General features: G+C 45.5%; 4 protein-coding genes across 12 annotated transcripts; all 4 read left to right on the top strand.

Moving 5' to 3' along the window:
• The first annotated feature begins 6,607 nt into the window (after positions 1–6,607).
• rpl31 (ribosomal protein L31) lies at positions 6,608–12,747 on the top strand. The gene is made up of 5 exons (XM_084318724.1): positions 6,608–6,660; positions 7,451–7,554; positions 9,524–9,649; positions 11,039–11,151; positions 12,675–12,747. The coding sequence occupies exons 2-5, from the start codon at positions 7,451–7,453 to the stop codon at positions 12,704–12,706; spliced, it is 375 nt and encodes a 124-aa protein (XP_084174850.1). The 5' UTR covers positions 6,608–6,660; the 3' UTR covers positions 12,707–12,747.
• A 42,012-nt stretch (positions 12,748–54,759) lies between these two features.
• chst10 (carbohydrate sulfotransferase 10) lies at positions 54,760–63,481 on the top strand. The gene is made up of 6 exons (XM_084335874.1): positions 54,760–54,882; positions 55,941–56,089; positions 58,336–58,445; positions 58,538–58,763; positions 59,627–59,732; positions 60,598–63,481. Exons 2-6 carry the CDS (start codon positions 55,984–55,986, stop codon positions 61,163–61,165), a joined length of 1,116 nt encoding a protein of 371 aa, XP_084192000.1. The 5' UTR covers positions 54,760–54,882; positions 55,941–55,983; the 3' UTR covers positions 61,166–63,481.
• A 9,973-nt stretch (positions 63,482–73,454) lies between these two features.
• LOC311241402 (mitogen-activated protein kinase kinase kinase kinase 4-like) lies at positions 73,455–217,978 on the top strand. 9 transcript variants are annotated; one of them, XM_084330210.1, is made up of 32 exons: positions 73,455–73,843; positions 74,210–74,275; positions 117,868–117,924; positions 140,812–140,937; positions 141,443–141,553; positions 142,591–142,681; positions 144,721–144,851; positions 145,439–145,493; positions 149,998–150,076; positions 153,685–153,860; positions 160,104–160,179; positions 166,368–166,578; positions 169,633–169,794; positions 172,246–172,332; positions 176,828–177,301; positions 180,277–180,429; positions 183,119–183,400; positions 185,572–185,675; positions 186,285–186,412; positions 187,463–187,557; positions 191,248–191,426; positions 194,256–194,364; positions 196,757–197,044; positions 200,190–200,307; positions 201,242–201,409; positions 202,692–202,835; positions 206,919–207,053; positions 209,580–209,680; positions 210,789–210,938; positions 213,359–213,518; positions 214,615–214,754; positions 217,169–217,978. In XM_084330210.1, exons 1-32 carry the CDS (start codon positions 73,787–73,789, stop codon positions 217,250–217,252), a joined length of 4,497 nt encoding a protein of 1,498 aa, XP_084186336.1. In that variant the 5' UTR covers positions 73,455–73,786; the 3' UTR covers positions 217,253–217,978. The 9 variants fall into 9 exon arrangements, with proteins under 9 accessions (XP_084186336.1, XP_084186335.1, XP_084186343.1 ...); XM_084330209.1 differs by having other exon boundaries at positions 194,235–194,364; XM_084330217.1 differs by lacking the exon at positions 176,828–177,301.
• Positions 217,979–229,833: 11,855 nt separating this feature from the next.
• LOC311232870 (putative ribonuclease ZC3H12C) lies at positions 229,834–271,566 on the top strand. Its single transcript, XM_084319701.1, has 6 exons — positions 229,834–229,945; positions 260,769–261,979; positions 262,239–262,378; positions 264,054–264,288; positions 267,860–267,966; positions 268,612–271,566. The coding sequence occupies exons 2-6, from the start codon at positions 260,838–260,840 to the stop codon at positions 270,222–270,224; spliced, it is 3,237 nt and encodes a 1,078-aa protein (XP_084175827.1). The 5' UTR covers positions 229,834–229,945; positions 260,769–260,837; the 3' UTR covers positions 270,225–271,566.
• Positions 271,567–271,987: the final 421 nt, after the last annotated feature.

The following is a 271,987-nucleotide window of genomic DNA, read 5'->3' as shown; positions in this document are numbered from 1 at the left end:
CACCACGAAGATACCCATGTACATGTCGAAATACTTCCCAAAGGTCAGTGAATTCCACGACCACAACACCAGAGGGAGTTCCACAAATCATGTTCAACCCAGATTCGGCACAAACAAGGGACTAAACACGTTTTGCAATTATGCCACAACAATGTGGAACGCCCTACCCACAGCCGTAAAATAATGTGAATCCCATTCCCTACTAGGCTTGGGCGGTATGACGGTATTAAGGTATACCAGGGTATTTAGAAATACCTACGGTATTGATTTTCAATACCGTCCGTCACCGTCAAAATCACAGATGCGCTTCAGTTTCTATAACAGTGAAACGGAGTTTTGAGTGTAGTGCACACACTGAGTGTAGTGCACACACTCGCCAGCAGAGGGCGAGACCGCTCTAGTGGAGCGAGTGGGTCACAACGGTGTAATGTTGCGACAGTGCTGTGAAAATACCGTAAAGCGTTGTGACGAGAGCAGTGTTGTTGTGGTCCTTGTGGAGCAATCAGTCTCTTATTATATGTGAACTAAAGAGTACAAGGTTTACACAACATCCCCCACCCGCCTTTTTATTGTATTTGTACCGTCCTGTACTATCCGCTGTCAGCTGTTTATCTCTCTCTGTGAGCTACTGAGCTTGAATAAATAGCGTTAGCTCACGTTAGTAGCGTTAGCTCTGCGGCTAATCTTGGATTACCCTGAACTAAATCAATGGCTAGGTTATAAAGCATTCGAGTAGTTTTTACTGCACATAGAAGTAGCCAAACAACGGGAGCATTTCGGGAGCATATGACCAAAACCCAGGCAATTTCTAGCCCTTAAGGAATCAAATAGTCTGCCATGGCTATAGGCTAGATGCTAACGCTAAAACGGTGCGGGCTTCTACCGGTGCGGGACGGGACTATCATTCTGAGAGCTGGCGATGATTTGTTTACTTGGTAACACGTAACACCCCCCCCCCCCCCCCCCCCCCCGCTGATGAAAATGAAAGTCATACCGTCAAATACCGTGCACCGGGGTATTATAACATAAAGGTTTGCCGGTTTGAAAATAAGGATACCGCCCAAGCCTATTCCCTACCCACCTTCAAAACCGCCTTCAAAGAGCACCTACGGGAGGCTGCAATTCACAACTGGCCCCGGTAAATGTCCAAACCCCCATCCACCCAACCCCCTCCTAATGTACAGTTCCTTCCCCCTTGAATGTATATATTTTCTTTTAGGATCTCTGTTAAACAGTACTGTATATTTGTATATCTTGTATGTCATAAATGTAACAGTACTGTATATCTGTTCTGTATGTCATAAATGTCATGATATATATCTGTATATCTGTATGTTGTGTATGTCATTTATAAATGTCATTATGAATTGAAAATGGGGGACCCTGATGTAAACAAGACGAAAGTCTTTCTCTGGTCTGCATCCCCTTAACAAGTGTGTGTAATGAGGCTTGAGCCGTACTGTATTGTACCCTTTCTGCAATCTGTTAATAAAATGTTCAATCAATCAATCAATCAATCAATCAATCAATCAATCAATCAATCAATCAGCCTACTGTACTCTGAGCCCTGGAGATATAATTAAGAACTGGAGGAAGGATGTCCACCCATTCATTTAAACGTAAGTTGTTCACCCAGCGCATACACTGAACCCCAGACAAGTTCAGTAAATAACCACTGGTCCTCTTGGAACCAAGTATGGTTTCGTCAATATTCCAATGTACAGTTTTGCTTGTACAGTTGTACAGTTCCCCCCCCCCCCACCCCTCCTACCCCCCCCCCCCCCCAACCAGCTCCAATGTACAGTCCCCACCCCACCTACCCAACCTCCTCCAATGTGCAGTTTCTACGTCAAAAGTATATACTCTCTTTTCTAGACTCTTTTTGTACCACAAACAGTACTGTGTCAGTGGTCCCTGCCTGCCAGTGGTCCCTGCCTGCTTCAAGATGTCTACCATCATCCCTGTACCGAAGAAACCCTCCCCAACATGTCCAAATGACTACAGACCGGTGGCACTCACCTCTGTGGTCATGAAATGTTTCGAGAGGCTGGTCAAGGACCACATTTGTGCCTCCCTCCCCAGTGATATGGACCCTATGCAATTTGCATACAGGACAAACAGGTCCACCGACGACGCGGTCTCCCAGGTACTGCACAGCACCCTCTCGCACCTTGACCGTCAGAAGGGGGGCTATGTGAGACTGTTGTTAATTGACTACAGCTCAGCGTTCAACACCATAGTCCCCACCAGACTGGTGGACAAGCTGATCGAGCTAGGTCTGAGCTCCGCCCTGAGCGCCTGGGTACTGGACTTTCTGAGCGAAAGACCCCAGGCGGCCTGCTGTACTCACTCTACACACACGATTATGTGGCCAAGTTCAGCTCCAACTCCATAGTGAAGTTCGCAGACGACACGGTGGTGGTGGGGCTGATCTCGGACAACGACGAGAAGGCCTACCGGGAGGAGGTTGAGGTACTGGAACGCTGGTGCCAGGACAACAGCCTGCTCCTGAACATTGGTAAAACCAAGGAGCTGATCGTGGATTATAGGAGAGGACAGCAGGAGACGCACACACCACTGATGATTAACGGGGCTACCGTGGACAGGGTGAGCAGCTTTAAGTACCTGGGGGTCCACATCTCAGAGGACCTGACATGGTCAACACACATAGACACAGTAGTAAAGAAGGCGAAACAGCGCCTCTACCACCTGAGACAGTTAAGGAAGTTCAGAGTATCGGGGAAGATACTCCAGTCCTTCTACTCAGGAGCTGTAGAGAGCATCCTGACCGGAAACATCACTGCCTGGTATGGAAACAGCACGGCACAGGACAAGAAGGCCCTACAGAGAGTGGTGCGCTCAGCCGAGCGTACCACGGGTATTGCACTACCCCCCCTGCAGGTTCTATACAACAAGAGGTGCAAATCCAGAGCCTGCAGGATAATGAAAGACCCTCACCACCCCAATAACAGCCTGTTCCAGCTGCTGAGGTCAGGCAGACGCCTGCGAACCCCAGCTACTAGGACAGAGCGGCTTAGGCTCAGCTTCGTCCCCCAGGCCATCAGAGCCCTGAACAATGAACATTGAGTGCTCAGAACATTGAACTATCCACACACAAGCACACATGAACACACACACGACACGCACGCTGTGCACGCTCACACACGAGCAGCCACTTAACACTTTAACATGAGCGGGCACACACTCAAGTCATGTCGCACACACGCACACTTATGGCCAAAAGGAAAGGACACTTTAAATTAGAATAACAGGAACAGTGTATTGCACTACCAAAGCTAACTAGCATGTCCCATATGCTCTGTAAATAACTATGTACAGATACCGAGATGTCACTCCATGTTACCTGTTACCTGTTTACTGCACAATGTTGTTTTTTTTAATTTTTTAATTCTATTATGTTGTACCACTGTATTGCACATCGTTGCGGGCAAGACCACCCGCATTTCATTGTATACCTGTATGCCGTGACAATTAAAACTCTTGACTTGACTTGACTTGTATTTGCAAATCTGGTATGTCATATATGTATAGATGTAGCAGTACTGTCTATCTGTATGTCGTGTATGTCATATATGTTATGATGAATTGAACATGGGGGACCCTGATGTAAACAAGACGAAAGTCTTTCTCTGATCTGCATCCCCTTAACAATTGTATGTATTGAGCTGTACTGTACCCATTCTGCAATCTGTTAAATAAAGTTTTCAATCAATCAATCAATCAATCAATCAATCAATCAAGCAAACCTACCTGGGTTCCATCCTAGAGGCAAATCTTTCCTGTGACAAAATGGCATCCAATGTAATAAAAAAAGTCAACCAACGAACACGATTCTTGTACCGGATCTCCTCACTGGTAAACAAGAATACCCTGAAGACTCTGGCAGGAGCACTCATTCAAGGGTACTACGACTATGCTTGCGCCTCATGGTACCAAAGCACCTCAAAGGCACTAAAAACCAAATTACAAACATCTCAAAACAAACTGGTCAGACTACTGCTTGACCTTACTCCTAGAACCCACCTCACCCCTGCCCACTTTGACAACCTAGGATGGCTTAGAGTAGACGACAGAGTACAGCAACTTGCAATGGGCCTGGTCTACAAGATACACTACACGACCAAGGTACCCATGTACATGTCAAAATACTTCCCAAAGGTCAGTGAATACCACGATCACAACACCAGAGGGAGCTCCACAAATCATGTTAAACCCAGATTCGGCTCAAACAAGGGACTAAACACGTTTCGCAATTATGCCACATCAATGTGGAACGCCCTACCCAAAGCTGTAAAGGAATGTGAATCACTACCCACTTTCAAAAACACTCTCAAAAAACACCTACGGGAGACTGCAATTCTAAACTGGCCCCTGTAAATGTCCTAACACAACCCCCCCCCCAATGTACAGTAAATGACCAAGTATGGTCTTGTCAATATTCCAATGTACAGTTTTGCTTGTTCAGTTGTACAGTTTTGCTTGTTCAGTCCCCCACCCACTCCTCCTACCCAACCCCCCCCCCCCCCCCAACCTCCTCCAATGTACAGTTTCTATGTCAAATGTATATACTCTCTTTTCTGGACTCTTTTCGTATCACAAACAGTACTGTATTTGCAAATCTGGTATGTCATAAATGTATAGATGTAGCAGTACTGTCTATCTGTATGTCATGTATGTCATATATGTTATGATGAATTGAAAACGGGGGACCCTGATGTAAACAAGACGAAAGTCTTTCTCTGGTCTGCATCCCCTTAACAATTTTATGTATTGAGCTGTACTGTACTGTACCCATTCTGCAATCTGTTAATAAAATGTTCAATCAATCAATCAATCAATCAATCAATCATTTATGCAAATGACAGGTCGTCAGCTTGTGACTGCAACTTGTTCCTGTTTGCGGATGACTCAGCCCTGCTGGTCTCTGACAAGAACAAGTTACAGGTTGAAAAAACCCTCAGCTCGGAACTGATATGGCTCGCTGATAACAAACTATCATTACACATGGGCAAAACAGAGTCCATTCTCTTCGGTTCAAATAACAAACTCAGCAAGACCGACGGCTTCTCAGTTACAGTGGGTGACAATATTGTCACAAGGAAAGATGAAATTACCTACCTGGGTTCCATCCTAGAGGCTAATCTCTCCTGTGACAAAATGGCATCCAATGTAATAAAAAAAGTCAACCAACGAACTCGGTTCTTGTACCGGATCTCCTCTCTGGTAAACAGGAATACCCTGAGGACTCTGGCAGGAGCACTCATTCAGGGGTACTACGACTATGCTTGCACCTCATGGTACCAAAGCACCTCAAAGGCGCTAAAAACAAAATTACAAACATCTCAAAACAAACTGGTCAGACTACTGCTTGACCTTACTCCTAGAACCCACCTCACCCCTGCCCACTTTGACAACCTAGGATGGCTTAGAGTAGACGACAGAGTACAGCAACTTGCAATGGGCCTGGTCTACAAGATACACTACACGACCAAGGTACCCATGTACATGTCAAAATACTTCCCAAAGGTCAGTGAATACCACGATCACAACACCAGAGGGAGCTCCACAAATCATGTTAAACCCAGATTCGGCTCAAATAAGGGACTAAACACGTTTCGCAATTATGCCACATCAATGTGGAACGCCCTACCCAAAGCTGTAAAGGAATGTGGATCACTACCCACTTTCAAAACCTCTCTCAAGGGACACCTACGGGAGACTGCAATTCAACACTGGCCCCTGTAAATATCCTAACCCAACCCCCTCCAATGTACAGTCATTTACCTAGTATGGTTTTGTCAATAGTCCAATGTACAATTTTGTTTGTTTGTACAGTGTCTCCCCCCCCCCCCTCAATGTACAGTTTTGCTTGTTTATACAGTGTGCCCCCCCCCCCCCCCCCAACCACCTCCAATGTAGATTACCCAGTATGGTTGTCAATATCCCAGTGTACCCAACCCCCCCCCACCCAACCTCCTCCAATGTACAGTTTCTACGTCAAATGTATATACTCCCTTTTCCTGACTCCTTCTGTATCACAAACGGTACTGTATTTGCAAATCTGGTATGTCATAAATGTATAGATGTAGCAGTACTGACTATCTGTATGTCATGTATGTCATATATGTCCTGATGAATTGAAAATGGGGGACCCTGATGTAAACAAGACGAAAGTCTTTCTCTGGTCTGCATCCCCTTAACAATTGTGTGTATTGAGCTGTACTGTATTGTACACATTCTGCAATCTGTTAATAAAGTTTTCAATCAATCAATCAATCAATCAGTCTGCTCGTACTAGTCAACTTCGCCTAGTTACGGCTTTGGGCGACATTTCAAAACAAACGGTGATTGATGAGTTGAATCAAGTCATTGAATGAATGAATGAATGAAAACTTTATTTAACAGATTGCAGAATGGGTACAATACAGTACGGCTCAATACATACAATTGTTAAGGGGATGTAAAGTATTTGTTTTCAGTACTGGCTAACTGAACCATTATAAACGAACCCTTCTTACTAGGAACAATTTGCAGTAGTTTGTTCTTTGCGGAAAACATAAAGTGCGGACCCGCATCCTTTACCCAGGATCCTTGGCGTCAAATATTTCCTTCTGACTTCCGCCTCTATCTCTAGCCGAAGTGAGTTTTCTCTTGTGACATTTATTTTCACAATCTATTATCATCCTGTGGTATTTACGCCGTCAACTAGTGTTTGTTGGGTCTATATACGTACATAAATGTTTGTTTGTCAATCCTATGGTGATCTTGAAGGGTGTATGCCTTTCTGAAGACAAATAATAATAGTAATAGTTTCCAGGCGAATTTGACTCGGCCCTCGCGTTATAGTTGTTGTCCACCACTTAATAAACATGTTAACAGGAATGTTGGTGATCGTTTAGATTGAAGGTTATAATATGTTACGATTTATCTTATTGCAAGCAACTGGTTTAATTCATGTCAGTCAATAGCGCGAGTTTGACCCATGTGTGTTGGTGACGTTAACGTGTTTCGCTGATTCTCAACGCAGTTAGCTTTAGCTTTATCTTGCAAGTCCCTTAACTATAGTACTGTGTTTTAATTAAACGTACTCTCTGCATAACTTTACATTAATAAGCGTTATGTTGTATCGCTCTTCGGCTGTCATGCTGGCTCGTTTGCATCTTTGCATCTCATTCTGTACACCCGGCTGCATGCTATGTGTGTCATAAATGTCACTATGAATTGAAAATGGGGGACCCTGATGTAAACAAGACTAAAGTCTTTCTCTGGTCTGCATCCCCTTAACAATTGTGTGTATTGAGCCGTATTGTACCCATTCTGCAATCTGTTAAATAAAGTTTTCATTCATTCATAATGCTAACCCAAGCTTTGGTGGGCGTATAACGCAGTGTAATGTTTTAACCAAATTGTGCATTGTTTATGTTTACAGATGGCACCAACCAAGAAAGGAGAAAAGAAAAAGGGGCGCTCCGCCATCAACGAAGTGGTGACCAGGGAATACACCATCAACATCCATAAGCGCATCCATGGAGTGTGAGTACACCTAGTCTGATGTTTGGGGCTCAAGTACACCTAGCCTTGTGATCCCGACTGCTACAGGAACTGTATACAGAGTCGCGAAGGAGTTTTACTGACAAATCTGCCCGGAGGCACTTCCATCTATTCCAATCTTCTCCGAAAACTTGCCACAGACGTCCAAAGCCTCCTTCCTCCATGTTTGATCCATACTGTTCACCAGCTCTGTATTTTCGTGATCACATACTCGACTACGCTCGTTCTCGACCCCCTCTGAACCATCCCAACAACCAGACATCTGCTGTGATGTTGTTTTAAGTGTTTGTGTAGAAGCATGTGGTCATGAAAAACGGGGAAGCTGGTGGACAAACCATTCATTGTGGACCAACAACAACTGTTTTGGGGGGAACGGAGCCTTTGGACTCTACCTGGTGAGTTTTGGGGGAAGATTGGAATAGATCAATTGCCCGCATGCATGTCTTGTCTTCGATGTTGTCATGACCGATTTCATACTACTAGTTGACCAATCCACGGCTAGAGTATACCTAGCCCCTTTCGTGACTTTCGGTTTGCAAGCCTGTGGCTTTTGTGACCGGAGTCACTTGCCCACCCGCCCCGATCACCCAGTAGCGAAACGACCAAGCGTCGTCAAGGGGCTCGCGGTGTGTCAAGAATACATCAGATCTGAATTTCAAAGATACCCAGCGTACAATATGGGTCTAACACAGCTTCACGATGGGGTCTGGAAGCTCGGAGTTGCTAATAAACAGTTTAAAACATTGTTACTCGACGAGTGGTATTTACAGACCGAACGTCCATCTCCGCCGTTGGTGTCACAGCGCATGCGCACCATGCCGCGTTCACGTTACTGGGAAGAAGCGGAAGAACCAGTTTCCGACTGGGAAAAACCATTCACGTCAGCCTCCTAGTGGTAATTCCTACTAGGACATATGGGATTCTTTTATAGACCCCATATCTCCCACTTCGCGTCACGAATTGCGGAAGTATGGATGTGGGCGTTTCATCCATAGATATATATAGAGTCAAAGCGTGAAGGCTTCCTAGTTGTAGCAACGAGATGTCCTCTGGTTCTTCCGCTTCTTCCCAGTAACGTGAACGCGGCATGGTGCGCATGCGCTGTGACACCAACGGCGGAGATGGACGTTCGGTCTGTAAATACCACTCGTCGAGTAACAATGTTTTAAACTGTTTATTAGCAACTCCGAGCTTCCAGACCCCATCGTGAAGCTGTGTTAGACCCATATTGTACGCTGGGTATCTTTGAAATTCAGATCTGATGTATTCTTGACACACCGCGAGCCCCTTGACGACGCTTGGTCGTTTCGCTACTGGGTGATCGGGGCGGGTGGGCAAGTGACTCCGGTCACAAAAGCCACAGGCTTGCAAACCGAAAGTCACGAAAGGGGCTAGAGTATACCATGTTGTCTAGATATAATGATTGACTACAAGTACAGTGGCTCGGGAGGTAGAGCAGTCGTCTGGTAATCCGGAGGTTCCCGGTTCGATTACCGCTCCTCCCGGGCAGCGTGTCGGTGTCCTTGAGCAAGACACTTAACCCCTAATTGCTCCTGATGAGCAGGTTGGCACCTTGCATGGTTGCCTCTGCCGTCGGTGTGTGACTGTGTGAATGGGTCAAATGTGAGGAATAAATTGTAAAGCGCTTTGGATAAAAGCTGCTCTATAAATGCACCATTTTCAAGTGTCATAGAATCATCCTCACAATCGTGTTTTGTATTTGCTGGATGGCATGCACGCTCAACATTACCTTGCATCATGCAAACTCAACTGGTCTGTTTAAATGCTTATTTAGACCAGTTGACTTGCTAGGGAGTTTGTTGCCTTAGTTTCCTTTTGTCCCAATATGCATCACTCGTTTGATATGCCGGACATGCAAGGTGGACTTTTGGTCAGAGTCAGAACCTTTGCTGCTGGTGTGTGAACTGTACCCGTCTTCTGCTCCTCATAGGGGTTTCAAGAGGAGGGCCCCTCGCGCTCTCAAGGAGATCCGCAAGTTCGCCATGAAGGAGATGGGAACCCCTGATGTCCGCATCGACACTCGTCTCAACAAGGCCGTGTGGAGCAAAGGAGTGAGGTGAGGAGCAATGCACTCATGAGCTACCATATCTAAATATCACTATTATAGTTATGGATATCATCTCCAGCACGAGACGCTGCTAAACTAAAACTACCATATCTATACTGATTATAACGGCTGATAACATCTTAGTCTTCTCCAGAGAGAGACAAGAAGATGGGTACCTCTGTGCGTTCAGTAGAAAGCCATCTGGCTGCATGTTAGCCTAGCTTGGCACAATGAATGTAAGCGGACATGGCCGGGTAGCCTTCGGGAGAGTTGTTAGTTGGACAATGCCTAGGCTACCCCTCACTGTCTGCTTCCATTCGTTGTGCTAAGCTAGGCTAACGTGCAGCCAGATGGCTTTCTACTGAACGCACTGAGAGGAAACTGCTATCTATCTTCTTATCTCTCTCTGGAGAATACTATAAGCAAATTTCCCAAAATGTTGGCATGTTCTTTTAAGTTGGACCTTTATTAATGCCATTAGGTAAACGTAGAACGGATTTCCCAAACTTATTTAGAGGCGGTGGGCAGTCACAGTGCGGAGCCAGGGGACCAACTCTAGTTGTCATGCCAGCACCTTGGTCAGGGGCAACGGCAGGAAACCTAGCTTGCATGTATTTTTTTGTGGGTGGAAAACGGGGAGAACATGCAAACTCACAGAAACCCTGCTGGATAACCCACAACCTTCTTGCTGAGAGACAACTGTGCTGACTACTGCACCACCATTCCACTCTTTTATAACTTATTGTGCTTGTAGTGGTATCGTGTATCAAAATCCACTTTGAGTTGTTACACCCCTACGATGCTGTAAGATTTGAGGCATACATTTATCGGCATCTGACGACAGACTGTGCGACAGACGGTTCATGAACCGTGGCCGTGCGGTGTAGGTGACTGAAGGATACATAATTAATCGGCAAGCGGTTGTGATTCGGTTCACTGAAATATGTTGAAGGATAGAATTATTTTTAGGTTGAAAACTTTAAACTATATTTCCCCTTTCCTGCCATCTCTTCCTGACCCTTTTGTCAAGTATTATACTGTAATAGATGAACAAGCAACACTAAAATGGGGAATGGAAATGATGCAACGTAGATGGATGCAGTACTGATGCTGAAGAAAATTGGTCTTCTGTGTCCCTTTTGTTCTTCTTTGAGGAATGGTAGAAGTTGATGGTTCCCTGTTGGCCGTTTGGTCATTAATGGTAATCTTGGGGGCAGCCGGCATATAAAGGCTGGTTTCAGGGGGTGGGGTACAAAGTTCATACAGATAATGTTCTGTCTCTTCTGTCTTCTCTGTGAAGGTAGAGTCCAGTATGCTGTAGAAGCATACAGCTGGGTGCTTGTGATTGTAACCTGAATAAAGCTCTAACTGTTGACCTCCTCTCGTCTGTCTTAACAGGAATGTTCCGTACAGGATGCGCGTGCGGCTCTCCAGGAAGCGTAATGAGGACGAGGACTCTCCTAACAAGCTCTACACTCTTGTCACCTACGTCCCAGTAACGACAACGAAAGGTGAGTCTGCAGCAGACTATTTAAGCCATAAAAATTAATACTGCGATGTGTTGAATTTTTACATTGATAATATCATTGTTATTAATTTTTGATAGTATGGTATAATTTAATCTTGTAGACTCCTTACTTTTTCCAAACATTCTATATACGTCAAATGTCTGGGCACACCGTGCTGTCAAAATGGTGTTGAGGGTGAGGTCCTTGTCCTGCAACCCCCCCCCCCCCCCCCCCCCCCCCTTTTAGGCAGTTATCCAGATGTGAGACAATGTTTACACGGTCTACTGAAAACGATACCTAGCCAGATGTGAGACAATGTTTACACGGTCTACTGAAAACGATACCTAGCTACTTAAAGTGCCAATGTGCCTCTTTTTTTTTTATCATTAATTAATTATGCTTCCACACGTTACTCACCTTCACTGCTCTAGACTAGATGGTCTGCGTGGACGTATCCCCTCCCTACTGTATCCCCTCCATACTTCCTGTGTGGAATGCACCTGATTGGATAAATACGCTGCTAGTTAGCCACTCCTTGGTTCTCTGCTCCAGTTTTCAAAAAGCCATCTATCCCACAAAATAACATCTTCTGTGCCCTGTTGCCAGACGTTTGAAGCATATAGAATGTTAAAACGGATAGTCTCCAAGACTACGTATAATAACCTTTTTAGTTTTAAGACTTTCTGTGGGGTCTGTAGAATTCTTTCTGAATTGGTGGGAATTCTGCAGGAAATTTCTTAAGTTAAATCAAACTGCATTTACAATACTTAAAGTTTACTTACTTTGTTTGTAAACAAATGTATTTATTAGGGCTGTCAAAATTAATGCTTTAACTTTGGAGATTAATTTAAAGCGTTAAAAAAAATGATCTAGATTAATCTATGGAGTGAAACATTTTCAATATAAGAAAGCAGTCTAGCTGAGTAAATGTTGATGGTTAACTTTTGTTGAACATTTGTATTTCACAGGAGAGAAACTATTCAAATAAAGCTATTAAAATAGTCTTTGAATCTAAATATACTTTCTTTGTGTTGATATTTAGAAGTAATCTGTTACAAGCTTCGGTCTAAAGTAGAAAAATGCAATTTTTGATCTAGATTAATTACAGAAAATTGTGATTAATTAGTAAAAAAAAAAAAAAAAAAAAATCTTATTGACAGCACTAGTATTTATATAAAAAAGAAAAAAATATAATTATCTTTCTTCCTTCCATCTCTGTTCTTCACTTGGCTTGCATGTAAAACAAATGCACAAGTGGAGACATAACGATGGTAACATAGTCTTTGCAGCATGAAGTGAGAAGTCATAATTTTGAGAAACATTACCACTTAATATTTAAATTGCTACATATTTTTTTTATATATATACAGTAATTATACCAAACTATCAAAATTAATTGGACAATATGTCAATGTTAACATTTAAAAATATAAAGCTTGAATTTCATCAGTCATTTTTATTAGTACTGAAGTAATGGCTGCAGTTGACTGAAGATGTTGTTCTTTGTCTGTTTCTTTCTCCAACAGGCCTACAGACAGTTAATGTGGATGAAAATTAAATTTGTCCCCTTCGAGAGTGGAATAAATTTGTGAAATTATCTCTTGTTGTCTCGTCTTTATTCCACATAATTTTGCCTCAGGCCCCAGACATTAAAAGCAGCCTCTTAGTTCAAGTTTCTTTATTAGTTGTCATACAGAATACTTTTATACAAAATGCTTCTTTCTGTTACGCTCCAGAGACTGTGCTAGACAAAAGGATAAGTATAAAATAGAAGTCACGTACGTAGACACAAGTGTTCAGTATGTACATATGTTCAATGCAGAGTAGAAGTAACTGAGTTACCATACAATATACTATATAGTAGAAAGCAATCTATTTAATTTAATTTGTACAATTTTAATAGAATGCATGTTGTCCTATGAATATCCATGAGATATTGTTTCCACGCATATTGATTGAATAATCTCATTTTATCAGGATGTTGGATGGAATTAGTGACTGCTAGTTATCATTATGCACCATGCCAAACTTTTTTTTTTTTTTTTATATAATATAATATATACAGTTTTCCACTTTGGGTTTTTCCTGAATGGGCAACATACTATTTTTGGGTTGTTTCCTTGACTTGTTTGGTATTGTTGCTTTGAGTTGATTACATTGTTTGCTAGTTCCTCAGCACATCTCCTTGTTGAAAGTTTTATAAACTTGTAAAAGGAGCATTTGTCTATTGTCTTTATTCCACATAACTGGACCTTTTTCAACAATGGATTTTAAGAAGACTATTAAAATGTAAAACTGAGGTATGAACACTAGTGTGTGTGTATATGAAATGATTCGAGTATATTTGAATAAATGTAAAGGAATCTACAAAATAATTGTAAAAAGGATTTGTGTAATAAGCTATGGCTTCAGTCAAAATCTCTTCGGTCAGTACCTTGCTTTGATTAGATTACCGGTAGTTACTTTCAAAGTAATAAAAAAAAAACATTGGAGTTCTATAAGTTGTAAATTAATAATTAACTAAACGAGACCTGCCGGGTTAATTGTTGAAAGTGGTGTTTTTGACTTAATTGATCGCTGATTGATAAATATCCTATATAGACTGAACGGATGATTATACTGATCTGCAGAAATTAGATGTGCACCAATACCAATATCTTTGATTTTTTAAATTTGATTTATTGAGAAACATAACATTGACAGATCAACATGTGTATTTGCCTCGTCGGGGATGGAACGAAAAGTCCAGGGCCCAGTTGTTCAAAAGGTTTAATCCGGATAAAACTCCTGTCCAGGATCACGTAATCCAGTTTATTTTTGTGCCGTTTTTTCAAAGCAACATCTGATTGGATTACTCTGATCCGGATACAAACTTTTCAGGATTACCAAATCCGGATAACCAGTGCTCGAAATGGGATAGGTTGGCTATCACAATGTAGGCTACTAGCTATGTAGACGGGTAGAATAGCCAGCGTGGGGTCACTTCAAGTTTTATTTTTTTTTTATTTGAACAGAAAACATCTGAGACCTACAACAAATATACATTACTCACATTACATTGTGGATATTTAGAACAAGTTTCAAATAAAGATGTATTGAATTGAATAAAAAGGCTAAATGTCCAATACTTACCAAAAATAAATAACTTCAGAGTTCTTCATCTGCTGTGGAAAGACCAGCTTGTACAAGCTTGGCTTTTAGGAGGCGGATCTCAAGTCTAGCCTTGCTTTGCTGTAGTCTGGTAAGAGTCAGTTGTTCCTCTGCCAGACGAGTGTACTTCCGCCCTTTCAGTCTCTCTTTGCCGAAGTGCCTTATAATCATCTCTGTTTGCCAAAGGACACTTCAAGCCTCTTTTCTGAGCTCCTGTGGCAACTACTGGCTCTACCAGTAAGGATCCACCTTCTTCCTCAATGATGGGGCTGAGATCCAAAATAAATGTGTCATCTGGATCAGGAGGAACTGGCTCACTTTCCTCTCCAATCGCAGGCTCACCATCCCCTACAACACCTTGAATCCCATGCAGAGTTTGTGACTTCTCACCTCCAATAATGTCAAGTACCACACATGTGTAATCGCCCCTCTTAAAGGGCTTGTTGCCTGTTTGGGTGTTTTTGGCTTCATCATGGTCCTTTGTTGCCCTGGCCCTAAGATTCTTCCATAGCTTTCACTTGCTCTGTGGTCCTCTTCTGGCCAGACCCCATGGCATTCACATTCTGGGTGATTTAAACCCAAATATAATTTTTCTTTTTGTTGGTAAGTTCTCCACCCTTAGCAGAACTAAAGCTCCCTACTATTGAGTCAAAATGGTACCCAACACCCTCTATAGTAGCGCAGGACCTTTTGAGTTCATGGTTCCATCGCTTTGGTGTAGTGAACATAGTTCATCATTTATAGGCCTTGCGTATGATTTGCCTTAATTGAACACAAGTCAAATGACTGAGGACCGTGTCAGTGTTTAAGTTTATTTGGATCCCCATTAGCCACAGCAGTGCTGGGGCTATTCTTCCTGGGGTCCATAACACATAAAATAGTTACAGACTTATACACTCACAACATTTACATGTCATACAGACAATTAAAACAACAATAAAAACCCTTATACACTCATAACATTTACATGTCATACAGACAATTAAAACAATAAAAACCCTTATACACTCACAACATTTACATGTCATACAGACAATTAAAACAACAATAAAAACCCTATCAAATTCATAATATAATATAAAAATATATACTCCTTATGAATGAATTCATAATACAATACAATAATACCTACTCATAATTAATTCATAATACAATACAGCATAATATACTATTTAGCTTTTACATACATTATCTATGTTCATATCAGCCAATTATACAATATTTTAATAATATATCCCTATCAGACATATGCCTTTTCATCCATATATACCTATCTCTTTATCAGACACATACATTTTCATTTACGTACACACTATCTATTAGGGAATGTCAATTTCTTTGGTTGAAAATGTTGTTTTACCACGATTTTGAAACGACATTTACTATTCTCCTGCTTAACATGTCTGGGAACGAGGCCCCGAAGTTCCACAGCTTGGCCTTGAACTCCCCCAGCGACATGTCCGCTGAACTGTGTGTCACCAACAGTGTGAATGGTTTATACATCTCCGGTACCGGTAGTCCCCTCATAACCATCGCCATCATTAGTCCATCGCTCGGTGCTTCTCCTGCACTCTTGAGCGCCGTGATGATCTGTTCCGCCCTGATGACGTATTCAGTCACAGTCTCTGTGTTAGCATTCTTCAGCGTGGTCAAAGTTATATACAGGGATACAATCCGGGGCCTACCTCTGCCGATGTAGTGTTCTCTTAACACTTTTAGTCTCTCTTGTCCTTTGTGTCCCGGAATATCAGCCCCATGCTCGTGTTGTCTAGGACAGTGGTTCTCAACTGGTCTAGCCTCGGGACCCAACATTTTCCTTAGTCATTAAGTCGCGACCCAATTTTTTTTAACCACTCTGATATATTTCAAAAAAAATAATTGCAGTAATACACAATCTTACATGCACTGTTAAAAACATGAAATAAACACAAAAACGTGCAACAAAAGTGCAACTAGGGCTAAAACCCAATGAAATAAAATAATAATAAATATTATGCTGCTTCTCTTAGCAGACTTATTAGCTTAACATAACAGACCTAAGTTTGGGGGAACTAATGGGATAACTGGGGTAAGGGGTTGCAACAAAAGTGCAACTAGGGCTAAAAACACAATGAAATGAAATAATAATAATAAATAATATATGCTTCTTAGTAGACTTCTTAGCTTAACATCCCAGGGAACTAATGGGATAACTGGGGATGTTGTTTGGTCCTGACAAGAGTCTCAAAGTCTGGGGTGATGGTAGACAAAGCAACTCTGAGGTTGTGCTCAATGTCCAATCTGTTCCTCTGCTTTGTCTTCAGCTGGACCAGAGCTGAGAAGCCACTTTCACAAAGATAGGTAGTGCAAAAAAAATATTGCAAAAAAAAAAAAAAAAAAAAAAAGGATTATTATATCTTTTTTTTTTCAGCTAACTAGCTATTGTTATTTTTCTCTTTCGTGATCTGGGCCCATAACCTGTTGACAGAGTCACCTGGGGAGCAAAATAACTGGTCATGACAACGAGGTCCTCTTTAGCCTTAACTGCCGTGGTTTATTTCATATGTACATTTCCACCACGAGACCTGCTCTCGTGAGAGCTAGAGTGAGAGAGACAGAGGGGGAGGGAACATTCCCTTATACCTGCTAACTGACGTCAGCTGCTATAGCTGCGTCTCCTTATGCCTATAGCGCCCTCTTGTGGAACAGTTAAAGTGCAGTTATATTCAATCATATTATTACTTACATTTAACAATGTATATGAAGGTGTATATGATAATATCTGAAGGTATATGATAATATGAAATTAATGAAGGGGGGGGGGTTGCAGTTCTTCTGATTTCTTTTAATCTGATTTTAGTCCAATGATGAATGTTTGGTGTGTGTATGTGTGCGTGCATGCTGCTTGGAGTCAGTGACAGACCCGCTCTGTCACATTACCCCGCTCCTCCTGGAGGTTGGCGATGTGCGCCAACCTAAACGACAGGTATTCCGCGAATCACCATGGCCCTGCTCGATTCCTTATTGGATGCTGGCCCGGTGGAACGCACAGCCGGTGTTCCTCTCCAACCTCCTCCCTGCTGCACAGCTCGGCGAATCCAGTGACGGCAGAGCTCTCCGATGGCGGTAGGTTTCAGCTCTCTTACTACAGGTCAGGTCAGGTCTGGGCGCCTGCTCAGCAAAAGGCAGGAAATGGTGAAGGCAGCATGACCTCCCACGCGTTACACTTCACCAATGAGAGTCCTTGCTGCCAGGTGAAAAGAGAGTCACTGGCTGTCTCCACATGTGTCGGAGGAAGCATGTGGTAGGCTTCAGGGTTCCCTTGTACCCAACGGTGCAGTGCTGGTATAACGCGGTATAACGGCGTTTTACCTCGGTCACTGAGGCTGAAGTACGCGCAATCGCGCACGGATATGTTCCCGCGTGTACGCGCAGTCACGCACACAAAAATCCGCTGTTCCCATTCGTTGTAACTAAGTATCGGCTCGGCCCGCGGCCACCGTTTTTACATAACAAAAGCACAGGTAGAGTAGGCTGACCAAACGTCCTCTTTTGCCCGGACATGTCCTCTTTTCACGCCCTGTCCGGGGCGTCCGGGGGGGGGTTTATTAATTCATCGAAATGTACGGGGTTTCACTGTTTTTCAGTTTCAGTTTCACGGCCCTTTGCGAGCATCTGAAGGCTCGGGGCTGCATTTTTCGCCGAACATATAAATTACCGAATAAAGCGCTATTCGTTGCCGTTCGAATGCCATCTGGATCGCCAAAATCCGTGCCTCGGTTCTTGAGTTACATGCCGATATGTCAGGCATGCGACTTTTTACATGGCATTATCCAACCGGACTCCCGGAGAAGCATGCAGCTGCAGAGCCGCAGAGCCAGCGGCGCTCTCTGGGCCGCGCGCTGACGGCCGCGCTGTGAGGCAATAGTATCCAGCTGCAGGACGAGAGGCGAGAGCACCAACACTCTCAGGACCACAACACTTTAAGGACCCACACTTTAAGGACCCTCGCTTCCATTGGCTGATTTGGGTCACATGACCGTCCCACCCAATGGCTGAATTGGAGTATTGCACTGCGGGATTGATTGATTGATTGATTGATTGAAAACTTTATTAACAGATTGCAGAATGGGTACAGTACAGCCAAAAAAACTGTGCGTGGAGCGTTTGACCTACTGTCAATTTGCCACTGCACCACTGCTTGTACCGACCAGTAGGAGGAACATGCGCACAACAACCAGGTAGGGGAGGGGGGAATTGGCATAACGACTAAATTGGGATGGGGAGAAAAATAGAAAACCAGGCGGAGAAAAAGAGGATAAAAAAAAAACTTGTCTGCTCAAAACGCTTGTCTTCCGGCTTTGGCTGCCTAGTGGGCCTGCGCTGTGATGGCAGCCAAAGCCGGAAGAAAAGCGTTTTGAGCAGTGTTGACAAATGTATTACAATTATTTAAAATGTTTATTAGCAACTTGTATAATGTAAAATGTATAATAATACAAAACATTACATCGGGGTAGTTGGAGAGATAGATAAATCACGTTTTACATGATAGAGAAAATGAAATAAAATAGCTGGACATAATAATAAATCACACAGAAAATTACAGAACTTACTTTGTTTAAAAACTCCCTGAAATAACTCACCATCTTGAATTAATTATTTAGCATAGGCATTTACAATAAAACAGTAAAGTAGTAGGCCTAGGCAAATACACACTCGTTCTGGATTTCCCAGTATTCAAAAGTATTTAGTTACAAAGTTCTAGTCGTATCAAAGTTTCTTCTTCAGCAGTTTTAGCAGTTTTAGCAGTAGTTTCAGCAGTAGGAGCGGGCCTTCATTGTCGCCCAAATCCAATCTATGGATGGTGTTGTTTTTCTCTTCTTCTCTTTTTTCTGGTTCGTCTCTCTGTTCTCCTTCTTCTCGGGGAGCGTGCTTTTAAACATTCCAAGCACGCCCCTGCTGCTAGCGTCATCAGGATGACAGACACAAACATACAACCAACCAGAACCGCCGGGGGCCATCTTTAAAATATGAGACAGAGAGAATCCTCCCTCTTTCTCTAACGCTTCTGTTATAACACAATTCCTTGATTTGCTCAAAAAAGACTTGTTGCATTATATCATGTCATTTCTTGTTAAACATTTGTCTCTGGTCTGGTCCTAATACACATCTTCATGAAATCCCTGAACAGATTTGATTATCAGATAAGCATTTTGGATAATTCCATTAATTTAGAGGTTCCAATATTTCAATAATACTTAACTATCATATCATCCAACACTAAATGAGTAATGCTTCAGACTTTATTGTTTATCTAACCATATGATACTAAATGATTTACTTGATCATTCCAGTTATCGGTATAGTAAAACCCAATTTCTTAATATCCATGTATTCAGAATAATAAGCAGAATGTCCTTATTATATTTCTAGGTTTGTTTACTGCCAATATTACCTATAAATCCTGCTTTTGGTCAAAAAGGAGCTGTACCTCATGGGCGGGTTCAATAGTTAACTTTTGGTAGCCTCCTCTGGTCAGATTTGGAGCCAGGCTCTTTGGGTCCCACTGACCCACAGCTGCTATAAAGATTAGAGCTATAGTTCCTTTGAACTGCTGACCATAAATACCTAGTGTCCTGTATAGACACATTTAACTGATGCCTCAAGCTTGAGGACTTTGCTTAAAGGCTGTTGTGCTGACCCATCGTCCGTTGCAACGTGGCCATTTTAAGACAGCTGCTGATCTCATCTGATAAGGTTCTGTTCTGAACCGTTTTGGTGGAATGTGCCATGGAGTTAACCAGCTTTTACAGCCCTCTGACCACACATCTCAGCTGCCCGTTTGACCAGTTTCCTCTTAAAGTCAGTTGTTTTACGGTCCCTTATCAGCTGGCCCTGAGGACAGAATTGTTCTGTTTTGCACAACAGTTTCTAACCGACTCATCGCTTTGGTGTACATCCTGTTAGGACATAGCCATTCTTAACCACAAAGACAATATGACACCTCTTATGATTACGTCAAGTGAATCCAGTCCCTTGCTCCTGAATAGGAAACCAACCTAGATTTACCATGAAGAACGGTAGGTTATGTATATAACCTAGTTATATGAGTACTGGCTGAGCGTCCCGCTCTTAAGCCTATCGAGATACACCTCATCTCATGTACCTACTGTACTCCATCACGAACAAAAAACACGTACACCCACACCTGACCGGGTCCCGCCTCTATGGAGGCGCAGCCTATAAGACCGTAACCATGGTCACCAATACACCCTTCCTCGCCAAAATCCCGTTCCAGTAAAAGACCCCACAAGGGGACTCAGGGCCGCTTAAGAGCGGGACGCTCAGCCAGTACTCATATAACTAGGTTATATACATAACCTACCGTTATATATTCGTACTTGGCTTATCGCGTCCCGCTCTTAAGCCTATCGAGATATGGGTTAGAGCGGACGCGAGGCCCGACAGATGTACCCCCTGAGGACCCGTAAGCCCACATCAAGGGGTTCGGGGAGCCCCGTCACCCCATCCTTACTAATGAAGGGGGGGCGCAGTCAACTCCACCTGAGTGCGAGCAAGAGGGAACTAGAACCCCTTGAACACACAGCACAGGCGGAACCAAGTGTGACCTAACACACTGTGGCCCATACCCACACACTCCTGCTACCCTACCAAAGGACGGGAAGCAGGAAAGGCCACAGACCCCAGAACCGCCTGGGAGACAGAACCCCCGGTCATGTCCATGAGGTAAAACCTTACAAAGGGGCCCGGGGAGGACCATGAAGCTGCAGCACAGATGTCCTCCACCGAGGCCCCACCCAGGAGAGTGGCAGAGGCAGCCACCCCACGAGTGGAGTGCGCCCTGATGCCCCCAGGGGGATCCTGCCCAGCCAATGTGTAAAAGAGGGCAATGCCCTCGCACAACCAATGGGACAGGCGCTGTTTCGACAGTGCCTTACCGGCACGAAAACCACCGTAACAGACAAAAAGCTGATCGGTAACCCTGAGGTCCTGAGTACGGCTGAGGTAATTCCCAAAGCACGGACCGGACATGACAGGTGAAGGCCCGCATCTAACTCACTAGCGTGAGGAGGAGGACGAAACGCCTGAACCACAATATCCCGGGAGCGGAAGGAACTCCGGATATTCTTAGGCATGAAAGCAGGATTAGGTCGCAGAGTGGCACCACAATCGGCCCGAAAAAACAGGCACTCTGGACGTACCGAAAGAGCACAGAGCTCACTCACGCGTTTAGCGGAAGTGACAGCCAGCAGGAACGCGGTCTTGAAAGACAGCTGTTCCAACGGCGCCTGCTCGAGCGGCTCAAACGGGGCCAAGGACAACCGACCGAGGACCAATTGAAGATCCCAAGTCGGAGCCAAGGAGCGTTGCACCGGCTTAACGCATCGAGCGCCAAGCAGGAAACGCTTCACAAGAGGGTGGCTGAACAAGACATCCCCTCAAATCCCTCATGATAGGAGGATATAGCTGCTGCATATACCCTCACCGTCGAAGCCGACAGTCTATCAAGGAGAGACTGGAGGTAACTAAGGACAGCATCCAGGGGGCAGGATACTGGGTCCCGGCCCCCCGCCTTACACCACACTTGGAACATACGTCATCTGCCCGCGTAAAGCGTGACAGTGGAGGGAGCATGCGCATTCCGGATGGTATCACCATCAGGATCAAGAACCTGCGCCCCTCAACGTACCCGTCCCAACAACTGACCTAACAGATGTATGGGGAAGAATCCCAGGCGGCACGGCATCGGTCCCAGACCTGCCTGGCTATGTCCGGACGTAATCCCCACCCGTCAGGATGAGGACCGCCCCGCGACAGTACACCTGTACCCACATTCACCCTGCCGGGGATGTGGGGAGCCCTCAGGCCGCGCAGATGGAGGACGCCCATAGCCAGCCGCCCGCCTGATGCAGACGGGGGGAGCATACTCCTCCCTGTCTGTCGATATACGACACTGACGTCGTATTGTCCGTCCTGATCAACACCGTTTGAGGACCAGAAGGACCGCTTTCAATACCAACACATTGAACGTAGCGCAGACCGGGCAGCATGGTTTGCCAGCTGCCCCCTACTGCGTTGGCCCGACGCGTCACCAGCGAGGGAGGCGTCGTGAAAAACGTGACGTGAGACAGCGCCGTAACCGTCCTAGGATGGAACCTCCCGAGCGTGTTGACAACACGCTCTGAGAGGGATGCCCATAGCCCTCCAACCGTTGACTGGGAAGAGGAGTACTCTACTTACAGTCTACAGCAAACCCCAGGCTGGTAGGGACCTGCCTGGTACGAGACCTGACGATCCACCTTGACCGCGAAGGACCAGAACGTTGTCAGGGCAGAATACACTCCGTAACCCCTGATGACGCAGAGGCCCCAGTGTGGCCTCCACGCACTTGGTGAAGATGCGGGGAGCCAGAGAAAACCGAACGGCAGCCTCTGGTACTCATACGCTAACCCTGCAAAGGAAGCGTAGGTAAGCCCTAGGATGGAAGATCTGAGATGCGCATACGCATCCTACAGGTCTATGGAGGAGAACCAGACCCCCACCTGACAGTGTTCAACAGGTAGGAGACGATCCAAAAAATGCTGAACCTTCCCATGGGACAGGTCCAGCCTGGGTCTGACAACCCCCCCTCCCGATTTCTCAGGCACCAGAGAACACCGGGAGGAGAACGCCACGACGATGGCTTGCTTCGTCCACAGAGATTGGATCTCGTTGACCAGAGCTGTCACTGCTGGAGACCCTGACAATAGGGTCTGTACCAAACCCGAAAACGGGTGGGGTTGTGTAAACACAAGTCCCCGCCTCAGCGTTCTCTCCATCCACCTCGACATATGGTACTGCCATAGTCATATGTGATGACACTCCCAACGCACCCGCCGCCATGTGGCGCAGGTCCGCCAGGAACTGTAGATAGTTGGCCCGGTCCCACCCGCTGTGCGTAGCCAACCCTGGAACCGTGCGAGCAGAGCGTTCCGTGTCGGGACATCTGACCCTGACACTACCCACGAGGCAATCACACCCAAGGGGGGACCCCGACAGAAAGGGCCAGTTTGATACGGGGGGCTTTCTAGGTGAAAAAAGCCCCCCCACTGAACACCCCTCCAGAACATGCTGAGGAGTTGTTCTGCAGCCGGACATGCAAGGTGTGAGGACCCCATGGGTTCCTACACACCGTAGCCCTGCAGTGATATTACTACCACCCAAATCACGCGTGCCTGCGAGACCACTGCCAATCTTTCAGGAGTGGGAGGCACCAACATGATACCTGGCCTGGCGAAGGCGAGGCCGTGGAAGCCTGCACTGTGTGCCTCAAAAGGTTTCGAGCCCCCCTGCTGACAACACTTATAGTTGACAGACGTAACACCAGGCTCAACCAACACAGCTTATGGTGTGGGAGCCAGTTGACAGCACAACATTCTCACGGACAGACCCAGGCTCAGCCATCAACTGGGTGTCAGCCCCTGTCCCCATGAGAAGCGAAAAGTGGGGCCGCCCGCGCTTCAACGAAGGCACGCGGCCCGCAGCCAAAGGAAACAATCAGAGCCCACTTTTTCCGCTAGTGTTGGGGTGATCGGAGAGCGGGCTGCTCGTGGCAGGACGGTGACGGCTTGTTGTTCAAGCCGAACCCATCCAACATGGCCGATCCCTCGGCCGCCAAGGCTGTCGGCCTTGTGGACACCTGTCGATTCAACGCCCAGGATACCTCTGGCGGGGGAAAACATGGCCGCCTGTCGAGGGCCGTGCTCTCTCTTCTTCTGGCTGCGCGGTGTGAGGCGGTGTGGGGCCTAGGACAATACCGCCCGCGCTCCAGCAGAAGACCAAAATCCAGAGGGGAACCCTGAGCGGTTATAGCTTGCGGCTAGGTCAAAGCTAATAACGTCAACAACCTCGCGCGATGTGTCGACGTCGGCTGGCCCTCAAGGCCCCGCCACCAGACACCATTTTTTTTATAGAAAAAACAGCAATTCGAACACAGTTCTAATCGCTGCCAATTCCATACCGTGGCGGTACAGGCTTTAGCAGCCCACCAGCCACTCGCCAGGCCGACCCACCCATGGCGTCGGCCGGGCGGGGCACTGTTTCAATATGTCAAAAGCAAAGGACTGATGTTAACACGGAGCACCATTGGTGGTTGCAAACAGCAACCTCCACTGTGGTGTGCACCATGAAGGGGTTAAATGAATAAAAGAACTAAACCCCAAAATACTGTAGAATGAGCAAGCCCATATACACAATGTTAAGGGGAGGCGGACCAGAGCGAACTAGTCCTGCATTCATTCAAAATATTCACAACAGCACACCAGCCCTAGTTTAGCCCATTTACCAAAAAAGGTAAACAAAGCCCCCCCGCATACTCCCCCAATAGACACCGATTGACCGTCAGCATGAAATGGTTGAGAGGAGAGAAAGCTGTAGCATAGACAGCCTTCTCATAGCAGAGTGACAGAACAAAACAGTAGCCCACTACACTACTATAGCCTAGCGTGAGGCGATGTGGAACCCAGATCAACAACCGCCTGCGCACAAACACGCAACATGTTTACAATGTCGGCTGGACCCATAGCCCCACTACCCGACGCCAATGTGGATAGGAACTAGCCAGCTGAGCCATAACACTGGCCGCCGTTAAGTCCCATCCTGCAGTAGTATAGCTCTACTGCTACACCGCCGAGCTCAAGCATCGGCTCCCAGATGGGGACACCGTTCAACAGACCCCGCCGGAACACAGAGGTAACGTACCTGGCTAGGCTACCTAGCCACGGCCTACCCTGTTGTCAACCCATTTACCCATAAAAAGGTAAATAGGACTCAGCAAAACCCCCACAACAGCTACCGACTGACCTTCATTGATGAACCGGGCAAGAGGAGAGAGAAGTGACAACATCTCACGGCGGAGACATTAGAACAGCGTAGCAGTAGTGTTAGCATGTAGCATTAGTATTAGCATGTAGCATTAGCATTAGTTGTTTAACAGCACGCTTTCAGGACCGTTTGGAACCCGTTCACCAAACCATCCAGCCCCTGGCGCCGACACACAACACAGTTGTGTAACAAAACAACCCAGCATTACTAATACTAACACCCGTGCCTGATGACACAGGGCCTACCTTTGTACAACCCGGCTCGATAGCCAACCTTGTACGCTGCCCCTTGATCTGGCTGCCGACAGATGAGGAACATCAACATAGGCCCGTCGTGTCGCTGAAACATGCCTCGAAGATGCCAGGGGTAAGCAAACCTCCGGTAAGCTTTCAACATTACGCAATTTCTCTAATCTTTTCATAACGCTAGTTAACATAAGGTGCACTGCATCCGTTATGATGGAACGAAAATAGAGGAAGGGTGTATTGGTGACCATGGTTACGGTCTTATAGGCTGCGCCTCCATAGAGGCGGGACCCGGTCAGGTGTGGGTGTACGTGTTTTTTGTTCGTGGAGTACAGTAGGTACATGAGATGAGGTGTATCTCGATAGGCTTAAGAGCGGGACGCGATAAGCCAAGTACGAATATATAACTGGTCCTACCCGAACCGTTCGTTATACAAGTATCACAGAGAAATTTCAAATGTACTCACAAATGTACTTCAGAGGGTCTTGGACAGAGAAACGTAATGGTTTGAAAGCTCGGTGGTTTGAAAAGTGATCACAGCGCAGGCGCATCAGGCAGCTAAAGCAGTGTTGACCCGTTTATAAAAATGATTTAAAATGTTTATTAGCAACGCCGAGCTTTCAAACCATTACGTTTCTCTGTCCAAGACCCTCGTGCAACTGTGAGTACCTTTGAAATTTATTTTTATTAATTTATAATTTAGTCATATATTTCACTACACTACTATATGATTCATACTGGTTCACTGTCTACATACCAGTGGTTATTCTATAACCATAGTTTGCCTAGTTACTGGCAAAGCATCTTGCTTCGCCTATTGGACTGTGCTCACGCCTCTTAGGCATTGAACTAAAATAACATTCTTCATATCATCTACCTAGCCACACCCACCTCCCTATTGCATATAACCAGGTGAAGTGGCCATGCTCGCCCTGATGCAAAAAATTTACTGGGTCCTTAGGGATAAAGAAGCAAGACGCTTTGCCAGTAATTATATAACTAGGTTTATAGGATAACCTTTGTTATATTTCATACTGGCTGCGCATCTTGTGTCGCTTATTGGACTAATGGGTGGAAAGCAAGCGTGTAGCCCTGATAAATGTAAACCCTGAGGTCCCTTACATACCATCGAAAGCTGGGAGGGTCCTAGCCCCACACTCGTCCTGACAAGGAGTGTAAGGATAGAAGACAGATACCGTACGTAACAGGAACAGGAACAGCTTTATTTAAAATAAATACAGACGGGTTATTTCATCACACTGTGCCGTTAGTGCCCATAGGCGCTCGAGCAGCGGAGGGAGCGGGACCAGGCTTCCTGGAGGGCGTGGGACCAGGCTCCCTGGAGGGAGCGGGATCAGGCTCCCTGGAGGGTGAGGGACCAGGCTCCCTGGAGGGAGCGGGATCAGGCTTCGTGGAGGACGAGGGACCAGGCTCCCTGGAGGGCGCGGGACCAGGCTCCCTGGAGGATGAGGGACCAGGATCCCTGGAGGGCGCGGGACCAGGCTCCCTGGAGGACGAGGGACCAGGCTCCCTGGAGGGCGAGGGACCAGGCCCCCTTGGAGGGAGCGGGATCAGGCTCCCTGGAGGGTGAGGGATCAGGCTCTGTGGAGGACGAGGGACCAGGCTCCCTGGAGGGAGCGGGATCAGGCTCCGTGGAGGGAGCAGGATCAGGCTCCGTGGAGGACGAGGGACCAGGCTCCCTGGAGGGTGAGGGACCAGGCTCCCTGGGGGGCGAGGGATCAGGCTCCCTGGAGGGCGAGGGACCAGGCTCCCTGGAGGGAGCGGGATAAGGCTTCGTGGAGGACGAGGGACCAGGCTCCCTGGAGGGCGCAGGACCAGGCTCCCTGGAGGGCGAGGGACCAGGCTCCCTGGAGGACGAGGGACCAGGCTACCTGGAGGACGAGGGACCAGGCCCCCTTGGAGGGAGCGGGATCAGGCTCCCTGGAGGGCGAGGGATCAGGCTCCGTGGAGGGAGCGGGATCAGGCTCTCTGGAGGGCGAGGGATCAGGCTCCCTGGAGGGAGCGGGATCAGGCTCCGTGGAGGACGAGGGACCAGGCTCCCTGGAGGGCGAGGGACCAGGCCCCCTTGGAGGGAGCGGGATCAGGTTTCGTGGAGGACGAGGGACTAGGCTCCCTGGAGGGCGAGGGACCAGGCTCCCTGGAGGGAGCGGGATCAGGCTTCGTGGAGGACGAGGGACCAGGCTCCCTGGAGGGCGAGGGACCAGGCTCCCTGGAGGGCGCGGGACCAGGCTCCCTGGAGGACGAGAGACCAGGCTCCCTGGAGGGCGCGGGACCAGGCTCCCTGGAGGGCGCGGGACCAGGCTCCCTGGAGGACGAGGGACCAGGCTCCCTGGAGGGCGCGGGACCAGGCCCCCTTGGAGGGAGCGGGATCAGGCTCCGTGGAGGATGAGGGACCAGGCTCCCTGGAGGGCGCGGGATCAGGCTCCCTGGAGGGTGAGGGACCAGGCTCCCTGGAGGACGAGGGACCAGGCTCCCTGGAGGGAGCGGGATCAGGCTCCCTGGAGGGCGAGGGAGCGGGATCAGGCTCCCTGGAGGGCGAGGGACCAGGCTCCCTGGAGGGAGCGGGATCAGGCTCCCTGGAGGGCGAGGGACCAGGCTCCCTGGAGGGAGCGGGATCAGGCTCCCTGGAGGGCGAGGGACCAGGCCCCTTTGGAGGACGAGGGACCAGGCTCCCTGGAGGGCGCGGGATCAGGCTCCCTGGAGGGCACGGGATCAGGCTCCGTGGAGTGCGAGGGATCAGGCTCCCTGGAGGGCGCGGGACCAGGCTCCCTGGAGGGCGCGGGATCAGGCACAGGATCAGGCTCCCTGGAGGGCGCGGGACGAGGCTCCCTGGAGGGGGTGCGGGACCAGGCTCCCTGGAGGGAGTGGGATCAGGCTCCCTGGAGGGAGCGGCATCAGGCTCCCTGGAGGGCGAGGGACCAGGCTCCCTGGAGGGCGAGGGACCAGGCCCCCTTGGAGGACGAGGGACCAGGCTCCCTGGAGGGCGCGGGACCAGGCTCCCTGGAGGGAGCGGGATCAGGCTCCGTGGCGGGAGCGGGATCAGGCTCCGTGGAGGGCGCGGGACCAGGCTCCCTGGAGGGGGCGCGGGACCAGGCTCCCTGGAGGGAGCGGGATCAGGCTCTGTGGAGGACGAGGGACCAGGCTCCCTGGAGGGAGCGGGATCAGGCTCCCTGGAGGGAGCGGGATCAGGCTCCCTGGAGGGAGCGGGATCAGGCTCCCTGGAGGGAGCGGGACCAGGCCCCCTTGGAGGGAGCGGGATCAGGCTCCCTGGCGGGTGAGGGACCAGGCTCCCTGGAGGGCAAGGGATCAGGCTCCGTGGAGGGCACAGGATCAGGCGCGGGACCAGGCTCCGTGGAATGGGCGCAGGACCAGGCTCCCTGGAGGGAGCGGGATCAGGCTCCCTGTGTAGTGGAAAATACACTTTAAAAGCCTTATATGTAATATGTAACTGTGTACTAGTGTCCTCAAGACCTACATCTGTTGCAGTATCACTGGCGCTGAGAACAGGAGAACAGGGCGGCAGGAAGTGCAATAGTAGGAAATCCAAAACACACCGGGTCCCAGTCACAATGGCTCGTTGGCCTTACAAACACACACATACACACTCTTTACGCACACTCTTTTACACACACATACACACACACACACACATAGACACACACACATAGACACACACACATAGACACACACACACATTGACACACACATACACTTTATTACATCATGCCATTTTAGGTATTCACGGTTGTTGTTTTTGCATTCATGTAAAATAATCATGTTTATATGATCCTTTTTTCCTTTAATGTTTAAACTGAATATTGAAGGGGAAGTTACTGGCGTAACCTCTCTTACAACTTTTGACATCAGGGAGTTAATTTTTCTCCTGTAAGGGCGGAAGTTTGCTTGACATATTGTGGGCCTTTTGACCGGAATACCTCGAATTGACTTACAGATTGGTAGGTCTCTGAATTAGATAGGCCCGAGCGGTGATCTTCACTGCTTGGTCGACGTATTTCTGTCTCTGAGCACAGTAACTGGGGGGAGTTGCTATAGGGGAGGGGTCAGAAAGTGTTTTGAAGTATGGAAAGAGTCAACACACATAACGCTAGTATAAACATCATTAGTATGTATACTCACTTTGCATTGTCATGGCATTCTGCCATGAAAGGGAGGATATGTAGTGGAAAATACACTTTAAAAGCCTTATATGTATATGTAATATGTAACTGTGTACTAGTGTCCTCAAGACCTACATCTGTTGCAGTATCACTGGCGCTGAGAACAGGAGAACGGGACAGGGCAACAGGAAGTGCAATAGTAGGAAATCCAAAACACACTGGGTCCCAGTCACAATGGCTCGTTGGCCTTACAAACACACACACATACACTTTACGCACACTTTTTTACACACACATACACACACACACATACACACACACATGTATACTCACTTTGCATTGTCATGGCATTCTGCCATGAAAGGGAGGATATGTAGTGGAAAATACACTTTAAAAGCCTTATATGTATATGTAATATGTAACTGTGTACTAGTGTCCTCAAGACCTACATCTGTTGCAGTATCACTGGCGCTGAGAACAGGAGAACGGGACAGGGCAACAGGAAGTGCAATAGTAGGAAATCCAAAACACACTGGGTCCCAGTCACAATGGCTTGTTGGCCTTACAAACACACACACATACACTTTACGCACACTCTTTTACACACACATACACACACACACATACACACACACATAGACACACACACATAGACACACACACACATTGACACACACGCACACACATACACTTTATACACACTTTGACACACAGATACCCCGATTTAGAAGCAGTTATGTAAGGTGGCTTTTAATTAACAGGAAATATCAGAAACATTAGACACCAGTAAGACATTGACACACACACACACATAGACACACACACATAGACACCCACACATAGACACACCCACACACACATAGACACACACACACATAGACACACACACATAGACACACACCCACACACATAGACACACACACACCTTTATACATGCACGCAAATACACGTGAACTCACACACAAACATACACCAGCATAGAGTCCTTTGCACACACTTTGTGTGCCAATTTTGGTAAACAACTTAAACACGTAGGTCTGACGTAGGTTATGTCGTCATAGGCAGTATAAAAGAAAGGATGCTAGTTTTGGACATTAGGATTTTCTGGATTTGTGCTGTTTGATCACTGCAATAAACCTTTGTCCTCCACGGTGTTTCCGATTGAATCCTGTGTTCTGACGTGTCCTTAAATAATGAGCTAAAGACAGCTCTTATCTACTATACCTGGAGGGCGAGGGACCAGGCTCCCTGGAGGGAGCGGGATCAGGCTCCGTGGAGGGAGCGGGATCAGGCTCCCTGGAGGGAGCGGGATCAGGCTCTGTGGAGGGAGCGGGATCAGGCTCCCTGGAGGGAGCGGGACCAGGCCCCCTTGGAGGGAGCGGGATCAGGCTCCCTGGCGGGCGAGGGACCAGGCTCCGTGGAGGGCACGGGATCAGGCGCGGGACCAGGCTCCGTGGAATGGGCGCGGGACCAGGCTCCCTGGAGGGAGCGGGATCAGGCTCCCTGGAGGGCAAGGGACCAGGCTCCCTGGAGGGAACGGGATCAGGCTCGCTGGAGGGCGAGGGACCAGGCTCCCTGGAGGGAACGGGATCAGGCTCCCTGGAGGGCGAGGGACCAGGCTCCCTGGAGGGTGAGGGACCAAGCCCCCTTGGAGGGAGCGGGATCAGGCTCCGTAGAGGGCGAGGGACCAGGCTCCCTGGAGGACGAGGGACCAGGCTCCTTGGAGGGAGCGGGATCAGGCTTCGTGGAGGGCGAGGGACCAGGCTCCCTGGAGGGCGCGGGACCACCATTTCTGGGCACGGGAGCATAGAAAACCTGTAGAAAAACACAGTTTGTATACAGCAGCGTTTCCGTTAGCCGGTAATTACCGGTATTTGACCGGCAAAATCTGTTGAAGTCCGACATATTTAATCTCTCCGGTCATAATGTCCGGTGAAAATAATTCCCTCTAAACACAATTAGATTATTTGAATTGTATTAAAGTAGACTAAAATTAAATAGCCTATGCGATGAACGAAACAATTACATTTGTTTCATCGTTGCTTCACCAAGCAGCCGGTCTAATAATGACACCGCTGTATCAGCGCGAGCTTGCTGCTCCTAGATTTGTGAGAAGCATCCATCTGCAGCCCCACAGAATGCAGTACTCCAATCCAGCCATTGGCAATTCAGCTGTTGGGTGGGCGGCGCTGCTGAGCCCGGACCGGACCTAAAAACACTGCTGCTCTGTCGGTCTGCAGCTCCATGCTTCACGTAAATCTAACAGCAGCCAGCTCGCGCTGACACAGCGGTGTCATTATTAGACCGGCTGCTTGGTGAAGCAACAATGAAACAAATGTAATGATTGTTTCGTTCATCGCATAGGCCATTTAATTTTAGTCTATTTTAATACAATTCAAATAATCAAATTGTGCTTAGAGGGAATTATTTTCACAGGACATTATGACCAGCACCAAGTCGTTGGGAGGTGGAGTCATCACGCAAACCCACGATAATGTTGCCGTCTCTCTCTGCCAAATTTCTCAGTTCTTCGCTTGATATAATTAATACAAATGTCCAATATAACAGAATTCGTTAGCTCATAAAAATGTGATTATAACAGACTGCTGTTTAATGTCGGGCAGACTGCCCACCGACACCTCAAGTCGGCAGCAGCACGAAGTCTCGAGGGACTTATTTTATTTGGAATATATTAATGACTGTATACGCAAAAGTAGCCTAGTTTTAAGTTAAAATATTATAAATGCCTTGATGATGTCATTCTTTATATAGGCCTATCAATTGTTTTTAAGCTCAATAAACTCTGACCGGAATTTATCCCATTTGTCCGGTAGATTGAAATCTACCGGACACTCAGACCTGCAAAAAAAAAAATTCTAACGGAAACCCTGGTATACAGTAAGTATTTATGTGTGTGTACTGTGTATATATATATATGAAGTCATGCAGTCATTTATTTGTCATGCAGATCTTTTAACACACACACACACATGCAATCGACCCACAGGAACATTGGTCAGTTGAGAAGGAGCACAGAAGACACATGCAGATTTACAAAGTTCAGTAGAAACTCTAGGCACTTTAAGTCTAAGCCAATCATTGGTTCTTGTACCATATAGGCCAAAGTACCCCAAAGTATTCCCCAAATACCCCAAAGTACCCCGAAATACCCCAAAGTACCCTAAAATACCCCAAAGTACCCCAAAATACCGCAAAGTATACCCCAATATACCCCAAAGTACCCTAAAATACCCTGAAGTACCCCAAAATACCCCAAAGTACCCTAAAATACCCCAAAGTACTCCAAAGTACCCCAAAATACCCCAAAATATACCCCAAAATACCCCCAAAGTACCCCAAAATACCCCAAACTACCCTAAAGTACCCCAAAACACCCGTGGAGGGAGCAGGATCAGGCTCCATGGAGGGCGAGGGACCAGGCTCCGTGGAGGGTGAGGGACCAGGCTCCCTGGAGGGAGCAGGATCAGGCTCCCTGGAGGGCGTGGGACCAGGCTCCCTAGAGGGAGCGGGATCAGGCTCCCTGGAGGGCGAGGGACCAGGCTTCCTGGAGGGCGAGGGACCAGGCTCCGTGGAGGGCGAGGGACCAGGCTCCCTGGAGGGAGCGGGATCAGGCTCCCTGGAGGGCGAGGGACCAGGCTCCCTGGAGGGAGGGGGATCAGGCTCCCTGGAGGGCGAGGGACCAGGCTCCCTGGAGGGAGCGGGATCAGGCTCTGTGGAGGGCGAGGGACCAGGCTCCCTGGAGGGAGCGGGATCGGGCTCCGTGGAGGGTGAGGGACCAGGCTCCCTGGAGGGCGAGGAACCAGGCCCCCTTGGAGGGAGCGGGATCAGGCTCCGTGGAGGGCTAAATATCCCAAAGTACCCCAAAATATCCCAAACTACCCCAAAGTACCCCAAAACACCAGTGGAGGGAGCAGGATCAGGCTCCCTGGAGGGCGAGGGACCAGGCTCCCTGGAGGGAGCGGGATCAGGCTCCCTGGAGGGCGTGGGACCAGGCTCCCTGGAGGGAGCGGGATCAGGCTCCCTGGAGGGCGAGGGACCAGGCTCCCTGGAGGGAGCGGGATCAGGCTCCCTGGAGGGCGTGGGATCAGGCTCCCTGGAGGGAGCGGGATCAGGCTCCCTGGAGGGCGAGGGACCAGGCTCCCTGGAGGGAGCGGGATCAGGCTCCCTGGAGGGCGAGGGACCAGGCTCCCTGGAGGGAGCGGGATCAGGCTCCCTGGAGGGCGAGGGACCAGGCTCCCTGGAGGGAGCGGGATCAGGCTCCCTGGAGGGCGAGGGACCAGGCTCCCTGGAGGGAGCGGGATCAGGCTCCCTGGAGGGCGAGGGACCAGGCTCCCTGGAGGGCGAGGGACCAGGCCCCCTTGGAGGGAGCGGGATCAGGCTTCGTGGAGGACGAGGGACCAGGCTCCTTGGAGGGAGCGGGATCAGGCTCCGTGGAGGGCGAGGGACCAGGCTCCCTGGAGGGCGTGGGATCAGGCTCCGTGGAGGGCGAGGGACCAGGCTCCTTGTTGGGCGCGGGACCACCATTTCTGGGCACGGGAGCATAGAAAACCTGTAGAAAAACACAGTTTGTATACAGTAAGTATTTATGTGTGTGTATATATATGCATTTGTTTGTCATGCAGATCTTTTAACACACACATACATGCGATCGACCCACAGGAACATTGGTCAATTGAGAAGGAGCACAGAAGACACATGCAGATTTACCAAGTTCAGTAGAAACTCTAGGCACTTTAAGTCTAAGCCAATCATTGGTTCATGTACCATATAGGCCAAAGTACCCCAAAGTATACCCCAAATCCCAAAATACCCCAAAGTACCCCGAAATACCCCAAAGTACCCCAAAATACCCCAAAGTACCCCAAAATACCCCAAAGTATACCCCAAAGTACCCTAAAATAGCCCGAAGTACCCCAAAATACCCCAAAGTACCCTAATATACGCCAAAGTACTCCAAAGTACCCCAAAATACCCCAAAGTACCCCAAAGTATACCCCAAAATACCCCAAAGTACCCCAAAATACCCCAAACTACCCCAAAGTACCCCAAAACACCCCGAAGTACCCTGAAGTACCCCAAAATACCCCAAAGTATCACAAAATACCCAAAAGAACCTCAAAGTTCCCCAAAGTATACCAATACCTCAATGTACCACAAAATACTGGCTCAGAGGTAGAGCAGGTCAATTAATGATCATAGGTCAATGGTTTGGTCAGTGGTAGGGATGCACCGATCTGACTTTTTCAGTCCCGATACCAATACCTGGGTTTGGGTATCGGTAAATACCGATACCGATCCGATAGCCATTGTCCAAATAAAAAAAAAAATTATCCACGTTTGCTTTTTTTATATATTAAAATATAGGATCACAAGTGTGTTTTTGATTTGTTGTAAACAAAGACAGAAAATAAACTTCATTCATTCAATTAATAAACTGTATGCCTCACTGTCACTGTGTGGAAGAGACTGGGATCATTCTTTTGTGCAAGGCAACATCAGGCTTGTTCATGCATGCTCATAAGAGATTTGATTTCGTTTTTTTTTTTAAATCAACGTGTTTTTTTTTAAGATGACACAGAATGTAATGTAATGACAGTTAGAATCAGGGGCGGTTCTAGCATCAGACCTTTAGGGGGGCTCAGGCCCTAGAGCAGTAGCATAATTTCACAAAATGCTGTGGTCAGGCAAGGGAGGGTGTGGGGGCGGGGGGTGGATTTTTTTTTGTCAAATCAGTTGTGCAATAGTCAATTTTGGTGAGTTGTTTCTATATAATTCACTTATGACATTTAGGTAACATTAATGAACAACTACAGTATTAAGGAGACAACTACAGTTAAAACTGTCATTTTAACTGTGCATATGACAATAAACAATCTTGAATCTTGAATCTTGAATGTAAGTAGTAAACCTATTATTATTTTTTTGTATTCCAGTCGATCATAATGATCATGATCATATTACGGAGCGCTCACTGCGTTCGAGAGAGAGAGAGGGAGAGAAAGAGAGGGAGAGAGAGAGAGATAGAGAGGGAGAGAGAGACTCACATTTTCGTATATCCATCCAGGCCCGGACTGGCCATCGGAACGTTCGGGACGAATCCCGATGGGCAGGAAGTAAAGTGGACTGGTCCAAAAAAAATATATATCTTTTTTTTTGTTGTAATTATTATTTTTTGATGGGGGGGTTCGACTGGCCCATTTAGTCCACTCCGATCGGCCCACTTTGGTAGGGTAGGGCTGAAAAATAGGGTAGGGCTGAAAAAGTTAGCTGTAAAAATGAAAATTGCCACAGAAAGATGCTTAAAAATAGCCTACTAGCTCTTGCAGTGATTTCAGTCATCTCCCAGGCTACATGGTCTGTACGGCGGGCCGGTGTGGGCCAGTGTGAGTCTGTGTGTGGGCCATTAATGTGGGCCGGTATGTGGGCCGGTGTGTGGGGCGTTGTGTGGGCCAGTGTGTGGGCCAGTGTGTGGGCCAGTGTGTGGGCCACTAATGTGGGCCGGTATGTGGGCCGGTGTGTGGGCCAGTGTGGGCCAGTGTGTGAGTCAGTGTGTGACTGTGGGCCGGTGTGTGGACCGGTGTGTGGGATGGTGTGTGGGCCAGTGTGTGAGTCGGTGTGTGGGCCACTAATGTGGGCCGGTATGTGGGCCGGTGTGTGGGCCGGTGTGTGGGCCAGTGTGTGGGCCAGTGTGTGAGTCGGTGTGTGGGCCACTAATGTGGGCCGGTATGTGGGCCGGTGTGTGGGCCGGTGTGTGGGCCAGTGTGTGGGCCGGTGTGTGGGCCGGTGTGTGGGCCAGTGTGTGGGCCGGTGTGTGGGCCGGTGTGTGGGCCGGCAGTGGTGCCGGCAGGATTAAATTCCATAGTACGCATGCTTGCTCGCACAGAAACAGTCCGTCCAGATGATATAGCCTACACAGCACTCTACTACAGATACACTACCAAGAGTGCAACGACACACATAGGTGACAATAGTGTGTGTGCGTGTGTGCGCGCGGGCCGGAATGACTCTGAACGTCTCAGGCTGAATTTGTGTCCCCTAGCCTATCCGTGACATCGAACGAGAGCAACTCAATCCCATTTGGAGCATACCGTAGCGTAGCCTAATTCTCCTAATTCTCTGACACCGTAGCCTATTCTCAGACAATATAAGCCTTCAGAAACGTTTTTTGTTGTCCTTTTAATGAAGGAAATGAATACTCTCCAAATCAGATAACACAGACGATTTCTTCTACTGTGCGAGCTGCCTGCCATTGCTGTTTGAATGAAGATTTGCTTCTGTCTCGTCTAAGGCTGACCCCTATTAGTCGAATAGTCGACTAATCGATCGAAAGGAGCCGTAGTCGACTGCCAACCTCTTAGTCGAATGCATTTTTTCTTTTTTATTATTAGAATTTTGTATTTTATTTATTAAAAAAATATTCATTCTTTCCAAAAGAAAAGAGGCCTAGAAGCGTGGCTAACACTAATGGCACACATACCAGAGGCTAACTGCCTAAGAAAACAGGCACAGAGGCACTGAAAGAGGATTTCACCCACCCATCTAATGAACACTATACTAGACAAATATCAAGATGTATCCATCAGTGGACCAATTGTATGCTTTTGCAGAGGACAAGAAGCCTTTCGTCGACTCCTTCAGACATAAAGCACCCCCACAGCCCAAATGGAATGATAAAAAAATATATATTATATATATTTTTTTTCAACTTTTTTTCCATAGTCGACTAATAGTCGACTATCTATCGGCTAATTTCGGCCAATCAAAGTCGACTGTCCAAATCCTTAGTCGGGGACAGCCCTTGTCGTCAAATGTTGTGCTTAGTGAACAACGTGAGGCTGCCTGGAGATATAGCTCTAAAGTGTAAGAGCTGATCAGCAGAGGGAAGCAGTAATCTAACAACTGAGAATTTCAAACAGTAGGCTATCTTTCCTTCTTTCAGATTTTTTATCGTTTCTCCATCAAGAAAGCTTTTTCATAATTTGGATGGCATTTTACTAACTTCAGTGTCAACCAAGAATGATATGCAATTCGAAATTGGCCCCTGTAAAAAAAAGAAATGGTGGAGCTGAAAAAGCTAGAATTAAAAAACAAAAACAACAAGTGACTTGCTGCGAAACATGCTGGTGATATAGAGTAGGACAGTTTAATTGGGGGAGAGACAGAGAGAGAGTGACAGACAGACAAACAGACAGACAGACAGACAGGCACAGAGACAGAGAGAGAGAGAGAGAGAGAGAGAGAGAGAGAGAGAGAGAGAGACAGACAGACACAGAGAGAGACACAGAGAGAGAGACAGAGAGAGAGAGACACAGCGAACAGGCTCTTGGAATGGGTGTCTGGGAGGAAGTGGGGGGGTCTTTCGATGTTGATTAAACGGCAAGCAACTAATGTCATGAGTGCAAAATTAAAGGACAATACATCTAATCTAAATGAAATTGTGTAGCACAGACCTTTCTATGGATCAAAACCTCAATATTATTATGGTGTAGGTAATACTTCATGTATCCTTAATCCATCAGCGTATTTAGACCACTATCAGTGGGGCATGGGCCCCACTGTTGATCAGCTGTGCCGCACTGATCAAATAATAATTTTATTTTTTTGCACTGTTGTCGCATTTATCTTGTTGAAATCCTCCAACAGGCTTTTTTGTAAGTTGACTGGTTTGCACACCCCTATGACAGCTAATACATGGTACATCCCAGCAGTCAGCTGGCCTCGCGCAGTTCACAGGTACAGTGCAGCGCATTCTGTCATGATGGCAACCCCGCCAGCTAAGAAAGTTAAAGCCAAAGAAATTTGGGCATTCCAGCCCTCATGGACAGACTACTACGGGTTTGTGTGTCAGAAGGACCGTGCTGTGTGTACTTATGTTGAAGGCTTGCCAAACAAAGAGACAATCAAATCAAGGATAAAAGATATCCCCATGTCAGCTCAAAGTGTCGAGCGACGCATCAACGAAATGTCCGAAAATATCAGAGAACAGCAAACAGCTGGATTAAAAGATGCTCCGGTGTGCATCTTAAAGGGGCCAAGTAAGAAAAACAGTGGCAGGGATCTCAGGTAGGCTGCGGCAGCTGTTTATTTTCCTACACATGGCGTGTTAACTTGAACGTCTTTCTCTCTCCTCTCCCTCTCTCTCTCCTCTCTCTCTCCTCTCCCCTCTCTCTCTCTCTCTCTCTCTCTCTCTCTCTCCTCTCTCTTTCCTCTCTCTCAATTCAATTCAATTCAATTCAAATGGCTTTATTGGCATGACATACTTCTACATGTTGCCAAAGCAAATGATTAATATTAAACATAAACATGGATTACAAAACAGATATCAAAGTACATACAAAATATCATCATAAAATAAAACATCAAATATTACAGCATATAAAACAGTAACTACTGGATTGTCAAGAGAGGTACTGTACGAACATTGAACTGTATAAAATGCGGTGTTTACTGTATTTTGTAAATGTGTGTGTTTGGCTATTGAGAACATTGTTAGAGCTGATGCATTTTGAACAATATGTAAAATGTTCTTTCAGCAATATAAAGTATCAATACTAATTCAGCTTTTAACTAGCTTTTCTTTTTAACTAACAGATGTTGTCTTAATTAAGTAATGTGTAAATGATGCGAGTAGTGTGTGTGTGTGTGTGTGTGTGTGTGTGTGTGTATTATGAGACTAGTTCAGCTTAGTGCAGATGTACTGGAGGAGCTGTTTAATCTCACTCATTCCTTCATAGTTCACTCTTCCTTGGAGGACCTCTGCGTAGCTGCGTGGGGCCTGGTGTGGTTCTCCATGCTGTGGGCTGGGAAGGGGCAGAGGGCCAGGCTCTTGGTTCTGGTAGAGTCTCTGGTTTGTTGAGGGGTAGTAGCCTGGGCCAGGGCCAGTCTGGTTGTGCTGCTGGTGATGTTCTGGTGGAGCGGGGGGTCTGTGGGGTGCGCTGGGTCTGGATGGATATCTGGGAGGTCTTTGGCTCCTGGTGGGGTCTGAGGCGTAGTGGGGGTCCCTGGGAGGTCTTTGGTTCCTGGTGGGGTCTGAGGCGTAGTGGGGGTCCCTGGGAGGTCTTTGGCTCTTGGTGGGGTCTGGGGCGTAGTGGGGGTCCCTGGGAGGTCTTTGGCTCCTGGTGGGGTCTGGGGCGTAGTGGGGGTCCCTGGGAGGTCTTTGGCTCCTGGTGGGGTCTGGGGCGTAGTGGGGGTCCCTGGGAGGTCTTTGGTTCCTGGTGGGGTCTGGGGCGTAGTGGGGGTCCCTGGGAGGTCTTTGGCTCCTGGTGGGGTCTGGGGCGTAGTGGGGGTCCCTGGGAGGTCTTTGGTTCCTGGTGGGGTCTGGGGCGTAGTGGGGGTCCCTGGGAGGTCTTTGGCTCCTGGTGGGGTCTGGGGCGTAGTGGGGGTCCCTGGGAGGTATTTGGCTGCTGATGGGGTCTGAGGCGTAGTGGGGGTCCCTGGGAGGTCTTTGGCTGCTGATGGGGTCTGAGGCGTAGTGGGGGTCCCTGGGAGGTCTTTGGCTCCTGATGGGGTCTGAGGCGTAGTGGGGGTCCCTGGGAGGTCTTTGGCTGCTGATGGGGTCTGAGGCGTAGTGGGGGTCCCTGGGAGGTCTTTGGCTCCTGATGGGGTCTGAGGCGTAGTGGGGGTCCCTGGGAGGTCTTTGGCTCCTGATGGGGTCTGGGGCGTAGTGGGGGTCCCTGGGAGGTCTTTGGCTCCTGATGGGGTCTGAGGCGTAGTGGGGGTCCCTGGGAGGTCTTTGGCTCCTGATGGGGTCTGGGGCGTAGTGGGGGTCCCTGGGAGGTCTTTGGCTCCTGATGGGGTCTGGGGCGTAGTGGGGGTCCCTGGGAGGTCCTCTGGCTGGTGTAAGGTGGAGGCTTTGACGGCCCAGTGCCACATCTTTTAGTGTTTTTGTAAACATGCCCACTGCCTGCTTTTTTAAGTGGGAGTGGTCGTACAGGTGCTCAGGCGTTATATATATATGATGTGCAACGTGTACATTTGGGAGTGAGGCACATCCTCTGGTGATGTCAGCGTTCACCCTATTGATGGATCTTGGGGTGAAAGTCTCTCTCTCTCTCCTCTCCTCTCTCTCTCTGGCCTTGCTCCGGTGGAGGGATTGGAGGAGGGTGTGCCATCATGTTAACGCAGCCTCAGTTAAACCTTGCAACGACTGAGTTCTGGTCATGTGGTGACACTACACATATTTAATTGAGACCCTTTATTATTTCAATTTAGCTGGAAATACATTGATACATCATTCAGTAAAATGTTCAGAACCTTATAACAAAAACATTATTACGGTCACCATTGTGACCAGTGGGATTTTTTTACTCAAAATGTGAGTATTACCAAGTCACCTTGTGTTCTTAAAACAATGACAATAAACATAGTTTTATTAGGTTGAAATAATGTGGTTGTGTACTTATTTTTTCTGTTAACTTATTATGGATTGAAAACTGAAAACCAAACAATGTGCTATATATAGCCTACCGTCTGCGTCGAATATGAAATAAAGGCATCTAAATGATAAAAAAAAACAAGCTCAATCAAAAGATTCTACATGATTCCAAAATAATGAAGAAAATGACTAGAAAAAACAAAGGCAGAGACTCTGGTCCTTGCTCCAAAGGCAGTGGGTGATGTTCTCAAGGCCTTAACATCAGACAAACCCCTCCCATTCTCCATACAGATGGATGCATCTAACCTAACCCTAACCCTAAAACCAAAATAAAGTTAAAAATAAAATAGTTACAAAATCTGCCCATTTGCGCCCCAAAAAATACAAATTTCTCGTGCGCGCCCGCTTCACATACCTTGGTGCCCCCCTGTGCCCCAAGTATAGTGCTTGGTCTAGATACGCCCCTGCCTTAATCCCTAGGCTAAAAAAAAAGAAAACGTATGCCAATGACAGGAAGTAACGGTATATATGTGTGTGTGTGTGTGTGTGTGTGTGTGTGTGTGTGTGTGTGTGTGTGTGTGTGTGTGTGTGTGTGTGTGTGTGTGTGTGTGTGTGTGTGTGTGTGTGTGTGTGTGTGTGTGTGTGTGTGTGTGTGTGTGTGTGTGTGTGTGTGTGTGTGTGTGTGTGTGTGTGTGTGTGTGTGTGCACTGTGCACATCTAGGGGCGGGGTGTAGATTGGTCTCCCTGATGTTGACTCCTTAGCCACAGCCTTGGGTTGTTTAATACTGGACGAGTGTTTCATAACGGCCGTTGTGTGGGCCAGTTTCGGGGCCAGTGCGTGGGCTGTTGCGTCTGAATGTCCCGGGCTGAATTTGTGTCCCAGTCCGCCCCTGCACATTACACACACTTCTGCAGTCCCTCCCGCCGTCCCTCTCTCTCTCTCTATCTATCTCTCTCCCTCTCTCTCCCTCCCTCTCCTCGCTAGTTCTCTGCCTGTCAAACCCTGTTTGAGGAAGTGTCGGGTTACACTATGCCTACGTCCAGGGTGCGATCCACGGGGGGAGCTGGGTCCGCTATAGCTCCCCTAGATCAGACATCAGCTCCCCTGAATACATGATTTGTGATTTTTTGGGGGGTCTCTAAATTACTGAAAATAAATGCTACTTTTGCCATGCATTTCTCATTTTTCTGTAATTTTCTGTATCATCATCGTGTATAATAATAAACGTATGCTATTTTGGATGTATGATTAATGATTTGCGCACTAATTCACACGTAATATGGCAACATGCATGCTATTCTTGCAATTACCATTCGGAGCGCGGCGGCGCTGCAGCCTGCACGCACGCACGGCACAAATCAAACTTGACCCACTTTGTAACCTGTGGCTGTGACTTGTTGACACAGTGATCGTTTTGACAGCCAGTAAATAAGGTCACTCAGGAATGCATAATGTCTAAACGAAAAAAAGTAAGCCTAACCAATTTTGGTTTCACGAAGACAGTGAAGCTGACAGAGCAGCAGGAGGCGGGCCGCGGGATCATCTACAGGCGACGCCGTTACAATTACACCTGCTGCTGCTCCGGTGGGGACTATTATTAGTATTACAACGCCCGGTGACCGTGCCGGCGCCTGCGGTCGTATCAGAACACAGGATAGGATACTGTAGACAGTGTTGGATGATGATCTATCATCTATCTAACTAAATGGATACTTTTTATTTATCATGGAATGTGCTGTGGAAGCCCAGACCGTCCAGACGGCCGGACCTCAACAAGTGAGTTGTCTAGTATTATGAGTTCTGTAGTTACTGAAACTGATTGAATATATGACAGGATTCAAGAGGTTTATTTGTCACATACATACATACACAAGGCCTACAGGCTCCTGAGAGGCGCGCCGCTAAACCATGCTAAACACAGAAAAAAGGCATTTATAATGCATGTCCCCTTTAAATCAACTTTCCAGCTCCATGTCAACTGTCAAATGATGTCAACTGTCAACTTGAATTAACATTCAGTATTCAATATGGTCTGATATTAACATTCAGTATTCAATATTGTCTGATTCAATATTAACATTCAGTATTCAAGTAGAACAGCTAGCTAGCCGTTGTGGACACTCACCTTTCACAGCATACCGGTAGGCAAGGCACCTTGGTTGAGAAATGCAGGCTTCAATCTATGTTGTTTAGTCTATCTGTTCAGTACTGTTCAGTACTGTTTCAAGATGCACAATGAGAACTTCTGAGAGAATTGTTGAATAGATACACACATGTTTGATTATGACATCATACTGTGACATCACAAATGTTCTTGAATGTTCTATTATGACATCATACTGTGACATCACAAATGTTCTAGAATATTTGATTATGACATCATACTGTGACATCACAAATGTTCTAGAATGTCCTATTATGACATCATACTGTGACATCACAAATGTTCTAGAATTTTGTATTATGACATCATACTGTGACATCACAACAGTATACTGCTATGATGCCTGAATCTCCCCAAGGGGATCAATAAAGGAATATCTTAGTTTCTTTTGGGCTGAAAATACCACTCCGATTATGCATTCTAGCATGTCTCTACTATATACCCCCTCTGGTTCAGTCTTTGTCTTTCCATTACCCTGTACATACAAGCAGCCCCCCCTCCCCTATGCTGCTATGACACCTGCATTTCCCCAAGGGGATCAATAAAGGAATATCTTATCTTGTGTTAGTATTGACTGTATTGGAACAGGACAGGTGCCACTTGGTGCAAAGTACTCAATACCCAAATGGTCTGCATTTATTTAGCAGCTTTTATCCAAAGCGCTTTACAACTTATGCCTCACAGTCACCCATTCACTCGCACACAGACAGCGGAAGAGACCACCATGCAGGGCGCCAACTTGCTCATTGGGGGGGTTAAGTGCCTTGCTCAAGGACACTTCGACACACTGTCGGGAGGAGCCGGAATCTAACCCGGGAACCTTCCCGATTACCAGACGACCGCTCTACCTCCTGAGCCGCTGTCGACCCAACCCTAACCCAATGCTAAAAAATATTAAACAATTATGCATCACTGAGCACAGGGTATACAGTACTATCTTCCTGGACTTTTATACCTACTGTATATTTCTGTATATTTTATATTAGAATGTAACATAGGAAATGTATATCCCCGGATCGTATTTTATTCTTAGGCTTATTTTTATTCTTATTCGTGACTGTTGGTTCTGTCCACCTAAATGTTTACTGTGAGCGATCTGTAGTGCCAAATCTCCGTCAGGATGAATAAAGTGTTTCTTTTCTATTCCATTCTATTGTATCAGCGGGGTGCGTGTGTGTTTCTTACAGTGGAGGGTTTGGCGGTGGAGCTGGAGGTGCACGGCCAGGGCTCCAGGGTCTCGCTGGGCCAGACGGAGGTGGTGGGGCTGGAGGATGCGGGGGGGGCGATGTGGCCGAAGTCGGGCCAGCTCCGCTGGGGCTCGGCGCTCCTCCCGGACGACAGGCCAGTGAATACTGTCAAACACACGCATGGAACAACCAGTCACACACACTGCATCAGTTACATCAGAGTAGGGCTGACCCCTATTAATCGATTAGTCGACTAATCGGTCGAAAGGAGCCGTAGTCGACTGGCCAACCTCTTAGTCGAATATAATAATAATAAAAAAAAAATATTATTTTATCATTCTTTCCAAAAAAAAGAGGCCTAGAAGCGTGGCTAACGCTAATGGCACCCATACCAGAGGCTAACTGCCTACGAAAACAGGCACAGAGGCACTGAAAGAGGATTTCACCCGTCTAATGAACACACTAGACTAGACAAATATCAAGGTGTATCCATCAGTGGACCAATTGCATGCTTTTGCAGAGGACAAGAAGCCTTCAGTCGACTCCTTCAGACATTAAGCACCCCCCACAGCACAAATGGAATGATACAAAAAAAATATATATTACCGGTATACTTATTTTTTTTTAAGTCGACCAATAGTCGACTAACGGCAAATTTTGGCCAATCCTAGTCGACCATCCAAATCCTTAGTCGGGGACAACCCTACATCAGAGTAACGTCAAGTCATGCTAACTCTAAACATGTCTCAGCTGTGCCGGTGAGCATTTCCAGGGATAGCTTAGTTAGCGTTAGCAGGTTAGCTTAGCTTAGTTAGCAGCTAACATTAGTTAAGGTTTTTACCGTGATGTGGGCATACAGGAATGGCGAGGATGCAAAGCATGTTAGACCATTGGACCCCGTTGCTCGCAGTTTTCATTGCACATAGAAACAGTTGCGAGAAGTTGTCATAGCTTCTAAAATGTAAGGTTGGGCGCTGCTCTGTGTCTATTATGAAATGACAATTGCGCGTTGACACGCCCACTATGCAAAGCTATTACTCGCACACTGCTCCTACAGTAAATGATTTTTCCGGTTTGCACAAATACATTTTTAGGGGCAAATGTGAGTGAAATGGTCGCACTGTAGAGCCCTGCCCATACCGGTACCTCCCATCCCCCATGCTGCTATGATGCAGAATTTCCCCAAGGGGATCAATAAAAGGAATATCTCATCTTAATCTTATCTCATAATCATCACAGACATCTTGGTTCGGAAAACAACAAATGACTAACAAAACATTGGTCTTCATACTTTAATCATTCAGTTTCAGCTCTAGGCCATGGTCAGTTTCAAATAATTTTCCTGAAGGCAGTCTTCAGGACACATACCATATTAACACATTGAGTGCCACGCCCCTTCCAGGAAATTAGGTCTAGATTGCCACCGCTTTAATCAATGGGAGGACGGGGATATTTGCGAACGCTTAAACTATATCTTAAATTATGGCTATGGGTCTAATACACCCGTCGCTCATCAATGACTTGCTTGCAGTCAACATGTACAAAACGGATTGTTTTTTCATCGGTACATTTCCGTTTTATACCGTTTTGAATAAGAGTATAGTTTGAGATTTCTAGTAATTCCAGAGAAAGACACGATGATAGCCCTTTAGTGGAATACACAAAACACGTAATTTATCGGCTGATTTATGAATAGTTTTCAAATAAACGCTAGATTATCGATAGTATATGTGTCCTCATGCACGATACAGAAGCGGGGTCTGAAAAATCGCTTCTCCGTACTTTGGTCGACGCGAACCACACACACACACACACGCACGCACGCTCCGATGGCGGAGAAAGGAACATCTGATTACCCCAAGATTCGTAACATAAAGACCTTACCTCACATCTGATGTCATGCAAAAAGATTAATCCAATTCCTGATTGCCATTCCAAATATAGTCGAAAACACATAATCCACAATGCTCCCAGTCCCGCCAGTCAATGCAATAGTATCCAGCTGCATGCCAGAGAAGTAAAACCTGGACCGGACTTATTTTTTGATGCAGTCCCAGCCAATCCAATCCAATGATGTGCAATACCATCCGGGAGACGATAGGCGGCGGTATTTGCCCTTTGCGATCTCAGACCCATTCCCAATGATAACGTCAGGCTGGATGAATGAAAAATGAATGGATATCGCTAATAAAAGAAATAACGATTAAAACCTGACTATACTCGTGATTGGCACTGAATGGGTTAAGAGTAGTACCTTTAGGCAAGGCGTTTGACATGGATGACGGCCTAGGACGATTGATCATTTCCCTGATTAATGTATGAAGACAAACACATCATTTGTGAATGTGGCCGTGTCGTCGAGGTGTCGCGCTGTGGCTGTAAAGTACATCTGTAAAGTACATCTCAAAAGACTTTGACTGAAGGATTCTTACCTCCGGTCAGGTTGAAAATGTTCCTGCTTCCAAATGCTGAGAAGGCGTTGCTCAGAGCCGGGGTTCTGCCGTTTCCAATGGGACTCAGCAGCCCAGGGCTAATGAAGCAGAGAACACACATCAGACAACGGCCTAGTTTCGATCCTCGCTCCACAATGGGAGGAACGAACTTCCCACCAGTCAGGACAGCTGAGAGCCGGCCAATTTTCCACTTTAAACTAAAAGCCAACTCACCTTCTTACAGTCTTTTACCATTATGTACCTTACTACTATGCTACTATACTTAATCTACTACCTATCATGCTAATATGTCTCTATACTACTATGCACTCAAGAGTTCAACACTATTTGACAAACAACGCCACTGACCCTTAGCTGCCAAGAGTTGTACCCCTCCTCCTGCTGACTTGTTGTACACAACTTGTAAGTCGCTTTGGATAAAAGAGTCAGCTAAATGACAAAATGTAATGCCATTCTATTACCATTATGTGACTAAATGTATTACCATTATGTGACTAAATGTAAATGTAGTGATGGTTCATGGTGGTGGTTCATAGTGATGGTTCATGGTGGTGGTTCATAGTGATGGTTCATGGTGGTGGTTCATAGTGATGGTTCATGGTGGTTGTTCATAGTGATGGTTCATGGTGGTGGTTCATAGTGATGGTTCATAGTGATGGTTCATGGTGGTTCATAGTGATGGTTCATGGTGATGGTTCATGGTGGTTCATGGTGGTGTATGCAGAGTGCTGGTCTCACCTGTCTGAACGGTCACTGTCCACAGAGGTCATGTGGGTCAGGCCCGCCCGGCTCACTGCTCCTCGGCCTGAACTGCTGCCCCCTGGAGGACAACAACAAACCAACTGGTCAGCACTGGAGGTGGACACGACCTAATCACCCTTAAAGTCTTCAGCCCTATTCGCAGTGGACTAGTGTGACCTGTTGGCTGGTATTACATCTACGGTGCCAACCATCCTGCCTAAGTGCCCTTGAGCAAGGCACTGAATCCCAAAACCGATCCAGGGGCGCTGCACTCCAGAGAGAGACAAGAAGATGGATACCAGTTTCCTCTCTGTGCGTTCAGTAGAAAGCTATCTGGCTGCACGTTAGCATAGCTTAGCACAATGAATGGAAGCGGACAGTGCCAGTTAGCCTTCGGGAGAGGTGTTAGTTGGACAATGCTTAGGCTAACCGGCACTGGCCGCTTCCATTCATTGTGCTAAGCTAGGCTAACGTGCAGCCAGATAGCTTTCTACTGAACGCACAGAGAGGAAACTGGTCTCTATCTTCTTGTCTCTCTCTGGAGAAGACGGTAAGCTACTTTCCCAAAATGTTGGCGTGTTCCTTTAACACGCTCACGAGTACGACTCCAACAACATGAATACCCCCGCATCCCTTCAGTTCGCCTTTATACATCCATCCTCAATAATCGGGAACATTTGAAGATACACCCATGTTCCTTTGAAGATACAACAATTATCTTTATTTATGTACGATATGCTAAAGAAAAGAAGGTCAAATGTGTCCAGACGTCTTCGGTCCATCATGTGGGCGTGTCCTGAGACTCCCTGTGGTGGAGCGGTGACACCCTCTCTAGTTCGTCCAAGTTTACTTGCCCGTTATAGTTTCCACTCATGATCGAATACAAAATTACTGACTCAAGCTATTTTCTCCCTCATCATGGGGTCATTTTCTATGATGTAGTGCTAGTCCGGTGCGAATAGGGCTTCAGTATGTTTCCCCTAGTGGCACAGTAGCAATGCTGAGAAGGAGACCAAGTATGATTCAGGAAATCAGAGGTTTCTGATGGGATTTAAGTGGTGAATTAGGAAGCATAAAACAGGGTATCAAACAGGAAGAAAGACCGTCAGGTTCTAAACTGTGTGGGTATCAAAAAGGAAGACTGTGTGGGTATCAAACAGGAAGACTGTGTGGGTATCAAACAGGAAGAAAGACTGTCGGGTTCTAAACTGTGTGGGTATCAAACAGGAAGAAAGACCGTTAGGTTCTAAACTGTGTGGGTATCAAACAGGAAGAAAGACAGGTTCTAAACTGTGTGGGTATCAAACAGGAAGAAAGACAGTCAGGTTCTAAACTGTGTGGGTATCAAACAGGAAGAAAGACCGTCAGGTTCTAAACTGTGTGGGTCTGCAGGACACATGCTGGCATGGTTATATTTGTTTCAACTTAATTGTTGGTTTGGTTTATCAATCTAAATCTGCCACCTCGAACCCATATTGAGCCATGTCACTCACTTCAATGAGGTGGGATGGCTCCCTGTGGAGCAGAGGGTCTCCTTTCTGAAACTGGGACATATGTATAAAATGTTAAATGGATCTGCCCCCAGATATTTATGCTCTCGCATTGTCCTGCGTGGCCAGGTCCACGGACGACAGTTACGGTCTGGACAGCTCTCAGTTTATGAGCCTAGAAAGGGTTCCTATTCACAGAATGCCTTTCTGTCTACAGCCTGCCGGCTGTGGAACTCTCTGCCCAGGGCCATCCAAAACTCCCCCACTATTGCTGTCTTCAAGAGGGGTGTGAAGCGACATCTGCAACAATAGGTTGCAGAGGGAGCTTGGCCACCACTCTTGAAGAACAGGAACATGACATGCTGTAATGAGGCTCTTTCAGAAAAATGTCTATTTTATCTAGTATCTATCTTATCTTCTTAACCCTTTCTTTGTGATTTATTGTATTCTTCTTGGGACCATGTTGGAAACAAGTCGACAGACTTTCACATGTTATCCTTGTACCCCTTGTTTTTATACTATTGTATAAATGTTATGTACTAAATAAAAATCAAATCAAATCAATCAATATTTGTATCGTTATCGTCTGTGTTGCTTTGACCTTTTTCTTATTTTCTGCATCGCTTTTATTCAGTCTATTTTATGCTTATTAGTATTATAATAATTAGACCGTGGTCTCTTACCCAGGCTTTTGTCATATCCTGCAGCCACGGCGGCGAAGGTAGGGTTCCCGTTCTGACCAGGAAGTGAAAGTGACTTGATGAGTTTGCTTTTACAGCCAGGAGCCTTTGACCCTGTTTCACTGGAAAGAAACAAATAAGACATACAAATAAAATGTTAAATATGTTACCCATTTGTAGCCATACAATGAATTAAAAACAAAAACAGTGGTACTATAAAGAACAAAAACATTTTGCATGCATGATGCATATACTCCTTTTTACATATCTGTAGATACTATATATCTGTAGTTTATGTACATATCCCTTACCTACTCTTACTAGTTACGCTGCTGGCCAGTATGACTACTACCATAATGTCTTTATACCTGTATTACTGTACATATTAATACTAGAGCTCTGTACATACATCGGATTAGCACTATACTCTGTAGTACTAATTAGTAGTACCAATATATCGTATACCCAGTTTAATCACCTGTACATTGTATATTACTGTTGCACTTTACTGATACATTTGCACTATGGTTGGATGCCAAACTTCTTTTCGTTGTACTGTACTTGTGCTGTATAATGACAATACATTTGAATCTAATCTAATGTCTATGGAGAGTGACTGCATCAGAGACATCCTCTATAGGTATTTTCTTTACATCAAGGGTAAGACTTTTTTCTTTTTTTAAAGAAAAAGAAAGGTTCGAGGGCAGATTCTGCACATGGTGACAAACTACATGTAGGTTAACTGAGCTTGCCGAGAGGACTGTGCCCACTCGCCACCTGGGAGATCACTCCTCTCAGGAAGCGCATTTAACCTACATGTACTTTATGTGTTTCAATATTAAACCTATATTGAACATGAAGAACAGTCTATGACATAATTGACGAGTCCGGTTCCACGACACTTCCTGATCCAATATCCAACACATCAAAATCATATTCAAGACCTTTTTTTAAAAGACCTAAAATTGTGATCATTAAACGTAAGACTTTTTAACCCTGTTTTTTTTTACCTGCCTGTGTAGCCCACAGCGCTGTAGGGGCTACAGGTAGAGAAGCAGGCGGAGGCTGGCGGAGGGGTACCGATGGGTCTCTTCAGGAATGGATCTGCGTTCATGGTCTGTATGGAGATCTGCTGAAGACTGTCCACCGCTGAGGAGATAGGAACATTGACACTTAATCACCATGGAAGCCTATATATCCCTGCTGTCAGGCAGACACATGTGGGCTCTTCAGTTGGGACGCACCTGTAGGATATAGTGAATATCATGATATATTATTAGCCAGATAAATCAATTATATACAAGATAGTTAGATACATGGTTGAGTGGCTTTCGCCCAGGTTATCAGCTGAAATTACCTAGGAAGAGAAGACTGAATGGTGTCGGGAGGAGCCCTTTATAGTGAGAATGGGGAGCGGTCAAAATGGGGGGGGGGGGGGGGGGGGGGTAGGGGGGAGACACAGGATAGGGGACACATGGGGGGAGGAGGGGGAGGGATTTGATATCCACGACACACAGATACCAGGTTGTTGGGGCGATACCAAGATGCAGGGGAGATACCAGGCTAAAACAGGGCATTATATCTGAGAATCTTGTGGACACAAAGATACCAAGAGTCACATTTTAAAGCAAAGTTGATTCTCTGCATTGTTTTGAAACAAATCAGCATTTTGTTACAGGGTTCCCATTGCAAAGGACTTTCAAGTACTTTCCTAAGCAACATTTTTCATTTTAAAAGGGCATTTAAAAGGATACACTTCACTTTTAAATGCAGTTTTTATAGAAAAGGAATCTGATCCAATATTTATGGCTTAAAACCATTAGTTACACTTTAAATAAAAAAGATGCAATTTCTTGATTCAGAACAATTTTATCATGGATTAACAAAACGTTCAATGCGAATGATTGATTTGAATTTCAAGGACTTTTTAAGCACATTGTTAAAAAATGGGCTGTTTAAGGAATTCCAGGCCTTACCTTTTTTTGGTAAAAAAAATCAAGCTAAGCACTTCAAGGACCTTGTGCAAACCCTGTTATGATGCCCTAGCTCATGGAATGAACTTGAACAGTCAAGATTCAAATTCTTTATTGCTTATATTTATTGTTAAGTATAATGTAACCAATATATTTATTTTTAAAACTGAATCAAACCATAAACAAGGTGACCTATTGGGATGTTAGATCCTAATGTGAAAAACTGATTCTATATGTCTGCAGGAATGTTTGAGTTCCATTTGAATATAAATAATGTTTGGTAAGGCTGTCCCCGAAGCCTGTTTTTGGGATTCAAACTTCATCAGGGTTCTTCGAACGGACGTTCGAACCTTCCTTTTTAATTAAAAAAGTAAAATTTAAAAAAAGAAATTATAATTTTATATATATATATATATATATATATATATATATATATATATATATATATATATATATATATATATATATACACTCAAACTAAATCCTCAATTTGAATAAAGTGATTCAAACTTCGTCAGGGTTTTTCTTGCGTGCACGCGCATGCGTGCGCACATCCGTGTGTCATAATCACAGCACGGGCCTACTTCACTCCCCCTCCTTTTCCCCTCACGTCCTCCACACGCTCCTCTTCATCCCCCTCTCTATCCACTGCGCACTCCTCATCATCCTCTCTTTCTTCAGTCACCCCTTCCTTCACCCTCATTCACCCAGCTGTATTCCATCCCCCTAATTCACACACGGGCAAACACCCCACTCTCCCCAGCTGCACCCTATCCTCCCCTGATGAGGGGACTATATCTGCACCTCGACGCTGACCAGAAGCTGTCGTGGTATTAATTACCACTGCCCAGGTACAACGTCTCTGCCACAAGCTCTACTGCTAGATACCCTCCGTGTATTGGCTCACTCTAACCCGTTTCTCTCCTGTGCCCCAAAGGACTGCCGTCCCTGTCTGGACGTCACCTGTTCCCGAAGAGGAACGCCTATTCTCCCGCTGCCACCCAGCAGCTCCAGCGTCCCTGTCTGGACGTCACCTGTTCCCGAAGAGGAACGCCTATTCTCCCGCTGCCACCCAGCAGCTCCAGCGTCCCTGTCTGGACGTCACCTGTTCCCGAAGAGGAACACCTATTCACCCGCTGCCACCCAGCAGCTCCCCCGACAAGCACCAGGACCGCTTGCTCGCTCACTGCCGCCGTGGCAGCCACAGGACAGAACATTAACCCTGTTCTATTTCCCCCCAATTCCTGTGTTGCTCAATTTCCATTAAACACCCTTGAAACCGCTCCTTTCTCTTCTCGTGTATTCAGCAATTGGGCTGTGCTCCAGACTCCAGTTCTCACAGCGTGCACGCGCTTCTGCTCACAAAAGCTTGGTTGCCCAGCGTACAACCCCGTCCCATGAGCAACGCACCTCTGATTACACCAATACCATGGAACTAATGACCAATTTGACAACGTTCTCTGTCAGAATAGTCAGTAATTTTATATAGTGCTAGCTAACGTTTCAACATACTTGTCTTGTTGCCCATCAGCACTGGCAAATGCACTATTACTAAACTAGTTACAGTATAGGTAGCTACATCTGCTTCCACGTCTTGTGTTGAATGTCGGACTGGGACTTGACATGACATTACCAACGTCTTTGAATTTTTTTTTAAATTTTTTTTTTAATAGTTGACCAATGAGGTCAACAGGCTACTACCGGCAATCCATGTCTGTAATAATAATAATAATAATAATAATAATAATAATAATAATAATAATAATAAAACAAGAACAAAACATTAAAAAATGTAATTACAAAAAAAAAGAAAAAAAAAATTGTATCTTAGGGGGGCTAATATTACATTTAGGGGCTTCAGCCCCCCTAAAAAGGGTCTAGAACCGCCACTGCTGGCCACTATAACAGTATCACATGCTTGTTAATGGGGCTGCATCATGTTTAATGGTATAGTGGCTAGTGCGGCCGTGTCACAATAGATGACATCAGTAGGGACAGAAGACAACTGTTGCTCTCACAGAGACCAATGTTCCCAGTATGCCTCCTTCAACAGTGCTAGCTCTGTCCACGGCACTTGTCTTTCCCTGACATGGGAATGTGTGGCATCCCTGCCTGGACACACATAATAGTATGGCATTATGGTGGTTGGATGCTTTTATGGCTTGAAAAGGGGAGTAGAGGGCATCTGCTGCAGTACAGCTTGACCAGTGTATGGCCATGAATGAATGAATGAATGAATGAATGAATGAATGAAAACTTTATTTAACAGATTGCAAAATGGGTACAATACAGTAACCTACGGCTCAATACACACAATTGTTAACACTTTGCATGCCACGCCAGAGATTTCTCGGGTTTACCCCCCACAGGTTTTTTTAGCGATCTGAAATCATATTTCATCAACCGTGTCTACCGTTGGAAATTCAGCTACCTCAGGCGCTCAGATGTGAAAAAAGCGCCCCTTATCGTCTCCCAGGTGGTAATTCACCCTTTTGGATTGAACTCAATGAAAATGAATGAGAAAAAAAAACCCGCACTCCACATTTTACTTCTCACTCACGCAGCCGGCATCTACCAGCTTCATGCTGGACTCTCGGAGCAGTGAATCAATAAAAATATCGATTTTTTCGAATGGCGATCAGGAATTAGAATAATCCATTTGGATACCATCTGATCTCAAGTAAGGAATCTATGTTACAAGTCTAAGGATAATCAGACCCGTTTTCACGGATATATAAGCTTTTATGTGATATGGCTGTTTGACTATGTGCGCCGTCAGGAAATAGGAGAAGCGATTTTCAGCCTAACATAGATTAGGCAATATTAACGTTAACATTGAAGTGGCCTTGGGCATTCAAGGGACTAATAAGGAATTAAACTTGGGCAGTCAAAGTGTTAAGGGGATGCAGACCAGAGAAAGACGTTTGTCTTGTTTACATCAGGGTCCCCCATTTTCAATTCATAGTGACATTTATTTATATATATCATACAGACATTTATGCCATTGTATAATAATTATAATTGGGTATGAATTATGAATGTGTGTTTATGCCAAAGCAAAGCTTTTGCCGGTAGAGGGGGCCAATGGTTTGTGTTTGTGTCGCAGGCAGTAGCATCTCTCCAGACTCCAGCGTTCAGACAGGAGGAGGAGGACGCTGTTATGTTGAAGTCAGTCATGCCATTGAAGACTTCAACGTTAACCCACAAACTGATGCTGCGATGTAACGCAAGCAGCCGCGTCTAAACAATAAGGTAAGAGATTATTGCTTCTTCACTACTGGGACAAACAACCCTGGACCGACTCCGCTCAGCACCGTGTGGGACGGAACTTAACTTGGATACCAGCAGGGACAGGTGTGGCTAAACGCTAAGCTAACGCTAGCTGTGAAGAAGTGTTATAGTTGTCTCGACTAGCTAACAGTTAGCTAACGACAATTAGCTGCGTTAATAACATGCCATTGGCTATTAGCAAACTAAACGTTATTATAATGCTAACGTTAGCTTAGCCAGTTTGTTGTTATATAGTTGAAACACTCTTTGGTGGTTTAGTTAACCAACTAACGTTAGCTGTCAAGCTACTAATGTTGGCGTGGCCACTAAACTTGTGCTGAACCTCTGGGTACATTAGACTATTGGTAGCTAGCTAATATATCAACAGACTCATTATTTGGCTTATTTGGTCGCACAAACGTTAGCTTACAGTAAGATAACAGCTAACTTATCCGGGTTCTACAGCTGTTTTTTCTCTTTCTCTGAGCCAGCCATCGTTACGTCAGTTTGTGTTATGTGTATATATTTCTCTCCCCCACCCCCTCCTAATGTACAGTCTCCTCCCCATCATATGTATATTATACTCTCTGTCAGGATCTATGGGTAACATTACTGTATATTTGCATATCATATATGTCTATATGATTTGAAATGGGGGACCCTGATGGAAACAAGTCAAACGTCTTTCTCAGGTCTGCATCCCCTTAACAATTGTATGTATTGAGCCGTACTGTATTGTACCCATTCTGCAATCTGTTAAATAAAGTTTTTCATTCATTCAGTCACAAATGTAACAGTACTATATACCTGTATGTCATGTATGTCCCTATATCATAAATGTCATGATGTCATGTATGTTGTAAATGTCATAAATGTCACTATGAATTGAAAATGGGGGACCCTGATGTAAACAAGACAAACGTCTTTCTCTGGTCTGCATCCCCTTAACAATTGTATGTATTGAGCCGTACTGTACCCATTCTGCAATCTGTTAAATAAAGTTTTCATTCATTCATTCATTCATTCATGGACGTCTCTAGGTGGGCAGTGGGAACCCCCTGGTGTTTCGATGGCCGCCGGGTGATGACCAGAACGATGCGGCACCACTGGCTGCTGCTCGGGGCGTGCGGCTGGGTGCTGCTCATACTCATGTTTGCCAGCAAATTCATCACCTTCAGAGCGACTGACGGTAAGCTGCTTCACATCATGACTGGAGCGTTTGTTCTACTTGGTAAATAGGAAACTTTCTATTCATATTTGTTGATGGCGGGGAAAAGTGAGGTCAATATCTGAAATGAAGAAGAAAGAAAACGACTAAGTATTGCATTTGACTATTGTGCACTTTGCTACTAGGGAATCTACTTTGCCTATATTACTACCTAGTACCTGCTATGCTAATATGTCTTATTACTACTGTGGACTCGATACTTTTGTTTGTTTGTTTTTGTTTAACCTTTATTTACCCAGGGTAGGTTCGCTGAGCCCTGCTTCACATTCACACAGTTCCATTCACACCTGGGAGCCGCCCAGTACAACCACAGTCTCAAGTTTCAAGTTTCTTTATTAGTTGTCATACAGAAGTACAGAATACTTTTATATAAAATGCTTCTTTCTGTTTTGCTCCAGAGATTGTGCTAGATAAAAATAGATGAGTATAAAATAAGTATAGTAAGTATAAAATAGAAGTCAAGTACGTAGACAAAAGTGTTCAATATATACAATGTACAATGCAGAGTAGAAAAGTAACTGAGTTACAATACAATATACTAGGCGGAATGGTGTGGGTTGACATGGAACAACACTCCGCCCACCCGGTATCGCTATCCTCACTAGTGTGTGCTCCACTGCCACTCAGTAAAAAGCGCCTCACAAATAACCCCATGGTGATTGGCTCACTCCGTATATGGGCACAGTTTAGGACTCACTTTAAATATAAACAAGCCTCACCCTATCTCCCAATTGCATCTAATGCACTTTTTACGCCCTCACTCATGGATGCAGCATTCAAGACATGGGCCGGAAAGGGGCTAAAGAAGGTGAAGGACCTGTTTAAAGAAGGGCTTTTCATGTCCTTTGAACAGTTTGTAGGTGGGTATGACATCCCCCGCTCACATTTCTTTAGATATCTACAGGTGCGGGGTTTTGTAAAGAAATATTTTGCTTCTTTTCCTGTACTTCAACCAGACAGGTGGCTGGATAAGTGGCTGGAGGGAGACCCCAAACAAAAGAGGATAGTGAGTTCACTATACAGGGATATCCAAGAGATGGCATCCCCATCACTGGACCGTATTAGGGAGTCATGGGGTAAGGATATGGGACTTGAAATCCCTGAAGATTCTTGGCAATTGGCAATTAAAAGAATACATTCATCATCTGTCTGCATCAGACATGGATTACTCCAATTTAAGGTATTTCATATACTACACCTCTCTAAGAGCAGACTTGCCGAGATCTACCCGGATGTGGATCCCACCTGCCCCAGGTCCCATCAGGCTCCAGCCACTCTCTGCCATATGTTCTGGTCATGCCCATCACTATCCCGATTCTGGCTTTCTGTTTTTGAAACATTTTCATTCATGTGTGACAGGGAGATCAGCCCCAACCACTTGGTTGCAGTTTTTGGAGTGCTCCCTAGCGAAATCAGGGTATCTGTCGCTCAAACAGATGCTGTGGCCTTCTCCTCTTTGTTGGCTAGACGCCTTATTTTGCTTAATTGGAAGTCAGCCATCCCTCCATCACATCGACGCTGGGTCGAAGATGTGATGGCACACCTAAAACTTGAGAGACTTAAATACTCCACCAGGGGCTCTACCCAGAAATTCTTCCAAGTTTGGCAGCCATTTCTGGATTATTTCAATCTAAAATTCCCGGCAGAGGATGCTCAGGCATAGGATAGGCAATTTCTATATGGCAGGTGACAACCTCTATGGGAACAATGCAATTTTCTTTGATTATTTTTACTATTTTTATTTTATTTTTGTCTACTTTATTTTTCATTTATTTTAGGTATTGTGTGGTTATATGTAGTCATGTATTGTATGTATGTTTGTACGTATGTATATAATGTTGTTGAATGTTTAAAAAACCAATAAAAACAATTTAAATAATAACAATACAATATACTATACTTACAGTACAATGCATTGGCCACTGAGCAACTCCGCTGGAGCAGTTGGGGTTTAAGTGCCTTGCTCAAGGGCACTTCAGCGGTTGGTGTTAGGGGGGGGATGGGAGAGAGATATGAATTCACTTCCCCAGCACAGATTTTCCCTGCCGGTCCCGGGGATCGAACCAGCGACCTTCCGGTCACAACCCCGCTTCTCTAACCATTAGGTCACCGCTGCCCCAAGACTGTAGCAGTCAAGTTCGACACTGTTGGACACAACTTGTAAATGACTGAATGTAAATGTGAGCATTTGGGATCTGTGTCCTCAGACTATGGAGAGAAGTCTGACGCACACAGCTGGACTGAGCCGGGCACTAGAGTGGTCAAAGCAGACCCTGTGTCTAAAACGGAGAGACCAGCCTCCAAGTCATCAGATCTGGTAAGTTAAAATGGAAAATAATGAGTCTCTCTGTGTGTCTCTGTGGATTTGTAGAGGAAAAACTCTCTACTTAACAAGTTTTTGGTTTCCAGCCCTCTGTTCTCCCGTCGCCGTGGGACTGGCAGCCGGTGGCGGAGAAGCGCGTGGAGCTGCTGTCGGCCGTGTGTAAGAACAGCACCCTCAGGAACCTCACCCACGTCTCCCTCAGCAAGTTCGTCCTGGACCGCATCTTCGTCTGCGACAAACACAAGATCCTCTTCTGCCAGACGCCCAAAGTGGGCAACACTCAGTGGAAGAAGGTTCTTATTGTTCTTAATGGTAAGAGAGAGGGGGGGGGGGGGGGGAGGGAGAGATGAAGCAACAGCACTGTGGTTTTGAAATGTTCTGACTGTGGTTCATCTTTTATTACTATACAAACCATATCCAATTCAAACATTTGTCAAAAGAGGTAAAAAACAAAATAAAAAAAAACACTCTCCTACCACTTTAGAGAACCAGGTTCATGTCTGTTACCGACATTCCAATGAACACGATTGGCAGTGTTCACAGGTGGGAAGCCGGAGAGGATGTTAGTCCCGGTCGTTGCAATAGCGACTCCTACTGGTCGGTCGGAGCACCTGTTCAGCGGGGGAGGGCATCTGGGGGAGATGGCATTAACCTCCACGCACGTTACGCTCTCCCCGTGAGACTCCTAGCTGTCGGGTGAAAAGAAGCAGCTGGTGACTCCACGTGTATCGGAGGAGACATGTGGTTTGATTTGATTTGATTTGATATTTTTTATTTTCGTGTCTTACATACAGATGTATGCCCAGCCCATATGGGCTTACAAGACACATAACAATAAGTATATAATAATATACTTTACCAATTACTTAACAAATTACATAGACCAAGATGGCCATACACCCTCCCCAGACCGACGGCAACGGCCAGGACTGTATCACACGCTCAGGAAATTGGCATAAAGACTAAATTGGGGAGAAAATGGGAGAATACAATTAAAAAAAATAATATTGGGTTGATGGTTAGATCACAATTTATTCGTACCCTACCTCTTCGACTACAATTGCATCGCTGCCTGTGTATGTTCATGTCATTATGGTGAACTAGTCCTTATTGGGTCACGATACACAGCGTTCCCTATCGGGGTGTTTTGATTTGTTCCTTCTCCTCTTCCTCAGGAGCGTTCCCCACAGTGGAAGACATTCCAGAGAATCTGGTCCACGACCACGAGAAGAACGGCCTGCCTCGCCTCTCGTCGCTCGGTCAGACGGAGATCACAGAGAGGTCCGTGTCACGTCACTCTATTCACCGTATTCAGTACATGTTCAACTTGGGTCTCAAACTAGACCGACATTAGATTACATATTATTACATATTATATAACACTACATTAAAGGAACACGCCAACATTTTGGGAAATTAGCTTACCGTCTTCTCCAGAGAGAGACAAGAAGATGGATACCAGCTTAGCACAATGAATGGAAGCGGATATGACCACCAGTTAGCCTAGGCATTGTCCAACTAACACCTCTCCCGAAGGTGATATCCGCTTCCATTCATTGTGCTAAGCTAGGCTAACCTGCAGCCAGATGGCTTTCTACTGAACGCACAGAGAGGAAACTGGTATCCATCTTCTTGTCTCTCTCTGGAGAAGACGATAAGCTACTTGTTCTTTTAACATACGAATACTGTGCACATCAGTAATCTATTTACCTGTGTACTTGGAAGCCAAAGCTGTTATGGCCTGTGCTCTCAAGACGCTCTGCACTTTACTGTTCCATGTCTTCGTGACACCAGTGGACAGTGTCTATGTATTTGATTTGTTGTCTGTTTTCTGCTTTGTTCTTTTACATGTTTTGTATACAGTTATTTTCTTTTATCTTGTGATTTATATTATGACATGTGCTGCTGCTTTCTCGGCCAGGAGATCCTTGATCTCAATGGGTTAAATGAAATTAAAAAAATGGTTCGCATACAGTATGGGAGCAGCTGTAGAGTCCAGTCGTGGGTTGTTCTCTAAACGTTGGCTATGTTTAAATGATTAAAAACTTTGATTGAGATGGATGCATGTGGATTTCCACGCTCTCATATTGATGCATCCGTTATTTCTACATCCGTGACATCGACCCTTCCTTATGTCCCACGACAGATTGAACACATACTTCAAGTTCTTCATCGTGCGGGACCCGTTCGAGCGCCTCATCTCCGCCTTCAAGGACAAGTTCGTGAAGAACCCGCGCTTCGAGCCCTGGTACAAGCACGACATCGCCCCGGCCATCATCCGCAAGTACCGCAAGATGCACCGCGACGACCACGACCACGACGACAACCTCGCCGGCACCGGCCTGCGCTTCGAGGACTTCGTCCGGTACCTGGGCGACGCGGACGGGCGCCGCAGCATCGACCGGCAGTTCGCCGAGCACATCATCCACTGGGTGACCTACGCCGAGCTGTGCGCGCCGTGCGAGATCGACTACAGCGTGGTTGGCCACCACGAGACCCTGGAGCGGGACGCGCCCTACATCCTCAAGGAGGCCGGGATCGACCAGCTGGTCACCTACCCTGCCATCCCGCCCGGCATCACCCGCTACAACAGGACCAAGGTGGAGCGCTACTTCTCGGGCATCAGCAGGCGGGACGTGCGGCGCCTCTACGCACGCTACCGGGGGGATTTTCACCTCTTCGGTTACCCCAGCCCTGATTTCCTCCTGAACTGAAAGAGAAACACAGACGGGAAATAGTATTTTTTTCTTTTGGGGACCTCCTCCAGATCGAGTCACTCTTAACATGCATCTTATCAGCGGTTGGTTTAAAGTGGAGATGTGTTGTAGCCGACAGCGTGCCACAGGACAACAAAGCCTTCAAGCATCAGAGCAGGAGAACGTAGGAAGGGTTGTGATGTGGGCTGTATTCTCTTTGTTCTGTGGAGCCTCTGTAGTGGGAGTGACTGACGCCGGTGGTTGTGGCTGTATTTGCCATTAGTAGCGATAACTGACAAAGTGCTGCATAACTGTCTTATTTAATAATACACTGTTACATATTGTTTTTTCTCTTCTTGTCTAAAACCGCTAAACCGTCTCTCTACAGTGCTTGGGCCCTGGCACAGCCACAAAAGCTGTGTTCTCTTTTTTTCTTCACCTTTTTTAAAATGGGGATAGGCAGTCTACAACATTTTGTTTGTTTTGTTTGTTTATTTGTCAGTCGGAACAGTCTAGAACGTTGAGGAAAGAGTAGAGGGAGGTGTGATGGCATAGCACGACAGTGTGTGTGTGTGTGTATATATATATATATATATATATATATGATCCTCCATAAGGAGAATGGGCCGCTGTATGCTAAAGCTAATGTAGCAGTGTGGAACGCCTTCCAAACTCTGCCTCCCAGACTCACACTAGTGGCAGCAGGCATGGACAGACCTAACAGAGAGAGGTGGATTAAGCCCCAGAGGATTCATGCCTGCTCAGGCCTTAAAAACTGATCTCTCGTGTGATTTTCTTTCTTTTTTTTATTTGGTAGAATACAGTCGAATCTTGTTACCTCAAAACCTTAAAGCGATCAGTGTTGGCGAGCTAGCAAAGTGAGCGAAGATATGTAGCGGTGAACCGGTTATCCTCATCATTGCATGCAGTGAAACTGCCCATTTAGACTTGACTGATGTTCTCAGAATGTGCGCGGAGAACGGTCGTTTATTTTCTATAAGCTTTCAGTTATGACTTGGTTTTGATAGATAAGGTTCTCCTGTATTCATGATGGTTTTGAGTTATGTTTTACCCGTGTGGGGAGTAGGTCAACAGAACAAGCTAAGAAGAAAGCAGCGATGATGATGATAATTATCATGTTCATATTGCTTCTGTCATGTGAAAACCTTGTATCTACAATTCTGGTAATTTTCATACTTTAGGTGAATGTATTCTATGTTAGGAGCAAGTTACACAGCTCTGGAGGACAAGGAAACCTGTTGAAAACCCAAAAATACATGGGTGTGTCTAATCTCTCTGAAAAGTTTTTCTTAATTCTTAAAGTTGACTCTTTATTTTTAATTTTTTGGCAGATACAAGGTTTTTTGCCCAGCATCAGTGATATGCTTGAATTGTGTCAGAGGTGTTTTCTACTGTAATGTGCAAATGGATGAAGGTCTGTTACTGGTCTATAAGCTCTGCATTGTATGGATATGGAGTCCCCTTTGTACCGTCCTGCCCAGGGAAAACCTTGGACATCGTTGGTCTTTGGACCCGTCCTGTCATCTCGTCCGTACTCTCGTGTCTTTAGGGCCCAGAGGGGTGTTGAAGACCATTTATCTCACAGACTCTGCTAAAGCTATAGCTAAGGTGGCGAATGCTCTCATTTCCCAGGTATATCGAGCTGTAGCAGCGCGTTGGAAGGACCGATCGCTGCACTAAGGATCGCGTTTTCTTTTTTACCCTCATTATCAGAACCATACTGTATAAATGTCCTTAACATAACTGCGTAACCTGATGTGTTTATAATATGAAAGACATTAACCTGCTGACTAGTCGGGACAAAACGAGTCTCGACCATAAGACGATACTGCCTCCTGGTGCCCTCCCAGAGACCCTTTGGACTGGTGGTCGGCCATAATGTCATACGGAAAAGAACTACCAAGTAATAAAAGTTTTATGTAAAACAAACTCATGTTTTCTTTTTTTGGTATCTTCCAGACCGGCATTGCTGGTGGTGATTGGTACAAAATTATCGGGGTGTGTGCACATCACATATTCATAGCATTTGGTTACATCGTCATTGCAGACATCTTGGCAGGCAAATTATGTGACTGTAATGAAACAAACAGTGGTCAATGAGTTGTGTTGATGGTATTTGTGGTAGGGAATACTTCCAATAGAAGTTGTTATATTACTTTTGGGATGTTTTGGTATGGCTCACTAGTTTTTAAAGGTGCTGTACGTGGTATTTTCTTTGTTAAAACAAGTGGTCTACATGTTAAAATAATAGCTCTACATTCTGACAGCCATCACTGATATAGTGTTTATGTTTAGTAATGTGGGTCTCCCAGTCCCTCCGCTCTGCAGTAGACAGAAAATCCATTTTCTGGTATCCCATTCCCACTTTATCCAATCAGTAGAGAGAACTCCTATATTTTTATGTTTTTGCTTTTAACCTTTTATTCTCTATTTTGCTCCCAAGGTGCTGTGAAGCACCTTGATATCTTGTTTTAGTTTAAAGTGTGCTATTTAAATTAAATGTATTACTATTATTAACTCCACACTGGTTCTCTCTCCTGATTGGATAAAGTGGGAAGGGATACCAGATACCAGAACATTTATTGAGAGACAGAGACCCATGTTATATTGTAGAAATATGTGCATTGAAATGTCTGTAAAGTCTCGACAACATTGAAAATGAGGGTGACCTCAATTGTAATCTCGAGAATAAATAAAGGTTGATGATGTTACTGACCAAACACTCTAAATCAGTCGGAATGTAGAGCTACTTAACACTTATTTTAACAGAGAAATACCACTTTAATCCAGTGGTTCTCAATGTTTGGTTCTGGGGACCCCTGGGAGTCCAAGAGAAATGTGTATTAGTTTAATTTCACCATTTAATTCACTAGCAATTAACAAAGAGATTAATGTAAGTGTGAATATTCTGACTGTAGGTTTCACTCCACCGTTATCTCATCAACTACAGTTCACAGCTTTTCTGGACTTAAGTCAGACGGTATCGAACAACAAACATCTAATCAGATGTGGTCTATGAATATCTCATCAAATGGTGGTCAGTGGCCCAATTAAGCATTACATCACCCGCAGGAGTGTGTTATAGGAATTAGATCATGCCTAGGGGTGGTCGTTAGACCCCCCTATGCATGATCTAATTCCTATAACGCACGACTACAAGTGTGTAATGTCTTTTATACAATGGCTGAATTCACCCAACCTTATTGCTATAGAATAAACACACAGTAATTGAAGCATAATGGAGATTTATTCACAAAACCATCCACAGAGAAAGTAGATCCACTAGTAGACACCAGAGGGAGCTCCACAAACCATGTTAAACCCAGATAGACAGTACTGCTACATCTATACATTTATGACATATCAGATTTACAAATACAGTACTGTTTTTGTAGGGTGATTGTGGTTTATTTACATTGAGGTTCTGGGGTCACGTGGAGTGTGTTATACGAAATACCCCCTCCACCCCACCTATCTCCTACCTACCAACCTCCTCCAATGTACAGTTTCTTCATCAAATGTATATACTCTCTTTTTTAGACTCTTCTTGTATCACAAACAGTACTGTATTTGTAAATCTGGTATGTCATAAATGTATAGATGTAGCAGTACTGTATCGGTATGTCATGTATGTCATATATGTTATGATGATTTGAAAATGGGGGACCCTGATGTAAACAATTGTAACAATAAATGTAACAATTGTGTGTATTGAGCCGTACTGTATTGTACCCATTCTGCAATCTGGTAAAACATTATTATTATTATTTTTTTTGCGATTTTTCTTTTATTTCACAATGAGTTAATTACATAATCCATGTGTATGTAACAAACTAACATATTCCAGTTGACGGTATCTTTTTTGGAGGATTCGTTCAAAAGCTATTCATACTTCCATTTTTCTATCTATGGCGGATTGATTCAGACAGAAAAAAGAAAGTAATTCGGTCGTGGGAGGGATCTGGGGTCACGTGGAGTGTGTTATACTAAATAACAACCGGCAACTTCACTGTTTCAGCCAATCAGAATCAAGAAATGTGCATCCATTGTACAATGCGTATCAACTGACCTATCTCAAACCCGCCCGCTTTTCTTGATCCTCCAATCATAACTGTGGCTTACCTGGGGACAAAGGAAAGCCACAGTTGTAATTGGAGGATCAAGAAGAGAGGGCGGGGGTTTGAGATCGGTCAATTTGAGGGAAAGGTTGAGAACAGCTGGTGTGTATCTGTCATCTCTGTTTTCTCTTGCGTGGTGGAACTCACCTCCAATGTTGATCAGGATTTGTTGTTGTTTAATGTCACATAAAGTCACATATTTGATGTCACACAGATTGTTCTGGGATGTCCCCCTACCCTGCCTTCTTAACCTACTAGCTAAAGCCTAGCTTAGCACAAATTAATGGAAGCGTATACGGACCAGCTAGCCTAGCTGTTGGCCAAATACAACTCTCCCAGAGTTTTAAGCTAGGCTAGTGGTCCGTATCCACTTCCATTCATTTAGGTCAAGTTATGTGCTTAGCATTTCCCATAATGTTGGTGTGTTCCTTTTAAAGTATAAAAATCAGTCATATTCAATGTGGACACAAGACACAATTTTCCTGCAAATGTTGGGGCCACAGGAATTTAATATCCAATTTAATATTAGATCACCACCAGTTAAAAAAAAACTGTCTTACAGGGTAATTTCAGAATTGATCCATCTCAAACCCCACCCTCTTTTCTAGATCCTCAGATCACAACTGCTGCTTCCCTCAGACAAACAAAGTTCAAGAAGGATCACGAACAGAGGGTGGAGCTTAAGATAGGTCAATTATTGACCCTAGCCTTATTTCCTTTCTCAGCCCTTTCTCAGTACAATGATAATCCATGGTGTTCTTCATACTGGAGAGCCATCTCCTCTGTTAGCCACAAAACGAATGTCAGTGGGTAAGTTAGTGGGACGACTGTAAAAAGCACTTAAATCACATTCAAAACAAACGTGGGTGCACCGTGTGGGGTGTCTCGGCGCCTATTTCAGAGTGTGTGTACAGACAGAAGAGTGACCCCATTGAGTCGTACATTAAATGGTAAATGGCAGCATTTATATAGAGCTTTTATCCAAAGCGCTTTACAATTTGTTCCTCACATTTGACCCAAGATTCACTCACACATTCACACACCGATGGCAGAGGCAAGCAACCATGCAAGGTGCCAACCTGCACATATAGGGAGCAATTAGGGGTTAAGTGTCTTGCTCAAGGACACTTCGACATGCTGCCCGGGAGGAGCGGGAACCTCCAGATTACCAGACGACTGCTCTACCTCCTGAGCCACTGTCGCCCCCACACATTAGTTTTGTGGCTAACTAGGTGAAGCTGCAGTGTGTATATGAGGAACAGCATGGGTCCAAAACTCTGCCCTTACCTTTTAACCTATATCGCAGAAACATCAAACCCCCACAAGATGGCAGTAAAACACAGCAAGACAAGATTCTGCAGGCAAAGTATGATTAATTTTTCTACTACAGTACTTATTGAAGATTTTTTTACTGAAATGTGAACTACAGATAGAGACAAGTCTTCCTCTTAATCACCATAGGATCCATCAGCACACACATCTACAGAAAGCTCAGGGGGGAACAGGATTTACATTCTTAGCGTCAGCTGTATCCTTAACCTTAATAGCAGAATGCATTTAAGTGGCTTTGAAGTACTTAGCCTACTTGGTTTAAGTGCCAGCTAAAGTGTGCTAGGTTAAGATTTAAGGTGTGTGTGTGTGTGTGTGTGTGTGTGTGTGTGTGTGTGTGGCCTTGTTTTCCTACCCTTGTGAGGTCCAAATGTACCCACATGTGGGGACATTGGCCAGACCCCACAAGGTAAAAGAGCTATTTTAGGTAAAGGTTAGGGTTAGGCACATAGTGGCTATGGTTAAAGTTATGGTAAGGGGTTAGGGAATTTTGTATTTTATTTATTAACACAAAGAGTTAAACAAAAGGGGTGGAAATACATAATAACCATATTGTGTAGGAGAAGTTTAGAAGCCTCTAGAGGTTTATAGAGAACTTCCCCTGTTTTGTAAAATCAAACATACAAAAATATACATATTATTTAAAAAATACCAGTAATACATTCAAAGGATATGTGTAAATACAAACATACATATACACAGTACATACATGCATAATACTGCATACATAACCACCTACCCACCTGCCTACAAACCTACACACCCACAGCAAATGCATACATACATATTTATCTATCTACTGCTTTTTTTATATGAGATTTTTTTGTAGTTTGCTTTAAAAATAAGCAGAGATGGAGCTTTTTTTCAGCATAGGATCAGCGACATTCCAAAGATGAATGTAAGTTGAATGAATGTAAGTTGATGACATGTCCTCACAACGCATGAAAACATGTCTGTGTGTTAATGTATTTTCACTGCAACACTGCCAGTTAGTTCTCTTATCTTGCCCAACTGGTCCACCCTGCCTGGCAGCTCTGCATCAGTCATGTCACGGCCAAGGTGATGAAGTTTGTTTAACAAACAAGGTCTCCTTTGTCTGTCACTGGTAGAGTCATGGTGATAAGTATACTCAGGGCTTGGCGGTTACTGTATCTTTAGTGTTTTTTAATGTGGATTTGTCCACACATTGTACCGCTGTTCTTTCAGGCGCATTGAGCCAGTTTCAAGACATGGATTAAGCCTTAGGCCTTGACTTAAAAACTTGCTTTCAGTAAAGATTTCTACTGAGGAAATCCAGGACTATAGGCTTAAGCCATGTCTGTGAAACTGACCCATTGCCTACTTGTTGCTGACGATAATAAACAAACTAGTCAGGAATAAAGCCTAACATAACATAAGTCATTTTGTGGTTTTATCCAAAGTGCTTTTCAATAGCCTGCTATGAGTTCATACTGTTTATACTATCAGAACATTACTTCAGTGTCAATTTACATGAGGCAATTGAAATGTGTCTCCACTCCCATCCTTCCAACAGTCTTCACACACACACAGTCATCTACACACCAGTGGTTTTCAGCCCGGTGTGCCGTGAAGCAAGTGTGCTGTGGAACATCATAAATATCATTCATATGATTTCTAAATTAGACACATTTCCATTCAACATACATATATATGTGTCAGAACTCACTTATTCATAACTAGTGGGACATCTTTTTATATACCTCCATATATGAATGAATAACTAGTTTAATATATGAATGAAGATGAACTACTAGTTTAATATATGAATGAAGATGAACTACTAGTTTAATATATGAATGAACATGAACTACTACTTTAATTTATGAATGAACATGAACTACTAGTTTAATATATGAATGAAGATGAACTACTAGTTTAATTTATGAATGAACATTAACTACTAGTTTAATATATGAATGAAGAGTAACTACTAATTTAATATATGAATGAACATGAACTAGTTTGATATATGAATGAAGATTAACTACTAGTTTAATATATGAATGAACATGAACTACTAGTTTAATCCAGATAAGAGATCATTACAAATACTGTACAGTATCTGTACTGGTCAATCAGATGTATATTACATAGAAGTGCTTTGTGTGCTGTTCTTGATGTTGCACTGTTCTCTCATCCATGTTTCTGATATCTGATTGCACATCAACACGGCATAGCTTTCTTACTGCATTAGGCATAGGCCTTGATGTCATGCTATGGAAATATCTCCAATGACAATATAACCATGACATTTGAGACTATGTCCATAATTGATTACTGTAAGTTGGTGTACCTTGAAATTCTGGTTTGACCTTTGATTCTGCCATGGGCCCAAAAAGGTTTGGAACCACTGCTCTACACACATACACATTTTCTTCAGAGAGGACACGATCGTGGGGTTGTCCTCGGCACAGCACCTCTGGAGCCGTTTTGGGGTGCAATGCCTTGCTCATGGGCACGGTGGCAAAGATGGTTGGCATTGTATTTGTATTACCAGTCACCACCAGCTCACAGCTGGAATACACCCACCTGTCAACCCGGCAACCTTTCAGTTACCCCTATTGGTCTACCTCTCTGGTGGTAGTAGTTGGGGGTTGATCAGATAAAGACGCCAGAGTATATGAATGAACCCTGATCCAGAGATCTGGGTTTACTGCACTACAGATCTGCATGGGAGCTCAACTGAGGCAAGAGCTGCTGTACGAGATGCTGAGGGTTCAACGATACATTCCTCCTGAACCAGTAGACAACTAGAACAGCAAAGGTTAAGGGACTTGTGTCAAAAGCCGAAAGAAATGCGTTCAATGTGACAAATCTGTAAATGTGTGATGGGGTGAGGTGCAGGGTGTCACTGATTTAATAAAATAAATCCCTATCCCAATACACCTCGGCCACATTCACTCCTTCGGTTGTTCCCTCGCCACACCCATGGTTATGAATATTGACACACTTGATATCTGAGGCATTAAAAAAAAATTGTTTGGTCCCTGTTGGTTGCCATGGGTAGGTGGCTCTCTTCTCACCTGGCAGCGAGGTATGGCGAGGACCAGTGGTGCAGTCGTAATATGGTAACTGCCCGGACGCCACGTGGACGCACGTGCGTGCATGCGCACAGAACAGATTATTATTAGTATTAGAATAAATAGTAGGAAACATGTTTGTATAGGAAATTACTAGTTTTAGTTTAGTTTTTGTAAATATTGCCTTGAAATAGAGAAGCTGAAAAAGGTAGCAGGATGTAGCCTTCAATATATAAATAAATTATATTGTCAACAGATATGGTTGAAAAACAAACAATGTTTTAAATGTAATTGTAGTTACAATTTCTTTAATTGAATGAACTTAAACTAGAAAAGTAAATACAAACTAAATTAACAATGTAACTTAGTTTACAGAAGGACAGTTTCCTTCTGAAACACAACTTAATGCCTCATCCTTGATCCTTCCAGTCGGGACCATTGTCACATAGCTCAAGCAAACCCCCACCAATTGGTACAGGCTTGTATTTTGGTTTGGCTCTTCTCGTCCTTTGTTATGCTATCGGTATCCTATTATTATGCAAAGTCTAGGTGATAGATATAAGTGCCGGCCGCCGGGTACTTGGCGCACGGCGCGACGAGTCCAGTGACAATTGTGAACGCATTTTTGTGTGCGCGCATGTGCACATCCGTGCGCGATTGCGCGTACTTCTGCTCAGCGAGTACGGCGTCCGCGTGTAGCCTTTTTACAACGCGTCCGCGTTTCCGGGTTCCCGTTTTGCGCTCTGATTGGCCGCTGACCTACGCTAGTACGCCCCCCTCGCTATGAGCGACGCTGAAATCGAACAGCTGTTAGCGCGATAGCCGCCGTTCTCTAAACCTAACAATGCCCGATCTAAACTGGTTCTCTCCTCTTTGTATACCTTTGTCCTCACAAGTATTCTGCCAGGGAACTTATGGACACGACAATAGTAATAAGTAATAACATTCTGCAATGTTAAATAACGTTTATCCATTCAACTAGCGGTACTAGGTAGCTAGCCTAGCCGCAATGCTATTGTCGTGTCCATAAGTTCCCTGGCAGAATACTTTGGACACGACAATAGTAGTAGTTATAAGGTGTTTGAGCAGGACGGACGCTGATGTTGATACGATAGCCCCTTTAGCTGCACTAACGCTGTTGTTGCGCTAACAGCTGTTTGATTTCAGCGTCCGTCCTCCTGCTACGCTCATAGCGAGGGGGGCGTACTATAGCGTAGGTCAGCGGCCAATCAGAGCGCAAAACGGGAACCCGGAAACGCGGACGCGTTGTAAAAAGGCTATACGCACCCCGTCCACCCACCACTGCATCCCTGGCGAGGACTCTCATTGGTGAAGCGTAATGCGTGGGAGGTCACGCTGCCTTCACCATTTCCTGCCTTTCGCTGAGCAGGCACGCAGACCGCCTATTGCTTATTAACAGCGAAGGAGTGCGCCGAATGCTTCCGCGTTTTCCCTGATTGGCTGCGACACGCCCCGCGGCAGGCGCGGCAACCGCAGAGCGGAGCGGCAGAGCTTGCGGCATTATTTAGCCGTAAACCGCCATGATTCTTATTCGAAGCTTAGCTCACCTGGCAGCGCGGCGGTCCTGCGGTCCGTTGGTTTCAAGTTCGAATCCCACAATTTTTTTTTTTTTTTTTTTTTTTAACATGTATTCTTTCGCAGGTTAAGGTTAGGCATGGTTAAGGTTAAGGTTAAGGTTAGGCATTGTTTCGGAGTTGGTTAAGGTTAGAAAGGTTAAGTTTAGGCGCTGTTAAGGAGCTGGTTAAGGTTAGAGTTTGTCTTAGAGAATGGCAATATTCTTTCTATGGTTAAGGTTAAGGTTAGGCATGGTTAAGGTTAAGGTTAGGCATTGTTTCGGAGTTGGTTAAGGTTAGAAAGGTTAAGTTTAGGCGCTGTTAAGGAGCTGGTTAAGGTTAGCGTTTGTCAAGGCCATGGTTAGACTAGTGTATTTGTGGCGTTTTTTTATACGTTTTTGAATACGTTTCATGTCCCTATTACACAGAAATGCGTTTTTTGGCGTTTTTTTGTGGATACGGCTGAAACGCTAAATTGTGTTTGCGTTTTGGAGATACGCTAAAAAACGCGCCGACAACAGCGTGTAGTCTGCACGGAGCCGTTGTTGCGAAAACACCCATGCGCAGTAGATACCATCTGCGTGCCCTTCCGGTGACAACAGTGTGTGTGTGTGTGTGTGTGTTTGTGTTTGGGACATAGCTCCGTGTCCCAAATAGCTTCAGCTACCATGTGTTGTCAAGTTATTGTTATAAGGACCCCAGTCCAAGCTACAACAGTCTGCATTCCCTTAACAATTGTTTGTATTGAGCCGTATTGTATTGTACCCACTACCCATATGCAATATGTTAAATAAAGTTTACATCCATTCATTCTGCTAGCATTACCGATTGCATGAGCAGCTGGCTAACGTGAGCTATCAGGATTCAGACCCTGTTAGCTCAGAGCTCCTCTTTCAACTTAACAAGCATTAAACAAAATGGCCCAGTCATCTATTCACCTTTGTTTAATACACACAGCGTTGTCTCTAATGTTATCTAACTACTGATAGCTCGCGATATCATCAGTTTGGTGCTGGCTAAGTAGCGTGAGCTAACGTTAGCTTCTAGCCACAATGCTATATTGTTATAATGGCATACTCCATTGACGTTAGCATGCAGCTAACAATGCTACCGATCTTTTTTTAGACTAAACGATCCACTCTTGGTGGTCACTTGTGTTGATGTTAGTTTTGTTTCATCAACAAATGACAGGCAGAGCACACAGTGAATGTATCCGTTTTGTTTATTGCACTTGTATTAGGCTTTGCTGAAAAAGAATTGCTGCATTGGGTAACTAGGCAAAAGATGGTGGCCGCCTTGTTGACATTTGCTTTGCAGGCACATTCAAGTTCTGATTGGTTGAAATTGCCTTCATGTTTGCCACCTACTGCCACCTACTGCTTTGGCAGTGTACTACATCAGTGTGCTCGGGTGACAAAAACGAAAAAAAAAAAACGAAAGTGTGACTCGAGGCGCACGACGTCGCGCCGAAACGCATATGACAATGATACGAAAATGAAACGAAAGGTGTAACCGCACCCTAAAGAATGGCAATAGACAGCCTATTTCCGCACTGCCGCTCTCTCGCGCTGCCGCGGTCACATGGTCACAATGTCACATTCTTGCACTCCTCCGCTTTAAAAAGCAACACGCGCCCAGACCTGACCTGTAGGCGTCACTGTCCACAATGCCAGATTACCACCCTCGAATTCTTTTTTATTTAATTTTTTATTTATTTTTTACTCATAAAATAATAAAATAAATTGGATCTCACCTAAATCGGCAGGGTCGGTCGGCAACCGGAACCAAACAATTTTTTCTTTTTGGCCTGACGTGCGCATGTCAAAGGATGCCCGTACAGTAGGCTCCGCTCTTCCATTTCCCTCGTGTCGGGCTGTTATTAGCGAACTTTAATATATATATATTTTTTTAAATCCCAATAAGTAGTCTTTATATAAGTGGTTATAGTATTAGGAGGGAGAGCAGCGCGGCGTGTGTCGGGTTTTTGCTAACCATGCTTAGTTAGTCGTGCACCGAAGCCCTGCCCTGTGTTTTCTGTGAATTAACCGCCCGGCTTCCTGTGTTTGTGCGGTTCTCTCCATCCTGAGAGAGAAGAGAGAGAGAGGAGAAGCTACAGGGCGAGGGAGGGAGAGAGAGATAGAGAGAGAGAGAGCGAGAGGAGGAGGAGAAGCTACAGGGCGAGGGAGGGAGAGAGCGATAGAGAGGAGGAGAGAGAGAGAGGAGGAGGAGGAGAAGCTACAGGGCGAGGGAGGGAGAGAGAGAGAGGAGGAAGAGAGAGAGGAGAGATAGAGAGAGAGAAAAACATTGAGAGAGCGAGAGAGAGGAGGAGCCGCTACAGACAGAGAGGCAGAGAGAGAGACGGTGCTGCTGCTAAAGGGCCGCGCCGCCGCCTCGACATGGAGTATAGCTGAACCCGGAATCTTCGACACGGGAGCGGGACCACGAAGAGGAAATAACGCAGTGGTTCCTCCGGGGGGACATGGTAGTAGAAGACACCGCGGCGAGCATTCTCACTGACTCAACGCAAAGCAGCAAGGCTCGGCTTTTATTTGAAAGATGGCGAACGACTCTCCAGCTAAAAGTCTGGTCGACATCGACTTGGCTTCATTGCGGGTGAGTGCTGGCTGCCCGGACCGGGGGGCTTTTTTGTGTGTTGTTTTTGGGAATATCTTCCTTTTAGCTCACAAGAGTCGATAAAAACACGTCCCCCTCAGCCCGTACAACACAACCAAGTTTGAACCTTTCATTTTTTTTCTCCTCCTATTATAATAGAAGAGTTTGAAAATGACCACTGAGCCAGAGCGAGGTGTTGTCAATGTCTGGCTTTCCTTTGTTCGAGATGCATTCTCTGGCATGTAGGATAGAGCAGGCAGGGCGCAACAGCTGCCTTCAAGTGGACACTGTCTCCGAAACATTTGATACATAATCTATAAATTCATTTTAATCTGAAATGTATCCCTTTGTTATGCTTCTTTTCAGGATCCGGCTGGGATTTTTGAATTGGTGGAAGTGGTTGGAAATGGCACCTATGGACAAGTCTACAAGGTTGGTTGGGAGGCGCAGTGTGTATAATAATGACCTGTGTTGGGAGTCAGAGCTCCCAAGAGCAAGCAGACCACATAACAGCCCAGGGGAAATACAATTCACAACATAAAGTCAACCTGTCATTCAAGATGTAGCCATATTGCACATCGTTTGGGTCTCATTCCCAAAGAAACAGGGGTGGAGGTGGAGGGACACAGAGACGCTGTCTTCTTGTGGGGCTATTTGTGTTGCAACGGTGTGCTGATGATGGCACCTATTTTACAGGAAGAAGCCTCTTCTCTTATCCTCCTCGAAACTATTAGTCGAGAGTTAGTCACTTGACCCTCCCCGACGCGACGCATCGTCACCGGTCTTACATCAGCCCCCTTCCTGAAAAGTGATACAGACAAGGATGGAGAAATCATCTCTACTGTAATACTAATCCTGTAGGCCCCTGTCCTCTCACACACACACACACACTGTTTTTTTTGGTTAGGCTTAAAAACCCCAAATCCATATCCTGACAGGACGGTGTACATGAGGACTTTTCCAGTTCACTAGATGGGGGGGAAATCTCTCTGTGGACCATCTGCTTTACGGTGTCACGTTTCTCTGTCGAAAATGAACATTGCGGCTGTTGAAATACATTGCCAAAGAGAAACTCACACACGGAGAGAGTGAGAGAGAGAGAGAGAGGGAGAAAGAGAGTGAGGTCCTAGAATAGGTCACTGTGGGCTGTCCCTTCTTGAGGATGGATAAATCGCCGGGAGAGCCTTCCATCCCCGTTAGCCAGCAGTATCCCTGCTCGTTAGTGCTACTGTACTCCCGAGTTCTCATGCTGTCTCCTTACTGCTGAGGCTAACTAGATCGTTTAGCCAGACAGGGGCTTACATGTTTGGCAGACGAGCTAGTTTTGCTGAGCATAAACACAGGCCTGCCACGAGGCTAGTAGCAGCAGCAGCAACGGCAACGGGCTAGCTGGGACAATGATGTGGATTGTGCGCTAGGCGGCTAGCTAAGCCGGCTCTCTAATTCTGATGGGCTCCAGTGCTCCAGTGACCTGCATTCTATCCCCCTAGCTAGCACTCAGTGCGCTCAGCCTCCCTCCTGCCTTCTCTGACTGAGGGGAATCCATCCGTCTGTGTGTGTGTGTGTCCATACAGTGTGATCACCAGTGCTGAAATAATCACTGTGAATTATCATCTGGCTGTATGTGATAAAAGAACAGAAGGGGGGGGGGGGTTACATGGTTTCCGTTGTATCATCATGTGACTCTCTCCTCCTCATCAGCAGATAGGTCTGAGCTGGACACACGGGACAGAGAATTATTACCACTCTCTCTCTCTCTCCGTCTCCCCCTCTCTGTGTCCCTTATTAATCTCTCGTCCTCGTCGCTGGCCGTTCTTAATTCTATTTCGTAAAAAAAAAAAGTCGTTATGGAAAACGAAGCTGGTCGAAGATAAGAGTGTTTAAAAAGTCAACAGCTCGATGGGCTAAGCCTGCTAGTACGGGACACTATGCTGTCTGTATGGCCCTGGCTGGCGTATATATATCTCGACACCGGGGCTGGTCGCATTAAGCGGCCTGTGTTTTCTCTCTGATCAGCTGTAGGTCAGTGTGCAGTCGGTGACTCCTGTTAAACTCTGCTGACTGAGCATGTGCAGTGTGGGATGAATGCTTTGAGGGGAGGGGGGGGGCATTCAGCGGAGGGAGGCCTGCGACTGGTGGAAGAGCAGCTGTGCGGCCCGACACAGAGGCCGCCTGCCTCGGCCACAAAGCTGGGTTTGTGTCTTAAGTGTTTGGGTCTCCCACTCTCCCTTCTTCACCCGCCAGTCAGTCAGTCGGTTAGGTCGCTAGAAAAGGGGTGTTTGTCCGTTGGGGTTTCTACCGGCTGACTGAATAATCAAGATGGCCCCCTAGCTGAAAATGGGGTGGAGTTCGTTCTCTCTCTCGCTCTCTCTCTCTCTCTCCTCCTTTGTAAGCTGTCACAGTTGTTTTCTAGCTCCTTCAGATAAGACAATGTGGCCCAATTCAAGCCCCCCCCCCCTCTCTTTCGCTCGCTGATTCCGAGTGACTCGATTCTTCAGAGTCATCCTTCACTGTTCAAAGCAGCCAGTGGACGTCTTGGGAGGGAGGGACTGGGTGGGTTTGTGAAATATGTTAAGATTATACTTTATTAATCCCCCTGGGGAAACGATTGCCCTGCGTTTGACCCGTACAAAACCACTTAGGAGGAGCAGTGGGCCCTGTCCGACACACTTAAGTTAGGAGCACTGTTGGGGGGCCCCTGCCTGACAGGTGCCCGCGGAGCGACTCCAGTCGTAACGCCTGTACCTTGCAACAGCAGGTACCCACCTAGCATGCACATCCTTTTGGACACGGGTGTGTATTTCACCAAGTTCTTCAGAGTACAAACTTTACTTTATTTTATTTTTGTATCCACTTTTTCCTCCTTATTTTTTTCTATTTTTCTCCCATCCCGATTTCATATTGCCAATTCTCCCCTCCCCTGTCTTGAACGTTGCTAGACTATGCCTCCCACTGCTCGGCTGTAGTGAGGATAGAAGCCTTGCATCACGTGTCCCCTCCGGTACACGAGGAGGCAGCCTGTCGCATCTTTTTACCGCAACAGCTCGAACTCTGTGGCGAGGAGTAACGCGTGGGAGTACCGGCGTCACCCAACCGACCTGTAGGAGTCGTTGTCCACAACGTCCAATCCCCACCCACTGGCTTTCCCACCCTCTAACACTGCCAATTGTGTTAGTATGACGGCCGGCCAAGCCGGTAGCAACGCCGAGACAGCGCAGACTCTCGGTGGCGAGGAGTAACGCGTGGGAGGCTCACGCTGCCCCCGATACTTCCTGTCTTTGCTGTACAGGCGTCACCCAACCGACCTGTAGGAGTCGCTGTCCACAACGTCCAATCCCCACCCATCGACTATCCACCCGCTACCTCTGCCAAATTAATTGAGATAGTATGACGACTGGCCCAAGCCGGAGTCGAGACCGGAGTCTCTTGCATTGGTGACGAGCCGCGAGCGCAATCTCCGCTACGCCGCCCTAGAGTACAAACTTTCCTATAGAGTCTGTTTTGTCTTTTCAGAGGATAATGATCATTGATATGATCATTATAATGATCATTGATCTCGTCTATCTAAAATCATGATTAATTTTTTTTAAATGTGATGGCAAAAAAACAAATGCAAAGTGAAATTTTAGTTTCTGTTTGACATGGAGGTCACAGCTATTATGGATTTGCCTGTATCGCCCAGTCCTAACGTTGATATCAGCAGAAAGGCTTTCTTAATATCTTGATATTTATTATTTTCCATATTGCCTCGCCCCATATTGATGGCCTGACTCTCTAAAACCTCTCATGTCATGGAGCTGTAATTACACACAAACACAAGGATTCAATGTCCCCCGATGACACATTCAAAAACGAATTTACTCTCAAAAACGAAACGAATGTGTGCAAAACTGTTTAGAGCTTTTGGATTAATTGCCCTTTTTAAGCGCCCATTGGATGTGTTGTTCTGTGCTGGTGGCAGAGTGGGACTACTGGTGGTGGTGGTGGGAGTGGAGCCAAGATGGCAGCAGTTTGGCCGAGAGGACGTGCCAGATCACGCTCTAGCTGCCAGAGAACAGTTTAGCGAACCTTGACCGACAGCCTCCATCATGAAAATTACATTATGGCTGGAAGTCCTTTTTGCTTCATTTAGTTTTGAGCTAATCTGTTGGTTTAGGAATAGGAGCTAGCGGGCCACGTGGTGGTGAACATGCACACAGTACTTCATCTGAAGCCTCAAGAGAATATGGCTCATATTCAAAGGAGTGAAATATTAAGAGGTTTCGATATGATGTTTGAGGAGAAAACCCTCATCTCTTCTTATTACCCTTATCCATTTCAAACCCGCCCCTCTTTTCTCAATCCTCCAATCGCAGTGGTCGCTTTGTCAGAGGAAAGCGACACTTGTGATTGTGGAGGATCGGGAAAAGAGGGGCGGGATTTGAGATGGGTCAATCTTGCCAACTGCCTGGCCCTCCTCTTTGACGGGCCTGTGTGATCTCAACGCGACTAAATAATGGACATATTAAAGGCCGTCAAATATCACATGTACGTCTCACACACACACACACACAGACGCAAACACCACCAACAGCCATTTAAAGGAGCACTTCACCAAAAAAAAACAATGCCGATTTCTTTTGCACATAATCTCGCACACATTCCAAAAACGCACTACAAGTTTGACAGTTATTGAGAGTAAAGGAGCTTGAATATGGCCACCAGTGATGTCATCGGGGACATTGAATCCTTGTGTTGTGTTAATGACGGCTCAATGATAAGGTAGAAGCAGTCCCTATAAGACAAGGTATTGCTATTTCTTCCATCTACATCATTTCACTGAGCTGTAATTGACACAACAACAAGGATTCAATGTCCCCCGATGACATCACTGGTGGCCATATTTCAAACTCATTTACTGTCAAACTAAATGGAATGTGTGCAAAACAGCTTTTGGATGTGTGTGAGATTATGTGCAAAATAAACCAGCATTGTTTTTTGGTGAAGTGTGTGTGTGTGTGTGTCCCAAAGTATCGTATTTTTAAAATGGTTTATAACTTCATTATAGATTACACCACTTCCTTTCCATGATGTAGTAGACAACGTTTACCAGCTAATTGGCTTAGTTCTGATGAGTTAAGTGTTGGTAGGGAATGCGTCGGAACACTTTAGTCTACGGTCAGTAGTGTGTACTGTATAAACACTGGGTTGTAAGGGCATTAGGGGCATAATATTACTGCAGCCCCCCCCCACCCAGACCCTCCTCTTCTAGTCTATATCACACCATTCATCATAGACCATTTAGTCATCAGGTCAAATCCAAGCCTTTCTCCTCCATTACCCTGAAAAGCACTGCTCTTACATTGCACAAAGGGTCTCTCTCTTTCTCACTTGCTCTCTCTCGCTCGCTCGCTCTATCCGTCTCTCTCTTTCGGGACAGGGGTGTGATGTTTTGATGATGTGGTTTAATTCTGTGGGGGTTCTCTTCTAGGTAATGTCATAACCACAACTATTTTCATAAGTGGAGCGTTGCCCTGTGCCACTATCCCCACTGGGGATGTGCATAACTGTTATTTAGAGAGCAAACTATCCGCTGTCAAACTGGTTCTAGACGTTTTATGAACGTCTTTTTATGTGTTTTTCTTATTTCTTTATACATAAAGTGGTCTGACGTGTTGGCTTACTGTCCAGGGGTGCTGCGTGCCGCCCCCACAATCTGCCCGTTTCACATTCTCTCTCTCTCTATCTCTCTCTCTCTCTCTCTCTCTCTCTCTCTCTCTCTCTCTCTCTCTCTCTCTCTCTCTCTCTCTCTCTCTCTCATATGATGATACAAATCCATATGACATCCTACAACATGGGCTACACACAACATAGGCTACAAACAACATAGGCTGCTACACACAACATAGACTACACACAACATAGACTACACACGGATCATTCATGAGTTAACAGCACTGCTCATCAGACAACAATGCTTGCTAATGCATAATATTATTTAACTACAGAAACACAGTGTGTGATGCATGATTACTGTCATTTACTCACAATTGAGTAGTGACACTAAGTGACTGAAACTTTCACTAAGTGTCTGAGTCACTCCATTCCTCCCGACTCCTCTCTTTCTCTCCGTGTCATTGTGATGCTAGAGTGAGAAGAGAACGCTGTCTCTCTGAGCGAGATGGAAAGAAGGAACCAAGCTTTTTGCCTCGGCTCTTTCTTGGCACCGGCAGCCAGCAGGAAATGGTCTAGACCCCCCCACTCACTCACTTATTACTATCTCATGTGTTCACGTTCATTAACATTTGTGCACATTCACCCTATAAAATGAATACTATATATATATATATATATATATAAAAAAATAAATGCAACTTAACCCTTTTCACTGCCACACGACAGAAGGTTAACCCTTTACTATCTCGCAACCGACGGCCGCTGGCTGTCGTGTGGCAGTGAAAGGGTTAACCTTCTGTGTGTTGTCGCAGTGAAAGGGTTAACCGTTTTGGTAGTGCGGCAGTGAAAGGGTTAACCGTTTTGGTAGTGCGGCAGTGAAAGGGTTAGGATGGAACATCTGGTTAATTTAAAACGACGTCGACCAACCAGCATCCCTACTCCCCCACACCACCAACCAGCATCCCTACTCCCCCACACCACCAACCCACGGGGATATTTCTCCATCTAGCTATCAGTTGTCTCATGAAAGGTGGGATGGAACAAAGGCCTCATGATATAATATGATGATAATGGGCTACATTATACTTTTATGTCTAATTAGAAGAATATGCAACGTGAGAAGACGCAGCTTTGACCATAATGAGTTTTGGTAAACGGGTCGCGGCACATAATCAACCGGCTGCCTTGGACTCGTGCGCCAGTCTCGAGACAAAACGGCATCGTCTACTTTGGGATAAAGCCACTTTTGGGACATGGAATTGTAGACTACGTGACATAGCATTTAATGAGTGTTAACACTTTGAGTGCCACGGGTCCGGTGCCCCGGAACCCCGTTGCGTGCCACCACCCACTTCAATGACAGAGCTCTCATATTTGCGAATGCATAAACTATATCTTAAATTATGGCTATGTGTCTAATATGGCCGTCGCTTATTAATTACTTGTTTGCAGTCAACATTGTCGAAACGGATTGTTTTTTAATCTGTTCATTTCCCTTTTATACCATTTTTTAAAACGCTCGTTTTTTGAAAGTTTCAGAATTTTTTGGAAGATTCTGTGATAATCGCCCTTTACTGGAATACACAAAACACATTGTAATTTTTCAGCCTATTTATGAATCGTTTTCAAATAAACGCTAGATTATCGATAGTATATTATGTGTACTTATGCACGCTATAGAAGCGGGCTGAGAAATCGATTATCTTATTTCCTGATCGCAGGAACATCGTGAACACCTCAATCCTCACATGGATAACAGAGGGAGATACCATTTCTCTGAACCAGTCCAGACTTGATTTTTTATAACTTTCTTTTTCATGGTGAGGTTGACATTGTCATGGAATTGCTCCAAAACTCATTTTCTGATTTAACCGATATTAATATTGCTGTTCTCTGTATAGAAAACACTTTTTTGTTTTAATCAAATAAAGAGCTATTTTCCAAAAACTTTTTGTAATTTATTTTCAGAAGTGACTGATATTTTGAAACTATTTAAGACAAAAAAAAAGATTTTTGTGATGTCACGGTATGATGTCATAATAGACCATTCTAGAACATTTGTGATGTCACAGTATGATGTCATAATAGAACATTCTAGAACATTTGTGATGTCACAGTATGATGTCATAAGCGAACATTCTAGAACATTTGTGTTCTATATATATATTCAACAATTCTCTCATTTGCGGAGGGCAGTAATACGCCACGATGCGTCTACTCTGCCGGAAATTCAAATAAGAAGAAGAAGAAGAAGCATTTTTTTCAGACTACAACATGAATCCAGACTGGTTTGACCCTCAAAATGGTCTACCGGGGGAGCGCCAGTAGCTCACCACGTACCGCAAGTGCTATTTCAGCGCCGTGGACAACCGCGCTCGCGCGGATCTGGGGCTGAGCGCGTTCGAATCCCGGACGGCAGCCGTGCCTTTCCCAGAGTGTCTTTCCCCCCATCTGAACCCTTTCAGCCTGCTTCTGTCGGTCGAACTTGACCAAGTATGAATGCGACGAAAAAAGCGATAAACGCTAAAAAGAACCAGCTGACTGGTCAAAGTTTAAAAAAAAAAAAATGGTCTACCGAAGTCAAACGCATGTGGGTAAAGCCCTATTTTTGATAGTGTTTTTTGTCTATTTCAGACGTGTAACATCCATAACGCAAAAATGTAACGTCCATAACGGCACTTTTTTGTGATTCATTCCTTGAGGAAATGCCAGGTTTTCCTGAATGTGCTTTTTGGGTACCTCAAACCCTTCCCTACAAAGTGATAGTAAACATGTTATTCTTTGAAAAGGATATTCACAGAGTTTTCATCATGTGTTCAGTGAGTCCAAAAAGCTTGTCAATTTCCGTAACATCCATAACGCTGTGTATTTTGTCACCTATCTCAAAATCCAAAAGGTCAAAACATTTCTTACTGCAGGCTCATCTTTATCTCAATAAGTGTAACTAAAATGTGTAAATTATACTTCCAATTCAAAGCGATGCCTTGTCATTGTTAAGTTAAGTTTCCAATGTTCTCTCTGAATGTAACATCCATAACGCTGGAATTAGGGCTGGGCGATATGACGATATTATATAAATATCGGGTACAGTTCATTAACGATACACTTTTTTTAACGTATCGTGGATATCGTGATGTTTTGCCCAAGAGGATTGTGTCGCGTCAATCTGGTCCACCCCGTTCAAACTTTTGAACAACGCCGCTCCCACACACACACTACTGCATCAAAGTTAGTTAGTACTTATGATTAACAAAGGCATTCGTTTTGTGGCATCAACATTATATAGTTACACGTTATATAGTTACACATCAGCGTATTTACCCAAACATAGCAACGTCCGATGACGACATAGATAGCAAGCGTTACTGTTCATATCTCAGTCCGTGCCGAGTTGTGTGTGCCCATTCTGCGGTCTGTTAATAAAGTTTTCAATCAGACAGATGTATGGAAAGGCTTTTATTATAACATTTGTTGCAGTAAAATCATTATGCCTCGTTGTCATGCTGCGGTGCGCTAGTAATCACTCGTCGGCTGCGGTGAGCTGTTGTTGTTGTCGTTGAGCTGAGCTCTCGTTAAAATCAAGGAGGGCATTCAGGAAGTAAAAAAAGAATAGCGCTGCTTGCCGATTGGTGCTAAGAACAGCAGGGCGGGTACAAGCGAATGATTGAATGAATGAAAACGTTATTAACGATTGCAGAATGGGTACAATACAGTACAGCTCAATACAACAACAGTGGACTGACTGGAGGATGAAGACCAGAAAAAGACTTTCGGCTTTTTTACATAAGGGTCCTCCATTTTCAATTCATCAAAACATTTAGAGACATACAAATATACAGTAGTTTCATAAAAATGCTAAAATCCTATTGATTGATTTAAAACTTTATTAACATATTGCAGAATGGGTACAGTACAGCTCAATACATACAATTGTTAAGGGGATGCAGACCAGAGAAAGACTTTCGTCTTGTTTACATCAGGGTCTCCCATTTTCAATTCATCATATTTCATATCTAAATCATATAATATCTCATTGCTAAATATATGCAATATATAATCTAATAATCCAATAATCTAAATCTAATATATAATATAAAAATGCTAAATGCATGGGTATTTTATTTTGTCTTTAATGTTAGCTTGCAAACTCAAATACTGTCTTGGTAAGCCTCATAATGAATTGTTTGGGGGGAAAAAAGAAAAACATTGTGATGCGTATCGTGTATCGCCGAAAGGTCAGAAAATATCGTGATATCATATTTAGGCCATATCGCCCAGCCCTAGCTGGAATTGCCCCTTACCAATAATGATGTAGTATAAGGAGGTAGCTTACCAATAATGATGTAGTATAAGGAGGTAGCTTACCAATAAAAGCTTTAAAAATGAATAAATACCATCTCCATCAGATAAAACTAAAAGCAGTGTTTCTTGCCACCAAATTGGGGAGAAAATAACAAAAGACCTGCATGTCAAACATATTCCAGAACCACAGCCTGAAACGCTGCTACTTCTATCAAACCTATTCCAGAATCACAGCCTGATGCTGCTTCTATCCATGCCATGGTGGATTTGACAGGATAATAATCAGCCTGTTCTCCACTGCATCTCTATTGCTATGACATTTATAATGGTTTAACAAATGTATTTTGTGTTTTAAGAGGTGGTGTTGTCTTTAAGTAGACGTCGTACTACGAGCCACACCTCTGAACGTCCCAGTTTTAGAACGTTTACAATCTTCTGATGTCTTGGAATTCTTTTGCATGTTGCATCCAGTCTCGTTTGGGAATCTTGATCTGAACTGGTCTTTACACGTCACACACGCCTTTTGATTCCATCCGGACTGTCTAAAATCGTCTTTGTTTCGGTTCATTGTTGAAATAGTGAAGCTGCCATATCTTCTTTATGGCAATATATTGCAGGATCTCTGTTTAAAGGGGACTTATATCTTTCTCTCTGTATGCCAGTCTTTCTACTCCTACTCGCCTTTACTCAACCCTACTCACCTGTTCTGATCTCTACTCAACCCTACTCACCTGTTCTGACCTCTACTCAAGCCTAGTACTCAACTCTACTTGCTTCTACTCACTCCTACTCACCCCTCATCACTTCTACTCAACCCTACTCCCCTCTACTCACCTCTACTATGCATCCACATCTATTCCTCTCCATCTCTCCTCTTGTGTCTCATGGCCTCCATGTTCAGATTTTTCAACATGATGTGCATGTGTGTGTGTGTGTGTACAGTCTCTGGGTTACTGACTGTCACATTGGGGCCTTCTTTTGGCACAGGTCCAAGACCAAGACTCATTGCCAGCGACCAGAAGATTCCTAGTATGTAGCGCTGGGCCTTAGTGTCACAATACACACAGCCTTAACACACGTGTCATCCTGACCCTGCTGCGGTCGCCTCGCCTCTTGGTAAAGGGAAATTGTGGAGTAAACAGATGTAAATCAAGACTCTCAACACCCTGAAATAGTCATAACCTCTTCGCTTTAGGACATCTGGAGATTCATAAGCCTAATATTAAATATAAAATGTCCAGGCAGTGAAAAGGCGAAATTCCACAGAGGAAGACTGAAGGAGCTCGTCTGAAAACAGATCAAACGTAACTCTTCAAAGTGAGATGATGGCGGGACTCGGTGTTGGAAAGCATTTGCTTGACTCAACTTGACGGACTAACGAAACAAACGTTTCAAGCGATGTGCGCGCGGCGCGCCCGGTCGACAGGTTCTTAGACGGGAAGAGATCAATAGGAAGGAATGCTGACGGATAGACCCCTTTGTCTTCCACGTAATAATCTTGTAGGCAAAACTCTGCTACCGTGTCCAAAAGGCATTCGCATCTCTTGAGGTGAAATCGTAGAATAATCTCTCAAAATGTGAAATGCACATAATTTAGTGTGTAGTCTCCACCACTCTCATTCTCTTCTGCAGTGACTGGCTTAGGATCTTCTATGTTTAATGTCCTCTATACCTGGTTAGATGTGTTTAATGTCCTCTATACCTGGTTAGATGCGTTTAATGTCCTCTATACCTGGTTAGATGTGTTTAATGTCCTCTATACCTGGTTAGATGTGTTTAATGTCCTCTATACCTGGTTAGATGTGTTTAATGTCCTGTCATACCTGGTTAGACTAGTTAGAGTTTCCCTGAAACCTCTGGAGCCAAAACGTCATCATCTTTTGCAATGGTTTGATGAAGACCCTGTGGTGGTTTTCAGTGTTTACCGTTAGTGGACAGAAGTGATTTCAAAACTAAAGAAAGGCTTCAGTCTTTCATACAACGATATCGGAGCAGGATTATCAGGATGCCTTCAGTCCCGCTATGTCGCTGAATCACAGGATTGTTGCCTAAACAAAAACAAAAGGATTAACGTCCGGCTAGCAGGTGGATGCAAGAGGCCCTCTGTCTTTCTCTCTCTCTCATTATCTTTCTTTTTCTCTCTCCTTCTCCCTTTCTCTCTCTTCTCTTTCTTGTTCTCGCTTTCTTTCTTTCTTTCTCTCTTTCTCTTTCTTTCTCTCTTTCTATTTTTGTCTCTCCTTTCTATTTCTCTCTCTCTCTCTCTCTATCCCATCTTATTCCTTTGTCCCCCATGTCATCATCCCAGGGGGGGGTGCGGGGCCTCGCCCACGGCCTCAGGGGCGTGAGGCTGTCTGTCTGCCACGTTCTGTGGGCACCTCAGGGGGCCTGAGCCTCCACGCCCGGCTGGCACAGGGCAGAGGGACGAGGTGGGCGGGGCTAGATGGGCGGGGCCGGGTGCCGAGGAGGGGAGGTGAGATGAACCTCCTCCTGCACAAGCTGTTAAACGCCCAGGGCTGGCATATGGAGCTGGGCAGGGCGAGGCCGGTGCCTACCTCAGGGCCTCGCTTCTTCTCCCAGCGGGAGAGCCGTGGCACCCCGACGCCGCTTGGACCGGGCTCAGTCAAGTGTGCCTCGATGATTTCCTCCAAAACGGAAAGAACATTTCAGTCACTCGTGTGCTTCAGGGTGTGATGCATTATGGAGCATTTCCTTAAGTGATTAGATTAGATTAGATTCAAATTCGTTATACAGCACAAGTACAGTACAACCAGAGTGCAAATGTAACAGTAAAGTGCAATAGTAATATACAACGTCGTACAGGTGATTAAACTGGGTATAAAATATATAAATTAGTACTACTGAGTAATAGTGCTACTAGCTCTCTACTATCAGCTCTCTACTACTTACCCAGTGCGCTGTCTATATGCTGTTCACTCTCATCGTGTGTGTGTTTGCGTAATACGTGTGCGTCCTGATAACAGGCGTTGGTGGTCTTTTCAGATGGTTGAAAGGATCTGTTTGAAACATTTCAAGTAGTGGGGAGCATCGGACATGAGACGCACACCCTCTCGCTTTGTGTCCACACACACACACACACTGTCCAGACCCCCCCCCCCCCCCACACACACACTGTCCAGACCCCACACACACACATTGACCCTCTCTAATGTGTTTATGTAGTTCTATGGTCACAAGACCCACCACGGCCCCTGGCTGTCCGCAGTGTTGCCTGAACAAAACGTCTGTGTCTGTGTGTCTGTGTCTGTGTGTGTAACTCATTGAGCCACCTCAGTATCACAGTCGAGACAAGGCACAAAGCCCTGGCAGAAAAGATTCTCTTTTTTTTTAATTTTTCTCTCCTCTCCTCTCTTCCCCCTCCCTCTCTTTCTCTCTTTCACTCCCTCTCTCTCTCTCACCTAACTGCTGGCTCAACTTGACAGCTCTCATCTCTCTTCCTCCCCCCTTCTCTCTTCTTTCTCTCACATCTCTCCTCTATTTCTCCCTCCCTCTCTTCCCCTCCCCCACCCTCTCTTCCACTCACTCACTCACTCACTCACTCACTCACTCACTCACTCACTCACTCACTCACTCACTCACTCACTCACTCACTCACTCACTCACTCACTCACTCACTCACTCACTCTTTCTCTCTTTCTCTTTCTCTCCCTCCCTCTCCTAACTGCTGGCTCAACTTGACAGCTCTCTCATCTCTCTTCCTCCCCCCTTCTCTCTTCTTTCTCTCGCATCTCTCCATTTCTCCCTCCCTCTCTTCCCCTCCCCCACCCTCTCTTTCACTCACTCACTCACTCACTCACTCACTCACTCACTCACTCACTCACTCACTCACTCACTCACTCACTCACTCTTTCTCTCTTTCTCTTTCTCTCCCTCCCTCTCCTAACTGCTGGCTCAACTTGACAGCTCTCTCATCTCTCTTCCTCCCCCCTTCTCTCTTCTTTCTCTCGCATCTCTCCATTTCTCCCTCCCTCTCTTCCCCTCCCCCAAACTCTCTTTCACTCACTCACTCACTCACTCACTCACTCACTCACTCACTCACTCACTCACTCACTCACTCACTCACTCACTCTCTCTCTCTCTCTTTCTCTCTTTCTCTTTCTCTCCCTCCCTCTCCTAACTGCTGGCTCAACTTGACAGCTCTCTCATCTCCCTCCCCCCTTCTCTCTTCTTTCTCTCGCATCTCTCCATTTCTCCCTCCCTCTCTTCCCCTCCCCCACCCTCTCTCTTCCCCTCCCTCTTTCTCTCTCTCTCTCTCTCTTTCTCTCCCTTCCTCCCTCTCTCCTAACTGCTGGCTCAACTTGACAGCTCTCCTCTCAGAATCACATTATCTTTTTAGAAATCTTTTGTTTTGATCTACAAATAGACGTGGGTGAATCAGGGAGTCCTATAGAGCCTGGGTTGTGATTGTCACATCGTCTCTCTAGACGCCCAGTTCCCATGGATCTGGTCTTGTGTTCCATGTGAACCGCTTCCTTTTCAAACGGCACGTCCTCTCGCTTCCATCTGAGACGGGTTGAGGGCTGCAGAAGAACTGAGAGGAATGTGGAAAAACCAACCGCATCCATCGGTAGAATTGAATTCAGCATTAATTGAAATTAATGATTGTCTTATCTAATTTATAATCGTTACTTCACTGTAATAATTAGGCCTAATTTATGAATGTGATGGTATGCAGTAATGGCCCTAAGGTTTTAAAAGTATTTTCAATGTTTGCCGACTGAAATGTCAGGACTCGAGACTGTAGCACTCGAGTTCAACACTGAACACAATCTTACTGACCCTTAGCTGCCAGAGTCGTACCCTTCCTGCTGACTTGTTGTTGTACTACAGAACCTGTAAGTCGTTTTGGATAAAAGCATCAGCTAAAGGACTAAATGTAAATACTCCCGTCACATTTGCAGTTTTACTCTTAAAACTGTAGTGTACCTAAACTAACTAACTCCACACAATGGTGGAACAAACTTCCCCACCACAGTTAGGACAGCCGAAACCCGATCAATCTTTCGCCATCGACTAAAAACACACTACTTCAATCAATATCTGAAATGGATAGTAAAGACATACTAATATGTCTTTTATGCACTCATCACTGCAGCACCCAAGTTTCAACACTGTTTGATGAACATTGTTACTCGGCTGAAAGAGTCGTACCCTCCCTGCTGACATCAGCTAAATGACTAAATGTAAATGTAGCTACTTCAACATTAAGAGAAGTTAAACTCCCATCTTAACTACTCAACTAATTTAATTTGACTATGAAAAAACAGTTCAACTACATTGTGGGGAAAATAATCACAATCTGGAGTCAGGAACGTCCTGCAGGCTTCTGTAGCTCCATGGAGCAACAACCGATTTAGGCCAGAAAAGCCTCATGTACAGTAGGCACCTCCTTGAGGTCTGAGCAGGGTGTGTTTTTAAACGTTAAACAACGACCTTGAGGCGAGAGAGAGAGAGAGACCAGGGCCCTGTTCCTCGTACCTGGCTAACTCAGTTAGCCGGATACTTTTCAGGATAACTTGACTTAAACTAGACCTTTGGGTTCCCCGACGTGCGATTTTCGAAATCACTATGGCAACAGATAAAAAAAAATCGAACCTGATCGAGGAGGGCAGAGTTTAGTTCAGTTAGCTCGATAACCTGCATGGCCACGCCCTCGCAAAGAAATGCCAGCTCCCTTCCTGAAATAATTATCAGTCTAGATCCCATTATACCATTCTGAATTATGTTTTTGTGCTTCGTTTTTCTAGAGGGGGCTTTTGAAATGTAAAATAATATACCTAAAATGCTGATAATAAATTGACTTTGTCCTAAATAATGCACGTCATATATATTATACGGTGCTCGCGAGGTGCGATATACACACTATGTGGTTATTTTAATAATGTCGGAGCATTGCAAATGTGAATTCCGCGGGATGTTTTTAATGAATGAAACCTATCGGGCGTTTGGCTCTGATTAGTTTCATATTCTCGGCTGTGGATGTATTTACGCCCGGATTGTGTTTCATTCAAGCATAAATTGAAGCGTCTTCATGCATGGATTGTGGATATTAATTACGACGAATCTGAATATGTGGATATTGAATTGTATCATGTCACTCACGTTATTGTGATATTGTAACTGGGATTAAAATGTTTGAGGAGATGCGCTGTTTGATTTGATGACGTCACGTGACTTGAGAAAATTAGCTTAGCAAGCCTTTGACGTTTTGATGAATGAATTTGAGAAAATGTATTGATCTGTTCAAGCACTGTTAGTGTTATCTGATGATGAACAAGAAGGTGATTAACATGACTGGTGTCACTGGTATAAACCAAAGGTTAATCAATTCAATGCATGTATGGATGATGTTCGAAACAGATTCAAACCTGATTAATAGTGAAACTGTATAGCCTCCCTCCAAGCCTCTCTGACACGTTATTTCGGGGGTCGCGCCTTGAAAACTTTGTGAACCATGTATTTATATAGTACATGATACCTAAGCACATACAGTACAGATATCCTCATAAGTATCTATTAATTAGATACTCTTTGGGCTTGTTTTTGTCTACTTATTCTGAAAGAGTTTAACTAATTATTTTCGCTAGCAAGATCTCATTCCATTATTCATTCCATTAAGCCTACTGCCAGCAGGCACATTTAAAGAAATATAATCTGATTGATTGGGGTAATGAGGGACTTAAAATTTGCCTATAGATTATGCATTTAACTTGTCGGCGAGGCTATTGAGCCGTACTGTATTGTACCCATTCTGCAATCTGTTAATAAAGTTTTCAATCAATGCCGTTAGAAAATCAGGACTTCTGCGATCGACACCTGCTGTCTTTTCAGGTGAGGCGGTCGTGCGCAATTATCCTGAGTATCAAGTCTGGTTCGAATTAACCAGACTGAATCAGTGTTCGAGGAACAGGGAAAGCCCGGATTCAAACATCGGGTTAATTGAATCTGGATAATGGGACTTTTGATCGACTTAGTTGAACCAGGTACGGGGAATAGGGCCCAGCTTGGTGTTGCACTTTGTTTACATTTGTTTGTTTTGGTCTGACGTGTGGGTTGGGAGTTATTATTAAAACATAATTCTACTGTGAATTTCTCCAGACCTCCCTTGGGCAGAGATGTGGCCAGCAGTAGCTAGCGACGCCCCCCTATCCCCACTCAACTCTAACCCAAAACAAAAAATGCGTGATGCAAGGCTTCTATCCTCACTACAACCGACCAGTGGGGGGCATAGTCTAGCAACGTTCAAGACGGGAGGGGAGAATTGGCTATACAAAATTGGGATGGGAGAAAAATAGAAAGTGCAGTGACCAAGCGTGGCTCTTCTGCCTAGAGGTCACTGTTGGACAGCATTATAAATTCTACCTTTTTTAGGGAGCAGTTGTGGAGGAATCACTTACATACGTAGGCCCATCGCTCCCAATGGAGCATAGGCCGTCAGCCATCTACGACTCTTCTCCATCCAGCACGGCTTTGGGCCGTCCTTTCTGCCTCCCCTCCAGCTGGTTACTTGTCTCGCCTCCAGGGGTTCTTAGGCCGCCCTCTCTTCCGCTTCCCCTGGGGATTCCGAGTCAGGGACTGGCGTGTTACAGTACTGGTTGCCGGTTTCCTCAAAGTGTGGCCTATCAGTATCCATCCCCACTTTCGTCTCAGGATCTGCTTCTCTAGGAATCGGGACAACGCTAAATATCTAGGGATGTCTTTTGTGCGTAGTAACTATCCAAACCACACCTAAACTACACCACCCAACGTAGCTAACTACTGAAGATGCTTGAGAGGACATTTGAATGTGATTTAGCTCCCACCCAACTAGTGTTATATGTTAAACTAGTTATTGAAGATATAATGCTTGTTTGCAAAGTTTGCTGGAGCCACTTCATCCAGAAGGGCACACCCCGGTCAGAGAGCGGACGCAGACACAGAGAACAGTCCTTTCGTATTTATTAAGGATTCTGTTGTTGAGCGATATGCTTCCATCCAGGTCGTAGGGCTGGATGGAGCGATCAAAGATTGAGTGAGTGGTGTTTTAGTTCATGAACGCACTCTTACTGGGAAAGCAGACAGCAATGGAACACATGGGGGCAAGATGGCCGCTGTATTTAAACCCATTAGGACCCCTGGGCTGTCCAGAGAGATGCCAGACTATAAATAATAGGACCCCTGGGCCATCAAAGAAGTGCCTGACTGGAAATGACAATACACAGCATAACAAATCATGGGGAATTTACAACAGCCGCCCCAAGAATAGCATAGCTATTATGTAAACAGTCAAATTCCCTAAGTGGCTACCGAGGTCTCTGATTGTCGCCATCATTTGCCACAGTCGGGTCGGGAGCGTAGGACACTTGTGGCAGGGAGGCATCCCGCCGCCCCATCAGCAACCTGTTTGGTGTCACATAATGGTGGCTTAAGGGGCCGCAACCGGGCAGGAGGTAAGTCTGCCACCATTGGAGCCACCGGCTCCCACCTCCACTTCCTACATCCTGTGCAGGTCCTCTGATGATGCTTGATGGCCCGTCTTCCCCACAGGACCCAGTACTGGTGCCTGATCTCTGCGAAGACCCTATCGGGCCCTGGGTGGAGTAGGCGGGCATCTACATCCTTGATGAGTTTCGTCACTGCATGGCCAGGATCGAGAACTATGGGGTGGATGTCAGTAGAACAGGAGGTGTCCAGGTGACAAGAGCGTCCACCAATTTGGAGAAGACCCATTGTATGATCCATCTCTGGTGAGAGCGTACTGAGCTTACTACTGGGCAGTACTGGGTTTCCAGCTCTGAGACACTTAAATCCCTCTGGGAAGCAGTCCGCCTGGCTGGTCTTCAGCAGGAAGACTTCGGTGTCATGCAGGTTAGGTTGAGGTAAGGAGGAGTCGGCCGCCGCCCCGTGATGGGTGAACCATGACTCGTCAGACTCATTTACCGCTTCTTCACCCAGCTTGGCAACACATCCTCCATCGAGCTTTTTGATCTCTGCTCCAGTGATTTGAGCCTTAGCTGAATCTCCTACCAGTCTTTGCTCTGTGTTACGGGGCATTGGCATGACTGCTTTGGCAGTGGCTTTCAGTGGTGGCGCGTCCTTTGCGCGGAGCAGAGGCGTGGCGTATCGGAGTGTGTCACCAACCTTCACCCTCTCAGTGCGTGCTTCCAGGATGCCCACAGTCTCGTGGTCCAGACGGGCCCTTACTGCTAGCTTTCCACTTCTAAATGGAAGCACATCAAGCTGCCAGAGACGTTCAACGTGTTGATAGAGGTCGTCCGGTGCAGACTTGAGAGAGGTAAAGTAGCATGAAGTAGCCTGTGACGCAAGACCATCTGGGCCTTGGAGTGCCCAGCCGAGCGCTGTGTCGACTGCTGCGGGTCCACCTTTGGGGCCGAATCTGATGGGTTCTTGGGATGTGATCAGATGGGTGCAGTCTGCACCAATTAGCAGTAGTCGATGCACTTGACTGAAGTCCTGCAATGGGAGCCCCCTCAGGTGGCGATAGCGTTCCTGAAGTGCCGTCACAGGGTAAGACTGCTCTGACAGGGCTAATCGACCCGCTGTGAAGGCACCCTTCACCAGGTGCTGTTCAGAAGGATGAGTCAGGGAGGCCACATGGAAGTCTACAGACTTGCCAGTGAGGCGAGCCACGTCCTGGCGAATCGTCCGCAGTGCGAGGGACTCCGCTTCGCCTTTAAGGTCCAGGTGTCGAGCTGCAGCTGGCAGTATTATCGTGCGTTCGGCTCCATCGTCTAGGATCGCATAAGTGTGCAGTGACTTGCTTCCGTTGGTAATGACGATTGGTACCACCTTAAGGTACACCTTCCCTCCTCGTCTGGAGTTGGAGAGAGAGGCGCCCTCCTTCGGTGTGATGAGGTAGAAGCGGGGGCCTGGCTTGGCAATGGCGTGGAGGACTCTGAGGTGGACCTCCTGGCACTCACTGCATGCTTTCCTCAAGGTGCAGGCATCTTGCTCGTGGCTGGTACGACCGCAATGACGACAACGTTTGCCATTTGCTATCCACTCCTCAACCTTTCCTGGCGAGCATTGGACAATGTCTGGACACTGCGATAGGTAGTGCTCGGCACTCCTGCAGAAGAGACGCATCCTCTTGAACTGCTGCTTCTTGGCTTCTGATCTAGATGTCTCAGCAGGCTGACGGCTGTCATGTTCAGGCTTGTCGGAGCCATGATAAACGTGGAAAGGCTGGTTGCGAGGTCTGGGTGGGGGAACTTGCTTATCTCTCTTAGGGAACTGTGTCCCTTCCATCCGATGGCGCTGTGCCATTCTCTCCGACAGTCTTTGAGCGTCAGCCTTTACCCTGAGCCAGTCGGCGAGGTCTCGAAGGTCGTACGGGTTTAGGCTGGTCGTGTCGAGGCGACCTCGAGCCTGTAGGTGCTCCACAAAGCCATCTCTCACTTGCGTAGGGAGTTTACACAGGAGCCGGTCCACATGGCCGGTCGACCTGACTTCCATCCCGTTAGGTCCTTCCAGTGATGTGAGCATTCCCACTAGCAAGTCGACGCTAAGGGCGAAGCTCTGGAAGGCTTTGGTATCTCCTGCTTTGAGATCAGGAGCGTTCAGTAGTGCGGCAATCTCGCTTTGTGCAAGCTGATATGGCTGTCCGTATTGCCGCTGCAAGGCCTGCATGGCGGCGGTGTAGGGTTGCGCATAATGCCTGCAGGACTGGGCTATCAGCTTAGCCTCATCTAGAACCAGCTGCTCCATAAGTACACGGTACTTGTAGTGCTCAGAAAGTTCAGTGTGGGCATCGAGTAGGTGGTCCAGCGCCATCTTAAGGTCCGTGAACTCTCTCTCGCTGTCATGGACCAGGTTAGGCAGTTTAGGTACAGGGACTGGCTGCCTGGGAGGCTGGAGAGCGTATGGATCCTGTAGTGCTGTGTACTGGGCCTGACGGACATACTGGACCGGTGGAACTGCTACATGATAATAGGGTGCTGGACCGGGTGTTGGATGCACAAGCTGATAGGCTGGCTGAGTCGATGCAGCAGGCTGAGGCTGATACACTGGTTGTGGATGGTGGCTCAGTTGGTGCAGCAATGGTTGATACATATGCTGAGCAGGGATGGCTTGTGGAGGCTGACATGCTGGTTGTTGATGGCTCTGCTGGTATGGCAGTGCTTGATGCAATTGCTGAGCAGTGTTGATTGGTGGAGGCAGATATGATGATCGTTGATGGTGGCTCAGCTGGTGCGGCAGCGCTTGATACGCTTGCTGAGCAGGGAATACTGGTGGAGGCTGATATGCCCTCGCTGCTGCAACAGCGGTTGTGTATGGTGAACATGCCGCTGTCCAGGAGGGTAGTTGATAGGTAGACTGCTGAGGTGCACCTGCTGTATGTTGGCCCACTGGCTGGAGAGCAGCTGCAGTGGGTAACCATCGTGCAGGGTAGAGTGCTGTTGCAGTCTGAGGTTGATAATTAGGCTGTGCAGGCGTAGCTGTAGTATATTGATGCACTTGATATGCAGATCTCATTGGCGTAAGCTCATACCGGGTCTGTGCGGCCGCTGGTGTGCTGCCATGCCTGCTCCTCACCATTGATGACACAGGCTGGTTTGACCGGTAGGTAGGCTGGTAACTTAGTACCGTTGGCATTTGCTGGCCCACGTGACCCACTGCTTGCATCACCTGGAAGTCAGACTGTGGCATGACCAGACTCATCGCGGTGGGGGCTGGGGGCCTCGGAGCAGCCCCGAACAGCGGTGCGGAGGTTACTGTCGGCGGTAGAGACTGAGTCGACATGTAGGCTTGCTGCCTTTGGCCCGGTGTACAGGTTGTGGCTTGAGACTGTAACGTTGCAGTTGTTGGGCACAGCAGCGGTATTAGTGGCAGCGAGCTCGACCATGGTGAGCGGTTGGGTGGGACGCTCAGACTATGATGTGACAATGGTGGTGGAAGGCGTAGGGGCACGGTAGAGCAAGGTCCTCTTGCGTCAGAGGTGCCACCTGTTAGGCTCCGACTGTGGTGGCTCTGCTCTGATGGGGATGGCGATGTGAGCCCCACACACACTTCCCGCTGGTCAGGCCGGGTGTTAGCATACGGTGATAGGTCCCAGTGTCGCGTCTGATCGACTGCTCCCGGCAATGAGTGGCAGGGAGGGGGCCCGAGCGCAGTGTGGAGCTGGTCACCTGTAGCTGCAACCTCGGTCTGCAGGCTGAGTGACCGCAGCTGCTGTGCGGTGGCACCTTCGCTGTCATCTGGTAGAGGCGGTGCAGTATTAGGCATGAGGGACTGTGGTAAGCTAACCTGATAGCCTTGCAGGTGTGCTGGAAGCTGTCGCAGCCTTCCTCCTCGTCTTCCATTTTCGTCTGCTGCTGTTCTCTGTGTGTCCATGGCGCCGTCGTGGGTGAAGTTCTCCGGCTCGAAGGACCAATCTTGAAGATATAATGCTTGTTTGCAAAGTTTGCTGGAGCCACTTCATCCAGAAGGGCACACCCCGGTCAGAGAGCGGACGCAGACACAGAACAGTCCTTTCGTATTTTTTTTTTTTTTTGATCCACTTTTTCTCCCATTTTTCTATATTTTCTCCCATCCCAATTTCGTATCATCCAATTCAACCCTCCCCTGTCACGAACGCTGTTTCTTGCCTCCCACAAGCCGGCTGCAATGTGGACTAAGTCATACATAGCACAAGTCCCCTCCGGTACTTGAGGTAACAGCAGTCGCATCTTTTCACCTGCGCAACTCGATCTCTCAGTGTCGAGGAGTAACGCGTGGGAGGCTCACGCTGCCCCCGACACTTCCTGATTCTACTGCGCAGGCGCACCAACCGACTTGTAGGAGTCGCTTGTTCACAACGTTCGATCCCCACCCTTCAGTTTTCCCTCCCCGTAATACGGCCAATGTGTATTACTGCGGACGACCAGCTAAACTGAAAACAATGTGGAGAGCTGGATTCGAACACGCGAATCCTAGCGTCTCCACACTGGTGGCGAGTGCCTTGCCCACTACACCACCTAGCTGCCCAGTCCTTTCGTATTTATTAAGGATTCTGTTGTTGAGCGATATGCTTCCATCCAGGTCGTAGGGCTGGATGGAGCGATCAAAGATTGAGTGAGTGGTGTTTTAGTTCATGAACGCACTCTTACTGGGAAAGCAGACAGCAATGGAACACATGGGGGCAAGATGGCCGCTGTATTTAAACCCATTAGGACCCCTGGGCTGTCCAGAGAGATGCCAGACTATAAATAATAGGACCCCTGGGCCATCAAAGAAGTGCCTGACTGGAAATGACAATACACAGCATAACAAATCATGGGGAATTTACAACACTAGTAGTTGAACTACATGTAGTTAACTAGTCCCCAACACAGTACATTTTATCTACTGCATACTACACAATACTTAAGTATTGAAAATGGGCTCACCAAGCACAGACCTGTGTGTACCATGCAACCACATATACTCTCTATCTCTCTCTCTCACTTTAACTCTCTCGCTCACTTGCTCTTTCTCTCTTGCTCTCTCTCTTGCTCTCTCTCTTTCTCTCCTCCCTCCCCCTCTCTCTCTCTCTCTCTCGCTTTAACTCTTGCTCTCTTGCTCTTGCTCTTTCTCTCTTGCTCTTGCTCTCTTATCTCTCTTGTTATCTCTCTTGCTCTCTCTTTCTCTCTCTCTTGCTTTAACTCTCCCTCTCTTGCTTGCTCTTTCTCTCGCTTTAACTATTGTGCTCTCTTTCGCTCTCTCTTGCTCCTTCTCTCTTGCTTTAACTAGTTTCCTGTCATTACTCCCTGACTGTACCATCTAAAAAAACAACAACTAAGTTTTGAAATGGGGAAAATCAAATTGAATCAAAACACGGTTGAAAATAGGAGATTTTCTGATGCGTGAATCCTTGCCCTAAAAGAATCCTTGTTGGATTGACGCGCTGCACCACCTAGTCAGGTGTTCTACTGTCGTCCTTGGACTAAAAGTCTTGTTTCTTCCTGTAAGCCATGTGGAAAGACTCTTACTTGGCATCTTGTAACTCCTTAAAAGCAGCTTAGCTGCTGCACTGTGATCAATAGGCTCCGTTATCGACTGGCTTCCCCCCCTCCACTTAACCCCCCCCCCCACATCTCCCTTTAACCATCTTCCATCTCTTCTCTCTCTCCATCTGCTGTACTCCTGCCATCGCAGGCTCGCCCGCCCACTCATGCTTTGTCTTGATCAGTGTCTCGGCCTCTCCTCGTCCCCCCCCCCTCATCATTCCTCCTATCTCATCTCTGCTCTTTCTCTGTCTCCTCTCTCTCTGCTGTCTCTCTTTCTCTCTCTGCTGTCTCTCTCTACTCTCTTTCTCTCTGCTGTTTCTGCTCTCTTTCTCTCTGCTCTCTTTCTCTCTGCTCTCCCCCCCGCTCTCTCGCTCTCTCTCTGCTGTCTCTCTCTCTGCTCTCTCTCTCTCTCTCTCTCAACATTCTTCTCCTCCACACCCTCTCTCTCATGTCTCCTCCTCTTAGCTGCTGTTTCTCCTCTTCATTCTCTCACTCCGTCTTTCCATACTTCCATCTCTGGTTCTCCAGGGAGCGCTGTAGTGTGTGTGTGTGTCTGTGTGTGTCTCTGTGTGTCTCTGTGTCTCTTATCTGTGTGTGTGTGTAGTGTGTGTGTGGGCTGTCTATGAGAAGTGGGTCAGTGTTCTCATATGTAATAACAACAGCATCACAGAGAGGAGGACCGGGGCTCAACTCTCTCCGCTCTTGAGGTGCCCTTGAGCAAGGCACTCGTGTTCCCCCCCCCCCCCCCATACACCTCGCTTGGTCTGGATGTCTGGAGAATAATGAATGTGATGTTCCAGGTGTTGGAACAGTTGTAGAACTGCACAGGCAGTGTGTGAATGGCACTGAGAATCCGTGCTTCTTCTCTCTCCGCGCTTCTGACGACAAACCTATTCATTGCGTGTGTCCAGGTTACACAGACGAGACGTGGTCTCCGCGATTATACAGTATGCGCAGGATGTAGTCAGATGTGTATTGGACAGGGTTCGCACAAGGTTTTTGAAGTGCTTAAAGTGCTTGATTTTTTTTTACAAAGAAAAGTAGAGGCCTGGAATTCCTTGAAAACGGCAAATCTTTTTACAAGGTGCTTAAAAATTCCTCTAATTCAAATCAACCATTCGCATTGAATGTTTTGTTCATCCATGATCAAATTGTTCTGAATCAAGAAATCTTTATTTTTTTTTCTGTTTTAATCAAATCTGACTGCTCTCGCTTGATCTAGCTGGCAAGCAGGCAGAGAAGATGCTTAAAAAAACAGCATTTAAAAGTGAACTGTGTCCTTCGAGTGACATCCTTGAAAATGAAAAAACAGTGCTTGGAAAAGTACTTAAGTCCTTGAATTTCATTTTGCAATGTCTGTGGGAACCCTTGATCTGAGTTGGGCTCGTCGTTTTTTTAAATATCTTTTTTTGCCAATGCACAACTACCCGCTCTTGGGTCGCAACCCGTAGTTTGAGAACCGCTGGCACAGACGGTGTGTGAATGGCACTGCTCAGCCCCCTGGCTGAGTGTTGTTCTCATCGTCTCACATGTATTATCCATCATGCCGGAGAACAGGCTAATCCTCCGCTGTAGAATAGATATGAGCTATGGCCCGTTTCAAATCCCATTATGAAATTAAAAGTCTGGACGGAAATGTCATATTTCTTCAAAACGCTGTATCGAAAAGATTTGAAAATGTTTTGTTTCATTTCTTCGTGAGCAGCACGGTCTGATTTAAAATTCAGAAAAAAACGCAAAATGCAGCCACGAGAAGGGTTGTCTCTTAATCGCGTTACAATAAGGCTATTGTCCACTAGAACCATTTCAGAACCCATTTATTGATACGTTTTCAAATGAAACCGCTGCAGCTCTACTGTGCTGCTCTTAACTCATTCAGCGCCAGTCACGAGAAAATTCGGGTTTTAATCTCTTTCTTTTATTAGCTATATCCATTAATTTTTCATCCATCCAGCCTGATGTTATCATTGGGAATGGGTCTGAGCTTGCAAAACGGCAAATACCGCCGTCTACACCTTCCAGCCGGTATTGCACTCTATTAGAAATGGTGTAGTTTCTTTTCTGGGCCGATCTGAGCCGTGCGGGCGGGGTTTAAATACTCCGGCAGGACTAACGTTTACAACGTTACATCTGCGATGCTGCCCCCCTCCCCCCTTCATATGCAATGCCGGGCAATGTGGGACGGACCTCCACGAGCAGTATTTGGAGTGGCGATCAGATAATTGGATTATTTCTTTTGCATTACATCAGAGACCAGGTAAGGACTATAAAATCCTTTTTATTTTTTTTATCTACTTTTTCTCCCATCCCAATTTTGTATTATCCAATTCTACCCTCCCCTGTCTCGAACGTTGTTAGGCCATGCCTCCCACTGGTCGGCTGCAATGTGGACGAAGCCTTACATCACGTGTCCCCTCCGGTACTCGAGGAGGCAGCCGTCGCATCTTTTCACCTGCACAGCGCGATCTCTCAGTGGCGAGGAGTAACGCGTGGGAGGCTCACGCTGCCCCCGATACTTCCTGATTCTGCTGCACAGGCGCACCAACCGACCTGTAGGAGTCGCTGTCCACAATGTCCGAGCCCCACCCACCGGCTTTCCCACCCCCTAATCCTGCCAATTGTATTAGTATGAACGACCAGCCAAGCCGGCAGCAACGCCGAGAGCTGGGCTCGAACCCAGCATCTCCTGCGTTAGTGGCGAGCGCCTTGCCCACTGCGCCACTTAGCCGCCCTCTATATATAAAATCTTGCGTTGATCTGATATTTCGTTCTACCGCGATCGAAGCTGTCTGTGGCTGTTTGCCATTGGGTGCAGGAGGTGGGGGGGGGGGGGGCGAGCGCCGCACTACGAGGGCCATTTCATGTATGCATGAGGAAGGATAATAATGATAATCTAGCGTTGATTTCAGGAAGATTCGATAAGCTATTATCGCGTCTTTTCTTGGGATTACTAAGAATCACAAACTATACTCAAATTCAAAACGGAAATGTACGGATGAAAAAACAATCTGTTTTGTACATGTTGACTGGAAGCAACTCACTGACAATCGACGGGTGTATTAGACCCATAGCTATAATATAATATATATTTTAAGCTCTCGCAGTCTCCCCATTGATTAAAGCGATGGCGTTCTAGCGCCCCCTGGCTCATTAAGCGATGGCGCTGGATGAGTTAAGATACAACACAGGGACATGGTGCAGCTACTGTGCTGCTCTTAACCCTTTCACTGCCACACTACAGAAGGTTAACTAGCCGTCGGTAGTGTGATCGTAAAGGGTTAACCTTCTGTAGTGTGGCAGTGAAAGGGTTAACCGTTTGGTAGTGCGGCAGTGAAAGGGTTAAGACACAACACAACACGGAGACATGGTGCCTGACTCCGCATCCGTCTAGTAATGAGCTCCCGCGGGGCGGCACAAGTCTCTAAAGGTCAGAGAGGCGGGGCTTGTGACCGAAAGGCTGCCTGTTCGAATCCCCCCAAGTCTGACAGCTAAGCCCTGTGTACAAATAAATAAACTAAAACTGCTGAGTTACATTCTCCTCTCCTTAAACAGTTTTTGTCGAGGTGCCCTCGAGCAAGGCAGTTAAACCTCCTAATGGTTTCAGTGTGAGCGCTCTGTGGCCAGCGGTGGGGAGGCTGTGGTCGTACTGGGAAGCTCTCTTGGGGATGTGGGGCGTGTTTCGTAACCGTGTGATCGAGCAAACAAGGGTTTTCCCCTGAAAAAGAGCTCTGCATGCACATGCTCTGCGACTCCCCCCCCCCCCCCCCCGGGTAAACAGAAGATTGTGTGTCCAAACTGCAGCGTTTTTCTCGCAAGGTCGGCGGATGTCGCGTCTCTCTCCCCCCACGCCTTTTTCAAAATCTCACCCTTTTTACTCTTCACTCTTTCCATGTGACACCCCTCCCCCCTGCCACCACTGTCACCCTACGCTCATTAACCACCAAGCAACCAGCTGACCACCCCCCTCAACCACACACACACACACACACACACACACACACACACACTTTAGATGTGCTTGGCCTTTGACTTGCCATGACAGCCAGCAGTGTCTCCCTCCCCCCTCCCCATGTGTGGAGTAATAACACCAGAGGCGGAGTCCTGCTTGTTTTGTAGTCACTCCGCTCGGCGCTCGCTATGGCGGCTTGTCGGACGTCACGCACGCTGTCTGCTCCGGTTCTGGCTCTCGGTAGCTTCCTGAGCCGACCGTCGACCGTCTGTTGTTGTTGAGCAGCAGGGGTGGGAGTCGCCAGAGGTCCCGCAATGCCATATTATCATCATACTAGAGTCGCCATATTGTAATATCGCGATATTACTTTCGGATATCAGACCGACACCAGGCAAAAACATGGTATCGGTATCGATGCTAAAATGTAATGCCATGTGGGCTAGAGACGGGTGGGAATCATATGATTCGATTGTGATTAGACAATTCAATAGATTTGGTTCTAAAATTGCTATTAATTAATAAACTATTATTGTGCGAGTCAGTCTGCTTGACTATTATGACTAATGTTGGCAATAAAAAAATAAAAATGAACGAGCTAACAATTCAAAGGTCATAAGAAACCTTTAACAACTGAAAACTGAAAAAGAATAACAAATTGTAATGCATCTTTAATCTGCACGGTAGTCTAATGCACTCACTATTGGCGGAGAGACCCCTGGCAGTTTGTCTCCGCCGATCCCTGACGGTTAGGAATCGGAATTGGCTGTGAAGAAGTATAGTATCGTCGTTGCGTCCCAACTCGGAAGATCACAGGGAACGACGGATTCTGTTTTCGGGGGGGGGGGGGGATTTCTGGTGCTTTTTAAGCGCAGGGCCAGTCGGTAATATAGACGTATCTGGAGAGCGAGAGAGGCCGGCAGCAGCAGCAGCAGCACATCTGGCTGTGGTTAAGGGCCTCGGTGTAGGAGTGGTACTGGAACCCAGGGAGGCCTCCGCCATAATTCAGTGTCTTAGATAAGCCCTGCAGGGCCACGCCTAGGCCAGGTCAGTTCAGGGGGCCATCATCAGGGGCCCAGTCAGAGACCCCCCCCCCCCCCCCCCGGTTCTCATCCCCACCCCTGGCTTGTGTAGGAGGCAGTCTCTCACACAGTGCTTACTTATACACGTCTACTTTGGACAAGTAGGCTGTTTCCTATGACGGAAAGAAGAGGGAACCCAATTCCCTACTATTTACATTATAAGAATGCCACAAAAACCAGTTAAAGATGCTTTAAGTGGTATTTTCCTTGTTAAAATAAGTGTTAAATAGCTCTACATTCTGACAACCATCACTGATACAGAGTGTCTGGTCAGTAACATGGGTCTCCCACAGGGGAGGAAACTAACTTTTTGGCTTACCAGCCAACTGGCGGGTATCTGATTTTTTTTACCAGCCAAATAGATTTTTTACCAGACAAAAAAAATCGCTAATTGTGATAATTACTTCTTTGTACGTCTTCGTCTAAATTGATTTTCAATCATAGTAAATTAATCACACTGTCTCTACTCTTCAAAATATTACATCATTAAATCACATATTAACATGAAAGAGGGAACTATTCTGGACTGGGTTGGGCTGAACTGGGCAGTGAAAGATGCTGGGTTGGGCTGGTCTAGGTTATACTGAATGATGAATTGAAAATGAATTGAAAATGGGGGACCCTGATGTAAACAAGACGAAAGTCTCTCTGGTCTGCATCCCCTTAACAATTGCATGTATTGAGCCGTACTGTACTGTACCCATTCTGCAATCTGTTAAATAAAGTTCTCATTCATCACAGCTCAACTACTAGGAATGTGTGTCTGACTCTTAAGTGCAGGAAATATTCATCAGAAAGGGGGGACATGATGGAGGGAATGGAAAGAGCAGGTTTGACAGGAGCAGGGTTGAAGGGATTGATTGATTGAAAAGTGTATTAACAGATTGCAGAATGGGTACAGTACAGTTCAATACATACAATTGTTAAGGGGATGCAGACCAGAGAAAGACTTTCGTCTTGTTTACATCAGGGTCCCCCATTTTCAATTCATCATAACATATTGGAGTGTGGAGGAAGTGGACAAGGCATTAAGCAAACAGGACTGAAATGGGGGACCCTGATGTAAACAAGACTAAAGTCCTTCTCTGGTCTGCATCCCCTTAACAATTGTGTGTATTGAGCTGTACTGTATTGTACCCATTCTGCAATCTGTTAAAGTTTTCAATCAATACTGGGTTGGGCAGTGAAAGAACCAAGCATTTCACTGTAATGTAATAGCTAAATAAAACAACTTGAACTTGACTTGTTACATTTGCACTCTGGTTGTATGCCAAATGTATTCTGGTTGTACTGTACTTGTGCTGTAAGATGACAATACATTGGAACCGAATCGACAACGCTAGGGGTTCAGCGGGTGTATTCTGAATGCCAAATATGACAACATCACCGTTGTGAAGGGCATATGGGCGAGTGGTGATATGCTGGGAAACCCGGTAATAATAAAATGTCACTCGGCTGCATTTAAGCAAAGCCGCTCAGTATAGTCCACTATGTTGAATGCGCGTTATGGTAGCTTGTTACATGCTAGGTAGCTAGCCGGCTAATGTTGTTGACTTGTCATTCTCATCCGACTCGAAGGAGACGCGTCGCGTGCTGTTGTTCGCCCCCATGTCAGACCGCACCGATATCCGAAAGCGACGACTCTACATGCAATTATTTTCATCCACTCATGTGTTTTTGTAAGTTTGTCTACGTTGTCAAGCCGGCTGCCGGTGGCAGGAGTTTGTAGGTCTGCGCGCAGTCAGTGGTCTGTCCACTTCCCCTAGATGGGCGGCATCTTCTAGAAAACGAGTGTTCATTGGAGGAGCTTAGAGCGCATCTGTACAACGATGATGTTCATTGGTTATGGTCTGATTATTATGTGGCGCAAATGGGAGGAATCAAGGGGGGAGTCAGAGTTCGGTTTGTGTCAGTGAGCGAATCAGCAGATTGCAGAATGATTTTTTTGTTTTGTTTTGTAATTACTAGTACTCGCCAGACTGGCGAGTGCTCTTCATGAATTACTCGCCAAACGTAAAAAATACTCGCAATTGGCGAGTAAAGTGGCCTAATTTCCTCCCCTGGTCTCCCAGTCCCTCCACTCTGCAGTAAACAGAAAATACACTTTCTTGTATCCCGCTTCATCCAATCAGGAGATGGAACCCTAGATAATTGTATTTATTTCAAGGATTTTGCTTACTGCACTTGTTTCAAGCATATATTTGCTTAAAACTAGTTTTTAGTTTTAATTTCTTTCCATTTCTGCAGTGTGGACTTCTCTCTCCTGATTACATGAAGTGGAAACGGGATACAAGAAAATGTCATTTCTGTTTTATTGCAGAGCGGAGGGACTGGGAGACCCATGCTACTGCCCAAACACTCTGTATCAGTGATGGCTGATGAATGTAGAGTGTTAATATAAACATTTAGACCACTTATTTTAACACAAAAACGCACATACAGCATCTTTAATTACAACAGGATCCCGTGAGGTCCAGAGTAGAGCGGTCTCCAGGACAAAAAAACTATTCTGCACGTTTTCACGAGTTGCTCGACGCGTAAACCAAAAGACAAAGTGGGACTGGAATTGTCTTTTCTCCTCTTTAAATCTTTCAGAAGGCACTACTAGTCCCTAGTTGAACAGGCGTACGAGAGCCGAAAGCGCGCAAAGTTGGTCAGCGGCGGCACGGGGGAGTATGGTGCATAAGAAACACCAAAGGAAGTCCAGAGACACTTGTCTGGGTGACAGGAGACCTCTAGTGAACTGGAGACACCCGTCTCCACAGCGGTTTCTTCAACTCTGGGCTCTAATGCAGCCGAAGGTTGAGGAAACTGAGTCTGCCGTTCACTAGAGGTCCGTTCACCTCCGGATGATGTCATCCGGCAGAGTTTCTCGGGGGGGGGGGGGGGTGTAAGCCTCGTGTGTACTGAAATATCACATGTCCTCTTCACGACAGAACAATGGGATTCAGGTTTAAAGACATCCGCAAAATGCCCCTTTAAACAGCCTGCTTTCACCATTGTTTAGCTTGTGGATTGCTGACTGCGGGGTTATGCTGCATTATGAAAGGGTTTCTAGGATGTGATTGATTGATTGAAAACGTTATTAACAGATTGCAGAATGGGTACAAGACAGTACAGCTCAATACACGCAATTGTTAAGGGGATGCAGACCAGAGAAAGACTTTCGTCTTGTTTACATCAGGGTCCCCCATTTTCAATTAATCAGGACATATATGACATACATGACATACAGATGGACAGTACTGTCTGCTACATCTATACATTTATGACATACCAGATTTGCAAATACAGTACTGTTTGTGATACTGTGATGTTGGTTTGCTTAAGAAACATGGAAACAACATGCATCACAGTTGTAATCGGGCTTATCCAACATCGTTCAGTGTGTTTTCCTTTAGATTAGATTTAAATGTATTGTCATTAGGGCTGCAACTAATTACTATTTTGGTAGTCGACTAATCTGTCGATTATTTTTTCGATTAGTCTACTTATAGTTATATTGACGAGGCTTGACAACAGAGGTTCAAAGATAACTTCACATTTATTGGCTATTCGTTTCTTTATATCGCTTTATCCATCGGGCTGCTCCGGTTTCCAACTCTGTGTTGACAATGACATCCTGGCAATGACATCATCAACTACGGCAACTCAAACTTCAAACTCAAACCTATTACATCACGCTCTCTCCTCTCTCTCTCTACGTTGTCAAACATGTACATTAGGGCTGCAACTAATGACTATTTTGGTAGTCGACTAATCTGTCTATTTTTTCGATTAGTCGACTAATCGAAAAACAATTATATAATAAAAAAAATAAAATAAAAAATCCACTACCTATCTTTGTGAAAGTGGCTTCTCAGCTCTGGTCCAGCTGAAGACAGAGCAGAGGAACAGATTGGACATTGAGCATGACCTCAGAGTTGCTTTGAGACTCAGGACCAAACAACATCCCCAGTTATCCCATTAGTTCCCCCAAACTTACTGTCGGTCTGTTATGTTAAGCTAAGAAGTCTTCAGCTGGCTGGACCAGAGCTGAGAAGCCACTTTCACAAAGATAGGTAGTGCAAAAAAATATATATATATATTTTTTTAATGACTAATCGACGCAACAATTCCTCGTCGACGATTTTGTCGACTAATCGTTGCAGCCCTAATTGTCATTATACAGCACAACTGCACAAGTACGGTACACCGAAAATACATTTGGCAAATGTAACGGTAAAGTGCAATAGTGATACAGGTGATTAAACTGGGTATACAATATGTAAATGAGTACTACTGAGTAATAGTGCTTATCAGATGTATATACAGAGTTCTAGTATTAATATGTACAGTGATACAGGTATAAAGACGGTATGGTAGTAACTCATACTGGTCAGCAGCGTAACTAGTAAGAGTAGGTAAGGGATATATTATGTACAGATACTTACAATAGATAATTAGATATCTACAGATATGTAACAAGGGTCATATGCAGGTATCTACAGACGGATGTGGATAAATATATATGCGATAAGAATAAATATATATACCGGTATATTATATATGGTATATATATACAGCATTATTGGACATGCTATCATACAGAGTTATATGGGTATGCAGGTGTATAAGTAGGTATATAGAATGATTATATGCAGGTATATATATATATGCAGTAAATATACAGTATATACAGCACTATTGTACATGCTATCATACAGAGTTATATGGGTAGACCATAGTATGAGGTAGGTAGTTTTATAGGAGGCTGGTGGCCTAGCAGGGTGTCCTGGTGGTTGGAGCGATGTCTTTCAGGCTGGGGACAGGAGATCATGACATGCAGGCCTCTGGTTCTCATCTGTGATTCTCATCTGAATGCACGCCTGTGGTTATGTAGAGAAAGACATTCCCTGCCCAAGAAGAAAGCCACCAATTTCACTGGCGTGTCCCCTTTCACACACACAACCACGTCCTCCTTTTGTTGCTAAGTGACACAAGCAACGGACGAGTGTTTGTTTATATATCAGCCTGTTAAACATGGTCCTGACGGTGGAGAGCAAGTTGTGCATGGTTTTTTCTACTTTCCTTTCTAGTGTTTTCTACTCTTGGGCCAGGGGAATTACACGTACAGCAACGCTCTCTCGCTCTCTACTTTCAAATAGGGATGCACCGATGCTGGTATCAGATATCGGTATCTGAGAATTTCCCGATATTTAATCCGATACCAAGAACCGCATCTTAACGTGCCACAAATCAAAGCAAAGTGATTTGATTTTCTGCACGTTGACTCCCTAAATGGAGAGAAAATTATTATATCTCAAATCTTTGTCTAATAAAAGGACGGTCCACGACAAGTCTGTAAAGTAACGGATCAGATCGGTACACGGTATCGCGCCGATACCCAAAGCACAGGTATCTGTATCGGGACTGAAAAAGTTGGATCAGCATCCCTACTTTCAGATAATCCTAATAATGTCAACTTGTGTTAGGGTGGTGTCTAGAGAACCCAAGAGCAGAACACAAGGCACAGGAGAAGGAGGCGGTTTAGGGTATTTAATAGGAAACCCAGAAGACGACGAGGCAGGCAGTGAGGGAATACAGGTGGGGGATGTGTGTGTCCATGAGGTCCCGGGATAGTGCAGGCTGGTGATGTCCAAGGGTGGGGGTGCAGACCGGAGAACAAGGGTAAGTATTACACGGAATACTGAGCAATGGCATACAGGTAACGTAACACAAGGAGTAACGCAGAATAGTGTAACAGCTACTATAGGTCCAGAGAAGGTCCTACTACCAAGGCAGGTGAAACGACACTCGGACCAGGATGGCAGGGCTGCAGGCCTCTTATCATGGCTCTGTGATGACGACGTGATGGTGGTTCTCAGGTGTGTAGGCCGGCCCAGGTAGGTAGAGTGATGGTTGGTGAGGTGGGAACAGGACGAGGCCCGTATAAGGCCGTGGTGACCTGCTGACCGACGGGGGAGAGAGAGGCCCTGGCTGTGGCGGTAACGCAACTAACTCCGATTTACGTCACGACTCGGTTGCACATTATGTTAGTTACCTTGTTTCTTGTGGGAGAAAGAGAGTGAGATCTGCCCTATAGCCAACAAAATGCACAGCGTTTGCTGTTAAAACCCTACTGGCATGGGACTAGCATGACCTGGGGACCTCTAGTCATTTGTAATAATTAATAGTAAAAATTCCAGCGCTAATTAAGTACCATAATTCTGCAAACACACAGGTCATCTGATAATATTAGTCCTGTGCGAATCGCCATCTCAGTCATTTGGGATCATAATTTGTTCTTGGTGGTAGGGCTGTACCGAAAGTCATTTTTTAACATTCGAAGCTTCGATTGAAGTATTCGAACGAAGCTTTGAATGTCTATAAAAAAATATTACAAAAATAATAATAATAATAAAAAAATAATATTTATTACAATTTTTATTTTTTTTATACTGAATCCTCAATTTGAATAGTGATTAATCTGATTAAATTAGTCTTTTTCGTTTATTAAATCAACTTAATATAACTCATCAGTTTCGTCAACATAAATAATCCAATAAGGGCACGGTTGGTATGAAAGTGATGGTGACGTCTTATAGTATAATATTAGTGTAGCCTAATCTTTAACTGCAACTGTGAAGAAAACCCCCATTGGTTTAAACGGATTGAATAAAAAAATATATAAATTGATTGAAAATTAAAAATTCAAATGTTGATTTAGAATTCGAATGTCAACATTATGATCGAAGCTTCGAAGCATTCGGTACAGCCCTACTTGGTACTAGTAGCCGAGTGTAATCCATACAGGAAGGTTTTAAATGCATTTTCAGTGCAGAATTCAAATCAAGCTGCTGCCCCTCAGCGTGGAGATGGATAGATGTAGCCTCCAGTTGCTTAGTGAGAAATGTAAATGTATTTCCATCCATCCATAGTGCATAGCCTACTGTAACTGTTAAGCTGAACTGTTAGCCAGTTCATTATCTTCCCCCCGTTGGCTTGTCATAGATTTGATTTATCAATGAAAACATATTTAATTTCTCCGCACGGCTCCATCTTTGCACACGGCAGAGCACTTGGCTTCGTTCTAAATGAGTGAGATTGGTTTGGCGGTCGTGACGGCGTGGGCAGCACGTCGGGTTCAATCCCCAGGACACGTCGGTGACGGCCCGTCCCGTGTGACCGCACATCTGGAAATCACGGGAGGTCGGGAGGTCGCGAGGTAATTTTCTATTACAGCCGCACTGCAGCCTAACACCAGGCCGGTGCGGAGGAGTGGAGAGGGGGAAATATTTCACCGCAGATGAAGAGAGAATTAATATTTATTTGATTTTGGGAGCTTTCTCTTCCCTCTCTCCGTTGCCAGGTTGTGCAGGAATAATTAAGGAGACGTCGTCTCTCAATTAAATCTTGCAACGTGAACCCTCCAAAGACGTCCCGGTTTTTAATTTGCGTCTCTATAGTATCAACTAAATTTATTGAAAAATTTAAAGACGTTTATTTTTTTATTAAAGAAAATGGGGGGGGGGGGAGGGGGGGTGAGATCACAGGAAGTAATGACCAAAAGGGAGCAAACCTGAGGCAAACCTCCAGGAAATGGCCTATTCCATCATTGCTATACATATAGTGATGCACGATATATCGGCCGCCGATATAATATCGGCCGATATGGCCGTTAAAAAAAAAAACATCGGTATCGGTCCGATATCAAGATAGGGCCGATATTATTATTTTTTTAACTTTTTTTCTCTTTTTTTTAAACATGTTTTGGCCTTAAATACTTTCAAAATATCAGTAAATTCTGAAAATACGTTACAAAAGTAAAAAAAAAAAAAAAAGCGTTTTGGAAAATAGCTCTTTATTTGATTAAAAAAGTGTTTTCTATACAGAGATATCGACATCGGTAAATATCGGTATCGGCCAGAACAGCAATATTAATATCGGTTATCGGTATCGGCCACAATTTTCACATCGGTGCATAGCCGGCTCCTTCTCTGCACCTCTTCACACAAACGGGCTCATCGAGGGCTTCATTACCAGGTCGGAAGGCGCTATTCTGGTGGGTCCGACCCGTTCACACAGAACAGGAAGCCGGCAATAAGTGTGAAAGGGGCTAAAAGGAACACGCCAACAAGCCTAGGCATTGTGACCTCTCCCGAAGGCTAACCGGCACTGTCCGCTTCCATTCATTGTGCTAAGCTAGGCTAACGTGAAGCCAGATAGAAACTGGTATCCGGGGCGCCCCAGTGGCGAACCACATGGCGTGCTCAGCCACGACACGGCCGACCCGGGTTCGACTCCCGAACCCGTCGTTATTTGCCGAATGTCTTAACCCCCACTCTGTCTCCCATTCCTCCTCTGTCTCTCTCTACTGGACTGCCCAGTAGCAATAAAGCGATAAAACGCCAAAAAATAAATCTTTAAAAAAAAGAAACTGGTATCCATCTTCTTGTCTCTCTCTGGAGAAGACGGTAAGCTCATTTCCCAAAATGTTGGCGTGTTCCTTTAAGCGGAGTCTAGTCAAAGTGAATTCAAACCGTGCAGATTAGAGCAACAGATATGAATATGGGACAAACGTAACTCAAACCTGAGTCCTCGGGCAGCCAGTCGCTTACCTCGCCACGTGCTGCAGGGCCGAGCTGTGATGATGTAGCCTCCTTACCCCTCGATGCACCGGTCACCTGTAGGCCTGCAGGCCGTGGTATTGAAGTAACTAACAGGCCTGTGGGGAGGAGAAAAACACAGCGCACAGTTGTACATTTCCGGAGCAGGCTAATTATTCCTCTCTAAGGATTCCTCGTTTGAATGAAGATCCCGTTAGACGCCATGTGCCTTTTGGTCGCCTATACCGGGAGTGAGGAGTCTGATCTAGAGCTGGGCGATATGAGCAGAATATCACATCACAATATCTTCCTTAGTTTTGAAGGTATTACTGTATGGGACAGTATAGTTTTCCAGTGCAGATTACATTGATATGATTTTTTTTTTAAGTCTTATGTATTACGTCTTTATAATACAATTAGTGATGCACGATATATCGGCCGCCGATATAATATATCATCAGTATCGGTCCGATATCAAGATAGGGCCGATATAAAAATATATAATTTTTATATGTTTTGGCCTTAAATAGTTTCAAAATATCAGTCATTTCTGAAAATAAGTTACAAAAAAAAAAAAAAACGTTTTGGAAAATAGCTCTTTATTTGATTATCATAAAGTGTTTTCTATACAGAGATATCGACACCGGTAAATATCGGTATCGGCCAGAACGGCAATATTAATATCGGTTATCGCCGGTATCGGCCACAATTTTCACATCGGTGCATCACTAAATACAATTGTTATGGTCTTCACTTTTTAAATACTGCTGCAAGGTATCTTTTTCTGATTACCTTAAAGGGGAACTATCTTATAAATGGCCTTTTTGAGTGTTTAGCATTGTTTCCTAGCTATGTGAACTTATATTAATATGATCTATGTCTCAAAATTCTCATATTGGCGCATTCTTCCAATTCTCCTCTCACAATATTCACCCTCACTGAACTGAGTCGTCTGAAAATGTGCCTATATGTGATGTCATAAAGACACCGCTGCATGATAATGTTCAGGCGAACACGACGCTGCTCAAGGTTTAGGAGCCCAGGCTCAAAACAGCTTGAGATCTTGAGGTAGAAAAATGCTGTTTTTGAGGACTTGATTAGAAATACAAAACAATGAATAAAAAATATATATATATTACAGAGGTGTTCCATAGACTCACAGGAATTGTGTAAAAGTGCCCAAATAGTGAAAGAAATAGTAAAATAGTTCCCCTTTAAAAATATACAGTATAATATATATTAACAATAGGGATGCCCCGATCGATCGGCCACCGATCGTTATCGGCCGATATTCAGTATAAATATGCGATCGGTGATCGGTGATAATGCTTTATTTTCACCGATCGTCAAACCCGATCTCACACGCTGTCGCTGAGTTCTGTCTCAGACATCGGTGGTGCGGCGTCTGCTCATTCCTCCAGCCCCTCCCGTACGCATGTAAACACGGGTCTAGTCTAGTGAGACACGGGACACGGGAGGACGGCGTCTCCTTGAGCTAACGTTAGCTTAGCTACCGTTACAAAATGACCCAGTCAACTATTCACTTTTAGTTTAATACATGATGAGGCATTGTCTAACCGAACGGTATCTAGCCGGCCAGCTACCGATAGCTCCTGACATAAACAAACGCTCCACAAAGTCTAGTAGTGTATGATACCTGTTAGCTGTTAGCTCACGTTAGCGCAAGCTAGTTCACTGTTCAAAACAAAATGTCCCATTGAACTAAATAATTCACTGAGGCGTTGTATTAACGTTATATATCCGGCTAGCAGTAGCTACAGATAGCTCCTGATATCAATGTCTTATAACACTGATTCGATGCGTATTCGAGCTGAGGGCTTGTGAATGTGATTTAACGTTATACCAATACTAGGGTCCAGCTGCAGCGTCGGAGAATCCTGGCCGTAGCTCGAGGCTACTCGAGTATAGGTCCAGCTGCAGCTCCGGAGAATCCTGGCCGTAGCTGGAGGCTACTAGAGTACACACAGACAGTGGAGCTTGTTGCGTGGTGGCGATGTCTCGCAGATAATACAAGTACAAGTCTAATTATATAATATATATATTTTATAAAAAAATAAAATAAAAATAATTTATATAAAATACATTTTAATTTCTTTTAATCAAAAACGATCGGTATCGGTATCGGTCGATATGGCTCACGACGATCGGTGATCGGTATCGGTGGCAAAAAACGTGATCGGGGCATCCCTAATTAACAATATGTAGTGTACTGTATATATATCATGGATGACGGTATAGTAAAAAATCCATACCTTTACATGGATCCATGACTGTATACCTTCATATATTCAGCACACCTTCCAGCACTAGTGTGATCATGAAGTTGACACGTGTCCGCCGCTAGTGAACGCTCAGCAGCAGAAAGAGAGGATCCATCATTCTTACTGAACACAACCAAATATCCACCACGAGGAGACCCCCCCCCCCTTGCCCCGCCCCTCGGGCTCTCGTACAGAGGTCACTACTGGAACTCTGAGCGTGTCCCAGGGCAGGTGTTTGCTCTCGTTGACCTCCCCTCCCCCTCAGTGTGTTCTCTGTACCCGACCCGTACCTCGCCCTGGCCGTATCTACCCTGAGTCCTGAGTGGGGAGTGAGATGAACCAGGGCTTTCTCCAGATGGTTGCTGAGTCACAACCAAGGGGTGGTCCGGAGGGGGGCTGTGTCCCCCCCCCTCCCTTGTCTGGGAGGCAAAAAAAGAGTGCAATAAAGAAAGTCATTAGGTGTAATTTCCTGCAACTTAAAAACGTAAAAAAAAGAAATTGCAAACACAAGGGTTCCAAATAAGTTGTTTATTTAAAGGTACAGTGTATGAGGTTGCACAATAGTTTTAACGTTGAACACGAAAACACACACACACACACACACACACGTACGCACTAAGGCTGAGCCCGAACCCTGTTTTTAGGGTTCGAACGTTTGCCAGGGTTTATCGAACGAACGTTCGAACGTTCGTTTTTTAAAAAATTTTAATAAATAGAATAAATAAATATATATATTTTTTTTTATTGTATTATTATAGATCCTACGGAGGGCGGCATTGCATAGTCTATTGGTGAAAAACATGTTGTTTACAGTGGTGGCTGTTCATGTAAACATGTAATTAAACAAAGCACTCAGAAGAAAATAAACAAGCTACTGAATCAAAGTGATAAACAATAGCCCTTGCAGTCACGTAAGGGGCTAGATAAACGAATGCATTAGTTTTGTGGCATTAACGTTATGAATGAATGAATGAATGAATGAATGAATGAACTTTATTTAACAGATTGCAGAATGGGTACAATACAGTACGGCGCAATACACACAATTGTTAAGGGGATGCAGACCAGAGAAAGACGTTTGTCTTGTTTACATCAGGGTCCCCCATTTTCAATTAATATAGAGTGTTATATAGTTAGTGTTACACATTCAATAACAGGTATTCACTCTTGGACGACGGGGAGGGGAGCCGGGAGGAGAGGCGCACGCCTCGGCTCAACAGACCCGTCCACCGTCTACCTCGGAACGGCCGGGCTCCCAACACGCCTGCCGCCCGTCCGCCCTACCACCGTTCCGAGGTAGACGGTGGACGGGTCTGTCCACCGTGCGCCTGCTGTTGTTTCCAACGCAACCACCTCCCGCCATGAAGCTCGCGCTCCGTGGCCGAAAAATGATGGTATTAATGATCCTTCTGCAGGTTCACCTACGGAAACCTTGTTACCGATTACTTCCTCGGCGGGGAGCTAACTACGGCTCCCCGGTAGCTACGGTAAGTCTGTTGAGGCTTGCCGATTGGTGGTAACAGCAGAGGCGGGTGCAAGCAGTGTGACGTAATTGGCAGAATCGCCTGTCAATCAAAATAGAGCTCTGGTTGAGAAATAGTATCCCGCTGCAGCCCGGCAGACCATACTGGTTGAGCCGAGCGCCTCGCATTCACATCACCTCAACCCCGTGCGCATCCTTTATTTTTTTTTCACCGAATGTTCGAACCTATTAATTAAAGTCCGAATGTCAGCGTAACGAACAAACGTTCGAACGTTCGGGCTCAGCCTTAGTACGCACACACACAGTGGAAAAGAGGACGGAGCATCATGTATTAGACAATGTTGCGTCTGTTCCTAAGCTTTCACTGCAGAAAAAAAAGAAAAGTAATGAATTAAACTCTTCTTTTAAAACACATGGTGGCGCTGTGCCCCTATACCACTGTTTAGGGAAAGCCCTGTGTAACCCCCCCCTCCTCCTCCCTCGGATCCACCTGTGACCCCGTGACCCTGGTGGAGGGGGGGGGGGCGGGCTAGCAGTTTGCACGGTCCGCGGCGGCCCGTCTGACAGCCAGTGTGTCGTTGTAGCAGTGGCCCCGGGACCAGAGAGGATTAAAGGCATTGTAGAAGGGCCCCCCGCTGGGGACCGCATGGCTTTTATTGTCATAATCCATACATTTCCAATTGACTGTGGAATGTCCTGGCAAAGGTGTGTGTGTGTGCGTTGCTGCCTGTGCCATGGCTACACGTGTGGCTCATGTAGGGCTGGCAGGTCATGGATGCCGTCATGGATCCATGCAAAGGTATGGAATTTTACCACACCGTCCTCCAGGATCTATATCGTAGAAATATTTTTTTACATATTTTTAAGATCTAAAAAGACCATTCCTCGCAGCAGCATTTAGAAAGTAAAAAAAAAAAAACTATTTTGAATGAAACGGCTCCACGACAATAGTATCACAAGATCAAAACATAGAGGAGGTCACTCACAATCCCGAATACGTCATATTACTGTTATACCATCAACACTAATATTAAATAGACTAATATTAAGAAACATTTGATATTTTGGACGTAGGTTCAAGTGTTTGTGCGTGTGTCCGTCCTCCCTCTCCTGCCGTTAATGTGTTTGTCCTCCAGTCAGCCAGCTGCCTCCATCAACCCAGCAGTGATGTGTGTTTTCTTAACCTTTATCCTCCAGTCGTCCCAGTAACACTGCAAGGGGGGAGGGGGGATACCCATGCCACGCCACGCCCACTTTTGGACCGGTCCCAAATTCGACTGTCCAACTTTTTATCTGTTGGTCAGGGAGAGGGAGAGAGACGAGAGATGTCTGTTCTATTCCTGTCCTTTTGTTTATGTAACGGGGGGAGGGGTGCTCTTGAGCGCCGAGGACCCTGGGAATGCTGGGGCCATATAGCGCAGGGAATGTTATGCTAGCGGCCTGTGATATACTAGGGTTACACACCGTCGCTGCCCCGCTGTGGGAAAGCTGCTTGTTGGGAACCACATGCGCTTCAGTTTGTGTCTATTTAATCATGAAGACTTACGAAAACTATACCATCAAAAATATTGTTATACCGTAAAAATGGGAGGAGAATAATATTGTGATGTGATATTTTGGTCATATCGCCTCCAGCTCTTTAAAGAAAAATCTTTTATTTGTTTCCTCGGCTCACAGATCATGTACTGAATAAATTCACGTGCGTTCACACACGGGTTAGATGTGTGTCGGCCACACCTTGTCTGGTAAATAATCTCCTTGATTGCCTGATGGCACTACAGAATCTTAATGCTCTTCATAAAAGGCCCAACAACCCTCCTTTTCAACAACCCTTCTCTTGGATTTGCCTGGATTTGCCTAAAGCAAAACTGAGCACTTTACTGGCTCAACAAGCTATTTTACTTCTAGTGGAAAGATTTCCCCCTCCTTCGCACTCGCACTGGATCAAAGACATTATGGCCTGTATGAATCTAAACATTATTTCCTGTATCAAACTAGACATTGTGTCTAGACATTATGGCCTGTATCAATCTAGAGAAATGGGTTAACGTTATACTGTTCAGGGAACAGAGAGTAGGTTTTACAAAGTGTGGAGCCCCTTGAAACCTTTTGAGAAATCTCTCATTTTCTCTTTGTTTGTTTATGTATATTATACACATTGTCTCTGTGTATTGTTTATCATTTGAATCTTAAGTTATCCATAACTTAGAGTACATCTTCTGTGGTCAGCTGTGGGTGTTAGTTTCCTGGGTGGTTAGATGGATGGGTCGTGACTCGTGATGATGACTATTGATTATCTTTATCGATGATCAATAAAAAAAACTTTTGATAGAAAGAGAAAGAGAGGCCCATTACAAATAAAATGTATGTATTATTACTATTAGTATAACGTTGTGAATGCAGTGAGTGAGACCTTCTCACTGGACAACCAGGTTGAAGCACACAATTAGGGATAACGCTACACACACACAAAATACACACATATACACAGTACACACACACACACACACACATATATATACACATACATACACACATACATAAACACACGCACACACACACGCACGCGCACACACACATATATATACAATTCAATACATATATAGTATACACACGCACACATATTGACCATAATCTGATCCGTGTGATGATGATGATGATGACTAGTCCTAACCTTCCTCTCTCTCTCCTCTGCTCACAGGGCCGACACGTCAAGACCGGACAGTTGGCCGCCATCAAGGTCATGGACGTCACAGAGGTACGACGCACACACACACACACACACACACACACACACACACACGCACACACTGGAGGATGTCGGAACACATTTACATCGATGAAGGGGAATCTCTCTGTGACTCTGGCCAAAGCGGCCCGAGATAAACCTTCCCGAGCGGAGAGAGAGAGGGGGCGCTGGTTCTGATCGAGTCGGTGCGGCCCTCGTTTTTAGTTCTGGACCTCTGGAGATTTGAAGTATTATTATTATCTCAGGTGCAGAGAGCGTGCAGCCCTTTCAAAGAACCGGTACAATTACGTTAATTCGGTCAGAAAAAAAGCCTATTGTGGAATGTTTATCGGGAGTATCATCTTTAGGGATGGGTATCGTTAGGATTTTATCGATACTACTACTCTTATCGATACTGCTTAACGGTTCGGTACTTTATCGATACTCTTATCGGTTCTTTTTGGTTCTTTTTTTGCAAGAAAAAAAGACAATTAATTAAGAACAGAATCAACATTGCTTTATTATTTATAAATACAACTTTATAAATAAGTATTATAAATAAATGTAATTTCTTCAGCAACAGCAGCAGCAATGTTCTTTTATATAACTTTATAAATAAATATAATAAATTAATATAATTTCTTCAGCAACAGCAGCAACAATGTTTTAAATGTGTCTGACTCTGAATTATAGACTTTTTATAATAAACAACAAATGCAAAAGGCTAACAGAACTGTGACACTCGTTCACCCTATCCTCTGTCATCCTTCCTCTAGCTGCTAGGGTGAAAGGACTTTGGGTGGTGGAGGGAGGTAGAGGGAAGGATGTGTGGTGGCCCTGGGCTCACTGGCCTGGGACACATTGGTGGCTGACGCCTCAGCTTGACGATCTATAAAAAGTTTAGATTGTAGTATTTGTAGCTAAACAATTATTTTGTTTATTAGCCTATTTGTAATAATTCGTTATTAGCCTAGGAAACTCCGTATCTTGGCTTACCGGCGGCAGTGGACGTGGATGCAGATGGAACACTGCGCGCAAGGCAGTCGAATACGCGCATTTCTGCACACTAATATCATGTTTTGCCAACAGATGTTTTGATAAATTGCTCGTATTGCCACCCTTACTGGCAAATGTTTTGTTGCACTTGTGGCAACGTGCGTTGTATATCCATACTTTCTTTAGAACGCTTCGCTCTATCCGCCATCACGAGTCACGGTGCATGCAGACTCAGAGCTGTCTGTGTCTGTGTGCAGAGCGCTTCAGCACGGAGAACTTTCATTAAGGAGTACCCGTATGTAGCACTACTAGCGAGTGACTCGCGAGGAGTGTGTGTAATAATGACTCGCTGTGGCTCGCTTCTCGTGCAGAGACAGAGAGAGGATAGATCGTTTGCAACTTTTAAATAATAATAATAATAATAATAATAATAATAATTTCTCTAGAGTATCGATAGCAGTACCGAGGACGTCGGAGCTTATAAATACTCCGGTATTTTCTAATATAGTACCGGTTCCCGTTTAAAACCGGGGTCCGGGGGGCATCCCTAATCATCTTATCAGTGACTGATGCATCATTTGATTCGTTAACCCTTCCACTGCCACATGACAAAGGGTTAACCCTTTCACAACCGCACTACAGAAGGTTAGCCCTTTCACTACCACACTACAGACTGTTAACCTTCTGTAGTGTGGTAGTGAAAGGTTAACCTTCTGTAGTGTGGTAGTGAAAGGTTAACCTTCTGTAGTGTGGTAGTGAAAGGTTAACCTTCTGTAGTGTGGTAGTGAAAGGGTTACCCTTCTGTAGTGCGGTAGTGAAAGGGTTAACCTTCTGTAGTGTGGTAGTGAAAGGTTAACCGTCTGTAGTGTGGGAGTGAAAGGTTAACCGTCTGTAGTGTGGCAGTGAAAGGGTTAAGACTTGGTTTAAGTGCACCCTCTGAGTATGCTGGCCTTCTGTTCACATCATAATGCAGGACACTTTCAAATGTAAACAAACTCATGGGGCCAGTGTGATCGGTTGCTATGGAGATTAACACTGGCTAACCTGTGGCTAGCAGGTGATAAATACATTGTTGCTGTGGATGTTTTTGAAACACTCAAATTAACTAAGAATTGCTGCAAAACAGTTACATTCCTCGTTTGTGGACTAACTACCTGATCCTTTACCACTACCAGGTAGTGACTAGTGATGACTGTTCTCGCTCTATTCTCGCTCTCTGCCATAATGGCAAGGAGAGGCCGAAGCATAAATCTCTATGAACCGTCAACAAATGGATATTTTGTGCTCTGCAACAAAACCAGAACAGACTAAATCTCTTGAATCGTAACAAGGACACACACACACACACACAGTGTCAATACAATAGTGAGTATAACAAGGACACACACACACACACACACACAGTGTCAATACAATAGTGAGTTAGTGATACATAGAGGTGCTTTCGCATCCGTCTCACTCAGTCTCTCAGCAGTACAAGCAAGGATAGAAGGCTTGGAAGTTGGAAGTCTTAAAAGAACACGTCAACATTTTGGGAAATTGGCTTACCGTCTTCTCCAGAAAGAGACAAGAAGATGGATAGCTTTCTACTGAACGCACAGAGAGGAAACTGGTATCTATCTTCTTGTTTCTTTCTGGAGAAGACTGTAAGCGGGGGGCGGCTGAGTGGCGCAGTGGGCAAGGCGCTCGCCACTAACGCAGGAGATGCTGGTATCGAGCCCAGCTCTCGCCGTTGCTACCGCCATACTAGCACAATTGGCAAGTGTTAGAGGGTGGGAAAGCCGGTGGGTGGGGATTTGACGTTGTGGACAGCGACTCCTACAGGTCGGTTGGGTGACGCCGGTGCGGCAGAAACAGGAAGTGATGGGGGCAGCGTGAGCCTCCCACGCGTTACTCCTCGCCACAGAGTCTGCGCTGTCTGGTGAAAAGATGCGACAGGCTGCCTCCTCATGTACCGGAGGGGACACGTGATGCAAGGCTTCTATCCTCACTATAGCCGACCAGTGGGAGGCATAGTCTAGCAACGTTCAAGACAGGGGAGGGAAGAATTGGAAATACGAAATTGGGATGGGAGAAAAATAGAAAAATAAGGAGAAATAGTGGATACAAAAAAAGAGAAGACTGTAAGCTAATTTCCCAAAATGTTGGCATGTCCCTGTACAAAAATCAAATTTAAGAGGCGACGCAAATAACAAACTCGACTGAAAGACGAGAACGGGGCGAACAGACTAGGAAACACGCTGTATAAAGATATTGAATAGGTTGCATTTAGGTCTCGTTTTTGTCAACAAAGCAAAACAAAGAGACCAAGCGCACTGAGCGTGTCTCCACGCCGCTTTCGCTTGTCATCAACTGTCAAACGGACGCGAGCAAAGCAAGACGACATCTCTTCCGTTGCCGTGTCTGAGCGTACAGTAGGACTGTAGTCTTTTCTTTTTTTTTCTTTTTTTTAAGTCTTATTTTTCTCCTATTTTTCTCTGATTTTCTCCCCGTCCCAATTTAGTCGTTGTGCCAATTCCCCCCCTCCCCTACCGTTAGATCCTGATCAAACTGGCCAGTATCACGTCTTCATCTGTTTTGGCTCTCCATCCAATTCCTCTGCGTTGTGTCATTTTAATGGTCCTGACGTCTCTCCGACACTGGCTGATAAGATCCTTATCTCCCCCGTTAGTGCAATCCATAAACCATACTAATTCTCCACCTCCGTAAGAATTCGACACTTCGACAACGTGAAATACCTTACAAGGAAAAGCGTGGTTTTATTTGATAAACAGAAACCTCAGCTCAGATGTTAACAGATTGTATTGTCCTTGAAGAGTCTATTCTAATGATCTTTCGGTGTGTTCAGATTATCGTCCTTTTGCTGTTATGTCCAATAGTGGTCAGGCCTGGTCGTTAGCCTGAACCCTCCTCGTGTTAGCCGAAGCTAATGATGATGTGGCATTCTTCCCCCCCCCCTCTCTGTGATGGGAGGAGAGAGCGTCTTCTGTGTGATCTACAGTCCTACTCGCTCTTGGTCAGATTCTAGTCTGCCTTACACCCGGAAACACCGTTCGACTTATAGATCCTCGCCGTAGCAACGATAGCCCACCCCTTTCTGGTTGTCATGTGCCGCGTTGTCATGACAACTGCGTTAATAACCTTTCACACCATTAAACGTTTCATTCACTGTTGCATTAAAGAGGTCACCCCTCTCCCTCGCTCTGGGAGACACTCGCCATCAGTGTTATGTCTTCAGCAAAACAAAACACCCTGCTCAGTGTGGTGCTCACTCGCTCTGAACCAACCTCTGCTAAGCCAAACACATTTCTGCCCTCTCTGACCTGGCACCGTTAGATGCTACCATCTTCCCCCAATCTATACATCACATACATTGAAAAAGCACCCCAAATCCCTCACCTACCTGGTCGTTGTTTGCATGTTCTCCCACGAGTCGGTACAAGGGTGTCCTGATGTCGAACGCACGCTTCCTCCGAGACGTGCGCCGTCAAGCCAGTGACGCTCTTTTCACTTGGCAGCGAGGACTCTCATTGGTGGAGTGTAACGCGTGGGAGGGCACGCTATCTCCACCAAGTCCTGCCCCGCTTAGCAAGCGCCGAGACCTGACCTGTAGGCGTTGCTGTCCACAACGCCAGATTCCCACCCGCCAGCTTTCCCACCCCCTAATACTGCCAATTGTATTAGTATGAACGGCCAGCCAAGCTGGTAGCAACGCTGAGAGCTGGGCTCGAACCCAGCGTCTCCTGCGTTGGTGACAAGCGCAATCTCCGCTACGCCACCTGACCGCCCTAGTAGGACTGTAGTCTAATCACCGCCATTGTCTCAGCCGTGTGTCGTCGTCTCACTGGAACCCATAGGCATTCCTCTGACGTTTGAGCTCGTCGTCACGGTTACGGAACAGAAAATGCCATTCTCTCTATAATGAGGCAGCCATAGACCCCCCACCTCCTCCTCCTCCTCCTCCTCCTCCTCCTCCTCCTCCTCCTCCTCCATGATGGACTGCAGAGAGAGAGAGAGAGAGGGAGGGAGGGAGGGAGGGAGCGAGAGAGGGAGAAAAAGGAGGCCACAGGATGCTTTCTGACTGAAGTGCGTCATTTAGTGGCCAGCGGGGCGGGCGGTCCCTCAACTCCGGGAGGTCCCATCTGGAGAAGAGAGAACAACGTAGCACACGCATGTCCACACCCACAGACTGATGGAACGCATACACACACACACACACACACACACACACACACACACACACATAATAGAACGTCATTAGCGAGCACGGGGTGCTTGAAGGGCCAACTGCCCACACTGACATGCTAATGATGGACAATCGGGGTATTATATTATGTATGTACACACAGGCACACACACACACACAGGCACACACACAGGCCCTCACACACACAGGCGCACACACACACACAGGCCCTCACACACACAGGCACACACACACAGGCACACACACACAGGCCCACAGACACACAGGCACACACACAGGCTCACAGACACACACACACACAGGCCCACAGACACACACACACACAGGCACACACACACAGGCCCTCACACACACAGGCACACACACACAGGCCCACAGACACACACACACACAGGCACACACACAGGCCCTCACACACACAGGCACACACACAGGCACACACACACAGGCACACACACACAGGCCCACAGACACACAGGCACACACACAGGCCCACAGACACACACACACACAGGCACACACACACAGGCCCACAGACACACACAGGCACACACAGGCACACACACACAGGCCCACAGACACACACACACACAGGCACACACACAGGCCCTCACACACACAGACACACACACAGGCCCACAGACACACACACACAGGCCCTCACACACACAGGCACACACACACAGGCCCTCACACACACAGGCACACACACACAGGCCCTCACACACACAGACACACACACACAGGCCCTCACACACACAGACACACACACACAGGCCCTCACACACACAGGCCCACAGACACACACACACAGGCCCACAGACACACAGGCACACACACAGGCCCACACACACACAGACACACACACACAGGCCCTCACACACACAGGCCCACAGACACACACACACAGGCCCACAGACACACAGGCACACACACAGGCCCACAGACACACACACACAGGCCCTCACACACACAGGCCCACAGACACACACACACACAGGCCCACAGACACACAGGCACACACACAGGCCCACAGACACACAGGCACACACACAGGCCCACACACACACAGACACACACACACACACAGACACACACACACAGGCCCTCACACACACAGACACACACACACAGGCCCTCACACACACAGGCCCACACACAGGCCACACACACACACACACACACACACACACACACACAGGCCCTCACACACACAGGCCCACACACAGGCCCACACACACACACACACACACACACACAGGCCCACAGACACAGACACACACAGGCCCTCTAAATGAACGGGCCCTGTGGCATCTGCACTTCAGCGCTCGGTTCAAAATGACAATCTGAAGTTCAGTTTGCTTACTGGAAGAACGGAGCCCAAAATGTTCTATATTCATGGTCAAATATAACATAACTGATAGGGCATACCTTTGTTTACACACTCACCTTTGTTTACACTGTATATATATATTCAGATCTAATTGTATTGCCTATATTTATGTCTTTCTACCATTACCCTGCCCATACCTGCACCTCCCCTCCCCCCATGCTGCTATGATGCCCGAACTTCCCCAGAAGGGGATCAATAAAGGAATATCTTATCTTATCTTAAAAGCTTGAGTTTACGCTCCCAGCAAAAACTGGGCCGTCCAAAGAAATGTCAAAACGGGCCTATTATAGGGGGTGCGGCTGATTGGCGCAGCGGGCAAGGCGCTCGCCACCAACGCAGGAGACGCTGGGTTCATACTAACACAATTGGCAGTGTTAGAAGGTGGGGAAAGCCGGTGGGTGGGGATTTGACGTTGTGGACGGCGACTCCTACAGGTCGGTTTGGTGACGCCGGTGCGGCGGAAGCAGGAAGTATCGGGGGCAGCGTGAGCCTCCCACGCGTTACTCCTCGCCACAGAGTTCGATGAAAAGATGCGACAGGCTGCCTCCTCGTGTACCGGAGGGGACACGTGATGCAAGGCTTCTATCCTCACTACAACCGACCTGTGGGGGGCATAGTCTAGCAACGTTCAAGACGGGGGAGGGAAGAATTGGCGACACGAAATTGGGATGGGAGAAAAAAATAAAAAAATAAGGAGAAAAAGCGGATAAAAGAAAATAATCTTAATAAAAGAAAACAAATGGGCCGCCAGGGTGGCGCACCACGTAGCTGCGCTGCAGTGCAACGCGGACGTCCCGGGTTCGACTCCGGACCCGGCGCCCTTTGCCGCATGTCTTCCCCCCACGTCTTCTCCCAACCGTCCTTTCTGTCGGGCCTGTCCGAAATAAAGCAGTAAAATGCCAGAAAAAAAAGAAAAAAAAGCGAATTTCCTTCCTCGATGGACAACGCCAAGTTCAAGTTTCTTTATTAGTTGTCATACAAAAATACAGAATACTTTTATATAAAATGCTTCTTTCTGTTTTGCTCCAGAGATTGTGCTAGATAAAAATAGATAAGTATAAAATAAGAAGTCAAGTACGTAGACAAAAGTGTTCAATATACATATATACAATATTCAATGCAGAGTAGAAAAGTAACTGAGTTACAATACAATATACAGTACAATGCAGAAATGGGATGAGGTACAATTTAGGTACAATTTACAGTAAGGTGTAATGAGGTATGAGTTGTAGTGCAAATTCTTTACCAATAAATATAAAGTGTGTTTAGGTGTTGTAAAGTGGGTGCTGCAGTGAGTTGTTTGTTTAAAGTGAGTGTGTGCGTGTGGATGTGTGTGCTGTGAGTGTATTTGATGGTTTGTGTTACAGTGTTATTGTTCATAGTGTTATTGTTCATTTAGCATCCTGATGGCCTGGGGATAGAAGCTTCTTCTGAGTCTCTCTGTGCTGGCCATGAGACTCCGGTATCGCTTGCCTGACCGCAGCAGTTCAAAGAGGCAGTTGTTTGGGCGGCTGGAGTCTTTGATTATTCTCTTAGCCTTCCCCATGCAACGCTTGTTGTAAATGTCTTGGAGAGTGGGAAGCCCCCCTCCAATTGTGCGTTTGGCTGGATCTATCTTGGATATTCCACAGGAATATAATTCTCTCCGGTACGAGACTGTAGAGCTGGCCCACAGCTGGGACTCCCCCGGGACGTTACGTCACTGACGTCAGTCCAGCACAACAACAACAACAACAACAACAACAACAGTGAGGCCGGTGTGTTCCGCCAGGCAGCTGTGACCAGGCAGCGTTCCTGTCATTGTTATCCCTAACGACCCGCTTTGTTGTCGACTTTCATCCCACCGGCTGATCCAGGCTCTGCTGGAGGTGATTCTGGCCCGGTAGCACGGCACCATAATCACCGTGCAGCGGTACAATGAACAGCGGGGAAAAGCCACGGTTTGGTGGACGAGCACAGTGACATCGATAATCGTCGATACAAGATAGGGCTGGGCGATATGGCCTAAATATGATATCACGATATTTTCTGACCTTTCGGCGATACACGATACGCATCACGATGTTTTTCTTTTTTCCCCCAAACAATTCATTATGAGGCTTACCAAGACAGTATTTGAGTTTGCAAGCTAACATTAAAGACAAAATAAAATACCCATGCATTTAGCATTTTTATATTATATATTAGATTTAGATTATTGGATTATTAGATTATATATTGCATATATTTAGCAATGAGATATTATATGATTTAGATATGAAATATGAATTGAAAATGGGGGACCCTGATGTAAACAAGACGAAAGTCTTTCTCTGGTCTGCATCCTCCAGTCCACTGTTGACTGTTGTTGTATTGAGCTGTACTGTATTGTACCTATGCTGCAATCTGTTAATAACGTTTATATTCATTCAGTCGGCAAACAGAATCATTTTGATTGACAGTCGCGTCTGCCAATTACGTCACATCGCTTGCACCCGCCCTGCTGTTCTTAGCACCAATCGGCAAGCGCGTATTAATTTTTTACTTCCGCCGTTGGAGAGCTCAATGAAAACAACAATGGCAGCGGTAGCTCGCCGCGACCGACTTTTACCTTTTAGCTCTGCAGAATGACTAAACGACTGGAGGCATAATGATTTTACTGCAACGGATGTTATAATAAAAGCCTTTCCATACATCCGTCTGATTGAAAACGTTATTAACAGACCGCAGAATGGGCACAACGGAGTCAGCACGGGCTGAGATATGAACGGCTAATGCTTGCTATATCTAGGTCGACCTCGGTCGTTGCTATGTAAATACGCTGATGTTATTGAAAGTGTAACTATATAACGTCAATGCCACAAAACTAATGCCTTTGTTATCATAAGTAGTAACTTTTGATGCAGTAGTGTGTGTGGGGCGGCGCTGTTCAAAAGTGTCAACGTGTGGACCAGATTGACGCTACACAAGCCTCTTGGGCAAAACATCACGATGTCCACGATACGTTTAAAAAGTGTATCGTTAATGAACTGTACCCGATATTTATATAATATCGTCATATCGCCCAGCCCTAATACAAGATAAGATATAAGATGGTCCTTTATTGATCCCCTTGGGGAAGTTTGGGCGTCATAGCAGCATGGGGGGAGGGGAGGTACAGGTATGGGCAGGGTAATAGTAGAAAGACAGCCTAAATATAGGCAATAGAATTGTATCTGAAATATAAAAATACGAGAAAAATAAACAAAGGTGCAGATGAGGGTTATATTATACGTTACAATAGATATCGGAAATAGAATCTGAATTTATATATATACTATATTCTGTATATATTCTATAGTGCTACTTACTATAATCGTCGTTTCTGTAAATGTGGCAAACCTCGGGCGCCCCAGTGGCGAACCACATAACGCACTGAGTCGCGGCACGGCCGACCCGGGTTCGATTCCCGGACGCGTCTACCTTAATGATAAGCAAGCAGTGCAAAAATGCGGAAGCATTCGTCACCGCACGCCACTACGGTAAAGCGCCTTTCTTTTCAGGCCCGCTTTGGGAGCTGTCGCGCGGAAATAGGCTGTCTATTGCCATTCTCTTTGACAAACTCTAACCTTAACCAGCTCCTTAACAGCGCCTAAACTTAACCGTTCTAACCTTAACCAACTCCGAAACAATGCCTAACCTTAACCTTAACCTTAACCATGCCTAACCTTAACCATAGAAAGAATATTGCCATTCTCTTTGACAAACTCTAACCTTAACCAGCTCCTTAACAGCGCCTAAACGTAACCGTTCTAACCTTAACCAACTCCGAAACAATGCCTAACCTTAACCTTAACCTTAACCATGCCTAACCTTAACCGGCGAAAGAATACACGTTAAAAAAAAATCACGTTAAAAAAAATATATTTTATGGGATTCGAACTCACCAGCAAACGAGCTGTAGGATCCACAGCCATGCAGTGTTGCCAATTGAGCTATTTCTCGATACTGAATAAGGGGCGGTGACTTATATATATTGAGCTCCGCTCGTGTCGAACCAAGGCGGGATCTCATGCGCATGCGCGGGCACCTCGCGCGAGCACGCCGGCGCACGCACGCACCTGAGCGAGCACGCCGCCGCCGGTGCACGCACCTGGGCGCTGGGCGGCGGAAAATGAAAGGCGCATTACCGCACGCCACTACGGTAGAATGCTTCCGCATTCTTGCACTGCTTGCTTATCATTAAGGAACAGGCTTCCCGGACCCGTCGTTATTTGCCGAATGTCTTCCCCCCACTCTGTCTCCCGTTCCTCCTCTCTCTCTCTCTACTGGACTGCCCAGTAGTAAAAAGCGATAAACGCGAAAAAATAAATCATAAAAAAAAAAAAAAAAAAAAAGGGAAACCTCGGAAGCTTACAATTTTAAATAACGGTTGAAATGAAATCTATGAATTCCAGTCATTAAGATTAAGGTCAAATGTCATTAGCCATAGTTTATCCCTCCTCAAACAATTTCCCATGCATCAATTCTCTTGGCGGGGAATGTTTTGCAATGTTTGCGCCACATTGCGAATGCTGACTGCCACACATTCTGATCTCCCTATAAGCCTTAAGCAGGGAAGTCATTTTTTGTGTTTTTTTTTCCTAGTAGACTGGCTGTTAACCCTTTCACTGTCACACTACAGAAGGTTAACCCTTTACTATCATAGTAACCCGTCGGTAGTGTGATAGTAAAGGGTTAACCTTCTGTAGTGTGGCAGTGAAAGGGGTAACCTGCTGTTGTGTGGCAGTGACAGGGTTAACCTTCTGTGCATTGTCGCAGTGAAAGGGTTAACCGTTTGGTAGTGCGGCAGTGAAAGGGTTAATCCACATTGACCTCGATTCTCACAACCCACGCCGGCACTTCAGGTTTTTTACGGGACCGGTTAGTCTCTAGAGCGAGTGTGTCAATATATGCCCAGACTTGCCCCCCAGGCAGCCACTCCTCGCCCCAGTCTACCGCCAGCCCGCCGTCACCCTGTGAGTCACATCCAGGTTAAGTAAGTCGTTATATCGTTAAGAGTTACATCGTCACAGTTGCCTAGAAAGAAGTGACGTGTTGCTCAGTCATATCCTAATGCAGGTGACTGGCAGTGGGGGCATCACCGTCTGGCTTCACCTCCACTGAGGCATCGCTGTGTACTGTAACTGTACATAGACGACAGGTGTTTTTGCGCTGTGCAATTCGGGCCCAAGTAGACTGAACAAGCTGGTGAGGAAGGTGGGAGTCAAACTAGAGGTGGTGGTGGACGAGAGGAGGACGAGGAAAAAGCTGGATGCTAATACTTGAAATCCTCTTATGAGGAGCACGTTCAGCCAGAGACTTATCCCCCCGGGACACACCACAAACTGCCTTGGCCACCGCGGGGCACGGACTGCTGCCAACTGCTGCAGAGCTAACGGCTGGTGAACGAGAACTGTCTTAATAACAAACACTGCACAGACTCTGGTGCAGGGTGTTACTACGGTTTGGATCATGTATACCATCATCACTATTATTTACTACTGTCTGGTTGAATCCTGACATTCACTACTGTTGACTACTACACTACTGTTATCACTATCATTACCCCCCCCCCCCCCCCCATGCCATGCGGCTATGACACGTTAATAAAGGAACACTTGGCGTGACGTGACCACAGCAGCCAGACATGCATCTATTGACAGACATTGACGAAAAAGCTACAATGCTTTTGTCTTAACATGGGAATAAAATGGGTTATTCTTCAGTAAAATAACCCTCTCCCTTTCAAGAAATATAGTCATTATATTGGCTGCTTTCTGAAGTGGATGGGATGAGATGCTGAGTTTTCTCTGAGCAATGGACCCTTTTCCTGGGGATCGTGTCTACGTTCCCACAGGTTAAGGGGGGGGGGGGGGGGGGCAACAACACGTTATGTGCATTAGGGAACGGCCATACCTGTGCTGTGGGGGTGTAGGCCTGAGGGAACATGGGGCTCGGGGAACATGGGGCCTAATCTTGATGGGGGAACATAGGACCTAATTTGGGGGTGAATCCTTTGGGGAACATAGGGCTGACGCTGTTTCATAGACATGTCATAGCAGCATAAAGATAAACACAACCGCAACTAATATCATGAATAATGGCTCCTGGGCTTGCTTTACGTACCAGTGCGCTACTGTAGCGTTGACAACAGCCAATAGGAATGTTTCTTTTAACAATATTTTAATGCTGGCACACTGCCACGCCTCAATCAAGAGGACCCAGCGTGCTATGATCCCTCTGAGAAAAGGCTCAGTTCATGCTAAAGTTCAGAAGACCAGTTCAATGGTCTGTTTTAAGGTAGAGGGGCGTGTCATGCCTCCCTCCATGCCTTGCAGCGAACCAACCATGGTACTAAAGTCCTGTTATCCAGCCCTCAGCTCCCTGCTCAGAGTGGCCTGGCTGCAGGGCTGTACAGCATCCATCCATCCATCCATCCATCCATCCATCCATCCATCCATCCATCCATCCATGCATCCATCCACAGAGTGGCTCTAGAGTCTAGTGCAGCTTTGACCCAGATGTTCATCCCTCTGCTCCACATTCACAAATCTACACACTCTTACTTTCTCTCCACCATACCTTACCTTACAATACCATACCATATAATATCATATCTTACCAAAGCATACCTTACCATATCATATCACACCATACCATACTTGACCATACCACACCTTACCATACCATATCATACCATGCATTACCTTACCATATCATACCATAACTTACCATATCATACCATAGGTATGGTTACCATACCTACCATATCTTACCGTACCATACCTACCATATCATATCTTACCTTACCATACCCCTCTCTCCACACTCTGATCCCATATATTAGGTTTGTGTTCAATCCAGTTCTGGTTCCAAATTGTGTTTTTAAGTTGGCCAAGTGATTCTGTCACTGAAATAGTTTGTCTGTGTGTTCATGGTTATTAACTTATTGATGGACTATTAGGCCTAAGTGAAACATTCAGGACTGTTACTGAACATACACTCTTCTTCTCTCTCTCTCTCTCTCTCTCTCTCTCTCTCTCTCTCTCTCTCTCTCTCTCTCTCTCTCTCTCTCTGTTTCTCTCTCCTCCTCTCTATCTCTCCTCGTCTCTCTCCCCTCCTTTTTCTCTCTCTCTCTCTCCCTCACTGTAGCTTCTCCTCTCTCTCTCTCCGCCTCTCTATCTCCTCTCTCTCTCTCCCCTCCTCTCTCCCTCTCTCTCTCTCCCCTTGCTGTAGCTTCTCTCTCTCTCTCTCTCTCTCTCTCTCTCTCTCTCTCTCTCTCTCTCTCTCTCTCTCTCTCTCTCTCTCTCTCTCTCTCTCCTCCTCTCTATCTCTCTCCCTCCCTCGCTGTAGCTTCTATCTCTCTCTGTCTCTCTCTGTCACTCACTCTCCTCTCGCTCTCTCTCTCCTCACTCACACTCTCTCCTCTCTTTCTCTCTCTCTCTCTCCTCTCTCACTCACACTCTCTCCTCTCTCTCTCTTTCTCTCTCCCCTCTCTCACTCACTCACTCTCTCTCTCTCTCCCCTCTCTCTCTCCCCTCTCCCTCTCTGTGGTTGTTTCAGTCTCGCCATGTGACTAGGTAGCAGCAAGGCTTCCACAGTGGAGAGCGTGATAATCCAACAGCTGCATGGCAGAGAGATGGGGGGGAGAGAGAAAGGGAGAGGGAGAGAGAGGGAGAGGGAGAAGGATGGGGGGAGGGGGGCAACATGAAAAAGGCTTACGTCAACCCAAACGAGTCATGCAGCACTATGGCTGCCAACTGCCATCTTACCGTGTGTGTGTGTGTGTGTTTCATATGTGTATGTAGTTAGTAGGGTCCCTTCCTACTTGGCTAGTCTTTGTTAGGGTCTTTGCTGACTAAGACCTTTTTGGATTGATTCATAGTTTTGTTTTTTTACTCTTTCTCCTCCGTGCTGAATCACTCTTTCTCCTCCACGCTGAATCACTCTTTCTCCTCCACGCTGAATCACTCTTTCTCCTCCACGCTGAATGACTCTTTCTCCTCCACTCTGAATGACTCTTTCTCCTCCATGACTCTTTCTCCTCCACGCTGAATCACTCTTTCTCCTCCACGCTGAATCACTCTTTCTCCTCCACGCTGAATGACTCTTTCTCCTCCATGACTCTTTCTCCTCCACGCTGAATGACTCTTTCTCCTCCACGCTGAATGACTCTTTCTCCTCCACGCTGAATGACTCTTTCTCCTCCATGACTCTTTCTTCTCCACGCTGAATGACTCTTTCTCCTCCATGACTCTTTCTCCTCCACGCTGAATGACTCTTTCTCCTCCACGCTGAATGACTCTTTCTCCTCCATGACTCTTTCTCCTCCACGCTGAATGACTCTTTCTCCTCCATGACTCTTTCTCCTCCACGCTGAATCACTCTTTCTCCTCCATGACTCTTTCTCCTCCACGCTGAATCACTCTTTCTCCTCCACGCTGAATGACTCTTTCTCCTCCACGCTGAATGACTCTTTCTCCTCCATGACTCTTTCTCCTCCACGCTGAATCACTCTTTCTCCTCCACGCTGAATGACTCTTTCTCCTCCACGCTGAATGACTCTTTCTCCTCCACGCTGAATGACTCTTTCTCCTCCACGCTGAATGACTCTTTCTCCTCCATGACTCTTTCTCCTCCACGCTGAATGACTCTTTCGCCTCCACGCTGAATGACTCTTTCTCCTCCATGACTCGTTCTCCTCCACGCTGAATGACTCTTTCTCCTCCACGCTGAATGACTCTTTCTCCTCCACGCTGAATGACTCTTTCTCCTCCACGCTGAATCACTCTTTCTCCTCCATGACTCTTTCTCCTCCGTGCTGAATCACTCTTTCTCCTCCACGCTGAATCACTCTTTCTCCTCCACGCTGAATGACTCTTTCTCCTCCACGCTGAATGACTCTTTCTCCTCCACGCTGAATGACTCTTTCTCCTCCACGCTGAATGACTCTTTCTCCTCCATGACTCTTTCTTCTCCACGCTGAATGACTCTTTCTCCTCCACGCTGGATGACTCTTTCTCCTCCATGACTGGTTCTCCTCCACGCTGAATGACTCTTTCTCCTCCATGACTCTTTCTCCTCCACGCTGAATGACTCTTTCGCCTCCACGCTGAATCACTCTTTCTCCTCCATGACTCTTTCTCCTCCATGACTCTTTCTCCTCCACGCTGAATGACTCTTTCGCCTCCACGCTGAATCACTCTTTCTCCTCCATGACTCTTTCTCCTCCATGACTCTTTCTCCTCCACGCTGAATGACTCTTTCTCCTCCATGACTCTTTCTCCTCCATGACTCTTTCTCCTCCCCGCTGAATGACTCTTTCTCCTCCACGCTGAATGACTCTTTCTCCTCCACGCTGAATGACTTTCTCCTCCACGCTGAATGACTCTTTCTCCTCCACTCTGAATGACTCTTTCTCCTCCATGACTCTTTCTCCTCCACGCTGAATGACTCTTTCTCCTCCACGCTGAATGACTCTTTCTCCTCCATGACTCTTTCTTCTCCACGCTGAATGACTCTTTCTCCTCCACGCTGGATGACTCTTTCTCCTCCATGACTCGTTCTCCTCCACGCTGAATGACTCTTTCTCCTCCACGCTGAATGACTCTTTCTGCTTCTAATAAGCACCAGATTTAAAGAGGTCCCTTCAACATTGTTGCATTGATTTGCCGAACAACGATAATGTGGAAAAAAACGCAATTGACCTATCTCAGGGGGAAGCAACAGTTGTGATCGGAGGATCAAGATAAGAGGGCGGGATTTGAGATGGGTCAATTGCACAGATCGTCTGGCATGAATAAACCATTAAATCCTATTATTACTGTAAAATATAAATTAATAGCCAAGGCTTTTATTGGCTTCAATCACAGAACTCACCCCAGCCTTTATATGGAACAGGCCTCTGATTCCTTTTGCACAGAAATCTTGCAAAGATGGAAAATACCAAATTGTTTATTTAAACCAGTATGTATTATTACTTGTATGACGTGCACCAACAGCATGTACACATCAAAATAAAACAAACAAACAAACAAACACAGAACTGGGTTTTCTTCTACTAATCCTATGGATTATGTCATTATTATTAACCCTTCACTGCAGCAGAGCCCAGTGGTGCTCAGGACAAGATGGCTGATCAGACGGAGCTCCTGCTCTCCCATTAATAACACAGTGACTCCAGCAGCTCGGATACAGAGATTGATGATGACCTGCTAAGTGACGGCAATGTGATGAAATAAAGATGTTGGTGACGTAGAGGCTCGGAAGGTGAAGCCACAGAAAAATGTTCATCAAAAAATTTACCGTACCAGATCCATAATTTTTTTTGATCTACTTTTTCTCCCCATTTTCAATTTTTCTCCTATCACAATTTCGTATCGTCCAATTCTACCCTCCCCTGTCTCGAACGCTGTTAGGCCATGCCTCCCACAGGCCGGCTGCAATGTGGACGAAGCCTTGCATCACGTGTCCCCTCCGGTACTCGAGGAGGCAGCCGTTGCATCTTTTCACCGCAGCAGCTCGATCTCTCAGCGGCGAGGAGTAACGCGTGGGAGGCTCACGCTGCCCCCGATACTTCCTGATTCTGCTGCGCAGGCGCACCAACCGACCTGTAGGAGTCGCTGTCCACAACGTCCGATCCCCACCCACCGGCCTTTTTATTTGTCAAAATGTGTAAAAACACCCCACCTTTTACTTGGGACAGGCATCTATTTGGGACTCTCTTATGGGGCTTTTATTTTGAAGTTTCACGGTAGTCGACTTACTGTGACCTCGGCAGAGGACGGCCATAGTTGTCGCGCGGCGAGTAAAGTGCTTAAAGGAAACGGCAATAAATTATACAAGGAATTAATTCTCACTCTTCACCCGCCGCATCGTTACCACCGATACCCGTAGCTCCTCCTCTGTTCCGTCAGCCCCCCCCCCCCCCTCCTCCCAGCGAGCTTTCTATAGGGGGAAGCCACGTCCCTGTAAAGCTGCTGGCTGCTCGCTGTGTGTTCAATTAGCGTGACGGTGGCGGTGTTCATCATCGTCAAGTCGCCGCTGGATGAGAGCGGGGAGCCGGACGGCTAACTGTGACCTTTTAAGGCCCAGGGAGGCTTCTCTCCTTTGTACTTAAAGGAACACACCAACATTTTGGGAAATTAGCTTATCGTCTTCTCCAGAGAGAGACAAGAAGATAGATACCAGTTTCCTCTCTGTGTGTTCAGTAGAAAGATATCTAGCTGCATCATGTTAGCCTAGCTTAGCACAATGAATGGAAGCGGACAGTGCCGGTTAGCCTTCGGGAGAGGTGTTAGTTGGACAATGCCAAGGCTAACCGGCACTGTCCGCTTCCATTCATTGTGCTAAGCTAGGCTAACGTGCAGCCAGATGGCTTTCTACTGAACACACAGAGAGGAAACTGGTATCTATCTTCTTGTCTCTCTCTGGAGAAGACGATAAGATAATTTCCCAAAATGTTGGCGTGTTCCTATTAAAAATAATAAGTGTTGTATAGCTCTACATTCCAACAGCCATCACCGATATAGGATGTTTGGTCGGTAACATGGGTCGGTCAGTCCCTCCACTCTGCAGTAAACTGGAAATACTTTTCCTGGTATCCAGTTCCCACTTTATCCAATCAGACTGGGAGAGACCCATGTTACTGACCAAACACTCTATAGCAGTGATGGCTGTCGGAGTGTAGAGCTATTATTTTAACATGTAGACCACTTATTTTAACAAACTAAAAAAGACCACGTACTTGCAGTACCTTTTTAACGATGAATATACAATACGTCCAGGCTATTGTTGGTTCTCTCTGTCCTCAACGCAAGGAATTATTAGTCTACTAACGGTCAGGTATTTGTTGATTAATGGATCAGTTGATAACTCGTTCTGCATGAATACAAATATTAACGATGATTAACCGACGAGAGTCTTGGTTGACTTAAGACCAAACCAACCGATCAATCAACTCATTGATATACTATAGTATCTCTGCAGCTAATTGGTCACAACCCAAAGATGGGTGACGGACCTGACGGTATTGAAATGGTTCCCCAAATGATTGTGGATAAATTGCTATCGGAAGTTGATAGTCCAGACAGTCCAGGTCTCTCTCCTCACAAGGGCTTTGTGGTAGAAATGAGATACCCCCCCCCCCCTCCCAGTTGTCATCCCCCCCCACACCTACTGAAGTCCCAATATTTCCCCTGATTAATCCCCAATACACATGTGACATGTCCTGTCTTCCTTTAATCAATCTCCCCTGATCAATCAGTCCTCTCACCTAAAGCCCCCACCTTCCCTAACACTCCACCCCCCTTCCGGTATCACCTGGTCACCTGGCTCCACCCCTTCCTGTCATGTATAAATATAACCTGGTCACCTGCCCCACCCCTTCCTGTCACCTGGCCCCACCCCTTCTTGTCATGTATAAATATCAACGTATTCTGTGATTCTGGGCACAAATTACGGGACCCCCTCGGCCATAACAACCAACTATGGACCAAGCTAATTGTTTCCTCTGGCATCCATGACAGCTTCCTCCTCAGCCTGGAACCCAGAGCCATCTTTCTGCTACTCAATTAAACTCAATTAACCTCTTGAAGCAACTCAATTTATATCTACTGCCTCCACTGTCTATAACTGCTCACTGCTTACCTTAAGCTTTGATTGTACAGCACTTTGGTTGGCTCTTGTGCTTTTAAACGTGCTATATAAATAAATTACTCGACTTACTTGACTTGACTTTACACTGTATTCATAACTACCTTCCTCAACCTATAGTCTACCCATATACCACTGTATGATGGCCATGTACAATAACACTGTATATACTGTATGTGTGTGTGTATATATATATATATATATATATATATATTTATTTATCCGTTTGCATATACCTGCATATATTCCTGTTTACATACCTGTATACTATATCTGTATATACCTCCCCTTACTAGTTATACCACTGGCCCGTATCGCTTACCACCCTAGTGTATTTATATCTCTATCACTGTACATAATAATACTAACTAATACTACTAATACTAAATAATAATAATAAAACTCTTGATTTGACTACTCTTAACATACATCAGATTAGCATATTTACTCAGTACTCCACTCCATACTACTAGTACTCATTTATATATATATTCCAGTTTAATCACTTATATATTGTTAATGCACTTGACTGTTACTTTGTACTCTGGTTAGATGCCGACTTATTTTCGTTGTACTGTACGATGACAATTATGGATTTGAATCTTGTCTACTACACAAAGCAGGCCTACTGTATGCAGTGTTTTGTTAATTTACATGAACACAAAGGCTAGAACAAAGGGAACTGTGAGGGGGGAGGTTATTCCTGGGGCGAATGCTAAATGTTAAAACAATGTATATATTAATGCAGGTTTCTAGGCCTCGCTGGCGGGGTAATGTAGGCATCAAACCATCATCTGTTAGGAGGATCCTAATGTCTGCCTAATATTAATGTACTTGCTTACTTACTTAATCCTCTCCGTCCCCCTGCGGAACATATTAACTTGCGTACTATTAGTATACACATGTCCTCTTAACGTTGCACACTGGATTATGGTGATAATGGCCGGCTGAGAGACATGGGATCACAATGCGACCCGGTGGTGCATCATTAATCTCCGAACAAAGGCCTCATTAGGGCGGAGGCACGCCGGGGCGCCGTTGACACTGTACATCGTCGCTTTTAGCGTCACTCGTCGCACCCCGCTGCCGGGGCCACACGGGACGCGCCGGGCTGACGGGGCCGCGTGGCGGGGGCGACCCGATCCGATCGTTCGAAGCGTTACGTTTTTAGGAAATGAATTATGATAAATGTACGGATTAAACGCACTGATTTATCTCGATTTGGCGTCAATTAGGAATTATTTGACTGACCTGATGTGTGCCGGTGGATTGGCATCAGTGCATGAAGATGGAGTGGTTATTGTTGTTATTACACCTCTTGACCTCTCAGCCTGCACCGTTCTGTATCGGCTGATACTGAGCATCGATCTGATCCATTACTTCTACACTATATAGACTTGGGACTGTTTGGGGTCATTGGACAAAAATGATTGACATATAGCCTAATCCGTTTCTCTCCATTTAGAGAGATCTAACATGCCTTTCGTCAGCCAATATTGGCCTGTCCGACACATGGGTATAGACTGATATGTTGGCTGATGGGTGTGGCGATATTACAATATTTTTTACAGAACATTAAATGCAGAGAAAACTGTCATCATAGTTTGTCCATCGGAGCGTGTTCCAACTGCATTATTTACATATAACTCGGTCATAATACGTTATTGTTCACACAATACACATTCCCGGGGGCCCCACAAGTTGTAATGACCAGCTTTTCATTACAACTTTTCACTGTGCGTCACGTTGTTTGTAAAGCTAAATCTATATTTTATATTATAGCTATGTATCCATTGTCATTGTCAATTGACAGTATGATTTTCATCAATATGTTCCTGTTTTTATACCGTGATGAATATGAGCGTTATATAGGAATGGTCTGGGATCATTCCTGCAAGGCTAGTTATAAGCCGCTAAGCTAATAACGTTAAATCGATTGGCGTTTCGGCCCTACACAAGCTACAGTTAATCAAAATGCATATGATCGGTATCATGTTCCACCATGAATGCATGAAAGGGGGGGGCGGGGGAAGTCGTTTCTGATTATTGATGATTACCAATAACGGCATTCGTTATTACAACAACATACGCTGATCAGGGGAATGGCTATGAGAACAAGGCCCGGTCAGGCTGAAATTGACGTCAAATCGCTCTTACCTGTGGCCGGTTGGATTCCAAAAATAATTTCCCAGTTATTTGATCGCCATCTGCTAGATCATATAGTCCATTGGCTGATGCCATATTCCTTTTACAGCATAATGAATTCGGCATCGCAAAAAGTATTCCAGGCGATCGGGTGAAGCCCTCGCTTCAGACTAACAGAATAGTCCGCCCGGACCGAAAAAAAAAGTGACACCAGGTCTGCAACAGGGGAAACTGCATTCTCGAGACAGCGCTAATACCAGGATCTGGCCGGTACTGCACTTTCGGAGTCCCAATATGCCTTTTCCAGCCAAAATACAGCTCTGTGACATTGAATAGGATATTAAAATGTAGAGAATACATGGTTTAAAGTTAGTAGAGAGGACATCAGACGTCTAGCTTGATGGAGTAGAGAATACATTGTTTAAAGTTAGTAGAGGACATCGACCTTTTGCCAGTGACTTCACTCATTACATAGTTTTTTTTTAACTTACCTACCAATTACATAGAAAATATGAAGATAAATTCATCATTAGTGAAGATGAAGTTATTTAGAATACAGAATAGAACACGCAATGCAGACTAGTTTGATTCCAGCTCACATATAATTCACTTCATGTCTCTCAGGGTGGAAGAACTAAGGTGTAAGACCTACATAATTGATGATATATAATATATATACAGAATAATATATGTGTGAGAAGAATATCAGACGATTTTACTCCTTAAAATCGGTATTGGCCTGGGCTCTAACCAAAAATGCTGCATTTTTTTTTTTTAAAGGAATTTCAAAAGAAATTTGCTTTGATTTCTGGCATGTTAGACATGTTTCTTGGTATGGGATTCTAGTATTGGGTAAATTCTTCAGTAGCGATACACTATGACATTTACATTTAGTCATTTAGCTGACGCTTTAGTTTTATCCAAAGCGACTTACAAGTTCTGTACGACAAAGTCAGCAGGAAGGGTACAACTCTTTCAGCTGAGTAACAATGATCACAATGAACAGTGCTGGAACTTGGGTGCTGCAGTATTGAGTGCATAGACATAAGACATATTAGTATAGTGCATGGTAGTATAGGACAGTAAGAAGGTTAGTGTTTTTTTCTCTCTCTTTTTTTTTTTCTTCATTTCAGATATTGATTGAAGAAGTGTGTTTTTTTTTAGTCGACAGCGAAACGAGACCCGTTTCGGCCGGCAGCTCTCAGGAGAAACTGCTGGTCACGGCTGCTGCTGCCGTTGCTCGGTCGACTATTGAAAACCCGTCGTCAGCGCGGCTCAGTGTTGCTGAACGTGTTCAACTTCTAGCGCTCGGTGCTCTGAGCTAAAATCGGACACGGAGCCGTCGGCAAGAAGAAGCCGGCGCTGAAAAGACTAAGGCTATCGCCTTTCTGATACGTCTCCTTTGTACCTCTTTGACTCACTGTCTCTCTCTCTCTCCCTCTCCTTCTCTGTCTCTCGCTCTCTCTCTCTCTCTCTCTCTCTCTCTCTGTCTCTCTGTCTCTCTGTCTCTCTGTGCATCCAGGATGAAGAGGAGGAGATCAAACTGGAGATCAACATGTTGAAGAAATACTCTCACCATAGAAACATAGCTACCTACTACGGCGCCTTCATCAAGAAGAGCCCACCAGGACACGATGACCAGCTATGGGTATGTGTGTCGTTCAAGTGGGCCAGTAGACACGCCTACTCTCGAGGTCTACCTCATAGCGGTGTGAACCCTAAACCGTCCCAATGGTCCAGCTAAAAGCCTGACGCCTGAAATGTCTGACAAAGATGATATCAACTTCCAAATTGGAACATTGATTATGAAGATCTCGATTTAAGTAATCCATTATTTAGACGGCTCTCCAACGCACAGCGATGCATTTAGCAGCTATTCCCCTGTAAAGTGGGGTAGTTCCTGTGGGTATTTCCATATCCCAGGTTTCTGATTCAGATTTAATTTCTGATTCACTGTGTATAGCCAGCGATTAAATGTGCGTATTTTAATAATGATGTGCCTTTTCTGTTTTGTTGTGTAGATAGTGATGGATTTGTGGGTATTTCTATTTAACGTGTCATTTGTGTTTTTACTGTGTTGATGTTGTGTAGATGGTGATAGATTTGTGGGTATTTCTATATATATGTCCTTTGTGTTTTACTGTGTTAACTAGCTGGTGATGGAGTTCTGTGGAGCTGGATCCATCACAGACTTAGTGAAAAACACCAAAGGGAACCAGCTGAAAGAGGACTGGATCGCCTACATCTCCAGAGAAATCCTCAGGGTCAGTCTCACCCCTTCCCTTTTCTCCTCTCCTTTCCGCTCCTTTCCCCTCATCATCCCTTCTCTTCTCTCCTCTCCTCATCCCTTCTCTTTTCTCCTCTCCTCATTCCTTCTCTCATCTCCTCTCCTCTCCCCTCTCATCATCCCTTCTCTCCTCTCCTCTAATTTCCCCTCCTCTCCCTTCCCTCTTCTCCTCTCCTCATTCCTTCTCTCATCTCTCCTTCTCTCCTCATTCCTTCTCCTCTCTCCTCCTCTCCTCCCCTCCTTCTCTCCTCTCCTCTTCTCTCCTCATTCCTTCTCTCCTCTCCTCTCCTCACCTCCTTCTCTCCTCTTCTCTCCTCTCCTCTTCTCTCCTCATTCCTTCTCTCCTCTCCTCTCCTCTCCTCTCCTCCCCTCTTCTCTTCTCTCTTCTCCTCTCTTGGGACAAATGCTCAGTATAACCCAACAGAACAAAATATAACAATAATGTAATAACAAGACCATAATGGACCCATATAAATGTACAACCCCCCCCTCAACAAAACGGTTTATGTGCTGTTATATAAGGAATGCAATCAAATAAAGTGTCAAGAAGATAAAGACCTCTGGGCGGCTGGGTGGCGCAGCGGACTAAGCGCTCGTCACCAACGCGAGATACGCTGGTATCGAATCCGGCTGTCAGCGTTGCCTCCGGCTTGGCCGGCCGTCATACTGGCTCGATTGGCAGAGTCAGCGGGAGGGAAGCCGGTGGGGTGGTATTCTGGTCGTTGTAAACAGCGACTCCTACAGGTCGGTCAGGGCGCCTGCACAGCGAGGGAGGGAGATGGCGAGGGTAGTGTGACCTCCCACACGTTACACCTCAGCAATGAGAGTCCGCGCTGGCAGGTGAAAAGAGGCTGCTGGCTGTCTCCTATGTCTCGGAGGAAGCATCTGATAGACTTCAGGGCTCCCTAGACCGGCAAGTGGGGGGCACATGTGAGCAACGACCAGGAAGGGGAGGGGGCAATTGGCATAACAACAAAAAAAGAAAAGAAGATAAAGACCTCTTGTCGTCCTCAGGGTCTGCAACATTTGCACGCCCACCATGTGATCCACCGAGACATCAAGGGCCAGAACGTCCTGCTGACCGAGAACGCAGAGGTCAAACTGGGTGAGTGTGGGGTCCGGGGTCAAACTGGGTGAGTGTGGGCTCCGGGGTCAAACTGGGTGAGTGTGGGCTCAGAGGTCAAACTGGGTGAGTGTGGGGTCCGGGGTCAAACTGGGTGAGTGTGGGCTCCGGGGTCAAACTGGATGAGTGTGGGGTCAGAGGTCAAACTGGGTGAGTGTGGGGTCCGGGGTCAAACTGGGTGAGTGTGGGCTCCGGGGTCAAACTGGGTGAGTGTGGGCTCAGAGGTCAAACTGGGTGAGTGTGGGGTCCGGGGTCAAACTGGGTGAGTGTGGGCTCCGGGGTCAAACTGGGTGAGTGTGGGCTCCGGGGTCAAACTGGGTGAGTGTGGGCTCCGGGGTCAAACTGGATGAGTGTGGGGTCAGAGGTCAAACTGGGTGAGTGTGGGTTCCGGGGTCAAACTTGGCGAGTGTGGGGTCGGAGGTCAAACTGGGTGAGTTTGGTCTCTGGGGTCAAACTGGGTGAGTTTGGTCTCTGGGGTCAAACTGGGTGAGTTTGGTCTCTGGGGTCAAACTGGGTGAGTTTGGTCTCTGGGGTCAAACTAGGTGAGTTTGGTCTCTGGGGTCAAACTGGGTGAGTGTGGTCTCTGGGGTCAAACTGGGTGAGTTTGGTCTCTGGGGTCAAACTGGGTGAGTGTGGGGTCAGAGGTCAAACTGGGTGAGTTTGGTCTCTGGGGTCAAACTGGGTGAGTGTGGTCTCTGGGGTCAAACTGGGTGAGTTTGGTCTCTGGGGTCAAACTGGGTGAGTTTGGTCTCTGGGGTCAAACCGGGTGAGTTTGGTCTCTGGGGTCAAACTGGGTGAGTGTGGGGTCAGAGGTCAAACTGGGTGAGTTTGGTCTCTGGGGTCAAACTGGGTGAGTTTGGTCTCTGGGGTCAAACTGGGTGAGTTTGGTCTCTGGGGTCAAACTGGGTGAGTTTGGTCTCTGGGGTCAAACTGGGTGAGTTTGGTCTCTGGGGTCAAACTGGGTGAGTTTGGTCTCTGGGGTCAAACTGGGTGAGTTTGGTCTCTGGGGTCAAACTGGGTGAGTTTGGTCTCTGGGGTCAAACCGGGTGACTTTGGGTGCTATTGGCAACGACGAGTCATTCTGTTCCGTCTCGAGTGCTGGTTGCCAAGGGGCTGGATATCCACTCGACTCTCTCGGACCTCGCAGGCGTCGTCAGGCGGTCCCTCGGCAACGTCTCCTCCGCTGTATCCTAGCAACGCAGCACAGAGCCAGTGATGGATGGAATCATGTTATTTACAGGACCACACCAGTCTAAATATTGATCTGCATATTTTACATTTCCCACTGCTGTTATCCTGAGCATAGCTTATTTTTTTTATCTTTTTGTTTTTGTTTTATTAAATTGTTTTATGCTAATGTTATGGTGATGAACCATAGAATTATATAGAAGAAAAATGCCCAAAATGCTGCTTAGAAAACATGTTTCTCTCTCTCTCTCTGCGTATGTACTTCCTTGTTTATGTTCATGACCTCGCCGCTTACCGTAGGTCCTTTCTTGTCCAACGCTCACATCGACTTATTTGACAAGAGGCTACCAATTTGTTAGTGACACCAGGAGATAAATGTAACACTGGTTTATCGCCAAACCGCTATGGTCCTTTTCTAAGAACGATCCTGGGTGTTTCTTGTCGTCAAATGAGCCGCTAGAGATCTGCGAGTGTCACACTGGATCAAACCGCCAGTTCATGCAGAATGCACGGCCGGCGGTAAGTGGCCACTATATTTACGACCGCTGCGAAATGACAGCCGGCCAGTGTGTGTGTCAGCCGGCCCAGTGATTTGGTTTTGAGATCCGGACCCAAAGGAGGGAAATTAACTCCAGATGGCACAACTGCTGGTAAATATAGGCTATGTGCTGGTAAATCCGTTGGCAGGTTACCACCCTGTGTTCCATCGGTCTATTTGAAGAAAAAAAAACTAAAAGAAATGTATGGTAAGCAATAAACCCACTTCCAGGAAGCCTCCAAGCTGCAACCAATACCCGGATCTGTTGTAATCCCTCCTCCTCTGCGCCCCCTAGTGGACTTTGGCGTCAGCGCGCAGCTGGACCGCACGGTGGGCAGGAGGAACACCTTCATCGGGACGCCGTACTGGATGGCCCCCGAGGTCATCGCCTGCGACGAGAACCCCGACGCCACGTACGACTACAGGGTGAGTCCCCGTCCCCCCCGTGTACTACAGAGTGAGCCCCCCCCGTATACTACAGAGTGAGCCCCCCCCCCGTACCACTACAGAGTGCCCCCCCCCCCCCGTATACTACAGAGTGAGCCCCCCCTGTACCACTACAGAGTGAGCCCCCCCCCCCGTACCACTACAGGGTGAGTCCCCGTCCCCCCCGTATACTACAGAGTGAGCCCCCCCTGTACCACTACAGAGTGAGCCCCCCCCGTACCACTACAGAGTGAGCCCCCCCCCCGTACGACTACAGGGTGAGTCCCCGTCCCCCCCGTATACTACAGAGTGCCCCCCCCACGTACGACTACAGGGTGAGTCCCCGTCCCCCCCGTATACTACAGAGTGAGCCCCCCCGTACCACTACAGAGTGAGCCCCCCCCCCGTACGACTACAGAGTGCCCCCCCCCCCCGTACGACTACAGAGCGAGTGTCCCCTCCCCGGCGGGCAACGCCCAACGCTCCCGTGAACGCAGCGAGATGGGTTTTGTCACTGTTGTCAGGTTGAGTCTGTGAACAACAACTGTGTTGGCTGGTGACCCCTGGTGTCTTCTCTCGTCTTGCAGAGTGACCTTTGGTCTTGCGGGATCACAGCTATCGAGATGGCGGAGGGAGCGCCACGTGAGTACAATGTCTGCTTATTGTCAATTAAAATGTTGTCTTTTTGTGTATCCCTCCTAGTTACACATACACACCGTCCTCACATCCCTCCTAGTCACACATACACACTGTCCTCACATCCCTCCTAGTCACACATACACACTGTCCTCACATCCCTCCTAGTTACACATACACACTGTCCTCACATCCCTCCTAGTTACACATACACACTGTCCTCACATCCCTCCTAGTTACACATACACACCGTCCTCACATCCCTCCTAGTTACACATACACACCGTCCTCACATCCCTCCTAGTCACACATACACACTGTCCTCACATCCCTCCTAGTCACACATACACACTGTCCTCACATCCCTCCTAGTCACACATACACACAGTCCTCGCATCCCTCCTAGTCACACATACACACTGTCCTCACATCCCTCCTAGTCACACATACACACTGTCCTCACATCCCTCCTAGTCACACATACACACAGTCCTCACATCCCTCCTAGTCACACATACACACAGTCCTCATATCCCTCCTAGTCACACATACACACAGTCCTCATATCCCTCCTAGTCACACATACACACAGTCCTCATATCCCTCCTAGTCACACATACACACAGTCCTCATATCCCTCCTAGTCACACATACACACTGTCCTCATATCCCTCCTAGTTACACACACACACTGTCCTCATATCCCTCCTAGTTACACACACACACACAGTCCTCACATCCCTCCTAGTTACACACACACACTGTCCTCATATCCCTCCTAATTACACACACACACACACACACACACACACACACACACACACACACACACACACACACACACACACACACACACACACACAGTCCTCATATCCCTCCTAGCTACACACACACACTGTCCTCATATCCCTCCTAGTTACACACACACACCTCTTTCACCTCTAGGCCGTCCCGCCTCCTCATGTCAGTCCCATGTTGTTCTCGTCTCGGCAGAAGTTACTATCCACATGCTTTTCCACTATCGAGTTATTCATCAGTTCCGTAGGCTTGTGGATGAAAACTCGCCCCACGTCTGACGAAAAAGGCGCGCTAAGCCGCGGACTGACTCTAGTATTGTTCTTGAAAGTGGCTTCATCGTTCTATAAAATGGAACCGAGATAGATTAGATGCCGAATTCCTAAAGTTTATACGTCGCACCGCATACACATCACCCGACACGTCGTTCAACACATCACTGTCCACTCCTTTACAAAACCTTCCTTGGTCTGACCCCTCCTTATTTGATACACCTGTTAAATGTGTCATCTACTCCCTGTAACACCAGAGCTGCTCACAATATCTCTATAACACCAGAGCTGCTCACAATATCTCTATAACACCAGAGCTGCTCACCATATCTCTATAACACCAGAGCTGCTCACAATATCTCTATAACACCAGAGCTGCTCACCATATCTCTATAACACCAGAGCTGCTCACCATATCTCTATAACACCAGAGCTGCTCACCATATCTCTATAACACCAGAGCTGCTCACCATATCTCTCTATAACACCAGAGCTGCTCACCATATCTCTATAACACCAGAGCTGCTCACCATATCTCTCTATAACACCAGAGCTGCTCACCATATCTCTATAACACCAGAGCTGCTCACCATATCTCTATAACACCAGAGCTGCTCACCATATCTCTATAACACCAGAGCTGCTCACCATATCTCTATAACACCAGAGCTGCTCACCATATCTCTATAACACCAGAGCTGCTCACCATATCTCTATAACACCAGAGCTGCTCACCATATCTCTATAACACCAGAGCTGCTCACCATATCTCTATAACACCAGAGCTGCTCACCATATCTCTATAACACCAGAGCTGCTCACCATATCTCTATAACACCAGAGCTGCTCACCATATCTCTATAACACCAGAGCTGCTCACCATATCTCTATAACACCAGAGCTGCTCACCATATCTCTCTATAACACCAGAGCTGCTCACCATATCTCTATAACACCAGAGCTGCTCACCATATCTCTATAACACCAGAGCAGCTCACCATATCTCTATAACACCAGAGCTGCTCACCATATCTCTATAACACCAGAGCTGCTCACCATATCTCTATAACACCAGAGCAGCTCACCATATCTCTATAACACCAGAGCTGCTCACCATATATCTCTATAACACCAGAGCTGCTCACCATATCTCTATAACACCAGAACTGCTCACCATATCTCTATAACACCAGAGCTGCTCACCATATCTCTATAACACCAGAGCTGCTCACCATATCTCTATAACACCAGAGCTGCTCACCATATCTCTCTATAACACCAGAGCTGCTCACCATATCTCTATAACACCAGAGCTGCTCACCATATCTCTATAACACCAGAGCTGCTCACCATATCTCTATAACACCAGAGCTGCTCACCATATCTCTATAACACCAGAGCTGCTCACCATATCTCTATAACACCAGAGCTGCTCACCATATCTCTATAACACCAGAGCTGCTCACCATATCTCTATAACACCAGAGCTGCTCAACATATCTCTATAACACCAGAGCTGCTCACCATATCTCTCTATAACACCAGAGCTGCTCACCATATCTCTATAACACCAGAACTGCTCACCATATCTCTATAACACCAGAGCAGCTCATATCTCTATAACACCAGAACTGCTCACCATATCTCTATAACACCAGAGCAGCTCATATCTCTATAACACCAGAGCTGCTCACCATATCTCTATAACACCAGAGCTGCTCACCATATCTCTCTATAACACCAGAGCTGCTCACCATATCTCTATAACACCAGAGCTGCTCACCATATCTCTATAACACCAGAGCTGCTCACCATATCTCTATAACACCAGAGCTGCTCACCATATCTCTATAACACCAGAGCTGCTAGTGTTAACACTTCCTTTGGTCAATCCTCCTTCCAATGTGCTGCTCCCAGCAGTTGGAACGAGATGCAAAACACAAATTGATCCCCCTCACTACTTTTAAGGAGTCTTATCGTAGAGTTGTTTACACACCTGCAACTGTCACCCAGCCTTTTAACTGTAATCTGTCTGTTCTGCGTCATGTATTACATACCGTGTCTCGTTTTATTTGGTTGTTTGTCTGATGTGTGTTTTTAAATGATTTCCCTTACTTCTGTGATGTAAATACCATCTGTCTCTTTTCTATTTCATTTTATTTGTCCCCTTTCCCTGTTACCCTTCGAGGCCCTTTGTCCTCTCGCCAGGCCGTCGTTGTGAATAAGAATTTGTTCTTAAATCGACCTGCCTGGTTAAATAAAGGTTCAAAATAAACTAAATACAAATACGGAGCTTACTGATCATTACTTAGGGTGCCGTATTACCGAGTGACATACTATATACAACATACTTGGGAGGAAACCAGGCACAAGTGGGCGTCCGTTATACCCGAAGAGGGAAACAAGCTCACTCTCACAGCTGGTTCCACTTGCTGGCTCTGCGATCCGGTTGATATACTTTCCGTTTTGCCAAAAAAGAAAAACCACAAATGACGCTTCAGCGGTTTGTTTGGGGGAAATCTTCGCTGAACCGGAAAGAACACACAAGGGAACGACCGATTCGAAAGCGATCGCGTATTAACCGCCACGCTCCGCGCTTCAAATGATCCAAATGGTCCTTTTCGTATTCATAATACAGATCTCTTCTGCACACGGTGGTGTTTGCGCGCTAACGGACCGCATGCCGAGAATTGCACGCAAAGCGGCGCGTAGCGCGGACACTTCGGAAGCAGAAATAGTCGCTGGAAGAGAGCCGCTGCCTCTTCCTCATCCTCTTCCTCTTTTATGACACTGTGAAGCGACTTTTAAAGGTCAATGTAGTCGGCCCACAGGTCAGCGTGCTATTTCCATCGGATGTGGTGAGCTTGATGTTCCGTCTGCCCCGTCTCTCTGATGTACACCTCATATATAACTGAATATACCTGCATATAATCCTTCTATATACCTACTTATACACCTGCATATAACTCTGTACGATAGCATGTACAATAAGGCTGTATATACCGTATATACTTATTCTTACTGTATATATATATCTATCCACATGCTGTACATACCTGCATATAATCCTTTTTACATATCTGTAGATACTATTATCTATATCTGTACGTATCCCTTACCTACTCTTACTAGTTACGCTGCTGGCCAGTATGACTTACTCCTACCATAGTGTCTCTATACCTGTATCACTGTACACACATTAATACTACAACTCTGTACATGCATCTGATTAGCACTATTACTCATTAGTACTCATTTATATATTTTATACCCAGTTTAATCACCTGCACATTGTATATCGCTGTTGCACTACTTTACTGTCACATTAAGCACTCTGGTTGGGATGCCGAACTTCTTTTCATTGTACTGTGCTGGTGCTGTATGATGACAATACATTTGAATCTAATGTCATCTAATCTACTGTAATCCGTGTGATCTCCCAGCGCTGTGTGACATGCACCCGATGAGAGCGCTCTTCCTCATCCCCAGGAACCCTCCCCCACGGCTCAAATCCAAGAAATGGTGAGTGACGCCCACACACAGCAGACGGCGCGCCTTCCTCCATCTATAGGATTATTTAATATTCTCTTCCAGTGTGTTCCCTCAACCCCAGCAACAATTCCCGACACACACATTGAATCCGACTTGTTTTATATGGATTTATGTATTGTGTCTGGATTAGATTCCCTGGCTCCTCGTCGCGCTCCGTCGGCTCTTATTTATGGCTTACGCTGAGCTACGATACCGGGTCTTAAGCTAAAAGTATACATCAAACAAAATGGTCGGTGGTCTGAAGGAGAGAAAAAATAATAAATTAAAAAAAAAATCTCTTTCATTTGACTTTTCATAAATTCTTCCACGGGGTGAGTTTGCGGGCAAGGCTACGAGACGTGTCCATTGATCTGTCGCACGTTTGTCCAATTACTGTGTAAAATGGAAGGAATTCAGGAATAGAATCACTCTGGGTGGGAATCTTTGGGAAGAATAATAATAATACTTTGTATAGCACCTTTCATACAAGAATCACAGGCCAAAGTGCTTCACAGCAGTGAAATATTGCTTCAAAGCATAAAATAGACGGAATAAAAGCAATGCTGAGAATAAGAAACGGGGTAAAAGCAATGCAGGTGATGGGAAAAAGTATTGACTCACAGTTTAAAACCTTGATTGACTTGATTTTGTCAGTTCTCATTGATCTCCCGTCATTTAATTTAGTTCCATTGTATATTACCCTGTTTATTGTCATTTATTTAGAATTTGTTTTAAATCGGAATTTGTGATGGATTTTCTTATCGTAGAAGTCTAGAATCTCAGTTCCCAAATCACCACCCCTAAAACTCCTAAAAACCGCCCTCCTCCACACAGTGTTAACCCTTTCACTGCCACACTACAGAACCGTCTGTACTGTTTGGTAGTGAAAGGGTTAATGGACGGGCTTCTATAGACACAAACGTTGGGTGTCAAGCGGACCGTCACCGAAGGCGATCTGTCGTTATGGCGGCACAGAGGAAGGCGAACGGGCGCACCCCACCAGAGGAAGAAACCAAACCGTTCAAAAAGAAGTAGCTAGGTAGGTCGTTCATTATGGACTGCATTTATATAGCCGCTTTTATCCAAAGCGCTTTACAACTTATGCCTCACATTCACGTTCGCTCACACGTTCACACAGCGACGGCGGAGGCAACCATGCAAGGTGCCAACCTGCTCATCGGGAGCAGTTAGGGGGGTTAAGTGTCTTGCTCAAGAACGCCGACACAATGAATGGAAGCGGACAGTACCGGTTAGCCTAGGCATTGTCCAACTAACACCTCTCCCGAAGGCTAACCGGCACTGTCCGCTTCCATTCATTGTGCTAAGCTAGGCTAACGTGCAGCCAGATCTACTGAACGCACAGAGAGGAAACTGGTATCCATCTTCTTGTCTCTCTCTGGCGAAGACGATGAGCTAATTTCCCCAAATGTTGGCGTGTTCCTTTAAGTTCTCGGGCCTTGGCCGTCCTCCGTGTTTTGCTGTGGAGCGGAGCATCTGTGCCACACCTGCTCTGGCAGCTAATCCTCGAGTCTCTGGCAGCCTCCGCTCCGCTGATCCTCTCCTCCTCTCCTCCGCTCTCACACTGCATACCAGCCCGCTCTCCTCGATACACAAGTTTTTTCCACTGGCGCTATCGGCGCACGGTTGATTAGGACGTACGGAATTTGGTCTCTTCAAGAGCCGCGTTCCCCGAGCCTGTGTGGTATGCGCGGTACGCGTTAAACGGCCGAGCGGTGTCTGTCCAAGCGCGTAAAACTCAATCTGTGTGGAAGGAAAAGGAGATTGTTCGCAGGCTTTTGTGTTCTTCAGACCAGTGGGACTGGAGGGAATCTTGTCGAGGCTTTTTAGAAAAGGTAGCGTCTCTAGATCCCATCTCCCGGAAGGCCGCTTTTAAAATGTATTTTTAATGTGAAAATAATTTAACTGGTGAAAATGGTGACTGGTCACTCACGGCTTTGCAGCTTGGCCAACTAGTGACGACCCTGTTCCAGATCCCAGCCAGCGTCCCTCCTGGTGACTGGGTCTAGCAGGGTCTTGTTCACATCTGAACAACTTTCTGTCTTTCTTATTTACTTGGTACTCTGGTCTGTTGCAGTGTATCTCTGAATGTTTGTCACATTCGCTGCCTCTCTCTCGCTCTATCTCTCGCTCTATCTCTCGCTCTCTCTCTTGTTCGCTCTTGCTCTCGCTCTCTCGCTCTCTCGCTCTCTTTCTCTCTCTCCCCCTCTCCCTCCATCTGTACTTTCTCTGAGTTACACATTTCCTACTCTTTTTCTTCTACCCCCCCCCCCCCTCTCTCTCCATCTCTCTCTCCAGTGTATTTTATTGAGCCTTCAAGATCAGACGTTAGATCATTAAAGTTCAGTACAGTACAGGCTCCAGTAAAAAGAAAAGAAAAGAAAAATGATTGAGAGCAATACGGATGGATGACATCATCAACAGTGTACAGTAATAACAAACCCCAGAAAAGATACAGGAACAGTGTTTATAAGGGTCGGTATGTCATATGGATACAATAAATCGGATCCCCGTCACTTCAATGACCCGTGACGTCCTGTCTGTTCTGCCCCCGCCACCCCGGGCTGGACGGTATGGTCTAAAATGTATATCGCGGTATAATTTGAAGCATAGACGGTAACGGTATATATCACGGTATATTAATTTATCTTAAAATGTCTATATAAATGCTTCTGAAGGGGTAAAACACTGGTATGGCAGCTATTACTGTACTCTTGTATTACTAGGACATATTTCACATAGTACAGAGGTATTTTTTTTATTTCTCTTTCTCCAATTTTCTGTTTTTCTCCCCGTCCCAATTTAGTCGTTGTGCCAATTCCCCCCCTCCCTACCTGGTTGTTGTATGCATGTTCTCCTACGAGTCGGTACAAGGGCGTCCCGAAGCCAATCGCACGCTTCCTCCGATACGTGCGGCGACTGCCAGTGACGTCTTTTCACTTGGCAGCGAGGACTCTCATTGGTGAAGTGTAACACGTGGGAGGGCACGCTATCTCCACCCAGTCCTGCCCCTGCTGAGCAAGCACCGAGACCTGACCTGTAGGCGTCGCTGTCCACAACGCCAGATTCCCACCCACCAGCTTCCCACCCCCTAACACTGCCAATTGTATTAGTATGAACGACCAGCCAAGCTGGTAGCAATAAATGTGAAGTTATCTTTGAACCTCTGTTGTCAAGCCTCGTCAATATAACCCCCCCCCCCCCCCCCTCCCTTTCCTCACTAATGGAACAGGTACCGCTGAGTCACGTTAGAACGTTAGCTTAGCGGCTAACGTTAGCCCGTTGCTGCGGTAAAGCAAGTCTCCTCTCAGCCTCCTTAGCCAAATTGAAATGCCCAAACTATATGGCAAGGTCTGTGAGCAAGTGGAGAAAAACTCAGTACAATTAAACACGCCACTGCAACGACCACTGCAAACGTCGAGTGAATCGTCAAGTAACGTTAACGTCATTGCTACTGCTGTGACTAGCTGCTCTAGTCTACCGGTCACAAGGTACGAAGGTATAATCAAAATCCATACCGTAGTGCTAATTCATACCATTTATACCGTATACCGTTTATACCGTCCACCCCTACACCCCAGGTCCAAAAAGTTCTTCAGCTTCATCGAGGGCTGCCTGGTGAAGAACTACACCCAGCGCCCCCCCACGGAGCAGCTGCTGAAGCACCCCTTCATCAAGGACCAGCCCAACGAGAGGCAGGTCCGCATCCAGCTGAAGGACCACATCGACCGCACCAAGAAGAAGAGGGGCGAGAAAGGTGGGCCTCCTCCTCGCCGGAGTCTTTTTTTGTTTCAGACGGGACGGGTCCCGGGGGGTGGGGTGGGGGGTGAGGTGGGGGGGGGCGATGCAGCGGTGAAATGGAAAGGTCACCAAACCGTGACCTCCAGTCGCTTGTCACCGTAAGGTCGATGACCCTTTGTTTGTCACACAACTAGTGATGCACGATATATCGGCTGCCGATATGGCCGTTTTTTTACACATCGGTATCGGTCCGATATCAAGATAAGGCCGATATTAACCGATATTAAAAATAAAGTTTTTTTATTTTTTGTATTATTATATACTTGTTTTGGCCTTAAATAGTTTCAAAATATCAGTAATTTCTGAAAATAAGTTACAAAAGTACAAAAAAATGCGTTTTGGAAAATAGCTCTTTATTTGATTATCATAAAAAGTGTTTTCTATACAGAGATATTGACATCGGTAAATATCGGTATCGGCCAGAACAGCAATATTAATATCGGTGTCGGCCACAATTTTCACATCGGTGCATCACTACACACAACACTGTACGCCGTATGTACATCCAGAGACGAGATGAAACTCCGCCACTGAAACGTGCCACATGGCTAGATTTGTCTATGATCAAAAGATTGATAGATAGATAGATAGATAGATAGATAGATAGATAGATAGATAGATAGATAGATAGATGGAACACATGGTTAATTAGGTTTTGTCTCGGTGCAATGCTCATTTCAGCATAAAACAGTGGGAAAAAACATACAGTATAAAAAACATACAATATAAAAACATACAAGAATACATCCCTGAAGTAGAAGTATTTCACAATTTTTTTTTTAAATGCAACAGTGCTACATAAAAGAGCTAAAAAGATTTTTTTTTGGATCCCCATTAGCCACAGCAGTGCTGTGGCTATTCTTCCTGGGGTCCATAACACATAAAATACAGTTACAGACTTTATACTCTCACAAACATTCACATGGCATACAGACAATTAAAACAACAATACATACTCCTAATCAAATTCATAATACAATAAACAACAATACATACTCATCAATTCATAATACAATACAACAATACCTACTCATAATCAATTCATAATGCAATACAGCATAATATACAATTTAGCTTTTTCATACATTATGTTCATATCAACCAATTATACACAAATATAGTACAAAGTGCCTGTGCATTAGGGCTTGAGTTCAGGTGACGGACGACCTCGGGATTCACATTGTGTGGCATGATGTCGACGGGCCATCTTTTCAGCCATGGCGTTGAGAAGCTTAGCACAGTGCAACAGCATCTTTTCAGCAGGCTCCAACAGCATCTTTGCAGCAGGCTCCAACAGCATCTTTGCAGCAGGCTCCAACAGCATCTTTTCAGCAGGCTCCAACACCAACACGCCGTCAGAAACCATGATTCATGTCCTCTTCCAAAGGCGGAAGCTCCCAGTATAATCAGACGCGTCTTCAAATATTCTACCGAGGGCATGTTTGCAAACTGTATCGCATCAAAAGTTTACGAGTCTGGATAGCACAAGGCTCATGAAACTAATTACAATCTTTTGATAAGACGTGCGGTTTGTAACCATTTCCTCAATGGAACATGTGGAAGACGCATCTGATTACAATATGAGCTTAAATGACACTCATCATGGTTTTGGACGGCGTAAACACTTGCCACATTGCATTGTATCGGAGCCTGGTGGTGAGCGGACGCAGCACGGGGCTAAGTTTCTCAATACAATAGAAATGGAATAGAAATACTTTATTCATCCGGAGGGAAATGTGGCGCTACAAATCGCAGGCATTAAAGCGTTCCGTCTCCAGACGGATTTCCGTCTATTTGATTTAGCGTTCCGTTAATTTGATTGGGAGTCTTGACGGAATTGGCTACCTGGTATAATATGATTTGTAGATGCATACAGATTGAAACAAAATTGAGCCAATCAGAGGCGTCAAATATCATGAAAAAGGGCATTTTCTTTCTATCGCGGCCGCGCCAAGCAGTCATTGGCGAGCTGCGGAGCAATAATGGCAGGACTCAGCGACTCGAGAGACAGGATTACGCTAATAGTTCGTCGTCGGAATTGTATAATAATCGCAGACAGTGTTGGATCTAAATAAATGGATTTATGGACACATTTATGCCCGGACCACAAAGCTTATTGAAGGGTAAGTGGAGGCGCGACAGCTCTAACTGAGTCCGTCAGCCTGTTATATGAAAATGTAATTGTGCTGTCACTGTCATACCCCGATACGCGTTGTCTTTTCCTTTTAGCTAACGCTATTAAATATAAATATACAGTGGAAGTTAAAATAAGAATGACTTTGCCTGAAAAAAAAAAGTCATATGTTTTGAGATGACTCATCCCCGCGGGAATCTACTTTACCATAAATCATAGGCTGATATAATGCGCTACATTCTCTTTAAACATATAAATGTTACAGGACAAAAGTAATAGATTTAATCACTTTTATTCTTTTAAACTTGGTCTGACCGACCTTCAGCATAGACCATGAACAGGCAGTAGATCAGTAGTAGAAACGCATGTCAGAAAACACTCGTCTTATGCGCGTCAAATCTCTCCTTGTTTACCGACGTCGCATCCACCACCTGCTTATGTACCTGCTTGCACTTAACGTTACGCACGCCTGCTATACCGATTAGCTAACGTTAGCATAATGACATTAATGGAAGGAGTAAGCCGGCCACTAAAAAGAGAACCCACCGCGGTGTTCTCGGACGAAAAGGATAAGCGGGACCACCTAATAAAAGAAAGTTTCTAGAGGACGTTTGAAGAGACTGGCTAGGGCCTAGGCTACTGGGGGCTGTCTGTAGTGGTGAGTTGTTAACTTGTTCCGTGTGCCGCAACTATGTCAAAAAGAAAAACAGAAGGGGAGCTCCAGTAGCTCACCGCGTACCTCGAACGCTATTTCGGCGTCGGGGACAACCGTGCGCGTCACGGATCTGGGGTTTAGCGAGTTCGACTCCCGGACTAGCCGTATTTTCTCAGTGTCTTTCCCCCCATCTATACCCCCATTCAACCTGTTTCTGTCGGTCATACTTGACCAGAAAAAGCGATAAACGCGAAAAGAACCAGCTGACTGGTCAAAGTAAAAAAAAAAAAAAACAGAAACAACACATTTGTCATTGTCGTGTTACTTCACAGTACAAATACGTGAGTCCTCTGCTGTGGTTGCGAGTATCCTTTATTAGCTTTACTCCGTAGCAACATCACACAGGTGTATTTGTAGACAGTCTCCTCCCCACTGTATGTATATTCTCTCCCCACCGTTAGGTATATTTTTTCTCGCACCCACCCCCTCCTAATGTACAGTCTTCTCTCCATCATATGTATAATCTCTGTTAGGATCTATGGGTAACAGTACTGTATATTTGCATATCGTATATGTCACAAATGTAACATTACTATATACCTGTAGTATGTCATGTATGTCCCTAATCCCTATGCCATAAATGTTGTGTCATAAATGTCACTATGAATTGAAAATGGGGGACCCTGATATAAACAAGACAAAAGTCTTTCTCTGGTCTGCATTCCCTTAACAATTGTGTGTATTGAGCTGTACTGTACTGTACCCATTCTGCAATCTGTTAAATATTGATTGATTGATTGATTGATTGTTATTAACAGATTGCAGAATGGGTACAATACAGCTCAATACACACAATTGTTATGGGGATGCAGACCAGAGAAAGACTTTCGTCTTGTTTACATCAGGGCCCCCCATTTTCAATTCATCATAACATTTATGACATACAGATTAATCCCTGAAATCGCACACAGTAAACATTTAGGTAGACGACAACGGAAGTCAAGAATAAGACTAAGAATAAAATACGGTCCGGGATATACATTTCCTATGTTATGTATATACATTCTAATATAAAATATACATAAATATACAGTAAGTGTACAGTAAAAGTGTAAAATTGTACAATGTCGGTTTAAAAGTAAAGTAAAAGTGATCAGTGATATTATGGCCTGTACTAGTCGACATCATGCCAGACGATGTTTAACTGGGGCCTGGTTTAAACACAAAATTAACTAAAGTTAACTATAAACCAGGCCCTCGTCATGTCATTAAAAGGCGCTCTACGACATCTTTTAGACGGGGGCAATCCTTAAGATCCTGTTTTTTGGTTATTTTGGCCACATCTATTGGTGATAAGTGGTCATTGCTGTTGTAGTTCTGCACTGTATTGACTTGCTTTCCATCTTGACGATTCACGCTAACTACTGAGTTCGTCTTCTATTAATTCCGAACAAACTGCCGTTGCTGCTGGCGACGTAAAACGCATCACTTCCTGTGTGCCGGGTGATTTCCCTGGGAATGATCTACCAGACACCAGTGTTTAGAACGGCCAAGAACAGCACATGTAAAAACATTCATGAACTGGTTATAGGTAGAATCACTATTGTGTTACATCAGTTCATGATAGAGAGCGGTAAAATAGACGTTTATTTATCTGAACATTTTTATGAGTTACTTTAAAGGAGAACTAGTCATTTTAAGAATTCCAATATGTTATTTCCATGGTTTAAGAAAGTTCATTCAGTATTTAAACAAACAACACACTGCAGCACCCACTCTCCACACTTTAGATCACCTAAACACACTTTATATTTATTGGTAAAGGATTTGCACTACAACTCGTACACCTTACTGTAAATTGTACCTAAATTGTACCTCATCCCATTTCTGCTTTGCACTATATAGTATTGTATATTAGTATATTGTATGGTAACTCAGTTACTTCTATTCTGCATCGAACATTGTACATATGTCTATACTGAACACTGTGACCTCTATTTTTACTTCTTTTTACATGCTACTTTATTTTATTTCATACTTATCTTGTCTAGCACAGTCTCTGGAGCGTAACAGTAAGAAGCATTTTGTATAGAAGTATTCTGTACTTCTGTATGACAACTATTAAAGAAACTTGAGAACTTGAACTTGAGTATCTGTGAACATGAGCTACTCTCTCCTAAAGCCAGAAACCAGAGAAGTAAGAATCAAAACTTGTGATGTCATCAGGTATAAAGTCTGGAGCTGCTCCATTGACAATGAATGAGAGGCTGATTTTGTGGACCCACAGAACGTTTGTTTTATTTCTATATGCAAATTAGCTTTACTCTACAGTAGTGTAATGTACCCATATACTCAGAACGTTCCCCTGGGTGCTCTGTCATGTTTACCATCTCTCCCAACTCATTGTCTATGGAGAAGATTCAGTCTTTATGCCTGATGACGTCACACGTTTCTCTGGACTGTCTTAGATATAATATAACATTATGTTCATTCTTAAATTGGACGTAGTTCCCCTTTTTAATACCGCATGGCTGGTACAAGATACTTTAATGCCACACACAACTATGGTTGGTGGTAATCGTTTGCTGTACAGCATGTTATTTAAGCACTGGGACATCAAACGCCCACCTCCCACCTCCCGATCCCCACAATAAATACCTACAGGACAGTCTCATAAAACAAGTGTCACTTCAATTCAGTTCATGTTCACTTCAGTTCCGATGCTTGCCCGTCTGTGCAAGGGGGGGGGGGGGGGGCAGGTTGTTTAGTGTTCGGACTGCTGTGGTGCAACAGAATCCAGCGGTGATGGGAAATAATAATAATAAATTCAATTTGTACCGCACTTTATATTTGTGAAAATCTCAAAGTGCTACAGGAGATAAAGATAAAAAGTTAAATGAATAAAAACAATTAAAGTGAATAAAACAACGAATGAAATGGAAGAACATACAAATTAAAAATAATAATAATAATAAAAATGTATAGAAGTAAAATTAAAAGTAGAAGAATAATTTAGGCAAATGCCTTGTTAAAAAGAAATGTTTTTAGGCCCCTTTTTAAAAACCTCAACGGACTGTGGTTCTCTCAGATGGTCGGGGAGGGCATTCCACAGCCGAGGAGCAGCTGAGCAGAAGGCCCGGTCACCCCCATGGTGCGGAGGTGTGTCCTGTGTATGGGTTTGAGTGTCCAGAGCGGAGGGAGCGGGTGGAGGTCGGGAGCGATGAGCTCTTTTAGATAGGAGGGGGGTGTTGCTGTGGATGCACTGATGGGTGAGGAGGGAGACCATGTATTCAATCCTGGAGGAGACAGGGAGCCAGTGTAGGGAATGGGTAGAGTATGGGTGTGATGTGATCATATTTCCGAAATGACATCTGACTGTCGTCGTCGTCCGTCCCCCCCCCCCCCTGCAGATGAGACGGAGTACGAGTACAGTGGGAGCGAGGAGGAAGAGGAGGATCCACCAGGAGAGCAGGAAGGAGAGCCCAGGTACGTTACCAGCATCACTGTTGGCTCCTTAACACATTGGTTGCCAGCAAGGGGTGCGCGATTTATCGCTTGAGTGCCAGCGATTTAATCGATGAGAGGACGAGCACATTTGCGAACGCATAAACTATATCTTAAATTATGGCTATGTGTCTAATACACCTGTCTCTTATCAATGACTTGCTTGCAGTCAACATGTACAAAACGGATTGTTTTTTACATCAGTACATTTCCGTTTTATACCGTTTTGAATAAGAGTATAATTTTGAAGATTTCTAGTGATTCCAGAAAAATCCGCTTTTAGCTCTTTACTGGAATACACAAAACACGTTGTCATTTTTCTGCCTATTTATGAATCGTTTTCAAATAAACGATAGATTATCGATAGTATATGTGTACTTATGCACGCTAGAGAAGCGGGCTGAAAAAAATCGATTATCTATGCCGTGCCTGGCGCTAACGTTACGCACACACTGTACACACACAGGAGACACGTTGTGAACGCTGTGAAAAAAAACTCTGATTAACCCAATACTGGTAAAATAAAGTCCTTACCTCAGATCAGATGTTCTGCAAAAAGATTAATCCAATTCCTGATCGCCATTCTAAATATCGATCGCGTTTATTGATCCAACGTTATACCTCGCAACACATAAACGACGCTTCTTCCAGTTCCCTCAGTGGATGCAATAGTCTCCGGTTTCATGGCTCAGAAGTAAAATGTGGAGCCCGGAGGTTTTTTCTCTCATGCATTTCCATTGACTCTATTCCAATCGGTGCAATTCCATCCGGGAGACGATAGGGGGCGGTATTTGCCCTTTTCGAGCTCAGAGCCAGTCCCAATTATAACGTGAGGCTGGATGGATGAAAAATTAATGGATATCGCTAATAAAAGAAATAACGATTAAATAACTAGATTTCTCGTCATTGGCACTCAACGCATGGCGGCCAACAACTAGATTTCTCGTCGTTGGCACCCAATGTGTTAAAGGAACAATGACATAATTTCAGCTCCGGACTTTACATTCAGGTGACATCATCTCAGCTCCAGACTTTACATTCAGGTGACATCATCTCAGCTCCAGATATTACATTCAGGTGACATCATCTCAGCTCCAGATATTACATTCAGGTGACATCATCTCAGCTCCAGACTTTACATTCAGGTGACATCATCTCAGCCCCAGACTTTACATCCAGGTGACATCATTTAACACTATGATCGCCGATGACGAGTTAAGACGTCATTCCTAGCCATGCTCATTCTGCCGAAGACGCCGTAACTCGTCTTTGATGTCAATATTTCAAAAATCTGTCATCGAAATCATATTTCCTTTCCGGAGCCCTGAGATGTACTGGTGAGCTCCACTCAACTGTCTAACGGTTCGAGAGCGCCATCTGGTGGCCGATCGGCAGATCGGCCAAGAGGGAGGGGCGCGCCAAACAGGAAGTGCTCATCCATATGTGCTCCGGGCACTCGCGATCGGTAGCCGGACTCCATCTCAACACACTGGATGATCAATCGCTCGCCCCTAACTCAATAAACAACGTTATTTGGACGTATATAGTATTATACAACCTGGAAATGGTTAATCAGGATCAACATCCCATAATCGAAAACGGTCTACTCCACGCTGATCGTCCAACGGCGCGAGGAACATACGGTAAGATTCAGCGTTATTTTCTAACGTATTCCATATAAACTGCTATGATGAACATATGACCCACTCTGGATGAATCATCTAACGCTGCCCACGGAATTATAAACGATCCCCCGCCCATCCGGTCATCATCAGATCATACGTAGATCATTCTAGAAGTACGTCCAGTTGACATTTTTCATCTCGCACAGATTCCTACCAAACTGTATCTGATCATCAATATAATGCATTTAGGGCTATAAATCATGTTCTGAAGAAAGCTGCAGAAAACGATAAAAACATACCGGTACTTATACTTTAGACCATATTTTAGTATGAATATGTGAATGAAAACGTTTAACGTTGCTACACCCTGAACAATACATATAGGACATTGAATGGGCCATAATAATGGCAATGTAGCAATAGAATTTAAAAAGTTATAGCCCTGCAAAGAAGGGGAACTTCTCCATAGACAAATAGAGCTGGCGAGGGATGGTAAATTATGAATTATTTAACCCATGGCGATTAAAGTGTTAATTTCAAACCTTTATTTATACTTGTGAGGCACTGAGGTTTCCCTCATTTTCAGTGATCAGTTACATACATACATACATACATACATACATACATACATACATACATACATACATATATACATATATACATACATATACATACATACATACATACATATATACATATATACATATATACATATATACATACATACATACATACATACATACATACATACATACATACATACATACATACATACATAAGTGAACGTAAACCAAATGCGTCCACATTTTTATAGGATTCTATCACATTTTCATAACAATAGCACCCTGCGCCGTTTTCATTGAGGTTTCTTACAAATTAACGATGCTCTATGTTGTCCTTTATATGCCGATTATCATTAGAATCTTAAATTGTACCATATGTCCCCCTTTAGACAACATGTAACGCTACCAGCGCACTTCTGTTAAGATAATTAGTTTACCATTTGCGGTCGCTATACCGAGGTCGCAGTAATAGTTTACCGCTGTTCAGATCACGTCGAAGAATATAGACCCATCCCAGTGCTAACGCTCTTGGGAAATGCAGTGTTGTAGTTTTCAACAGTTTCACCTTTTAATTTTAAACCAATGCTGCCATCTACTGACAACAGAAAGTGTTGTCTAATCGTCACCTTGAGAGCCACTTCCGTATACAGCGTCGCCCCAAACCCATTCTAGAGATTCCCACTTTTTACTGGGAGTGGGGCGTGGCCGTATTTGGTCCCAGACAATAAGAGTGGCTGCAATTGGTCACCGTGACGTTACATACATCACAACATGTCAAGAAAGAACGAGGTCAAACTAAGCTAAAACGGGTATATCTTAGACAGTGGTTAGAGATCAAGGTCCTGAACTCTGCAACAGAGGAGAGAATCTCAATCTGTAGAGCCGCGTGTTGGAGGTCATTCCATGAGCTATAGGGGCATCAAAGGAAAATGCAGAAGTGTCGAGCCTTAACCCTTTCACTGCCACACTACACGGTAGTGTGATAGTAAAGGGTTAACCTTCTGTAGTGTGGCAGTGAAAGGGTTAACCGCTTGGTAGTGCGACAGTGAAAGGGTTAAGAACTAGCCAGTCACTAGAATAGGTCACATGAATGAATGAATGAATGACTTTATTTGACAATATAAAAAATAAACATGTGACAGAAGAGCACAGTCGGGATATACTGCCAAGGATGAAACACAAAAAAGCTCAGAGCTTATTTCCATTGTGGTCCTTGTAGGGGGGTGGGGGAATGTGATGCTTAAAACATGCATCATACAAAACGTGACATCACAACACATCACATATACCATTTAACATTTATATACATACAGACTCATACAACATGCAAGGGTGCCTTAAGGTAAGTGTCTAGGTATAGTCCCTTTTGAGCCATGTCTTCAGGCTGGACTTGAATCTAACGGCACTGTCTATGGTTTTCAGTTCACTGGGCAGACTATTCCAATAGACAGCTGCTGAATATAAAAATGACTCCTTCCCCATACAGCTCCTGAATCTGACTGGCACAAAGTCAGTTGAGCTGCGCCTTGTTTGGTAAGCATGGGTGTCTCTGATTCGGTTGAAGTAGTTGTTAAAGTACACTGGCACTACCCCATGCACTATTCTGTGAACTAGGCACATCCCTATCTGGTTTACTCTATCTTCCACCTTAAGCCATCTCATGACCTCAAAGTGAGATGGGTCAAGGTGGGTTCGAGCAGGTAGCCTTAGTATTACCCTGATTAGCTTGTTTTGTGATGTCTGTAGTTTTATTTTCTGACTTTTGGGGGCACTGTTGTACCAGGAGCCACACGCATAGTCATAGTGACACTGTATGAGAGCTCCAGCAAGAATCTTCATCGCTGACTGATCTAAAAAATTAGAGATTCTGGCTAGGTATCTAGTCCTGTTATTTATCTTTGTAAGTGCTTGGTGAGCCATGCTTTCCCCTGATAAGCTGTTTTCCAGGACGCAACCGAGATATTTCAGATGTTTTGTCTGTGAGAACAGTATCTCCTATTCTAATGTTAAAACCTGGCGATTTTCATGGGTTCTACAATTCCATTCCAACAGTGTTGTGATGTAAGGAGGTAGCTGACCAATAAGGGCCTTGTAAATAAACAAAAACAATGTCCGTCTCGGCTAGAGAGGGTCAACCAAACCTCATCGTAAAGCAGTGTTTCTCAACTGGTGGGTCGCGGAAGTGTGTGTAAAAAAAAAAGTAAAAATGTTTTTTTTTTTTTACATTTTTTTTTCTCACTACCTATCTTTGTGAAAGTGGCTTCTCAGCTCTGGTCCAGCTGAAGACAAAGCGGAGGAACAGATTGGACATTGAGCATGACCTCAGAGTTGCTTTGTCTACCATCACCCCAGACTTTGAGACTCTTGTCAGGAGCAAACATCATCCCCAGTTATCCCATTAGTTCCCTGCATGTTAAGCTAAGAAGTCTGCTAAGAAGCATATTATTTATTATTATTTTATTTCATTGGGTTTTTAGCCCTAGTTGCACTTTTCTTGCAATCCCAGTTATCCCATTAGTTCCCCCAAACGTAGGTCTGTTATGTTAAGCTAAGAAATCTGCTAAGAAGCATATTATTTATTATTATTTTATTTCATTGGGTTTTTAGCCCTAGTTGCACTTTTCTTGCAATCCCAGTTATCCCATTAGTTCCCCCAAACTTAGGTCTGTTATGTTAAGCTAAGAAATCTGCTAAGAAGCATATTATTTATTATTATTTTATTTCATTGGGTTTTAGCCCTAGTTGCACTTTTGTTGCAACCTCAGTTATCCCATTAGTTCCCCCAAATTTAGGTCTGTTATGTTAAGCTAAGAAATCTGCTAAGAAGCATATATTATTTATTATTCTTTTATTTCATTGGGTTTTTAGCAATAGTTGCACTTTTGTTGCACTTTTTTGTGTTTATTTCATGTTTTGAAAGATTGCGTATTACTGCAATTTTTTTTTTACATAAATCATAGTGGTTCAAAATTTTGGGTCGCGACTTAATGACTAAGGAAAATGTTGGGTCCCGAGGCTAGACCAGTTGAGAACCACTGTCGTAAAGGATGCAATGGTGAGAGTCCAGGGGTGGAAGAGTTGAATCCGCAGCGTGCCTATAAACTACAACACCATCGTAGACTGGAAGGCTCTCTCTCTGATGTCTAGCTTTAGGAGAGAGCGAGAGATATTGACTTTACTGGCCTGGGGCACAGGAAGAACATAATGTGCGAATTCTTTAAATGGTTGGTATTCCCCCCCCCTTTTTTTTAAGAACCCGCTCCAGGCTAAACAAAAGCACCTGCTCCGATGTAGTTCCCCTCACATGCTTTTCTCCAAATAGATATTATTGATCCGAGTTTGACACGGCCCACTTGCATTTTCTCCTCTCTAGTGTGTTCACTCACTCACTCGAGGACGAGGCTCGCCGCGGTAGTCGATGATACCGGTGTTACTCTGTGTTCAGGCTCCACAGAGTTCCATTACTTGCCCCCCAGCATATGCTTTTTATAAATTGTTCTCATAGAAATAAAACACATTTAGTTAATTTTCGTTAATAAACGTGTCATCGAGCGTGTAAATCAGACAATAACATTATAAACTGAACACGTGGACGGCAGCTGTTTTTTTTAGGTTTCACTTTCACTTAGTTTTAACTTCACGCCAAGGAGACAAAGAAGGCTCTGAGGGTAACGCTCGTTGTCACGAGTTCATTAGTCATGGGAAATTCCACATCACCGTGGCAACCCTATCCGTGGACTGAGGTGTGGAAAATAATATTTATTATGATAAACGGGGGGGCCGTGGTTCCTCGTTTCACCCAGTAGGACAAACACCAGCTCCCTACTGTGCACTGGGGAAGCTAAGTGTTTCTCCCCCCGTGTCACGGAAGAAAAGTAAAGAATCACATCGCGTGTTATGAGTGTCAACAGTAGCCCGCCCGCCCTCTCCTCACCCTCTCTCCCTCCCTCCCTCCCTCCCTCCCCTCCCCTCCCCTCCCCAGCTCCATCGTGAACCAGCCTGGGGAGTCGACCCTGCGCCGCGACTTCATCCGCCTGCAGCAGGAGAACAAGGAGCGCTCGGAGGCGCTGCGGCGTCAGCAGCTCCTGCAGGAGCAGCAGCTGAGGGAGCAGGAGGAGTACAAGCGCCAACTACTGGCCGAGAGGCAGAAGCGCATCGAGCAGCAGAAGGAGCAGCGGAGGCGGCTGGAGGAGGTGAGCGTGGAGGATGAATGGCTGCTTTTTTTTATATAGCAGCTTTTATCCAAAGCGCTTTGCAATTTGTTCCTCAAATTTTTTTACCCATTCGCTCACACATTCACACACCGACGGCGGAGGCGACCATGCAAGGTGCCGACCTGCTCATCGGGAGCAATTAGGGGGTTAAGTGTCTTGCTCAAGGACACAGCGACACGCTGCCCGGGAGGAGCGGGAATCGAACCGGGAACCTCCGGATTGCCAGACGACTGCTCTACCTCCCCGAGCCACCGTCGCCCCTAATGGAGAGATAAGAGAGATGGAGAGATAAGAGAGGGGGCACTCTTAATTTCCCCCCCGAGGGGATTAATAAAGGAGCACTTGACTTGACGATGGAGGGATGGAGAGGGGGGGCGATAGAGGGATGGGGGAAGGAGAGCGAGGGGCTTTATGAATGGGCCCGTTTTGACTGCATATATTTTGCATAGCCTCTTGAGTAGCTTCCTGAATTGGGCATTACAGATTCATTAAGCCGGTGATCATCTCTCATGATTTTGTAAGATTACATTTTACCAACGGGGCGGCTGGGTAGCGCAGTGGACCAAGCACTCGCCTACCACCGCAGAGACTCTGGGATCTAATCCAGCTGTCAGCGGTACCTCCGGCTTGGTCAGTCGTCCCTACTAACACAATTGGCAGTGTTAGCGGGTGGGAAGCCGGTGGGGTATGTGTCCTGGTCGTTGTAAACTGCGACTCCTACTGGTCGGTCGGGGCACCTGTTCAGCCGGGAGGGGATCTGGGGGAAATAGCGTGAACCTCCGCACGCGTTACTTTCCCCCAGTGAAATTCGGCTGGCTGACTCCACATGTATCGGAGGAGGCATGTGGTAGTTCTACACCCTCCCCAGGCCGACAGTGTGGCAATGCGCGCAACGACCAGGAAGGGAATTGGCATAACGACTAAATTGGGATGGGTGAAAAATACAGAAATAAATAAATAGAATATATATATTTTTTAAAGATTACATTTGAACAACAGTGCTCAGGCAGCTCATGTCAAATCTCTGCGGCAAGCCACCGTACAGTACGTACAGCGGTCATTCCCCTCGACAGTGGCTCAGGAGGTAGAGCGGTCGTCTGGTAATCGGAAGGTTCCCGGTTAGATTCCGGCTCCTCCCAGGCAGCGTGTTGCAGTGTCCTTGAGCAAAGACACTTAACCCCTAACTGCTCCCGATGAGTTCCCCTTGACATGGTGGCCTCTGCCGTCGGTGAGGTGAATGGGTTAACGTGAGGCATAAGTCACAAAGTGCTTTGGATAAAAGTGCTACAGTATATAAATGCAGTCATATACACATATGACCTTTTTACTTGACCCCTATGAGTAGCACAGATGTTTGGTAAGGGGATTGGGTTTCTTCATTGAGCGCTTATCCATATCACTAGGGCACAAGTATCTTGTGTTTTTATTATAAATCCTCTCCTGATGATGAGTCTTTATTATAAATCCTCTCCTGATTAGTCTTTATTATAAATCCTCTCCTGATGATGAGTCTTTATTATAAATCCTCTCCTGATGATGAGTCTTTATTATAAATCCTCTCCTGATGATGAGTCTTTATTATAAATCCTCTCCTGATGATGAGTCTTTATTATAAATCCTCCTGATGATGAGTCTTTATTATAAATCCTCTCCTGATGAGTGTCTTTATTATAAATCCTCTCCTGATGAGTCTTTATTATAAATTCTCTCCTGATGATGAGTCTTTATTATAAATTCTCTCCTGATGAGTCTTTATTATAAGTCCTCCTGATGATGAGTCTTTATTATAAATCCTCTCCTGATGAGTGTCTTTATTATAAATCCTCTCCTGATGAGTCTTTATTATAAATTCTCTCCTGATGATGAGTCTTTATTATAAATTCTCTCCTGATGATGAGTCTTTATTATAAATCCTCTCCTGATGACTAGTCTTTATTATAAATCCTCTCCTGATGACGAGTCTTTATTATAAATCCTCTCCTGCTGAGTCTTTATTATAAATCATCTCCTGATGATGAGTCTTTATTATAAATCCTCTCCTGATGAGTCTTTATTATAAATCCTCTCCTGATGAGTCTTTATTATAAATCCTCTCATGATGAGTCTTTATTATAAATCCTCTCCTGATGATGAGTCTTTATTATAAATCCTCTCCTGATGAGTGTTTTTATAAATCATTTCCTGATGAGTTTTTATTATAAATCCTCTCCTGAGTCTTTATTTTTATTTTTTTTATCCAATTTTTCTCCCATTTTTCTATATTTTCTCCCATCCCAATTTCGTATCATCCAATTCAACCCTCCCCTGTCTCGAACGCTGTTTCATGCCTCCCACAAGCCGGCTGCAATGTGGACTAAGTCATACATAGCACAAGTCCCCTCCGGTACTTGAGGTAACAGCAGTCGCATCTTTTCACCTGCGCAGCTCGATCTCTCAGTGGCGAGGAGTAACGCGTGGGAGGCAGCGCAGCTCGATCTCTCAGTGGCGAGGAGTAACGCGTGGGAGGCTCACGCTGCTCCCGACACTTCCTGATTCTACTGCGCAGGCGCACCAACCGACCTGTAGGAGTCGCTGTCCACAACGCCCGATCCCCACCCATCAGTTTCCCACCCCCTAATACTGCCATGTGTATTAGTATGAACGACCAGCTAAACTGAAAGCAATGTGGAGCGCTGGGCTCGAACAGGCAAGCCCAGCGTCTCCGCATTCGTGGCGAGCGCCTTGCCCACTACGCCACGTAGCCGCCCTGATGATGAGTCTTTATTATAAATCCTCTCCTGATGACAAGTCTTTATTATAAATCCTCTCCTGATGATGAGTCTTTATTATAAATCCTCTCCTGATGACGAGTCTTTATTATAAATCCTCTCCTGATGATGAGTCTTTATTATAAATCCTCTCCTGATGATGAGTCTTTATTATAAATCCTCTCCTGATGACGATGACGTGACGTGTACAGAGAGTAAGAATTGAACGATGAGAGAGAGAGTCTTTATTGACGTCGTCGGTGTCTCTCGCCCGGTGCCCCTGCAGCAACAGCGACGCGAGCGGGAGATGAGGCGGCAGCAGGAACGAGAGCAGCGGCGGCGCGAGCAGGAGGAGAAGAGGCGCATGGAGGAGATGGACCGCCGGAGGAAAGAGGAGGAGGAGCGCCGCCGGTCGGACGACGAGAAGAGGAGGAACGACCGCGAGCAGGTCAGCTCCCGTGTGAGCACTCACACTCACCCCCCCCCCACACACACACACACACACGTTAAAGAAACACGCCAAAGTTTGGGGAAATTAGCTTTACCGTCTTCTCCAGAGAGAGACGAGAAGATAGATACCAGTTTCCTCTCTTGAGTTCAGTAGAAAGCTATCTGGCTGCATCATGTTAGCCTAGCTTAGCACAATGAATGGAAGCGGACAGTGCCGGTTAGCCTTGGGGAGAGATGTTAGTTGGGACAATGCCTAGGCTAACCGGCACTGTCCGCTTCCATTCATTGTGCTAAGCTAGGCTAACGTGCAGCCAGATAGCTTTCTACTGAACGCTTTCTTTGTACTTAATAGTGAACGTGACATAATCTCACAAGTGTGAGTCGCAGCAGGCTAACGTTATTTCCAGGAACAAAAGTTACATAGTTGCTGTTTGAAATGTCTGAGCTTCCACGTGAACGTTTTTTTTTTTTTTTTTATATATATTATACTCTATAGCGAACATGAGATCATCCAACAAGCGAGCTAGCTGACTGCGGTCATTGCTAACCGCTGGCGCTAGCCGACCAGGCAGCATAGTATCCGCGAACAAAAGCATTAATCCTGAACGTTACTACATCACTGATGCTTGAAATGTGTGAGCTTTAGTGAAACAACATGGCAAACGTACAACACGCTGCTACCATGTAACATCCCCGGTCTCTCTTTCTTCATCCTTCTTTTCTGTTCTCCCGGCTGTTGTCAGACGGTTGTGCTACCTGGCTAGCTAGCGAGCTGTACCCAGCATGCCGTTCAGCGGTAAAGTGGTTCATCTTAATCAATAATCAATACACTACACAGTGTACGTGCTGGCAAAAACAAGGGAAATCTTTTTTTTGAGACTAAACGATATTCGCATAAACAATTCGTTTTTTTTTTATATATAACTTATTGACTATTCGAATATCGATGCCCATCCCTGTTCTGAACTGCTTGTTTGTTGTACATGTGTGTTTGAGGAGCGCATCAGAGGGACACACGCGCTGTGTTCAACATACAACATACTTAGCAGACTTTTGCACCCAGGCAGAAGTGGACGTTGTGTTCCGTGTTTCTTTTTAATCTGTTTTTAGTATTCAAGCTGATTTCTTTCACATACTCTATTTGTACACTTAATGGAACACGCCAACATTTGGGGAAATTAGCCTTATCGGGCGGCTAGGTGGCGCAGTGGGCAAGGCGCTTGCCACCAACGCAGGAGATGCTGGGTTCGAGCCCAGCTCTCGGCGTTGCTACCAGCTTAGCTGGTCGTTCATACTAATACAATTGGCAGTATTAGGGAGTGGGGATCGGACGTTGTGGACAGCGACTCCTACAGGTCGGTTGGTGCGCCTGCGCAGTAGAATCAGGAAGCGACGGGGGCGGCGCAGACACTCAAGACCCTCGCCGCTGAGAGATCGCGCTGTGCAGGTGAAAAGATGCTACGGCTGCCTCCTCGCGTACTGGAGGGGACACGTGATGCAAGGCTTCGTCCACATTGCAGCCGGCTTATGGGAGGCATGGCCTAACAGCGTTCGAGACGGGGGAGGGTAGAATACAAATAGAATAGAAAAATGGGGAGAAAAAGTAGATAAAAAAAAAAGGAAATTAGCCTTATCGTCTTCTCCAGAGAGAGACGAGAAGATAGATACCAGTTTCCCTCTCTGTGTGTTCAGTAGAAAGCTTTCTGGCTGCACGTTAGCCTAGCTTAGCACAATGAATGGAAGCGGACAGTGCCGGTTAGCCTTCGGGAGAGGTGTTAGTTGGACAATGCCTAGGCTAACCGGCACAGTCCACTTCCATTCATTTAGAAGTGCCTCCATCCAGTGCTTCTTCAGCAGGTCACATGATCACATCATCATCATCACTCTGTCTGTGAGGTTGTGGAAGAGAACCAGAAATAAACCGGTCAAAGTTGAAAGTCTTTGTAGAGCCGGGGGAAAGAAATATGCTTTCTTTGGCCGTTGGTTTCCTCGTCCTCGATTTTTTTTGACCAATCGTGTGACCTAGGGCTGACCTTTGATTTTTATTTTTTTGGAATTCGAAGCTTCGGGGCCGAGATTCTATTTTAATTCGAAGCTTCGAAATAAAAGATTATAATAATAAAAGAAAAATTATGTTGTAGGACTTGTACAGCACTTTGTTCAACTTTGTCAGTGCTGTAAAGTTTAAACCTTTTTAAATCTTAGAAAAACAAAACACTTTGCTTCCATGAAATATTGTAAGCCGTCATTTGAGGCTTTATAAAAGCAGCACAATGAACACAAATCTGTCAGTTCCGAGTCCGACCTCATCTTAAATAACAAACAGCATTGCTTGTTGTAATTAACAAAGAGAGGCAGAGTTGATTTTTTTTTACATATTCGAATCCCATGCCCATCGAACGAAGCATTTAAGACAGCCCTAGTGTGACCGTCGTGTTTTGATTGACAGGAGTACATCCGGCGTCAGCTGGAGGAGGAGCAGAGGCACCTGGAGATCCTCCAGCAACAGCTGCTCCACGAACAGGCCATGCTGCTGGTGAGAGAGAGACACACAGTCACACACACACACACACACACACACAGACACACACAGACACACACACACATAACAGGCCATGCTGCTGGTGAGAGAGACACACACACACACACACGCATATACACGCACATAACAGGCCATGCTGCTGATGAGAGAACACACACACACACACACAGACAGACAGACAGACACACACACACACAAAGACAGACACACATAGGGGTGGGACGATACATCGATCCAGATCGATATATCGATCTATTATCAATAATCAAATAGGATCGATGCAACGTAAAAAGATCGATTCATATTGCGATACTCTTATTTTGAAAATCCGGCGATTCGTATCCGCCCTAACATCGTTCCCAGCTTTATTTATACCCGCCCAGTAGTGTGAAACTCCGTGTAGACATTACAGCAGAACAGCGCTACAGAGCGTCTATTTTGCGACCCGATATAAGTCTGTGCAGTTTTTTCCCTGCAACGGGTCAAATGCATCTAACATGCTTTGCATCGTCGCCGTTCCTTTATGCCCACGTTGCGTGGGCAGATCTAAATTAACGTTACGTTAGCTGCTTAAGCTAAGCAGCTAACCGTGAGAGAGAACAGGAGAGAGGAGAGGGGAAGGAGGAGGGGCGGGGGGGGGGGGGGGGCAGTCTACCTTTCTGTGTGTGGGGACTGGGGAGGGGCATTCTGTGTGTGTGTGTGTTACTGAGGATGGACAGATAATGTTGATATTTAAACATGAATACATAATAAATATAAGAAAAACGAACCAAAAACGGTGAACAGGAGGTCTATTTGTATTAAAAACAATAGATTGTTTTTCATTTAAATGTCTGGAAGAGCTCAAAAATAAAAACGTCTTGATATTTCCGTAGCCTTTTTTTAGTTGATCTAAATGTGACTGATTGTGTTAAATGGGCACATAATATCGTCTCATATCGATCGCAGGCACCTGAATCGAATCGTATCGTGGCAGACTTTGTGATATCGGCAAATATCGTATCATTGTCCAAAGAATCGATATCGTATCGTATCGTGATGAAACTGGTGATTCCCACCCCTACACACACACACACACACACAGATATACATACACGTACAGGCATATGTGAAGAGACAACCTTCAGGGGCGTGGCCTTTTGTTCACTAGACGATTGTTTAGGACACCGACAAGAGCGGCTAGTTGTGACTGATGGGCCAATCAGAGAGGCTAGATGTGACTGATGGACCAATCAGAGAGGCTAGATGTGACTGATGGGCCAATCAGAGAGGCTAGATGTGACTGATGGACCGATCAGAGCGGCTAGATGTGACTGTGTTATGCAATATTTCAAAAGGAAGTAGATTGGATATCTAAAATGGCTTGATTCTGTTGATATCCAGGGGGATAGACATCAAAGGGTTTTAACAACAGTTCTAACATTTTGGGTAATTTTATGTCAACATAAAATCTGTTAAAGCTGCTATAGATAACGTTTTTACGTAGAGTAATTCTTAAAAAAAAACAATACATCCAGAGTTTTTAGAAAGGTGTGTGGAATAAATAATCCTTTATTGATCCCCTTGGGGAAATGCGGCTATAGCTGCATGGGGAGGGGAGGTAAGAGCAGGTTAAGAGATGCACCTGATTGGATAAATGACATGCTGGTGCTCTAGTGCGACATCTAGTGGCTGAATGTTATCTATAGCACCTTTTTATAAAAAAAAAAAAAAAAATGCAATCAGATTGAATCTTTAAACGGTAATATAGCTTGTTGATATTTTCCTTCATGGTTTAGCTATGGAGCGCTGGCTATGGTGTCTCTGTCTCATCATCTTCTTGTTATCAATACAACTGATCCATTCGTCACATATCTTATAACCCACTGGTGGATTGACTCAGGACTCTGATCCAGGTTAAGAGCATTGGTTGCAGCACGGGTCCTACAACGCGCTTTCATCTCATTGACCAGGTTTGGCTCCGTGGGAAACCTATACTTCAGAAAGACCTGGTTGTTTCAGGGGAAACTAAGTCTGTTTCTTCAGAAAGACCTGGTTGTTTCAGGGGAAGCTACGTCTGTTTCTTCAGAAAGACCTGGTTGTTTCAGGGGAAACTACGTCTGTTTCTTCAGAAAGACCTGGTTGTTTCAGGGGAAGCTACGTCTGTTTCTTCAGAAAGACCTGGTTGTTTCAGGGGAAGCTACGTCTGTTTCTTCAGAAAGACCTGGTTGTTTCAGGGGAAGCTACGTCTGTTTCTTCAGAAAGACCTGGTTGTTTCAGGGGAAGCTACGTCCGTTTCTTCAGAAAGACCTGGTTGTTTCAGGGGAAGCTACGTCCGTTTCTTCAGAAAGACCTGGTTGTTTCAGGGGAAGCTACGTCCGTTTCTTCAGAAAGACCTGGTTGTTTCAGGGGAAGCTACGTCCGTTTCTTCAGAAATACCTGGTTGTTTCAGGGGAAACTACGTCTGTTTCTTCAGAAAGACCTGGTTGTTTCAGGGGAAACTACGTCTGTTTCTTCAGAAAGACCTGGTTGTTTCAGGGGAAGCTACGTCTGTTTCTTCAGAAAGACCTGGTTGTTTCAGGGGAAGCTACGTCTGTTTCTTCAGAAAGACCTGGTTGTTTCAGGGGAAGCTACGTCTGTTTCTTCAGAAAGACCTGGTTGTTTCAGGGGAAGCTACGTCCGTTTCTTCAGAAAGACCTGGTTGTTTCAGGGGAAGCTACGTCCGTTTCTTCAGAAAGACCTGGTTGTTTCAGGGGAAGCTACGTCCGTTTCTTCAGAAAGACCTGGTTGTTTCAGGGGAAGCTACGTCCGTTTCTTCAGAAATACCTGGTTGTTTCAGGGGAAACTACGTCTGTTTCTTCAGAAAGACCTGGTTGTTTCAGGGGAAACTAAGTCTGTTTCTTCAGAAAGACCTGGTTGTTTCAGGGGAAACTACATCCGTTTCTTCTTTCCTGAACCGTTTGTTCGCACAGTGAACGCTGTTGTTTTCATGATTGATCACACCTATCATTTATCTATTCGTAAATTGCACCCGTATTCAAAGTGATTTGGCGAATGTTTGACCGTCCCCAATTCATACGTCTGTTAAGAGACCGCTTGCAAATTCACCCTACTAATGACAATGAAGAATAAAGTAGAAACGGTTGAATGAGATCAAACCACCATCTATTCCATTGACTTCTTTCTGGAGTGTAAATTCACCCTTTTGTAGACTCCGGCAGGGAGTAAAGCACCTACCGTAATCTCTGACCCTCTGACTGTAAATAAAGCGTATTAGTCATCACACTGGTTGGGGTGTATATAGCCCCATGGTTACCGGTTACTGAGGTTTTTGACTCAAACTTGTGCAACAACGACGACGGTTGTTTTTATCACACAGGAAATCCCCCACGCACAGGAACACGTTGCTCTCCTGCTAGTTGTGAGTCACCCCCTGCTCGTCTGGTGTAACCTCACTGAAGTGTCTGTTATCGAGTCATTTATCCTTCTGCTGATTCACCATTTCTTCCCACCATGATTTAATTTCACTATATATATATATATATATATATATATATATATATATATATATATATATATTCTGAAAATGTATGTTTAATGTCCTTTTTTGACGCGATCCATTCCTTGGTTTCAAGTCGGGTCGATTTGAACCATATTCAGTCTGGTGCCTGTGGGGAATTGTATTGTTCTACTCAAATATATCGAGCAAGACAGACTGTGTAGCAGCTTTGTTTTAGATATATTTAGATTGTGTATTTATCTCCGACACTATCCTCTGATGGGAGGTTCTGGAGGTCACTACTATCGCCTAACCCTAGGTTCTGGAGGTCACTACTATCACCTAACCCTAGGTTCTGGAGGTCACTACTATCGCCTAACCCTAGGTTCTGGAGGTCACTACTATCGCCTAACCCTAGGTTCTGGAGGTCACTACTATCCCCTAACCCTAGGTTCTGGAGGTCACTACTATCACCTAACCCTAGGGTCTGGAGGTTCCTACAGTACTATCACCTAACCCTAGGTTCTGGAGGTCACTACTATCACCTAACCCTAGGTTCTGGAGGTCACTACTATCACCTAACCCTAGGGTCTGGAGGTCACTACTATCACCTAACCCTAGGGTCTGGAGGTTCCTACAGTACTATCACCTAACCCTAGGTTCTGGAGGTTCCTACAGTACTATCACCTAACCCTAGGTTCTGGAGGTTCCTACAGTACTATCACCTAACCCTAGGTTCTGGAGGTCACTACTATCACCTAACCCTAGGTTCTGGAGGTCACTACTATCACCTAACCCTAGGTTCTGGAGGTCACTACTATCACCTAACCCTAGGTTCTGGAGGTCACTACTATCACCTAACCCTAGGTTCTGGAGGTACTATACTACTATCACCTAACCCTGGTGTCTCAGAGCCGGTGTCTGTTCGCCACAGCATGGAGCTCTCCTACTGTCTCTTGTTTTCCCCGACTCTCGACTCAACCCCCCGACGCCGCCTTGGTTCTGCACTAGGAGTTCAAGTGGAGGGAGCTGGAGGAGCAGCGCAAGGCGGAGCGTCTCCACAAGCGTCTGCAGCAGGAGCAGGTCTACCTGCTGTCCCTACAGCACGACAACAAGCAGCCGCCGCCTAGCGACAAGACCAAAGACCAAACCAAACCTCCCCCCGATCAAACCAAACCTCCGGAGACCCCCGTGCCCGCCCTCACCGCCGCAACCCCGCAAGCTCAGCTCATCGACAACCCCGTACCTCCGACGAGAGGCCCCCCGGAGACCCCCCAGACGGCCCCCTCAGACGTCGGTGAGACTCGCGCCCCGGTCCCAGAGAAGACGGACTCCTGTGAGCCCGGTTCCACCCCGCCGATGGACGGTTCCACCCCGCCGGCTCAGACCGAACCCCTCGATGCCTCTAAACCGCCCCCGACCGATTGCTTGGAGCCCGATAGGCCCGCCGAGCCTGTCCCTCATCCTCCTCAGCCAATCAGAGAGGTGAACGTCCTCCGGCGGCGCTCCCCCTACCTCCGTTGTCTACCGTTTTCTAGCTTCTTCTTCTTGCTCCTTTCCCCCCCCCGCACAGCATGAGCGACCATAACGTTAGTCAGCGGTGGTTTGTGTGAGCAACGCAATGGTTTTCCCCCCCCTTTTTTTTTACGGAACAAAAACAAAGCCTCAGGCGTCATCTGCGCGTCTCTCCAGTTGATCTGAAACGGTTGTGAAACGGGACAGATGTAGTACAGGCAGCGACTGGAGAGGCAGACGCCTCGTCTCCACTAGCCAGGGTTCAGTCGTGCTGTGGCCCCGGCTGGCGTTACAGTGAGCGTCTCCATTGTCTTTTTAGAACCTGGCCAAACCCCCGACGGGGCCGTTGGCCACCACCTTTCGCAAAAAAACTGACAACCGTTGTATCATTATGGTTTTGCTCGTGTACCACAGTTGGTGGTGTGGATTTTTAAAGGTTGCCTAGCAACTGGAGAATTTACAAGGAGCGCAATGGAGACACAAGCCCTGTCCCATACCAGGCTTAGACCCTGGCTAGCTCCCAGCCAGGCTGAACATATAGTAGCTAATGGAGACACAGACCCTGTCCCATACCAGGCTTAGACCCTGGCTAGCTCCCAGCCAGGCTGAACATATAGTAGCTAATGGAGACACAGACCCTGTCCCATACCAGGCTTAGACCCTGGCTAGCTCCCAGCCAGGCTGAACATATAGTAGCTAATGGAGACGAGGCTCCAGAGGCTTCTTGGTACTCTTCCCGTGCTCCGTTAATGGCTGTCGATTGTTTTGGATCCTGTAGCGTTCTACCCCAAGCCAATTTGTCAAAACGCAGGCCCCATTCAGCCGCCCCGCTTTGTCACAGACGAGTAGGGGGTTGGACAGCGAAAGGAAAGCCACAGGCTCACCACCACCACCAGCAGCCGTCCCTCTTTCTGTGTTCTGAATGAGAAAAAAAACTGAGCCGAACCCCCCTCCCCCCTCCCCCCTCTTCTTGGCACTCGCTGTTGCTTGCGTCTATGACTACCGCCTCCTGACTACTAAAACTCCCTTTTCTTTCCAGAAATGTACATCCTAATCTTAATCTGAACGTCCTAATATCTTACTTTTCACTTCAAGCGGGGCCCGAGAGAGAAAAAGAGGAAGGATGACTTAGAATTATGAGTGTGTGTGATATTTTTCCAAAGTTAGGAATGAGCGAGGTCACGACCAGGGCTTGACTGTGTAGTCATTTCCACTTGCTTATTCATCATCACTTTTGTATCGTTATTATTATTCTTATTTTTTTCATAAATGTCAAATTGTCACTCTTATATTCACCATCAATTGGGTCCTGACTTGTTTTGTTCTAATCTGGTTTCCGAGAGAAAACATTTTTATTTTTTTTTATATATAATCAATAGCATATGAGAGGGAGTTCTATATCGTGGTTCTTGGCTCCGGTACAAAAAAAAATCTCTAGTTTGCACAAGATTAGTTTCGAACATTAAACAAAGACTGAAGCTTCGGGTTTGTGATGATTTTATTTTGGTTTCCCTGCAAAGAAAAACGGTTCTTGTTACTTTTGTAGCTAACGTTAGCTAAAGCGGAACACGTGAAGGGGTTACACATTATAAGAATACCTCTCGTATTCTTCACGACTCAGAAATAAATGTCAGCCCGTTTGCCGTTTCTCTTGGTCTCGAGTGGCCCAGGTTGACCCGTGCGACATGCGAAAGTGTGTGTGTTTTAACTCCCGTTAGTGTGTACTGTGTTTTAACTCCTGTTAGTGTGTACTGTGTTTTAACTCCTGTTAGTGTGTACTGTGTTTTAACTCCTGTTAGTGTGTACTGTACTGTACTGTACTGTACTGTACGTACTGGGCCATTGCATGTGGACGGCTGAGGCCCATACTAACATGCTGACATTCAAGACCGTAAGCCTGTACACTCTGGGTTATGGGTCATGTCAATACGGCTGTCTCCACCTGCCAAAGAAATCCTTAGTCGACTAATGGGTCATAGGTTTTCTTTTAGATTAAAGGAACAGGCCAACATTTTGGGAAATTATCTTACCGTCTTCTCCAGAGAGACAATAAGATAGATACCAGTTTCCTCTCTGTGTGCGTTCAGTAGAAAGCTGAATGGATGCGGACAGTGCCGGTTAGCCTTCGGGGGAGAGGTGTTAGTTGGACAATGCCTAGGCTAACCGGCACTGTCCGCTTCCATTCAATGTGCTAAGCTAGGCTAACGGGCAGCCAGATAGCTTTCTACTGAACGCACACAGAGAGGAAACTGGTATCTTATCTTCTTGTCCCTCTCTGGAGAAGACGCCCGGTAAGCTAATTTCCCACGTGTTCCTTTAACGTAGAACAATACAGTCCATTTAATTGACACGTCTGTGAAATAGCTTTTTTTTCCCCACATTTGATGTCCTCCTGCAAAATGAATTGAATCGTGCAAAAACAACCTCCCTGCATCCGGTACAATCAAAGACCTATTCATGTCTGCAAATGCAAATGAGGCCGCCTGAGACGTACAGTGTGTCTAGTAGTCCCTCCAGGAATAACTCGTACCGCGTGAAAATCATTATTAAAATGATTGGTGGACGACTTACAAACATCTTTTTAAGAAGCCTGGTGATCAATCAGTGTGGACTGGTGGAATAGAGAGGAGACAGCCTTTAAGTTTCAATAACATGTCTTCCTCCTCACTCTTGTTTCTCAGGTATATCTTGTTTTGATTTAAGAGTGCTCTTCTGTACTGTCGTCTACGTTGTACGTCTCTCTGTCTTGTGCGCCTCCTGCCACGACCGGGCTTCAAGCATGTCTAAACCTCCATGACGACCGGTCGTCTGCCAACACACCGATCGTAGTCATCTGTTGTTGTTGTTGTTGTTGTTGTTGTTGTTAAATCAGGAACCATTGACCCTAACCTCCCGACCGTCCCTCTTTATGTGTCTCGTGTCCCGTCCTCCCCCCGCCGTCTCAGGCCGACGAGAGGTACCGTAAGAACATCCAGGGCTCCCCTCAGACCGCCCCTCCTCCCAAGCAGCCCCCCCTTCCTCCCCGCTCCTCGGAACCCTTCTCCAACGGGGGCCCGTCCTCCGACACCTCCGCCATGCAGCGGCCCATGGAGCCACAGGTAACTCCTCTCTCCTCATCTCTCCTCTTCCTCTTCCTTAACTTCCTCTCTCCTCTCCTCTCCTCTCCTCTCCTTACCTCTCATCTTCCTCTCTCCTCTCCTCACCTCTTCCTCTCTCCTCACCTCACCTCTCCTCTTCCTCTCTCCTCACCTCTCTTCCTCTCTCCTCACCTCACCTCTCCTCTTCCTCTCTCCTCACCTCTCCTCTTCCTCTCTCCTCACCTCACCTCTCCTCTTCCTCTCTCCTCACCTCTCTTCCTCTCCTCACCTCACCTCTCCTCTTCCTCTCTCCTCACCTCTCTTCCTCTCTCCTCACCTCACCTCTCTTCCTCTCTCCGCCTCTTCCTCTCCTCTCTTCCTCTCCTTATCTCTCTCCTCTCCTCTTCCCCACCCTTTTCCTTCCAGGGTATTTGTTTCCTGAACAGTGGTGTCTTCTGAACAGCACAGCAGAACTGGTCTCTAAAGGGAATCGCACATGACGGGCAAATACTACTTCAGCCGCTGAAAAAGGGTTTTTGCGTTGCCTCTTCTTAAGAGGAAGGCGACGAGGCTCACAATCTGCCACAGGGCTCTTTTCCACCACGCAGCTTAGCGCTGGTTTCCACCCTGAACATGGAGCACACGTGGACTTAACTGCTGCCAGCGTTAAAACCCTAGTTCAGGATTGTGACCACGTAAATGTGGGTTATTATTTACAACATGTTCGTTTACACACAACATTCATGAAGAGTTTCATTTCAAGATGGAACATCAGCTTTGTGGATTTCTACCCATATAGGTTTGTTTAACCAAAAAAATTTAACTTATACACAGCGAATTCCAATTAAAACACAACACTTTAGTGTTAGTCCTCGTATCAAGAATTCATAATAATAAAAAGTGAAAAAAATAAATCGTAATTTTTGGTGTGGGGGGGGGGGCGGCAACCCATTTGTTTACGTTTGTATGACGGACTGGGCTTTTACGACCCAGGGTTAAAGATAGTTCAAGGTTAAGAACGTGTGGAACTAAAGTGGAACTGAACAACAACAGCGGACGTATATAAACGACGGTCCCGCTGGCCGCGGACCCGCTCTTCGCGGCCTCAAATTGCTGCTCCGCGCGTCGTCACGGCGTGAAGCTGCTGGAACAACGCGCTCCTCTGGTCTGGGATCCTCCTCCTCGCCCCGCCCGGCTCCAGCAGACGGGGCTTCAGACGGAACTCGAAAAATACTTGGAAATTGATAGTTTCTGTTTTCTATTACGTGGAGTTAGCGGTGGAAGGTTAAGAGGTGACGTCTGTGTATTGTAGACGTGAACCTGATCCAAGAATCCTCCCAAAAAAAATGGTTGTCGTCCCCCAACTGCCGGCTGCTCTGCACCCCTCCCCCACCCTCACAGCCCTCAGCCCCGCCCCCTTCCCGTATCACTCTCCATTAACTGTTTACTGCCCGGGGCACCGTGCTGTCCTGTGTGCCGCCTCTTGTCTGTCCTCTGAATGTCCTCTCGTGTGACGTGTTTGGCTTCGTCACTGTCTCCACATTCCTTACGTGTTTCATGCCGTTTACACAATGTTTACAGAAAACCGATATGATTTGAACGATGAACAAAAAACTAATTAAATCGGTCGACCGACCGACCCTTATTTGGCGCCCTTTCTGTTATGTGCAGAATTAGTGAGGCTTTTCTGAATCATAACTGACGTCCTCTGTAAGACACTTAAACCCTAAAGCGGAGGTCACTGGCACTTTGTTGGTAAAAACAAGATTGATATAGCTTTGTTACTATTTGCCCAATTTATACACCCAATTCTTTTTTTTTTTATACCATTCTATGAACATTGCAAAGGATATCTCCCGTCTTAACAAGTATTTAAATCTTGTATTGAATCTTAAAATCGTATTTTCTTAAAAGAAGTGGAGAAATCTGCCAATGGTGGGATGACGGCATTGATACAAACTAGATTACAAGGGTTTGCTCAAAATGAGCTAAATGATCTTGAAACTGAAGGAAACGACCCGCCTCGTTTCAATAGTATTGAGACGTTTCTTTGAACAAATCCAGTTGGATTGGAAAGTTCTCTCTCACCACGTTGGCAGATTTCTTCAGGTGTTTTCTTTTAAAGATTCAGTATCGCCTTAAAGGGGCACTTCACAAAAAAAAAAAAAAAAACGATTCTGATTTATCTTGTACATAATCTCACACACATCCAAAAACAGTTTTGCACACATTCGTTCATTAATTTATTTATTTATTGAGAATAAATTAGTTTGAATATGGCCACCAGTGATCGGGGACATTGAATCCTTGTGTTGAGTTAATTGTAGTATTATATAAAAAGAAAAAATAGCAATACCTTTATATTATAGGGACTGCTACCTTTATCCTTTCATGATGTTCAGCCATATTCAAACTAATTTACTCTGAATAACTAGAGTTCTTGGAATGTGTGTGAGATTACGCATAAAATAAACCCGGTGTCCCTTTAAAGTACTTGTGACGAAGGGGGTTTTCTTGGCGCGTGATGTCTCTGTTGTGTTCCGTCTGCTCTATGCATGTGTGTGTATCTCAGCACATGTATGTGAGAAGCCACGCTCATCCTCACCCATGCCTCACTGTGTTGTCTGCTCCCCCTTCTCCTCCTCCTCCTCCTCCTCCTCCCCGCCCCTCCTCTTGTCTCCCCTCCCTCCCTCCCTCCTTCTCCTGAAAGGTCCAGTGGTCTCACCTGGCCGCTCTAAAGAGCAGCAACAATGCCGCCCCCTCTCCTCCTCTTCCTCCTGTTCCTCCTCCCATGGCGGCTCGCTCCCACTCCTTCAGCGAGCCCGGCGGTGGGGGGGCGGGCGTCGCCCCTAGTTTTGCACAGCTCCACCTGCAACAACAACAACAACAACACCATGCAACGCCCGCACGCACTGACCCCCAACCTCCCCACCACCCCCAGCCCCAGTCCAGGGCCGAGCCCTCGGCCCCCGGCGAAGAGGTGCCTCCCAGGGTAAGGATAGGTCGGAGCCCCCCCCCCCCCCTCCCTTGACACCACCGCCACCTCCTCTGCTGCTGCTCTCAACTCCCCTGGTTCCTTTGGCACTTTAGTTATACGAGCTCCTAGCCTGTCTGTCTGTCTGCCTGTCTGCCTGTCTGTCTGTCTGTCTGTCTGTCAGCCTGTCTGTCTCATACCTGCAAACACACATTTCTCAAAATTAGGGCACTTCTAAATTAGTTCTGGGTGGTTTTGTGTGTCTGTCACCATTTTCCAGTGTTAAACCGCTGTTTAGCTGTACATGTGTCTGGTTGTACCAGTGGTGTTAAGCCTCTGTTTAGCTGGAAACGTCTACACTGTTTCTTATTTCCATCCACTCCGTTGTCATGGTCACCATTTAATTTTTATAATTGTCGCTGGAACTGTTGTTTTGCGATCGCTCATGGCGCTACTCTTAGCGCTTTTAAACCGCCCGGGCTCCGGTTCAAGCTCCAGCTCCGTTCTGAACCCTCTGAACCTTGGTGCTCTCTGGCGAACCACCCCGCGTTTACACCCATTTAAGCAGAACCAACATTCCACCGTCTCCGTCATCAACGGGGGCGTTACCCAGGCGGAGGTAGAAATAATGCGTGGAGAGCGAGCCTCAACGCAAGAGCGCACACACAAAAGAATACACGCACACACACGCACTGTATACGTTTGAAATTAATCGTTCCAGCAAAGTATGCTTCTATTATTCGAATGACTTGTTTTAATGGGTATCATAGTAGTAAGTCCTACTGTAGAACATGACATAATAGCATGATATCTGATTTATTAATGCCAATAATGCACGACGACCGCAATTGGCACTTGAAAAGTGTAAATGATGGATTAGTCAGTAGCAATTCATGTAGGCTCGTTTAGCTCAACTGGTTAGTGTGCGGCCTGTTTTTTTGTAACGTTAAATAATTTATCCACTCTGGTGTCCCAAAAAGGACAATAACACCACCTTATGCATGCTGCACCTTATGTGAATACTGTGAATACTGTATATTTCAGTTGGTTAGATAGTCAATTATATTGACTTATTTGTTTACACTGCTTGTGTTGTTTTTACTACCTGTGTACCCCCCCCCCCCCCCATGCTGCTATGATGCCTGAATTTCCCCAAGGGGATCAATATAGGAATATCTTATCTTATCAACCAGAGTGGATAAATTAATTAACGTTACAGGAAAAAAAGAAGTATCCAAGAGATTCGAACTGGGGACCATATGGTCCACAGGCAGGGCACTAACCAGTTGAGCTAAACGAGCCGTCATGAATTGCTACTGACTAATCCATCATTTACACTTTTCAAGTGCCAATTGCGGTCGTCATGCATTATTGGCATTAATAAATCAGATATCATGCTATTATGTCATGTTCTACAGTAGGACTTATGATACCCATTAAAACAAGTAATTCGAATAATAGAAGCATACTTTGCTGGAACGATTCATTTCAAACGTATACAGTGTGTGTGTGCTTTTGTGTGTGCGCTGACTCGTTAAGCCTTTCCCTACGCATATTCATTTCTGGAGCATTTCTTTATCCACTCTGGTTGGATGGTGTATTGTACTCGCAAATCGCTTCCTGTTGAATGAATCGGTTGAGTGCAATGCCGACTCGCTACTTTCCCCTGTTCACTCGTCTTCACACAGCCTAGAATATGACACGCCCACTGTTGACGTCACGGTTCGCGAGGAAAAAACAACTATTTTTCGGTGCCAGCTGAGCACCGATTTATCACGTTCTGAACCAATTAATCCCGGTCTGAACGCGCCGGCCGGTGCAAGATTACGTTCGGGAACCGGCTCCAGCACGGAGCCTGGCCGGTGTAAAAGGGATATCTGAGATCCGATCCGATGTCAGTGACTAGGTAAGGTGAATAAGGTTAATGTCATTCAGTGACTAGGTGGTTAATAAGGTTGATGTTTGACCATTTGGTTATGAGGTTTCCGAGATTCTTAATGTTAATATATATAATATATTTAGTTGTGAATATGTGGATGTTAATGTCTTACACTGTTTTTCACAGTAGACTTTGTGAAGCCAGTGTGATTATAGCTGAGGTGTCGTGTGTCTCTGGGTAAACCAGCCTGTGAACCTCTGTCTCTGGGTGAACCTGGACCTGTGAACCTCTGTGTGTCTCTGTCCCCCAGGTCCCAGTCAGGACCACGTCCAGGTCTCCGGTGCTGTCCCGCCGTGAGTCCCCTCTACCGACGCAGCCGCCTAGCAACCAGGGAGGACCGAGGAACGCCAGCAGGTAACTATGGGCGACCACTAGGGGTGTAACGATGCGACCTCGCAACGATTAATTTCGATTACGATTATTCAGGCAACGACTCAATGCATCATGAAATCTCTTCATTTGACCACGTTTCGATTAGATACATTTTTGATTCATTTTCTATCAGTTAATTCCCCCCAAAATTTTAATATACACAAATGTGGCTGGGGGAACTGATTCACTCAGCATGAATGGACTATAGGTCAATAAAAACAATACATACAAAAAAAAAAAAAAAATTATTTCTATTCTAACATCTTCAAATCGATGCAGTTGAATCGTCACATTAGAATCGATGCATTTCGTTTAATCGATGCATCGCTACACCCCTAACGACCACACCCCTCTGTGGCCTCTTCTCACTCACCAGCGCCTCCTGTTGGAAGTGTTTGTTTCGGAAGCCTTTTCATTTCGTGGTTTTCTAAAATGGTAACGTACATACGTTGTAGGACCACTCCCTCCTGGTCCAATAGGCACCTTATCAGTTGTCGGTGTCTTTAGTCGACTCCCACAAATCACCCAAGCTGACTGGTCTTTTGCGCGAAGTGTCCCTGACTGTTAACAACATGGTTGTGTTCCCCTCAGTAACGCGGAGCCCCGTCTGCTCTGGGACCGCGTGGAGAAGCTCCAGCCGCGGCCGGGCAGCGGCTCCTCCTCCGGCTCCTCCAACTCCAGCTCCCAGGCCAGCTCTGGAGACCGCTTCAGGCCCCGCTGTGAGTCTCCCCCCCCGGTACTGTACACACTAACACTACTAACCAGCTCTGGAGACCGCTTCAGGCCCCGCTGTGAGTCCCCCCCCCGGTACTGTACACAAACTAACACTACTAACCTAACTAACCAACACTAGTCTCCTGGTAGTGTACACAAACTAACACTACTAACCTAACTAACCAACACTAGTCTCCTGGTAGTGTACACAAACTAACACTACTAACCTAACTAACCAACACTAGTCTCCTGGTAGTGTACACACACTAACACTACTAACCTAACTAACCAACACTAGTCTCCTGGTAGTGTACACACACTAACACTACTAACTTAACTAACCAACACTAGTCTCCTGGTAGTGTACACACACTAACACTACTAACTTAACTAACCAACACTAGTCTCCTGGTAGTGTACACACACTAACACTACTAACTTAACTAACCAACACTAGTCTCCTGGTAGTGTACACACACTAACACTACTAACTTAACTAACCAACACTAGTCTCATGGTAGTGTACACACACTAACACTACTAACTTAACTAACCAACACTAGTCTCATGGTAGTGTACACACACTTAACACTACTAACTTAACTAACCAACACTAGTCTCCTGGTAGTGTACACAAACTAACACTACTAACTTAACTAACCAACACTAGTCTCATGGTAGTGTACACACACTAACACTACTAACTTAACTAACCAACACTAGTCTCATGGTAGTGTACACACACTTAACACTACTAACTTAACTAACCTATACTATTATCCTGGTAGTGTACACACCCACGTCTGACTTGACTGTACTAACCGTTCTAACTAACTAATCCTATAAATATTCATTCTATTCGCATTTCCTTCAGGGGGAATATACTGACTGAGTAATTAAGACGTGCTAGGCCAGCTGTCTGCCATGAGAGACACGTCTCTGTTGGAATGATCACGGTCCTCCGGGCGCCAGCTCTCCACACGCCAGCTCTCTCCAGACCCAGCGTGACGTTTGCGTCTCACTAACGGCGTTTCCTTTTTCTCCCCCTCCGACAGCTTCCTCTAAGTCTGAAGGCTCACCTCTCCAACGGCCCGAGAACGCTGCCAAAAAACCCGAGGACAAGAACCAGGCCAGGCCCACCCGACCAGCCGTGAGTCCTGGTCCACTCCTTTCATTTAATAATCATAATAATCATAATACATTGTATTTGTATAGCGCTTTTCAAGGTACACAAAGACACGTTACATTCAGTTCATTATACAATCATCATTTGAGTTATAAAAACATCCAGTAGTTAGTAGTATATTATCAATACCAGCCATTGGATTACTGTTTTCTAAATTGGGGAGGCTTTTAATCGTCAAGGTAAGAGGATTTTAAGTCATGGTATCCATAAACTTCAATCGGTTCGGATCCTTTGAAGGAATGAGAATATCAACAAACCTGTAGGGAACGTCAGGCTACTGTCCTCCCTCACTTCCAGTGATGAAGCTAAGCTATGCTAACGGAGCGACTGTTCCCAAAGCTAAATGCACGCACAGAGACAAGAAAGGTATGTATCTTCTTGTCTAACTCCAGGGAAGATGTTAAATAAGCTAATTTCCCAAAATGTTGGAGTTTTCCTTTAAGAATGACGAGGACCAAGGTGTGAAGAGCAGCAGTGTGTGTTGTTTAATGAGGAGCCAGTGGAGGTTTGGGTGTCTTGGTTAATCACTGGTTCTTGCAGTGTTATGGTGTCTGATGGTAAACCACGTCTCCACCTAGCGAACAAGATCTCTTTTACAGGTTCCTGCAAGGTGTCCGTTCATCACAGGAGATGTTGATATCTTTCTGATGTCAATTCTATTCCATTACAACATTTGAGTAGTTTGCAATTCCACATTATATTGTGATATTTATTATTGTGAAAACCCAATCTTCAGCCAAGAGAGTGGTTTATAGTTAAAGGAACACGCCAACATTTGGGGGGAAATTAGCTTATCGTCTTCTCCAGAGAGAGACAAGAAGATGGATACCAGTTTCCTTCGGGAGAGGTGTTGGTTGGACAATGCCTAGGCTAGCCGGTCATGTCCGCTTCCATTCATTGTGCTAAGCTAGGCTAACGTGCAGCCAGATATCTTTCTACTGAACACACGGAGAGGCAACTGGTATCTATCTTCTTGTCTCTCTCTGGAAAAGACGGTAAGCTAATTTCCCCCAAATGTTGGCGTGTTCCTTTAAGGCTACTACAGTATATCATACATCTGATACAGGACCAACAACACTGGCCAAAATCTTCAAATAGAATGAAAACAATTGAAGGAGCTGCAGAGAAAGTATACGGTTTGGAAATGGAACATGTGTAGGTTGTGCTCCAGAGGGTGCCTGAATCCACCTCCTCCCGTCTTGATGCCGGCGTGTTTACAGGAGACGTGACAGCCTTTCAAAGTTCCTTCCTCTCCTTTTGTTGTGTGGGCGTGTGTTAAGGCTGTCCCCGAAGCCTGTTTTTCGAACCTTCGTTTTTCATTAAAAAAATTATAATAATAAAAAAAAAAAATTATTTACATTTTTTTTATATAAATATCCTCAAACTAAATCCTCAATTTGAATAAAGTGATTAATCTGATTTAAATTCGTTTCTTTTTTATTAAATCAACTTTCTTTAATGAATATAACTTAGCAGTTTTTTTTATACAATAACATTAGTGTAGCCTAATCTTTATCTGCAACTGTGAAGAAAAACCCCATTGGTTTAAACAGAATGAATAGACTCATAAAAGAAATAATATTTTTTTAATAAATATATGTTTTTTATTAATTATAAATTCGAATTTTGATTTAGAATTCCAATGTTAACATAACGATCAAACGTTCGAACATTCGGGCTCAGCCTTAGCGTGTGTTCTGCCATGGGCCTCGAAACAGAGGTGCAGCAGCTCCACCAGGGGGGAGGAGAGCTGTAGAATTGATTTTTTTTGTTTTCTTTGTTTCTCTACTATCAACTGCCCTCGTAACACAACTCGACTGTCTACAATCTGTGCGCGGCGTCACACCCAAACCCTCTGGTGCTCTTGTTGGGGGGGATTTCCGTAGGGCGACGTGGTAAGCCTATTGAAACGGACGGCGCGCACAACGCGCCTCATCGCTGTGACATCGCTGTGCTATGCTGCTTGCACCCTTTTCCCTTCTCACTGCATTTTGTGATGAACTTGTGTTAAGAGATAGTGAGGGATTATTATTTACTCTGTTGTTGTTTTGTTGCTCCTCTCTCTATGTGACGTGATGCAGCGTCACTGCTGTCCTCGACCACCGCAACACTTCCGGTATTCTGAAATCATGGAGGAGAGAGCGGGGGAGAAAGTTAATGAATGTGGATGAGAGCCTTGACGTTAAGTGGTTGTAGCTACGGCTGTGGGGGTGCTGGAGACATGATCCAATAGACTTTTATATACGCCAGAGTCTCCTGAACACGGAGAGACCAGTCCCAAGTCGATCGGTACTTTCTCGGCCGAGCCATAGGCACCTTTCCGCACCTACTCCCGAACTATGCGCATGTGCAGATTGATAAACCTAGATCTCTGGACAATCCAGAGACTGGGCAATCTGCGCATGCAGAGTTCGGGAGTAGGTGCGGAAAGGTGCCTATGGCTCGGCCGAGAAAGTGCCGATCGACTTGGGATTGGTCTCTCCGTGTTCAGGAGACTCAGGCGTATAAAAGTCTATTGGATCATGTCTCCAGCGCACCCCCCCCCCCCCCACAGCCGTAGCTACAACCACTTAATGTCAAGGCTCTCATCCACACTCATTCATTTTCTCCCCCCGCTCTCTCCTCCATGAGCTCAATGTAACGCGGAAGTGCAGTGGTGTCGTGCTGCATGGTCCCGCTTCAGAGACCCCTTGCTACTTAAGGGTTAAACCCTTGTCGTTTTCTCAGCCAGGATATAAAAAACAAAACACAAATACACATTTGAATGCTAAGACTCTTCTGTTTCCCTGCACTACCAACTGGCTTTTAACTTCTCCTGGCCTTGTTTTCGTTGATAAACTTGTATGTCTTGTTGAACAAGTGAATCGAGTATCCCTACTCCCTCCCGTGGACTATGACCCTACTGGGTCAACTGACCAACTACTAGCATGGATTCTAGAAGTAAAAGACCGTAGGAGACGGAACAGAGCCCAGGTGTGTGATCCGTCTCTGGATATCTGATCTGGATGAGGAGAAACACATGTTGTTAATGCAAGGTGCACTGCACACAGTGCGCATTGTGATCAGAATGTGATCAGATCATCAGCCGCTTCCAGATCTCTGGCGGGGGAGTCGGCCGGGTGTAAATACAATCCATTGCACGAACGTGACATCGTCACATGTGAGAAATGAGATCGGATCACAATGTGGACAGAGCGCAGAATGCATATGAATAAATGCAAAGATCTGATGGTTTCGTTATCCAGATAAGATACAGAGCGCAGGTTAATAATACCAGGTGTAAATGGGGTTACAGCACAAGCGCAGTGAGAATCTTTTATCAACAGCATGGATTATTTTTACCAAATGGCCTCACTGTGCCTGTGTGTCAGACCCCAGCTCCCGACACTGATGTCCATCGGTGCGTTTACCATTAGGAGTGGAACGTAAACGAGCGCAAGACATTTTTCGACACCAGTACGTTATGCTCCTGAGGAAGGGAGGAAGGATGCGTTCAAACCTGCGTTCCGATTGACCGGAGCAGATCGCCCCTTAGTTTAGTATCGACGGTCAACTCGCAGGAGACTGACCCGTTCTAGATGATCTTAACTGAGGGTTCTGTCCTAACCTTTGACCTTACGACCCCCCCCCCCCCCCCCCCCCCCCCCCCCTCAGGACCTGACGGCCCTGGCCAAGGAGCTGCGGGCGGTGGACGACGTGCGGCCGCCCAACAAGGTGACGGACTACTCCTCCTCCAGCGAGGAGTCGGGCACCACGGACGAGGAGGACGACGAGGAGGTGGACCAGGAGGCCGGCGAGGAGAGCACCTCCGGAGCCGAGGACTGCAGGGCCGGGTGGGTGGACTGGTCGCTACGCTGCTTCACCTCTGCTGCTTCACCTCTGCTGCTTCATTAAGCTGCTTCATCTTCTGCTGCTTCATTAAGCTGCTTCATCTCTGCTGCTTCATCTCTGCTGCTTCATCTCTGCTGCTTCATCTCTGCTTCATCTCTGCTGCTTCATCTCTGCTTCATCTATGCTGCTTCATCTCTGCTGCTTCATCTCTGCTGCTTCATCTCTGCTTCATCTCTGCTGCTTCATCTCTGCTGCTTCATCTCTGCTGCTTCATCTCTGCTGCTTCATCTCTGCTTCATCTCTGCTGCTTCATCTGCTGCTTCATCTCTGCTGCTTCATCTGCTGCTTCATCTCTGCTGCTTCATCTTCTGCTTCATCTCTGCTGCTTCATCTCTGCTTCATCTCTGCTGCTTCATCTCTGCTGCTTCATCTCTGCTTCATCTTCTGCTGCTTCATCTTCTGCTTCATCTCTGCTGCTTCATCTCTGCTGCTTCATCTCTGCTGCTTCACCTCTGCTGCTTCATCTTCTGCTTCATCTCTGCTGCTTCATCTCTGCTGCTTCATCTTCTGCTTCATCTCTGCTGCTTCATCTTCTGCTTCATCTCTGCTTCATCTCTGCTGCTTCATCTCTGCTGCTTCATCTTATGCTTCATCTCTGCTGCTTCATCTTCTGCTTCATCTCTGCTGCTTCATCTCTGCTGCTTCATCTTCTGCTTCATCTCTGCTGCTTCATCTCTGCTGCTTCATCTCTGCTGCTTCATCTTCTGCTTCATCTCTGCTGCTTCATCTCTGCTGCTTCAGCTCTGCTTCATCTCTACTTCATCTCTGCTGCTTCATCTTCTGCTTCATCTCTTCTGCTTCATCTTCTGCTTCATCTTCTGCTTCATCTCTGCTGCTTCATCTCTGCTGCTTTATCTCTGCTGCTTCATCTCTGCTGCTTCATCTTCTGCTTCATCTCTGCTGCTTCATCTCTGCTGCTTCATCTTCTGCTTCATCTCTGCTGCTTCACCTCTGCTTCATCTCTGCTGCTTCATCTCTGCTGCTTCATCTTCTGCTTCATCTCTGCTGCTTCACCTCTGCTTCATCTCTGCTGCTTCATCTCTGCTGCTTCATCTCTGCTGCTTCATCTCTGCTTCATCTGCTGCTTCATCTCTGCTGCTTCATCTCTGCTGCTTCATCTCTGCTGCTTCATCTCTGCTTCATCTCTGCTTCATCTCTGCTTCATCTTCTGCTTCATCTCTGCTTCATCTGCTGCTTCATCTTCTGTTTCATCTCTGCTGCTTCATCTTCTGCTTCATCTCTGCTTCATCTTCTGCTTCATCTCTGCTTCATCTGCTGCTTCATCTTCTGTTTCATCTCTGCTGCTTCATCTTCTGCTTCATCTCTGCTGCTTCATCTCTGCTGCTTCATCTTCTGTTTCATCTCTGCTGCTTCATCTTCTGTTTCATCTCTGCTGCTTCATCTCTGCTGCTTCACCTCTGCTGCTTCATCTCTGCTGCTTCATCTTCTGTTTCATCTCTGCTGCTTCATCTTCTGCTTCATCTCTGCTGCTTCATCTCTGCTGCTTCATCTTCTGTTTCATCTCTGCTGCTTCATCTTCTGTTTCATCTGCTGCTTCATCTCTGCTGCTTCATCTTCTGTTTCATCTCTGCTGCTTCATCTTCTGCTTCATCTCTGCTGCTTCATCTCTGCTGCTTCATCTTCTGTTTCATCTCTGCTGCTTCATCTTCTGCTTCATCTCTGCTGCTTCATCTTCTGTTTCATCTCTGCTGCTTCATCTCTGCTGCTTCATCTCTGCTTCATCTTCTGTTTCATCTCTGCTGCTTCATCTCTGCTGCTTCATCTCTGCTGCTTCATCGCTGCTTCATCTCTGCTGCTTCATCGCTGCTTCATCTCTGCTGCTTCATCTCTGCTTCACCTCTGCTTCATCTTCCTGCATCATCATTTAGCTTCATCATTTAGCTTCACCATTTAGCTTCACCATTTAGCTTCACCTCGCTGCTTCATCATTTCGCTTCACCTCGCTGCTTCATCATTTAGCTTCATCATTTAGCTTCATCTTGCTGCTTCATCATTTAGCTTCATCATTTAGCTTCATCATTTAGCTTCACCTTGCTGCTTCATTTAGCTTCATCATTTAGCTTCATCATTTAGCTTCACCTCACTGCTTCATCTTTTAGCTTCATCACGCTGCTTCATCATTTAGCTTCATCACGCTGCTTCATCATTTAGCTTCATCATTTAGCTTCACCTCGCTGCTTCATCTTTTAGCTTCATCACGCTGCTTCATCATTTAGCTTCATCACGCTGCTTCATCATTTAGCTTCATCATGCTGCTTCATCATTTAGCTTCATCACGCTGCTTCATCATTTAGCTTCATCACGCTGCTTCATCATTTAGCTTCATCACGCTGCTTCATCATTTAGCTTCATCACGCTGCTTCATCATTTAGCTTCATCACGCTGCTTCATCATTTAGCTTCACTGTGCTACACGCATGGACTAGTATGTTTAAAATAAACTTTGCTATCACTTTGCTACTATGCTGCAAAAGACCATTTAATCATTAGCATCCCAACCCATTATGTGCTGCTATATATATCCGTGGGAGGATGATTTCACAGTAATTCTACACAGTGATTGCATGTTGATTTACACTGCTTTTAGTTCATTTAAGCGGGCCGTACTGTACGTTGAAGATGTCGATCACGCACAATGTTGCATTGTCAACACACAAAAAAAGGCATCACAGGCTTTGCATGACTTCCTGCACGATTATTAACCCGTAACGTTCTGGTTATGGACGTCAGATTTCCCCTTGGCTTCTATAGGAGGCTGAGCAACGGGGAGACGGAGTCCCTGAAGACCATGCTGGCTGACGACTCTGAGAGCGACCAGGCCTCCACCCCCTGTAGAGACGGCACCCTGGTCATCCGGCAGGTAGGAAGTGTGTCAGTGTGGGGATCCATTGAACCCCTGAGATGAAGAACCAACCGTACAAGAGCCTTTTTATTATATAAAAAATGTTTTGATGTTTATTATATAAAAATGTTAAATGTTTTGATAACTAGTCTATTTGTGCTTGTGAAGTCGATCCAAATGACTTGACACGTGAATTTCATCGTTTCAATGACATCGTCACTCAGAAATACAGAATTATGAAACTACACACAACTCTCCCAACATTACCATCTCATAGAATGATTAGGTTTGAAAAACGGTGTTCCTCCGAACACTTAAACCGGAACTCGTATGGTTCTTCGTCTGAAGGGTTTCAATCGAAGCCACCTCGAGCCCCGCCCTCTTCTCTCGATGCCTCCAATCACAACTGTCTCTTCCCTCTGACAAACCGAGTTGACCCCCCCCCCCCCCTAGTGTGTGCGCAGTCCTTTAGTCGTGGACTCTCCTCTCTCTCCCCTCTTGTCTGCGGTCGAAGCCGCCGTTCATCCACTCGCCTCGCGCTCATTTCCTCTCATGCTCACCTACCTCCAGTTACATAGATTTTGTGTTTTAGATGTCGCTCTGCGCTCGAAGCACATGAGCCTTTTTTTTTGTTGATCTGAAATGTCTTTTAACCCTTTCACTACCACACTACACACGGTTAACCTTTCACTACCACACTACAGACGGTTAACCTTTCACTACCACACTACAGAAGGTTAACCTTTCACTACCACACTACAGAAGGGTAACCTTTCTTTCACTACCACACTACAGAAGGGTAACCTTTCACTACCACACTACAGAAGGGTAACCTTTCACTACCACACTACAGAAGGTTAACCCTTTCACTACCACACTACAGAAGGTTAACCCTTTCACTACCACACTACAGACTGTTAACCTTTCACTACCACACTACACACGGTTAACCTTTCACTACCACACTACAGAAGGTTAACCCTTTCACTACCACACTACAGACGGTTAACCTTTCACTACCACACTACAGACGGTTAACCTTTCACTATCACACTACAGAAGGTTAACCCTTTCACTACCACACTACAGAAGGTTAACCTTTCACTACCACACTACAGACGGTTAACCTTTCACTACCACACTACAGATGGTTAACCTTTCACTACCACACTACAGAAGGTTAACCTTTCACTACCACACTACAGAAGGTTAACCTTTCACTACCACACTACAGATGGTTAACCTTTCACTACCACACTACAGAAGGTTAACCTTTCACTACCACACTACAGAAGGGTAACCTTTCACTACCACACTACAGAAGGTTAACCATTCACTACCACACTACAGAAGGTTAACCCTTTCACTACCACACTACAGACGGTTAACCTTTCACTACCACACTACAGAAGGTTAACCCTTTCACTACCACACTACAGACGGTTAACCTTTCACTACCACACTACAGACGGTTAACCTTTCACTACCACACTACAGAAGGTTCACCCTTTCACTACCACACTACACACGGTTAACCTTTCACTACCACACTACAGAAGGTTAACCTTTCACTACCACACTACAGAAGGTTAACCTTTCACTTAACCATCTGTAGTGTGGTAGTGAAAGGGTTAACCCTTTGTCGTGTGGCAGTGGAAGGGTTAACCTTCTGTAGTGTGGTAGTGAAAGGGTTAACCCTTTGTCGTGTGGCAGTGGAAGGGTTAACCTTCTGTAGTGTGGTAGTGAAAGGGTTAACCCTTTGTCGTGTGGCAGTGGAAGGGTTAACCTTCTGTAGTGTGGTAGTGAAAGGGTTAACCCTTTGTCGTGTGGCAGTGGAAGGGTTAACCTTCTGTAGTGTGGTAGTGGAAGGGTTAACCTTCAGTAGTGTGGTAGTGAAAGGGTTAACCCTTTGCCGTGTGGTAGTGAAAGGGTTAGAGTAGGGTCAGGCTCACCGCTGTGCGTTTTCCGGGTGGAACGCCGCCTCCTGCTATTTTGGAACGACTAAAGAAATGCATTCAAACTAAGTGCCTTCTGAACAGGGTTGAGGCAAAACGGAAGGAGCTCGTTGGTGCGGTGTATGAACGCCGCTTGAAAGGATGAGAAAAACCAAGGCACTTTAGGGGAAAAAGATAAAATGCCTTTATTGCCAAGTTCTATATACAGAACACGGTAAGAACAAAGAATCTGTATAGAACTTGCCGATGCAATAAAGCAATTTTCTTTTCCGTAGAAGTTGAAGTGTTTATTTCCAAAGACGACCAAGTCGAGGGAACTTGATGAATTATGTTAAACGGGCGGTTAGGAGGACACGGGGGACACACAGGGGTCGTCCGGTCGCAGGTTAGAACCCCTGTCTTTGTCTTCTGTCTGGCGGGACCCAGACCCAGGTGTGTCTGTTCTTAACTTCCAGAGCGCAGGTGACTTAGAGCGGTTGGCCAATGCCTGCTCCTTGATTGGCCCCGCCCCCGGCCACGCCCACCCGGAGAAAAACGGCTTTGCCGGACGCATACACCACCTACCAGACCTTATCCAGCAGAGCCAACACCCCTCCACCTCCAACCCCCCCTCCTCCTCCTCCTCCTCCTCCTCCATCCCCTCCTGCTCCACCACCAACACCACCTCCTCAACCTCCGCCTTCCCCCCATCATCCAGTCCTGCCATGTCCCCCCTGATCCTCCAGGAGCTCGCCGCTATGGAGGTATGTCCCTCCCCCCCCCCCCCCCCCCCCCCATTCCCAAACGGAGACTAATAACCAAGGACTGGACGTTAGAAGGTGGACGGACTCGAGAATGCGAGCTCAGTCATTGGACAGATTTGTGATGCGAGCTCAGTCATTTGCTGCGTTTACGTGTCACATGGTATTTTTTACGATGCTAGCTTCGTTTCCTGGTTCCGGTCAAGGAAACTATAAAAGAAGGAAGGGTCATCGCGTCACCGTGTAGCGTGTGTGAACGAACGTGCATTAGTGCCACCAAGTGTGGAAACGTTGGCCGACATTGAGTTGAATGGGATCAGCCGTCTTGTTTATGTCATTTAAAACAGGTTATAAATACACAAACTAAAATACATTATGCAAGTTACCTCGAATGTCAGAATCATCTGCAATTTGTTGCATTAACTAGCTAACGTTTGATATATTGGTTGATGTATATTTCCTCAAATAGCTGCTACTATATTATGAATTTGAATACAGGCTTCAATAGAACTGACATCAAAGTCTGGCACCAAGAAAAGCATAGAACGCTGGTTTTCTGACGCGATGACCCTTCCTCCTTTTATAGTTTCCTTGGTTACATGTAGTATTTCCATATCCCAATCGCCAATATCTAGCGTGTGTTCATGGGATATTGTGAGTATTGCCATGGAAACGGAACATTTAAATAAGATTTACATGCCTCTGTGTCCAGGCACTTATTGATATCTTAACCAGGCTTTTCGATAACCAAGATAAGGGCTTATCTGGGTTATTGTAAACAGAATATGAAGTTTACATACGCTGACGCAAAAGAAAATGTAAATACTGAATCGCAATAAGACGTCAGTGTGCACATGAATGCAGTCAGTGACGACGCTGCTGCTGCGGTGAGAAGTATTTAATTAAACCACACCGGGGTTGTTCAAACAATGCATCAAGTCCATACCTCAAAGTCTGCACATACCCACGTCATTGTCCAGTCCTTGGTTTTTGGCTCCTAGCCACCTTGTTGCCCCCCTTCACTCACCTGTTCTGTCCTGTCCTGGCTCTCCTCTGCCCCCTGCTGGCCTTGTCGACGCACTCACTGACTGACTCGTCTTGATCGTTCTGGCCTGCCGGCTGCAACTCTCGACTCATCTCTCCCTCCTTCTACTCACTGCACTGCTAACCCTGGTGCCCCCTGGTGGTGGAAAACGGTCACGGCATGGGCTCCTTTGGGGTGATGGTTCTTTGCACTGGAATGCAGTTTGCAGTTCACCTCGTGTGTGCTTTTAGGTCGGATGGGGTCTGTGTGGGTGGTAGCATGCTTGGTGTGGTGCTTTTGCAGTGTTGGCTTGTCCATCTTGGAGGGGGATGCGGGCCTGCTAAGATTTTATGGAAAGTTATGCCACAAAACAACATGCATCTCATTTAATCGACCATATTGACATGGCGCCCATTTTGCTCTTATGTCCTGCTCGGGTTGGGAGTTGGATGAATGTTGTTTTGTGGCGCTGTGTAATATACGCAATTACAGAAGGAACTGTACTCTTCCCCCAAATACTCCAAAATAAAAGTGTCCCAATAATTTTGATTCCCTTAAAGGGATAGGTCTTATTTCTGGAACCTTGGCCCTTCCTCGCACTAGCTCCAGCTAGTTAGCCACAGAATAATACAAAGTCAATGGGGTCGAGCCCATGTCTATATACAAGCTTGACTGAGATTAAATAGGAAATGGGGCTAAGGTTCCAAAAAGATCCGGACTATCCCTTTAAACTCACTGCATCTTTTCCCGTCAGGTTTTCAACCACAATCTTTTACGGGCTCCTACTCATTCCAGAGGAAGGAGTCTCTTCTGTGTAGGAGTGTGACATGATGGCGTGTGCGTGTGCGTGTGTGTGTGTGTGTGTTTTGGGTGGTGGTCGTCGTCTTCATCACATCTGTTCGCCTTATTGCCAGCAGCTTGTCTTTCATGTTTCACCGTCATCATCATCATCATCATCTCCTCCTTCACTCTCGTCTCCTCTCTGTCACGTCTCTCATGTTTGCTTTTCTCACGTTGGGACTTTTCTTCCTAATAACAAAAAACACTTTCGTAACTGCACGTTTGTTTTGGGGCGTTTTTGTTCATTTCATTTACAAAAAAAAATATATATATATATATGTTTAATCAAGTCTCCCAATTCTTTTATTATGCCATCTGTAAAGTATCTCCTCCTATTGTTCCGTGAAGAAATAATACAAAAATCGAAATGTGAAAAAACGTCATTTTCTCTCCGGATTGATTGATTAAGTTAAGCTCGACGCCCGTGTTTACGAGTCCCCAGAGGGTGAAGCTCTAACTCAACGTTTTAAAGCCGGTCCCTTTCCTGTTCTCGCTTCATTCAGCGGCCGTACATCACAGTTAGCTTTATTACCTTAAGCCGCGCTCGTAAACATGTCGGCCGCAGCCGCCAGTCATGAAAGCATTGGAGGAGATCAATAGATTATGCGTTTGGGTCGTGGTGTTGACCAAAGGGCCCCGTTCACCGGTGCTTTAACACCGCCTGCTTTCTGTCAGGAAGTCACCTTACAAGTGCACGCAGTATTCCGGGATACTAGCTAACGCACTGGAATATTGTCGGGATGGGGTATTTACCTGTACTTTCTATATGTACATTTATATGTATATCTTCCTATTCTGATCACATTATTTCATTTCAAGCCTTTATTTCCACTCGTAAGACACTGACGCTACCCTCGTTTACAGCGCCGACGAGCTTACAAAACGAGACGTAGTTTATCAGCAATTTCTTACATGTAGACACAAGAATAAACGATAGAAAATCAGCGAAGACAGTCGGAGCAGTCATTTGAACGTGTAGAATAGGTTCCAACAGCGTTGTGAGGTAAGACAGAAGTTTACCAATAAGGGCTTTAAAACTAAACAAATAACCAATGATAGTCTTTCAACCATGTATACGTCGATAAATGGAACGTTGCAAATATTACCGCGGAAATAGCAAGTAGAGGGAAAAAGTTTCGGATGTGTACTTATCTCCAGAGTTTGATCAGGAACTTTTCTAGGGACCCTATTTTCATATTGGTGGGGAAGGACAGACTTGGGACAGGTTAAAGGTCATTGTTGAGTGTGTGTGTGTGTTCTCTAACTCCTGTGTCGTTATGTCAGACCCAGTCGGCGAGCAACACCATGACCAAACACAAGTCCTCCTCCTCCTTCACGCCCTTCATCGACCCGCGCCTCCTCCAGATCTCCCCCTCCAGCGGGGGTGGTCTCAACAACATGGGTAGGTCCACACCTGTGTGTGTGTGTGTGTGTGTATGTGTGTTAGGAGTGTAACACTTCTCCCCACACAACAATAGGATTCCAGATATTTAGGGAAAGGTTAGATCAGAGAAATAGGATAATGTATAGAGCGGACGTTCCCCAACACACATCAACGCTCTGGAGCCGTGGTGAACACAGCGTGGAATAGAACAGAAAGAGAGTCTCTTTCTCTCTCGGAACGCAGTGCGCGCGTACTGAGAGTCTCTCTCTCTCTCTCTCTCTCTCTCTCTCTGTCTCAAGTAGCCAAACGTTACACTATAAAAACGAACTGGATATTTGGATTGTGTGTGTGTGATTTTTGGCTGGTGAAAATGCTGAGTAGCTAGTAGGGATGGGCGTGAGTAATAGACGATTACTCGTAGCTATGAGAAAAATCCAAAAAAGAAAAATCGAAATTATACATTTTTATGAAAAAAAAATATATATATATTTTTTTTTCCATATCTTTTCACATGTATGTGTAAGATTATAACTGTTTGTTGGTTTCCTTAAACATATATGAACAAAACAAAGTACAAAAAAAAAATTACAAAAAAAAATATTATAATATATATACATATTTTTTTTTTTTTACGTTTTTTCCCCCCCTTTTCGAGTAATACACGATCAATCGAGTATAGCATGCGATCAATCGATCTGGATTTTTCTTTAAAATGCCCATCTCTAGTGGCTAGTGATTTTGGAAAACCACTAGCCGCAGAGTGTCTGGTGAGCCAAAAAGTGAATGTCAAGCCCCGGTTGGGAAGGGAAGTAACAAACCCACCTGCTTGACGCTCCCCATGTAGTTTGAGGAATCTAGGTGTGCAACGTTAACAAACATATTATGTTGTGGTGTGGTGTCTAGTTTAACCGCTGACCCTCTGTGCCCCCCCTCCTCCCCCCTTCCCCACCAGGCCTCGGGCAGGACGGGCGGCTGGCGGACGCGCTGAGGGCCGACCCGTCCCGTAAGGGCTCGGTGGTCAACGTCAACCCCGTCAACACGCGCCCGCAGAGCGACACGCCCGAGATCCGCAAGTACAAGAAGAGGTTCAACTCCGAGATCCTGTGCGCCGCGCTCTGGGGTGAGTTGTGTATCTGAGACGTGCGGCGTATCTCTGTTGGGTTCTTCTGTCTTTTGTGTTTGACGTCGTGTCTCTTTTTTAAAGGAACACGCCAGCATTTGGGGAAATGAGCTTACCGTCTTCTCCAGAGAGAGACGAGAAGATGGATACCAGTTCCCTGCGTTCAGTAGAAAGCTATCTGGCTGTTAGCCTAGCTTAGCACAATGAATGGAAGCGGACAGTGCCGGTTAGCCTAGGCATTGTCCGACTAACACATCTCCCGAAGGCTAACCGGCACTGTCCGCTTCCATTCATTGTGCTAAGCTAGGCTAACGTGCAGCCAGATAGCTTTCTATTGAACGCACACCGAGAGGAAACTGGTATCTATCTTCTTGTCTCTCTCTGGAGAAGACGATAAGATAATTTCCCAAAATGTTGGCGTGTTCCTTTTAACCTTTCACTACCACTACCTAAGGCCGAATCCCAATAGTTTCCTACTTGGCACCATATCAGATGCACGCTATTGGGTTTTTAAGATTCTGGCTTCATTAGTCTGTTCTGTATGGACCTTGTATGAACCCTTTTTTTAGAGATTGTTTGCTTTGTTGTAATTACCTAACCCTGATGGAGGCTACGTCAACTGAAACACATTGGTTTGCTTTGTTGTAATTACACAGGATTTGGTTTCAGCAATCAACGTTTATTGTTCTCCAGCTGTTGCTGAATTTCCTCCTTTCTTGTAGATGAGAATAACTCACTATTTGGGTCAGATTTAAGCTTTTTTAAACTAACAATGATTTTAACAATAATATACGCCGGACTTCGCGGTTCACGCACTACAAGGTTACCCTTCCTTCTTTTATGGTTTCCTTGTCCGGATGACTGAGCTCGCATCTCGAGTCTGTCCAATGACTGAGCTCGCATCTCGAGTCTGTCCAATGACTGAGCTCGCATCTCGAGTCTGTCCAATGACTGAGCTCGCATCTCGAGTCTGTCCAATGACTGAGCTCGCATCTCGAGTCTGTCCAATGACTGAGCTCGCATCTCGAGTCTGTCCAATGACTGAGCTCGCATCTCGAGTCTGTCCAATGACTGAGCTTGCATCTCGAGTCTGTCCAATGAGAATGGGGGGGGGGGGGGGGACATACCTCCATAGCGCCGGCGAGCTCCAGGAGGCAATATAACACAAGTCAAACTCTGAAACTGAGTATATTCTCTGAATCTGGACACGGCTGCAGATCTTTGGACGGGGAAAATATTATTTAGCATGATTTTTCACGAGGCAACACGTTGTGTGTTCCAGGGGTGAACCTGCTGGTGGGGACGGAGAGCGGTCTGATGCTGCTGGACAGGAGCGGTCAGGGGAAGGTCTACCCTCTGATCAGCCGACGACGCATCCAGCAGATGGACGTCCTGGAGGGACTGAACGTCCTGGTCACCATATCAGGTACACGGGCTGCTGCAGGACTCTGGACGCTGACGTCAACGTTTCTGGGACGAGCTGTGTCCCGTGTGTTGGCGATCTTTGGTTTGGAAGTCTAGTTCTGTGAGAAGCCACCGCAGAAAATGCCACGATCGTCCCGGGAGAGACCCTACTATTTCTCCATCCCACCTCCGCCTTTGTACATTCAGCGGTTTTAGTAATTTTCTCATATAGCAAATTCATCTCAGCAAAATCGCGACCGATGTCTGTAGCAATGTAGCAAGTTCCCACCCACTTACATTTAGTCATTTAGCTGACACTTTTATCCAAAGAGACTTACAAGTTCTGTACAACAGGTCAGCAGGAAGGGTACGACTGTTTCAGCTGAGTAACAATGTTCGTCAAACTGTGTTGAACTTGAGTGCTACAGTCTTGAGTGCATAGTAGTAAAGACATATTATCATAGTAGGTAGTAATATAGGCCAGGTAGGTTCCTTAGTAGCAAAGTGCATAATGGTGGGGGCGACAGTGGCTCGGGAGGTAGAGCAGTCGTCTGGTTATCCGGAGGTTCCCGGTTCGATTCCCGGGCAGCGTGTCTGAGGTGTCCTTGAGCAAGACACTTAACCCCTAACTGCTCCCGAGGAGCAGGTTGGCACCTTGCATGGTTGCCTCCGCCGTCGGTGTGTGAATGTGTGAGTGAATGGGTAAAAATGTGAGGAACAAAAATTGTAAAGCGCTTTGGATAAAAGCTCTATAAATGTACCATTTAGTAGAAGACTGTATGAAGGTTAATTTCCTGAGGCCCTATTGGCAGGCGTGTCACGGTTTGTTAACCCTTTCACTACACTACAGAAACCTTTCACTCAGGGTTCGAAATTAACGGGGGCTTGGGGCAAAATGCCCTCGAAAATTGACCAAATGCCCTCGAAAATCAGTTAAGGGGGGCAATAAAAGCCCCCGACAGTTTACTAATTATATATATAATTATATATATGCTCTACAGTGCGAGCATTTCCCCCTAATAATATGTGTGTGTGCGCGAACCGGAAAAATCATTTACTTGCAGAGTGAAGATTACAAAACAGCTCTGCTGTTAATAGTTAAGAAACTGGACTGAAATTCAGTTTTTGGGTGGAATGCAAAGAGGGAGGGAGGCGGGGCCCCCTGCGTGTTACAGGTTGCTTGAGAGGTCCGAACACAGACAGACAGACAGAGAGCTCTGCTTTTCAGCAAGCATGCATAGTTGCAAAGCTGCTATCTTAACGTTAGCAAGCTAAGCATCTGCATAGCGCGACCTGTGTAACGTTAAGTAACTTGTGTTCGGCGGGGAAAGACCGTTTTATTTGTAACACAACTCCAAACATTATCAAACATAGGGACGAAGACTGTAAAAAAAAGTGTCAACAATGTTTTATAATCTTTATGTTAATTTTCATTATAAAAATGTTGTTCCCCCGAAATACAAAAAAAAGCCCCCGAAAATCAATTAAGGGGGGCAAAAAAAGCCCTTGAAATTTTTTTTTTATTTCTAACCCTGCTTTCACTACCACACTACAGACGGTTAACCGCGAAAGGGTTAACTCTTTGGTAGTGTAGTGAAAGGGTTAAATGAGACTTTTAGGCAACAGAGCAAACAACCCCTTATTTGTAATTAGCTGCTCCACATTTAGGAATGGAAAGATTGCGCTGCATAGAATGAAACTGCGTCTAAACTGCTTCCTTGAACGCTATGCAACCAGGCTGCGGTGACATCCATCCATCGGGAAGGTATTACTGTCCGTTGGTTTATTTTTAAACATAACCTTGCCTCTGCAGTAACCACAGCTTCGCGGACGGTAACGTATCCGTCAGCTCGCCCCCTCTCCATCAAAACGGACTCGATCTGGCGCAGACGGACACGACCCTGTTCGACGATCGGATATGGATTCAAAAACGGACGTAAGCGACGCAACGGATCGATGTAGCCGCGTACCGTCGTACAGAACACGACGCAGAGAGGGAACATCCATCTTCACGCTAGCGTGGTGCTGAAAGGCCGGCGCAGACGCGGAATGTGGAAAAAGCAAATCCATATCTGATATGGGAAAATAAATAGGTCTTATCTGGGGAAATAACCTATTAACCCTCTAAAGCCTACATAGACTTCGGTTCACCTGGACATAGTGTTATATTTTTGCCAATTCTGAGCTTATTCTTTGAGTCGGTATCGATCACGGCTGCTGTAGAACTTGAGATGCTCACGTCAACGTTTCTGGGACGAGCCGTCTGTGTGTTGACGGATTGTTTTGTTAAAATAATGGTTTGGAAGTCTAGTCGTGTGAGAAGCTGCCACAGAATTTCAACGGGTGATTTTCATTCAAGCTGCACAATAAATTATATAGTTGTCAGACCGCTTCAGACCATAGCTTCAGACCATAGCTTCAGACCATAGCTTCAACCCATAGCTTCAGACCATAGCTTCAGACCATAGCTTCAACCCATAGCTTCGGACCATAGCTTCAGACCATAGCTTCAGACCATAGCTTCAGACCATAGCTTCAGACCATAGCTTCAACCCATAGCTTCAGACCATAGCTTCAGACCATAGCTTCAGACCATAGCTTCAGACCATAGCTTCAGACCATAGCTTCAGACCATAGCTTCAGACTATAGCTTCAACCCATAGCTTCAACCCATAGCTTCAGACCATAGCTTCAACCCATAGCTTCGGACCATAGCTTCGGACCATAGCTTCGGACCATAGCTTCAGACCATAGCTTCAGACCATAGCTTCAGACCATAGCTTCGGACCATAGCTTCGGACCATAGCTTCGGACCATAGCTTCGGACCATAGCTTCGGACCATAGCTTCGGACCATAGCTTCAGACCATAGCTTCAGACCATAGCTTCAGACCATAGCTTCAGACCATAGCTTCAGACCATAGCTTCAACCCATAGCTTCAGACCATAGCTTCAGACCATAGCTTCAGACCATAGCTTCAACCCATAGCTTCAGACCATAGCTTCAGACCATAGCTTCAGACCATAGCTTCAACCCATAGCTTCAGACCATAGCTTCAGACCACGCATCAAATCCTTGACTATGGTTGTCATCATCACTGTCCCAGCATTCTGGCTCAGAGTCCTTATATCATCAGGATCGTCTTCAACATCCACAACAAGTTCCTCTTGAACAAGCAGAGCGTCTCTCTGGCGTCCAGATCTGCGCACTGGAGGAGAGCACACTGGAGTAGAGAAACGATAGGGGTTGTCCATTGGTTCTCCCTCCCCATTTCTAGATGGCTGCCCATTTCCATTGGCTATAGGCTAAAAGTAGGGATGTCCGATATTATCGGCCTACCGATATTATCGGCCGATATCTGCATTCAAATGTGATATCGGAAAATATCTATCGGTTTTCAAAAATATATATATATATATACATTTCTATAACCTTTATTTACCCAGGCAAGCAAGTAAGAACAAATTCAGATTTTATTTATTGTCAAAAGTATGCATAATGTTGTGTTAATTCCACAACAAGAGATATGTAATGTTAATTACCTGAAATTATTCAATTTTTTGGGGGGGGGAAACCCTGCATATATCGGTATCGGTTGATATCGGTATCGGAAATTAAGAGTTGGACAATATCGGTATATCGGTATCGGTAAAAAAGCCAATATCGAGCATCCCTAGCTAAAAGCATTGACAGATATAGATAGATGGATAGATAGAAACAGCGCATTATATGCAGTCTGCATTCGGAAGAAAAAACGACAAAGTGCTTTTTTAAATTTAAATTTTAATGTTTTTATTTATATAAAGGTGATTAGATACTTCAGACATGTCAACTCCTACTCACTTTGTCTCACTCTGTTACTCTTTCCCCTCTCACTCACTCCCTCACTCGCTCTCTCACTCCCTCTCTCACTCACTCACTCACTCCCTCACTCACTCTCTCACTCTCTCTCTCTCTCACTCACTCACTCTTGCTCTCTCACTCCCTCTCTCACTCTCTCTCTCTCTCTCTCACTCACTTACTCTCTCTCTTGCTCTCTCACTCACTCTCTCACTCTCTCACTCTCTCTCTCTCTCTCACTCTCTCTCACTCTCTCCCTCCTCAGGCAAGAAGAACAAGCTGCGTGTCTACTACCTGTCGTGGCTCAGGAACAAGATTTTGCACAACGACCCGGAGGTGGAGAAGAAGCAGGGCTGGGTCACCGTGGGCGACCTGGAGGGCTGCGTCCACTACAAAGTCGGTACGTCCCCCTCGACCCCTAACCCCCCCCCCATTCAAGTATCTTCACAGTCTCTCTTACCTCCTCCAGGAATAGAACCGTATTCATTGTACCACAACATGTCATGTTCAGCTCCTAGCTCTAGTGACAAGCTTTGTATGTATTACATATATATCAAATCAAATTAATCTGTAAAGCCCGCAATCACACATTAATGTCCCCCATGGGCCGGACAAGTCTTCTTTAAACGAGTCAAGAAGAAACATCGCAATAAATCAAGAACAAACCAAACGAATCATGAAATCCAAAACAACACTCCCAGACATACCCCAGCGAAGGTAAGTAGAAACTCACTAAAAACCTAGCAATAGGAAGAAATGTGGAGGAGAGAAACCTTAGAAGGGCCGTTCAAGGGGGGATATATATATAAAGCGCCTCTAACGTATCACAGCGGATTCTGAGGGTTGAGTCAGAGTATTTCAGCAGCGGCTTGTGTTTTCACCCCACCAGCCTTTGTTGAGACTCCGAGCTTTCTATTGTTTCCTTCGAAAACACAATGCGAACTTGTAATAATAATTTAGGACGAGTTTTGACTTGACCCTCAGAATAGGGCTGCACGATTAATCGATTTTTAATCGGCATCGCGATTTGGAATGATGCAATATTTTTTTTTTTACTTACAAAAAAAAGTTTTACCAGGAAGTCCCATTGAGATACAAGATCGGTTTGGGAGAGGGAGGTAAGGGGTTTTAGATTGTGTGTTGTGAAGTTTAGACTTCAGAGAGGGAGAGTAAAGTACAGAAAAAAAGGTACCGTTGGGTACCGGTATCGATTCCCAGGTAAAAAGAAACATTTTCAGGCTCTGTGTCCCGAACAGACCCACAGCGTAGGCCAGATGCAAGCCGCATTTTACAATAAACCTCTGTGGGGCTGCTTAATTTATTTATTTATTATTATAATCACAAATTTTATCGCAATCGCAATATCTGTCAGAAAAATTGCAATTAGATTATTTTCCAAAATCGTGCAGCCCTACCTCAGAATCCGTGGCGGTTTGTTTGCGTACAAAGCTTGTCGATAGAGCTGATGTATTCCATGAAGCATCTCTCTCACCATGTGCCTGTTTCATCTGAAGTGTCTCTTGTCAGAAAGGACCTCCAGTGTCAGACCTCCAGTGTTAAAGCCACTCATAGTGTTTTTTTTTTTTTATCCACTTTTTCTCCCATTTTTCCATATTTTCTCTCATCCCAATTTCGTATCCTCCAATTCAACCCTCCCCTGTCACGAACGCTGTTTCTTGCCTCCCACAAGCCGGCTGCAATGTGGACTAAGTCATACATAGCACAAGTCCCCTCCGGTACTTGAGGTAACAGCAGTCGCATCTTTTCACCTGCGCAGCTCGATCTCTCAGTGGCGAGGAGTAACGCGTGGGAGGCTCACGCTGCCCCTGACACTTCCTGATTCTACTGCGCAGGCGCACCAACCGACCTGTAGGAGTCGCTGTCCACATCGCCCGATCCCCACCCATCAGTTTCCCACCCCCTAATACGGCCAATGTGTATTAGTATGAACGACCAGCTAAACTGAAAGCAATGTGGAGCGCTGGGCTCGAACAGGCAAGCCCAGCGTCTCCGTCATTCGTGGCGAGCGCCTTGCCCACTACGCCACGTAGCCGCCCTGACCTCATAGTGTTGGCCACTGACCTCATGTTCCTCAGTGTTAAAGCCACTGACCTCATGTTCCTCCAGTGTTAAAGCCACTGACCTCATGTTCCTCAGTGTTAAAGCCACTGACCTCATGTTCCTCCAGTGTTAAAGCCACTGACCTCATGTTCCTCAGTGTTGAAGCCACTGACCTCATGTTCCTCAGTGTTAAAGCCACTGACCTCATGTCCCTCCAGTGTTGAAGCCACTGACCTCATGTTCCTCAGTGTTAAAGCCACTGACCTCATGTTCCTCAGTGTTAAAGCCACTGACCTCATGTTCCTCCGTGTTAAAGCTACTGACCTCATGTTCCTCAGTGTTAAAGCCACTGACCTCATGTTCCTCAGTGTTAAAGCCACTGACCTCATGTTCCTCAGTGTTGAAGCCACTGACCTCATGTTCCTCAGTGTTAAAGCCACTGACCTCATGTTCCTCAGTGTTGAAGCCACTGACCTCATGTTCCTCAGTGTTAAAGCCACTGACCTCATGTTCCTCAGTGTTGAAGCCACTGACCTCATGTTCCTCAGTGTTAAAGCCACTGACCTCATGTTCCTCAGTGTTGAAGCCACTGACCTCATGTTCCTCAGTGTTAAAGCCACTGACCTCATGTTCCTCAGTGTTGAAGCCACTGACCTCATGTTCCTCAGTGTTAAAGCCACTGACCTCATGTTCCTCAGTGTTGAAGCCACTGACCTCATGTTCCTCAGTGTTGAAGCCACTGACCTCATGTTCCTCAGTGTTAAAGCCACTGACCTCATGTTCCTCAGTGTTGAAGCCACTGACCTCATGTCCCTCCAGTGTTGAAGCCACTGACCTCATGCTCCTCTGTTCCGTTGTGTTCCAGTGAAGTACGAGAGGATCAAGTTCCTGGTGCTGGCCCTGAGGAATGCTGTGGAGGTGTACGCCTGGGCGCCTAAACCCTACCACAAGTTCATGGCCTTCAAGGTGAGCGAAGGCAGCCAGCTCCCCGAGAGAGTTTCTCTGCTGTATCTGACTAGAGCTGTGACTAGAGCTGTATCTGACTAGAGCTGTATCTGACTAGAGCTGTGACTAGAGCTGTATCTGACTAGAGCTGTGACTAGAGCTGTATCTGACTAGAGCTGTATCTGACTAGAGCTGTATCTGACTAGAGCTGTATCTGACTAGAGCTGTATCTGACTAGAGCTGTATCTGACTAGAGCTGTATCTGACTAGAGCTGTGACTAGAGCTGTATCTGACTAGAGCTGTGACTAGAGCTGTATCTGACTAGAGCTGTGACTAGAGCTGTATCTGACTAGAGCTGTGACTAGAGCTGTATCTGACTAGAGCTGTATCTGACTAGAGCTGTATCTGACTAGAGCTGTGACTAGAGCTGTATCTGACTAGAGCTGTATCTGACTAGAGCTGTGACTAGAGCTGTATCTGTTGACTATGTTAATGCATTGGAACTAAGCCCATGTTCTTAACCCTTTCACTTCCACACTACCAAATGGTTAACCCTTTCACTGCGACAATACAGAAGGGTAAACCCTTTCACTGCCACATGACAAAGGGTTAACCCTTTCACAACCACACTACAGAAGGTTAGCCCTTTCACTACCACACACTACAGACTGTTAACCGTCTGTAGTGTGTGGTAGTGAAAGGTTAACCTTCTGTAGTGTGATAGTGAAAGGTTAACCGTCTGTAGTGTGGTAGTGAAAGGTTAACCTTCTGTAGTGTGATAGTGAAAGGTTAACCTTCTGTAGTGTGATAGTGAAAGGGTTAAGACGGTCCAAAAAGAGTTTCTGCAAAACCAATCAATCGCCATGTTCTTCTCTGGAGTGCATCGTCATCGGGGCAGTTCCATCCCGCTACCTAGAGGTCTAACTCTAGCCAACAACAAAGTCATCCAGGACTTGCCGTGTCTCACTGCTGTCGTCTCAGCCAATAGCAAATGGCTTCTCAACGGATCGACTGACTGGCTGTCTGAGTTGTTTGATGATGTTTAACTTTTCATGTGTGTTCTGGCTTTTACTGCCTGACCCTTGCTGCCCTGCCTCACAAGCCTGTCCGTCTGTTTGTTTGTTTTAGTCTTTCGGTGACCTGGTGCACAAGCCCCTGCTGGTTGACTTGACGGTAGAGGAGGGTCAGAGGTTAAAGGTCATCTACGGCTCCTGCTCGGGCTTCCATGCTGTGGATGTTGACTCTGGGGCCGTCTACGACATCTACCTGCCCACTCACGTAAGCATTCCTGTCCTTCTGTTGTGGTTTATCACTCTGATCTTTCTCATACTTTCTCTTTTGATTAAAGGGGAGGTTCAGGAATTTTAGGCTGCGTTTACACTGCAGGCCTTATGCTCAATTCATATATATATTTTTTTATATATATAAATGTGGGGCCAATATCAGATTCGGTGTGAACTGGCCACACGCTCCTGAACTGACCTTCGTGCGAAAAATGAACAATAAAGAAGATGCAAAACCTGACCTGTATCTGATTTAGGATCACATTATGAAAGTGGCCCAAATCTGAATGAAAAACATCGGATTCCATGTGATTTGTGCTGCTCACACTGTTGTGAAAAAAGGTCACGTATGAGCAAAATAAATCTGATTGAGGCCAGCTCTTTTGCCTCCAGTGTGAATGTAGCCTTGTTTATGACCAGCAAACCCCCTCGCAGGACATATACTTTTTTTTGCTCCTGTGCGTTTTGTGTAAATTGACACAGGCAGGGGGGCATTGGTTTGATTTGGTCGGGACACTTGACACACGAGCGCACGCAGCGTGGGACTAGAAAATCGTTTTGCACTAATTTGACGCCGATTTTGTTTCTATGTTTTTTGCCGCGGCAGACGCACGTCTCCTCCAAACTACACGCCTCACGTTCTTTAAGCACTCTGTTGAAAAGGTTTCAACTTTAGGTGTGGTGCAATCGAATCAACCGAGGGGAGGGATTACAAATCTGAGACGGCAAAACAAACCAATCGATAATAAAGGAGAAGCTAATAATACATCAAATTTGTATAGCGCTTTTCCGATTGCTCAAAGACACTTTATAGAACAAAACAAACAATAGTTTTAGTAGAGAAAGATTTTAAATACAAATTTATTATATAAAAAGGTGAGAGAGGAAGGAGTTCAAGGCTTGAAGGCCAGGGTAAAAAGGTGGGTTTTGAGGGCTTTTTTAAATGATGAGAGGGTGTCTGCATGACTGATATGGTTGGGAAGGGCATTCCAGAGGGTGGGGGCAGCTGCAGCGAAGGCCCTGTCGCCCCAGGTCCGGAGCTTAGTCCTGATGAATGTATGTAACTTGTGTAACGTTAGCTGAGGTAGCAACGGTAATCAGTGGTAATGTATGTAACTTATGTACCGTTAGCTGAGCCAGCAACGGTAATCACGGTAATAACTTGCGACCTGAGCGCCACTTTTCAATGAACAACAGTTTTATTTTATTTTTTGCCCCCTCTTGTACTTTGTTCGTGTTTTCGGTCTCGGTCTCATTCTCTTTTCTCTTTTTTGTTTGTTGATGGTTTGGTTCACCCGGTCTTTTCACACCCACAATATGCCGCCACATTGTAACGTTAGCTAACTGTCTGTAAAGTAAACTATGGATGAGTCGTTCGCACTAACCAGTTGAGCTATTAACGTTAACAGCGTTCGTTCAGCTGTCAGCTGTCACACACGGAGGCAACACGACGCACGCGATAGGGCGAAGTGGATGGGCCAATGAATGAGCACACTGTCCGCACCCAGTCCTCGTGGGAGTTGTAGTATTATGTAGTATCACCTGGATTGACTTAATTATTGCAGATGCCTTTTGTAGACTACAATGTTGGCGGGTAGAATGACGCAGTTACCTGCCACTGCCGAATTCTACCTGTATTTGGCAGGTGGCGGGTGTTAATGTCAAGCCCGCGTGTATGTCAATTTAATGACAGATTAATTGAAAATGGGGGACCCTGATGTAAACAAGACGAAAGTCTTTCTCTGGTCTGCATCCCCTTAACACATTCGGGGCCATTCGATTTCCCCATCTACAGTAGCTATAGCTGAATAGTGTTGTAGTATTGTGTACAGTGATATGGGTATAAAAACACTATGGTAGTAAGTCCGTCCGGAGACATTTGAGTGTAGCACCCGGTCTGGAACAGGGTTTACTGCAACCTCGATAGTGCCTACTAGCAGGATCTGGCCAGTACTGCACCTTCGGAGTCCCAGTATGCCTTTTAACGGCAACATACAGGTCCCTGACATTGAATAGGATATTAAAATCGATATATATATATATATACGTGGTTGGCCGCGAAAGTGTTAACAATTGTTTTAGCTGTGTTTTTGTTTAGATAACTAGCATTCTAGTTTTCTTCAGATAAGATAAGATATTCCTTTATTGGTCCCCTTGGGGAAATTCAGGCATCATAGCAGCATGGGGGAGGGTAGGGGGTACAGGTAGTAAAAACAAGCAGTGTAAACAATATAACAAGTCGATAATTAAGTAATGTATGTAACTTATGTAACGTTAGCTGAGGTAGCAACGGTAATCGGTGCGCTTTCGATTCTCCACATGCGCCACACCGCGCCTCGTGTTTGAGCGTAAGAAAAAAGGCGTCCAAACGTGATCACAGCCTCAACTGTGTCGTGTTTCTCTTCTCTCCCTCAGATCCAGGCCAGCATCCAGTCGCACGCCATCATCATCCTGCCCAACACGGACGGCATCGAGCTGCTGGTCTGCTACGAGGACGAGGGCGTCTACGTCAACACCTACGGCCGCATCACCAAGGACGTGGTGCTGCAGTGGGGCGAGATGCCCACCTCAGTGGGTAGGTGGAGGAGACAGTGGGGGAGATGGTGGAGGAGACAGTGGGGGAGACAGTGGGGGGAGACAGTGGGGGGAGATGGTGGAGGAGACAGTGGGGGAGATGGTGGAGGAGACAGTGGGGGAGATGGTGGAGGAGACAGTGGGGGAGATGGTGGGGGAGACAGTGGGGGGAGACGGTGGGGGAGATGGTGGAGGAGACAGTGGGGGAGACAGTGGGGGGAGATGGTGGAGGAGACAGTGGGGGAGATGGTGGAGGAGACAGTGGGGGAGATGGTGGGGGAGATGGTGGAGGAGACAGTGGGGGAGATGGTGGGGGAGACAGTGGGGGAGATGGTGGAGGAGACAGTGGGGGAGATGGTGGGGGAGATGGTGGAGGAGACAGTGGGGGAGATGGTGGAGGAGACAGTGGGGGGAGAGGCCCACCTCAGTGGGTAGGTGGAGGAGACACGCTGCCGGTGCTGGAAATGAAATGGATGAACGTGACTTTAGATTTAGGTTCAAATGTATTGTTGTCATACAGTATAGTACAACTAAAAGATTAAACTGGGGTATATATAAATGAGTACTACTGAGTAATAATCAGATGTATGAATAGTGTTGTAGTATTGTGTACAGTGATATGGGTATAAAAACACTATGGTAGTAAGTCGTAATGGCCAGCAGCATAACTAGTAAGAGTAGGTGGGGATATATATATATATAAAGATTATTATATGCAGGTATATTCAGACAGATGTGGATACATATATATATATATACAATACATGTGAATATGTATATATAATATATACACACACATTCATTTTGATACCATTTATACATTTTATATACAGTTATACAGTTTAATTTCCCTGAGTCAGATAATTTTTTGCACCCTTTTATAAATACCTGAAGTGCCTAGAGCTGCAGGTACACACACCAGACAGGTGTGTATCAGACAGACAGGTGTGTGTCAGACAGGTGTGAGACAGACAGGTGTGTATCAGAAAGACAGACAGGTGTGTGTCAGACAGACAGGTGTGTATCAGACAGACAGGTGTGTGTCAGACAGACAGTATATACACGTGCACGCCCTGACTTGGTCTCTCCCTCTGCAGCCTACATTAGGTCCAACCAGATCATGGGCTGGGGAGAGAAGGCCATCGAGATCCGCTCGGTGGAGACGGGCCACCTGGACGGAGTGTTCATGCACAAGAGAGCGCAGCGGCTGAAGTTCCTCTGTGAGCGGAACGACAAGGTGAGGGACTAGAGAGAGAACCGACTAGGTGAGAGACTAGAGAGAGAACAGACTAGGTGAGAGACTAGAGAGAGAACAGACTAGGTGAGAGACTAGAGAGAGAACAGACTAGGTGAGAGACTAGAGAGAGAACAGACTAGGTGAGAGACTAGAGAGAGAACCAACTAGGTGAGAGAGGAACGACTAGGTGAGAGACTAGAGAGAGAGCCGACTAGGTGAGAGAGAACCGACTAGGTGAGAGACTAGAGAGAGAACCGACTAGGTGAGAGACTAGAGAGAGAACCGACTAGGTGAGAGACTAGAGAGAGAACCGACTAGGTGAGAGACTAGAGAGAGAACCGACTAGGTGAGAGACTAGAGAGAGAACCGACTAGGTGAGAGACTAGAGAGGGAACAGACTAGGTGAGAGACTAGAGAGAGAACCGACTAGGTGAGAGACTAGAGAGAGAACAGACTAGGTGAGAGAGGAACGACAAGGTGAGAGAGGAACGACAAGGTGAGAGACTAGAGAGAGAACAGACTAGGTGAGAGACTAGAGAGAGAACCGACTAGGTGAGAGACTAGAGAGAGAACAGACTAGGTGAGAGACTAGAGAGAGAACAGACTAGGTGAGAGACTAGAGAGAGAACAGACTAGGTGAGAGAGGAACGACTAGGTGAGAGACTAGAGAGAGAACAGACTAGGTGAGAGACTAGAGAGAGAACAGACTAGGTGAGAGACTAGAGAGAGAACAGACTAGGTGAGAGACTAGAGAGAGAACCGACTAGGTGAGAGACTAGAGAGAGAACCGACTAGGTGAGAGAGGAACGACTAGTTGAGAGACGAGAGAGAGAACAGACTAGGTGAGAGACTAGAGAGAGAACCGACTAGGTGAGAGACTAGAGAGAGAACCGACTAGGTGAGAGACTAGAGAGAGAACAGACTAGGTGAGAGACTAGAGAGAGAACAGACTAGGTGAGAGACTAGAGAGAGAACAGACTAGGTGAGAGACTAGAGAGAGAACAGACTAGGTGAGAGACTAGAGAGAGAACAGACTAGGTGAGAGACTAGAGAGAGAACAGACTAGGTGAGAGAGGAACGACTAGGTGAGAGACTAGAGAGAGAACAGACTAGGTGAGAGAGGAACGACAAGGTGAGAGACTAGAGAGAGAACAGACTAGGTGAGAGACTAGAGAGAGAACCGACTAGGTGAGAGACTAGAGAGAGAACAGACTAGGTGAGAGACTAGAGAGAGAACCGACTAGGTGAGAGACTAGAGAGAGAACAGACTAGGTGAGAGACTAGAGAGAGAACAGACTAGGTGAGAGACTAGAGAGAGAACCGACTAGGTGAGAGACTAGAGAGAGAACCGACTAGGTGAGAAGAACACGAGACTAGAGAGACCCGTGTGTTTTCTGAAGCCGGTAGCGTGGCTTTAAAATATTGTAACTCCAAAGAAAGGCTGCGATTTAATGAGATAAATGTGTGTGCGCTGAATGCATGCAAGTGAAAGCCTGTAGCTTCTCGCATTAACACATTGACCGCCAGCAGCAGGGGGCGCTGATCTCCCTTCATCGCCAGGTCTTTATTCAATGGATATAGTTCTAGACTGAGACATTTGCGAGTGCTTAAAATATATCTTATATTATATCTATGGGTCTAATAACGCCGTCGACCCTCAGTGAGTTGCTTCCAGTCAACATGCCCAAAACAGTCGTGCATACATGAGATTACCGTCGTAGCGTACCCCGCCCGCCCGGCTCAGATCGCCTCCTAAAACACACCAGCCCATTTACAATGGGATGCAATATCTCCGCATGGCAGTAGAGGGCGGTGTTGACAGTCTGCCAGCTCAGACAGGGTCTGAAGGGTATACCAGAGGCTGCAGCTATGAATTATGAATAGATATAGCGAATAAACGAAATAACGATCCCAAAAACTCGTTTCTGGCGCTGAACGCATTGGCGGGCAACAACGAGTTAACTCCAAATCCGAGCCGCTAAAGAGCTGTGTATGTGTCCTCACTACGGTAGCAAGTCATACTGGCCAGCGGTGTAACCAGTGAGAGCAGTGCAGTCACCGCCATCTTGTTCATGTTACCTTTAAAGGAACACATTTTGGGAAATTAGCTTACCGTCTTCTCCAGAGCGAGACAAGAAGATAGATACACAAACTTAGCACAATGAATGGAAGTGGACAGCCTTCAGAAGAGGTGTTGGTTGGACAATGCCTAGGCTAACCGGCACTGTCCGCTTCCATTAATTTTGCTAAGCTAGGCTAACATGCAGCCAGATGAACTGAACGCATAGAGGGGAAACCGGTATCCATCTTCTTGTCTCTCTCTGGAGAAGACGGTAAGCTAATTTCCCAAAGTGTTGGCGTGTTCCTTTAAGATCCTCCCGTATAACACGCTGTGTTTGCCCGTGTGCCCGCAGGTGTTCTTTGCGTCTGTGCGCTCCGGAGGGGCCAGCCAGGTCTACTTCATGACCTTGGGACGCACCTCTCTGATGAGCTGGTAGTCAAACCACACACACACACACACACACACCACGTCACCACGATGACCACGCCTACAGGAGAGACACCCGACGGATGGCGACGACGACGATAACTGGCGGTGACGACGACGACGATGATGATGATGATGAAGATGATGACAACCTTGAGCCCCAAAACTGGAGCGGTTCTCTTCGCCCAGCATCTTGACAGCAGGGGGGGGGGGGCTGTATCTTCCTCTCACCCCGCGAGGGGCAAAGCGAACAATGACGCGTTTCCATAAAGAAAACGGATTGGACTTGTAAGGGTGATGCGCGGGAGGGGGCGGGACAACAGGGGAGGAAGGGGGGGAGGGGGGGGGTGTTAGTATCCAAGGGCTTGTAGGACTCTGTGTATGACTGGGGGTGGGGTTCTGTTTGTGTGCATTGTGTCACTGAATCCATTGAGCACTAGTACACTCCACTAGGCCAGGCCAACAGAAGACCTCATCACTTCCCTCCCCGGTCCGTCTTGGAGCCCCCCCCCCCCCCCCCCCTCCCCTCCCACTGTGGGACCGGGGGATCACATGCCTGTTGATGGTAAAAACTATATGTATGTGTCATTCATAGTAAAACTTAGTGTTGCGTATGTATGTGTGTGTGTTTGTAAGATGGAAAGAGTATTTGAGTGACTGAGAGGGAGAGGAAAGAGAGAGGGAGAGAGAGAAAGAAAGAGACTGTATGTAGGACAGAAGGAAGGTGGATGTTGGATGCTGATGTGATGGAGGGGGGGGTGGAGGGGGATGGGGGGGGGGGGGGGGGGGCTGGAGGGACCTGTGCCAGACCTTCAGTAGGTCCTTGTTGTTTTAGTGTGTTTACTGTTTAATACATTATCATCTTCAGGTCAGATTTAAATACTTCCTTTTTCTCACCAGGTAGATTTCCACGTCGAGCGTTTCCTTCAGATAAAAAGAAACCTCTCGTTACGGTTTTAAAGGGGAACCACGGCCAATTTCAGAATTCATATAAATGTCTTAAGACGGTACAATAATATCGGTGAAAATGAGCAACTCTCTCCCATATTCCAATCCTAGAGTGAGTCAAAGTCAAACTTCTGCGTCAAGTATTGAGTCTAAAGTCGCTCCTTGAACTATGAACTGAGAAGGATTTGATAGGTGACACTGAGACACACCCAGGAGAACGTTCTGATAGGTGACACTGAGAGACACCTGACCCAGGGGAGCGTTCTGATAGGTGACACTGAGACACACCCAGGGGAACGTTCTGAGTTCATAGGTACATTCTCTGTTTCGGATATGAGACCAGACCACTACTATAGAATAAAGCTCACTTACAGGGGAGGGAAGAATTGGATAATACGAAATTGGGATGGGAGAAAAATAGAAAATGGGGAGAAAAAGTGGATTAAAAAAAGAATAAAACTCACTTTGATGTAAAAAAGAAAACAAACATTCGGTGGGTCAAACAAAATCATCGTCTCATTCATCGTCAACAGAGCAGCGCCAGACTTTATACCTGATGACACAAGTTTGAGTCTTTCTCCTCTGGTTTCTGGCTTTGGGACAGAGAGAGTAGCTCATGTTCACGGATATTGATTGAACTGTCTCAGGTCATGGAAAATAACACGTTAGAATGTTTTATTTGAGTGGCGTTCCCCTTTGATGTCCTGAAAGCTTGACGTGTAAATCTGCGGGTCGGACTCTTCACTTACTTGCTTTCCTCTCCGTGGAAGATTGAGTTTCTAGGGAATCTCCTTTTTGAAATATCCATAAAAACAAACAGGGTATTGGATATCAACATGTTTTTTTTTAAGTTATACATATATACTCACTACAGTTACCTTCTTGTGGGCCACTAACTCATGTGGTCGATCCCCCCCAGGGTTTAAGTATAGACACTTTCTGAAGATTATTATAATTTTTTATTTTATTTTTACATGTTCCACTTTGCCTTGCATAGGTCATGTTGAAAATAAATAATAAGAAAAAAGTAGCCCTAGTTATGACTGGCTAGTTGCATACTATCAACTTGGATTTAGCCAATCTTTCATACACTATATATATGTATATATATATGACTTGGTTGGCACACATGAATAACACTTATTAGTTGAGCTGGAAGAACTTCTACTATGGGATGATTATTTTTCATAAATAGGGTTATAGGATAAACTGTGAAATGGAAGGACATGAGGTGCAGTGAGCATGGGAACCTCTAGGGGGAGACGTGGAGGCCGAGAGGGTTGAGAAGGAGCTTTCTCTTGGGTTACATTCCACAAGGAGGCAGCCGGGTCACCTGGTTCTTGTTCTTCTGCACGGGTGTAGGGAGTGCTGATCTGGGAACAGTGACCAGAAATACGTATTCAAACTTAATAAGACTGAAGCTGACTCTAGATCAGTGACCAGGAACACTTCTCCTCATGACCATATTCAAACAAACAAGACTGAAGCTGACACCAGATCAGTGACCAGGAACACTTCTCCTCATGACCTTATTCAAGCTAGCAAAGACTGAAGCTGACTCTAGATCAGTGACCATGAACATTTCTCCTCATGACCTCATTTAAAACGAATAAGACCGAAGCTGACTCCAGATCAGTACTCCTCACTTTGAGATGCTTTGTGAATATGGACCCTGATCCATGGTTCAAAAAGAAGTCTGAAGGAAAAGACTCTTTCAACAGTGAGTTGTTCCTGCCGGTAGCCACGCCGCACGCTGAATACACTGAAGCTAGTGGGACAAATCAGCATGTGCATCCTCCTCACTCTAGTTTTAATTCCCGGGACCTGAAACCTGGCTTCAGTTTATTCAGCGAGCATGAACAGCGGCTCGACGACCCCACGTTAGAGAGAGACGTTTGGCCCAATCGCTGGAGAATTAAGGTGCAATTCGGGAGCAGAATCAAACGACTTGAAGGGACACATCATGGGTCTGAAGTGGCCGAATCGCCGCCGGAAACGTTGGCCATTTTGTCTGGTCAAGAGTAAGACGCACAGGTTTAAGAGTTTGTGCAGAGAGGACTTCCGGGAAGAGAAGAAATCGAACTACCTAGAAAAAGTAGCGGAAGTTATTTTGTTTCTCCAAAGAACCCGCTTCTTTCAGAACCATGAATTGCCAGCAGAGGCCAAGCTCGAGTCTTAAGATCACACACCTCTAGTGTATATCGGAGGGAGAAATATTGTTTTTACGTTAAGCAATCCATTGCCTTAGACCGGTCTGAAGAGGAACCCCACATTCCTTGCGTACATAGCCCACTGTAGGGTCGGACGAGTCGGAGGGCAGAAATAGCAGCTCTTGGTTCTGTTGGAAGTCAACCATTGTGATTTCAATATTGGACCTCTCCTTGACCATTGTGATTCAATATTGGACCTCTCCTTGACCATTGTGATTTCAATATTGGACCTCTCCTTGACTATTGTGATTCAATATTGGACCTCTCCTTGACCATTGTGATTCAATATTGGACCTCTCCTTGACCATTGTGATTCAATATTGGACCTCTCCTTGACCATTGTGATTCAATATTGGACCTCTCCTTGACCATTTGGGCTTCAGACAGGCACATTGTACAGTTGGTTCATCTGGTCCACACAGTGATCTGGAATGTGTATAGACGAGGACACTCTTTAGAGCTGGACAATTCCTTCACATCCCAGATATATATTTAATTTCTGTTTTTTGTTTTGCCCCCCCCCCCCCCTCTTTTTCAAATATGAAAGATGGGACTGCACTTGTTTGTCAATATTTGGCTTTTCTTTATGGCTATGCCGGTCTTGTCGGCGTGGGACAGCCTCAATCCGCTGTCTGCTGAGTTTGAGGGACCATCCTGGTTTAAATGTTGGTTTGTGTGTGGGGGAAAAAACTTTAAAAAGAATGAAACCAAAATAGCCACGGTTTCACTCCTTCGTTTAAACCTAGACCCCCTTTGATCCTGCTCATTTTAGTTAAGGCGGTCCTGTTTCTTTTTAAGGTGGGACCCGTTTAAGTGAGGATTGTGGATTATCGGAATTAAATGCTCTCACTTAAGTTAAAGCAGCAGCGGCATGTCGAGATGTAAAATAAATAAAAGAAGAAAAAAAAACAAGTCACGTTTTTAATGACAGTGTTAACGAAACCACTACAGAAAGCATCGATCGATTAGGCAACGTGTTTTTAAACTTCCGAGATTTCGGTTTTAGGTTTGTTTTTTGCAATTTTTATTATGTAACCCTTCTGATAATTATGCGACTGCAGTGGTTTTAAAAAATTACAACAAAAAAAATGTGTAATGCACACACCTTATGTTGAAAATGTTTACAGAAGCAATTGTTTTGTTAAACCAATGTGCATCGATATGAATATTTATGGTTTATTTTGAGGGCAATTCTCCCTTTTTTTTGTATTTTGTATTATTCCTTTTTTTTGTATTATCATTTTGAGGTTCGTGTACAGGAATAACCCCTCAACCCTTTTGCTCACGTTTTCAAACGACACAATTCAAGAGTGTGAATCACTGATGATGATTATAATAACCTGGATAGTCCACCATGTGCCCCCTGGCTACCTGGCAGTGTTGTCGCGGCAACGTGCTAAGGTGCCAGGCGACATGTATTTTTTTGTTTTGTTTTTTTTCCTTCAACTGTCTCTCCGCCATGCCTCTAATTTATGTCCTTTCTGTGTACTATGGGAATTATTGTATTTTCCTGAAGGTCTTTTTTTTTTTTCCATTGAATAAAATCTGAAGTAATTTACAGTGTAGTGTAATTTCTTTTCTTACCCCATATAACTTCCAACTTTTAATACAAATGTTTTGAATCGTGATGTGGTCTGACCCCCATTTCTTATAGTGCAATGTTTACTTGTCTCATGACATGAACTACAATACCCATGCCTTGTCGAACCTAGACCAATCAAAGAGCACAACTCTGACCTCGTCGTCCCTTGTCATTTAGTTCGTTATAGACTACTGCACTTCCGCGTTACATTGAGCTCATGGGAGAGAGTGGGGGGGAGAAAATGAATGAATGTGGATGAGAGCCTAGTTGTTGTAGCTACAGCTGTGGGGGTGCTGGAGACATGATCCAATAGACTTTTATACGCCCGAGTCTCCTGAACACGGAGAGACCAATCCCAAGTCGCACTTTCTCAGCCGAGCTATAGTAATTTTTCCGCACCTACTCCTGAACTTCGCAATCCTTGTAACTAACTGGAGAGCATAGGTAAAGCCATAGACATAAGTCTGCAACCTCGGTGTCATCCTTGACCCCACCCTCTCATTTGACCCCCATGTCCGTTCCATTGTTAAAACCTCATACTTCCACCTCCGCAACATTGCCAAAATTCGTCACTGCCTCTCCCCCCCCTGCCGCTGAATCCCTCATACATGCCTTCATCTCCTCCCGCCTCGACTATTGCAACTCCCTCATTTACATCATTTACATTTAGTCATTTAGCTGACACTTTTATCCAAAGCGACTTATAAGTTCTGTACGACAAGTCATCAGGAAGGGCACAACTTATCAGCTGAGTAACAATCAGGCATGCGTTGTTCATGGGACGGGGTAGCACGGTGTGCAAGCTCACTCGCTATTTGCATATCAATAGCACCGGTCGTCAGGTGTGTTAAATACGTTCTCAGACACATTCACACCTAACTCGATGTGAAGATGTGTTACATTCCATTCGTAGAGGCAATTAGGCACTGTCTTTAGTCTGTGCCCAAGCGAGGGGACATTAAATGCGCATTCGCGGGAGCGCGCGTGCACGTGGTGCGTGTCACCCCAGATGATTTCAATAACGCACCACTGGTAACAATGTTCATCAAAGTGTTGAGTGCTGCAGTGTAGGTTAGTTTATTAGGACAAGTACATGACAGTAAGGTTAGTTAGGGTTAGATTTCTTTTTTTCACTTTTTATTATTTCAGATAATGGTTGAAGAAGTGCGTCTTTAGTCGACGGCGAAAGATTGGATGGGTTTCGGCTGTCCTAACTGGGGTGGGTAGTTCATTCCACCATTGTGGGGCAAGGACTGAGAAAAGGCCGGTTCTCCTTGATGACCCTTCTGGAGCTCGGATAGGAGTGGGTCTGAGACGGCCAGAAGATGCAGAGCGTAGGGGTCTTGAGGGTGTGTAGTTAGAGACCATCCCTCCTCACTGGCATCACCTCCCGCTCCCTCCATAAACTGCAGATGGTCCAAAACTCAGCCGCCCGCCTCCTCACTAACACCCGGTCCCGTGAACACATCACTCCTGTCCTCCACTGGCTCCCCATCAAGGAACGCATCAACTTCAAAACACTACTCCTCACCTTCAAAGCCCTCCATAGCCTGGCCCCCCATTACCTGACTGATCTCCTTCCTTACCGCCCCACCTGTTCCCTCCGGTCTTCCTCCACTGCTTCCCTCACTGTCCCGTCATCCAAGCTCAAAAACTTTGGTGATCGGGCTTTCTCACGCACTGCACCCCGACTCTGGAACTCCCTCCCTCAGACCATCAGAGACCACACTCTCCACCTTCAGGTTCCTGAGAAGCGCTTTACAAATACAATGAATTATTATTATTATTATTATAAAGGCTAGATGACTCACCCGCGCTGCTGGCCAATGGAGATTGATGTTGCCACATGGCGGCCATCTTGCCACAGGCAGCATGCCCAGTCATAACATGAATGTCTATGGTGCATGTACTTACTATTGAAATAACCATAGCTTGCAAAATTTTCAACCGATTTTCAAACTGTTTGGTTTGTTATAAACGTCAGAGATGTAGTTATCATACTGCATACTTATAATGGACTTTCATATGAAAATGATTTCAACATGTCCAAGCATCCTGAATCATAGCCACGTTAATAACGTTTGTAGTAAACTAAACCGCTTATGGTTATTTCAATAGTACATGCACCATAGACATTCATGTTATGAGTGGACGTGCTGCCTGTGACAAGATGGCCGCCGGTGAACTATGCTCGAGACCAGTGGTGCAGTCGTAATATGGGAACTGGTAACACGCGCGCGCGCGGGTACGTGCATGCGCACAGAACTGATTTATACACACGCACACACACACACACACAAGCACATATACGCAAGTGCAATCTTTCTATCATACAAGCTCTTCTTGCTCTCTATTTGTGTGAATGTGCGCGTGGAAAGCTGGCACGCAGCACAGACGCTTGATTCAATATCATAAGCAGGTAGACCCCCATCACGAATTCCGAGCCACATTAGTATTCACCTCCACTGCCTGTGTCACACAGAATTAAGGGGGAGATGCATTCAGATAGCCAACACCCAGACACTTAGTCTACCTGCGCTTTTTGTTATGTAAAACGGTGGCCGGGTACTTAGTCACAACGAATGGATACAGCGCATTTTTGTGTGCGCATACACATCCGTGCGCGATCACGCGTACTTCTGCCTCAGTGATCTGGTAACACGGCGTGTAACCGCGTGTGACCACGACTGCACCACTGCTCGAGACTCCACCTTGCCATCTAGTTATGGTTATATATCTATGGGTAAAGCTCTTCCGGAAGCAGACCAAGGAAACTATAAAAGAAGGAAGGGTCATCACGTCAGAATACCAGCATTCTATGCTCTGCTTGGTGCCAGTTATATTGAAGCCTAAAATTCAAAATATACCAGCTATATGTAGAAATATACAGTACATCAACCAATATATTAAACGTTTGCTAGTTAACAATGCAACACATTGCAGATGATTCTGACATCAGAGGAAATAAACCTGTTTAAATGACAGGTCATAAAGGAGGAGATGGCTGATCCCATTTAACTCAACTGAAAGTTTGCACAAGCACACTTGCACCAATAGTCTACACAGTGACGTGATTTTCTATTCCTTCTTTCATAGATTCCTTGAACCAGGCGGGTCTTCATCACATGAAGGATAATAAAGATAAACTTGACTTGAACACAGGGTGGCACTGTGACACACGTCTGCCCGCCCAACCAGATGCCAAGAGTTCTGTACAAAAAGTGATATCAGAGACCTTTCAAAGAGAGAGCAACCAAGTCCTTCTCACTTCCTGGGGCGGGTTGATTGATTGATTGATTGAAAAGTTTATTAACAGATTGCAGAATGGGTACAGTACAGCTCAATACATACAATTGTTAACGGGATGCAGACCAGAGAAAGACTTTCGTCTTGTTTACATCAGGGTCCCCCATTTTCAATTCATCATAACATATGACATACAGATAGACAGTACTGCTACATCTATACATTTATGACATATCAGATTTGCAAATACAGTACTGTTTGTGATACAAAAAGTGTCCAGAAAAAGAGTGTATATACATTTGACGTAGAAACTGTACATTGGGGGAGGTTGGGTGGGTTGGGTGGGGTTGGGTGGGTGGGTGTTGGCTGTACATTGGAGGGGGGGACACTGTACACTGTACATTGGAATACTGACAAAGCCATACTTGGTCATTTACTGTACAACTGGGTTAGGACATTTGTAGGGGCCAGTTTCGAATTGCACTCTCCCGTAGGTGTTCTTTGAGAGTGTTTTTGAAAGTGGGTAGTGATTCACATTCCTTTACAGCTTTGGGTAGGGCGTTCCACATTGATGTGGCATAATTGCGAAACGTGTTTAGTCCCTTGTTTGAGCCGAATCTGGGTTTAACATGATTTGTGGAGCTCCCTCTGGTGTTGTGATCGTGGTATTCACTGACCTTTGGGAAGTATTTTGACCATGGGTACCTTGGTCGCGTAGTGTATCTTGTAGACCATGCAGGCCCATTGCAAGTTGCTGTACTCTGTCGTCTACTAAGCCATCCTAGGTTCTCAAAGTGGGCAGGGGTGAGGTGGGTTCTAGGAGTAAGGTCAAGCAGTAGTCTGACCAGTTTGTTTTGAGATGTTTGTAATTTTGTTTTTAGCGCCTTTGAGGTGCTTTGGTACCATGACTGGTGCACGCATAGTCGTAGTACCCTTGAATGAGTGCTCCTGCCAGAGTCTTCAGGGTATTCTTGTTTACCAGAGAGGAGATCCGGTACAAGAATCGAGTTCGTTGGTTGACTTTTTTTATTACATTGGATGCCATTTTGTCACAGGAAAGATTCGCCTCTAGGATGGAACCCAGGTAGGTAATTTCAATATTGTCACCCACTGTAACCGAGAAGCCGTCTGTCTTGCTGAGCTACACCGGTTCCATTTGCCACAATGTTTTGACCGAATGTAGCTTTTTCTTCTCTTTACCATATAAATGTTGTTAAATATTGGACCATCTCTTGTAGGTTGAACGTTCTAACCATAGCTGTCAACATTGGGATTTGAAAAAACGGGAGAGCTCAGCTGCTCTCTGCTGAGCTGCCTCATCGCTGCCATCTGCTGGTCAAAACCTGTATGTACCCAAGGACTGGGTGAACTACTAATTGCTACATTAAATTAATCAGATACCTGGTTGAAAGTGAAATGCTGTGTACATCCCTGCATTAAATGAATGGAAGTGTCAGTGTTTCTGTAGAGGAGATGGAACGCCTGCTCTTGTCTGCACTGCGCAGCCGTGGAATCGCAAGGCCATAGATTTAGAATAGATAGAAAGGGCACATTGTGGTGTATCATAATTAATTTGTTGAATACAATAGGATTTTTATAACATTGACACAAATTAAGGAATATTTACACTAAGTTCTCTTTTACCTCTTATTTAATTCATTCATTAATTTAATTGTAGGTACTGTTTATATTGTACATCGTCCTGTGTGTTGTATATTGTGTCCTATGTTACTTTTGTGTTTATTGTCTCTTTCTATATACACCGTGGTAAGGGGGGCACGTAATTGAATTTTTCTGTATGTCTTGCACAAATTGGAAAATGACAAAGTTGACTTTGACTTTTAACATGTGTCTATAGTGTCAGACACTAATTGTAATGTTAAAAACGGATACTGCTGTAATATAAAGTGAAATTCTACCATGCCTCAATGTATCAACTTTAAACATACACTAAATGTTAATGTTAGAAATGTTAATTTCCATTATTTCCACCATGTGCAACATTTCTTAAGAACAGCAATGTCCATTCTATCAACTCCAAATCTGTGCTATGAGCTCAATTCTCCCGGTGCATGCAGAAGTTGAATTGCTGTCTTGTTTTGGATGAATGAGTAGAAATGAAAAACGGAAATCTTGTTTTATTAAAGTAGTTTTGACATGTGATATAGATAAAGATATTGTTTCATTGTGTATTGATTAACTTTACATTTGCGCTTCATTACTTTACAAAAGTTATACTGGCACATGGGTCTAATACAGCAATGGATTATGGGTAAATGCAACGTTAAAGCAGTGCCAATGTAAGACTTGACTTTACATTAAACGAATGACAATAAGTAAGGGATAATGTATAGCTACGAGGTCATTGTCGCAAAATAATTGACCGACACGGTGTTCCAAACGCAGTGAAGGTCAATTATTTTGCGACAATGACCGAGTATAGCTATACATTATCCCGCTTATTACAGGGCTAACTTACTAAGTATATACGTAATTCATTTTACACCATCGACAAGACAAGATCAAATGCAGACGCAGTTGTTCTGTTGCTCCTCTCATCGCCGGCAGGTGTGTGGACTTGATTGCACCTGATGTAGTGCAGCTGTGCATAATGGTAAAGCTTAGCTTTCGTGACTGCGATCAAAATGCGTGATTGTGATTGGTCAATAGCGCTCTGTTGCCCCTAACAGCGGTCATTATTGCGCGTTGCCCATAGCAGCAGTGAATTATCGAGAAATAATTGACCGCTGTTAGGGGCAACCGAGCGCTATTGATCAATCACAATCAAGCATTTTGGCAAATGTTAAAACGCCATGTAATAAACACTGAGAAACCACGGCCGAGAGTGAGCTCTCCAGGAACAACCCAAGAGTTTTGTCAACAACTGTCTTCCGGTCTGACTTCCTGTGCTAACATTCTAATCTACACTGCTGCCACCTGTCGTCACAGAGGGGAATTGTAGCCATTTTGTATAAAAAAAAAAAAACAGGGAAAATATTTTAACAGGAGGACGGCGGGAGAGAAGGTTGAAATACGGGAGAATCCCGGGAAAAACGGGAGGGTTGACAGGTATGTGAATGTAGCTTTTTCTTCTCTTTACCATAGAAATTTAGGTAAATATTGGACCATCTCAGGTTGAACGTTCTAACTAACACTAAATGTACTTTTTTGGTATGTGAAGGTAGATTACATTATGATCAATTGAAAATGGGGGACCCTGATGTAAACAAGACGAAAGTCTTTCTCTGGTCTGCATCCCCTTAACAATTATGTGTATTGAGCTGTACTGTATTGTACCCATTCTGCAATCTGTTAATAAAGTGTTCAATCAATCAATCAATCAATCAATCAATCACCGTTATGGAGAAAGCACTTATTTAAAATCTCTGCCCCCTTAGAAGATAGGAACTGTTCCATGTTCATCCCATTGGTGCAGCTTTTAATGTGGCATCTTCCTTTATTAGAGGGTCTCTGGTGCGTTATTTTTTTCCGTAGCTGTATTTTGCGGAGACGCTGATTGGCCACTGACTGACGCTCTCTGATTGGCCACTGACATGTGCGCCCAATCGCGTGACGAGCTGTGTCTTTGTCCATTTCCGGGTCTAACAGCCTGCAAACTACCTAACGCCTAGTTATAATCACTGGTTAAGCTTAGGCGACTCTTTCGAAGTTGGTTATGGTGAGTTTGGAATCAGAACATGGCGACAAACTCTAACCTTAATCAACTTCGAAAGAGTGCCTAAGCTTAACCTGTGTAGAAACAGGCGTCACATGATTGGGCGAACATGTCACATGAAGTGGCCAATCAGAGAGCGTCTCTGCAAAATGCGGCGACGGAAAAAAATAACGCCTCTCTGGTTCTATAATATATCAGTTCTGTAAAGCTATCCACCTTGGGTCACAATATTGCTTCCGGTTTTTCCAGTGATGTGCATGTACTTTCAAAATAAAGACACATAAAAACATTGAGGTTGCAGAAATCTGGCAGTGTTCATGAATTGTGCCCATAATGGAAGACTATTACTAGAGGCCTTGCACGGAATGTTTATGTAGTTATTTTGCCTCGAGCATGGCTGCCCGTCACCATTGGTTTTAGTTACCACTTTCACAAGAAAACCCCCAACTTCTGTGCAGTGGTGGTAGAGTAGGTAAAACATTGGAAATGCATGCATGTATTGTTCCACTGTGGCTTGTTTATAAGATCCAGTAATAAAAACAACAATTTATAAAATTTCTGTTGACTTATTTCTCTTACAGTATATCAATCAACCCAAAGCAACCATTTTGCTCCTAGCAACCATTCGTTTCTTCCATCATCGAGGGAAATGGGCATTCAAAAAATTCCGTGAAAGGCCTCTCTCTGTATGTTATGATGATGAATTGAAAACGGGGACCCTGATGTAAACAAGACGAAAGTCTTTCTCTGGTCTGCACCCCCTTAACAATTGTATGTATTGAGCTGTACTGTACTGTACCCATTCTGCAAACTGTTAATAAAGTTTTCAATCAATCAATGCCAATAATCGTCGTTACGTCTCTTTTATTTTGGAAATCACGAACCGGAAGTATCTTTCGCTGGTTTTAGTAGCTTCACGCAGGTTGGCTGCTAGGTCACGCTGCTATCTCTCGCCGGATGTTTTGTGTCGTTAGCATAATGCGTTTGGAGCATTTTCTAACACACCGGTTATTCTACAGCTTTCCCGGTGGCCCCGATCATGTAAGTAGTTAGATGCAACCATTTGTCACCCGTATTCGTTAAGCAGAAGAGTGGCAACACGGTCTTTGCGGAGCTAGACATAGGTCGTGACTGTGTTGATTTCCAGCGGCGTGCAGGTGGCGGACAGTGCAGCGCCCCTTGCCTTGCTCCCAACACTTCAACATCATAATAATGTGTCAGAAATACAGAAGCTACTTAACAACAAGCTATTGCCTGCATATAATCACTGTACACATTGCCTGTTGTCGATCGGGCGAGGGCTAGAAACTCCTTATTCATATTCAAGGAGTTTCTCTAGCCCTGGCCCGATCAACAGGCAATGGATACAGTTAATGGGGGACCCTGATGTAAACAAGACGAAAGTCTTTCTCAATCTCTGGTCTGCATCCCCTTAACAATTGTGTGTATTGAGCCATACTGTACTGTACTAACTGTACCCATTCTGCAATCTGTTAATAAAGTTTTCAATCAATCAACCAATCAATCAATACAGTGCTTATGCAGGTAAGAGCTTTATTATCTAGCTTCTGTATTTTGGACCATATCTCTAGATTAAAGCCACTGTGTGCCGGAGGAGACCTTTCAAAACGGCAAATTAGTCATCTATGTGTATTATCTTGTGAATTGTGTATTTGGGTTAAGGCTATGTATGTTTGTCTTACATTCTTTTGCATGTGAATGAATGAATGAATGAAAACTTTATTTAACAGATTGCAGAATGGGTACAATACAGTACGGCTCAATACATACAATTGTTAAGGGGATGCAGACCTGAGAAAGACGTTTGTCTTGTTTCCATCAGGGTCCCCCATTTTCAATTCATATAGACATATATGACATACATGACATACAGATAGTCAGTACTGCTACATCTATACATTTATGACATACCAGATTTGCAAATACAGTACTGTTTGTGATACAGAAGGAGTCAAGAAAAGGGAGTATATACATTTGACGTAGAAACTGTACATTGGAGGTTGGGTGGGGGGGGTTGGGTACATTGGGATATTGACAACCATACTGGGTAATTTACATTGGAGGTGGTTGGGGGGGGGGGGGGGGGGGGCGGGGGGCATACTGTATAAACAAGTAACACTGTACATTGAGGGGGGGGGGGAGGAGACACTGTACAAACAAACACAATTGTACATTGAACTATTGACAAAACCATACTAGGTAAATGACTGTACATTGGAGGGGGTTGGAATGATTGGGTTAGGATATTTACAGGGGCCAGTGTTGAATTGCAGTCTCCCGTAGGTGTCCCTTGAGAGAGGTTTTGAAAGTGGGTAGTGATCCACATTCCTTTACAGCTTTGGGTAGGGCGTTCCACATTGATGTGGCATAATTGCGAAACGTGTTTAGTCCCTTATTTGAGCCGAATCTGGGTTTGACATGATTTGTGGAGCTCCCTCTGGTGTTGTGATCGTGGTATTCACTGACCTTTGGGAAGTATTTTGACATGTACATGGGTACCTTGGTCGTGTAGTGTATCTTGTAGACCAGGCCCATTGCAAGTTGTTGTACTCTGTCGTCTACTCTAAGCCATCCTAGGTTGTCGAAGTGGGCAGGGGTGAGGTGGGTTCTAGGAGTAAGGTCAAGCAGTAGTCTGACCAGTTTGTTTTGAGATGTTTGTAATTTTGTTTTTAGCGCCTTTGAGGTGCTTTGGTACCATGAGGTGCAAGCATAGTCGTAGTACCCCTGAATGAGTGCTCCTGCCAGAGTCTTCAGGGTGTTCTTGTTTACCAGAGAGGAGATCCGGTACAAGAATCGAGTTCGTTGGTTGACTTTTTTTATTACATTGGATGCCATTTTGTCACAGGAGAGATTAGCCTCTAGGATGGACCCCAGGTAGGTAATTTCATCTTTCCTTGTGACAATATTGTCACCCACTGTAACTGAGAAGCCGTCGGTCTTGCTGAGTTTGTTATTTGAACCGAAGAGAATGGACTCTGTTTTGCCCATGTGTAATGATAGTTTGTTATCAGCGAGCCATATGCAGATTCTGCCTAGTTCCGAGCTGAGGGTTTTTTCAACCTGTAACTTGTTCTTGTCAGAGACCAGCAGGGCTGAGTCGTCCGCAAACAGGAACAAGTTGTTGAAGTAGAGTCTCTCTTCACTGTCACAAACGGTACTGTATTTGCAAATCTGGTATGTCATAAAATGTATAGATGTAGCAGTACTGTCTATCTGTATGTCGTGTATGTCATGTTATGATGAATTGAAAATGGGGGACCCTGATGTAAACAAGACGAAAGTCTCTGGTCTGCATCCCCTTAACAATTGTATGTATTGAGCTGTACACTGTACCCATTCTGCAATCTGTTAATAAAGTTTTCAATCAATCTCTTCACTGTTGCTGAGAGAGGGTGGGCTCTATCCTCTAGACTAGAGTAGAGTAGACCCCAGTGAGTGTCACTAGTAGGAGGGATTGGAGCAGGGGCGGTCTAAAGCTTGGGCACACTGGTTTTAATGGGCAGGGGCGGTTGTCTGAGCGGGACACAACAACAGCTGTAGCCTGTTCCCATCCCTTTCTTCTTCTGTTCTTCTCAAGTTTCCCACCACCGCTGGGTCCATATATAATAGAACTCTTGGATCCAAAGTGCTATGCCAGCAGCATACATCTTAAAGTAACACTCCACCACGAATCCACCATTCCACTCCATTATGAATTGAAAATGGGGGACCCTGATGTAAACAAGATGAAGGTCTTTCTCTGGTCTGCATCCCCTTAACAATTGTGTGTATTGAGCCGTACTGTACTGTACCCATTCTGCAATCTGTTAATAAAGTTTTCAATCAATCAACCAATCACCATTATGGAGAAAGCACTTACCGTCTTCTCCAGAGTCAGACAAGAAGATGGATACCATTACCAATTTCCTCTCTGTGCGTTCAGTACTAGAAAGCTATCCGGCTGCAAGCTAGCCTAGCTTAGCACAAATGAATGGAAGCGGATACGGATCAGCTAGCCTTAGCTGTTGGCCAAAAACATCTCTTCCGTCCCAGAGTTTTAAGCTGGGCTGCTGACTGAAGTAGCCGTTCTCCGCTGTTCTTCGGCCAATCAACCGGCAGGTTATCAGTGGGATATATTAGTAACATATGTACTGATTTAGGGGTGTAACGATGCATTGATTAATCAAAATGCATCGATTCTAATGTGACGATTCAACTGCATCGATTTGAAAATGTTAGAAACGATTATTAATCGAAATTTAAAAAATATATATTTTTTAAAGTTTTTTTTTGTGCGTATTTATTTTTTATTTTTTTAAACTTTGACCAGTCAGCTGGTTCTTTTTAGCGTTTATCGCTTTTTCATCGCATTCATACTTGGTCAAGTTCGACCGACAGAAGCAGGCTGAAAGGGTTCAGATGGGGGGGAAGACACTCTGGGAAAGGCACGGCTGCCGTCCGGGATTCGAACGCGCTCAGCCCCAGATCCGTGACGAGCACGGTTGTCCACGGCGCTGAAATAGCACTCGCGGTACGTGGTGAGCTACTGGAGCTCCCCTGTGCGTATTGTTTTTATTGACCTATAGTCCATTCATGCTGAATGAATCAGTTCCCCCAGCCACATTTGTGTATTCAAATTTTTTTGGGGAATTAACAGTTAATTTAACTGATAGAAAATTAATCGAAAATTATCGAATTGAATCGTTGCCTCCTGAATAATCGTAATCGAAATTAATCGTTGTGAGGTCGCATCGTTACACCCCTAGTAACATACGTACTACGTACTGATACAGATATATCGGTGCTAAACCAATATCGGATGATAACGTCAGCTGGGGTTTTAATTTGGTATTTGTTGACCAAGACATTAGTTGCATAACTTTTTTCCACACTGAATAAGTTGGCCTATTTGTTTCCTAAAAAAATTATGAGGACATCTCTGTTAAGCACTAGATTGTGGGAAACACCATTTTACAGATTTGTCAAGATTAGGCTTGCTTAATAAATCAAATAGTTTTAATTGAGTACTTGCCTTAACCCTTTCACTGCCGCACTACAGAAGGTTAACCCTTTACTATCACACTACCAACGGCAGTGAAAGGGTTAAAATTAAAAAAATAATTATAATAATAAACACACATATACACAGACGCATCATTGGATGGGCAACGCTCTGTTTATTTGTTTTCTTAACCCTTTCACTGCCGCACTACAGAAGGTTAACCCTTTACTACCCGTCTGTAGTGTGATAGTAAAGGGTTAACCTTCTGTCGTGCGGCAGTGAAAGGGTTAACTTTCTGTTGTGCGGCAGTGAAAGGGTTAACCTGCTGTCGTGTGGCAGTGAAAGGGGTAAGTAAGTCCCTTGACTAAAGCATAGGTTGACTAAGAAATGTATTTAGTCGAGGACTGCCCTAAGAACCACTAAGTAATTTTAGCTCCGCTCGCGAGAGCTAGCAAGGGGCTCTAGGAATGGAAATGTCGGTCGTTCTTTCAGTTGCTCGGTAGCTGCTTTAGAAAAAAATCTTGTATCATAGCATCCCTACATCACAGCTGTTATTATTCCAAAACCATTCATAAATCCCCATGTTTTTTGTTGTTGTTCCGTGTTGCAGTCGTTCCAGGCATTTAGCTTAAGGGTGGGCGATATGGTCTAAAATGTATATCGCAGTATATTTTGGACGGTAATGGTATATATCCCAGTATATTTGTATAATGATAATAAAAACTGCTTTAGGAGCAGTACAAGACTTAACTATGAGCCGTATTCTTTCTCTTACTTAACTTGGTTCCAAGTGGTCATAATGTCCTGTGAAAATATAATTTCCCTCAAAATAGAAAAGAAGTGTTGTTCTGAAATCCCTTGTTTGTGTTTTTACTTTGGGATGCAGCTGGATTCGCTAGGTGTGTGCGTGTACTTGCACGCGCATGTTTGTGTGTGCGTGCGCTAGGGGTGTAAAGGTACACGTATCCGCACCGAACCGTTTTAGAGTGTACCGTACCGAACGGCTGTGTACCGAACGAATACAACGGTATGTTAACCACTAACGACCGCCCACCGGGGGCTGTTTTTTTCACAATCTAATATAATTATTATTATTATTTTCACTACAGCTGACCAGTGGGAGGCATAGTCTAGCAACGTTCAAGACAGGGGAGGGAAGAATTGGAATCACGAAATTGGGATTGGAGAAAAATAGAAAAATAAGGAGAAAAAGTGGATACAAAAATAAAAAACCAGAGGTACGTACCGTACCGTGGTTTTTGTGTACCGTTACACCCCTAGCGTGTGTGCATGTTTGTGCACGGCATGCGTGTGTGGTGGACCAGGAAACAAACAGGGACTCTAGTAGAGCCATATGAAATCCGTTTTATTATTTTCCAAATTCCATTTTATTTTTTCCCAAATTCCGTTTTTTGTTTTAATATTTCAGAATTCTGTATTTTGCTTTTTATGCTCATTTTACCATCAAAAATAGTGTCTAATAAGTGGTAATGAATAAATGTCCACAATTGAATAAGATATAACAGTCCATTTAATGTTTTTAAGTGCTGCAACTCAGAAATACAGTTAAATTTTACACAATATTTTTCAATTAATATTGTGACGAAATAAAATACACATTTCAAGTGTAAACAATAGATACAGCTAGCTACTACTGACATTATCACAATGACAATGTTAGCCTATCTATTATATTGTGATGAAATATAGTAATGCATCATTTAAGCACCTTTAGTTTATTTCGTTTATAAAGGACAGTGTATAATGACAATCGTTTGCATTAAACAAATTAATGGGTGCACTAGAATTAGCAAGAAGCTATAATTTCCATCTATAGTCCTATGTACTGTAACGTTTCATAGCTATTTAAGTTTATTTAGATTATAAAGGGCAGTGTATAATGACAATCGTTTGCATTAAACAAATGGATGAGTGCACCAGATTTAGCAAGAAGCTATCATTTCCATCTATAGTCCTATGTACTGTAACGTTTCATAGCTATTTAAGTTTATTTAGATTATAAAGGCAGTGTATAATGACAATCGTCTGCATTAAACAAATGGATGGGTGCACCAGATTTAGCAAGAAGCTATCATGTAACGTTATAGCTATTTAATCACAATAGTGTCGCAAGTGTTTTTGCGGGTCCAGTCCAGGGAACGTTGACAGAATTAGCAAAACACCTTATCACCGGAGGCATAAAAGTCATTAGGATACTGCTCTGCTCTGAATTGAGGGCTTATTGCAGAATTTCTTAGCTTCTTGACGATGTTAACACTGAAGCAGCCAGACGCTTGGAGACTGCCGTGTTGTGTGTAACGCGCTATAGCGTCCCCGCCTCCCCGGTCGCGTGTGCACCACAACGTTCCACCCAAAAACGGAATTTCAGTCCAGATTAGGCCAAATTCTGCATATTCCACGTTTTGCAGTTGATTCCATTTTTATTGCTTAATTCCGCGATTCCGTCCGCGATTCCGTGAACGCGATTTCATATGGCTCTAGACCAGGGTCAGCAACCTTTTTGACATGGAGTGCCTGGTTGAAATATAGTTGTAACTAGTGTGCCTCAACAATATTCCATGCATCGTAATTTTTTTTTCTAATAATCAGGTATTTTTAATGATAATTTTTACATTATTACATCATTATTGTTATTGTTATTATTAACAATATTATTATGATGGTTGTATCAACCCTAAATCTGAGTTGGGGGGGGGGGGTGAATGCAATGCAGACAACAGCTGCATACAGTGCGACCATTTCACTCACATTTGCCCATTCATTGTGTGACACATCACACACCATCGGTGTGTGTACTGTACGTGTGCTGTCATAGCTCCACCTACAGCCTAATGGAGAACCCCAGGGAAACCAGTTTTCAATCCATAATAAGTTAACAGAAAAATAAGTACACAACCACATTATTTCAACCTAATAAAACTATGTTTATTGTCATTGTTTTAAGAACACAAGTTGACTTGGTAATACTCACATTTTGAGTAAAAAAAATTGCTTTTACATGTGCAATGTTCAATGAAATAATAGAAAAATTTTATAATAAAATGTCACAATGTCACAATGGTGACCTTAATAATGTTTTGTTATAAGGCCCCTGCAATGTTACAGAATGATGTAGCAATGTATTTCCAGCTAAATTGAAATAACAAATAAAGGGTCTCAATTAAATATGTGTAGTGTCACATGACACAGCACACAGGACACCTCAGAAGAACACAGCTTCATCTAACGAGGCGTCGCAAGGTTTAACTGAGGCTAACATGATGGCACACACACAGTGCACACACAAAGCACCCTCCTCCTCCTCCTCCTCCAATCTCTCACCCAGATCTCTCTCTCTTCTCAGCTATGAGAGAGAGAGAGAGAGAGAGAGAGAGAGAGAGAGAGAGAGAGAGAGAGAGAGAGAGAGAGAGAGAGAGAGAGAGAGAGAGAGAGGAGAGAGAGAGAGAGAGAGAGAGAGAGAGAGAGGAGAGAGAAGAGAGAGAGAAGAGAGAGAGAGAGAGAGAGAGAGAGAGAGAGAGAGAGAGAGAGAGAGAGAGAGAGAGAGAGAGAGAGAGAGAGAGAGAGAGAGAGAGAGAGAGAGAGAGAGAGAGAGAGAGAGAGAGAAGAGAGAGAGAGAGAGAGAGAGAGAGAGAGAGAGAGAGAGAGAGAGAGAGAGAGAGAGACATGACGCAAGGTTCAGCACCACACCAGTGGACAGCTCCCCTAGCCCTACACATACGCATGCATAATAATAATATATGCGGCGATTGTGCGTAATATGCTCTATTATGCGTAGAGCCCTGCATATGCACGTTCAAGTTAACAAGCAAACCGATGTATAGGAAATAAACAGCAGCCTACCTGTCACGACAGTGAGATCCCCTGGCCCTGTTTTTGCCTGGCTGAGCTCCGTTATTTGGGGGGTGTAATTAGTCACTTTAAGCTGGACACATGCTTCGGAGTGGTCGGTTGTCAATCGACTCCAGGATGTTTTCTGACATTTTATTGATGCGTCGCTCGACAGTTCGAGCTGACACTGGGATATCTTTTATCCTTGCTTTTATTTCTCTTATTTGGCAAGCCTTCAAACAAAACATCTGAGGTACAGATAAAAGCCTCCTTAATATACTCGCCATCCGTGAATGGCTTTCCACGTTTTGCAATGCAATGAGCAATGCGAAAGCTTGCTTCAGTTGCGTGGTTTTGAGCGCGCGTGAACACTTTGAGGGTGCTGGCTTGCTTCCCATACCTGGCGACGGCACGTTTAATAGATTCTGCCTTATCCGCCTGATCCTTGAAACTTGTTTTATGCTTAGTCTCGAAATTGGCGTTTCACAGATGACGTTTGGCAAACAACATTTTCCAAACAGAAAGAACACATAGCACGGTCCTTCTGAAGGTCACAAACCCGTAATCGTCTGTCCACGAGGGCTGGAATGTCCGAATTTGCTTTGATTTCTTAGCGGGGGTTGCCATCATGACACTGCACAGAATGCAACCTCACTGTTGTGTTACCTGGCGCAAGTGAAGGGGAGGCCGGCGGCAGGCCGGCTACAGCGGAGCACATGGGAACAGCTGATTGCTGTCATAATATAGGGGTGTGCAGAACAGTCGACTTACAAAAATAACCTGTGGGAGGATTTCAACAAGAGATATGCGACAACAGTGTAAAACATTTCACTATAATATTTCAAAGCGAAGTAAAAAAAAATTAAAATAATAATAATAATAATAATAATAATATATATATTTTTTTATGCTGCCCCCCCCACGTGCCTATGGAAATGGTCCCGCGTGCCTAAGCAGGCACGCGTGCCTAGGGTTGCCGACCCCTGCTCTAGACTCTAGTAACACTTGTTGCATTGGAATACACCTAGTCAGCTACCATAGCAAATCTATTATTTTGGTGAACCAGCCATCCTACTTTTTACTCAAGAAATCTGTAATTTCTAGGCATCCGTGATCGTTACACTACCCCCCTCCTTCAGTAAGCGCGTCCCTGCGCTTCAGCCTATCGGCTCCCTCGCGCCTCTGGGCTCATGTGCTTCCGATGGCCTCACGCCGGTCCACCATCCCACTTCTGACACCGATGTAGCGAATTCAGGCGGCAGCCAGGAATGGAGCCCGGGTCGCCCAGACCACAGGCGACAACACTAACCAGTCAACTACAGGGTCCGATCCATTACAAATAAGTAAAAGAGTAAAGGCTAAAATATACAAAACTAAAATGTATAAAATGCATTTTTCTTTTATAAAATACTAAAATTAGGTAGAAGAGGTAGTACAGATTTGTAGGAATAAATAGATAAAATATGGTGTACACTACAAAGGATTACCGCTTTCACTACCACGCTACAGAAGGTTAACGGCTTAACGCTTTCACTACCACACTACAAAGGGTTAATGCTTTCACTACCACACTACAGAAGGTTAACGCTTTCACTACCACACTACAGAAGGTTAACGCTTTCACTACCACACTACAAAGGGTTTAATGCTTTCACTACCACACACTACATAAACCTTCTACAGTGGTAGTGAAAGGGTTAATGGGACAACAAGCTTAACTTAGTAGTTCATATTTCATTTAATTTTACTCCACCTCTTTATTGTATTATCTGTCTGTTAATGTCTGTCCGCTAATGTCGCACCGATAACGTCCAAAGCAAATTCCTTGTTGTATATGAAAACTACTTGGGCCTAACAAAAATAATAGTTGGTTTCAGGTTGCCGACCGACCCTGCCGATTTAGGTGCGACCCAATATATTTTATGAGTTTTTAAAAAAAATTATAAAAAATTAAAAAAAAAAAAAAAAAAAAAAGATTTTTTTTATATAATAAATTTTCATAGAAATCTTAGTCAAACATTTAGTATTATGGATATTAAACATGCTGGCAGAGTACATGCATCCATGTTGTTGTGAACATTTTAATTATATAAAGAAATTCCCTGTCCATAGTCGCCGTGGGAAAGAATAAAATAAAAAATAAAATAAAATAAATTCCCTACCTACCCATGGCCAAACTGACAACCAACCTGAAACCAACTATTAATTTTGTTAGGCCTTGGCAATAAAGACCTTTCTGATTCGGATGTAAAACATGCAGAACTGTGATACGGAGTCTAGACAGCGAAGTGAAGTCTATAACACTTAAAGAACGTAGCCTGTACAAGTGTTTTCCTAACTGCTAAATGTAGACGGGCACTATTTCTAGGGCTGACCTTCGATTCTTTTTGGAATTCGAAGCTTCGGGGCCGAGATTCGATTTTAATTCGAAGCTCCGAAAAAAGAAAAAAAAAGTATACATTTTTTGAATTTATTTAGTTTACATTTTTTATGTTGTGGGACTTGTACAGCACTTTGTTCAACTTTGTCAGTGCTGTAAAGTTTAAACCTTTTAAAATCTTAGACAAACTAAACACTGCTTCCATGAAATATTGTAAGCCGTCATTTGAGGCTTTATAAAAGCAGCACAATGAACACAAATCTGTCAGTGCCGAGTCCGACCTCATCTTAAATAACAAACAGCATTGCTTCTTGTAGTTAACAAAGAGAGGCAGAGTTGATTTAGCAAAAAAATAAATAAAAAATTCATATATATATTTTTTTACATAATCTAATTTTATTTTCATATTCAAATCCCATGCCCATCGAATGAAGCTTCGAAGTATTTAAGACAGCCCTAACTATTTCCATAATAAATACCCGGCCTAACCTTCAGTTTCTTCACTAGGGTTCTCAATATGCACTCAATATGCAATAAAAGAAAGCCCGTCGTCCATCACCCAAATACCAAAGTCGGATGATACTCTTCCTCAGTCGAGTCCCCTCCTAAGGTGAGAGCGGCCGACATCATCTGAGCTCAAAAGCACAAGCAGCTGGATCGTAAAACAATACAGGCCATTAATGCACGATAATTAGCTAAAGCTCCCACGATAATGAGATTGCGCCGGCAGATAGCACGTGTTTTGGGTTAGCTAAATGACTCTATAAACCAGTGGCGGCTCATATTATCTCCTGTAAGGGGCGGAGCGGCCGCTGGCATGGGCTTTTAGACTTTTTAGTCTTGTTTCACAGCTTTGAGACGTCGCTAAAACTGTTGAATGTAAAAAAAAAGGGGAGGAAGGCATGAAGAAAGAAGGGGTGAAGAAAGAAGGGGTGAATAAAGAGAAGGGATGAAGAAAGATAAGGGGTGAAGAAAGAGAAAGGGTCGAGAAGGGATGCAGAGAGAAGGGATGAAGAGAGAAGGGATGGAGAAAGAGAAGGGGTGAAGAAAGAAGGGATGAAGAAAGAGAAGGGGTTAAGAAAGGGATGAAGAGAGAAGGGGTGAAGAAAGGGATGGAGAAAGAAGGGATGAAGAAAGAAGGGGTGAAGAAAGAGAAGGGGTGAAGAAAGAGAAGGGATGGAGAAAGAGAAGGGGTGAAGAAAGAAGGGATGAAGAAAGAGAAGGGGTTAAGAAAGGGATGAAGAGAGAAGGGGTGAAGAAAGGGATGGAGGAAGAGAAGGGGATGGAGAAAGAAGGGATGGAGAAAGAAGGGGTTAAGAAAGAGAATGGATGAAGAGAAGGGGTGAAGAAAGGGATGAAGGAAGAGAAGGGGATGGAGAAAGAAGGGATGAAGAAAGAGAAGGGGTGAAGAAAGTGAAGGATGAAGAAAGAAGGGGTGAAAGTGAAGGGATGGAGAAAGAAGGGGTGAAGAAAGAAGGGATGAAGAAAGAGAAGGGGGTGAATAAAAGGGATGAAGAAAAAGAAGGGGTGACAAAAGTGAAGGGGTGAAGAAAGAAGGGGTGAAGAAAGTGAAGGGATGAAGAAAGAAGGGGTGAAGAAAGTGAAGGGATGAAGAAAAAGAAGGGGTGAAGAAAGAAGGGGTGAAGAAAAAGAAGGGGTGAAGAAAGAAGGGATGAAGAAAGAGAAGCGGTGAAGAAAGTGAAGGGGTGAGGGCTTTTAGACTCTGTAGTCTTGTTTCACAGCTTCATGAAAGTCCCGTGTCCTGGCTTTCCTTGCGCTCCCTGAAAACCCGCGCGGTGAGAGAGAGCGGGAGGACGGTTAATTTCTCACCGTCCGCGTCGCCGCCCAGCCGCTCTTTCAGAAGACGAAGCGCAAAGGCAATGAACTCGGGACGCACCCCGCGCTCCACCTTTTGTCGCGGGGCCTCTGCTCCTCTGCTGTTTTGCTATCTGCCAAGAGGGAATGTGGGCTTATCTGTGTGTCTCTTTGTGCGCTGGACCCTGGGGGACGCTGGTCACAAACAGTTGTTGAGAGCGCGGCTCTTCCACCTGTTTACTACGACAGATGGTCATCAAGCTTCTTTATGCTCAGGGTCGTTGTCTTGTCAACTGAAGCCCGCAGAGGCTTGTGTTAAGTTACATTATGTGCCTTACAGTTGGTCAGTTGGGCAACCACAAGCCCCCCCCCCCCCCCCCACACACACACACACGGAGAGGTTTCAACTGTCTTCTTCTTCAGAGCAAAGGACACATCATGTCTTCTATGAAAGACTGAAGAGATGCAAAGCCAGATATGTGGGCCAGTGGCACTATAGTTGTTGGTTAAAGGAACACGCCAACATTATGGGAAATGTGCTTACCGTCTTCTCCAGAGTCGGACAAGAAGAAAGAGAAGGTGAAGAAAGAGAAGGGATGAAGAAAGAGAAGGTGAAGAAAGAAGGGATGAAGAAAGAGAAGGGGTGAAGAAAGAGAGAAGGGGTGAAGAAAGAGAGAAGGGATGAAGAAAGAGAAGGGGTGAAGAAAGAGAAGGTGAAGAAAGAAGGGATGAAGAAAGAGAAGGGGTGAAGAAAGAGAAGGGGTGAAGAAAGAAGGTGAAAAAGAGAAGGCTTGAAGAAAGAGAAGGTGAAGAAAGAAGGGATGAAGAAAGAGAAGGGGTGAAGAAAGAGAAGGGGTGAAGAAAGAAGGGATGAAGAAAGGGATGAAGAAAGAGAGAAGGGATTAAGAAAGAAAGAAGGGATGAAGAAAGAGAAGGGGTGAAGAAAGAAGGCTTGAAAGAGAAGGGATGAAGAAAGAGAAGGGATGAAGTTTCTCCCATGGCGGTCGTGGCGGTTCCTCACACAACAAGACGTCCAGTCCATCACACAACCCAACACACACACACACACACACACACACACACACACACACACACACACAGTCGATCACAATAATCCTCTACAGATGGCGGCTTAACCGCGTAGCAACCGTCTTGACGCCCCGCCCACTTCTCATCTCCTGACCTATAGGCACGGTGTGTCAGCGGTTCAGACTCCTCCCACAGGGAACCACTTCCCTAGTAGAATCCCATCTCCATCTCCATAAAGAAAAGCATCCATAATGAGACTGAGCGGGCAGGACCAACTGTTTGAACCTTCTGCCAAGTTGCTACATATGCTCCGCTGGCTTCGGTCCTCCTTGTGTGACTGCTGTCACGTTCTGTATTTTTATTTATTATAAAAATTATATTTATTTTTTATATTTATTATATATATATATATATATTTATTTAACCAGGCAGGTCAATTAAGAACAAATTATTATTTACAATGATGGCCTGGCGAGAGGACAAAGGGGCCTCTCGAAGGATAACAGGGAAAGGGGACAAAATTTAATGGAGGTAAGGGAAATAATTAAAACACACATCAATCAAACAACCAAATAAAATGACACGGTATGTATACATGAAGCAGAACAGACACTAGAGCTGTGAATCTTCACTGGCCTCACGATTCGATTACGATTCAGCGGTCCACGATTCGATTCTACGATGCATCTCGATGCAGCTCAATAATATACTCAATAATATATTACATCCTCAATTTTATAATCTATATTACTGCACATGGCTACTTTTTCATCAATTAATAGAAGCAGTCGGATACATTTACTTTTATTTAGAAAGTTCTTAAATCAGAATGTCAAAATAAATGTCTTTACTAGTGTTGCATGATACAGATACTAGAAATGTATCTCGATACCCAGCTGTTAAAATGGTTCAATACTCCATTTTATTAGTATCAATACTTTTAGAATAGCCTGATGCTGTATTTTCTATGAGTTGAGTGGATGCATGACCAAAGCACTAGCTTTAATAATAATAATAATAATAATAATAATAATAATAATAATAATAATAATAATAATAATAATAATATATTTGATTTGTAGGGGACTTTATAGTTGTGGAGCAAATCCCAAAGCGCTACATTGTAAAAGAACATAAAAGCTAGCAAGACACTACATTTTTATTGTATTTTAATAATCGATTATGTTCCGTCACTGCATCGATGCAGAATCGTCCACGTCCGCATCCGGATTAGGGCTGAACGATTAATCGATTTGAAAATCGAAATTGCGATTTGAAATGATGCAATTAGCAAATCGCAAAGCCTGCAATAAATATTATTTTTATTTTTTTTACCAAGTCCCATTGAGATACAAGATCTGTAAACACAAAGCAGAATAGTCTACATGATAGTAAAAGTGTATGACCGTATAATACAGGGTAATACAGTAATTTTGCTGTTTTGCAGTTGGGACCCGACTACAGAAAGCAGCGACATTCTTCTTGTAGGAAGTTATGTAATACAGATTTAAATTCACCAAGAGAGACCGGGGTGTCTTAAGTGGATATGGTCCTGTAGCCCATTCCTTACCTAAGGTGCGAAGCTTGAGAAAGCTGTTCCTAGCTAACCCTGCTCAAGACGGAGAAAACATCTGAGCTGAGTAAGGAAAGGGGGGGGGGGGGGGCATCTCTCTCTACTGGTTCAATTAATGTCAATTAAGTAGAAAAACGTTGCACTATAAAAACGAACTGGATAGTTGATGATAATAAACATTTAACTTCATTAGCTGAAGTATTCTAAAATCATATAAAGGGGAACTATCTTATAAATGGCCTTGATTAGAAATACAAAACAATGAATAAAAAAAAAAATAATATTACAGAGGTGTTCCATAGACTCACAGGAATTGTGTAAAAGTGCCCAAATAGTGAAAGAAATAGTAAAATAGTTCCCCTTTAAGCCATTTTCCTTTTCTGTGTGTGTGTGTGCACGCGTCTCATATCTGGTCTGACATCAGAGGAGTTTGATAGTATTTACTGAGGATTGCCAGATAATGTTGATATTTAAACATAAAAATAATTATAATACAAAATAAATATACATGATCATGCAACATAAAAGAATTTGTTGTAGGATCGGTTTGGGAGAGGGAGGTAAGGGGTTTTAGATTGTGTGTTGTGAAGTTTAGACTTCAGAGAGGGAGAGTAAAGTACAGAAAAAAAGGTACCGTTGGGTACCGGTATCGATTCCCAGGTAAAAAGAAACATTTTCAGGCTCGAACAGACCCACCGCCTAGGTGCCAGATGCAAGCCGTATTTTACAATAAACCTCTGTGGAGCTGCTTAAAAAAAAAGTATAATCGCAAATTTGATCGCAATCGCGCAATATCTGTCCGAAAAATCGCAATTAGATTATTTCCCAAAATCGTGCAGCCCGATTCGCGATGCATCTTTAGAATCGAGAAATCTCCACAGCCCTAACAGACACATTACAGTTAAAAGGCTGGGTGACAGTTGCATGTGTGTGTAAACAACTCTGCGATAAGAGTCCTTAAAAGTAGTGTGAGGGGGGTCAATTTGTCCATTTTCAAAGTATTTTGCGTCGTTCCAATTGCTGCTAGGAGCAGCAAATTGGAAGGAGGATTGACCAAAGGAAGTGTTAACAAACACCGGGAACATCTAGAGATACGGTGAGCAGCAGCTCTGGTGGTATAGGGAGTTCTCCCTGGCGTTTCCTCAAGAGATACGACTCCTCATTAGAAAAGGCCTCGACGAGAGCCCTTCTTTCATCTTAATAATACGCACACCATATACTCCACGAGAAGGCTTTGTGCTCCCAAGTCATCTGCTAAAAGTGTGCCGTGACAATGAGGAAGATCTCCTCGTCGCTCTCTCCGGGACATAAACCTTCTCGGATGCCCCCCCCCCCGCGCTCTCTTCTTCCACGTTCCCTTTCAACTCTCGCCACACTCTTCCCTTCCCTCCTCCAGCAGCAGCACTCTCTTAAAGGCTGCGCCATGCTTTCAACTGCGGCTCGGCCCTTTCTTTCACTTTGACCCTGTGACCCCCCCCCCCTCCACTACCCTCTTCCCGGTTCCAAAACAAAGACAGGAGAATGACTGCGCCGGTTCCTCCTCGTAGCCAGGTGCTCCTCTCCTCTCCTCTCCTCCGCTCCAGGCCCTCTCTCCCTGCAGCTGCCCTCCCTGCGTCCCCATTGTGTGTCTCTATTGTTGGGCCCCGCAGCCCTCGTTGATTCATTGGCCACGCGGGGGAAACCCTTTCAGAGTGACGGGGGCCTCCATGTGCGTGTGTGTGTGTGTGTGTGTGTGTGTGTGTGTGTGTGTGTGTGTGCGTGCTCACGCTCGTGCATGTTAGGTACGCGTGCCTTGGGGAGGCACTAGGTTTTGCAGGCATCTGCCCTCGACCCCCCCCTTCCCCCCACCTCTCCCCTCCCACTCCCTCTCTCCCACCCGCCTGCCTGTTTGTGCGTCCCCCATTGTGTGAGGTCACCGCGCTCCTATTGGTCGACGGGCAACCACTCTCTAACGGGGAGGGGGGGGGGTGGCAGACATTGTTGCTCCATCTGTTCTGCCACTCATTGTCCAACCTGCCTGGCTCTCTGGTGGAAGGAGATCAAGACTGGAGAGCACACACACCCCGACAGCCAGGCCCTCAGCAGGACGGCCGCGCAGGCAGCATATGTGGCCCGTGAGGATAAACACCGTCCCTGGACTTGAGCTGCGGAGCGGCCTGAGGGAGAAGTAGTTTAGTCTTTTTTATATTTATTTATTAAACTTTGAATTTAATTTTTTTTTAAGAGGAACATCATGCACATGGAGTCTGGGCTCAAGGATCTGTTTATGCTGGAATGAGACAAAATATTTCCTCAAGGCTTTTTTATTTTTTATTTTTTTATTTTTTAACCTCGTCTCATCTGTAGGGAGTTGGTCTCTTGGAAGTGAGGACGTAAGTACCGCTAAACATCTCCCCCTCCGCCGCCTTCCCTGAAGTTTAGAGTGGAATGTAACTTTTTAACGGAACAGCAATGCCACTTGTTCAGTGCGGTACGAGTCCTGAAGCAAGGCCCACTGAACCGTCTCATTACTTCTACTGGACACATTAGCTTTACTCCATTTAGATGAGTTAGTTTGGGGTCACGGGTCAAAATAGATTGATGTTATTTAACCGGTTCTGTGCGTCAGAAAGGCCGAAAACCGAGTTGTCTTGTTTTGGTTTCGTGTCACTTTTGGTTTTGGATTTTAGTATTGAGGGACATTTCTCCCAATATAACCCTGTTTTAGCCTGGTATCATCAGGTCGATATCCCATATCTACCATTACCCTGTTTTAGCCTGGTATCATCAGGTCGATATCCAATATCTACCATTACCCTGTTTTAGCCTGGTATCATCAGCTCAATATTAGGGGTGGGAATCACCAGAGGCCCCACAGTACAATAATAATATTATCACGATACTAGTCACAATATTGTAATATCGATTTATTACCTTTTTTCAATGCAAATTATATTATATAGGAGGACTTTATCTCATCTGTTTTATCTAATAAGATAACGTTTTCAGTCTGTTCACCTCATTCTAATAATAATATACTTTTTTTGATTGCAGTAAAATGGGATTGTCAAGCGAAAATAAATAAATAAATAAATGTATATATATCTACTATGATGACCCTGTTTTTGCCTAGTATCATCAGCCCAATGTCCAACACCAGTATCTCCATCAGTGGATCCATACAGTTTAAACCACCCAGTCTATATCTATACTAGGCCTCCTATCATGGAGCAAGTCCCTCTATTCAGTTGGTCCAGCGCTTGAACAAGCCATCTTGGCTTGTAGTATCAGGAACACAGGGAGTTCTCTGCCTTTATTAAAGTCTTTATTAAAGTCTTTTAACGGCCTACTTATGTTCTGCCCCCTTGGCACCTCCCTGGTGCTCCGTAAGCTGTTTAGTGTATTGTTCCCAGGCTGAGTGAGTCTGAATCAGCTCTTATGAACTCTTGTGAACTCTTAAGGGGTGCTTTTTTCACCTAGGTTTGTTTTTCATTGATTAGGTTTTGTGTCACTTTTCCAATTGAACAAACCATATTTATAAACAAAGCCATTTGATGATCATGCAGGTCAACCATTTAGTGGACATGGTTTTGAATCCGAGTGAACATATGAACATAATATGTGAATGTCTTGTCGTTTCCACTTTGAATACTAAACATTACCCACTTCACTGGTGATCATGCACTGTTTATTGTCTCCTTAAAAGAACACGCCAACATTTTGGGAAATTAGCTTACGGTCTTCTGCAGAGAGAGACAAGAAGATGGCTAACAGTTTCCTCTCTGTGCGTTCAGTAGAAAGCTATCTGGCTGCACGTTAGCCTAGCTTAGCACAATGAATGGAAGCGGACAGTGCCGGTTAGCCTAGGCATTGTCCAACTAACACCTCTCCTGAAGGCTAACCGGCACTGTCCTCTTCCATTCATTGTGCTAAGCTAGGCTAACGTGCAGCCAGATGGCTTTCTACTGAACGCACAGAGAGGAAACTGGTATCTCTTATCTTCTTGTCTCTCTCTGGAGAAGACTGTAAGCTAATCTCCCAAAATGTTGGCTTCTGTAGTAAATGTTCCTGTAAATTATGCGTGCGATACGGTAGGTTATTTGTTCAAAATGATGAGTGATGTGGCTATTTTGAACTAAACTAAAAGTGAAAACAATATAACCCTTTTAACTCATTCTGCGCCATCATTTAATGCGCGAGAGGGCGCTAGAACGCCACCGCTTTAATCAATGGGGGGACTGCGAGATTTGCGAGTGCTTAAAATATATCTTAAATTATAGCTATGGGTCTAATACACCCGTCGATTATCAGTGAGTTGCTTCCAGTCAACATGTACAAAACGGATAGTTTTTTCATCCGTACATTTCCGTTTTATACCGTTTTGAATATGAATATAGTTTTGGTGATTCTTAGTAATCCCAGGTTAAGACGCGATAATAGCCCTTTAGTGGAATACACTAAACACGTTGTCATTTTTCGCCTGATTATCTAATCATCCTGAAATCAACGCTAGATCATCGTTATTATCCTTCCTCATGCAAGAATGAAAAGGGCCTCGTAGCGCGAGGCTCCCCCAGTCCCCTCCGGCACCCAACGGCACACAGCCACACACAGACACACACAGACAGCCGCGATCGCGGTAGAAAGAAATATCAGATCAACGCAAGATGTTATATATAGAGTCCTTAGCTGGTATCTGATGTAATGCAAAAGAAATAATCCAATTATCTGATCGCCATTCCAAATACGGCTCGTGGAGGTCCGTCCCACATTACCGAGCGTTACACACTGACGGGCGGGCGGGGTTACTGTTCCATGCCATCGTTGTATAGGCCTACCCCGTCTGAGTATTTAAACCCCGCCCGCACGGCTCGGATCGTCCCAGAAAAGAAACGACACCATTTATAAAGGAGTGCAATACCAGCTGGAAGGCGTAGGCGGCGGTATTTGCCCTTTTGCGAGCTCAGACCCATTCCCAATGATAACATCGGGCTGGATGGATGAAAAATGAATGGATATCGCTAATAAGAGAAATAACGATTACGAACCCGACTATACTCGTGATTGGCGCTGAACGGTCGGCGAGTTTACCCGACTATCATCTGGTCTGGCGTTGAACGAGTTAATGATGACAAATTTCAACATTTTGGAGAAATATGGAAAAAAGTGACGACCACAACAAAACCCTGTCCAATGCAATTCTCATTTCAAACGAACCACTATTGGGTAATTCTCCCCTGTTCTCCTCAAACCCCTCCCCGCCGCCGGCATCACCTCCTACTAGGGCTGGGCGATATGGCCTAAAAATTAAATCTCTGATTTTTTTTTTTAAAGGGGAACTATTTTACTATTTCTTTCACTATTTGGGCACTTTTACACAATTCTTGTGAGTCTATGGAACACCAAGGTTTTTTTCAAAAAAATAAAAATGCATTGTTTTGTATTTCTAATCAAGTACTCAAAAAACGAATTTTTCTACCTCAAGATCTTAAGCCGTTTTGAGGCTGGGCTCCAACCACTGTGTGGCCTGGTGCCAACTGCCACATCAACTGCCACATTATTATGCAGCTGAGAAATCTCTGACATCACAGATATGCACATTTTCAGATGACTCAGTTCAGTGAGCGTGAATATTGTGAGAGGAGAATTGGAAGAATGCGCCAATATGAGAATTAGAGACATAGATCCTATTAATATAAGTCCACATAGCTAAGAAACAATGGTAAACACTGAAAAAGGCCATTTATAAGATAGTTCCCCTTTAAATCCGATTTCCGATTTTTATCGATTTTTTTCTCCTGAAAACTAGAAACGCCTAGGAAATCATTCAAATAACATTTGTTTTTATTTGACACAAAAAAATTATCAAACCAAGATGAATTTCCCTATTGGGATTGAAGTGCAAACCTAACTTTCACCAATCTTCACTTAAAAAAAATATATATATATATATATAAAAGGTTACTCTTGATCAAACAAAGATGAATGTCCCTGTTGGGATTAATAGTGCAATACTTGCTTTTTCACCAAACTTCACTTAAAACAAATAAAAGGTGCCTCTTGATCATCAAACAAGAATGAATTGCCCTATTGGGATTAATAAAGTGCAAATCTAACTTTCACCAAACATCACTTTTTGTCAAAGTGTTTGTCAAAGGTGAATAAAATAAATAAATAATAATAATTGAAAATAAATTAAAAAATTTCAAAACCGTCCTAGATCATTCATTTGAATTAATCGAAAAATCGATTAATCGCCCAGCCCTACCTCCTACAAGGCTGTTCAAAAGCCAGAGGAACCCGTAGTCGTCCCGTTTCTAAAGCCCAGGCTTCAAAGAAGGAGGGAACAGCCCAATACAATGCAGTTCCCCCCCCTGGCCAGAATGACGTTTCCCTCACTTCGGGAACCAACTCCACTGAAAGCAAATTCTCTGAAAGAAAGAAAGAAAGAAAGAAGGAAAGAGAAAGTCTAGACCAGATGAAAGGCCCAGGGACCAATCTGCATTCTCCCTCAGGGACCAGCACTGAGCCCTAGCTGTGGGTTTGGCCAACCCCTGTCGTACTGTAGGTGACAAAGTTGAGGACACTTTTCTTATGGCCTTGTTGTTCACCTCCAGAGTAGGTGTGGTACCTGTGAGAGGAGCTCCAGCTTTTAGCTTCAACGTGTCCGAGCACGGTCGGACACGTACGCCAGAAATGTAGTTCTTATCCGTTCAACTTATATTTTGAACTTACAAGTACTGTACAAGTATTTTATCAATTGAACGTTTTTTTTTTATAAAAACGAAGATAAAGAAAAAAAGTGGCTTCTGGGTCGGATTCGAAACCATCCCTGGGAGATTCCTGGGTTCCAAACCCATCCTCCTCGCTGCAAAGAGGCCCGGCTGCCTTGTTTCTGTTTCTGAGCTGATATTAGTGTTTCCTGTAGGGCAGCTCTGGTCCTAATGAGAGAGAGAGAGGGTGCGAGAGGGCAGCCTGAGGCTGAAGTCACACAGGTGCCAACTTTAAGGCAAGCTCAGGGTGTAACAGAAGGTCTAGTATGACTCGCCTAAGGCCTAAAAGAAAAAAAAAAAATTGTTTTCCGGTTGCCGACCGACCCTGCCGATTTAGGTGCGACCCAATTTATTTTATGAGTTTAATTTTATTTTTTTTATATTTTTTTTTTTATTCTTTTTTTTTCAATAAAGTTTCATAGAAATATTAGTCAAACCTTTAGTATTAGGGATAGTAAACATGCTGGCAGAGTACATGTATCCATGTTGTTGTAATTAAATAAAGAAATTCCCTATCCATAGTCGCCGTGGGAAAGAATAAAATAAAATAAATTCCCTACCGCCTTAACTGACGACCAACAGGAAAGTAGTGTGGTAGTGAAAGCGTTAACCTATTGTAGTGTGGTAGTGAAAGCGTTAACCTTCTGTAGTGTGGTAGTGAAAGCATTAACCTTCTGTAGTGTGGTAGTGAAAGGTTTAACCTTCTGTAGTGTGGTAGTGACAGCGTTAACCTATTGTAGTGTGGTAGTGAAAGCATTAACCTTCTGTAGTGTGGTAGTGAAAGTGTTAACCTATTGTAGTGTGGTAGTGAAAGCGTTAACCTTCTGTAGTGTGGTAGTGAAAGGTTAACCTTCTGTAGTGTGGTAGTGAAAGGTTTAACCGTCTGTAGTGTGGTAGTGAAATGGTTAACCTTCTGTAGTGTGGTAATGAAAGGGTTAACCTGCTGTAGTGTGGTAGTGAAATGGTTAACCTTAGTGAAAGGTTAATATTCTGTAGTGTGGTAGTGAAATGGTTAACCTTCTGTAGTGTGGTAGTGAAAGCGTTAACCTTCTGTAGTGTGGTAGTGAAAGGTTAACCTTCTGTAGTGTGGTAGTGAAAGGGTTAACCTTCTGTAGTGTGCTAGTGAAAGGGTTAACCTTCTGTAGTGTGGTAGTGAAAGGGTTAACCTTCTGTAGTGGTAGTGAAAGGTTAACCATCTGTAGTGAAAGGTTAACCTTCTGTAGTGGTAGTGAAAGGGTTAACCTTCTGTAGTGGTAGTGAAAGCGTTAACCTTCTGTAGTGTGGTAGTGAAAGGTTAACCTTCTGTAGTGGTAGTGAAAGGGTTAACCTGTAGTGGTAGTGAAAGGGTTAACCTTCTGTAGTGTGGTAGTGAAAGGTTAACCTTCTGTGGTGTGGTAGTGAAAGGGTTAACCTTCTGTAGTGTGGTAGTGAAAGGGTTAACCTTCTGTAGTGTGGTAGTGAAAGGGTTAACCTGTAGTGTGGTAGTGAGAGGGTTAACCTTCTGTAGTGGTAGTGAGAGGGTTAACCTTCTGCATGTGGTAGTGAAAGGTTAACCTTCTGTAGTGTGGTAGTGAAAGGGTTAACCTTCTGTAGTGTGGTAGTGAAAGGTTAACCTTCTGTAGTGTGGTAGTGAAAGGGTTAACCTTCTGTAGTGTGGTAGTGAAAGGGTTAACCTTCTGTAGTGTGGTAGACTGGTAGTGCACACAAGGCGCCGCACCGTTCACTTCCTTAACGCTCTGACCGTTTCTTAAGTTTATGTTCAGTGTCTCACTACAACCAACTGTTGCCGCTACAGTTGGAATAAAAGATGTTGATAGAGGGAGGGGCGGTGTTGCTAATAGAGAGGGGGGGGGGGGGGGACTCTGTGATGAGCCCATATCAATAGAGGTTCCCTTTTCATTTCTGGGTCACATGGTCTCTTCTGGCGGGACATTCGCAGCAGGCATCGTGAGGAGATGGTGTGTCTGTGTGTGTGTGTGTGTGTGTGTGTTGTCTGTCTTACTGATGTCCTCTTCTCACTCAGTCGTCCCAGTGGGACTGGGGGGGGGGGGGGGGGGGGGGGGACACACCAGTTGCAAGTGCTGCTCAGTAGACATCTGTTACCCCTCTTCCACCTCAACACACACACACACACACAGACACACGCACATACATGCACACACGCACACAAATACAGACACACACGCATGCATGTACATACACACAGGCGCATGCACTCGCACACATGCACACACATACAGACACACACACGCACGCACGCATGCACATACACGCACACACACATGCATGCATACACACACACACACACACACAGAAATAGACACAAACACATAGAAGAAAATCACAAGGAAACACACATACAGACACACATAGAGAGACACACACACACATACAGACACACAGAGACACACACACATACAGACACACAGAGACACACACACATACAGACACACACGCACAGATACACACACACACACAGAGAGACACACACACACACACACACACACACACACACACACACACACACACACACACACACACACACACACACACACCCCTCACCTCTCAGACAGCCCACCCCTTCAAACATTAGGATTTGGGACTCTCTCTCTTCTTCATCCCCCAGACCTACACACACACACACACACACACACACACACACACACACACACACCACACACACACACACACACACACACACACACACACACCCTCACCTCTCAGACAGCCCACCCCTTCAAACATTAGGATTTGGGACTCTCTCTTCTTCATCCCCCAGACCTACACACACACACACACACACACACACACACACACACACACACACACACACACACACACACACACACACACACACACACACACACACACACACAGCCTCCCATCAAAGCACGCGGAGCGACCGCCAGCGCTGTTCTTTGGAGCGGACATTTGAAAGATGCTAACAAGTCTGACTGGAGCTGAGCCCAGTGGCTCCAACATGGTGGGTGGGTTTGGAGGCTGAGTACGCCGACTTGTGTCAGTTAAGAGAGACTTGTTACTTTACACTGTAAAATATCACAAATTTTTTTATTTATTTTTTATTTGTTTCAATCCCCAAGTTATCCTTTTTTTTTTTTTACTGTCGAATTGACTAAAATAGGAGCAACGTAAACGTACAATTTCAGATTCACTCTAGTATTTAAATAGTCAAGTGTTGCTTTATTAATCCCCTTAGAGAAATGCAGGCGTCATAGCAGCAGGGTGGAGGGGGGGGGGGGGGGGGGGGAGAGTAATGAGTAAAACTAGTGGTAAAAAAGTTATAATAGTGGAATGGCAGAATTCAGTCAGTATTAATAATGATAATAGTATGCATGGTATATTAGCGTAGTAGCACACTGCACCAGAGTCTGTGCCATATTTAGTCATCCCAGTTCTCGGGCTTCTCTCCACCTGTTGGTTCTCCCAGCTGTTGGCAGCAGTCCATGGAGCTGATGATGGAGACTGGCATGAAGGACTGGCAGAGGCGGTTTGCCTGCGGTTTGTTGGCAGTTAGTGTATCAGGGGGGAATAAGTCTATGATTGAACGTGCTCCTCATCTTGGCTAGCGCCTCATAGAGGGGGTGGGAGGCTTTTGCATCCATCACCGAGTGTGTCTGACCCCCACCTAAATGGACTACCTAAATGGACAATAACAATAATAATAATAATAATAATAATAATAATAATAATAATAATAATAATAATAATAATAATAATAATAATAATAATAATATCTTAGATTTATATAGCGCCTTTCAGGAGACCCAAGGCGCTTAACAGGAGGGGGCAGCCAGGGGAAGGGGATCAGGGAACAACGTAACAGCAAATTAAAAAGGAAGGGGGAAAAAATCAATGTTTGGAGGGAGTGAGTTCCCGAGGGTGGGTGCGGCAACAGAGAAGGCTCTGGGACCAACAGTCCGCAGGTTGGTGGTGGGGATGGAGAGGAGACCGGAGTCAGAGGACTGCAGCCTCCGGGGCGGGATGGAGGGATGGAGGAGGTCAGCTAGGTACCGGGGGGCAAGGGAGTGAAGGGATTTTTTTATTGGTGATGAGGAGGATCTTGAAATTGATGCGGGACTTGACTGGAAGCCAGTGGAGGTGGATGAGGGTGGGGGTGATGTGGTGCCAGGACTTGGTGCGGGTGAGAACCCTAGCAGCAGAGTTTTGGACGTATTGTTGTAGCCTGTCTAGGGCATTGCTGGGTAGCCCTACGAGGAGAGAGTTTGCGTAGTCGAGACGCGAGGTGACGAAGGCGTGAATACAAAAGCTGATTTAGTTATTGATTTTATATCTGAATGAAAGGAGAGGGTGGAGTCCAGTATGACACCCAGGTTGCAGACTTCTGGGGAAGGGTGGATTAGGCAGCCATCCACTTCTAGGAGGAGATCTCCAACCTTCCGGAGCAGTGACTGCTTGGCCACAACCATGAGCTCAGTCTGCTTGCTATTTAGCTTCAGGAAATTGGATGACATCCAGGCCTTGATGTCAAGGAGGCAGTTGACGGGGTGCTGTGGGGGGAGAAGAGTGGAGGGTGAGGTGCTTATGTAGAGCTGAGTGTCATCAGCGTAGGAGTGGAAATTGAGACCATGTTTCCGGATGACCAAGGGGGAGCAGAGCATGTAGATTGTGAAGAGGAGTGGACCAAGAACGGAGCCCTGCGGCACACCTTGGTTGGTTGACTGGGGCAGGGGTGGAGGTGGAGTTGGAGTTGGAGATGGACTGTTTTCGGTCAGTGAGGTAGGACTCGAACCAGGTGAGAGCGGTCCCCGTAACACCCAGGTGGTCAGAGAGAGGCGGTTGAGGAGAATGGAGTGGGAGACCGTGTCAAAGGCCGCAGATTGATCCAGGAGGATGAGGAGGCTGATGTGACCGGAGTCGGAGGCAATGAGGAGGTCGTTGGTGACCTTGGTGAGGGCAGTCTCGGTGCTGTGGTGTTTCCTGAAGCCAGATAGAAAGGGTTCATAGAGCTCAATATATAACGTATGAAGTATATCACAGCTACATACCTTATGCTGCACTGCACCTTATGTGTATACTGTATACTTACTTCACCAGAACATATATTTAGCATTTTTTTTTATTATATATTAGATTTCAGATTATTAGATTATATATATATATATTATTTGTAACTATATTTATTGTAGGGCAAATATAATTAGAGGGCATACACACCATCATCTTGCACCTTGACCTTTTTACACTGCCTACTTGCCCTTATGCGCATGTCCAGAGTTAATTATATCGTTATATTGTTTACACTGCCTATTTTCTATTATATTTTTATTTTTACTTCTACACTGTATCAAAAAGCAGGGTAGCCGGACCAGCACTCACAGGCTCAATGTTTTTTAATGGCAGCCTGAATAAATAGCAGACATGTTTCGAAACATGTCTGCTATTTATTCAGGCTGCCATTAAAAAACATTGAACCTGTGAGTGCTGGTCCGGCTACCCTGCTTTTTGATATACTGAACTTTATGGGATTACAGCACCCAGTGTGAGAACTTGTGAGCGCGGTCTAACTTGACTATACTTCTACACTGTACAATCATTTTTACGACCTGTATCATGTCTCCTAACTGTACCCCCCCTCCCCTCTCCCCCATGTTGGTATGATGCCTGAATTTACCCAAGGGGATCAATAAAGGAATATCTTATCTTATCTTTTCCAGTATAGCATCCAGCTTTTCCCCCTCATCCTCCTCTCTGCCACCACCTCTAGTTTGACCAGTTGGACTCTCACTAGGGAGCTAGCCTTCCTCACCAGCTTGTTCAGTTTGTTGGTGTCCCTTGAGTAAATGTATGACTATAAAACATGTCTATTTTTAAAGTGTCAGAGAGGGTCTTGCCAGGACCATAACCTGCTTTCTCCTCATCTCTAGATGGGGGTCACACAGGGGTCAAGGTGCTTTTTGAGACTCTTTGTTAGTCTGGAAGAGGCTCCGATGGCAGAACAGGGTTGAGCTGAAGCACCTGAGAGCAGAACAGAGTTCACCTTCAAACGCATCCACCACCACAGGTTCTCACAAGCACCATGACTCACCGTGGGGCGTGTGTGTGTGTGTGTGTGTGCGCACAACAATAGGAGGTTTTCAGCCTGTTCACCATGGTAGGTCCATTGTTGTGGTTGGGATGCGTGGCGGTGGGGGGGGGGGGGGGGGGCACAGTCAGGCACACGTAAGCCCCTCCCGAGTCCTCTCCCCTGCCAGACCTTTGTGTGTGTGTGTGTGTGTGTGTGAGGGGAATGGCTGAATGAACGCCACAGCCTCTGTCTTGGCATTTGGAAGGGGAAATGCTTTCAACAGCTGTAGCTTAGCAACGGTAGCCGGGCCATGTTGCTAGGCAGCCCCGTTTCATAAAATGCATGCCCAGCCCACCCTCACCCCCCCCCCCCCTCCTGGTCTCTTTGGTCACTTTCAGTTTCATCGTCAGAACGGAGGGTTTAGAGGTGGATGACTGTCTCGGGCTTCAGGGTGTGTGATATGTGAGGACTTTGAGCTTTGGAGAGCTAACCAATATACCCCTCCAGGATGGTAGTGTACCTACAAAATACACTTGTATGATCTTTTTTGCACAAGAGATTATGTAGGTAGGTGACAAGAGATTATACATGTTATGCAATGCTGTCCAGTGTATACTTGTTGTTACACTGTTAGTTACAAAATGTTATAAAGGTTATTGCTTAAAGAGGCAGTTCACACAAAATAATAAACAGTGTTATCTACCCAATACCCATCCAGATAGTTTTGCTGTGATTCTCCTAGTTTGGGAGATACCTGCTGTAGAGATACCTGCTGTAGAGATACCTGCTGTAGAGATGTCTGCTGAAGAGATACCTGCTGTAGAGATATCTGCTGTAGAGATACCTGCTGTAGAGATGTCTGCTGTAGAGATGTCTGCTGTAGAGATGTCTGCTGTAGAGATACCTGCTGTAGAGATGTCTGCTGTAGAGATATCTGCAGTAGAGATGTCTGTGTAGAGATGTCTGCTGTAGAGATACCTGCTGTAGAGATGTCTGCTGTAGAGATACCTGCTGTAGAGATATCTGCTGTAGAGATATCTGCTGTAGAGATATCTGCTGTAGAGATACCTGCTGTAGAGATACCTGCTGTAGAGATACCTGCTGTAGAGATATCTGCTGTAGAGATATCTGCTGTAGAGATACCTGCTGTAGAGATATCTGCCGTCAATACAATGGAGCTGAATGGCACTCTGCTTCTGGGCTCAACGCACCAAAAGAAAAGACTTGAAAAAGCGATGCGATGTCTCTTTCCAGAAGTCATGACCTAGTTCCTCAGGATTATACCTGGTTGTGAACAGCTTCTACTGTAGTACATCCCCATTCATTATTGTGGGAGTGTAAGTGTAGTGTCTCTCTCATCTCGATGATTTCTGGAAAGACTCATTGCTTTTGAGTATGTCTTTGGTGCTTTGAGCGACACAAGCCGAGTGCCGTTCAGCTCCATCGTATCGGAGTGACAGCAGACACCTACACGCCACGGCAGATATCTCCAGAACTCAGAGAATTGCCCCAAAACTCTCTGGATGGGATGGATAGATATCACTCCGGGGAAGGAGGACAATGTTTCTTATATTTATTTATTATTTTTGGGTGAACTGCCCCTTTAAACTAAATTAGGTTTCTACTATTTAGTTGAAACTAAGACCAGTCAGAATCTGGGCTCTCCTTGACTTAAGAAATTCTTAGTCAACTAATAGTCATATGATTTTGTCGACTTTGGGGGGGAAAGCATAATAATCGACTCCCTAATTGACTAACAAGGTTTCGTTCTACAACTAACACAAACCCATTAATCAATCCACGATCTCCTAAGAAGAGGCGGACATGATCACAAGGCCGTTATATCACAAGACCTTTTACTTATATTAACCCTTCCACTGCCGCACTACCAAACGGTTAACCCTTTCACTGCGACAATACACAGATGGTTAACCCTTTCACTGCCACACAACAGCCGGTCGGTTGTGTGATAGTAAAGGGTTAACCTTCTGTCGTATGGCAGTGAAAGGGTTAATCCTCCACCGAGTTTCTTGGCGAAAAGTTATGTTACCGTTTTTTTGGAATCAAGCTAAATCTTTGAGCCTGATTGGATTAGCTGAAGCTGATGTTTCTCTCTCTCCTTTTTAAAAATGCAGCGAGTTGATTGGCTCCTTGGCCCTCAACTTATCAGAGTGACTCTACCCCCTATGGGAGGAACCATATGGACCTAAGTTGGGGGTGTGAGCTAACGGCTGGGTGTGTGTGTGTGCGCGCGCGCGTGTGTGTGTGCAGTGGCTTGGCCCTTATAAACCACGCCGGGAGCAAGGCGGAAAGAGCGGGAGTCCATTAATTAGAGTCGGGGGGCCAGGGAGCCAGCGGGTCTTTGTCTTGGCCCTTACTGGGGCACCGCCCCGGGTCAGGCAGAGATGCAGGCTAAATGTAAACAACATTGGGACCAGAGAATGAGATTCTCCTAGGATAACACCTGCGATGGGGCAGATTCTCCTAGGATAACACCTGCGATGGGGCAGATTCTCCTAGGATAACACCTGCGATGGGGCAGATTCTCCTAGGATAACACCTGCGATAGGGCAGATTCTCCTAGGATAACACCTGCGATGGGGCAGATTCTCCTAGGATAACACCTGCGATGGGGCAGATTCTCCTAGGATAACACCTGCGATAGGGCAGATTCTCCTAAGATAACACCTGCGATGGGGCAGATTCTCCTAGGATAACACCTGCGATGGGGCAGATTCTCCTAGGATAACACCTGCGATGGGGCAGATTCTCCTAGGATAACACCTGCGATGGGGCAGATTCTCCTAGGATAACACCTGCGATGGGGCAGATTCTCCTAGGATAACACCTGCGATAGGGCAGATTCTCCTAGGATAACACCTGCGATAGGGCAGATTCTCCTAGGATAACACCTGCGATGGGGCAGATTCTCCTAGGATAACACCTGCGATGGGGCAGATTCTCCTAGGATAACACCTGCGATGGGGCAGATTCTCCTAGGATAACACCTGCGATAGGGCAGATTCTCCTAGGATAACACCTGCGATGGGGCAGATTCTCCTAGGATAACACCTGCGATGGGGCAGATTCTCCTAGGATAACACCTGCGATAGGGCAGATTCTCCTAGGATAACACCTGCGATAGGGCAGATTCTCCTAGGATAACACCTGCGATAGGGCAGATTCTCCTAGGATAACACCTGCAGATTTTCCTCCCGTTGAGATAATATCTTTGGTTGTTGTCTGCCTGTGACAAATATTGACTATTTGCAAATTCTCACTAATTTGGGTAAGACGTGTTTCTTTTTTACGTGTTCCGTCTATCCTTCCTTCACCCCAGCAGACTGATTGATACCCCTCCTCTGTTTCTCTCTCTCTCTCTCCCCCCCCTCTCCCCCCCCCCCCCCCCCCCCCCCAGGCATCCATGAGACAGGCCCTCTGAGCAGGGAGCGGTCAGCCCAGCGCGCTGGATGTCTGTGACGGACCCATGGGCCTGAAGGACCATGTGGAGGATGGAGCAGGCCACATCCTCGACCTGGGGCCGGATTTGGAGTACCTCCACATAGAAGGGGCCGACCGGCAGGCTGGCGGCGCCATGGAGGAGGAGGACGAGGAGAGTTCCCGGGCCCCCGGGGAGGTGGAGGAGGAGAGCGCTGGGTCCGACATCGAGCCCGAACCCGGTTCCGGCCCTGACCCGGACGGAGGAGAGTGCGGATCGGTTCAGAGTAAGAACGGCCACCAACCGTTGTGCCGGGCGCAGTGTGTGGATTTGGGGACAGAGGGGCCTCCCGAGCCCTTAACCGGCCTCCCATCCGACCCCCCCTCCAAACCTTCATCTGAGCCCCCCTCCGAACCTTCATCTGAGCCCCCCTCCGAACCTTCATCTGAGCCCCCCTCCGAACCTTCATCCGAGCCCCCCTCCGAACCTTCATCCGAGCCCCCCTCTGAACCTTCATCCGAGCCCCCCTCCAAACCTTCATCCGAGCCCCCCTCCGAACCTTCATCCGAGCCCCCCTCCGAACCTTCATCCGAGCCCCCCTCCGAACCTTCATCTGAGCCCCCCTCCGAACCTTCATCCGAGCCCCCCTCCGAACCTTCATCCGAGCCCCCCTCCGAACCTTCATCTGAGCCCCCCTCCGAACCTTCATCTGAGCCCCCCTCCAAACCTTCATCTGATCCCAAACCCAGCGCTCCATCCAATTCCCCACCCGAGTGCCCATGCGAGCCCACCACCACCCCGACCGCCCCTCCTCCGTCAGCCCCGGCATCAGAGTGCGTCTCCGGGGGGGTGGCCGGGCCAGGCTCTAGTGCGAAGGAGTACCAGGCCAAGCTGGACTTCGCCCTGAAGCTGGGCTACTCCGAGGAGACGGTGCGGCTGGTCCTGATCAAGCTGGGCCCGGACACCCTCATCAATGACATACTGGGAGAACTGGTCAAACTGGGCACCAAGTCCGACGGCGAGCACGTCACTGGGTTGATGACCTCCTCCACCTCCTCCTCCTCCTCCTCCTGCAGCTGTTTGGACTCCATGGAGGGCCAGAGGTCGGACTCGCCCTGTACAGCGGACCTGCTGTCCGACCAGGACAACCTGAGACCGATCGTAGTGGACGGCAGTAACGTAGCCATGAGGTGAGGAGCCACAACACACAAACCACATCTATGAACCTTTGTGAATACGTCTGCCGCTGGTCTCGGTTTATGTTGTTGAATATTGCCTTGACACACACTCCGTTATATCATGAGCCAGTTGAACCGTAATTGGCAGATTGAGTCAGAATTAATTATCGTTAAAGAGACATTATTAGCTTTTATTCACAGCTCCCTCGAATGAACCCAGATGGTTTATTTGTCATCTAACACCTGCTGCCTCCTCCCCTGTCGACCATAGCCATGGAAATAAGGAAGTGTTCTCCTGCCACGGCATCCAGCTGGCCGTCGATTGGTTCTTGGAGCGGGGTCACCATGACATCACAGTGTTTGTGCCCGCCTGGAGGAAAGAGCAGTCCCGCCCAGATGCCCCCATAACAGGTCAGTGCAACAGGTCGGGACAGCTCTGGTTACAATAACAAATGATCTCGGGATTAATACTGATGCCGGCAGAGTCTCTGTTCTGGTTCTTTTGGACTTGAACGCTGCATTCGACACGCCCGATCATAGCATTCTAATAAACCGCTTGGATTATCTGATTGGTTTCAAACATATCTCACAGAGCAAAAATTCTATTGTTAGTTTAGGAGATTTAGTGTCTGAGAAACGAGACTTGACTTTTGGTGTTGCACAAGGAAGCTGTCTTGGTCCACTCCTTTTTTCACTGTACATGCTACCACTAGGTGATGTCATCAGAAAACACAATATCAACGTTCAGTTATGCTGATGATGATACACAACTATACATTTCTGTTGAGCCCGAATTACACTAATGCTCTATGCTCTGTCGGCAGTTGATAAATGGATGAGCAATAATATTATTAAACTAAATGAGGATAAGACATAAATACTCTTTTAATTGGCCCTAAAGCCAAAAGGGATGCACTAGGCTAGGAAATCTGGCTCTACAAAAGAAGTAACAAGCTTAGGTGTTATTTTAGACTTTAAAATGTTTGTTTTAAAACACACATAAATAAAGTGACCAAGAGCATTCTTCCATTAAGAAATATTGCCAAAGTCTGGCTGTTTTTAACCCAACAGACGCTGGTTCATGCTTTTATTTCAAGCCGGTTAGATTATTGTAATGCTCTTTTAACTGGTCTCTCTAAAAGATCTATGGAGAAACTACAGTTAATCCAAAATGCTAGACTTCTAACAAGAATATTACACCTGTTTTAGCTACATTGCACTGGCTTCCTATATCCTTTAGAATTGTCATTTTATGTGCCAACTCGATCTCTTAGATTGACTACAGCTGGCCTTCCCATTTATATAAAAAAAATAAACGAATTTATATAAAAAATGTAAATAAAAAAAGCAGTGAGTGCTTTCAGCTACTATGCCTTTTGCCTCTGCTGTCGGTGTGTGGATGGGTAAAATGTGAGGAACAAAACTGTGAAGTGCTTTGAATAAAAGCTGCTATATAAATGCACCATTTACATTACACACACACACCAAGTACACAAAAGATCAGCTGTAATTACCTTTCCACTAAGTAACCCTCCATTAAACGTAAACTTAATTGTTTAAAAAAAAATAAAGCTCTAAAATGCAGAAAAAACAAATCTTTAAAATCTCTACTATGACTGCTTAGATGCGGTTCAGCTGTTTGATTTCCGTGTAGTTCTCAACAAAACACCATTTTAACTAGGGATGCACCGATCTGACTGTTTCAGTCCCGATACCGATACCTGGGCTTTGGGTATCGGCCGATACCGAGTACCGATCCGATACCCATTGTTCAATTAATAAACTGTATGCCTCACTGTGTGGAAGAGACTGGGATCATTCTTTTGCGCAAGGCCACATCAGGCTTGACATAAAACATTACTTTCCTAACTTGGTGAAACAAAATGTAACAAATTAACACATAGATATAAATGTCATCTGTACATATATATATATTTTGCAGTACAATTTATTGAATAAAGCATAAAAAAAACAATAATAATAATAATAGCATTCTCCAATGCCCGATCTAGCTATTTTAGTCATGTCGGGCCGATATCGACATCGGATCGGTGCATCCCTAATTGTAACCCGCCCCTCCCAACAGACCAGGACGTCCTGCGGCGCCTGGAGAAGGAGAAGGTCCTGGTGTTCACGCCCTCGCGCCGCGTGCAGGGCCGCCGCGTCGTCTGCTACGACGACCGCTTCATCGTCAAGCTGGCCTACGAGTCCGGGGGCGTCATCGTCTCCAACGACAACTACCGCGACCTGGCCAACGAGAAGCCAGAGTGGAAGAAGTTCATCGACGAGAGGCTCCTCATGTACTCCTTCGTCAACGACAAGTGAGGAGGGGGGAGGGAGGGAGGGGGGAGGGAGGAAGGAAGAAGTTCATCGACGAGAGGCTCCTCATGTACTCCTTCGTCAACGACAAGTGAGGAGGGAGGAGGGGGGAGGGAGGGGGGAGGGGGGAGGAAAGAAGTTCATCGACGAGAGGCTCCTCATGTACTCCTTCGTCAACGACAAGTGAGGAGGGGGGAGGGGGGAGGGAGGAGGGGGGAGGGAGGGAGGAGGGAAGAAGTTCATCGACGAGAGGCTCCTCATGTACTCCTTCGTCAACGACAAGTGAGGAGGGGGGAGGGAGGGAGGAGGTAGGGAGGAAGGAAGAAGCTCATAGACGAGAGGCTCCTAATATACTCCTTCGTCAACGACAAGTGAGGAGCAGGGTTCGCTCAAGGTCCTGACCATGAAGTGCTTAACACATCCAGTGCCATTAACGTAGATCTACGTTTCTGTTTCATTATTTATTTTATCCGCTATTGCCATTCATAATCCATCGAGGCACCTTGTGCAGGCTGTCCTGAATGTGTCTGAGATCGCAAACGGCCAATACCGCCGCCTAACGCCTTAATCTAATGAATCGCATTTTAATCGCATAACTATTTTATGCCTGATATTTTATATTCCTAATAATCATATTTCAAATTGCATGTGTCCGGATGGCAGAATTCAGTACTGTATCTACAAAACCTTCTGTTTAAACATCTTCCCTTTATTCATTTGCTTTTTTAGATTTTTCAGGTCTGATAAATGTTAGCATGGTGTTATTCAGTCAAAAAAAAATATATATATATAATTGAATTGATATTCTCATTTGGTTTATTACAATTTACTCAAGCCTATAGTAACAGACACAGTATTTCTGACACTGGGAATACGAGATCCATAGATGTCCCTAGAATCAGATACCAAGAACATGCAAATGGACCATATTAAAAAAGAAAATCTGTTAGCTCAATGCTCCCCCTGCCCCCTCCAATAGACCACTGGCGCAAGGTACAATCGATGGTATCTAAGTTTGTCTGGAATAACAAACGCCCGAGAATCAAAAGGGCTACTACTCAACGTAGGAAACAAGATGGGGGCCTCGCAATCCCTGATTTTAAACTGTATTTCTGGTCCTTTTCACTGAGACCTTTGATGTGCTGGCTAGACCCTGTAGAGGCTGTATCGTGGCGCTCCTTAGAAGCGGCGGCGGTGTCTCCGCTAAGATTACAGGATGTAGTGTACTCCACTGTCTCTATTGCGAAATGCCGGCTGAGGTATGGACCGATCATAACTCACGTGATCCAAACGTGGCGTAATGTACAGAGGTCGTGTGGGGTTAAATGCCCTTGGCACCTGGACTCTCCAATTTTTAATAACCAGCAATTACTTGTTGGACACAAGCCGGTTAATATTCCTCAATGGCAAAGGAGGGGAGTGCATACTCTGGAGGATATTTATGATAAGAACGGCCTCCGTGCGTTTCAGGACTTAAGAGAATTTTATGATCTACCCGGCGAGTCCTTCTTTCTTTACCTTCAACTAAGGTCAGCACTGAGGGCGCATGGCGTACCGTGGGCTCAAGCCTTGCACCCACACCCCTTCCTCAGGCTCATAGTGGACAGGACGACATCCAGAGGGTTTGTCTCCGACTTTTATACGCTCTTAATTCAATCCACGTATAAAAATTTATCATTGGATACAATCTGGCGTGTGGATATACCGGAGTTGGACCCCGAGTTTGACTGGGATGATGTTTGGGCAAATGTGGCATTATCTTCCCGCAACCCCAATCACCAGCAAATTAATTTTAATTATATTCATAGGACCTATCTTACACCTAGGAAGCTATTTGCTATGGGACTGATAACCGACTCTCGGTGCACTTTGTGCTCTCAAAAGGCCACTGGCACTTATATGCATATGTATTGGGATTGCCCACCAGTGGCCCGCTTCTGGAGGTCAATAACGGACAAACTTTCAGATCTGTGTGGCTTAACTATCCCATTCACAGCTGTTACGCTACTCCTGAACGATATAACGACACTACCCGCGTCCGTACAACTGAAAAGGGTTGTCCTAGCGGGCGTCACAGCAGCGAAGAAGCTAATAGCAATGAGATGGAAGGAGCCTGAGAAGCTTACAATGATTAACTGGTCCCTAACTCTATTGGATGTGATTTATCTTGAGATATCCACGGCCCGGGTGATCGGGGTAGGGCAGGCTGGAATTGACCTGTGGTTCGCAGCAGCTGAGAAGGTAAAGACCGCAGTGTGCGGCTGAGCGGGGTTGGGGCGCTTGATCGGGGGGGTCCGGCGGTCTCTGGGGAGGGGGAGGAGGAAATGTCTTGTCTGTCTTGGTTTTTGTCTTGTCCTTCTTAACTTTGACTGGGGGGATTTTAGGGGGGGTTGGTATTTAGCTATTCTGCGCTATATGTCAACTCACATGCCATCTCCCCAAGAGACTAATATTGACAGACTGATTGACCTGTCAACCAACTTGGAGGAAGAATTTCTTTCTTCTTACACTTTACCTTCTGCAAGTTTGGCAGTCTTGAACATGTGTAAGGGACCTAGGCTATCTACAGTAAATCTGCGGCAACACTCTCATAAACAATCTTTTAAGTCACTCCACTTTGTAAAGGTGGGGAAAGGTTGCCATGTTTTGAAGACCCTTTTTGTTATTGAAGTAGCCATCTATATTTGATAGGTTGGACGCTGTTTCTTTTTCTTTTTGTCTTTATAATTTATTATTCTGTATTATTATTGTTTGTTATTCTCCTGTGAAAGTTATGTTTTTTGTTACTGTGGTTATTGTGTTGTCCTGTTTCATGTAATTAATAATAAAAAAATTTGATCAAAAAAAAAAAAAAAAATCTGTAAATGTTTATTCTACGTTTTAATGGAATGAATGAGATAAAAAAAGAAACTTTTTTTTAAATGAATTTTGAGTTAATTTTCATAACGTGATCATTTGCTGTGTAATTAATTAATCTAATTAACGCAATAAACTGACAGCCCTAATTATATTATAATATATATAAAAAATAAAGTCAAGGCCTGGAATTCCTTGAAAATAGCAAAAATTTTAACAAGGTGCTTAAAAAGTCATTGAAATTCAAATCAACCATTTGCATTGAAAGTTTGGGCATTGAAAGTTCATCCATGATAAAATAGTTCTGAATCAAGAAATATAATTATTTTTATCTAAAGTGTAACTAGTTGTCGAAAATTGGTTTTAAGCCATAAATATTGGAATCCAATTTTCTTTTCTATTAAAAAAAACAGCGTTTAAAAGTGAATTGTATCCTTTTAAATGCCCTTTTAAAAAAGGGAAAATAGTAGAGAGAGATCCTGTCGGATATTGATATTGGCAACACTGCAACAGGAGCTATATTTTTCCATGTGTACCTATAATCTCTGCCAGCATTCATCAAGTGTCTCAAAGTTTTCATCGTACGGTCAGTTTCCCCTTACAGATGATTATGAATGAGACCAACATGAGGGTCGTCGTCTCTCATCCTTTCCACCACTCTTCTCTTGTTAACCCCTCTCCCTCCTCTTCCTCCTCCTCTACCTCACCCTGTCCCAGGTTTATGCCTCCCGATGACCCTCTAGGCCGCCATGGTCCCAGCTTGGACAACTTCCTGAGGAAAAGACCCGTCATGCCAGAGCAGAAGAAACAGCCTTGCCCCTACGGTGAGAAGACGGAACACAAGAGTCCCTTAAAGGGGAACACCGCCCAAATTAAGAACTCTTGTGTGTTATTTCCACGGCTTAGGAAAGTTCAGTCGATGTTTGTGAGCGTGAGGTACTCCCTCTCAAAGCCAGAAACCAGAGAAGTAAGAATAGGTATAAAGTCTGGAGCTGCTCCACTGATGATGAATGGGGGAGACTGATGTTCGAATGTTTCCAATGGAATGAGCTTTATTCTATAGTAGTTCTCAGTTCTGAAACAGAAAATGTACTCGTATACTCAGAACGTTCCCCTGGGTTCTCTCGGTGTCACCTTTACCATCTTTGTTGATTTCTTAACTAATATTTTTGGACCGTCTTTGACCATAGGAATAACACACATGAATTCTTAAATTGCCCCGTAGTTCTCCTTTAACTTAAAGTATTGGCTGATGGCAAATACCTGTTCAAATACCAAATCCATTTTGATTGAGATATAATCCACTTCTTTTCATTGCAGAGAACATGTGATGTAAAATGTAGAACATCAGGTTGCTTTGATGTTGCGTGTGCCTCTTCGTATTACATTTGAGCAATTGTGTAAATTGATTCCTTACCTTTAACGCCCGTGATCTAATCCATATCCTCATGTCCTTTCCGCTCCTCAAGGCAAAAAGTGCACGTACGGCCACAAGTGCAAGTACTACCACCCCGAGCGAGGCGCCCAGCCCCAGCGCGCCGTGGCAGACGAGCTGCGCGCCATCGCCAAGACCTGCGCCCCGACCAAGAACCAGGGGGACGCGGGGCTGGTGAAGAGCCACAGCATGCCGGCCGGCGTCGTCGAGGCGAGGAAAGGCGCCACCAAGAGGCAGTCGGACCCGAGCATCCGAGCTCTGTCGTACAGCGATGCCGAAGACAAGCTCCTGGTGAAGGGGAGGGAAGGCCACAAGAACGCCATGTGTAGCAGCAGTAATAGTAACAGCAGCAACAGTAGCAGCAGTAGTAGTAGCGGTAGTGGGAGTATAACCATGTCCCCTGCTCCAGGCGGCCCTCCGTCTGGCCTGAGCCACCCCCAGGAGCAGCCCTCCAGAGCAGGCACGCCTCACGCACTGCCCAACCCCGACCTCTACACCCACCACGAGCCCCCGGACGTGAACTACTACTCGGTGATGAAGGCCTACTCTGGCCTCGGCCTGACCTCCCGCCGGAGCCCCGACTGCCGCTTCCCCAACGACACGGACCTGCGGCTGGGCTCGGCCGGCTCCGCCAGCTCCGACTGCGGCAGCGAGAGCAGCGTGAGCTGCTGTGGCAGCAGCTGTGACTCGTATGGCGAGAGGGCGTGTCCCGGGTGCCCCCCTCCTCCGGACCCCTCGTTGGACGACGGCCTCCATTACGGCAATCCCCACGGTCGCCTCTATCGCCATCATCACCCCGCGGCCAATCACGAGTCGCACGTCCTCTACCCCCCCGCCGATTACAGCAATATCCCGCACGGCCACGCCCCTAACTCGTGCCTACACAGCTACCACCTGAGCCTGGCGCGCGGGCAAACCTATGCCCATGAGCCGCCTCCGGACGCGCCGCCGAAGCGTCCTCTGTACCCCTTGCCGCCCCACCTCCAGCACCAGCCCCTGGGCACCCGGTCCAGCTGCCCCGGTGACTACCCCTCCCTGCCCCAGACCAACCCCCATCCCCCCGGGTCCCCCCTGGGCCGCTGCCTGGCCCCTACGCGGGTAGAGAGCGTGTCGGACTCCCTTCTGTACGAACACCATCTGCACCAGCGGCCCAAGGCGTTCTCCAGCTGGGAGTCGTACTACGGGCAGCCGCCCTCGCAGCCGCGCCGATACGAGCCCACTACTTACCAGAGCCTGCCGGACACCCGCCAGTCGGCCTGGCACGCCGGGCCCTGGGCGCGGGACGGCTACGCCCAGCAGCAGCAGCACCACCACTCCTCTCACCCTGCCCTCCACCCGTCCCCCACTCACTATCTGAACCACCACCCGCCCTCCCACTCCCCTCACCCGCCCCACCCGTCCGGGGGCTCTCTCTCGCCTTACCTGTCCCGGGCCCCCTCCCACGCGCCTCCGACCTACATATCCCACCACCCGGAGCCTCCCGCCCGCGGCCAGTACGGGGACGCCAGGGAGAAGGTGTACGTCAACCTGTGTAACATCTTCCCCTCGGAGCTGGTGAGCCGGGTGATGGGCAGGAGCCCTCACATGACCGACCCCCAGCAGCTGGCGGCGGCCATCTTGGCTGAGAAGGCCCAGACTGGCTACTGAGCAGGACATGTCTTGTGTGAAGCGCTTAGCTTGGTTTTACAGCGGGGCCCGCCTGGGGGCTCGTCCTGGGAGAGTTTATTAACGCTCCTATATTAACGCTATGTAGGACAGCACTGAGGGTTCCTATGGTAACGATCCGGGGGAAATACTTGAGGTCTGTTTGGACCGTCTGTTTTCCGTTTCTCACGTACACACAATTGAACGAGGTCGAGGTTTTAAAGGAAAGGATCGCTGTAGGCGATCCGAACACGCGGCTCCGGTTATGGAGCGTCGGCGGCTGAATCGTTCCACCTTCCGAGGTGAAATGACGCGCGGCCTTCAGCTTGAAAACACGCCCTTGGCTAAATTTGTGAGAATTCTTTTTTCTTATCTTTTTAAGTGCACACTTGTGAGAATCAGAATCGTACCACTACTCGAACTAGTACCTCTCACGATATGTTTTTATCTATTAATTTATTTGGTATTTTTCTTTTTTTCCCATTCAAAGTAGCCATTTCACGAATTTGATCCGTTATACATTCGATTCCCATGGCACTTCTGCCCCTCCGGTCTATCGAATCAAAAAACTTTGCCAATCACCAAGTCAATCTAATCTTAAGAAGGATCTTCTCATTATTTAACCGTTTACCTCCACCATTGCAGAGAAATCTTTTTTTTTGTGTTTATTTTAATTCGGGAATATGCGGATAAGCCCTGTTGTACATTGTTCTTACTTAATCAATCTTTTTGTGCGTCTTGCGGTGGTGTTTTGTGTTTCTCTCACGTTGGTAACAATAGGTGTCTGAGCGCCGCTAGTCTCATTAAAGAGACGGCGTCCATATTCTGGTCAGTCGTAGCCGTAGAGACGGGTGACTCTGTCATGTGTACCTTAGTTTTAGTAAGGGACATCTTTCTCTCACTCTTTCTATCTCTCTCACTCACTGTCTCTCCTCTCACTCTTTCTATATATATCTTTCTCTCACTCTCTCTCTGGCCTTTTATTTTGGGTCAACCCTGGCATCTGCTACAGACGGGGGAACATTCCCACTGTGCAGTAAAAAAAAAATTAAATGTAATGCAAGTATTGTAAATATATTTAATAGACCCCTTCCCCCACCATCACGGATTGGTGCACAGCCGTGTTTTGGCTAAATGCCGTCGTCTGTAGCCGATCCCAGCTGAGTCCACGCTAGACAGAGAAAAACCTTGTTTGATACAAATTGTATCATGAACTAAATCGCTGATGTTATTATACAGTATACACACACACACGCACTCTGTACAGCTGTATCTATCACTGTCAATGTGTTGCGATGAGGATGATGAAGTGCATTGCAAACCTCGGTTATGTTCCTGTCGATGTTCCGACGTTTTATCCTGTGGGGGGGGGGGGGGGGGGGGGGGGAAGAATAGCTACTCCAGACGGTTATTTTCAATGTGTACCGAAAAACAACAGAGGAGTTGTTCGCCTACTATGTTTAGGTATTAATGACGTCTTTATCCGGCTATGGTTTCGAAGGCTGCCTTGGATTCTTAAAAGGGAGCTCCGATGAAACGGTAGGCTGAGAGGATATCGTCTGCTGGTAGTGTAGCCTACCGTACAGCTTGCTGCTTATATATATAACCTGCCCGATTTTATGAAGGAAAAAGAACTAAAAGACGACTCAAGTCAGCGGAGCTGGGAGGGGGGGGGGGGGGGGGGGGTGGTGGTAAGGTTTACGTTCGGGGGGGTTTTAAGTGTCTGAAGTAGTCGAGAGAGATCGCCGTAGCCTACTGTCTTATCA

This window comes from Notolepis coatsorum, assembly GCF_963971535.1.
Source record: "Notolepis coatsorum genome assembly, chromosome: 1".
Taxonomy (NCBI): Eukaryota; Metazoa; Chordata; class Actinopteri; order Aulopiformes; family Paralepididae; genus Notolepis; species Notolepis coatsorum.
Note: the sequence above shows the minus strand (reverse complement) of the source record. Positions and strands in the feature narration are given on the sequence as shown.

What these genes read in the sequence shown, in the direction of transcription:
- rpl31 (XM_084318724.1), top strand. Translation starts at nt 7,451, where the DNA reads ATGGCACCAACCAAGAAAGGAGAAAAGAAAAAGGGGCGCTCCGCCATC. An exon ending in GTGTGGAGCAAAGGAGTGAG is followed by an intron (nt 9,650 to 11,038) that starts GTGAGGAGCAAT and finishes CTGTCTTAACAG; the next exon opens with GAATGTTCCGTACAGGATGC. An exon ending in CCCAGTAACGACAACGAAAG is followed by an intron (nt 11,152 to 12,674) that starts GTGAGTCTGCAG and finishes TTTCTCCAACAG; the next exon opens with GCCTACAGACAGTTAATGTG.
- chst10 (XM_084335874.1), top strand. Translation starts at nt 55,984, where the DNA reads ATGACCAGAACGATGCGGCACCACTGGCTGCTGCTCGGGGCGTGCGGC. An exon ending in CCTCCAAGTCATCAGATCTG is followed by an intron (nt 58,446 to 58,537) that starts GTAAGTTAAAAT and finishes TTTGGTTTCCAG; the next exon opens with CCCTCTGTTCTCCCGTCGCC. An exon ending in GGTTCTTATTGTTCTTAATG is followed by an intron (nt 58,764 to 59,626) that starts GTAAGAGAGAGG and finishes CCTCTTCCTCAG; the next exon opens with GAGCGTTCCCCACAGTGGAA.
- LOC311241402 (XM_084330209.1), top strand. Translation starts at nt 73,787, where the DNA reads ATGGCGAACGACTCTCCAGCTAAAAGTCTGGTCGACATCGACTTGGCT. An exon ending in ACGCCACGTACGACTACAGG is followed by an intron (nt 144,852 to 145,438) that starts GTGAGTCCCCGT and finishes CTCGTCTTGCAG; the next exon opens with AGTGACCTTTGGTCTTGCGG. An exon ending in CTCCTCAGCCAATCAGAGAG is followed by an intron (nt 177,302 to 180,276) that starts GTGAACGTCCTC and finishes CCGCCGTCTCAG; the next exon opens with GCCGACGAGAGGTACCGTAA.
- LOC311232870 (XM_084319701.1), top strand. Translation starts at nt 260,838, where the DNA reads ATGGGCCTGAAGGACCATGTGGAGGATGGAGCAGGCCACATCCTCGAC. An exon ending in CCCAGATGCCCCCATAACAG is followed by an intron (nt 262,379 to 264,053) that starts GTCAGTGCAACA and finishes CCCTCCCAACAG; the next exon opens with ACCAGGACGTCCTGCGGCGC. An exon ending in TACTCCTTCGTCAACGACAA is followed by an intron (nt 264,289 to 267,859) that starts GTGAGGAGGGGG and finishes ACCCTGTCCCAG; the next exon opens with GTTTATGCCTCCCGATGACC.